Genomic DNA, 288358 nt, shown 5'->3' with positions numbered 1-288358 from the left:
ATCCCCAGGACCCGATGGCTTCACAGGAGAATATTACAAGATGTTACAAACGCATATCACACCCTCCTTGCTTGAATTATATCAAAACGTCTATAAAAATAGCATTACATCTTCTCTTTTCAATGAGGCCTTTATAACCCTCCTCCCGAAACCTGATAGAGATCCCATGTTATTGACATCATATCGCCCGATAAGCTTATTAAATGTAGATTACAAAATACTGACAAAAATCATGGCCATAAGATTACAAACTATCTTACCATACATTTTAACCCAATCCCAAACAGGCTTTGTAAGGGGCAGACATTCGGTTAAAGCGGTACGCGCTGCCATAGCAGCCGTAATAGCCTCATATAATACACCCAGCTCTAGAAACATGCTCCTCAGTTTAGATGCCAATAAGGCATTTGATATGATATTATGGCCCCATTTATTCCAAGTCCTGGAAAAAAGGGAATTTGATCCAAATTTCATTAAATTTATACGAACAATATATCACAACCCATCTGCATCATTATTGATAAATGGCACCAAAGGCCCTCGCTTCTATTTAGGGAAGGGAACCAGACAGGGATGCCCTTTGTCACCACTCCTATTTAACATAGCTTTGGACCCAGTTCTGAGAACGATGGAAACGTGGGTGAACTTTAAAGGAATTAAAATAGGCGCCCAGGAACTAAAATTGTCAGCATTCGCAGACGATATTCTTCTCTATATTTCTGACCCAGAACTCTCTTTACCCTTGCTCCTAGACAAACTAAACTCATTTGAAAAGATAACCGGATTCAGTATCAACCTAGATAAATCTTCAGCCTTACTCCTTTACCGCCCAAAAGAACCCCCCCCCTGGACATCACAATACAGGTTTAAATGGCAAACTGAAGCTATCACATACCTAGGGATCCTAATACCTAGAGACCCCAATATGATATACACGTTGAATATAAATAAAGCAATTACGGCCCTTTCCACTGACATAACAAAATGGGAACGCTTGCCCCTGTCATATCTGGGAAGAGCCAACCTACTAAAGATGGTATCAATTCCAAAACTACTCTACCCATTACAGATGGCCCCAATCATACTAACACAAAAAGACTCCCAACAAATCTCACGCATCCTTCGCAAATTCATCTGGGCAGACGGCCGCTCTCGTATAGCCATGAGGAAGCTTGTGCAACCAGTCTTTAATGGAGGTATAAACTTCCCGGACATAGTCACTTATAACCATGCAGCCTTATTTAGACATGTACGGGATTGGATACAAAACAGCTCAATATACACTAACACTTCCTTAGAACAGGGCTTCCTACAGGACACAAACCTAGCGAGCTTCTTACACCAGCATGATCAAGAATTGTCAACCCAGATTAAAAATAATCCCCTACTGTGGTCCACGAGGAAGATCTGGCATATACTAAGGCACAAAACTGGGCTGAACCAATACCATTCCCTTTTTCTACCCCTCCTTAAGAATCCCTCCTTCCTGGATGGCATGGCTGCTCACCCTTACACTATGTGGGCTGCAGCGGGAATAAAATCAATTGACGCACTGGTACTGAAGGAAGAGAAAAGAGCCCTACGCCTTTCTGAATTGACCACCAACTTCCCCATGATCAGACCATACCCGCTGGCCCTTCAGCAAACTATCTTTTATGTTTCACATGTAATAGGGCACTTTTCAGAAAAGGACTGGAACAATGCTCTGGACACCATGTTGACCTACCAAGTCCCGATTTCTAGAGCAATTTCCATACATTACACCTTTCTGAGGGAAATACTGGACCACACAAAGATTAAAGGCGGGATGGCCACATGGCTAGACCATTTTCCCACACTGTCCATGCCGCAATTGCAGAAGGGTCTCCTATTCTCCCGACAAACTCTTAAAGCTAATATGTATATTGAGTTGTTCCTAAACACTTACCACAACTCATACTTGTCCCCAATCAGACGGTTCCATATGACGACATCGAATTCCCACACATGCCCAAAATGTCATGCTGACAACGCAGACACTTATCATTGCCTATGGGCGTGCCCTGTAATCCGCTATTTCTGGTTACTGATCAAAAAATACGCGGAAAAGAAACTCATAACGTATGTTCCTTTCACACCAGAATGGGCAATTCTGGGGATACTTGACCCCAACATACGTATGACAAAAGAAATTAAGAAACTACTGCTAGCTTTAAGCGCGGCAGGTAGGAAGACCATACTGCAGGGATGGATTGACCCCACCCCCCCCCCCAATTCCCTTTATTCTTGCAAAAATTTCATTTTCTCTTTCGCATGGATTGGGTGGAGGCGGTGGTAGATAGGGGCAAAAGGGTGGAAAAATTCTTTACTCTATGGGATTCATATATAACAACTCTCCCACTAAACACCAGGAGAACTATACATAATAGCTTAAAAAACACAACATGGTACATGACCAGGCTGGCGGCACTAGACCCGCCAGTACAGTTATAAAGATCCTCCAAATGATGGCGTTGAAGCAAGGATGACCTATGATGCAAAATGTATTGAATATATGACGGTACAAACGACCAACGATAACAACTATTTGAAACTTTTATTGTCATATATGCAAAACGGAAATATGTAATGTATACCAATTGTATTGTACAAATTATGTAATGTGCACGAAATGTCTCAATAAAAAGTTAATGAAAAAAAAAAAGAATGTATTGTGATGACGGTTACCAGTCAAACCCCAATATTAATTTAATTGTAAAAAATATTGTGAATGCTTTTTGGAAGTTGCTAGAGTATCAAAATATCAGATTAAAGCAAATTGCAGTGTTTTGGTGTACAAGCTACAATGTGTAGAATGTATGTACTAAAATGAAAATGATCAAACCAGACCATCTACTTTACTGGGTTTCACCATTAACATGTAATGGGTCATAACGGATTAAAATAAACAGCTAAGAGAGGTTCTTGAATATGCAACAGTCTGTATCAAGATGGCACCAAAGTTCTAGCAACATATTGTGTCCTGGGTAGGGGGAGGGGTTATGGATCATAGAATAGACAGGTCGACAAGCATTATGTCGACACCACTCGGTCAACATGCATAAAGGTCGACATGACTGAAGGTCAACAGAAGCATTAGGTCAACATGGGGTTTTTCACTTTTTTCCCCCCGAATTTCAACACTGAAATGCAGCACCGCGGAAACGTAGCATTAGCTAAGCTCGCCATGCTCCGGGCACGCTGTCTCGCTACGCTTGACACTATTTTATTGTCCTCCACCACACCCTAGTGCAGGGATGGCTAACCTTGACACTCCAGCTGTTGTTGAACTACACATCCCAGCAATGCCCTGCATCAGTTTTAGCATGGCCAAATAGTAAAAGTGTAGCAGGGCATGCTGGGATATATAATTCAACAACAGCTGACCATCTCTGCCAGTTAGCCATCACTGCCCTAGTGGATGGTAGGGTGTGATATACCTCCTGTCGGCACGTAGACTCAAAAAAGTGAAAAACCCCATGTCGACCTTTTGACTGTCAACTGTCGAGCTAATGCTTGTGTTGCCCTAATGAACCTGTCAACCTAGCCCATGTCGACCTTCAGTCATGTCGACCTTCAGTCATGTCGACCTAATGAGCGTATCCCAGAGGGGAGGATAGTAAACATTTGCTTTTCCAGGCAGTGGAGCGAGTGCCTGCAGGAGACCAAAGGCTGTAAGAACATGAACACAGACACTTGTGGGAAGCATTCTGACTTACATTTGAAGTGTGGAAACAGTATTTAATATGACTTTACAAATCAATTTGATAAATAAGTAATATATGAGATCTAATGAAATATATAGAAAATAAATGATTTCACACAATGGTTAAATTAAAATATAGATATCTATCTTTATTAATTACTCTGTTTCAAGATAAAACCGTTACAGACTAAAAGCGATATAATGCCGAGAGGCCATGTACCAAGCAGCGAACCATGATGCACTGTGACGTCTAGTATGGCTCCTCACAGATAAGCTGGTCCAGATGGAGAACTGACAAATGTCACAAGAGGGAAGAGACACCTGCAGACGAGAGAATAACAGTCACACCATCTCCCATACAGTTACAGGACACAGCTACTATCACATGTTTCTTCTAATCTCTTCCTTATGGTTAATGACATTTTGGTTTTCTGGTGGACTCTCCACCAGGCGAGTGTGTGAACACGCTCCCTGAGTGAAACGCGCATCTTCATCTGGTCTAGGGTCTGACTCTCATGTGCCAGTGATTGATATCGTCATGTGCCCCCCCCCCCCTCATCTTCTGTAATTGCGGTAACTATGGCAACTTCACTAATGACGCTATTGTGTACATAGGCAATATGTATATATACGGTGACTTCTATTAACCGATTGTTGAGAAAAGAGTATTTTTTTTACCTATATAGTACTATGTGCAGTGTTCTTCTCTACCATCTGTGGTAAAATTATGGTAACTCGATTGATTTTACCTCTGTAGAACTATGAGCAGTACTGAGGTACATATTGTGAATCATTTTGGCTATGTGCGGTTAAAGAAATGTGGGTACTTATGTAGTATCTGGGCGTCCGATTTAGAAATCGGATCGCATCGCATGCGACCAAATCGTATGCGATGCGATGGTCAAGATTTTTCCATAGGATTCAATGTTAAAATGGTCTGAGTCCATTTTAACATAGAATTCAATGGGAAAAAGGGGTCCTTTTCCTTTCCCCACTATCCAAGTGGGCATGGAGTTGGATATAAACCTGTGGCGAGCGTAGCGAGCCACCGAGCCCGAAGCGTGGCGAGCGTAGCGAGCCCCGCGAGGGGACACAGAATACTTTTTAAGAAATATGCGTCCGCTCGCCACGCTTCGGGCTCGCCACGCTATATAAAATCAACTCTATGCCCACTTGGATAGTGGGGAAATGCAACAAACAGAGGGGAAGGATTTGCTCTATGGATGCACTCCAAAAGGGACAAAAATTGACACTATAAAATTTAACAATCTTTATTTCAACAGTTTAAAAGCTATTTTCCAATCCTGTGTCCACTTTCTCATGTGGATTTACAGGGAAAAAAAAGGGACTCCTTCTTGCAGTGAAATTTTTGGAGAATTTAAAGAGTCAAACACACTTAACATACAACATATAACATATAATAAAGTGCTGTTTGCACTAGTGACGAAAAGAAAAGATTCGTGTTTAAAGATTAAAAAATAGGTAGGATAGCAGGGAGACAGAGATATTGTATGGGAAATATGGATCTAAGTAAAGTTTTTATTCAGTATACTTATACTTTCTTATTATGATCCTTTATTATCACTTTTAATGCATGTGGCGTCAGTTTATTAATTTTTCAATTGGTATCACACCACTCGCTAGTCCCATATATATTTACACTTTATATGTTGAGTATATGACCCTTCATTTAGGGTTAGGGACCGCTTAGGGATTATCGTATTAAGCCAGTATGGTCAAATTTAATGATGGCAGATCTTCACCAATATAATCAAGCCTAAGAGTGACTGATATTTATTATTTATATCTAGGCCAGTATCCCCATCTGGTGGACAAAGTTGGTATTTACCACAGTTTGTCTCTGGATTACATTTATCCCTTTATTACCATGCTTGAGGTGCATTGGTGTGATATATATGTTTGTTAGTAGTGCCTCTCCTATTATCCTCTCTACACAGCCTGCTCACTGAGGCTTGTAGTATTAGAGTAGAGATGGCACTTTCTAACTACATTACAGCCGCTGCATTACATACATCTCATGTTACAATTTCATAGATTCCATACATTAGTCATCCCTGCTCCTAGCCTAAAATAGTAGGTTTTTTATACAAGCGCTGGGAAGGTAAAGGAGGGTGGGTACCGTAATTGGAGTAAAACAGATATACTGATAGGAGCAGTAAGAGGAGTAGGTGAAATAAAGGTAGAATAAACCAGAAGAAAAATGAAAATACACACAAAAAAATAAATAAAATTGAAATAAAAATAAGAATAAATAGAAATAATAAAAATAAGAATAAATATAAAAAAAAAATAAAAATAAAAATAAATAAATAAAAATAAATATAAATCAAAGTATCCAGATAAATTAAAACCAAAATCGAAGTAAATAATAAGAATAAATATAAAAATAAAAATATAAAAATAAAAATAAAAATAAATAATAAAAATAAAAATAAATAAAAATGTGCGACCAATTAAATGTTTACACTCCTTCTTGGAGTTTAGTAGAAGCAGTCCAGTAATAGGAGGGAGTAATGGAGCGTGAGGCTAGTTTACCCTGCACTAAGATATGTGCTGCCGCAAGACGCTGGCTAAGCACAGTTTTACCGGAGTTCCGGAGTTTCTCTTGTGAGTGACGTCACCTGCCGGCTTTTACCTCGCGCTTGTAGCGGCACTGGCGGGCGGCTAGCTCTGTGTCTCCTTCTCCGTCTGGGGGGCTTCCTGGTTCATCCAACGCGTTTCACACATCAGTGCTTTGTCAAGGATGTTTGTGGGTTCACTTTTTTCTCTTTAAATAGGACAATCTTTATTGTTAAAAACGGAAGTCTAAAAACGGAAATTTAAGAATAACCAGCGGGAACCTCATGGTCTTTCTGGGCTCCTGTTTTTTTTGCTGGTAATTTGGTCATTTGGGTTTTTTTTTAAAAACAAAAACAAAAACAAAAATTAAAAATCAATGAAAAATAATGTAAAACATATGGGTAAATCAATATAAAGAAAAAGACAGACAAAAAAATATATAAATAAAAATAAAAATAAAAATAAAAACAAAAACAAGACAAACCAAATAAAAATAAATAAAAATAAAAATAAAATAAATAAATAAACACACAAAAACAAACAAACAAAAAAACAGACAAAGAGAAATAGAAAAGAGGGTACCCAATTGAGGTGATGGGGGGAGGTAAGGACAGGGATTCAGAGGAATGCTTTGAGCTCGATGTCGATGTTTAGGCCTTTTGGTATGAGAGTGTCCAATGTGTAGATCCATTTAGTCTCAATTTTTTTCAAATTGTTAGTAGTGCCTCTCCTATTATCCTCTCTACACAGCCTGCTCACTGAGGCTTGTAGTATTAGAGTAGAGATGGCACTTTCTAACTACATTACAGCCGCTGCATTACATACATCTCATGTTACAATTTCATAGATTCCATACATTAGTCATCCCTGCTCCTAGCCTAATATAGTCTCTACAGCTGTTTTACATTATGCTTCATCAGGAGAACAAGCCGTTTGTCTTACTGGGTCTATATTTATACCCTGTGTATGTCCGTTCGTTATCCAATCCTCGATTCATGCTAAGTCAGCTGGGGCTTTTCAGCCAATCATTGGCGTTTTTTGCTGCCCTTTCAATGAGTCTAAATCCACCATCTTAATATGTCTCCGTGATGCGCGGCGTGCGCATGACGTCATATGTCCGTCACGTGACCTGAATCCTCCAATAGTGGGTCTTTTTGATCAGGACCCGGAAGTATGCTAGGATCATTAGTAGCCCTGGAATCTGTATAGCGAAATTGCCACTTTTTAAAAGAGTCATATTTACCATTTAGTAATATTGCCTCGCAGTCTTTATTCACACTCTTAGTGTAACGCCCTCCAAAGATGTTACTGCTATGTATACTAAGCTTTAGATGCTTTATTTTATATGTGGGTCCTATATTTATCATTTATATATGCTCGATCATCCCGATTTCCCTGCATATGAATATATGATACCAATTCCTTCTATTATACATAGGAGACTTAATAAACGCTATTAATTTTTGATAAATGACAAAATATTACATGGGTGCATTTTTTCCCATTATTTATAGATTTTATTAATATAGACTCTCAGAGTTGTTATATTTGAATTTCATCTTGATTATTAATCATCCATGGTTCGTTCTGAGTGAGTCTTATGTTATACCACCTTTTATAATGTAAGAATTATTATTTATATATATATTCCCATATAATCCATATTATAACATCTCATTCACTGAGATGTGCATATATATTATGGTTTTGATCTCATATTGGTTTATATAAGAGAAATTCTTTCAAGTTAGGTGGCATAACTATATATCTCATATCTCCAGAAAATAAAGGTCCATATTTCTATATGGTGGGGATGCACAAATGATATTGGGATTATAGTATCTATATTATTTTCCCTTTAAGTTCTACTGTCCTTTCACAGTAAATGTATAATGTTGAGAGAATTTTTGATTCATTTATTCCATTCTATAATTTTTATATTTACCCTCATTTCCAAATGTCCACCTATTATCTCCTTATATCCATTTATCCTTCATTTTTGCTCCTTATATGTCAATTATGGGTCTCTATCAACCCAGTGAATTAAGTGCATTTGTGTGTTAATCTTCCATATTTTAACTTTGAAATCTTTTGTTGTGAATAGTAATATTTATTGATACAATGTTTCCATGTGTCTTGTATTCCTCTGTGCTGGTTACAAGAGAAACCATGTCTTCAAACCAGTGAATTAAAACAAACTTGTGTTAAAATAATGAAAGTGAATAAAAAATGTGAAAAAGGACATCCCTTTGTGTCAGCAATATCAAATAATAATGTGAGTTGTGATTGAGTGAATCTCATGTATACTATATATTGACATCAAGGTGCATTTATTAATAGATATTTATACCTTATTATTTAATTTTTATGTGTAAATCTTATTTATACATCTATTTTTTACTGATCCTTGATCTTTTATTTTTAAGGTTAAGGTTTATTCTTCGGGGAAAAAGGAAGGAGGGATTTCTTATTTTCTTGTTACTAATCTTAAATCTCTTTCTTTTTAGGGTTCACTCTGTAGAACAGAGGTATCTCTCCCATGTCCGGACATCACCCAGGTAGGTATTCATCATGGAGGTCTTCACGTTCTACAGGATTCCATTTTATTAATTAGTGGAGAGCATATTTTCTCCCTTATTTACTGTACATAGGATGGTTTTGAGGATATATTTTCAGGCGTACATTAGATTGGCGTTACTAGTATCATAAGTCTATTCTTCAGATAGAGTATGCAGACTTTGATTATGATCTTAATGTGTATATGCAGACTTTGATTATGATCTTAATGTGTATCCTTGTTGGACTTCTTTTTATCTTTTACTTATTGCAGTATTTATAAGAACGGTAAGTAGCTGTTTGTTTCGTTCAGTCCTTTAGGATATAAGCTGTCCATTAGGTAGATGGTTTTGGTTTCTAATTTGAGTAACTCTTGATTCACATCACCACCTCTTATACCCATGCTTAGATGTTTCATCCCAAATGCTTTCAAATCTTTTGGATCGCCATTATGGTATTTCAAGAAGTGTTTTGACACTGGGCTAAGCTGTTTAAAATTCTCCTGATCCTTCTTTACATTTCTAATGGTACCCACGTGTTCGAGAATTCTGATTTTCAAGGCTCTGGTGGTCTTGCCTATATATATTTTCCCACAGGGGCATGTCAAGTTGTAAATTACCCCGATACTGTTGCATGTAATAAATTCAAGTATGGTCCATTTTTTATTGAACCTATCTACATAGCTTGTGGTGGGTTTCATATATTTGCAGGCCTTACATTTGCCACAGCAATATGATCCCAATTTCTTAGGTTTTGCTTTGGGTTCTTCAAGATGGCTGTGTACTAATCGATCTTTTATACTTTTTGACCTGCGCCAACTCACTTGAACTTTCTCTGGCAGGCTATGTAGTAAATCATCATCCGTTTGGAGGACATGCCAGTGTTTATGAAGGATGTTTTTAATTTCTCTCCAATTCCGGTTGTATGTACTTACAAACCTCATTGGTTCTTCATTTTTATCCCGGATCTTGGGGGAAAGTAATGACTCACGCGGGGTCTCTTGAACCGCTTTAACCGACTTTTTAATTGCTCTTCTGCTGTAGCCTCTTTCTGTTAGGCGATCTGTTAGCTCTTTTTGTCTGACTAGGAAGAATTCCTCAGTTGAGCAGTTCCTCTTCATTCTGGTTAATTCGCCTTTGGGTATGGCTCTTATAGTCGCTGGTACATGTGCACTAGATGCATGCAGAATGCTATTAGTTGCAGTCTCCTTCCAGAACACATCTGTTTGGATGTTTCCTTCTTCATCAATATGAATGCTCAGGTCTAGAAAATTTATCTTGGTCTGGCTCGCCTCACATGTGAGTCTTAAGTTGAGATCGTTATTGTTCAATCTCTTGATGAATTCATCCAGGTCGTTTTTGCTTCCTTCCCATAGGAGCAGGATGTCATCTATATAGCGTAAGAACAATAGGATGTTATCCGTATACTGTTCGTTCTCCACATGGAAGACCACCTCCCTCTCCCACCACCCCAGGTAGAGGCCGGCATATGTGGGTGCACATGCCGTCCCCATTGCAGTACCTCTTACCTGGAGGTAGTGGGAGCCATTGCAAGTGAAAAAATTTTTGGTCAGAATAAATCTGAGTGAATCCATGAGGAATGTATTGTGTTCCTGATCATAACCCATATTTAGGAAGAATTTAACCGCCTCCACTCCTTTAAACGCCTCAAATTCAAAGTCGCTCTTACTGATTACATTGTTGTTAAAGGCCAGGCTTATCATATCCATATATTCCTTGGTGAATTTGGAGCTTGGATTGAACGTAAGTTTTTTATAGCATTTATCATCTGCTAATTGTCGATTTAATTCTTTAACATACATCTCCCGTGGCCATAGAACCACGTTGCCTCCCTTATCTGATGGTTTTATCATCATGTCATCCCATTTGGACATTTCTTTAAGGGCTTCAGTTTCTTTTAGTGTCAGGTTGGATTCCTTTATTTGCTTGGAGGATATCAGTTTGTCAAGATCTTTCGATACTAGGCTTTGGAAAATTTGCACCGCTGGGCATATTTTGGGATCCGGCATGAATGATGATTTTCTCTTGATTTTAGTTTTATCGTAAGGTTCATTCGGACGTTGGGGTTCAGGACTATTTTCTGTCCATAATTCTTCTAATATTTGGAGTGCTTCTTCTTCCACCTCATTCAGTTTTACGACTTGCGGTATATCATTTGATTCATACCTAACTTCTCGAGGAGATGGAGGGTTCAAGGTCATGATATTGTTGGTTTCTGACATTGAGGGGTTTTGGTTATCATTAATTTTTCTGTTTTGTGATAGAGTGATCTGTGATGTTATATCTCGTTCCTGATTTAATTTGCTTTGATTTACAAAGAATTTTTTTAACAGGATTTTCCTTGTAAATAAGTTCAGATCCTTTTCTAAATTGAATCTGTCTGGTGATTCCGTCGGAGAAAATGACAGGCCTCTCTTCAGAACAGATTCTTGTTCCTCAGTTAGAATCTTATCTGTTAAGTTTATTATCTTTAAGGAATCTGTCACTCTTGAGGATATTAATTTTGATCTTTGAATCTCCTCCTTTCTCTTTGTTCGTCCCTCCATTCTGGTGAGCTTCTTTTTCTCCTTATTCCCTTTCCCCCTCCTTGTTTTCCTCCTTGATCCCTGTATTCTCTGTGGCCTCGTCCTAAAAAAGTTTTTCTCTGGGACTCTATATAGGATTCGTTCTCGGAGGATTCTACCTCAGAAGTCGAGTAATTAGAAGTATTGGTGTTTTTTGAAGATATCGGACGTGAGGGTCTGTTATTCCATTTGAAGACTTTATCAGCTGCAAAATCTGCTTTATCCCTCTGGAATTTCCTTCGTTTTCTTTCTATGATCTCCTTCTCATAGTCCTCTATTTCTTTTTTGTATTTATTATACCTTGTTTGAAAGGATTCTAGTGATTCGACATTTTTCAGTTTTTCCCCCAATCTCGAAATCTCCTGCGAGAGGTCGTTTAAAATAATTTCGTCATGCTTTATCAGTATTTTAATCAGCTCTTTAGAACACTGAATTAGAGCGGTTTCCCAGTTCTTTTTTAGCTCCTCATTTGCTAGTGCATATGCTGGAAAAACCCTTGGACGTAAACCTCTTGGAATTAGATTTTGTCTTAAATAATTTTCACACGTTGTTTTATTCCATAGAGTTTTACTTTGTTTCATCAAAGATGTTTTTAGTGAAAAAAGGTCCTCTGACCAGCTTGTTGTTGAGGGGTCTATTTCTTCAAGGTTGTTGGCAAATATAGAGTCGATATCATTTCTCAATTTATCCTTCCTGTTTTCTAGGTCTTTTGCTAAATTGAAATTGGACATGATTTGAGGACTGACGGCTTGTATTATATTTTTCGTATCAGTTTTTTTCCTTAGTTGGAACACTTGTTTGTGTGAGGTGCTGGATTTCCCAAGAAGCTGTGATCACACAGTAATTGAGTCCAATTTGAATAGGGGGTAGGGGAACTGGGTTAAGGGTATTCCGCACACTGTGATCTTCCTTGTATCTTAATTTACAGGGGAAGTTCAAAAAATACCGCCTTATTTTACTGGCGTGGGTGCCATCCGGGCAAATATCAAATCGAATATACAACAAACAGAGGGGAAGGATTTGCTCTATGGATGCATTCCAAAAGGGACAAAAATTGACACTATAAAATTTAACAATCTTTATTTCAACAGTTTAAAAGCTATTTTCCAATCCTGTGTCCACTTTCTCATGTGGATTTACAGGGAAAAAAAAGGGACTCCTTCTTGCAGTGAAATTTTTGGAGAATTTAAAGAGTCAAACACACTTAACATACAACATATAACATATAATAAAGTGCTGTTTGCACTAGTGACGAAAAGAAAAGATTCGTGTTTAAAGATTAAAAAATAGGTAGGATAGCAGGGAGACAGAGATATTGTATGGGAAATATGGATCTAAGTAAAGTTTTTATTCAGTATACTTATACTTTCTTATTATGATCCTTTATTATCACTTTTAATGCATGTGGCGTCAGTTTATTAATTTTTCAATTGGTATCACACCACTCGCTAGTCCCATATATATTTACACTTTATATGTTGAGTATATGACCCTTCATTTAGGGTTAGGGACCGCTTAGGGATTATCGTATTAAGCCAGTATGGTCAAATTTAATGATGGCAGATCTTCACCAATATAATCAAGCCTAAGAGTGACTGATATTTATTATTTATATCTAGGCCAGTATCCCCATCTGGTGGACAAAGTTGGTATTTACCACAGTTTGTCTCTTGATTACATTTATCCCTTTATCCTCCTATTATCCTCTCTACACAGCCTGCTCACTGAGGCTTGTAGTATTAGAGTAGAGATGGCACTTTCTAACTACATTACAGCCGCTGCATTACATACATCTCATGTTACAATTTCATAGATTCCATACATTAGTCATCCCTGCTCCTAGCCTAATATAGTCTCTACAGCTGTTTCACATTATGCTTCATCAGGAGAACAAGCCGTTTGTCTTACTGGGTCTATATTTATACCCTGTGTATGTCCGTTCGTTATCCAATCCTCGATTCATGCTAAGTCAGCTGGGGCTTTTCAGCCAATCATTGGCGTTTTTTGCTGCCCTTTCAATGAGTCTAAATCCACCATCTTAATATGTCTCCGTGATGCGCGGCGTGCGCATGACGTCATACGTCCGTCACGTGACCTGAATCCTCCAATAGTGGGTCTTTTTGATCAGGACCCGGAAGTATGCTAGGATCATTAGTAGCCCTGGAATCTGTATAGCGAAATTGCCACTTTTTAAAAGAGTCATATTTACCATTTAGTAATATTGCCTCGCAGTCTTTATTCACACTCTTAGTGTAACGCCCTCCAAAGATGTTACTGCTATGTATATTAAGCTTTAGATGCTTTATTTCATATGTGGGTCCTATATTTATCATTTATATATGCTCGATCATCCCGATTTCCCTGCATATGAATATATGATACCAATCCCTTCTATTATACATAGGAGACTTAATAAACGCTATTAATTTTTGATAAATGACAAAATATTACATGGGTGCATTTTTTCCCATTATTTATAGATTTTATTAATATAGACTCTCAGAGTTGTTATATTTGAATTTCATCTTGATTATTAATCATCCATGGTTCGTTCTGAGTGAGTCTTATGTTATACCACCTTTTATAATGTAAGAATTATTATTTATATATATATTCCCATATAATCCATATTATAACATCTCATTCACTGAGATGTGCATATATATTATGGTTTTGATCTCATATTGGTTTATATAAGAGAAATTCTTTCAAGTTAGGTGGCATAACTATATATCTCATATCTCCAGAAAATAAAGGTCCATATTTCTATATGGTGGGGATGCACAAATGATATTGGGATTATAGTATCTATATTATTTTCCCTTTAAGTTCTACTGTCCTTTCACAGTAAATGTATAATGTTGAGAGAATTTTTGATTCATTTATTCCATTCTATAATTTTTATATTTACCCTCATTTCCAAATGTCCACCTATTATCTCCTTATATCCATTTATCCTTCATTTTTGCTCCTTATATGTCAATTATGGGTCTCTATCAACCCAGTGAATTAAGTGCATTTGTGTGTTAATCTTCCATATTTTAACTTTGAAATCTTTTGTTGTGAATAGTAATATTTATTGATACAATGTTTCCATGTGTCTTGTATTCCTCTGTGCTGGTTACAAGAGAAACCATGTCTTCAAAACAGATATAAATAATAAATATCAGTCACTCTTAGGCTTGATTATATTGGTGAAGATCTGCCACCATTAAATTTGACCATACTGGCTTAATACGATAATCCCTAAGCGGTCCCTAAATGAAGGGTCATATACTCAACATATAAAGTGTAAATATATATGGGACTAGCGAGTGGTGTGATACCAATTGAAAAATTAATAAACTGACGCCACATGCATTAAAAGTGATAATAAAGGATCATAATAAGAAAGTATAAGTATACTGAATAAAAACTTTACTTAGATCCATATTTCCCATACAATATCTCTGTCTCCCTGCTATCCTACCTATTTTTTAATCTTTAAACACGAATCTTTTCTTTTCGTCACTAGTGCAAACAGCACTTTATTATATGTTATATGTTGTATGTTAAGTGTGTTTGACTCTTTAAATTCTCCAAAAATTTCACTGCAAGAAGGAGTCCCTTTTTTTTCCCTGTAAATCCACATGAGAAAGTGGACACAGGATTGGAAAATAGCTTTTAAACTGTTGAAATAAAGATTGTTAAATTTTATAGTGTCAATTTTTGTCCCTTTTGGAATGCATCCATAGAGCAAATCCTTCCCCTCTGTTTGTTGTATATTCGATTTGATATTTGCCCGGATGGCACCCACGCCAGTAAAATAAGGCGGTATTTTTTGAACTTCCCCTGTAAATTAAGATACAAGGAAGATCACAGTGTGCGGAATACCCTTAACCCAGTTCCCCTACCCCCTATTCAAATTGGACTCAATTACTGTGTGATCACAGCTTCTTGGGAAATCCAGCACCTCACACAAACAAGTGTTCCAACTAAGGAAAAAAACTGATACGAAAAATATAATACAAGCCGTCAGTCCTCAAATCATGTCCAATTTCAATTTAGCAAAAGACCTAGAAAACAGGAAGGATAAATTGAGAAATGATATCGACTCTATATTTGCCAACAACCTTGAAGAAATAGACCCCTCAACAACAAGCTGGTCAGAGGACCTTTTTTCACTAAAAACATCTTTGATGAAACAAAGTAAAACTCTATGGAATAAAACAACGTGTGAAAATTATTTAAGACAAAATCTAATTCCAAGAGGTTTACGTCCAAGGGTTTTTCCAGCATATGCACTAGCAAATGAGGAGCTAAAAAAGAACTGGGAAACCGCTCTAATTCAGTGTTCTAAAGAGCTGATTAAAATACTGATAAAGCATGACGAAATTATTTTAAACGACCTCTCGCAGGAGATTTCGAGATTGGGGGAAAAACTGAAAAATGTCGAATCACTAGAATCCTTTCAAACAAGGTATAATAAATACAAAAAAGAAATAGAGGACTATGAGAAGGAGATCATAGAAAGAAAACGAAGGAAATTCCAGAGGGATAAAGCAGATTTTGCAGCTGATAAAGTCTTCAAATGGAATAACAGACCCTCACGTCCGATATCTTCAAAAAACACCAATACTTCTAATTACTCGACTTCTGAGGTAGAATCCTCCGAGAACGAATCCTATATAGAGTCCCAGAGAAAAACTTTTTTAGGACGAGGCCACAGAGAATACAGGGATCAAGGAGGAAAACAAGGAGGGGGAAAGGGAATAAGGAGAAAAAGAAGTTTACCAGAATGGAGGGACGAACAAAGAGAAAGGAGGAGATTCAAAGATCAAAATTAATATCCTCAAGAGTGACAGATTCCTTAAAGATAATAAACTTAACAGATAAGATTCTAACTGAGGAACAAGAATCTGTTCTGAAGAGAGGCCTGTCATTTTCTCCGACGGAATCACCAGACAGATTCAATTTAGAAAAGGATCTGAACTTATTTACAAGGAAAATCCTGTTAAAAAAATTCTTTGTAAATCAAAGCAAATTAAATCAGGAACGAGATATAACATCACAGATCACTCTATCACAAAACAGAAAAATTAATGATAACCAAAACCCCTCAATGTCAGAAACCAACAATATCATGACCTTGAACCCTCCATCTCCTCGAGAAGTTAGGTATGAATCAAATGATATACCGCAAGTCGTAAAACTGAATGAGGTGGAAGAAGAAGCACTCCAAATATTAGAAGAATTATGGACAGAAAATAGTCCTGAACCCCAACGTCCGAATGAACCTTACGATAAAACTAAAATCAAGAGAAAATCATCATTCATGCCGGATCCCAAAATATGCCCAGCGGTGCAAATTTTCCAAAGCCTAGTATCGAAAGATCTTGACAAACTGATATCCTCCAAGCAAATAAAGGAATCCAACCTGACACTAAAAGAAACTGAAGCCCTTAAAGAAATGTCCAAATGGGATGACATGATGATAAAACCATCAGATAAGGGAGGCAACGTGGTTCTATGGCCACGGGAGATGTATGTTAAAGAATTAAATCGACAATTAGCAGATGATAAATGCTATAAAAAAACTTACGTTCAATCCAAGCTCCAAATTCACCAAGGAATATATGGATATGATAAGCCTGGCCTTTAACAACAATGTAATCAGTAAGAGCGACTTTGAATTTTTAAAAACTGAAAAACCTAAGACACCAACATTATATTTACTACCAAAAATACACAAAAACAGCAAAGTTCCACCGGGAAGACCTATACTATCGGGTATAGGGAGCCTTACTGAAAAACTAAGCATCTACGTGGACCAGTATTTACGTCATCATGTGATCACATTACCATCTTATTTGAGGGACACTATGGACGTTTTGAAGAAACTGGAGAATCTGACAGTGACAGCAGGAACATGGCTCGTCACATGTGACGTTAAAGGTCTATATACGAGCATTAGCCATGAGAAAGGAGTGGAGGCGGTTAAATTCTTCCTAAATATGGGTTATGATCAGGAACACAATACATTCCTCATGGATTCACTCAGATTTATTCTGACCAAAAATTTTTTCACTTGCAATGGCTCCCACTACCTCCAGGTAAGAGGTACTGCAATGGGGACGGCATGTGCACCCACATATGCCGGCCTCTACCTGGGGTGGTGGGAGAGGGAGGTGGTCTTCCATGTGGAGAACGAACAGTATACGGATAACATCCTATTGTTCTTACGCTATATAGATGACATCCTGCTCCTATGGGAAGGAAGCAAAAACGACCTGGATGAATTCATCAAGAGATTGAACAATAACGATCTCAACTTAAGACTCACATGTGAGGCGAGCCAGACCAAGATAAATTTTCTAGACCTGAGCATTCATATTGATGAAGAAGGAAACATCCAAACAGATGTGTTCCGGAAGGAGACTGCAACTAATAGCATTCTGCATGCATCTAGTGCACATGTACCAGCGACTATAAGAGCCATACCCAAAGGCGAATTAACCAGAATGAAGAGGAACTGCTCAACTGAGGAATTCTTCCTAATCAGACAAAAAGAGCTAACAGATCGCCTAACAGAAAGAGGCTACAGCAGAAGAGCAATTAAAAAGTTGGTTAAAGCGGTTCAAGAGACCCCGCGTGAGTCATTACTTTCCCCCAAGATCCGGGATAAAAATGAAGAACCAATGAGGTTTGTAAGTACATACAACCGGAATTGGAGAGAAATTAAAAACATCCTTCATAAACACTGGCATGTCCTCCAAACGGATGATGATTTACTACATAGCCTGCCAGAGAAAGTTCAAGTGAGTTGGCGCAGGTCAAAAAGTATAAAAGATCGATTAGTACACAGCCATCTTGAAGAACCCAAAGCAAAACCTAAGAAATTGGGATCATATTGCTGTGGCAAATGTAAGGCCTGCAAATATATGAAACCCACCACAAGCTATGTAGATAGGTTCAATAAAAAATGGACCATACTTGAATTTATTACATGCAACAGTATCGGGGTAATTTACAACTTGACATGCCCCTGTGGGAAAATATATATAGGCAAGACCACCAGAGCCTTGAAAATCAGAATTATCGAACACGTGGGTACCATTAGAAATGTAAAGAAGGATCAGGAGAATTTTAAACAGCTTAGCCCAGTGTCAAAACACTTCTTGAAATACCATAATGGCGATCCAAAAGATTTGAAAGCATTTGGGATGAAACATCTAAGCATGGGTATAAGAGGTGGTGATGTGAATCAAGAGTTACTCAAATTAGAAACCAAAACCATCTACCTAATGGACAGCTTATATCCTAAAGGACTGAACGAAACAAACAGCTACTTACCGTTCTTATAAATACTGCAATAAGTAAAAGATAAAAAGAAGTCCAACAAGGATACACATTAAGATCATAATCAAAGTCTGCATACTCTATCTGAAGAATAGACTTATGATACTAGTAACGCCAATCTAATGTACGCCTGAAAATATATCCTCAAAACCATCCTATGTACAGTAAATAAGGGAGAAAATATGCTCTCCACTAATTAATAAAATGGAATCCTGTAGAACGTGAAGACCTCCATGATGAATACCTACCTGGGTGATGTCCGGACATGGGAGAGATACCTCTGTTCTACAGAGTGAACCCTAAAAAGAAAGAGATTTAAGATTAGTAACAAGAAAATAAGAAATCCCTCCTTCCTTTTTCCCCGAAGAATAAACCTTAACCTTAAAAATAAAAGATCAAGGATCAGTAAAAAAATAGATGTATAAATAAGATTTACACATAAAAATTAAATAATAAGGTATAAATATCTATTAATAAATGCACCTTGATGTCAATATATAGTATACATGAGATTCACTCAATCACAACTCACATTATTATTTGATATTGCTGACACAAAGGGATGTCCTTTTTCACATTTTTTATTCACTTTCATTATTTTAACACAAGTTTGTTTTAATTCACTGGTTTGAAGACATGGTTTCTCTTGTAACCAGCACAGAGGAATACAAGACACATGGAAACATTGTATCAATAAATATTACTATTCACAACAAAAGATTTCAAAGTTAAAATATGGAAGATTAACACACAAATGCACTTAATTCACTGGGTTGATAGAGACCCATAATTGACATATAAGGAGCAAAAATGAAGGATAAATGGATATAAGGAGATAATAGGTGGACATTTGGAAATGAGGGTAAATATAAAAATTATAGAATGGAATAAATGAATCAAAAATTCTCTCAACATTATACATTTACTGTGAAAGGACAGTAGAACTTAAAGGGAAAATAATATAGATACTATAATCCCAATATCATTTGTGCATCCCCACCATATAGAAATATGGACCTTTATTTTCTGGAGATATGAGATATATAGTTATGCCACCTAACTTGAAAGAATTTCTCTTATATAAACCAATATGAGATCAAAACCATAATATATATGCACATCTCAGTGAATGAGATGTTATAATATGGATTATATGGGAATATATATATATATAAATAATAATTCTTACATTATAAAAGGTGGTATAACATAAGACTCACTCAGAACGAACCATGGATGAATAATAATCAAGATGAAATTCAAATATAACAACTCTGAGAGTCTATATTAATAAAATCTATAAATAATGGGAAAAAATGCACCCATGTAATATTTTGTCATTTATCAAAAATTAATAGCGTTTATTAAGTCTCCTATGTATAATAGAAGGGATTGGTATCATATATTCATATGCAGGGAAATCGGGATGATCGAGCATATATAAATGATAAATATAGGACCCACATATGAAATAAAGCATCTAAAGCTTAGTATACATAGCAGTAACATCTTTGGAGGGCGTTACACTAAGAGTGTGAATAAAGACTGCGAGGCAATATTACTAAATGGTAAATATGACTCTTTTAAAAAGTGGCAATTTCGCTATACAGATTCCAGGGCTACTAATGATCCTAGCATACTTCCGGGTCCTGATCAAAAAGACCCACTATTGGAGGATTCAGGTCACGTGACGGACGTATGACGTCATGCGCACGCCGCGCATCACGGAGACATATTAAGATGGTGGATTTAGACTCATTGAAAGGGCAGCAAAAAACGCCAATGATTGGCTGAAAAGCCCCAGCTGACTTAGCATGAATCGAGGATTGGATAACGAACGGACATACACAGGGTATAAATATAGACCCAGTAAGACAAACGGCTTGTTCTCCTGATGAAGCATAATGTGAAACAGCTGTAGAGACTATATTAGGCTAGGAGCAGGGATGACTAATGTATGGAATCTATGAAATTGTAACATGAGATGTATGTAATGCAGCGGCTGTAATGTAGTTAGAAAGTGCCATCTCTACTCTAATACTACAAGCCTCAGTGAGCAGGCTGTGTAGAGAGGATAATAGGAGAGGCACTACTAACAAACATATATATCACACCAATGCACCTCAAGCATGGTAATAAAGGGATAAATGTAATCAAGAGACAAACTGTGGTAAATACCAACTTTGTCCACCAGATGGGGATACTGGCCTAGATATAAATAATAAATATCAGTCACTCTTAGGCTTGATTATATTGGTGAAGATCTGCCATCATTAAATTTGACCATACTGGCTTAATACGATAATCCCTAAGCGGTCCCTAACCCTAAATGAAGGGTCATATACTCAACATATAAAGTGTAAATATATATGGGACTAGCGAGTGGTGTGATACCAATTGAAAAATTAATAAACTGACGCCACATGCATTAAAAGTGATAATAAAGGATCATAATAAGAAAGTATAAGTATACTGAATAAAAACTTTACTTAGATCCATACTGTATTTCCCATACAATATCTCTGTCTCCCTGCTATCCTACCTATTTTTTAATCTTTAAACACGAATCTTTTCTTTTCGTCACTAGTGCAAACAGCACTTTATTATATGTTATATGTTGTATGTTAAGTGTGTTTGACTCTTTAAATTCTCCAAAAATTTCACTGCAAGAAGGAGTCCCTTTTTTTTCCCTGTAAATCCACATGAGAAAGTGGACACAGGATTGGAAAATAGCTTTTAAACTGTTGAAATAAAGATTGTTAAATTTTATAGTGTCAATTTTTGTCCCTTTTGGAGTGCATCCATAGAGCAAATCCTTCCCCTCTGTTTGTTGTATATTCGATTTGATATTTGCCCGGATGGCACCCACACCAGTAAAATAAGGCGGTATTTTTTGAACTTCCCCTGTAAATTAAGATACAAGGAAGATCACAGTGTGCGGAATACCCTTAACCCAGTTCCCCTACCCCCTATTCAAATAGTGGGGAAATGAACAGGACCTTCTTAACATTGAATCCTATGCAAAATCGCATCGCATCTGATTGTATGCCTTAAGGTAAGGCATACGATCACAAAATCGGACGCCCAGATACTACATAAGTACCGAAATGTGTACTGATGTAACTCTGTGTGTTTACTTCCAATCTAACCCTCTATTCTTCTGCCAGCTCTCTTATCCCGGCAGCCGGTACGTACTTTGCAATGCTTTTAGCAACAAAGTCTGGACAGCAGAAGCAGGCTTATTTGGTCTATCAGTCTCATGTCAGGAGTGTAGTTGGTGCCTCTCTTTTTAGTTCATTATTGGATGCCCAATGGCAGATAATGAACAGTAGAAGAGACAAGATTACACTTTCCTCACTTTTCCCTTTGGGTATTCATTCTGATCTATACAGCTACGACAGAAAATGATAATCTGCAGAGTGCTACTGTGACATGATATTGTTACTTTGTTTATGTTGCCTAAACAGTCATTTATAATAAAAATATACCAACAGCTACTGTTGTAACCATTGTCGGCTATTGGAAATATTCCAGCTACCACTATTTGTGCAGGTACCACAGTGTTACAGTGTGAGGAAGACATTAAAACACATTCTCCAACACCCTTCTTTTCGACAAACCACAGGAGACAGAGTGGGAGAATGTATAGAATGTATTATTTTGAAGAGCAATTCTCATATTTTCGCCCTTCAGAGCTTATCCAAATCTATGCGTGTAGAATTACATATACCGATTCTTACAATATTTCAGACTTACTCTTACTTGGATGGTCATATATACAGATGCCAATAGAGAAAAATATCTGCTAAAATGCCAACATCTCTGTGAGAGATGCACAAAAAAAAATGTGTCAACATCTCTGTGAGCGACGTGCAAAATATCCGCTAAAAATGCCAGAGTCACTCACATTTGTTATATAAATTGAAATAAAAAATGTTGTGTAAAAAAAGCTTATATTTTCTATATAAGGTAAATATTACAGGTCATTATGATTAATAAAAATGTTTGCTTGCCAATTTTCACACCAAATTTTGGCAAATTCACTTGGCACTCAAAGGGTTAATATTATTCTACAAAGCTAGAGGTAAGTGTGCCCCAGAAAAGACATTTGCTCACTTAGCCTCCACATCCAGGATTTATTATTATAGTTCCATGTATTGATAAGTCCTGGAAGCAGTAGTATTCAGCTTCTTGCTGGTTTTCATTAACAACACACACCTATTATATTATTACAGTTGTTTTCAACAAATATATTTAATGTACACTAACCTATACCATGGGCCAAATGTAATATAGTGTGAGAATCAGAAAGTGAGCGATATTGGGAGTAAGTGAGTATATATGGCAAAATAAAATAAAAAATAAAAAGGGCGAAAACTCTCCAAAAACCCCTCACTTTCTGATTCTCTCACCCTATTACATGAATCTGCTACTCACTACATCTCCCAACACATAAATGTATTGTACCTAGACACCAGGCTGTAACACCTCAATCTTTCCCATAACACATCAGTTACCCCAGTCACAGCTGCGCCCCCACTTACCATGGCTGTATTTACACTGCTTTAGTACCTCACTGAATCCCTCACACAGAGTCAGGTCACTCTGGTTGGCAGCACAGTCCAAGAACTGCTTCATTTCATAGTGACAGGGACCATATGTTGACTGAGGCTGCTGGGACATAGATGGGGCCCTCGCAGGCTCCTATAGGAAAACAAATTGTGATGGAACAGAAAAAGAAGAAAAAGCATAAATAAAACGAGTTTCCACAACGGAAAGAGGATATTTTAGCTAGACACACTTCATTCAGAGTGTTCCAAAGACCAGAAAAAAAAGTATATATTGTTGTATAACGTGCTATGGGTAACTAGGTGCTAGATAAATAATAAGTAGAATCTGATTGGTTAGTACGGATAACATCCCAACTTTTAAAAACGTAGTATTCAATAGTGTCCTAAAGGGCATAAGTGCTTACAAAACAGGAAAGGTAGCAATGTTTATGCTCTGCCTATAAATCAATAGTAATAGCAACAAAAGTAATATTAACTTAAAACAAAATGTACAGACACACTATAGTATCTTATAATAGTCATGCTTTAAAAAGTGCTTACATTATGCAAAGCTTTATAATAAAAAGCTCTAGTACATATAACATATAAACAGTACAGGAACATACACAGAAACTTGTGTATATATTTAGGAAGTTAAATACCAGATTTGTGGCTACATTCCTGCTATGCTTGTACTGCATAAGATATTGGACACACTCCCATATCACCTTGTTACTGACCTGTGCAGCTGGCTTTGCTGGCTCCGTGCTGCCACCGCTAAAAGCACCAGTGAGCGCTCCACCAAGGACATGTCCCACGGCTGACCCCACAGCCACACCAGCCGCTGTAGTAGCCATCTGAGCCATCAGCCCTGGCCCCTGGGATGGAGCTGGAGCGGCGGATACAGCCGAAGCTGGTGGGTGTACAGTAGCTGGAGCATGAGAGGGAGCAGGGCTGCCAAGGGAAACAGGGAGATATATATGACATGATATCTCTTTCCAGAATGTAAATAATATCTAGAAACACAAACATAAAACCAGAACTGACAGCAGTAAGTGCAGTATCCCTTATGTTACACAACTGTCCCCTAAAGTGGTGACCTCAGAACTCCCCAATTACATATACATAGTTACTATATGAATGCAGGGCCCAGTGGCCATCCGAGGTCACACAGGTCTGCAGCGATTCATCCTAATGACATTGCTGCAAGGACTCACACTGGCTGCTTCTACCATAAAGCGTCTTATTACCTGGGCGCCGTGCGGGAAGGGACGCTGCGGCTGCCTCTCGGCATTGTGACCTCTACACTGCCTCTGACACTGACAGCTCGCCTTCAGCACTTGGATAATACCCACGTTCGTCACTTTCCAGAAAACTCCAGAGGGCGCCTTCCAATGACGTCAGAATCTGCAAGTCCTCTATCTCTGGCACCTGGCCTTGCCAATAATAAACGGATTACTGCTGTTCCTGCGTACATCAGTCTCCGCTGATGTCAGGACGATAGATCTGTGTTCCCGTGTAGCAAATAACAGTATATTTGTGACAATTTATCTCTGATCCTGTCCCTGCCATCTCGCATGTTATATTTCGAGAATAGCGTTCTGGTTTTCCCACTTGTTCTCCTATTGGAGTTTTTGATGCTCAGTTATCTGCTTCCCTTTTAACTTTTAATTTTGTGCAAGGTAAATGCGCTTCTTTTGGGGATTTTGTTAGAACTTCCTGTCCCTGAGGCAGGTAAAATAAAATTTAAGATAAACCCAGTTAACAGGGATAATTGGATAGACTCCAGATATACAATTACACATGTTAAATGACTGCAGGTAATTGGATATTCTTCCCATATATCCCATATTCTTCAGAACTGATATAGGGTTAAGTGATACAAACAGCGATTTTTTCCTGTGAAAAAAGGTGTCTGTGCCAAAGGTTGATAAAACATTTGTAGTATGATAGCTTCTGCACGCTGGGGGCTATTCTATTAGCCCTGATGCGGTGTCCTAATCCAGCCCGGCAGCGTCCCTTCCAGTGGTGGGATCCGGCTGCAACCGAACGGCCGGGCCGTGGCCGTCCCGTGTGAATGGACACAATTGTGTCCATTAGTAACTACTGTGCATGGCACGGCTTCTGGCCGTGCGGGATTTCGCCACCCAGCAGGAGCCGGAGTGTGTGAAATAGCCCTTATAGTGTGAGAGAGACAAGTTACTGGTGCTTCCAGATGAAAAAAAAAAGTATAGTTTTACCTTTTAATAAGGGTCCTGAATAAAGAGGAAAATAAAAAAGCGCAACCCAAACTTTACGTTCATAGGTTGTCAACCTCCCCCTGGAAACCCCAAGAGGCATGTAGAGAAGATCATTGCAAAGCAAGTTGCATAATGGTGGTGCCCCACCTCCTGCATGATTGCCATTCTAGACAGTGCTATTTGCATTGAGTCACATCATCACGGCAGGATACAGGAGGCAGGCCTAATGTCTTTGCTGACCTCAAGAACACCCTAAAATACAAGAATCAGAAGTCAGGTCAAATAAAATGTGGGTATAATATAATGGGGCACTGCTATGTGTGTAATAATACAGTTCCTGAGGAGAAGCTGGTGCTAGAGCTCATCTTCCTCTATTTAATATACATGAAATAAGACATTTCTCTAAGTACAGTATGCTGAATATATCCTGGGGGTGGTAACTGCGGCTGTGTGAGATTAGTTACCCAGGATACAGAATGGAGATAGAAATATATTAGATCAGTTTGAGCTCTGTATGTACAATATGTGTATATATTATAGAATATCATTAACTTTACCAGCGCAACAAATAAGGCCACTGCATTCCTCACAAAATCGGTAGATTGTGAATTGTAAACACCTGATCCATTCATTACACCTATGGAAGTGTGAAACTATCCAGACACAAAGGGTGGTATTCATTTAGCAGTGGTATTATGCTGCAGAAATAAAAGGGTGGTAGCCTTGGGCTTTAACACCCAGGGCTTTTAAAATAGAGACCCTTTTTCTATCCCTGTATGTTACCATGTTAACCCAAAGAATACAGGATAAGTTCCCAGACCTATGAGTTAACAAGTTGTGGCACATGCTAACCGGCTATTTATTGTGGATTTTGTTGCCTGCTCAGGCTCACAAAATCCTCATCAATTGCAGACTGCGGACTGCCTTCAGGACTAGCTGGTTCAATTACACCACAGTAAATTACCACAGTTAATTGAATTCCACCCAAAGGGGTAAACAGTTTTTTAGTTTGCCGTTATTAACTTTATTTACTGTTAATATAAATTATATCACCAGGCACAAATCAGCGCCATTTACAGCACATTATGGGGCAGCATGGATGATGTAATGGTTAGCATTACTGCCTCACAGCGCTGAGGTCATGGGCTCTATTCCCACCATGGCCCTAACTGTGCAGAGTTTGTATATTCTCCCTGTACTTGCGTGGGTTTCCTCTCGGTACTCCGGTTTCCTCCCACATTCCAAAAATATACTGGTAGGTTAATTGGCTCCCAACAAAATTAACCCTAGAATGTCTGTGTGCGTGTACATGTGGTAGGGAATATAGATTGGAAGCTCCACTGGGGCAGGGGCTGATATGATTGTTCAAATATTTGCTGTAAAGTGCTGCGGAATATGTGTGTGCTATATAAATAACTGGTAGTAAATTAATTAATTAATTAATTAATTTTACAATGATTTCACACATGCAGTTCATTCTGTAACCAGCAGATGGCATCAATATATTGGTTTATGCTCTTTTACTCAGTGTAATGCATATCACAATTATGCTGCTTTCAGACCGCAAAACTGACTTTGACCAGGTATTTTAAAACGTTTCTAAAAACGGGTCTGCTAGCTAAAACCCCTTTCACACCGCATGTCTTTAAACAGTATTTCAGTGCACTTTTTGTCCTTAAATGGTATTTCAATGCAGTTTTTGTCCTTAAACGGTATTTCAATGGAGGTTTTGTCCCTTCACAACACTGAACCCGTTTTAACCCATAGAAACAGTGGATGAAAAAAAACAGGTCTGAAACAGGTAGGACCCTGCTTTATTACCGTTTAGAAATACCAGTTCAATAGAACCGGTAAATTCACTCTGCAACTTTCAGACTGCACAAATTACTGTGTTAAAACGGTACAAAAAGGCAAAATAACGTAAAAAGTGCGGTCTGAAAGGGGCATATCTTTCCATATATGGTTACTAGCATCTAATACATAACTAAATTAGCATACAGGAACCCTCAGAAAACCATCTATTTATCACAATCAATTTACACATTTTTTGCTAAACTTATTATAATTGTACTTATTTACATTAATAAATGCGGTTTTATACAAGGTTGCGGGTAAAAAACTGCAGAAACTACCCCTTAAGAGACCCAGATGTGGATTATTAGATATACTGGGGGAAATTTAATAAGATGTGTATTCTACTTCACATGTGATGTTGCTATGGGCAACCAATATAGGGGGCGAAACAAATAGGATCCCCCTTGATTTTATAAAACAGCACCAGGCTTGAGTGCCAGCCCACCAGACAATCATGATCAGAGAAATGGCTGGTGGACGGGCCTAACTCCCAGTCTGTGGGCGGAGCCCCAGATGTAAACAGTCCTCCCGGTGTATGTACAGCGATGGCGGAGACCCAGAGAAGTGTTTTCTTTCAACAGGTACCCCAAATGGATCCTACTGGACAAGGGGACCGATGCTTCGTGGCAAGCTAGTGTACGTGAGTATTGGATGATTGGGCTATGTGGGTAATAAAGTTTTACAGTAAATCCCTGCATGTGGTGCATGCTTGCAACAATACACAATAGTTACATCTAATTTTACACATTTATCAGCCCAATGGCCACAGTCCATCGGGGACAACCCCGGGCTTCAGCATGGGCAGGACAATTCTGGAGGGGGTGACCCTTTCATTGGGGGTTCCCCACTTCCTCAGGATCCATGCCCATGCTGACCGGTCAGGGGGTGAATGTTTTGGTCAGGGGGACTTGTATGAAAAGTCTCCCCTCGGCTGTGGCATTACCCTGCTGGCTGGTTGGGCCCGGTGCTGGTTCTTTAAATATGGGGGACCCCTACTCATTCTGTCCCCCGTATTTTGGGCCTTTAAACCTGGTGCTGGTTTTGTAAAGTCAAGGGGACCCCTATTTGATTAGCCCTGTGATTTTATGAAACAAGGACCGGCTCTTTGAGCCTGGGGCTGGTTATGCTCAACACATTTTTTAGATAGAACCATGCACAGATCTCAATGAGGAAAAGTGCGATTTTTGCCACAATTCGCATCCCATCAAGTTGGCAATTTCGGGAAAATGTGCAATTTCGGCTGTTTTTAAAAAAAAATCAAAATTGATTCCTATTAAATGTCACCCAGAGTCTTCAAGTAATTACTGAGATTAAACTGCAGCTTTCAGCCTCATCCTAAAATAAATGATTCAATGCCAAAAAACAGTCGGCTTTCTCAGGCTTGTCTACAGTATGTCCAGCTGTACTCAGAGCCACATATAGCAATCTGTCCGCCATTCCAGTATTCTGTAACTTGTCCAATTTTTTTATTGCTATAGATATAAATAAATGTACATGTATGTATTTATATTGGCTTTACCACAACATACCAAACTGCTTCATCACACAGACCTCCCAGCTGTGGCCTGAACATCTGCATGTTCAAAGTGATCCCCCACATTAAAGACCCTCACTCACATACACATACTATGTATGTATATACATGTTTCCCTAGGCCATGCCCTGCGTTTCTTACAGTGACCTCAGAAAGCATCTGAAAACCACATCTGAGAGAACGAGAGTAGTGTGCTTGTGCCATACAGCTCTAACGTGTTCATTTACTGTGGTTAGATCTGTTACACATCCCTGTTATTGATTTCATTGCTAAGTGTCTGCTAGTAAGATGATGTAGTAATGCACAATACAAGAAAGTGCTGTGTATGGAACACAAGGCAATCATAGTGTTGACAGGAAGAACACAGGGGGGCGTGATGGAGGCAGGCAGGGGGCCGCCCAGCATCCCTATGCAAACGCGGTCAGGCACCTGTCTGCTGGGGGCGGGCGTCTAATGATGCAGGACGCAGAGCCAGCCCTAACCATTTTGATGCCCTAGGCAACACTTTGGCTGGTGCCCCTCCACCGTGTGTGTGTGTGTGTGTATATATATATATATATATATATGTATATATATATATATATTACCACAATAGTGTCAGGCGCCCTGTATTACAATGATTATTTCTGTCTTTCCATACACACAATACTATTCCATAAGAACCATACATATATTTACGTGTATAAAAATACTGTTTATTAAAACATGAATTGCTTAAAATCAGGTTCTTCTTATCATAGGAGTACACTCTTTGTTTTTACAGATGAAACCCAACGCGTTTCGTCTTTTAACAAGACTTCATCAGGGGTAAAGACATTTACACAGTTATCTCTGTTCAAAAGGATGACGATTTTTATAGTAGTGTCTTCTTTTTGGATCTTTCTGGTACCTCTGGATTAGAGTGGATCTTATATAGGGATATACTTTGTTCCTGTAATAGGGTGCTAGATGTTTGGCTTAACTAGTGTTGTCCACCTTTTCATCTAATTGAGACATATGGCGGAATAGATGTAACCCTGTTTTTTGTGTCACTTCCTAATAAACTTAGACCATTCAGGGGGTATTTTCCTGTAGCCCAGATGTAAGAGTGGAGTGGAGTGGGTCTTAATCACTCTTTTTTACATATACTCCAATGGAATTTAGACTTATAGCCTTTTTCTATGTGCCCTTAAAAGGACAAGTTGACCATATGGTATGCCTATGGACCTGAGCAGGAAATATTGTAGTTCCTGGTCTGGTGATGCTAGTGTCCTCCTCAGAGTCCAAAGTGCAAGTCACTGCAAGTCTTGCTGATGGATTGTGAGTAGATTGTGTGTCCAAAAACCACCAAGGACTGCTGGGGATTTCAAGGGAAATTGTACACAATCTTGAGCGCAATCGATCTTAAGATCGATCTTTCTGATGTATGGCCAGCTTTACCGATCTGTGTCTCTCTATAACCTACCTACCACCCTGCGTATCTCTAATGCGTTTTTTTTTTTATGGAGTGAACCTTTCAAGATCTTTGTATGGGGCCCAGAAAGTTCTAGTAATGCCCTTGTTAAGATCATAAGCACATACTGCAGCCTAAGTATAAATAATTTAAAATAGCTATAGGAATGTATTTAAACTTAAGTTCTGATCAGGAGCGTAAAGCCCCATACACACTAATCAATAGACTGAAGCCCATCACGTGTAAACGATATAGAGCATATACATTAAACAATATTGTTCAGAGATGTTACCTGGCCCCCGCTGTTGATGACCCCCCGGGGTCATCAACAGTGCGCCAAAATGAGCAAAGTCATCTAGTGTGTATGGGGCTTAAGCCTTGAATTTTTATTATGGATGTTAATGACTTTGGTTGGACAACAGGAACACATGGGAACACCATACAGTACATAGGGGCAATATTAGTTAGATAGGTTGAACTTGATGGACTGATGTCTTTTTTCAGCCTTAAATACTATGTTACTATGTTAATATAAGAATCTGTATTGATGTTATTATATCAGAAGCAGCTCTCACCATACCTGTGCTGATGGCCATCTGGTGCCCCCACCCCTTACATACATGGTCCCTGCGGTGCCACTTACCTTTCTCTTGTGTATTCAGATATACTGTATGGCTCATGTGCAAAAGATGGCAAGAACTTTGGAATAATACCAAAGACTTTTTGTTCTCCTGTGCAATCTTTCCAATGACATTGCTATAAATATGGTGCTGCCGGGAGCAAATATGGAGGGATAGGGTGTCACAATTAAACATGTGACCTATGGGCTCCCCTGGACCATGGGTCTGTGTACACTGCACAACCTGCACCATACAGCATTAGCATCTACCCTCCCAGTTATGGGGCAAGACCAGAGCTCTCCTGGCATTGAAGCCTATACCGTCTCCAGGCGGTTCCTGATGAAGACCAATGGATCCACTAGTCTGGATGCTGTCTGAGCCAACGCCACATTGACATACAGAAATCCCCCATCCAGTCTGGTGCATGACACAGATATATAAGGTTTCCTTTTAAATTCACATTTTATTTTTCACAGAGTTACATTGTCCCCCTTCCTCCACAGTAGCTGTGTTTCTAAATATATCCCTCTTTCTTTCTAGTATTTCTGCGGTACTTATGTAGTATCTGGGCTGCCGATTTTTTGATTGTATGCCTTAAGTTAAGGCATACAATCAGATGCGATGCGATGCGATATCGCATCGCATCGCATCCGATATCGCATCCGATATCGGATGCGATGACCCGATTTTTCCATAGGAATCAATGTTAAAATGATTCCTATGGAAAAATGGGTCCTTTTCATACCCCTACTATCCAAGTGGGCATGGAGTTGGATATAAACCTGTGGCGAGCGTAGCGAGCCACCGAGCCCGAAGCGTGGCGAGCGAAGCGAGCCCCGCGAGGGGACGGTATTCGTCCCCTCGCGGGGCTCGCTTCGCTCGCCACGCTTCGGGCTCGGTGGCTCGCTACGCTCGCCACAGGTTTATATCCAACTCCATGCCCACTTGGATAGTAGGGGTATGAAAAGGACCCATTTTTCCCATTGAATTCCATGTTAAAATGGACTCAGTCCATTTTAACATTGATTCCTATGGAAAAATCGGGTCATCGCATCGCATCGCATCGCATCGAATCGCATGGTCGCATGCGATGCGATGCGATCTCCCGATCCGACCCGATTTAGAAATCGGCAGCCCAGATACTACATAAGTACCATTTCTGCTATTTTGACTCTTAAAATAATTTAGAAATAATCCTTATTGTGATTTCTTGTTATTATTGTACATGTTGCTACCTCTGCCATTTACAAAGGAAAAGTTTAGGTTAATACGAAACGGTTGCCTACAATGTGTGAGTCAGATGCTGCCACTCACTGTAGTAATTCCCTCTTTCTGTCAGGAGTTTGCTGAGTCTGCAGAAGTCAGCACATGTTATTAGTCAGAAGCTGTGATAACTGAGTTGGACAAGTTTCCCGCCACCCACCCCCTTCACAAGACCGTCATTCACCTCCATTTTACCCTGAGGCTGGAGCTGCTGGATGGATGAAGTAACCCCTTCTCTTCCAGGACATACATAACTTTTATGTTATGTACTAAAATACTTTGCTATTAAAATATAAAATGTATTTTCAAAATGGCATTTTACAAATAGAGCAACCTTACTGCATTTACACTTATCCCCTCCATTGCGTTCCTGTAGTGTGAGCTGCTGAACTCTCTGCCACTGTGAATATCTCTTGTTGTAAGATTTTTGTAGATAGATTTTATGAGAAAATACATAAATGTGCCACATTGAGTACTGTATGTTGCATTCACTAATAAAATCACAGATAGAAGCAATACGGGCAGGGCCTGTCTATATAACAATTTGAACATTGTTTGCAACAAGCTGGGAAGTGATTCAACTGACTGGTTGGGACATTTTGGAGGATGTGTTTCATGAAAAGAAGCCCGAGTGTAAGTTCTCAACAACGTTAGTCCCTGGGGCAGAATTCCCAGCCAATGCGTTAAGTAAACTCTGCCCTGTTACTGATTTATCCCTACTGAATCCAAAAACATAGGTTAGATGACAAAGTAAAGCACATTGTAAATAAACAATGATTTATAGGTGATAGATTTAAAAGCAACCACATCTGAGCTATTCACATATATACTATTTGTGTAAAAGTGTCAAGAGATGGTCGGGATTGAACATATTTCAGATAAATCTTTGACAGTGGGAAAAGACTGTCTGTCTAATGCAGGGAAAAGTATTTTTTTTAAGTACGGCAAGCTCAGCCGAATTTTGCTTTACAAATGAGTAGAAAATTGATAGAAGTCGGCTGCAAATGGCCGTAAAGTTCTATCAGATCGTCTTATTTACTATCCTTCGTATGGCTGAATTTGTTCATGAATTCAGCTCAAAATACAAATGGAATATAGACCACATTTTCCATCCATATTTTTCTGAGCCAATGAGATCAGTCAGCTCTGTGCATGCTTCTCTGAGTAAGAATATGAATGAAAATGTTAAAAAACATTGTGGGGTCCTCCCTCCCGAGCATAACCAGCCCCGGGCTCTTGGAGCTGGTCCTTGCTTCTGAAATACAGGGGACAAAGTGAATAAGGTTCCCACGTATTTCATAAACCAGCACCGTGCTCTTGGACTGGTCCTGGTGGCAAAAAATACAGGGGACAAATAAAGATAGGGCCCCCATATTTTTGTAACCGGCATCAGGCTCCAGCAGCCATCAGGGTAATACCGCAACTGGGGACACTTATAATATATGGTCCTGCGGCCCTGGCAGCACACTGTGGCTGGTCATCCTGAAAACTAAACAGACAAATAAGAATGATATCATCATCGGAAAATACGGATCCTGGGAAATCGGCAGCTTTGTAAATTTGCAGATTTCTCAGGCCGTGTTTTCGGACGATCGTGGCCGATCCTGTTCGTACATCGGTTCGTCCGTGATCAGCCACTTTAGTCGATTTTCCATGTTTCTGGCATATACTTCCACCTGCTAACAGGCCCCACTTTGGTCTAGCTGCTTAATTTGGGCATGTGTGTCAGATTGGAAATAGGCCAAGTGAATGATAATGCCCACTGGTGTCCATCTTAAAATAATATCATTAGATTAATTTGCATATTAGGTTTTAACAGACCTACAATAGCAGGGACCAGAAAGAAGACGGAAACTAAGTAGTCCTTTATAGTATGTTTATTATAAGGTGAAATGGAGAAAGTTACTTTATCACCTTGTGACTTCCCAAAATCTTTACTTAAGTATGGACATTGTATATATTTGTAGTATGAAATGTACAATTGCTACATCAAATTAATAAATATGGCTTACTATACAATGGTAACTTGAATTTACTCGAGCGTTGATACATTCTATATCCTAGGCTGGAAGGAAAGTATTTTGCTGAAATCACACAATAATCCATATTGGTTCTTGTTTTCTTTTCCATACTGCTATATTTAGTAGTAGCATTTCTTAGCTACTTTTAAGCTATGACAGAGGAAATCTGTGACTGCTTTAAAATGTAAGTAGCACATAATTATCACTGACTACACAAAAGAAGCAATGCTTTCTGGCCCTTTCTGGCGGGGTAAAGGTTAAAGTAGGTCTCAAGTGCTCTTAGAATAATACTGTCTAGACAACCCCCACCTAGTGCAGGGTGAGGTGTTGGGACCCTTCTGATTCTCAGAAAACTACAGGCTCCAAGCTGATATTGATCTTAGGGTTATTCAGGCTAATGTCATGTGGGTGGTAGCTAGATTGCTGGTCTGTCTGTGAGGAGACTCACTGCCTATGCATGGAAAGTCAGAGAACATAATGAGGATGGAGAGACAACAGTGGTGTCAGATTGCCCTGAATTCAGTGGTGGGCTGAAGACTTCTGATGCTTCTCAATTCATTATATCTAGTGACTGCACTCCATCACCACTACCATTAACAGTGTGTGACACCATACAGATAGGACGAGAAGTAAAGCATACAAATACTCATAGAAAGGTGACACATGTTGATGTCTGATCCAAAATGATGAGCAGGTTATCTATTGCATTGATTTCGTTCCACAGAGTATAGAATAACAACCTAGTAAAGAAGTTTCAATTGGTATTTTTATGTATTATTTCATCACATTGGTTCTGTAGTAGTTCTATACATCCAGTTTTTTTTTTTTTTAAAGCACATTTAAAAAGCTGTATCCTGCACCAGCATATGTCCAAGCATCACTCTACAGAGATCAGGGACCTCTAAATTAGCACACATCTCTCCTCAAGACATGATGGATATAGAAGCCCATATGCCCATTGACTACGCCTGTGTGAATTGCATCATAAGTGCAATTCCTGACCAAGACACTTCATGTGTAGAGGAGATTTCCACTGGGAAAGCTATTTTTTTCCCAGAATCCCCACCAAATATATATGTAGGTTACCTGACTTCAGGTAATGATGGTCATCACACATCTCTACTATGCATGACAGCCCCTCTATTGCTGGGCTCTGTGTGGGCACATAACAGTCCTTGTCTTCCTGCTTCTCGTCTGGTTTACTACCACCCCTTCACACTGTCTCGGGCCCTCAGCTTCTTACTGTTTTAACAGCCTCAGGCAAATTAAAGAAGGAAGTTGCTGGCTAGTGGGTCTCCAGTAAACTGCTCCAATCTGACTAGAAGGTATATAATTATCCATATTTGACTGGCAGCTAGCTGCATTGTACACCATGCACTTCAATGCACCTGTACTGTATTTGCAACTCCAGTGCACACCCCCTTGTCCTGTGGGAAGTGGAATGAAAGGGGCATGTAGATATTTCTATCTGCATATCTCCCAATTCTAGGGAGTAAGCGAGAGGGCCCTGCAGGTGAAGAAGGTTTGGCCTCACAATATGAGGCATAGCCTCTCATCACACCCTCATGTTTTGTCACACTGGGGGCATGCCCAATGTTTCTAGAGCTACTTGGCGTTCTCCAGTGTCACTCCCAGTGTATCGATGCCGTGTACATCCATTCACCACTGCTATGCAATACAGCAGGTGAGAGAAAGCCCTCCTGTGGGACACTGATGGGACACTGCTGCATGCAGTGGGGATGATGGGACAGTGGCTGAAAAGCAGGACTAACCCAGCCAATCAACTCCCAACTGTTATTTTCAAACACAGCTGATTGGCTGGTGCGTCATCTCCTTTCACTTTATCTCAACTTTATCTCCACTTTATCTCTTCCCCAGGCTTAATACATCTGCCCCAGTGGGACAGTTGGGAAGATATTGGCAAGCTGGTATAATTTGTAAACATTGAAAAAAGGATGTCCTAGAACTTCCATATTTAGTGTTACCATGGGTCTAAATTAGATCTCACAGAATTGGGTTGACGCTACGCCACCTACGACACAACTATAACAGAAGAAACCTTTCCACGTCTTTAATATGGATTAGATAGGGTCCACACTGGAGAAGTAGAAGTAAACACCCACATGTTTTGAGACATGGGAAAGCTATATTACCACCCTGATCCTGGATCGAAGATGTAGAATCCATGCATCTGTGAATCAAACTCATTGGTATTATGCACTTGTGATATCTGGACATCCTCCAATCCAATTGTAATATTAGGCAAACACATTGGTTCCCACATCTCCCTCCCCTTTTTTTGTTTCTGTCTTTCTTTCCTTCTCTCTTCTCATTTGTAGAAAAGTTACTCGCTCTTTGTCCCCGCTACCCTGCTCATTGGCAAAGAGGATAAGGAGACCAAGGAAATGATTCACTTTCAGCTTCAGTGGAACTTTGAATAGGAGACCACAATAAGCACAATACATATGATTGATCCTATGACTATATGCTTTTAAATGTGATAAATTTGATGTGTACAGCATCTGATTGTATGATTTTACATTTACCATTGTTACTGTATTACTGTATAACAATGTCAACTCTTCTACAATACTTGTATTGTTAGAAGTCATCTTCTTGGTGTTTCAATATACAAATTATTGTTTATTATTAATAGCTAAACATCATTTTTCATGCTTCTTAATATAGTATCATGTCTTTGTAAGCTTCCAGAATCATGGGCATTTTTATTTTCTGAATTCCTAGATAGTGCCTTGCCTAACTATTCCGATCCGTGATATAGTGCCTTGCCTAACTATTCCGATCCGTGATACATTTTATTTTACGGAATAACAAATGCTACACTGAAATTTTGTTCTCTGTGAAGAAATTATTTTAGTATTTAGATTTAAGCAAACGCCTTCTTACAATACAGCAGGTATGCCCAACTTAGCATGAGACCCTCAAACAGAAAATTAGCTGGAAAAATACATTATATTAAAAGGTACAAAAACTAATAATGGACTTTGCTTTAACATTAGTGACCTGTAACATACATACCTCCCAACTGTCTAGATTTTCATGGGACACTCCTGTTTATTTGGGACTGTCCCGCATCCCAAGCAGGGCCGGTGTTTGGTCCCCCTGTCCATTGCCGATCTGCTAAGCAGAGCAGTGATGAATAGATGCTGTACACATGCAGACAGCATACATTCAGGGAGACAGAGGGACAGGGGGCATTGCCATCAGCTTACATAGTGCTGGTCAATACCCCCACAGCAGCAAAAAGGGGTTGTGCTCTTGTGGAAGTGACACAATTTGTAAGCCATGCCCAGTGGAGTAACAATAGCCCTGCAGACCCCGTGGTGGTGAGGCACTAAGTAATGTGGCGGCCTCCTCTAGCATCCTTAAAAACGGTCTGCTATTAGAGGCAGTCATATTGTGATCGCAAATTTCATTAGCGGCAGTAGCCAGGATCAGTGCCAGGACCGCGGACAGGGGTTAAAGTGGGGGGTGGAGGGGGGGGCAGTGGGTGCAACTGAGTTCCACCACCTGGTTTGGTAGGGGGAACTCAGTTCCACCTCCACCACAACCCTGCACAGTAATTCCAATAGAAAAGCCTGTCCCAGCCTTAACCTTTTCTGGCACGGTGTATGTGGTGTCATACCATCACAGCCATTGTAGCAAATAAAATCTACTTGAAGTTGTCTGCGGTCCCGGCTCTCCTTCAGGCTGGCTCCTGATAACGGCAAAAATAGCTTTCACAAAATGTCCGCCCCCTTACAGCAGACACTTTTGAGAATGCTAGAGGAGGCTCCTCTACCATCCTCAAATAGTGTCTGCTGTAAGGGGGCGGACATTTTGTGAAAGCTATTTTTGCCATTATCAGGAGCCAGCCAGGACTGCAGACAAGTAGATCTGTGCTGCGGGTCCCGGACACACACCCGGTGGCGGCGGCAAGCAGCGCAGGGTTGGGGGAGGGCAGTTTATTTTATGGGGGGGGGGGGGATAATTCCGGTGGGGGTGCTGTATTTATAGTTACGCCACAGGTAATTGTCGTGGAGGTGCATCCTAGAGAGTAAAATAAGTTTATAGGCAAAAGAAGAAGAAAGCACTATCTTTTTCTCTGGGGCAGTCTTATGAACGAAATTTCTTAAAGAAATATATATGATAAGTGTTTAAGCAAAGTATAGCAAACTACACATATCTGTGTCCAAAGTATGGCTGATCTGTGTTTTGTATGAAGGACAAAATGTATTTAATACATAACTTTTAATAGTATTTTCATTAAAATGTATATGTATACATATATATTTTAATGAAAATACTATTAAAAGTTATGTATTAAATACATTTCGTCCTTCATACAAAACACAGATCAGCCATACTTTGGACACATATTCTAGAAGGAGCTAAATAAATAAGTAGAACCTGTAATCCTTCCTACAGTTACATATGATTTCCTCCCATTCATACTCAAACAAATGTGTAGGCTTAAATTGAGGTTTAAAATATAAACAATGAACTTTATAAAGCAATTCATAATAAAAAAAACAACAACAAAAAGACATATTGCATATGGGTCAAATTAGTTAATCATACAAACCACTCTGTGACCATATGTAGGAAGTTGGATAAATTATGTTAAAAGTTATAGGGTTGTTTGAAATAACTTTGAATCAAAAACACTTGTTTCGAGTATCAACATTAAAGCAACCAACATACCAAAATACCAACATTAAAGCACAACAGTAAAATAAGTTTTATGGTAAAATGAAATGTATCTTTAGTGACTAGAGCAAAATGGACACAATTGTACTAGTTACAGTAGCATAACTTTTCTGGGAATAGGTTTATCATCACTTTGTGAAAACATTTATATCTTGCTAAAGTGTTCGCAAGTTTTGCGCTACTTCATGATACCATATGCTAATACTGTAGATGACAGTTATGGCTGTGCAACAAATGCCTGTAAAGAGTAGAAGCCTGCATACACTAGGCCGGCTTGTCCTAAGGGCAAGTCGGACCCGATTTCCCTTGAGCTTCCCAGGAGGGCTCACATACGATTTGGCACTTCATGTGACATTTGTACATGCAATTAATAACACGTGACTTACCACGTGAAAAAAAGTGCCCCAGTGGAGTTGCCGGAAAAGTTAAATGTTCAAATGAATGGGCGGCCGCTGATTCATTTGAATCAGAGTTTTTAAATCTCCTGCCTGCCTGCCGCTACTGCCAACATCCCCGGAGGATGCCGAGAAGTGTGAGAGCCTCTCCTGCCCGGCTCTTCCCCACTCTGCAGACTGTATGTGTGTGCTAAAAAGCACCCGCGATGCCCAACTGATAGGTCAAATACTGACTCATCTAATGCTCTGCCCATCCAACCTCTGACTGATGCGTAATGGACCGCGCATTGGATCCGATCCGATGTCAAACACATCTCCCATTCCCTTACAAAATCCTCTTAAGACTTCTCATCTCCAACCTCATTTTCCTACACACTCCCTCCTGCCCCCTCCGGTCAGCCAATGACCATCACCTCTTCTCCACCCTGGTCGCTGCATCCCATGTGTGTATATAAGATATTGCCCGTACTGTCCTCCTTCACTGGAATTAGACTTTCCCTGACCTTGCAAAGCTTCAGTCACTTAAAACCCACCTGTTCATCAATGAGTACCCTTCTGCATAACCTAGTACCGAGGCCGCTCTCCCTACCTGCTGCCTCGTGTCCTGGCCATCCCTGCCATGCTCGCTTCATGCCCTAAGGCCTCCTTTCCTGCACCTCATGTCATCTGTCTCCCTCTGTTCCCTCAGCCATGCAGTGCACTCTTCTCCCCTGTTCTCACAGCCCTCTTTTCTCGCATTTCACTCTCTCAAACTCAGCGACTATCTACAACCGGATCTCTTCTCACTTGTAATAATTCAACTCTTCCTATGACAACCTGCCCCTGGACAACTACAGTACAGCTTCCATGCAGCTCAGCTAAATGTGTTGTGCTAAATGTTACCTGTGAATAAACATTCCCAGCACAAAGAGCAGAACCAAATATTCAGTAAATTCTACTCTATTTTAATATTTATTTATTAATTAACAGTTTCTTATAAATTGGGACCTGAAACCGGGCCGGGAGCGGGGGGGGGGGGGGTGGCGGCGTCGGTAATGATGCGCGCCCGTGATGCGGCTTCCTCCCAGGTGGGTGGTGATAGAGGCGTCACTGAGGCGGCCGGCGGGGATCTTCAATCAGGCAGCAGGGGGGGGAGCTGGAAACCTGGGAGGTGCTGTGCGCGCATGCGCAGCAGCCCTCCCGTGGCCATTTTTTCTTTGGGCCCAGCCAGTCCAGGGGCGAGCGGTGCCGGACCCTTTTTGATGAGTTTTGGGCCGGCCCACCGAGAAATGGCCCGGTTTCCCGGTGGGCCAATCCGCCACTGTGCACACAGACATTCTAAGGTGAATTTATTGGGAGCCAATTAGCCTACCAGTATATTTTTGGATTGTGGGAGGAAACAGGAGTACCCGGAGGAAACCCACGAAAGTACGGGGAGAATATACAAACTCCACATGGTGGGAATTTAACCCATGACCTCAGTGCTGTGAGGCAGTAATTCTAACCATTACACTATCCGTACTGCCCCAATATTCAAGCCAATCTATACTTTCCAAGCATTATCTGCTTATTATTTGTATAGTATTTTATTTTAAAGCAATAAATTTAGTCACTTCTTATTCTCAAGAATTTCCTGAAAACATCAAATACAAGTGCGACATGGTTAGGACAAAACTCATTTCACATGACAATCCCAAACAGGGTAACAGAAGTTCTGAATTATTGCCATAGGGTTCTGAAACAATTTACTGTTGTGATATCATACAATACCATAGGCTTGCACAGCACATTTTATTAGGGGGTGCACCACCTATTGAGCATGTCTAGCACCGCCATTGGGTGTGTCTAGCACCAATCAGGCGTGTCTCCCATCATCTATTGGCACTCGCTACAATATAAAACTTCTCTCAGCCACACCATAATCTCCTGCCTATTTCAGTTTTAATCTTCTAATTACTCTGTGTAATAGTACATGCAAATAAAGTAAACAAAAAAAACATATGGATAACACAGGTATGTAGTGATATGACAATGGTCAGTACAAGTAATAATGTAAAACATACATAATTGATTGATGGGCGCTTCTTTTAATAGAATACAGTTCTAAAAAGCAAAAGGGGCAGATTTATTAAGCTTGGAGAAGAGATAAACTGGAGATAAAGCGGAGAAAAGGTAAAAGGAGATAAAGCACCAGCCAATCAACTCCCAACTGTCTTTTTCAAACACAGTTGATTGGCTGGTGCTTTATCTCCTTTTACCTTTTCTCCGCTTTATCTCCAGTTTATCTCTTCTCCAAGCTTAATAAATCTGGCCATAAAGTCTTTAGTAAAAGGTATTGGTGGTTGCAATCGGCAGGGAGGTGTTCATAAGGGTGGGCACAGCATTAGGGGGTGCCTGTGCACCCCTAACTCTCAATGTGCGCATGCCTATGTACAATACTATTGATTATTTCAATTGCAACAATCTCTGGAAATGTGATGGACATCCTGAATGTGTTTTAAAAAACAAGATGATTAGAAACGAATCCTGGAACTGAATGATAGATTTTAGCCTCAGTCTTTTCCCTGTGTTTGGCAACAAACTGAGAAATTGCAGGATCACCATCCTGACATCAACATGTTGAGACGTCCCCAGAACACAGCAGCCCAAGGCAAGTGGGGGAGGGCGATATAACAAGTACCATATTAATATACCTGGGCACAACCAAAACACAACCCAGCAGGGAACAGGGCCAACACAATTCGAACAGTGGTTATCATCCTGTGCCTTTTGGAACTACAAGTACCAGCAGACTGATCATTTTTACAACATCTGGAGAGCAACAGGTTCCCAGCCCTGATCTATCGTATCATCGTATGTAAACCACATACTTTCATTAGTAGTAAGTTCTGCTATGATGGGATTCTTTGTTGTTTTATGAGACCAGTTTCATCTTATTTTAAAACTGAGACCTGTGTACAGACACCTTTACTGGGGGAGTTTATGGAGCTGAGTCAGCACTTGTAAGAAGTCTCAAGCCACAAAGCCGGTGCCCTTACTAAGTAATGGCGTTGCAAAGTCTGTTTTTATGCAGTGGAAACTCTATATTCAGCACTTTATTACATATATACAGAAAAAAACAACAGCAACAGTGAATTAAGTGCAGAATGCAGGGGGTAGGGATGCCAGATAGCACTTCTGTTATTAAAGAGCTACAGCAGGGAGAGCAGGGAAGTGCTGTATGTTTTGTATAAATAACAGCACTTTCATGTCTCAGAAGCTTGTTCAGGATTATCTCTTGGCAAATCCAGCCTCAAGGGGGGGGGGGGGGGGGGCTTTGCCATTTTCCATAACAATGTGCTGTACTAAACATAATATTTTACTTACAGTCTGAGCAACAATAATAAAAAAGAGTAACAGCACTTACTAAAAGTATATAGTTAACGCAAGCTCATTGACAAACATAAAAAGGGTTTATTAACATATACGGATTAATCGATTTTAAGTGGAAATCCTTGATATTGCTTCTATATTAGGGGAGTATACCGTGTGCACATTAATTTTCTATTGTTATATTTTCTTTACATTGATAGATTGCTGTCAACTTTTGTGTACTGTATGTTAAAGTATAACCACCCCATATAGTTTTTCCAGTCAAACCTCAAAAGGCCTGGGACCAGGGCCGGCGCCACCACTAGGCAGCCTTAGGCATTTGCCTAGGGCGCCAGCCACTGGAGGGCGGCAATTTGGAGCAGGTCCCCCCCCCCCCCCTGGATGGAGGTGAGTGGCGTCAGCGTCCGCAACTCCCTCTACGCGGACTCATTCTCCTCCCCACCCTGGATTACGTAGCGGCACTGGCCGCATCCCCCGTCACCCCCTGCCCCTGACAACTGTGTGGAGCAACCAAATACCCGGCACCCCGGTACAAGCAACCCCCCCCTCGTGTTGAGTGGCTGGTCTGCCGCCACGATGCCCGGAACCCCACCCCAACAACCTGGGACCTTATTCCAAGTTATTCAGGTACCTACCCAGATTGCCTGCATTTGCATTGGGGCATCTCTTTTGTTAGTGCACATGCGCATTTCTGCACATGTGCATAAGCAGGGTGCGTGCACCCATGGAGAACATTCTGTTTGCCGGGTGCACGCACCCAACACAGCTTGAGGGGTGTGGGGCATGGACTATCTCAATTAGCATATGGGAAAGCCCAGTGTTTCATGGGCGTTCCCATGTTAATGCGGGTATGACAGACAGGCGAGGGGCAGGCAGCTGACATCACGGGATGTCAGCTGTCCACCCACTTCCCCCTGAACATGCACGCATATGTAGGTTGCTCAGAGCAACCTTACATATGCGTGCATCTTCCACATCTTTCGATGGTCGGCAACCTCGAAAGATGTGGAAGGTTCCCCGTGGCCTGTGAATGCACATCCATTTGCATGCCCTGCATGCGAATCGTGCTTGTGAATGGCTGGCGCCAACCAACCATTCACAAGGCGGGGTTTGGTGAATAAGGGCCCTGAAGTAAGCATCTCTATATGTAAACATCTCTATATGCATGCCCACTCAGCTGTGTATGTTACAGTACTGCACAAGTACCTGACGCAGTACATAACTTGTGTATAACACGCTTTCCTGCGTGATGCCCTGGCCCGGCCTCCAAGTCCGCCCGCTTCTTCGGTAGAGTTGACTAGTTGCTGCGCCATCTTGGGAGCCCGCAGTCTGTACTGCTGCTGCTGCGCCGCAGAGTTTCTTTGCCTGGTTATAGGCTCCTGTCAAGGCATACCCATCTCTAGTCGGAAAATATTTGCACAGACTGTCACTATATCATCTTGAAATACTGACACTTATAGTTGTCTGGACATCACATTATCAATGGCTATACCACACACAGCCTGGCAGCCATTGATGATGATGATGATGATTACCATGTATGGCTGTGTGTGGTGGTAATTATCATCATCATCACCAACAATTGCTGCCAGGCTGTGTACCGTACTAGCAGGATATATCATCAGTTTGTGGGGGTACAGTGTGTATTACAATTATATGATTTCTTTCCTTTCAAATCAAGGGGGTAACATCGTCATATCTAAATATATTTTGGGGTACAAGGTCAAAATGTTCCCTGACCCCTGCTTTAGAATGTAGTAATACTTATATCTCTCCAGCTTCTTCAATCACTAATAGCATTAAGTTATTTAGTACAGCTATCTATTTCTTACAAAATGCAATACTATATCTCCCAATTGTTGGGGCATTCCTGACCCTGAATCCCCTGGGGATACGTCTCACCTTGTAACAGATACTCAAAGTATTACCATGATAAAGATAGTCCACTCTGTTTCAGCTTCAAATGCTCAATTGGCTGTGATTCCACATCATTATTTAATTTCTGATTAGACTAAATTGATTCAGCTTAAAGGTGCTCATACACATATCCGGTTTGGGTCCATTGCACCCAATCCCGATCCTATGGGGCCTGGAGTCTGAAAAAGTGAAGATTTTACCTTTTGCAAATATAGAATGTCAGCCTCTACACCAATCAATAAACTGACGGTAGTAATAGGCAGTCTCAATATTCTGTGGGTCGCTTGAGCCAAGATGGGTCATATAAGAACTCCAGGACTGACCCTCAATACAAATAATACATACAGGCAGCAGTCCAATATCCCAATATAAGCAATGGTTCCGTGGCCTCCTCGGTGCTAGAAATAATCACAGACACAGAAGCATCATTGACATTTCAAAGTTTATTACTTTGTCATCAGGTTGGAACATTGGCTTTTCAGTTTTGGCTATTGTGCCACTGGCAGCAGTATTCCAACACATGCTTTGTAGAATAACAAGACTATAGTTGACATAAAACTATCATTTTGCGATACATGCTCGAGAGTAAATGCTCGATGCTCGAAATCTAATTCTCTCTGCACAAGTTACATCTTCCCCCACCTGCCGTGCACATGTTTTTGTCCATTTGAGAAGGAATTTGCCTTTGTGAGTGAACCAGAATAAGGCCCAAAAAGTATACTATATTAATGTTGCATAAAAACATAATGGTTTCATTAGATGGACACATAAAGAAACTTGACACATCCACAGTGCCTAAATACGGACTCACACTTACAGGCAGGTGTCAGGTGAACGGACACCTGGTGTTTGGGTCTGTAACATGTTTTCATTCATGCTGGAGTCTTTTCATGGCTCAGAAAAGGCAGGTTTCTTTTTTCTTCTCTTTGTGGAATGTGTACATATGTTTGTATGAATTCCAACAGGATCAGTTTGTGTGTCAGTTTGTTTGTACATAGAATGTACCGGCACATGATGTGTGATGAATGTTCTTCTAGCTATGTGTATAAGGAAAACATATATTGGCCATATTCTGGGGCTGGTACAGAGTGAGTACTGCCTGTTTCCATAGCAACTGTTTGTACATGCCCAGGAAAGTTAGTACCGAGCAATGCCGGTATTTCATGCATTGCACTGGGGGGGGGGCTAAAATGCCGCGATCGTGGCATTTTACCGGCGGACACCCCCCCCCCCCCCGCCGAGGGACACATCCCATATGCGGGAGGATTGCCACCCTTTCTGGGGGGCCGGGAGGGGGACCCGATTTCCGGTAGGCAACCCTGATATTACTCTTCATCTCTATAGTGAGCCAGCCTAAAAGACTGTTTGCCGGGTGCACGCACCCAAGGCTGCAGCCGGGGGGCGTGGGGTGGCAGATAGTCATGCCCATGGGAACGCCCAGCGTTTCATGGCCATTCCATGGTAATGGGACCATCACCTGGGTGTCAGGGGTGGGCAGCTGACATCACCAGATGTCAGCTGCCCGCTCACTTCCTCCCGAGGGTGCACGCAAATCTAAGTGACCTGAGAGTCACTCAGATATGGGTGCACGTTCCAAATCATTCGATGGTCGGCGAATGGATTGTTTATGTTAAACAACCATTCGCACTCTGTGGGGGTGGGGGCGTACCATCATTCGCAGGGAGGGTTCTGGTTGCATCCAAGCGAATCAACCAGAATAACCCCCCCTTGTGCTTACATGTTTTGCAGTTTGTCTTGCAGTATTGTTGATTTGATGCTTGTATATTGACAGTGTAAAACATGTGCATATTGTTCTATTATTGGACATGATGCTTATCGATAGATAGGTGCATATGGTCTCAAATTCTATTTGTTTATTGAATGCAATTTATAATAGGGATTTGGGCCACAATTGGTTGCATCAGCACCACTATGTCATTTACTATGTATTGTGATGATATACCAGCTTTCTATGCAAATACTGACTGCATTTACTCTGTTCCTCCCATGATGCCTTACTCCTGACTCCATGGTTTGGTAAACCTTTTTATTTGACTTTGCCCTAACCCTCGTCTGCTTTCTGACAGTGTACTTGATTAGCATGCCATGTAATTGTCCTACATAGAGCAATGGCTTAACTTTGCACTAGAGATTCCCTTTGGCTGCTTCGTGCTGGAATGCATTTGAGGGCCACAACATGTGGGCATTTCACAGAAAACCCTTGTGGGGGCCTCCGGGGAGACCTGAATTGCACTTTAGCCTTTGTGCCTCAGAGGAACCTGGGCCAACTGCACTGCTAGAGCCACAGAGCGTCCGCTTTTCATTCGCATTGAACTTTTTAGTAATTAGTATTCTGAGATTAAATTGCATTCCATATAAACTAAAAGCATTTTTATTTGTTATTATTACTTTTATAATTTTATGAATCATCCAGCAAACAATTATAGGATATATATATATATTTATATTTACAGTACCTATCTTTCTAAAGTATTTTTTATTTTTTTTTGTGCAGACATCACGGAAAAAAAATTTGAATTTGAAAAGCGTCCTTGTGGCTGTGATGATAATAAAGTTATAGTGGAAAGACCTGTACACATGGGGCAACTTCAGCCTTGTACTGAGTGATCTACTGTAGTTTAGCCTAGATTGCTCAGCGCACACACCTATGACACACATTCTATGCCCCAGTGATGTGTGCTTAGCGATCTGTGCTGACCAGTGTTCTCTGGTGAGAACACTGGCGATCTGACTTGATTTTGACGGCATGCAAACAAAATCTACACACGGAGCGATCTGTGCATAAATTAAAAGCAATGTAGAGTGATCAATTATACCTCTTTTACACCACCGCAAAAAAAACGGGTCATCGGCGGGTCAGACCCGGGTCAGCGGCGGTGGAAATGGGTCACGCCGTGTCCCTTTACACAGGAGTTCTACCCAGGTCCTGACCTGGGTAGAACACGACTAGGACCTGGGTAGAGGGCGGTGTAAATGGGTACGCCGGGTCATCGGACCCAGCTCCCATTTACATAAATGGGGGACGTGCAGCCTGCGGACCGCAACATCCGCAGGTTGGATGGGGGGGCACAGACAGCCTGCTCTGCTGTCTGCTATACTCTGCAGACAGCAGCTGCGGCAGCGGAGGAGGTGAATGGATGCCTGTGTGCGGCATCCATTCACCTCCCGTTCGAGGGCTACCCCCCCAGCCCTGGGGGCTGGGTGCAGTCAAGCAGATTACCTTTGTGCTGGGCTTGTCCCCAGCGCAGCGGTCTGGGACCCAGCGTCGGCGATCGGCGCTTGGAGATGATGTCATCTCCAAGCGGTGGTTCGGGAACCGACTGCACCAGGTGGGTGGGAGCACTGGTGTAAAAGGGACCAAACACTGGGTTGCATCCGGCTTGAAGCTGGGTCCAAAAAGCCTGGCGCGACCCGGCGTTTTGGTATAAAAGGGGTATTAGAAATAGGGCTAAAATCGCCCCATGTGTATGCCCCTTAAGGGAAGTATCCTAATATCAATGTTAGTTATAGGAGCTAACTGGATATCACTAGCATTGCTAGCAGCTTTGCCAGGGTCTATACAGTTAGCTCAGATGCTGAACGTTCATCCCAGGATTCCGGCACTTATTGGGGAGTATGTCTCTGGCCCCCGAAGCATACTCCCCAATAAGCAGCTCCCAGAACTGTAATTACACGTGAGATTGGTAACTTATCTCAGATCCCATGTGTAATGAAGTTATTGTGGGTCATTTTTGGCCAATAACAACAGCCTCTAATTGGATACCACGATAATGACCATTGGTCATAAAATGCAATATAAGGTCATTTTATAGGCCAAAAAACGGATCAGTATTCAATTAGCTGCAATAATGATGCGTTTCCAAAAAGCGTGGGTAAAGGGGGTTGCAAAAGTTTATCACCTTATTTATTGAAACTACATGAAACCCCACCACATACGTTTTCCATGTGAAAAATACATACACCGCGGATTTAGATTAGCCAGGTGAAACAAATCCGTGATAAGTGACGGTGATCATCGCTAATATGAGTCTGGGCTCATGGGTCACTCATTCTATGACTCCGCCCAGCGTTATACACAGTCTCAGAGTGACAGGTCTGGGCTATTATATAGGAGATCAAACAGTGAAAATAAAAGTATATTTGCTATGCTACAACGACTACTTTGGCTTTTATTTGTACAAGTACTCTGCCTGTTTTAGAGGGTACCATTTAAAACAATCCCTGTATAATATGTTATGTTGCATTATTATTTATATAACAATTAAAAACTACAAAGTCACCAAACAAGTATGTAAATATTATGGGCCACCTTTGCTATGTATTTGTGCCATTTTTGGGGATATGTGTGTCTGCTTATATGTGTTATACTCTTTTTTTGTCCATTCTACACTGAAGTTCTCAAATAAATGGAATGCATTGTAAACTTGCAGTAAAACTTTTAGGATTTCTTTTTTGTTTATGAGATTCATCACCCCTCTCCCTCCTCCTCTGAAACTGTACCACTCTCCTCAGTCAAACCATCTCTCTCTTTCTCCCTCTCCCTCTCTTTCTTTCTCTCTCTCTCCTTCCCAAACATTTAGCACGTGATGCTGCTCAGATGTGTCACTTCAGGCCATAAAAGTGAAGAGAGAGAACAAAAGGCACAGAGGAGTATAAATCCCCAGCAGGGATCCTCTGCTCACTGACAGGCACCGGGCAGCTCCTCCACACATACACACAGGGGAAAAAAAGAGAGAGAAGAAAGGCTAAGAAAGTAGAACAAAAAACGTCTGCTGTATATACACAGTAGTACTACCTCTCCCATACAACCTGTGTCCAGTCTGAGGATGTACCTCCTTATTATCCTGCCTTCTCTATGCTTGCTGGGGGCACACACAGCACCTTTAACCCAGAAGACCTTCCAACATAGAACACAGGTGAGTTACAGGCATTGTCATTTAATTTGTATTGTTTTAGGTCATAGTTTAAATGCATTGGTACAAATAGTTTCTGTTGGATATTTTCATGTTCTACTTAAAATGTAATAAAACCATGTAGTAATTATGTTCTACTACTAGTTTTCTAATCCATCCTGGAACTCTCAGACTAGAGATCTAAGTGCACCCCTTAACTATTCTCATATATTTGACCCTTTGCAGATGCAATGTACATATAATACCAAGAGGATGGCAAATGTGTTTGGAATTGTTTATAAAATGCTTATTTAATTTCCTTTTTTCTTCATTTTGCATTCTCTGCTCTTAGCAGAGGAGCAATGGGTGCCCAATTGTAAAGCGCAACGGAATTTGCTGCACTATTTAAGAAACTGTTCATAAATAAGTAAATACAGTAAATAAAATATTATTAATAATATTAATTTAATTTATATAGTGCTCTTTCTGAAATAGGACTAATTTATTATTAGGGGGCATTAGCATATAATGGGTGTTCATAAGTTTCTCTGCAGATGTTTTCACCTTCGAGGAATGTGCTGCAGGCCCCTTGCAGTTCAGGGGTGATGATTTTCTGATTGGATGAGTGTGACAGCCACTGGATGACTCTGGCAGACCCTGTTTGTATAAGGGATGTTGTGTTTTTGTGCTGTCAGCTGCCTGGGATTTGGAATCTGCAGGCTGGCGTTTTTATATATCAGTGCTAAGCACAGTCTGACAGCTTTTCAGAGGCGCACATGTACAGAAACCGGCATTTCATCTTTAAACCATTTTGCAGTCATCAGGATTTTACTTGTAAGGCACTCATGTGGCTAAAATGTTCCTATCAAGCCAATGCATTACTTTTTTCACCAAAATAATGTATCTAATCATGAAGAACAAGAACATGTGAACTTTTGCATGTGCCCAGGTATTCATTCAAAATACATACATGTAAAATAGAATAATGCATTTAAAACACACAATTATAGTATTTGGCCACTGACTTATGGAAGGTGTGAATACACTTGATCCTTTGTTGCTTTGGACTGCCACACAATGACTTGGCTTCATCTAGACCTGTGTGCCAACGTTCTGTATAGAACAAAGAGCGCTTTTCTCTTTATGCTTTTCCTTATGAAGCACAGTGAATAATGTAAGAAGCTTCACCAGGAGGAGTTTTAGACTACAGCCTGATTATGATGGGTTGGGCTTATAACCAGAACAAAGAGAAAGTTTGGCTGCTAAAGCACAACACAGCAAACAGTGGTACCCAGTGCTGCCGTGTTTGTGCTACTTCTCTCATTTGTATTTGTATCATTGTCTAAATAGTGTAACACTAGTTGACTGTATGGTGGCATCTACGGGAGCCAATATGCAATTTGCCCAGATGGATTCTGTGTTCTTGTTCAAAGTTATTTCCGATCTTTTGAAATGTTTATCCTCTATATAAACAGGATCTGAAAACATTGCACGGATTGAATGTTCAGTGAAGAAGGACAGAGAGAGAGAGAGAGAGAGAGAGAGAGAGAGAGAGAGAGAGAGAGAGAGAGAGAGGTGTTGAAGGGAGTTTATGTTAAAGAGACACCACCCTGAAAATGCCCTGATTAAAAATAAATAAAGTAGGTATTTTGTATAACTCCTCCCAGTTAAATAAAAGGGTACTCAAAAATGAGATACAGGTCCTATAACGGTTATTACAAGGTAAAGGTAAAGGGTATGCTATTACTTACCATATATACTCGAGTATAAGCCTACTTTTTCAAAACATTTTTTATGCTGAAAAAGCCCCCCTCGGCTTATACTCGAGTGAGGGTCCCACTTGAGTCAATACGTTTTCACAGTTTTTTGTTGTAAAATTAGGTGCCTCGGCTTATATTCGGATCGACTTATACCTCAAGTATATACGGTATGTACTATAGATACAGATGTTTTTTTCCTAAACCAATATTCATAAAAATACAGTAAAAAAATAAATAAATACAGTAACGCTGGGAGCATTCTGACCATGGCTAATCACTTGCCTGGCATGATGACTGAATCTGATGCGACCAATCAGAAACTCCCAGTCACCAATCTTATAGAGACTACCTGGCACCTCTGCATCCTTGAATCCCCCAGTGTCTGCCAATCAGGCGGCCTTGCAATAATCCCTGCCCAATGGCTGCGGTCTGCGGAGTGCAGCAGCCACTGGGGATATGTAAACAGGCAACTCACTGCCCCCTGTATAAACCCATTGGCTGAAGAGATAAGCAGCCACCGGTGAAATGTGTCCACTCAGCTACTCCACATTATTCCCTGTGGTAGCCACCATAGAAATGCCGTCAGGCAAGCCATTGTATTTGTAGGGATTCGGTCGAATGAGCAACAGTGTCTAGGTCGACAGTCAGTAGGTTGACCACTTTTGGTCAACAGTGAAAAGGTCAACACATGAAAAAGTTCAGCATTGTTTAGATCAGGGCTGGGCAACACCGACCGACTACACATCCCAGGATGCTTTGCATTAGTTTTGCTATGTGGCAATGCTGAAACTGATGCAAGGCATGCTGGGATGTGTAGTTCACTAACATCTGGAGGGCCGGTGTGGCCCAGCCCTGGTTTAGATCAACATTGACAAAAGGTTGACATAAGCAAAATGTTGACATGAAAATGGTCAACAAAGGACAATGTCGACATGAGCTTTTCATGATTTTTTTTTTAAACCGACTTGTTCTTATGCTGGGTACACACCAGGACGACTAGGGCCCGATCCCCACAATCTAGATCCAATTCCGATCAATTGGATGTAGATTGTGTGGTGATTGGGCCCTTTTCTGACCTGGTGTGGACCGATACCGATCCGATGCGCGGTCCCGCTGGTCGGTCGGTCGTTATTGAGATCCTACCTGCTGCAGGTAGGATCTCAATGACAACCATACAGCCGGGTGCGGGTCGGCATCGGATCGGACCCGCTCACGGTGCACATCGTGAGCGGGTCGTGCCCCCCGCGTCATCGTGAGTGGGTCGGACGAGACACTGACGACCCGCTCACGATGTGCATCGTGAGCGGGTCGTCCTGGTGTGTACCCTACATAACTTCATGATTCAGGTGGGGATAGAGTTAAGGCCTCCATACACTGCGGCGATTTCTCCCCTCAGAGAAATAGCACGCAGTACTCCCTTGAGCCGCCTGGGACCTTCCCAGGTGGCAGGATCACATGCGATATAATGAATGTAGTTCTTTGGCATGCGATATATAGCATGCAACCACAGCTGAGCATGCCTAGCTCAGAAGCAGTCCAGGATATTGGGGCGATTCGCAGGATCTGGTGCGATTGCATCGGATCTGCTGTCAGTCACCTGCAGTTTGGGCTCTTTTTCTGTGATTGCTGCAATCACAATCACCCACATTGCAGGTATATCACCCAGTGTATGGGGGCTTTATATTATAATAGTGTGCCGAGTGCAGCGAAGCACCGCGCTGGAAGCATGGCGAGCGCAGTGAGCCATGCAAGGAGATGCGGTACACTTATACGGTGTCCATGTTGGCAGATTTCAACATAGACACCAACATTTATTTTAAATGTTGACCGTTTCCCGTGTTGGCCATTTTCATGTAGATTTTTTGTTTGTGTCAACCTTTTGTCAATGTCAGACTCAACCTTGTTGACCTTTCTTGTGTGGATTATATCACATTTGATCAATAGTGGTCGACCTATTGACTGTCAGCCTCATTACTGTTGACCTAATGATCCCCACCCATATTTGTACTGTCACATTGTATTTGCCTGAGGTTTCAGCTACTAGGACATAAAGAAAATAGCAAAGCCATGACTGCCAACATCACCGATAATCATTATCAATACATCTGGAAAACAATTTTTTAGCATAATTATTATACATTTTTGTTCATGTTTATGCAAAATATAGTAGGATAGGTTTAAAACCATCAATGATCTATGCCCTGATGTCAAGTCATTGATGTCAGCACCCATTGCCAGTAACACACCAGCTGTGCTGGCACTATTTTATTAAGTAAAAACAGATGTTCTTGAGCTAATTCAATCATGAAAAAGCAACAATTTCTGAGCTGCTTTTGGAACAGATATTAGCCAGTTAAATGGTTAATGACGTCACTACTGAAATCATATTATGAATTCTGATATTGTTTCTTCTAAAATGGCCCTTCATTTACGTAAGGGGGGAGTCAACTTTTTCTGTGTCTTTGTGAACATGACCAATGGGAGCACTTTTTGGTTTGGAAGTACCCCATTAAGAACATATGCACGTCATAAGTGCACATTTAGTTCTATTCTGTATATTGGTCCAAAATATCAATAGTCTAACAGACTCGATGGCGAGAATTAAAACAAGAAAATATTGATGTGTAACAGAGCAGCAAATAAGGGAAATGGATGGAGTGAGCAATAGTAAAAAAAAGTGCTAGTGGACTGCTAAATATATATGATGGGAGCTGGGATGATTGGCAGAAGTTATTTGTACATAATATTTTTTAGCAAATTTTTTTTACAAATCTCTGCTACTGCACATTCAAAGATGTTTCACATATATGATGCAATCTGGATCATTTGCGCTCGATTGTTATTGAACTCAAGCACAATTCTATGAGACCACCCAAAACCACCAAGAGGGTCTTCTGCTTACAATGGCTGCCCATTGTTTTGTTATTGTATTATGCACAAACCGGTACTTAGGATGCAGCCAAGTCTAAAAGCTCAAGCAGTAGGGACTTATACAATTGGCTGGAGACTACAGGAAAATACCCAATAGTAACATACAACTGTCTGAAAGCCAATGGGGAATGGAGATTGATCTGGCAGAGCAGAATCTAGGTATGCATACACATTGAAAGATAAAATGTAAAGATACCATTGTGCATATGGTCTTGTGTGCACACACTATATCCCAAGGGTCCTTAATGATGTCCTCCATCATCCTGCATGTACATATGACAAAAGACATCAATAAAGAATGCAGCATGGTCATTCCCAAACCTGCCGTTGCTCATCGCTACTGGCACCAGCAATCGTGCATACACACTTGCCAATGCCGGCACCACTGTAGACATTGTTGGGTACACACATTGTATCCAACAGCAGCAGATGACGCACCATGCATTTTGGTACTGCGGAACACAGTGCAGCTGCTATACACAGGCTGAGCTGTGGGAGAAAGTACGATAAAAAGACAGGCTATGGAATAACCAACGGTAATATCAATGGCAAAGCAAGGTTGCAGGCACAACTAAGCATGCAAGGTTCAGACACACAGAGTATCCACAGGCTGGAAGGTGCAGTGACCTGGTTGCCTAGCAATATCCATAACCCGCCAAGAAGGAAAACTGCAGTGTAGCTTGTAACAATGTCCCCCCTCCCCAGGAGGGGTTATGGAAACCCTAGAACTGGGCTTATCTTCAAATTCCTTGAAGAAGGATCTTTTATGATCTGCTGCATATTGGAATTTTCTATGTACCTATGATCTCTCTTGAAGCCTATAGACCTGGGGTAGCAAACCCTTGTCCTCGAGAGCTACCAACAGTGCATGTTTTGCAGGTCTCCTCACAGAATCACAAGTGAGCTAATTAGCTCCATCTGTGTATCTTTTAAAATGTGTCAGTGACTAATGAGTGCAGCTGTGGTTGTCTGGAAATTGTGAACTGTTGGTAGCTCTCGAGGGCTAGGGTTGGCTACCACTTCTATAGACCTTTCAATGAACCTCCTACAAACAAGGAATCCTGATATTTTCCACAATTTATTCTATATGACCCAAACAGTCTTGTAAGGGATCAAATTCATTTGCTCTGTGGTGACATCTGATAACGCAAAAAAAGGAGACACTTTAGTGGATAAGCATTGTTGTAAGTAAATTCTTCTAAGTGTAGATATTGAGCCCAGACATTGGGACATTTAGAAATGTGAAGATATTATTCAAGTTATTGGTTGACATGTTCAGTCTGGCCATTTGATTGCAGTTAATATCCTGATGCAAGACTGAGGCTGATACCTAAAGAGGAGCAGAAAGATCTCCGCAACCAAACAATAAACTGAGTACCTCTATCTGACATGATATCCTGTGGCAAACCATGCAATCTAATATATGTTAGATGAATAATGAAGCCAGATCTTTATCTCTGGGAAGTCAAGGGAATAAAAGAAGATATTTTACTCAACCACTAGCCAAATAGACTTTGAAGACATTGTGACCATGGTTTGGACAGAGGGGGAGAGAATTAATTTTATTCTTGGCACCGTTTTTGTAGGATTGCATGAATTTCTGGACATCTAAAGTAACAGAAGGCCACCATATGGCGTGGGCAGTAACTCGAGTTTTGGAGATGCCTGGATGACCACAGGCTTCATTAATGTGGAAATTGGACAATTCCTCTGAGTTTTTCGAATGAACAGAAGTCCTGGAGGAATCACTGGAGGTACTTGTGCCTGCAGGGACTGCACTCAGGACGCAAGATCTTGAAAAAGCAAAAAAGGATAAATGTGGCAAGAATAATTAGTATCATGAGCATGAAGAAACTTTGAGATAAGGCATCAGCCTTAATGTTCATGGATTAAGGCCTTGGATCCGCAGGGGAATTAGATAAGCCAAAGGGCATGACCAGATAACCACAGTGCCTGGAGTGGGGTTGGAATGCAGTCTTCCACTTGTCTCCTACCTTTATTCATATTAGATTATATGCACCCAACAGGTGCATGGTTGTCTCTCTAGTTGGGCAAAAGGAATGGAAATCAGGGGTAGCAGGTATATGTATTTGACCGTGACTTTCTTCAGACCCCTGTAATCAATGCAGGATAGGAGAGAGTCTTTTTTTGCGCTTAAAAGAAAAACATATTCCCCTACTGAAGACTTCGAAGGACAGATCAAGCCTTTACTAAGATTTTCTTTCATGTCTTCCATGGCTTTGGCTTCAGGGATGGACAGGGCTTCTAATCTCCCTCTAGGAAACCTGGTACCAAGCATGAACTCTATGGCATTAATCGTATGCCTGATTTGGAGGAAGAGACTCCACTTTATTGTTTGAGAACACATCAATAAAAGTCTAAAACTGAGTTGGTAACCCCTCTAGAACAGGCTGCGTTATCTTTGATGGCAGAGAAAGACACTGGTATGCTCAGTTCCTCATAGGCAGGGCAGGCTCGAGGCCTACTAGCACCCTGAGCAATGTTTTTTGAAGCACCCCCTCAAATGCAGCGACCGTACTGTATTATACATATGCCACACACTGCGATGCCCATTATACATATACCACACACTGTGATGCCCATTATACATATGTCAAACACTGTGATGTGTGATGCCAATTACACATATGCCACATACTGTGATGCCCATTACACATATTCCACAGACTGTGATGCCCATTACACATTATGCCACACACCATAATGCCCATTACATATTATGCCAAATAAGTGCCACTAACCTACATGCACATTGCTAGGGGGTTCTTTATAAAGGCCAGGGGTTACATGCCTGAATCTGGGGGTTACATGAACAATGCCAGGGGCGTCATGCTCGATGAAATGGGCTCAATGACAGCTGGATTTTGTATGAGGAAATCCTATACCTGCTCTGAAAGCCCTAAATGGAATTTGCTTCGTAAAGCAGGATAGTTTCACCTGCTGTCATTGGCCCGCCATCTGTTGAATACTTCCCACTGGTCTACAGGGATATTTGAATAGAGATTTACTAAGGTGACAGATGGTGGTATGAGTGCTTCAGTCTTGGGCAGAACATCCAAGCACTTTTCTGTAAAAATGGGTGCAATTGCACAAAACTAGGTGTGTGCCATTATGAAAATAGAATTTGCCCTGTGAATTTGGCTTAATGTCACCTGATTCTTCAGACGGGTTCCCCAACAGCTGCATTGAAGAGCAGAGAAGAAATTAGGTATTTTAGTGCCATCGCACCCCTGGAGGAGATGTTGCCAATCTATTGTGTCATAGTGACATGTGCCAAATACAAAGGCAATCAATCTGCGTTCACTTCAACAACAGGAGAACCTGTTGCCTAGTTACAGGAGGCAGAGAGAGCATGTATGACATGTATGTACCTGCATATGGTCTACATACGATGTACACACAGGCATACTGATTCCATAACCAGGGCAGTTCACAATAAGGTAAAATTTACTAATATGGGAGTCCTATTTCACATGGGATGTTGCTATAGGCAACCAATCAGAATCTACTTCTTATTTATTTAGGACCCTCTAGAAGGTAATAGACAGGAATATTAGGCCGTGGGACAGATGTGGAAGGCTACCATCAACCATTGTGCCTGGTGGTATCTGTCGCATGGCTCTCATTCCATATACTGTAGTAAATATTGCCACCAGGACTGTCCACGGAGCATTGCACCCTGGGAGATAGCACCAGCAGTACTATCTTCATTACAGCACTGTGAGAAAGAATATTTAACAAGTATTGCAGAGTGGTACCTGGCCTGGTTACGCCATTTCATAAAAGTGACAACAGACCAAAAATAAAAAAAATATGAAAAAGCTTTTATTAAAAAATTTGAAAGTATTAAGGCAAAAATAATAATGATAATAACTTAAATGGTACTTGTTTCCTAGCACGGCGCCCTCCGACCTTTTCATACCCCCACTATCCATGTCTGCGTGGAGTTGATTGTATATAGTGTGGCGAGCGCAGCCCGAAGCGTGGCGAGCGCACGCGCATAACTTCACATGTATTCCGCGTCCCCTCGTGGGGCTCGCTGCGCTCGCCATGCTTTGGGCTCGGTGGCTCGCTGCGCCCGCCACACTATATAAAATCAAATCCATGCCGACGTGGATAGTGGGGGTATGAAAAGGTCGGAGAATGCATACCGCCGTCCCTCGCTGGCTCGCTGCGCTCGCCACGCTTCGGGTTGGCGTTGATAGTACGGGTGCCGTGGGGGTGCTTTTAACATTGTAAGCACCCATTACGGTGCTTATACAATTAATTATCTTATAGGGGGCACATTTACCATTGAAAACACCCATTAGGGTGCTTATACAATTTTAAATCGTATTCCATTGTATATGCCATACAATGGCATACAATGCGATGGTATACAATTTAAACTTGTATAACATCGGCTGCCATCGTGTAACATCGTATCGCATCGTATGCCTTATGGTATGCGATGCGATGGGCGCCGTGCTAGGAAACAAGTACCACTTAAACATTTTTCTCACACATCCAATAGGGGAAACCCAGATTCACTATTCCACCCCAGTACTTCTCAGCTGCCTAGGTGTCTTTTTTTATTATTATTACAATGGTGACAATTAAGTCATTTAACAGAGAAAAATACTTACCAGTGGGATTGGGGCTGATAATGATATATATTCTCCTTGCGCACAATAACTTATCATATGCAGAAGCCCATAGTTCCCTGGAACCGTCTGGTATTTATCCTGTCTCAGGTTTGTATGTGAAAGGTTAATTAGCCCATACCTGTCTCCAGGTGACTTTGAATTTGAGTCAGTGATACGTTCAGTCACGGACAAAGAGAGAAGGTAGTTGGGAGCTTAGAGCATTTAATGGATTGAACCCTTAGGCAAGACTGAAGTCTCTGGATCACATAATGCAAACACAGACTGTTTGCCACAGACAAGCTGTAAAATCCAGTGATGGAGAGTCAAGCATGACAAAACTAATTATTCTGAAATGTGAAAGTCCATTCAGAGATTCTTTTAGTGTTCCAGTGAATGAAATTGACAAATCGAGATAGTACAACTAGGATTACAAGATCAGCAATGTAATACTGCATAAAAAGCCATGAACAACCAAAAAGGGGTCAGGATAACTTTGTTTTGATCAGGCCAGAATGTTTGTTAGGATTATCATTCAACGCTGCACTATACAGTGTCACATGGGGCCTAATTCAGACCTGATCGCAGGACAAATTTGTTCTCATAATGGGCAAACCATGTGCACTGCAGCTGGGACAAATGTAATGTACGAAAAATTAGGTGGGTATTTCCGATGGGGTAAATAGGGGTGGGTGCCTATTCAATGCTGTCTTGGCCGACCGCTTTGAAGAGGCAGATCAAAAGATCGGGCCTGACTTTTAAAGCTGCCGATATCGGCCATGAATTGTCTTGATCACAGCCGTATCTCGATAATCCACGGGCATTTACGCGGACACAACCCCTTTTCGCTGAACGGCAGGTGGGACATTGAATCCCGCCTGGCGATATGCTGTCAAGCAAAACGAAAACGGGCAATGGTCACGGTTGTTGTGACCCGGGAATGAATACCCCCCTGCAATTTAAATTTTTGTTTGAACACAGACTCAAACAGTCCTTCATCTGAAGCATGACTGTCTGTTTTCTCTTCCTGAGTAGTTTTTGGATTACATTATATTGAAACAGATACAGTCTTTACTTAAAAGAAGGGAGGTAAATAATTATTTAAGTTGATGGTTGGATTTATATCAACTGCACTAGAGTGGTACACATTTCTTTTGTGGTGCTTGTTCTGTATGTTTTTCGTGAAAGACTTTGTACCATAGGCTGCAGGTGTGCGCAATTATCAACTGTCTTATTTTCGTCTTATATCCCCAACCAGTAAGTATCACTATAAGCTAGACCAGCGGTTCTCAAACTGTGGGACCTGACCCCAAAGTGGGTCCTGACCTTGTCAGCATGGGGTCGCGACTCCATTTTGCTGACTATTAGGCTGATGACTTTTCTAATCTCAGTCAGTGATTCAAAGAGTCTGAAAAACCTGTTGAATTGTCTGTTATTTTAGACTCCTCCCATCATTTTGTGCCTCCACAATGCTGCCATGTATGTGCTATCTGCTGACTACTGATGTGATGACCTTCTGCAGTAACTTGCTGGGGTCCCATAATTATTTTTATTGTCTGATGGGGTCCCAGAGCAAATTAGTTTTTAGACCCCTGAGCTAGACTACTTTGCAATGAGAATAATCTTTTTCCATATAAAGTAAAGGGTAGTACGGATGGTGTAATTGTTAGCACTACTGCTTCACAGCACTGAGATCATGGGTTTGATTCCCACCATGGCCCTAACTCTGTGGCATTTGTATATTCTCCCCGTACTTACGTGGGTTAGCCCAGGTACTCTGGTTTCCTCCCACAATCCAAAAAATATACTGGTAGGCTAATTAGCTCCCAACAAAACTAACCCTAGAATATATATGTGTGTGCGTGTACATGTGGTATGGAATATAGATTGTAAGCTCCACTGGGGCAAGGACTGATGTGAATGTTCAACTATTCTCTGTAATGCGCTGCGAAATATGTGTGCGCTATATAAGAAACTGTTAATAAATTAAATAAAATACATATACACAATTTAAGCATTCACTTTTGCAACACAATAAGTATACCATTTTTACCATAACCTGTATGTCAAATATATTATATATCTGTTCATTGTATTTTGTGCTGTATTAGCCAGGACACACTAATACCCCTTTTACACCGTCGCAAAAACCCGGGTCATCGGCGTGTCAGACCCGGGTCAGCGGCGGTGTAAATGGGTCACTCCATGTTCCTTTACACAGGACTTCTGGTAGGACACGTCTAGGACCTAGGTAGAGGGCGGTGTAAACGGGTATGCCGGGTCATCCGACCCAGCTCCCGTTTACATGAATGGAGGACGTCCAACATGCGGACCGCAGCATCCGCAGGTTGGACAGGGGGGCACACACAGCCTCCACTGCTGTCTGCTATACTCTGCAGTCAGCAGTGGTGACAGCGGAGGAGGTGAATGGATGCCTGTGTGCGGCATCCATTCACCTCCCGGACGACAGCTGGGGGGTGCACGAGGGCTGGGGGCAGCCCAGCAGCTTACCTTGGTTCTGGGCTTCCCTCAGCATGACCGCGGTCCTGCTGCTTGGAGATGATGTCATCTCCAAGCGCCGCCTCCATCTACACTGTGGGTAGGCACTGCAGTGTAAATGGGGAAAATCCCGGATCCGACCTAGCTTGGATCCTTGTTTCAAATGCCGGGCCGGGATTTTCGGTGTAAAAGGGATATAAGTTGTAGTTGGAGATCCACCAGACAGGAAAACAATTGTGGAAAGTTTTTTAAATGGACAAACCGGTGCTAGTCACCATTTGCTGTAATATATATTTTGTAATGTATATTAACTTGTTATATATTTATGCACTGCAGGTGGTGGTAGAAACGCATGTGTAAATACATGGACTATGCACTAATAAGGAATGTAACAGAAATGTATAAAGTATTAAGATTCCAAAAGGCTTTGACATTTGGAAACAAATTGTTCTTGGGACATTCTCACATAGGAATTGATACTGTAATGATCTTTGTTCCAGCGAGGGGGTTTGGTGGTGGGACCGAACAAGCACTTTCTGGGCGAGATGTACGAAGCTTGAAAAGTAATAAAATGGAGAGTTATAAACAACCAGCCAATCAGCTACTACCTGACATTTTTCAAACACAGCCTGTGAGATCACAGGTAGGAGCTGATTGGCCCTCTATGAGATACAGTTCAGCGGGTATTTTTCCAGTGAGTTTTGGTGAAAACAATTTGTTGTTAGGAGTTTCCAGTACAGTATAGTAAGTAAGTAAGTTTAATTTATATTGCGCATTTTCTCCAACAGGACTCAAGGCGCTTTAGACATTAAAAACAATGCACATACTACAGAGGATGTTGGTAGTACAATAACAGACAAAAGAAACCCTTGAGCACACAGTAAGCATAATGCAGGATTGGTGCAGCATTTTGGATAATAACTTCCATGGGCGGCAGCCATTTTAGGCGCTCTGCGTAGGTTTACCCTGGGTTGAATAGATTACTCATAAAAGAAATTACCGAAAATGGGTGATTTCAATGTATACTCAGGTCCATATATTTTTCATCCCATCCACAAGTGCACCAGATGAGACAGCCATGGTGGGGGCACTATGAAGGTTACACTGTAGGAGGCGAGCCATACAAGGACCCAGTGCATATATTGGAAAGCAAATACTTGTGTAGAAACATGCACAGAAACATCCACGTGACCCACATCCTGCCCGCAGAGTTACCATCTGAGGCAACCAGCTTGGTGCATTGCATAGGTCAGAGCTGGCAGGGTGTGCATTCTGTGGAGGTACACATTACAGGAATAGCACATGGTGGGGTAGATGTATGCTGCAGGAGGGGGGGGAGAGAAAAGACATGGACACACCTTTACAAGGGACTGATGGGGGAGGTGTTGCTACATAGGCTGGCCCTGGTGCTTCCCCTCACAGCTCCATGCTCACCATGAGGGGTAGTCCTGGTGTTCTCAGCTGTAGGGGTGGTAGGCCTGATCCAGGTGTGCTCATGGCAAAGGTGAGTTGAGGCCACATGATGTTCCTGAGTTTTGTGGTTTTAATGCAGTCCTTCAGAAGTAATGTTGGTGTGTTGTTTACCTTCTTGGGTTCAACCTTTGGTTGAACGGCGGTATAATGCTGCTAATAATTTAAAGATGACCCTTTATAACTAGACTCTTCATATACTAGATCCCTAGCGTCCTGAAGGACTAGCATCCCAAACTATACTGAATATATCAGACAAAAGAAACATATGTGCATCCTGATTTAACTGCCCCTCCCAATACACCTCCTCACCAGCAAAAGGTGCTAATCAGACCTAGGAGATGTAAAATCAGTGACATTATCCCACTATTTCTAAGTTCTTGACATAGCACAGATATAAAAATGACAATAGCAGCTTTAAACAGTTTGAAAACAATCGTCTGCAGGAGATTTCTGACATATTATTACCATATGTAAAAGGACGAGGGCAACTGAAATTCAAGCTATATTTACTGTACATCTGATAGTATAAAAGTCCATACACATTGGGAAATTATGCCCAGCGTGTATAGACAGCGATGACCCCTGTCATCGCTGGGGGTAAAGCCGCTCAGTGCATACATACTGAGGTGCCTTCACCCTGCCTGGCGCTGTCAACGGGGGGTGGACGGCTTTGCATAGCGCGGCACTATGCAAAGCCGTCCACAAAGCCACTCATCTGCTGGTAATATTACCAGCGGATGAACGTCTTTCCCGGCGATGATGCGGAAGCGCACATCACCGCTCTCCGCTCATTGCCGGGCCGTACACACTGGGCGGCTTTGAGCTGAAAGCCGCTCAAAACATGAAGTTTGAGCTGCTTTCAACTCAAAATCGCCCAGTGTGTATGGACCTTAAACTATATCAGATTGTACTTGAGAAAGAAAACTGGTTTATACTAGAGATGAGCGCCAGGGCCAAAGATTTGGATTTGGATTCGTTGCTGGGATTTGGATTTGTGAAGTGGCGGGGAAAGGCTTTGGATTTGGATTTTTTCCAAAAATTTTCAAAAAATTAATTTTTTTGTCCCTAGAGTAATATTAACCTCAATAACCATTTTGACCACTTTACAGCTCACAAAGTTGTTTTCATTCAATTTAGGCCAAGGTCTGCAGTAAGCTGGCTCATTATTAACACACAGAACTTCTGACAGTATCAGTATGGTGTATTGGGGTGCAGTAAACACAAACAATAAAGAAGAGCTAAATTATTATTATTATTATTATTATTTTTAATGCGCAGCTTGTATAACACTGTGTGGAGGCAGAACAATCACACACGGAACTTCTGACAGTATAGTATGGGTGCAGTACACACAAACAATAAAGAGAAAAATTGTTTTACATTTTTACTGTTAGTTTTTTGTAATGTGCAGCTGGCATAACACTGCGTGGAGGCAGATCAATCACACACGGAACTTATGGTGTATACTACTGGGTTGCAGTCCACACCAAAAAAAAAAAAAAAAGCAAAAACATTTTTAGATTGTATTTTTTTTATGGACGGGGCTTGTAAAACACTGCGTGAGGGCAGAACAATCAAACACGGAAGATGTTCTGACAGTAGTATATGGTCTATTGGATTGCAGTGCAGCACACCACACACCACACGACCAGTACAATATAAGTATATAACCCAGCACAAACCCATGCACAATCCCCTCTGCACTGCACAAAAGTAAGTAGCCCCTCTGCACAGCACAAACCCCTCTGCAACAACACCCCTCTGCACTGCACAAACCCCTCTGCACTGCACAAACCCCTCTGCACTGCACAAGCACAGCACCCCTCTGCAAGCACAACACCCCTCTACACCCAGACCCCTGAACTGCAGAGCTGTGCACAGCTTGTGGAAGCGTGACTGTAAAATGGAACCAAATTCTCGGGACACCAAGCCTTTATACACTCGGCGTCTTGCGAGAATCCGACGGCAGATTCCCGCGTTCAGCCACGCTCGGGTTTCCGAACAAAGCTGGAAACTCATGAGCGTGGCTCGCGGGGCGTTGAGCCGACTGTGTTCAGAGCGGTTTGGATTAAGGGGGAATCCGAACCGTTCATCTCTAGTTTATACATATGTAATGGAAGCAAGAGTTTATTTTATCCAGTTGTTTATTTCTTTTGAAATGCAGAATGTATTCCTAATTGCTTAATGAACCACAATATGGAAATATGTGTTGGAGTAGGATAAAACATGGAATGTGTGCGTTGTATGTATACTGCTGTGGACATCTGTATACTCTACCCCCTAAGCAATATCTGAGGAAGAGGAAGAGTATTGTTTTAAGACTATTTGAGCGAGAAACATCTTGCCTCTAAGTCAACTACATCTGAATTCCTGCAGCCAACAGAATTGCGCAGAATGCGATTCCATTTTTTAGCTCTCCTGGTTAGAGTCGAGATTCTCCAAAGCTCTGCCCACTGCCATCTACAATGCAGGTCCTGATCCATGGTGAGTGACCTATGAAGATCAGTCAACCCCAATAAGGAGGTGAGGCAAGAGTATACGGGGCAGGCATACAGAGCAGTAATAAGGTTCCAGGTGCCACATTGGTTTTGGCTCCTGCGTAGTGGAGTATCTGGCTGTTAATGACAGTAAGAAGGAATCACGATTGGCCCTTGGGACCGAGCATGTCTGTGATTGCTTGGCGCAGGTAGCGAGGCGCATCTGGTCACAGGTTTATTCCTTCATTTATATTATTGAAGAAAGTTGTGTATTCCAGTGACTTGTGCAGTGCTCAGACTGTGCTGGAGACTTGGGTCATAGGCCCCTGTACAATATGAGGTAGGTCCAATTGTCCATGTCCCCTGGACCCATAAGGCCTCTTAGTGGCATATGGGTCTTCAGGCCCTTCTCTTGCCTTTTGTTTATGGACAGTTTCTTGAATCCCCGATCACTGGATCAATACGACCCCACCTAAAAACCCCAGCTGAGAATATAAAAATGATCTATGCCCTGGGCAAAAGGAAAAACATGCTGCTTAAAAAATGTAAGCACGAAGGGCCCGATTCAGACCTGTTCGCTAGTCTGCGTATATTTGCAGCTTAGCAAACAGTTAACGCCGCCTGGCCAAACGCCCCTCCCCTCAATGCCCGGCAACATTTCACATAGAGATAAGGAGAGTTTAAAAAAATATTCATCTTATTCAACATTTGAGCACAGTGTTTTGCATGTTTCTCTGGAGGAATTCACTCTTGTTCTATGCAAAATTCTCCCCATCATGAGAGAACTCTCCCTTATAATGGCACAACCACACTTCAAAGAGACTGAATTCATACTGTAAGCATCACAGTGCTATTTATATATTAGAAACTTCTTGGGAAAGCAGAGCGTACAAATATAGCAACAGATGCAGAATTGTTGGTAAAATGTGCTCTAAAAAAACAGAGCACAGAATAATCTATCCACCCTTATGCAGAATGTACACAGCTCCTGCATATGCAGCTGTAGTAGGAATAATAATAATAACAATAATAATAATAACAATAATAATAACAAAAACACTATTTATTTGTATAAATATTTTCTTCAGAACGATTCAAAGCACTTTACACATGCAAGAAAGAAAGCCATATTACAAGAAGGGTGCCCTTGTGTCCTATTATATTGCTTACAGTGGGTGGATGCAAAACATGGATTCTTCATCCAGGCCTGGTGTGTTCTTTGCAATATACCTCTCACTGCTGCGGCCTGGCTGTTGCAAACCTTGGGGTACTTTGTGTCTGTCACTCGGGACTCGCTACGTCGCAATGTTCCTGCACACAAGCTCCTATGTATCCGTTTACACATATGTGGCGGCAGGGGCTGGCTTGCAACTTTTAGCCTAGGGGCCAAGTCCAGAGCACTGGCCCATACCCCCCATGTTTCTGGAAGGTTGAATGCTGGTGCACGCCGGAGGCGCGCTGAAAAATTAGGCGTGTGGCCTATCATAAGGGGGCGTGGCCTGTACCTTGATTGTATTGTGTACCTGCATATTGTACATTGTGATGCTAATTACACATTATGCCGCACACCTTGATGCCCATTGCACCCCATACTGTGATGGCAATTACCCAATGCTCCCCACACCGTAATGCCCATTACGCCCCGTACCATGATGCCCATTACACGGCACAATGTGATGTCCACAGTGCCAGATTTGCCCCCACAGTGCCAGATATTCCGCCACAGTGCCAAATACACATATGCCCCCACAGTGCCAGATATGCTCCCACAGTGCCAGAGACACATAGTATGCCCCCACAGTGCCAGATACACATATGCCCCCACAGTGCCAGATATGCCCCCACAGTGCCAGAGACACATATTCCCCACAGTGCCAGATATGCCCCCACAGTGACAGATACACACTTGCCCCCACAGTGCCAGATATTCCCCCACAGTGCCAAATACACATATGCCCCCACAGTGACAGAAATGCCCCCACAGTGCCAGAAACACATATGCCCCACAGTGCCAGAATTTCGCACCAGCAACTCACCATTGTTGCTGTCTCTCCATCTGCTGCTGCTGCTGGGCGGGGAGGTAGGGGGGGGGGGGGTCCGGGTCCGACAGGAGGAGGTGGATGGTGATCCAGCGCGGCCCGCAGCCAGTGACTGGCTAAGCGGCCCGGGGGACACATGGCACCCTGCCCCCCGGCCCAGCCTGCCCCTGTGTGGCGGTGCCGCAGCTGCTGGATCCTACTGCTGCTGCATGCTGCGGACAGCCGGATGACCGCATTTCAGTGTGAACACATACAGTACATCTCAATAAAAAAAAAAAAAAATGTCTTGGCGCTATGGGGATGTAGAGGTGTATTGTGCTACCCTGCTGCCAACACGCTGGGCGCTCAAAAGTGCACACACAATTAAATTAAAATTTATTAATTCCAAAAAACATACATACATACATACATATAATAAAATTTCAATTAGCAATACAAGTTCATTAATGTGAAATCTGCATGAGCTACTGATTTATGAAGGATCCTTCTGGATAAAAATAAAGTGCTCTATTTACAAAATAATGTCTCTTATTGAAAAGTCTCTTATTGAAAACTGTACTTGGTAAAAGGTTTTAATTTGTCATTTTACCTGTGATGATAAAGAGAATTTGTAGCAGTCCTTAATAGGAGAAATCCCACATAAATACAAGGCCAGGGGATCTAAAACCCTGGCCTTGTATTTATGTGGGATTTATCCCACATAAATTTATGAAAAATGTTTGTAAATGTTGATTTGAAGCAAGATAGCCTTCTCTGTATTTTCATTGTTATATTTTGTTAATCTGGGTATAACCAGGGCCGGCGCCACCACTAGGCAAATCTAGTCATTTGCCTAGGGCGCCGGCCACTGGAGGGCGGCATTTCGCCCCCTCCCCCCCCCCCCTGTGCCGCGGGGGGGTACCTGTCCTGCGGCTGTGTATATAAAGCTTGCGGCGGCGGCAGCGGGGGGTCCCTGCAGTCAAGAAATAACGAGCGCTATCCGCCTGGCTACGCGGAAGCGCTTCTGTTGTGGAAACACTGGCCACACGCTGATTGGCTGAGATTCAGCCAATCAGCGTGCGCCGTGTGGCCAGTGTTTTCACAACAGAAGCGCTTCCGCATAGCCAGGCGGATAGCGCTCGTTATTTCTTGACTACAGGGACCCCCCGCTGCCGCAAGCTTTATATACACAGCCGCAGGACAGGTACACCCCCGGCAGCGGGGCGCCCCTACCCCGACTCGCCTGGGGCGCTCCGGTGCCTTGCACCGGCCCTGGGTATAACTACAGTTACCATTCATGCTTTATCATTTTTACTTCTACTGTTGTTTTTGTTGTCTTTCCCGGGGATTATGGAGTTTAAATATAGCCGTGTTAATTTTGACAAGGATTTTCAGTTTAGTTTTAGTCTTATTGCTTACTTAAATTTGTAGTTGATTTAAAATTGCATTGTACTTTTTTATTGCTTTGATTTAGTCAGGATTTACTCAGTGGATTCAGGTGGTGATTCAACAGTGATCGGACAGGGCTGAATGTGGGGGGATTTGCGTACATACAGACCCCTGTACAAATGCCTTCAGTGAGTATCACACTCGCCAAAGCGTTCGCCTGGGTAGGGGATGGAGGGGCCGGCAGGGGTGGACTTTTATTTCCGAAGGCAGGAGAAATCATTCGATGGTGGACGACCATCGAATGATTCTCCTACTAGCAGCCGCATGCGAGGGGATGTGTAAGCAAACACATTCCCTCGCATGGCAGCCAAGGGATTCGGGCACCAGGTGAAGCTGACATTTTTTGTGGAAATTTTGAACATCTCTTACAAAGCTGTTGGCACTCAAATGGTTAATGATGCTGTAATGGATTTTGCTATTCATTACAATTCCCTTGGGAAGTCTGCATACCTATAACTATGTGTTTGTGTAATCTAGGCTCAGAAGGCTGAGAGTATGTTATATACTGAGTCTGTCATTATTACTATCATTTTGGGAGAGCCATGCAATTCTCTCAGTCCATTATTTCTGATACGCAATCCAGCAGAAGTTTGTCTCACGGAGTGTTTATGGTCTCAACTCACCAATTACATAAAGCAGGGTATTTGCACACTTTAATCATTTTAGGTAGATATTATTTTCTTACAGGAACCCTCAACCCTCCAAGCTCCTTGGATTGTCTCCTTCCCTTAATTTGCCATCTCACTATAAAGGATCAAGAAATCAACCTCAATAGAAGATATATTATCTTGTAGTTTGATATATTTATAGGGATTGGTATGGAATCCCAGCTGTCGGAAACCCGATAAGGGGGGGGGACGTGGATCCCCCCCCCGCCCCTTGCGGGCTCGCTACGCTCGGCACACTAATTTATTCTCCCTCTTTGGGTGTCATGGACACCCACAGAGGGACAAAGTGCCGGGATTTCTGCGGTCAGGATTTCGGCGGACGGGATTCTGGCGTAGGGATTTTGACCGCCGGGAAAGTGACTGCATCCCATTTAAAGTCCACTATACAATTGTAAACATCTATGCCTCTCACACTGCTGCTTCCCCTGTTTCCAATCCATTACTTAACTATTAGCCTAAAGAAACCTTAGTAATGTTATCATGGGTGGCCATTTCAATGTTGTGGCACACCCATTGTCCCTGATTCTAGTGTGACCGCATGTGCAGCCGCATTGTGCGAGTGGCCACGGCAAATTGATTATTCACCAGCCGCCAGGGGCGGATTTAGGGATGAGGGCGCCCCTAGGCACAACAATAATGTTTACTAAGTAGGACAGTTTATAGGGGCAGTATCTGCATGTCCTATCCATTTACACTCTATTTAAAATGGAATATAGTACAGTACAGTGGATATTTTGCAGTTATTGGTACATTTTGGGCTGACAGTACTATCACGGGCACCCAAGTGCCGCCCCCAAACATGTGCCGCCCCTAGGCACGTGCCTCACGTGCCTAATGGGAAATTCGGCTCTGCCAGCCGCTTGCACACAGTAGTGCACATGGGGCTGCTAGCCATGGTCGCGCCCATGGGAACACCCAGCATTTCATGGGCATTCCCATGAAAACGCTGGGCTTTCCCATGTTAATTCACCAGTGACGCGTGTGCGAAGGGCGGCAGCTGATTTTAGCTGCCCATCCGCTTCCCGTACAGGGACCCGCAGATCTAAGAAACCAGAGAGGTGTCTTAAGGTGTCCATACACCTTGCCGATTTGGAACGATTGCTACGAATCTGGCCGTCAAATCGGCCCAAATCGGCTCGGTTTGACCCTCAGGTCCGATGCGCGGTCACATGCACATCGGTCCCGAGCAGGTGGTCAGACCTGCTGGCTGTCTGACTACCCATTCAGGGACCTCCTTCCCGTGCAGTGGGGGGCGGGCTGTGGGGTCCGGCCAGCTGGTGGTGGTGGCGGGGGGTGGGCAGCAGCGGATGGGAAGCGCCATCCGTGTGGTGCAGGGGGGCAATAGGGTCCTGGACATTGTCAGCGGGTCTGTGCGGAGGATGGAAACTGAATAGCGCTATTCGCCAGGCAGCGGTGTGGGAAGCTCTGCTGAATTTGAAAACACTGCCCAGACGCTGATTGGCTGAATCTGGGGGCCTTTAGATGCAAGCTGCGAATAGATGTTTATACTTAACAACCATTCGCATGCGTGCAGGGGGGGAGGGCAGGTGTTTGTAGGTGCGATGTTTAGAGGACCCGCAAAGTTGCGTCAGACCCAGGGTTTCCTTTGAGAACATTGCCCAAAGCATTACACTTTTTCCACTGACTTGTTTGCTTCCCACAATGCATTCTGGTGACATTTATTTTGTAGGTAAACGTCATCCACATAATGCAGCAGGAAATGGTAATTATCAGACAAGGGAACCATTTTTCATTGATTCAGGATCCAGTTCTAACCCTTATGTGGCCATTGTAAGCACTTTTGATGGTGGAAAAGGGATAACATTATCACTCTGACTGGCCTGCGGCTACGAAGCACCAATTGCAGCAGGGTTTGATGAACATTGTGTCTTAATACAGCACTCCCATCACCATTATTAATATTTTTTGTATTTTGTGCTACAGTAGCCATACCAGAAGGGATTGCCTTTGTTGACCTCTGACCTCTTACATAGTGGCTACCCAACACTCTGTTGGTAATTTGTGGTTTTTGTCTTCTCAGATCCCTCAGTATAAATAGAGCGCTTGTATTATGTTTAATTTGAAGGTACTTGTGTACTTTCACGGCGCCAGCATGTGGGTCTGTGTCCCCTTGCGGGGCACGCTGCGCGCGCCCACGCTGCGGGCTCGGTGGCTCGCTACGCTCGCCACACTATCTAAAATCAACTCCATGCCAATGTGGATAGTGGGGGTACGAACTATACACGTTGGCATGGAGTTTTCAGCCCCGCAGCTGGACACAGAGGCACAGCGCCAACTACACAAGTACCAATTTGAATAATGTGAAAATAATATAGAGTACAAAAAAAATGTAACATAAACATAAAACACGTCACTTTGAGTGATCCCTGTCAATAGGTGCTTACCATAGCTGACTTTGAGCACCCCATTAACCTTGCCATGTTAGAAATGCTCTGACCTATCTCCTGGCCAGAGCGAACTGGCCATTATCAATGTAACTTATCTTCTGCATTCAGCAAGTCGACTATATGAATGCCTATTTGCAGCTTACTGTCTATTATATGCCTAAAAAGAAGCTGTTACAATATTTTCAATGTAAGTAAGTAAGTTTAATTTATATAGCGCACTTTCTCCAACAGGACTCAATGTCATTCGCTCAATAGTGGAGTGGTCACAATGTTATTATTCATGTGCATAGCTGTCTGCCACTGAATGTGGATTATTATCAAGTTTATTTGAATTTGATATCTGTTAATTGTTGGATGTAAAGTAAGTACACAGTATGCATTATTTTTTATAATCTGCACAATAACAGTGTCGTTAACAATATACTCATGCATATCCTCTAGTGTGTAGGTACTATATTGTTATTGATGTGAGCTCCCACACGTCGTTATTGAATGGGGTCCATGTATGTCCAAAGTCCACAATGAGATAAAGAGGGAGGTATAGTAAAGTTTACTTATTTACTGTTATCTTTAGGACCAGAAGCATCCAGCCTTGAAATCACGACCATGGACACGTCACCCAAATACAAATGGTATGATCAGATCTCACAATTCATGGAACCCTCCTCGCTGTGGAGTACCTGATATCCCTGCCCCAGCAGATTCCTCAAATGGACGAAATAGACAAAAACGATTTGTGCTTTCTGGAGGACGCTGGGAAAAGTCCAACCTTACATACAAGTAAGACCTCACCAGCACATGTCAATATGGTAATCATTCTTATAACAACAAGTTTGGCTGCAAACAAAATTAGTGAATGTATTAAAGCCTTAAACGTCCCTGCAATTAAAATTGCATATTATTTAGAGTCCAAACACATATTTAATGAATTAAAATATGTGGTGTTTTAGGGTCATTGAAGCTAATAAAAGAAGCATAGAATTTTGGGTACTTGTTTCCTAGCACGGCCACAATCGCCACAATTTCCCATTGAAATGCATTGAAAAAGTCAAAATCGCGTCGGTCGCATCGTATGCGGCCAAAATAAGCATAAGATGGTACCGACGCGATGCCCGCGATTTCCCATAGGGAAAAATGTAAAATGCCTCAATTTACCCAAATCAACATAGGGAACAATGTTAAATGGGCCAGAGACTCCAAAAACCCCCCCTGACCAGTGAAATGGCCCCCCAAAAATAGTTAACGCCACCCCACGATCAACGTGAACCCGAAGCGTGGCGAGCGCAGCGAGCCCACGAGGGGCGGCGGTACATGTCCTCCGACCTTTTCATACCCCCACTATCCACGTCGGCGTGGAGTTGAGAATAGATTAGTGTGGCGAGCGCAGCGAGCCACCGAGCCCAAAGCGTGGCGAGCGGACGCGGATACCTGTGAAGCCCGCGAAGGGACGCGTTTACCTGTGAAGGTATCCGCGTCCCCTCGCGGGGCTCGCTGCGCTCGCCACGCTTCGGGCTCGGTGGCTCGCTGCGCTCGCCACACTAATCTATTCTCAACTCCACGCCGACATGGATAGTGGGGGTAAGAAAAGGTCGGAGGACGCGTACCGCCGCCCCACGCAGGCTCGCTGCGCTCGCCACGCTTCAGGTTCACGTTGATCGTGGGGTGGTGTTAACTATTTTTGGGGGGCCATTTCACTGATCAGGGTTTTTTTTTGGGGTCTCTGGCCCATTTAACATTGTTCCCTATGTTGATTTGGTTAAATTGAGGCATTTTACATTGTTCTCTATGGGAAATCACGGACATCGCGTCGGTCGCATCGCATGCGATTTTTTAGCCCGCATGCGATGCGACCAACGCGATTTTTTTTTCCTGCGATGCCCCAGATCAAAATCGTTGTGGCCGTGCTAGGAAACAAGTACCGAATTTTGTAAAGGCTGTGTTGAACCATACAAGGCATAGGTTTGTTGTGATTCCAGTAGAAGTTTCAACACCAATATCACAATGAACCTGGATTATAATTATTTCCCTGCTCTGTTTTGTTCATTATGCTATCCTTTTTGCATTTGCAAATGAGATATGGCCTCCTTGTTAACACCAAAGAGTACTGATTCTGCTGTAATTTTGCTAAAGTTAGCAAAATTACAACTCCCGGCAGTAGAGTCTGGGGGACTGCCCAGTTCAGGACAAATCCCCCACATACGCTGGGTCCCTACCTGCTCTGCACCCACAATATTTTGTGGACAAATCCCTACTGTACGACCAGAGGCGGAACTAGCGCGTTGTGGGCCCAGGTGCAAAATTATGCTTTGGGCCCCCCCCACACTCAAAATGTGAACAATGTGTGCCAAGGTACAATGCGCTGCTGCCGCTGCCTCTGCATCCTTCTATGTCTGACAATCACCTGCCACCCGGCTGCATTTGCCTGCGGACGCGCATAGCGCCGCACATTTAAAAATGAAAAAAAAAATGCTGGGCGGACTGCGGCACCGGGCCTCTTTAACCCCTTGGGCCCCGGTGCACTGCACCGCCTGCACCGGCGGTAGTTCCGCCCCTGTGTACGACTGCATTTTAAGTGCTCACTCATTGACAGATTGACAAAAATCGCAGTTTAGCTATTTTCTGCAAGACTTTTGAATTAAGCTCAATATACATACTATCAAATTTCCACAACAGTTAGAGGCCCATGAGTTTGACACCACTGGTCTAGAGGAAAGTTGCTCCCCTCCAATGTTAAACTTATCATATTAATGAACTATTTTCATGAAATGATAAATGTCATACTTTGGCTAGGAGGTGTCAAAGTCCATGCATGAAATAAAACATCATATCCCTTTTCACATTACCTCCCTTTTTTCCACCCTAAAAACAGTGAATTTTTTTGAAAACTATTAAAAACCTTTTTAAAGATTTTAAAAATTCCCCTATATGCCACAACAATAATGTTTTAACTCAAGAAACACAGAAAATATAAGTGGTTCTATAATTCATCCCCAAATCCATATTTGTCCCTTTTGGGGTTGAGTAGAAAAAAGTTTTAGGTATTTGTGTGGGAAACCTTTGAAGTCAAATCCAAGTTCATGTCTCAATGGACCTACGAGATTTTGGAATCCATGAAAGCACATTTTACCCCTTTTCATCCTTTTAAGGCTTAACTTTCAAAAAATACCTTAGTGGGTGCTTATGTTATAGAAGGAATATACTCCCCAAATTTCAGGTTTCTAGATTCAGGGGTTTAGACAAGGTGTTAATGTGTCAGTCAGGACATTTGTATTTTTATATATTAACCCTTTGAGTGCCAACATCTCTGTGTGATGTGCAAAATATCCATTACAAATGCCAGCGTCACATTTGTTACAGTATATAAATTCAAATAAAAAATGTGTCAAAAAAGATTATACTTCCTATATAAGGTAAACATTACAGGTCATTATGATTAATAAAAATGTTTGCTCAATTTTTTTTACACATATTTTGACAAATTCACTTAGCACCCAAAGGGTTGTGTTATTATTATTATTATTATTATTATTATTATTATTATTATTATTATTATGTTTTTTTTTAAGTTTTAAGTTCATTCATTATGTCATGCTGAAACAATCCTGAGAGGATAACAAAATAGGGATTGTAGCATTTTTTTTTCATGGCAAAGTTTTTGTTGCCATATACTATTTAAATGATATACAATATTGATGATAATTTCATGTACAAAATGCTTTACACCAGGCATACCCAAAGTCAGGCCCTGGAGCCATTTGCGGCCCATGCTGTCATTTCAAGTGGCCCTCAGCCTCCAGCTGGAAGCGGGCAGAGCATCAGATGTGGGAAGCACAGCACAGGACACTAAAGGTGGGGCCCCGGCGAGCGCGCCTTTACCTTGCTGTCTGCTGCAGTGAGGAGGTGACGGCCGCCACAGTCAGATGTGTTTGGCGCCCTACCCCTGCTGCTGCAATCATATATCACCCTACTCCTCAATCACAGTGACAGCAGTGTTTGGGGAGGGGGGCAGCAAGGGGGAAGCTTGCTCCCGTAACATGCAGAACGGAGGAGCCCAAGCATCTCCTGTCCTTGCAGTGCCTGCTTTGCCTCTCCTTCCTCTGGCTCACACAAGGGGCTGGGAAACATACAGAGAAGGGAGGGGGCAGAGTGGGGGACATACAGTGAATGGAGGCAGTGATGGCCATTCAGAGAAGGGGGACCAGGGGCAGGCTGGGGGACATACAGTGAACGGGGGCAGAGTGGGGTACATAGTGAATGGGGGTCATAGAGTGAATAGGAGTCATACAGTGAAGGAGGATCAGGCTTGGGGACATACAATGAATGGAGGCACTGATGGACATTAAGAGAAGGGGGCAGGCTGGGGGACAGAGTGAATGGGTGCAGAGTGGGGAACATACAGTGAATGGGGGACGTACAGTGAAGAAGGGGCAGGCTGGGGGACATACAGTGAAGGGGCAGGCTGGGGGACATACAGTGAATGGGTGATGTGATTAATGATTTAAAGAATGTCAGGCTGAATGGTCGGCCCCCACATATTTACACTTCACCAAATCTGGCCCTCGTCGCAAAAAGTTTGGACACCCCTGCTTTACACTCTTCCTAACATTGTAATCATCATGTTATAGGATTATCCGCTTCCCATGGCAGCTCAGCAAGGTGAAGGTGAGACGAACTCTTGCTGAAGCACTTAGAGTATGGAGTGATGTGACCCCTTTGACATTCACAGAGGTGCAAGAAGGGCGTGCTGACATCATTATTGACTTCACACGGTAGGTTGGAAGCTTGACCAAACCAGCACCATTTGATTCTGCCCTACTGTAAAAGATTGTGGCCATATGTACAAAGCACCAGATACGGATATTCCAGTTATCATGAAAGTTGGGAAAGGAGAATGACAATAATACATATAATATGACTATATGTGGAAGGATTGGCGTTGACTGCGGTTCACAACAGGTAGGCTTTATACAGCCATATTATTGTTCTAGCCGAACAATAATGTGTGGGTTACTTTTTTCACTGTTGATCTACTTATCAAATTCATGTTTCCACAATAATTTAAAATGTAGATTTTCTAAAATATGTGTATTATGTAACTTACTGTTCAATTAAATAAATATAATCCTACAAAAACTGATTTATCAACAAGTTTTATCATATGCAATGAGTTTTATCAAATGGTTCTCCAGCCATTTAACTGTCATTTTTCAAACACCTGACAGGAAGTGATTGGCTGCAGCACTATTTATGATACACTACGAGTTTTAAAACTTGTGTATACAGTATATTAGCCTCTTAATGTCAATAAGGAATATATCTAGTAAATGTCTCATCTTAAGATCCTAAACAAATCCAGTAAAATTATTAATTGTAATCCTGAAAATATTGTAACCACTAAGCAGGCAATGTATAAACATAATGTACTGTAAGTCATTCAGTACAATGGGGCTGATTCTGGATCACTCCTAGTGATCCAGATTTGTCCCCTGCCCCAATGGTCAGGGTTTGCCCATGCGCATTTCTGCGCATGGGCAGACCCTAACAGGGAACAGCTGTGCCGCATTACACACTCGCCGAGCCATTCACAGCTGGGAGGGATGGATGGGGGCAGACGGCGGTGGAGTCAGGGTAATTCATTACAAGGGTAATTGGCAGCGGTGGAGCAGGCGGTCGGACGGGCGGCATCTCAGGCGCTTGTTAGCCTGCAATAGTCTCCTTATTGGCCTTCCCCAATACAGACTCTCACCACTACAATCCACCATGAATGCAGCTATGTATGGTCTTATACAAACACCAAGTCCCAGCTCTTTTAAGTGAATACTACAGGTCTGTGTAACAAGACTCATCACTAGTAGCCAACCCTGATGGATCAGAAGTATGGATTAACTCGGAAGTCAGGTTTATTACTCAGGATTACACTTCTTGACAATGGCCAGTAGCTATTACCCAGTTTCGTTATCTTAAACATTCAGGGGGCCACCATCAGAATGGGGTGATTGTGCATCTGCATTTTATCTTTTATCTATGTGGATCTACAATACTCAGCATGGTAGCGTCTCCTATTGTATTTAAAATTAGGATATACAGTCCAACCAGCACCTCTCCACCTTATATTCTATTGGTAAGTCCTGAATAAATTAATACAATTTGTCAGTTTTAGGGATGAGTTGAGGCGTGGGCTCCCCTGGGTTGGTAAGGCCTGGCAGCTTTGGGGCATCATATTTTAACAATCTAGAGCTTTTATTTAGCACAAAATAATTTTTAACCAATGATTTATATCTTAAAATTCTAATTATTACCTTTCACCTATGTAACACTCTTAAAACAAAATACTGTACATTGGGCCTAATTTAGCTTAGGAGGCAAATTACAGAGAATCACTATTATGTAATTTTTTTGTAAATTGTGCATGCACCGGGCCGTGTGTGTGCGCGACCCTTGAAATTCTGAAAAATGTGACCACTGTCTAAGGACAGATGGGGCATCAGCACAGCGTTGTGGGGGTGTGGTCCAGACAACTCAGGCATACAGTATCTGGACCATTTCTGGGGTGGCGCAGCGACTGGATTCGCAGTTTGGCTGCACAGCCAGAGGTCTAACATAAGTATGCCTGCAGCAAATCGCTCCCATAATAGCGATACAGTTGCAACTTTTTGCAAACGCTTTGTGATAAGGGACGATCTTGTCCTGTTTTGGGCGGTTGCCCAAATGTTAGAAACTAATGTTGTAGTTTTGCTCATTTTCTAAAAAATACAAATGATCCCGAATCAGGCCCATTAACTTTACATTTTAATTTTGTAAAGCTGATTGCAGCACATACTATGGGCCAGATTCTCTAAGCTTCAAAAGTGATAAAATAGACAGTGATAAACAGCCAGCCAATCAGCTCCTACCTGACATTTTTCAAACACAGCAGAGGCGTAACTATAGTAATGCCCCCGCCCCCATCCCCCGCAGGCTTACCTGTCTGCGCGTCCCGGCTCCCCTCCTGGCTTCAATCAATTCTATGGAGACGGACCACAATAAAATGGCCGCCCCATAAAGCAGACAGTTCTCTGAAACTGTCTGCGGTATGGGGGCGGCCATTTTATCGTGGTCCGTCTGCATAGAATTAATTGAAGCCAGGAGGGGAGCCGGGATGCGCAGACAGGTAAGCCTGCGGCGATGGGGGGGGGGGGGCACGGACGGCCCATTAACTGCGGGGGGGGGGGGTGCCCCAAACCAAGCTACGCCACTGAAACACAGTCTGTGACATGGCAGGTAGGAGCTGATTGGCTGCCTGTTTATCACTCTCCATTTAATCACTTTTGGAGCTTAGAGAATCTGGCCCTATATATTTACAACTGAATGCAATTATTTTGTTCTGGCAGGTTCCTTTTACAAATTTATGCTAACACACCAGATCTGTTCTTGTTTTTAGTATTGTGTTGCATGTAAAGTATCTTATCTTAAGGCTTCTGTGTATGGTGTTGTCAAATAATTATGAAGAGTCAGAAAGAGACAAGTAGAAGCAGATCCTCAGATCAGAATAGAGATATAAGTCAGCAGGGGCACCAGTAGTTTCATAACAACAATGTTGACATAACATAGACTATTACACCTATTACAGGTACTGGCATGGAGACAACTTGCCTTTTGATGGTCCTGGGGGCATCCTTGCACATGCTTTCTTTCCAAAAACACACCGTGAAGGGGATGTACACTTTGACTATGATGAAGCTTGGACCATTGGCAACAGTTTAGGTAGGTACTGGCTGGGAAATATATTTATGCAACCTCTACATAGTCCATGATCAGTGGCAGACATTTTTGGGACCCTGAAGCTGGAACTGTTATGAGGGATCATTCACAACTAGCAACAATAGGGCAGCATTCAACAGGGCAAAATATCTACCTATAACAACACTCACTCCGGCACTCCCCCCTTCAATAATCACCTCACAGACATCCCCTTTTTCAATAATCATCTCACAGAACCACCACTTCACTAGTCACCTCACATCCTTATCTTTCTGCCAGCAGAATGATCTTATCAGGCGTCTCCTTGTCCCGGGCTCCTTGTCACCTTTCATTGCTCCCAACTTCCTTCCTAGGACAGGTCCTTGGGGGCTCTGTCATTCCTGGAAATGTCACAAACAAAAGTGCTACAGGCTGATGAGATAGTACTTTAATCAGGGTTGCCTACTTTTAAAGTCTTCTCTCCAGGAGAAGCCCAGAGAAGAGACTGTCAGCAGCACTTTGTGGGCGGGGCCTGAAGTAGACATCCTCAAGTCCCTAAATGACACAAATTGCATCTTTAGCCCCGCCCCTCCCCTGAAAAGCTGCAAAGCGTGGTAATTTACAGCTGCGGCCAGGGAGATTCAGAGGGTGCCGCCGGTATCCGTGAGGGTTGCCCACCTTTCTGGGGTGCCAGGAGGGGGACTCAATGTTCGGGAGCCTCTCAGCCGTTCCAGGAGGGTAGGCAACCCTGAGTTTAATTAAAACAGATACATGCGCTTTTAACAGACGGCAATTCACCGAGCTAGGTAACTTCCAGTAGCTCTTGCAATACTAAGCGAAGCACATCTAACCTGTAATAGCAGCTATGCTTGTTACGGTGTTATTGGCGACAATCGTAAAACAACAGAGCACATAATAACAAGCAGTGAAAACTTGATTTTGGTGTTAAAATGTACAAGCGAAATGAGTGATTATTTTATTACTAAAATAACTTTCTTTTAATAACACACAATTAAAAAACTTCATTGATTGTGCTGAAAAAAAACATTTCAATAAATTAAACTCAATAAAAGAAACCTGTAGGATTAGGGGCCCTGAAGCTCAATGTTAATTGGTTTCATAGTAGAACTGGCCCTGTCCGTAATTAGAAGCAAATTTATTGCTGTACACTAGTAGTAGCAACATGTGTTATTCATATAGATAATGCCTTTAAGACTAGTGTTATATCTGCATGTCCTTCCAGGAACAGATCTTCTGCAAGTAGCTGCTCATGAGTTCGGCCATGTGCTCGGTTTGCAACATTCCGCAGTAGCTAAGTCTCTGATGTCTCCATTTTACACCTTCCGCTATCCACTCAGTCTTAGTTCAGATGATAAACAAGGTATCCAGTACTTGTATGGAGCTCCTCGGCCTCCAACCATAGCTCCAACTCTGAAACCAGAAAACCGCCAGCCAGAACCGGAAAGCAATGAGATACCATATTCCGAGGTTAGTGGAATGCAGCTGTCTGTATCACCAAACCTTGTATCCCCACTATACAGCAACAGCATGCAGAGTGATTTGTTGCCATATGGTGTGGTGCGTAGATTAATTCAGGTGCGCCAAACCCAGCAGCCTATTTACTTCCACCAATTGGCTCAATCGGCCAGTAACAAATAATGGATAAAGCAAGGGGGCAGGTGGAGGATAAGTCAAAGGCGCTTAGGTCTGTATTTTTTGCTATTTGCAAAACCATGCTGCACTGCAGGTCGGGCAGATGTAACAGGTGCAGAGAGAGTTAGATTTGGGTAAGTTATTTTGTTTCTGTGCCAGGTAAATATTGGCTGCTTTATTTTTACACACCCCACCCAAATCTAACTCACATGTTACATTTGCCCGGCCTGCAGTACACACGGTTTTGTCCATTTTTAACAAGTCTGAATTAGGCCCAATATCCCAGCATGCCTTGCCATAGTTTAAGCATTCCCTAATGGAAAAACTGTGGTCAGGCATGATGGAACATGTAGTTTCACAACAGCTGGAGGGCCATAGTTTGGACATGCCTGGCCTAGACCAATCCAAGATCATTCTAATTACAAAAGCATTGTAGTAAATACGGAAGTTAGGAAGCTGAAGACCACCTCACTTCTTCACTCTTAGGTTGATACATTTTTTCAAAAGTCCCATAAACATATGAATGCAGATTTAGTTTTCCAAAAACTAAATTATGTGCTTGTTACCATGGTTTTCATGCTCCAAGCCTAGGGTAACATGCTCGTTGCCATGGGTTTTCTTGCTTTTTGCCACGGGGTTCTTGCTCATTGCAAGTGGGTTTCTTGTCAGGAAGGTACATGCTCGTTGCCATAGGGGGAGGGGGGTTACATGCTCGTTGCTGTGGGGGGGGGGGGGTTACATGCTCATTACCAGGCAGATACTGCTCAGAGTGCACCAGTGCTCCCAGAATCCACACTTCTGGGTAGCGCTGGGCATACTGCTGTCCTCTGACAGATGCTAGAGGTCTACTAGGACCACTAGCATCCTAGAAGGGAGCAGCTCTTTGAGGCCGTCTTTGCATATTCCATGCCGTCCGAATGGAATCTGCAGAGACCCACCCCGCTCTCTAACCGCAGCTTCCAGAAGTAGGTACACCCCCCAGCAACTATTGTGCTGGGTCCTGGGTCATTTCTCCCCTCTCTTCCATTTGCTGTATGTGTGTGTGTTGCACATCCCTTTTCTCTTTAAAAATAACTAACCATAGCTGGTTATACATTGGTGGATGTTCCAGAATGGCACAAAGAATTCAGTGCCAATGAATTGAATTCTCTCCTAATGGGGGAATTCAATTAAGCGAAATGGACCTGGTTCCCCATTCCAAAACAGCATTTCTATCTAAAGTACATTTCAGGTTTGCATTCTACATCGCCAACAGTTGTCATACTGTATATTGTCCTTGAGGCCAACAATCTAAGTGTTTCAGAAATATATGAAGTCTTTATTGATTGTTCTATAAGTAAATAAGTAATTACAGATCCCTATGATCCTTGGTGATTTTCACAATTGTTGGTTCTATTTTTATGCAGCCAGATGCCTGTTCCACAGATTTTGATGCAGTGTCTACAATCCGTGGAGAGCTGTTCTTCTTCAGATTAGGATATGTCTGGCGACTGAGAGGAGGGAAGCTACAGAGTGGCTATCCAGCCTTGGCATCTCGGCACTGGAAAGGGATCCCAGAGTCTGTGGATGCTGCTTTGGAAGATTCTGTTGGGAACATCTGGTTTTTCCATGGTAAATACAGTAGGGAACTATCGTAAGAATGTAGAGGTGAAATGTAATAGGGTAAGAACTCCCCCTCCCCCCTGACCTATTTAAAAATATTTACTATTAAGTTATAAGTCCTAACTTGGCAATTGCCAGTATACTGTAATAGTAAAGTGAGCCTAGGGACAGAGAAAGGGAGAAAGAGAGAGAAAAAGAAAGAGAGGAAGAGAAAGAAAGGAGCGAGAAAGGGAGAAATAAAAAGGGAGGAAGAGAGATAAAGAGAGAAGGGAGGGAGAGAAAAAAGGGAGTGCGAGAGAAAGGGAGGAAAAGAAAGAGAGAAGGGGGGAGAAAGATGGAGGGAGAGAGAAATGGAGGGACAGAGAAAAAAAAGAGGGGCAGGGAGAGAAGGGAGAGAGAGAGAAAGAGAGGGAGGGAGAGAGTTTGAGAGAGAGAAAGGGAGGGAGTAGTAGAGAAAATAAGAGTGGAGAGAGAGAGAGAGAAGGAGAATAGAGAGAGGAGAATAGAGAGAGAGGAAGTGTAGTGAGAGGAGGGAAGGAGAGAGAGGAGGGAGAGAGGAGAGAAAAAGGTAGGAGAGAGGGAGGTAAGTTGGCCCATGCCTCAAGAGCCTAGTGGGAAATCTGTCCCTGCATATAAATACATATTTGAACCATGCTTGCCTACTTTTGAAAAATCCTTACAAGGATCCCCCCTCCCCGTGACACCACCAACCCTGACAGTGGGAATTCGTACGATCAAATCTAAAAGTAGGCCCGGACAGAGGAGAGAAAGCCATCAGGGAGTCCTCAGAGATTCTCTGTGATGGATGACCTACTGTACTGTATATTGGAGCTCCATCGTGCAGTGACATTATCACACTCGTCACACATGGTTTTTTAATGAGTCTACATTTACCATGGACAAGATATCATCCTGGGGAGTCTCCGAAGAATGTTCCAGGAGTGGCACTATTGAGGGCACTGAGCAGCTAGGAGCAGTTGGATACATTACCATAACAGAGGTGCTCTTAGCCTTTGTGGTTACATCTTTCTGTGGATATTAGTGTGATGATACAAGCTAGGGCAGGTCTGTGGATTTACCTGCATTCTTAGTTCTGTGCTTTGTGTCTGCACATTGGAGCCTCAGTGTTTTCTATTAGCCCTGAGGCCCAGCTGATATTGAAGCATCTTTCAACTCCTGATACAACTAAACTTTAACTCCCTGTACTCCACTGCCCCATGAAGCAGCAAACCCCAGGGCACAATATTTCATATGTAGTATCAAATGATATGGGCACTGACAGTCAGGTAGCAGTCACAGGGTGCACAAGGCACAGAGGGAAAGACAGTCACAATATATGTGTGTGTGTGTGTGTATATATATATATATATATATATATATATATATATATATATATAAATGTTGCTGGACAATCTAAGGTTAACATGAACATTTCTGTCTTTATACAATATATAATGTATGAATATACATATGTACAAAAAGGGCTGAAAGTCCTATACAAAGGTATTACACAAAAGTATACACACTCACAGTACTATGTTAGACACTATGATATTGTAATTTCCCTGTGTAATGTCTCCTAGGCTCTCAGTATTGGGTTTTTGATGGAAAGCTACAAGCCACCGGACCTTTCCAAATCTCCGACCTTGGATTGTCTGTGCCCAGTATTGATGCCACCTTTCTGTGGGGCACTGAAAAGAACAAAAAAACATACTTATTTAGAGGTGCAGAATATTGGCGCCTCAACACCGCAATGCATCGAGTAGAAAGTGGACACTCTCGCAGTATGACTGATTGGAGAGGGGTGCCTACAGGCATCCATGCTGCCTTCCAGGATGAGCAGGGTAAGACTGGAACTTATGGCTAGTATTATATGAAAGGCTATTAAATATCATTTTTGAAAAGGTTTTTGACTGAGTGCTACATATGCAATTGCACAACTCTCAATTTCCATTCTAAAAGATTTTTTGAATATATTAAAATACTAGTAAGCCCGCTCAAAGCAAATGCTTCGAAAGCTAGGCTACAAAACCATGTGCACTGCAGGTGAGGCAGAAGTAACATGTGCAGAGAGAGTTAGATTTGGGTGAGTTATTTTGTTTCTGTGCAGGGTAAATACTGGCTGCTTTATTTTAACACTGCAATATAGATACTGTATTAGTTTGAAGTAAAACCTCACCCAAATGTAACTCTCTCTGCACATGTTACATTTGCCCCACCTGCAGTGCACATTGGCCCTTATTCTAGTTGAATCGGACGGATGTGTATTTCGGACAAAAAAACGAATGTTCTTAGCCCCGCCTACCGTACGGATCGCTCACACCATCCGAATGCGGTAAGAAGCTGACCGAAAGGACCGGGAGTGGATGTTTCATATGAACACCTCCTTCATCTGTGGGAACCTCCCCCATCCTCCGAATGATGGACTGAGCAGTCAGGCAGCACTGAGTGCTCCAGACCACTCGGACATTTTTCGGTATGAAAGCAGAGATATGGCCGGGCAGCTGACATCTGGCTATGTCAGCTGTCCGCCCCCTACACGTGCGTCAGGACCAGATTACCATACGTACGCCCAGCGTTTTCATGGGAACGCCCATGAAACGTGGGGCGTATGCATATGGTAATGAGCCCATACAGCCCTTCATGCCCCTCTCCACCCCCTGCTCGGATGGTTCCGTATGATCATTTTCTGCACGGACTTCACACCGTGTTCGTACGTGTGAGGCGTTCGCACATGCGCAGATACGCCTCTGCACATGCGCAAACACCAACCATTGGCCGTCCGTCCGCACTCGGAGCCATCCGACTCAATCAAAATAAGGGCCGTTGTTTTGTCCATTAGAGAGAGAATTTGCTTTTGCGAGTGAATCAGAGTCAGGCCCAAACTGTACTCAATTGTGTTTTTTTAAATGTGTTACAGACAGTCCCAGATCAACAATCAATTTAAATATTTATGATTATATTTACGTTCAATATTAATGAATATTATCATTATCATATGTTTTTGAGGTAATACTTTTTATGTCAACGTTTGACTTTTACTTTCTATAGGTTTTGCCTACTTTTTGCGGGGACGATACTACTGGAAGTTTGATCCAGTACAAGTGCGAGTACTAGAGGGTTATCCACGTCTGGTCAGTCAGGATTTTTTCAACTGCCCAGAGATATCTTCCTCTGTCAACTCACTACAATGAAGTTGGGCAGCTGTCTGGAAAATATAATCTTTTCACCAACAGACTTTTTACAGCAACGCTCCTTTACCTCTGTGTCCAGGCATTCTGGCAGAGCCTTGAGGTAACTCTGCGACCCCTGGTTCCATACTAGATTCCATTAGATTTTAGCCTGATGATACTTTTGGTATAGTAACAACTTTCTCTTACACCGGAACAGTGTCACTTCATCATATACTCTGTTTATTAAGCAACTATACAGCAAGTCATTGACATGGTAGAAGGCAAAACGCCTACTGTAGCATGACATGTCTGTGAGTAAAGCATTTGAAGGTTTGTAACAACCATTGCGTCAAGTCGAGGGTATAAATGTGGTTTATTTTTGCTGGGAAGCAGTGAATGGTTCATGTGGGCATGTACATCATCTTTTGATTTCAGCCGTCATACAAGAGAAGAGAACAAGAGAGCATTCAATCTTGTGGCATACAGCCTACTGCATTTTCCAGAAGTCTGCTTTGCACTGTGTCAATGCTACTGGCAACATCTAGGGGTCACTGAACTAATAAGACGCTGTTAGAGCATTACGGAGCTCTTCATGAGTCAGTGGACAAATCTAACAGCGCTCTGAGCAGCATGACCATGAAGTATACATTCAATCATTAATTGCTACATAAAAGAGAACAACATCCGACCTTGCCAACAATGAAGATCTTAATACAATTTACAACAACAAAACCTTTCTTTTTTTATTTAACGTCTATATCTATCCAATACCTCTGTCAGTGCTGGACACTGACTAGTGAGGTTTGTGGTACGGGATTGCTCATGTGTTTTACTGTCTGGAAACAGCAACTGTTACCACGTGATGCTCACTAATTGCATTTTATTAATTGTATTGTTATATTATGTGATGTACTCTAAAACTGCCAGATGATTTCATATCAGCGTAAAGCCATTGTGTGATGCTGTATTTTTACAAATGTTTGCATAACTCAGCCATAACTCAGCCTGTACATTGAAGTAATTAGTGTAATATATCCTCTGCCTAATGTTGGCCACTGGTTGTTTGTCTGAATCATCAAAAAAACGGATTAGGGACCAATATGGCTATAGTACAGTAGTTCAAAATGCAGCAATTTTGAAGTTCAGTTGTTCAGGTTACAAAGGGCTCAAGATTAGGGTTGCAAATCCCAGGATCCGGATTGGCGAGATCATGGGATTTGGCCCCAAAATTCCCAGGATTGAAATTCTGGGATTGGAGTTTCCACTTCCAGGATTAGACTGAGCATGCACAGTCTAATGTGGGGTACACACCAAGCCATTTCAGTGTCCTTTTGATGCGATCCTGATCCGATGCACGGCCCCGCGGGTCGGTCGGTCTTTTCTGAGATCCTACCTGCTGCAGGTAGGATCTCAGAACCGACCATTGCAGTGGGTGGGGGTCGTGATCGGATCGCGATCACATCATTTTCGCGTTCGTACGTTCCTGTGACAAACCGATCACGAGCACCATCGTCCTGGTGTGTATCGGGCATTATGCCAGGCAGCATCTGAGCACCCCCTCAGGTGCTGCCCGGCTGCTCTTATGTCCGGCTGTGCTGCTCTGCACAGAGTGACGTGGTCAGAGGTAATGCTGGGTAGCCCACTGGCCACCCCCTCACCACCGCTGTTCTGCTCCTGCCTGCCAGCCGCACCTGTTTTCCTGCCCGCCCCGCTATCGGCCACACCCCACGCACTGGCACTCGTGAGTAAATGTTTAGGGCGGATGGGCAGCTTTTTTCTTAGGGAAGCCAATCTCAGGAATCCAGGGACTGAGCATTTTTCAATCCTGAATGCCGGGATTGAAAAAATGCCACGTGATTGGCATCCCTGCTCAACACAGAACAGTGAGATGCTGACCACTCATGTCACTCATCACTGTTGAGTAAAATAATTTAGTGTTCACTTTAGCATGTATGTTCTCTTTTATTTTTATATCTCCTACCTGAGGGGATAAGGCTAGACCTGTAAAATTCATAATAGAAGAGATCTGGTTAGTGGATTAATAGCACTTGATTAAAGTCACGTAAAGGGCCCCATACATCAGCAATTAATTGTGACAATTTTCAGATATGGAGATGATTGCCACAATTAATTTTAGATGTGTGGGCTCCCCCTTTTGGCAATCCCAATCAAAATCACCAATCAATTGCTTAATCAGGTTTTTAAACATGTTTAATAATCTGGTATTATCTGCAGATATTTTTTATATGTGTGGGCATTCCCAATTCGTCTTCTTCATCTATTTACATTATGAACAGCAATCGATTGGGCAATTTCCAGATATGAAGATGCAATCTTTAAGGTGGCCATACACACGCAGATTTATCTTGAGATCTGGCTGGTTGGAACAAAAACATGGTAATGGATGAGAGCAAATGACAGTTGACCATTTGCTTGGAAATGCTGGAAAGCTGCCAAACTGTCACTCATCCATAACCATGTTTTTGTTCCAACCAGCCAGATCTCAAGATAAATCTTACTAGTGTATGGGCACCTTTAGATGGAAAAATCTGCCGATCACTGAAATAAATCTGTAATGTGTGGGCAAAGTCAGATAGATTGTAAAATCAATTTATCTGGCCAAAAAATCCCTGTATCTGGAAATCCATAAATTGTGATTGCTGATGTATGGGGCCCATAACTCAATGATCGGTGTGATAGGCTTTACCTTCAAGTCATTAGATCCTTCCTGCTTTATTGCTGGATTGCCTAGTTTAAAATGCCTACTGTCTTATATTTGCAGAATGGTGTCTCTTTCTTTGATTACATTGTCTTAGCCAGTGCTTTTTATTTCCCATGAAGGTACTGGCACTAAGTAAAAGGTACTAGTACTCACCAAAACGAACAGTTGATACAAGATTCCTAATACTCTGCATGAGTCTGAATATGGTACTTTATCCATTTGTGGAATAATTTCACTGATTTGTTCTTGTCTGCAGAGTATAGAGTCTGACAATGTGGCCCCTGAAGTGTGTCATTTTAGAGCCGTGAGCAACGTTGCCTGTCCATGTGAATGACATGCCCCCCTGGGGTATTGCTAGCTGTGTGATTTGCAACCAGAGTGCCAAGCAATGAGTGTGTGTCACAATGCCAGGACAGATGTCACACAAATGTATGACCAAAAAGGGAAAACATTTAAAATAAGCTAACACTGAGTTTATTATTGATTATTTGTATTATTGGCCATAATTCACTTTGTTCTTCAAACATATTATTTTCATTCATGATTACACAATTACGGCATATTAGCTGACATTTGATTACTATTTTCTTGGAGAAGCTCAGGGAGCAACAATAAGCTTGTCATGTCATTAAGCCCCCTCCATACAGACCCGCAATTCCAGGTATTATGTTCCCATCCTACCTACATCACTAGGAAATGGTCGCGATGCAGGAAATCAGCTCACTCTACCGGGGGTACACTGGACTACCCCCCAAAAAAATCAGGGTTCTCCCCCACCTACATGATGTGGTGGGGGTCTTGTAGACCGTGTCAGACTGAGGCATGAAGGGCACTCTGGGGACTGAAGTTATAGGGGTCCACTTTAGGGGTGGGGCCAGTCTCCAGAGGGGGTGTGGCTAACTATTAGAGAGTAAAAAGTATAGTAAAATATTGTAAATATTAGTAGTGCATTCCTGATAATGTACCAGATTAAGAAGAGAAGATACACCATAGTCCTGTGCAGTGTATGATAATTCATGTGCACAGTCTGGAACCTGATCCCTATAATTAGAGATGGGGAGGGGGCGCAGTGGTGCCCACCTGGGGAGGGGGGGTTTCCCCTTGTGCCCATGTGGGCCAGTCCGACATTCAGTAATCAATCATGGCATCTATATTGGCAAGTGAGAACCATTGTTCTAGATGAATAATACAACCCATTCAGAAAACAAACAGCTAATACAGTATATGAGCAATCGTTTTATCAAAAAATCTAATCTAATTATCATAGTTACACTTCCATTGTGGAAGAGGCAAAATAGAGGCAAAAAAATGGTGTCTGCAGAAAAAAAAATGTAGTAATTTATTTAGGTATTCCTTAGAGCACTGTGTTCATTGAAGGGGGTCACATACCACTCATACCTTAACCAAATACATTCCATTCCAAAAAATTTTTTAATGAAGATTACCTCCACCCAGTAACCTTAATAGTAGTGGTTTGTGCCTGGGGAATAATCTCTAGCAGATCATTTCTGCATTGCCTATTAGTGTTGCATATCAGTAACTCTGCACACAGGTATGTGAGATAAGTCTTAAAGAGCAGCAGCGTTATTATTCAGAAAAAGTGACTAACCTAGGAAAGCTGGTCTAGTTTTCTCTGCCCCATCCCTCATTGATTTTTATTCTTAGAAATGCACACAAAACAGCGAAACACCTATTTTGCTGCAGTAGACCTCAAATCAAGAGATTAATAACACAAAATAAATAAATATGCAAGCAAGCAAGAAATCAGTTACTTAAGTCTAATGTTCTCATTGTATACGAGAGCATCCATGTTGCTTGAATGTAAACCTAGATTACATTGATATTACAAGTATAATTGAATTGCTTGTATGATGACTTTTCTCTAATGGGTGTCAGTTATGGAGTGTTCTTAAGGACAGTTAAATGTAAGTTCATTGTTCAGTGTACCCAGAGGTGGAAATATCTCAAGATGTGAGCATTGCAAAGTGAAAAGGGGTGTACACACAGACACAGGCAATTTTGATTAAGCAGATTTTGGCTAAACCCATGGGTGATTTTGAGTATGCCGATTTAGCCACTGTTTATATCGCCAGGAGATAGCGACAATGTCACCCGCAGTGTACGCACGGTGCGATTCTGGCTAACTTGAGTGGAACCATCACGGTGCATGCACAGACTGAAAACACCTGCCGATTAAGTCTGACATCACTACTGCATCCACCGATTGAATTAGGCCCTTTATCTCTATTTAACAAAATAGCACCTGTATGTCTGCTTTGTACTTTCCAAGGAACACCTTTATCCCAGCCATATAATCGCACTGTATGAATCCACTCCTTCCCAAACCCATGGGCTTTACCCAAAAGTGGACAACATAAAACAGCATAAAGCAAACAATGCGTTACATATGTAAAAATGCAAATGCTGTTTCTTGGGGTGTTAATGGCGCATTTTGGATGTGTGGGCATTCCTGGTTTAACCATGGACCTTTTTAGTCACAAAAATGATTTTATTTTTAAACATGTTCAAAGGGGCAATGTACTGAATTTCAGTGCGGCTCCAGAGGTGGGGCTGCAGCAGGACAGTTCAAAATAGAAATAGCCAGTGAGCCATAGTTGCCTACCGTCCTGCATTCCGCAGGAGAGTCCCTGAAATAGCAGCAATCTCCTGCTCTCCCTCATTAGTCTAGCAATCTCCCTCATTTCACCTAGACCAAATTTTTTTGGGAAAAAGGAATGAGAGAGAGATACATTTACATTGAATCATCAGCACCATTTCCCAGCACTTTAGCAAGTATAGTAGCTCTTACTAACTGCTTTGGGGCTCATCTACATTTGGATATAAGTCATTTTAAAAGACTCCTCTCAGATGTAGCAGTACACACCCACGCTTTTAGGTGCCACGTTCACAATATCTCCATATATGGAACTAGACACGCCCTTTGGGGTGCTTTGCAAAATTCTATTTCCAACTATAATCTCCCTGAAACTAGTTTTCAAAAGTAGGTAAGTATGCAGTGAGCCAGTGTGGAATGGCAGTTGGTTGTGTCTCCCCTATTTGAATTTTGAACTGTGCTGCGGCCCCTCCTCTGGAGCCGCCAGTTTTGTATATGATTTCATATGCTACATCGATTAAGACCCCTTTAGCATCATCCTATCACAGGAAAGCACATTTGTTTATATGCTGTAACAAATGTAAAGAGAAGTTTAAAAATGTACAAATGGGATAAATGAAATAAAGGCAACCTGGGGCAATTTAAGATGTAATTGAGGCTTTAATTAGCAGGATTTTAAGAGATACATTTAAAATAAAATAAAATAGATGGTTCCAAAAGGACTTTGAAGCCACATTTGTATTCCTGTAGAAACACTAAATCAGGCACAAAGAATGTGTATTCCTGTAGTAGATGTAATCTTGCAGTTGGCTGTGTGGTTGTTTTAAAATATCTACATGGAGGCACTTCAAAAAGTACTGTAGAGAGTGTCTAATTGTGTGTGCTAATAGGAATAGGGACATCTGCATTTTGTTCAACAAACAATGAACAGAAAAGAAATACTGTAATACATTTTTCTCTTACAAGGCAAATATACTTGCCAACTTTTGGTTCAGTGTGGGTCCCGAGAAAGAGGTGTGGTCATGCTACACAGGGTGTGGCTATGTCACATTGAGGTGTGCCACCAGTTTTCTACCCGTCCACCACATTACATAAAGCATTGAAGGGGCACTCATCATCTCCCAACTCTCCTTCAATCAGGAATAAAGTCCTGATCTGTGGCACAGTGGGGTTGGGTGCAGGGTGTGATGGCATTCATTGCACTTGCATGCATTCTTTCATTTCTGTAGAGACCACAGCCATTTGATAAGATCTGCATGTAATTGGTAAGGAGGCAACTTCACAAATCTAAATCGTTCATATAGAACAAGCAGGGTGCACAAGCATTTTCAGGTATGCGTGCCAGATGACCTCCCGACAGTCGGGATTCCGGCGGTCAGTAGACCGACGTCAGAATCCCGACTGTTAAAAACCTAATTTACAGAGGCTATTCTCCCTCGTGGGGGTCCACAACCCCATAGAGGGAGAATAGAACCTGTGGCAAGCCACCGAGCCTGCAGCGTAGCGAGTGCAACAAGGGGCTTTTTTGCACTCTCCCTGCTGTCAGAGTACTGGCAGTTGGGATTCCAACATTGGTCTAATGACCATCGTAATCCCGACTGTCAGATCGCCATACCACACTCGTCAGGTATTACTCATGTGTCTCAGCTATAATTAATTTATTCTGGTATTGTTATGTCTGAAATACACAAGTGCAAAATGTCTTCATAGTGTTATATGTCTGGAGTATCAGTTTAGCCTTGCTATTGGTTAAATAATGATCATTTGCTTATTGGACAGAGCACTGAAATTCTAGGAATATTTCAGAAGGTGGCCTTATATTGTATCCCTGTACAAAAAAAATCGAGCCATTATGCAGTGTTATGTTGTAGGTTGTTACTTAAATAAGCAATGTGAATTTGTTATGCTTAAGTGTTGTATATAAACTTTTATATGATCTGTAATAAACATTGTTTTTTTTAGAATGCTTATGTACCTATTTTCATTTATTCCTTTTAGCTACTGTGATGACCCACTCTATAGCAGATCCTTTATAATAAAAGGCGAATGGGTACTTGTGTATTAGCCGGGCGCCCAATTAGCATATAAACGCAGGAGTAGGCTAAGCTACGCTGTCAGCGTAGTCCAAAGGCTGCCTAGCATAGTTAGCGTAATGACTCCACGGCAGCCCGACTCTGTCCCCGGCATCCTTGGCTCTGTCCATACCAAGCCTAGTGAGCGCCTCTCACACAGCGCCAGTAACCGCCAGATCCCCTGCGCTGGCCGATGCCAGCTGAGAAAGGATCATGCGGGCGCCGGCGGAGAGGCGCTCCAGCTGTCTTAGACGCAGGTGCTTCTCTGATGCTCCTACGTCTCAGTAATTATTAGCACGTGTGCCTCATGCATAAAGGGGGTATGCGGACGCAAGTGCGTCCTATGCACAATAAAGGAGGCATTATCAAACCCCCAGTATCCACCCCAGCCTGAAGCGTGGTGAGGGGACGCGTTACGTGTCCTCCCGACCTGTTCTTACCCCCACTATCCATGTCGGCGTGGAGTTGATTTTAAAAAGTGTGGCGAGCGCAGCGAGCCACCGAGCCCGAAGCGTGGCGAGGGGACGCGGAACACATGTGCAGTAATCCGCGTCCCCTCTCCTGGCTTGAAAGTCGGCAACCCTGAGTTATAGTGACATGGGGGAATGGAGAAGAACAATGGAGAGAAAGAGAATGATACAGCTGAAAGACATGGTTAACTGGAAAAAAAGAGAAAGGTGCCAGCGCTGGCTGAATGATAACAAGACGATTCTATTTTAAAAGTATATATATATAATTTGTAAGAAAAAACTATATAAACACTTAAAATATATACCACAATAGAAATTAGTATTATTGAAACATAATAAAAATAGAGCTGTATTTGCTGTATATTGATATGGAATAACACAGTTTAAACTGGACAAATAGTATTTTGATTAATATTGACTTATTACTATTAAGTCTATTAATGACTGCTGAAGTTTGAAGAAGATGGTAAGAAATGTATGTCCCACCTGTAGAAAGGTCTCTTTTGTATTCCATATTGTGCACTTGGTATTCATAGGAGCTCTGGAATCCTTGCAATTGTAATCCACTTGGGCTGGTTAATTAGGAACAAGGCAACAGTCCCATATGCAAAGTCCAGTAAACAGTGGTTTGTCTCAGAGCAAGCAGGCAATGGATGGGAAAGTCCCAGTTGGTGGTGTATAAAGTGCTCAACGCATTTCCCCGGACAGAAGTAAGCCGTTTCAGGAGGAAGCCGGAGAGCTATGTCTGTGGGGCTGAGAGGTACATGGGATGGTAGGCTGAGAAACACTGGGTGGAGCTGAAACACAGGCTAGATAGCTGCAGATGTAAAGGGGGAATGAGGCTGGAGACACAGGGATGGTTCTGGAGAGACACAAAAACGAGGATGAGTGATACAGTGGATGGAGGTTAAAAAAACAGGACTGGGGCTGGAGAAAAAGAAGGGGAATGTGCCAGTGTCCGATTGGCCAGCACCTACTGGTGGAGGGATAGAGGCCTCCAAAAACCATGAGCCTCAAGATTTCTATCGCCAGCCCTGCTGGGTAATATACTGTACTTTAAACAAATAGCTGTATTGGCTTACAAATCCAAGCACATTATGCATTACAAAGATGTACTGTATATAGTCCATAGGAAGGAGGCATTCAGACATCAATTAAGCGGTAAAAAAGCTGTATTGGTGCTAATATAGCCTTTTTACTGCTTCATTGATGTCTGAGTGCCTCCCTCCTATGGACTGTATATTGAACATATTGGAAGGCACCTGTTGTTGCTGATCTCTGCGGAGTGATGACACAAATTGGATGGTATATATATATATATATATATATATATATATATATATATATATATATATATATATATATATATGTATATATATCATCCAGGAGTATTGAGCAAAAATATGCACTGCAGGGTTTGCTAAAGTATATATGTTTTTCTTCAACATTTGCTAAAGTATATATGTTTTTCTTCAACATTTGTTGGATCTCTAACCGTCCTCAGCAGGTACATAGTACTAATAAACTTACCCACACTAAAGGAAGTGTGCAATCCTCTAGCTACAGTAGTGATAGGGTATCCAGACTCATCATAGATTGACTCTAGGTCAACAGTTATAAGGTCGACCTCTATTGCTTGAGAGTCAAAAGGTCACCACGGTCCAAAGGTCGACAATGAAAATGTCGACAGGGTCAAAAGGTCGACAGTCAAAAGGTATATAGATTGTAAGCTCTATTGGGGCAGGGACTGATGTTCAAATATTGTCTGTAAAGCGCTGTGGAATATGTGTGCGCTATATAAGAACCTGTTAATAAATAAATAAATAAAATAAATATTTGAACATTCACTGCCCAGTGGAGCTTACAATCTATATTTACAATTATGATGAGCCAAATACAAATAGTTACCATGGATGATCCGACTCCGCTATAATTATCCTGTGGCTCAAGTCCCCGTTTGAAGTCAAAATTGTGTGATGCAGCGTGGCTGGCTCTCATCTGTACCTCCCGTCTAGTGGGAGCCCTTTCGGCTCTAACCGCAGGTGCCAGGAGCTGACGTCCACCGCCTTATGACGGAACTCACGTATGCTGATTGTAGATGGAACAGCCGGGCAGAGCAGGTGTACCGGAAACTTCGGGTTGGGTCACGGTAATGTACGGGCTCCTTAGTAGGATTTTTGGGGAGGGTGGTCTGAAATTCATTCAGTGGGTGAATAGATGACGCAGCTAAAAGCCCCCGTTCTCTTGACGTGTTTCTCAAAGTCGTGTGGCAGCTTCCTCAGAAGACTTCTTTCTTGTTCCCATTTACCCATACAACTCTCTCACCCTTTACTTTTCATTATTCTCCTTCATCTACTTTTCCTCATCTCCAAACGTACTTCCAATCTATCATCTCTTCTCATGCCACCAAGCCTAAGTGACTTTTTAATACATGTAAGTCTCTTTTGTACCATGCCTCTCCTCCTCCCACCAGCTACCATTAGTGCACAAGAACTTGCCTCCTACTTTTAGGACGAGATTGCTAACACCAGAGTTGAATGGTATGCTCTTTCACAACCTCTAACCCACTTTCTTCCCCACCTGAACCTTCTGGTACTTTCTCTTCATTTGAGCACACAATTGAAAAGGAAGTATCCACACACTTCCTATCCTCCTACTCTACTACCTTTCCTCTTGATCCTATACCTGCACAAGTCATTAAAACTCTATCTCCTTTTGCTACTGGAACTTTTCCTTCTCTGTTCAAACATGCAGTGATTACTCCCATTCTGAAACTAACTCTATCGTCCTATCTCGCAGCTCCCATGCCTCTCCAAGCTACTATCGCCTCACACACTTTCTTAACTCTCACACCCTATTAGACCCACTTCAGTCAGGCTTTCGTTACCAACACTCCACTGAGACAGCACTGACTAAAGTGGTGAATGATCTGATAACTGCCAAGTCTAAAGACCATTACTCACTACTTATTCTTCTAGATCTTTCTGCTGCATTTGACACTGTTGATCACACTCTTCTCATGCAAACACTGCACTCCCTAGGTCTTAATGATACAGCCCTTTCCTGGTTCTCATCTTACCTATCTGATCGCTCTTTCAGTGTTCGCTTCTCTGACTCGATCTCCTCTTCACTACCTCTGTCAGTTTGAGTTCCACAGGGTTTAGTTTTAGGTCCTCTGCTTTTCTCAATCTATACCTCATCTCTTGGTAAACTAATCAGCTCTTTCGGATTTCAGTATCACTTGTATGCGGATGATACTCAAATCTATCTATCTATCAATTCCGCACTTGGGCCGAGTCTTTTGAATGTCTCTCTGCCATCTCATCCTGGATGTCTTCTCGCCACCTCAAACTCAATAATTTCAAAACAGAATTACTTATATTTCCATCAGCCAAGAACAGTTACCATCCTGATATCTCCATAACTGTTGACAACTCGACAATCTACCCTACCCCAATGTAGGTGTATAATACTGCCGTGTAATGTAGGTGTATAGCATTGTCCAGTGGCGTAGCTACGTTTTGGGCGCCCCCCCGCCGTTAGGGGGGGGCGCCCATACCCACCCCCCGCCGCCGCCCCGTCGAGCACCCCCCTGGCCGCCCCGTCGCCTATGCTAACCCCCTCCCCCGCAGTCTTACCTATCGCGCTGGTCCCGGCCGCTCCGTCCGTTCATCTGCTGAGGACCACCACAAAATGGCCGCCCCCGTACAGCAGACAGTTTCAGAGAACTGTTTGCTATATGGGGGCGGCCATTTTGTTGTGGTCCTCATCAGAAGAACAGAGCCGCCGGGACCAGCAAGATACGTAAGTCTGCGGGGGATTGGGGGGGGGGGGGGTAACTATAGCACCGCAGCCCCCGGCGCCCCCACATGCACAGCGCCCCCCCGCGGTGGCGGGGGCTGCGGTGCTATAGTTACGCCCCTGGCATTGTCATAAGGTGTTGGTGTGATTCCGGTCTGTAGCCTTGCCATGTAATGTAGGTGTGATGTCAGTGTGTAGCCTTGCCATGTGATGTAAGTGTGATGCCGGTGTATAGCCTTGCCATGTAATGTAAATGTAATGCCAGTGTGTAGCCTTGCCATGTAATGTGTGTGATGTTGGTTTGAAGCCTTTCCATGTAATGTAGGCGTGATGCCGGTGTGTTGCCTTGCCATGTGATGTAGGTGCGATGTGATTGTGTAGTCAGTATTGCACTCTGTACTTAAAGTTTTCACTGCAGGACACCCTGGGTGGCAATAGCTATGCCTAAAGGTGGAGACAGACACGCCCCTTATGTGTATTGTGACACGCCCCTCAACTGCACCTTGCATTAGAGTGTGAGCTGTAATCTCCCTGAAACTATTTTTCAAAGTAGGCAAGTATGTGGGTATATGGTAGTCTTTTCCTGCAAGCCACACCCACTGCAGCAAGGCCCCACCCTTTTTGCAAGTCCACACACCCTTTCTGGTATGTGCACATCATAGGCGTGCAAATCCTTTATTTTTAAAGTGGCTATGGGGGGTGGGGGTACATTTTTACTCTTCGTACTGGTAGACATGTTGCCTAGAATTATTAGTCTGAATTGGGCCCTTAGTTCTGTGTATTAAGTGAAAGTGTAATAACGTTGGCTTTCATGCAAATCTGTATTGGTTGCCATAATGTGAGGATTCTCTGTTGTGGGATAATGTATGTGAATCACTCTCATGTGCAGAGATACTCTGCTTAGTGTATAATGCTGGGAATAATATGATGGACAAAAATATTAAATCGATTGGTGGTGGGGTCGAAGAAATACAATTTCCCAACATTTACTTTGTTCTTAAACATGTATGTCTACTCTCAGTTTTACAGTATGAAATAACATTCCACAGTGCCTGGTGGTCTTGGACGGGAAACATTTACCTCATTAACCAGAGCCTCATTAGTGCTCTCTGCCATATTTTTCTATCTACGTAATTGCATTCATGTAACTGTTATTATGTTTATTGTATTCATGCTTGTATTCATATCTGTGTGATGACTACCCAGACCTCTTGAATCTATGGAGCCACATAGATAAATGTTTATGATCATGATGATAATCAACAATATTAATCAACATTATTGAATGTCTGCTTGATTTTACAAGCCAAATATTAGACTATAGCATCACTTACTGTACATACTGTATCAAAGCTTTTTAAGATGGTGAAAAGCGGCTGAGATCGGTGATGAGGGGTTGAGGATGGCAATGAGGTGCAGAGGACATTGACAAGGGGTTCAGGAGGATGATGAGGAGGTGAGGATGTAATGAGTAGCTGAGGATGGTAATGAGGAGCTGAGAAATGCGTGTTAAGGATTGGTGAAGAAGTGCTGAGGGTGGTGATGAGGAGCTGAGTAGGATGCTGATGGGCTGAGAATGGTGATGAGGACTGAGAATGATGGTGAAGAGTTGAGGATGGTGATGAGAGGTTGAGAATGGTGATGAGGGGCTGAGTATATTAATGCAGGACTGAGGAAGGTGATGAGAAACTGAGGATGTGATGGGGGTTGCAAATGGTGATGAGGGGCTGAGGATGGTGATGATAAGAGTTAAGGATGGTGATAAGTGGTTGAGGATATTGATGAGAAGTTGAAGATGGTGATGAGGGGATGAGGAGGGGGATTTGGAGCTCAGCATTGTGATTAGTGGCTTCAGAGGGTGATGAAGTAATGAGTAACTGAGGGTGGTGATGAGGGGCTCATGATGGGGATAAAGGGCTGAGAGCAGGCGAGGGGCCAAGTTAAACAATGAATGTTTAAATTTATTTAGTATAAATTATATACACTGAAAACTCATCTATTCATCAAAGTGTACCCTTCCACTGCATAACACAGTCCTGAGGCTGATTCTCCAACCCTTGCATAATAATAATAGTAATAGCATACCTCCCAACTTTTCCATGGGATGAATAGGGACAGTATCCAAAAAGGGGTGTGGTGTATGCAAATGAGGGTGCGACGTAAGTAAATTAGGGCCGCACCTCCGTTCTCAGCCACTGCACCTCTGAATAGACTCTGTGCGCACAACGGCTATTCTGTCAGATTGGGGGTAGGACTCCCAACTGCCCCCCCCCCCCGCAGCGGGACACTGCCGGCCGCGGGAGGGACGTGGGAACATCCCCAAAAACTGTGACGTTCCCGCGTTTAGCAGGACAGTTGGGAGGTATGGTAATAATATATTACTTTCAGGTTTGTGTGTGTGTTTCTTTTTTTAACTATTGGCATTGTTGTAGAACTACAAGTACCAGGGGGCCCTTTTTTGCCCCACATGCTGGGACTTGTGGTCAGGGCTGCCGACAGGGGGGTGCCCTGGGTACAGCTGTCCCGGGCCCTGGTCTCTGGAGGGGCCCGGGCAGCTGCCCACAGCCCACACCCGCATCCAGCCTCCCCCACCCAGCGCCGGCGGCCAGGCACGCACAATACACAGTGCAGCCTGTAGAGAGCCGAGCCTAGGACACAGAGGGGCTTGGCGCTCTGCAGGCTGTACTGTGCAGTGTGCACGCCAGACCTGACCGTGGACACTGAAGGAGCCGGAGGATGATGCACGACGCGGGTGATGGTAGTAATGGGGACGGGGTAGGGGGAAGCGGGGTGCTGTCCTGCGAGGGTGGGCGGGCACACGCAAGCGGGGGGTGGCCGGAGGGATGGCGCTGTGTCGTTGCGGGCCCGGACTGTAGGTCAGTCCCGGGCCCCAACATTTCTAGTGGCGGCCCTGCTTGTGGTTCTCCAAGTCTCTGCATGTGGTGCAGGCTTGCTGGGATTTGTAGTTACACAACAATGCACAATAGTCTTATTTTTTATACTACAATCAGCCCGGTGCCCATCTCCCTGGGGCACCAGTTTCATGTACATTAACTTTCATGTACTAATACGTCGATTGATGTTTCTCTCTCTCTCTTGGTAATAGAATTTTGCACAGTGCCCCACTGAGGGGGCGTGTCATGCTCCACCCAAATGGTGTGTCTAGTTCCATATATGGAGAGATTGTGAAAAGAGATTGGGAGCGTGGCACCTAGAAGCGTGGGTGTGTACTGCTACATCTGAGAGGAATCTTTTAAAATTACTTATATACAAATGTAGATGAGCCCAAAGCAGTTAGTAAGAGCTACTATACTTGGTAACGTGATGGGAAATGGCGCTGATGATTCAATGTAAATGTATCTATCTCTTATTCCTTTTTTCCCCAAAAATGTAACAGTGTAATGTGGGCTAGGTGAAATTAGGGTGATTGCTAGACTAATGAGGGAGAGAGGGAGATTGCTGCTATGTCAGGGAGTCTCCTGCAGAAAGCAGGAGGGTAGGCAACTATGCTTCTTTGTATGCAGCCACATGTAAGCAGTTCCGTTAAATCACATTGTCACAGTCCAGTTCCTGCCCCAAAACACTAATTTCATGGAAAGACAGATCCTGCCAAGTTCCGCCCAACTCAGAATAGGATAGATCAGTGGTTCTCAAACTCTGCCCTTAGGACCCCACACAGGTCATGTCTTCCAGATTACCCACCCAGGGTTGGATTAAGGGTTTAATGGGCCAGGAGCAGAAAATGTTCAATGGCCTATTATAAAAGTGAGGGAGGTGAGGTCAATTCCATGTAGGAATGTACAGCCCACACACTATAAACACCAGTTTCTTCTTAATATACAGTATACCTGTATATAAAAGTACAAAAATTGCATAAATGTGTAAAATAGAAATGCAATTTTAATACTTATGATTTAGGGCCAACCATGTGGCCAGCAGGTGATCATCATCATGCTGTCATGGTAATAGACCATGGCAGGCCTTTATGTGAAGGCCTGCAGCTGCATCTCCATCCACCCCATTGTTAATCTGTCCCTGTATCCAGCAGGAGCACTATGTATCACCAAATGTGACCTGAAACACATGAACTGAGCATAGCCTCCAACTGTACAAATTTATTCGGTACAGTATTGTTTTTTTACGGTCTGTATCGGCTAAAATCCAATGGACCATATTTTGACAGGAGGGAAGGACACGCACAGAACCCATCAGCAGTTCTAACCGGCACACTGGTATATCCGGGCAATGGCCTTTCCTTCTCCCCTGGCAGGCACACTCAGTACACCCGATGGACAGTAACCATGTCAGCTGGAAGCACATGTGCAAGCAGCAGGGGGAGGAGTATTCAAGTCACGACCCCGGGAAGGTTACTATGTGCATGCCGGGGGTGGGGTAGCTCACGTATAACTATGCAGCACACAAATGTTGCTGAGGGCAGATAATAAACAGCTCCCCGCATCCTCATGCTTCTTTGTAGCCTGGTACATGTATCGGATTATGGTATTATACACCTTCTGAGTTTCCAGCTAGCCATTGAAAGTATAGGAAAGACTACGTGGCCAGTGGCCACGCCCCCTTTACAAATTTGTACCGATTTCTCCCCTTCAGATGTTGGAGGTTATGACTGCGTGAGTGTGTGGGGTCCTGAGGGCCGAGTTTGAAAACAGCGAAAGGTTTACATTTGCAGAGATACGTCCAATTAAGAAACAACCCTTAATAGTGTGCGTGCTAAAGAACTGTGGGTACTTCATCTTTGCGGCCACAGCTCATGCTACGGAACTTACGTAGCATAACCCGCACCACCCTGGGTCCACGCCACCATCTATTACCTTTAGTAAAGTTGTGGCTAGCGAAGCGAGACACCGAGCCCTTAGCGTGGCGAGCGAAGTGAGTTTGTGAGGGGACAATGGTGCTTTTCAGAAAGCGGCTAACGTAACTGGCGTAAACTGTGGCCGCAAAGATGAGGAAGTACCGAACTGTAACATATGCTCCTGAATTCACCAACTTTGTAGTTCAAGTATATTTTATTAGTGTTATTCAATTAAGTATAAATGTACTGCAGCAGTGTTTTTCACTTAAAACGTGTCAATTGGAATATTTCACCCATTCACGTTACAACAACAATAGACTGAGCATACAAACAGTTCCACTTCCACACACACACTGCGCGCCGTGCACGCGCTGAGCCGGGAGCGCGCACAGTCAGGCAGTCAGTCAGCGTCACACACACTAACTTGAGACCCATACTGCTTTGCGCTGTGATTCCTCCAGTTAAACGCATGCTCATTTTGGTGTCTAGGAGTGCGCATGCGTAGTCGGCAGTTGATTTTTCGCGCATGCTCGGTGCGGCGGGCCCGGCGCTGGGACTGGGAGACGGCAAGATGATTATGGCGCTGAGTAAAACGTTCGGCCAAAAGCCGGTGAAATTCCAACTAGAAGAAGATGGGGAATTCTTCATGATCGGCTCTGAGGTGTGTGACCGGGGAGATCGGGGTCCCCGCTAGGGGCAGCGGCTGGAGCTCGCTGCCGAGAGCAGGGCCTGAGACAAAGGGGCAGGAGGGAGGGTGCACGGAGGAAGCAGTGCTAAACAATAATAAGGAACGGTGCATGGAAGAGGATACACTCGGGTTATTTGTATGCTATCAATAGAACCTAGTCCTACTGTCTGAGAATGTTTTGCAGCAGGTCTGTACAAATGCTGTAACCCGGATCAATGAACAAACTATTGGGAAAACTACATTTAACTCTGAATTTGCTTTCCCAACGTTACTGCAAGTGGGATGTGAGTTTGGGGACAAATACAGCACTCCGTGGGAAGTTGTGGTGTATACAATAATTGAAAGTAATAACATTTCAGGAACTGCTGTGAAACAATTTACAATATTACCTGTTATTTATACAGTATAGCGCACATATTTAGCAATATTTAAACATTCACATCAGTTTCTGACTCAGTGGAGCTTGCAGTCAATATTCCCTAGTACTTGCCCACATATTCATTCTAGGTTTTTTTTTTGTTTGGAGTCGATTTACCTACCAGTATATTTTTGGATTGTGAGTGGAAACCGGAGCACACCGCGCTGAGCAGCGCTGTGTGCTAAGCATTCTGAGCGATGTAACATTGCTCAGAAAGCTCTCCTACACATGTCGCTCCCTGTGCAGTAATGCTAACCATTACACTGTCTGTTCCGCCCCAAGTATTTACTTTAGATCATATTTGTTGTTATAAAAATAGTTTTTTTGAATAAAGGTGTTGGGCCATAGTTGTGTAGTACAGTTACACTAACTAACTTCACCAAATGCCATATACAAATGTTACGTCTGAAACTGGTATGAAAGAAGCATCACTGATGGATCTGTTCCTGTTCACAGGTGGGGAATTACCTGCGCATGTTTAGGGGCTCACTGTACAAAAGGTATCCTTCCCTCTGGAGACGTTTGGCCACTGTTGAAGAAAGGAAGAAAATTGTAGCCTCCTCGCATGGGAAGAAATGTAATTGATGCTTTTGTTTTTTTTAAATGTCCAGTCAGGCACTTATTTACAGCATGTTTTTCTAGCACACTTTAGATCAGTGGTCCCCAACCATGGTCCTTTAAGGCACACAAACAGTCAAGTTTGTACGGCTATCCCTGCTTATTCACATATGGGGTGAAATTTAGTAGTATGAGAGATTAAGAATGTGAGAGATTTGGTAAGAAAATTAAACTGGTTTTGCAGTGTAAATAATTGCCGCTTTAAAAAAACTGAAGATTTCTTACCAAATCTCTCACTTTCTGATTCTATCATCCTATTAAATGTCCCCATTGTATAATCAAGCTGACTGAGGTACAAATTACAGATGGAGCAGCCATCAGCCGCTCGGCAGATCTCATCAGCTGGCACAGGCTGGTGGATGGGGACATGTGAGCGGCTCACTCGTGCGTCCTGGACAGTAAGGCAGCAGGGAACAGGGACAGAAGACTTGGGGGCTTCCAGGAGAATGGGCGCATGAACGTCTCGTATGCACACACCCTATTCTGTCGGACTCTGGGGGGGGCAGCAAATTGCGATAGAATCGCCAGGAGCCACTCTAATGAGAGCAGCTCTATCTGTAAGTCACCTCTGCCTTAAGGCCCCCATACATAGAGCTGACTTGTCCTAAGGACAAGTCGGATCCAATTCTCATCCGAGCCGCCCGGCAGCTCACCTACGATAAGGACTTTGATGTGCCATTTTTTGCATGATTTATCACATGTAAAAAAAAAAATAACAGGGAGCTGCAGGGTGGGGGGGGGGGGGGGGGGGGGTAGCAGCGCTTTACCAGATCAGTGCTGGGGCGGGCGGCGGTGTCCATCAGTCTCACTCTCCACTGTTCGTGTCCAGCGCTGTAGTGGGCAGGCAGCCGCGGCTATTCCATCTTTAAAATAATGTGTCAAATGACTCTCCGGCTAATGATTGGCTGTGAGAGAGCACTCTCAGCCAATCAAAAGCCGGAGAGTCATTTGACACATTATTTTAAAGATGTATTAGCCGTGGCTGCCCGCCCGCTACCGCGCTGGACACGGACAGTGGAGAGTGAGACTGATGGTCACCGCCGCCCGCCCCAGCACTGATCTGGTAAAGCGCTGCTACCCCACTGCTTCCTCCCCAGCTGCCCGCCCACCCCCGCTGCTCCTCACCGCCCCGACTGATCTTACATCGTATGTCCCGCCGGTCCGACCCCTGGGGCCGGGTCCGATATGCACGGGACCGCGCATCGGACCCGACCCCATGTCACGAAGAACCAATTTGGTCTGATGTATCAGGCCGATTGATCGCAATCGGTCCAAATCGGCTTGATGTATGCCCACCTTAAGCCTAGATAGCCATAAACCCGGACTGTTGGTGTGCCTTCAAAACATCGGTTGAGGACCACTGCTTTAGATCACACACACTTCTGCTGGGGTGCAACTAGGTTCACCCTATTGGTATTTGTGCTAGATTCTTCCTGTTGGCACAGGCCAGAAAGAAAAAGTAAACTGTTTTATTGGTGCCTTAATTGTGGCATCTTATCAGGTTTAAATAGGTCTTTTTCTAGTCTAAACAAAGTTAAATATTATAGACAACCATCTTAATTGTATAAATTACATAGATTATTCTGTTTGTATTGTTATGCTGGTTGGCATCATGGCTGTACGTCAGCATTTATTTCTGTATAGTAATTGAACAATATAGTTTTAATGAAATAACATGCACACGAATAAGTCATTGTTCTCTCCTCTTTAGAGTAGTTGCTTGGTTACTCTTAAGGTGCCCATACACGGTGCGACCATTTCATGCGTTTTGAACTGCATCGCATGGGATTTGCATGTGATGTGATCCAAAGCTAGTTTAAAAAAAAAAGTGCAGCACGTACTTTTTGAACTGCGATGGGATGTGCGTGGGAACTCGCATCGCACTCGCAAATCGCACAGTGTAAGGGCATCTTCACAAATGTTTAATAATGTAATGAATAATACTATGTAAAACTGGCATTTATATCCTTGAAATAGGGCAAAATCTGTTTTCTATGACTAGGATGGATATGAAAGGTGTAACAAGAGAAGCTTACAATTTACTGCTCTAGACTTCTATAATATTCCCCGATGTTGCACAGGGATACAAATATAGGGTTTGGAACTCAAGACCTGCCATGATTAATGTTAATTTGGTTTCCATGTCAATCAATGTATAATAGGTTAACACTGGTAGTCAGTCAGCTTAAGTGTTCTGTGGTCCCTACATCAATGCCATGATTCCCCGTTCTGATAATCAGAAAACTCCATTCGGCGGGTATGGAAGGATTCAGTGGAAGTCCATATAGTAAAGATCTCTGATTTGCCAATACCAATCTCTTTTTTGGGATTGGCACATCTTGAAAATACATATTGGATTTCCCTGATCCCCCAACCCTGCCATTGTTGGATCAGGGAATTGTAGCAATCGGTCACAGACCTGTTGGCTGTTAAGATGTAATGCATTTATGAATTGTGATTTGCGCGCAAGTGATGTGAGTAAGAGGAATTGCCCAGCCCTCTATTAAACACTGTGTCCATGCACACGGGATGGAGGGAAAGCTTGGAAACAAGCATGCTGATATAGTGTTCATTGTAGCACCCTACATATTCCAAAACCCATGCAGTTTCCTCTTTCTGGGGTGCTTCTAGCACAGGTTTGTTCTGCATAGAAGTGCTGAAATACAGACCACACTGTGCTAGAACCACCACAGCCGTGTGTGACACCCCAGGCAGGGAAGAGGACCTGCATGGGTTTTGTAAGATGTTGGGTGCCAGAATGAACACTACTGATTTATTTATTTGACACAGCAGTTGTCATCCAGAGGTGGATGCACTGCTAGTGTTGGAGGTAGTGGACCGATTTTTATGCTACAGCATATAAGTCACTATTGTCTCTATACAGAAATATACAGAATTTCCCACTTGGGAAGAAGTGCATTGAAAATTAAGTGGGCTTTTTCTGGGCAGTGACAGGGAGGTCTCAGTGCATTCAGAGATGGTTTGTTTTATGGGTGTGATATGGCAATGTCACGGGCAGGTAGCTGAAGGTGGTTGTATACACAGACCCTCACATAGGAGGCATTAATAATACAAAGGATCTCCGCCTGCCATAGGGCCGCTGCAAGTTTCGATAGTGCTGCCAAGGATGCACCATTTGTAGGTGTATTCAATGCCGCGGCGAGGGGGTTAAACAGCGAGGATTGCAGAAAACCAGCAATCCTCGCTGTTTAACCCCCGCGCCGGCCTCTCGCTCTATTCAACGTTACGGGGAAATCCTCGCCGTCACAGGATGGCGAGAATTCCCCAAAACAGCGAGACCCGCGGCTAATGCAGAAAACTCGCTGTATTTAGCCGCGAGTCTCGCTGGTTCAGGAGCCGCATACGCCGATTTCCCCTCGCTCAAAAAATGGAGCGAGGGGAAATTGGCATATGAGGGGGCTGCGTTGAATACTGTCAGGGTGAGTGGTGACAGCGAGCAGGAAGCTCTGCTCGCTGTCACCACTTGCCCACAGCATTGAAGACCTGCCTTGGTATTTCATCTTCTACCAACACTGAAATTAGGCATCTTAGTCCTTGCATGCACATTCTGAGGCACAGGTGTAGACCAGGGGAGCACTCTATAAAAATCGAATGGACGATCGCAAATAGATGCTGCTGTGCATGCTTCTGCTTCCACCTCTCATTCCGGTCCTTCAGCTGTTATTTTATCTTCTTTCTGTTCTAGCTGCTTATGGGACTGTAAAACGTATTGCTACATCTATCTTTGGGAAGTGGTCTAATTTGTGGTTGGGTACAATGTCTACTATGAGATTGTGAGCAGCATAGTACCAACATAATACTAATGCCGGTTAATGCATTTTAGATGATGGTGATGTACCCTGTTTAATGCTATAATGCTGACACTTAAAATGCTTTTAGTAACGTTAGTATCACACCAGCATTTTGCTGTCCAGTGTAATTGTTGGCAATAGCAACTTGCACTAACTTTGAAATAAATGTTTTTGCTTTTGAGATAGTTGTGTAATGTTCTTTTTAATGTTTTTTTTTTCCATATCTAGACCATGGATACACAACCTTAGCTACCAGTGTTACCCTTTTAAAAGCTTCGGAAGTGGAGGAGATTCTTGACGGAAATGATGAAAAGTACAAAGCTGTCTCTATTAGTACGGAACCTCCAACTTACCTCAGGTAAGGGACATGTTCATATTGATGGATTTTTTTTTCTGTTCCAGATTTCCCCAAAATTGTGGATTTGGCCACAAACCAATAAATGCATTGGTTTATTTTTGAAAAAGAACCCTGGGCCCAATGTACAGGTAATAGGGTGTGATAATCAGAAAGTGAGCGTTTTTGGGAGAGTTTCCCCTTTTTTTTATTTATTTATTTTTTTAAGCGGCAATCATTTACAGGTTGATTTTGCCATGTAATTAATTGCCACTTTAAAAAAATGGGAAAACTCGCCCAAATCTCTCTCTTTCTGATTCTCACGCCCTATTGCATTTGGCAAACAGGGTTTCAAATCTAATGTAACTTTTATGCCACTTGCGTTTTGGATGTCTTTTCAGTTCTATTTTTTTTCTGTCAAAAGGGAACAGAAAGCAAAAAGAAACAGCCAGTGGGTTCCAACACTGCCCAACAGTTCCCACCACTTGGATGCAGTGCCCTGTTCTACGACTATCAACCGAAACCGTTTGGGTCGTGACAAGAAAAGGACCTTCCCTTTGTGGTAAGATTTGCAGTCGCTTACACCGTGTACCCATAAGATCTGATATGCTTGATTTACCCTATAGTGTACATTCAGCATTGTATAAAAGTCCCTATTTTTGTTTGTTTATAGGAATCAGTTTATCAGCACAAAAACACCTAAGCCCTGTCGACCTTTATGACCCATACCCCACGCTGACTACCCACTTTTTTTTTTTTTTTTAAACATTAGATTTTTATTTTTTAACCAAATAATAAGGGGGTACAGAAGGGAGAAAAAGGGAAGGGGGAACAGATGTTGCACACTGTACATAATAAGATAGCATTTGTCTCACAATTCACTGTTGAATCAAACACTGTATCGGTATGACGGTCTTGAACTTCCCACTGTAATGGGGTTAGTGAACATCGAGAGAGTTACATATTTAATGAAAATCGAGTGTAGTTAAATCCGGGGGACTGCTGATAATGTTTGAGCAGCCCATCTTTTCTATATAAAGAGACCAATCAGACCATTTCATGACTACCGACTGTGGGGATGGGGACTACCCACTTTGTTGTATTGATCATGTACCTTGTTAATATTCTAAGACTACTAGCAAATGAGGAATTAAATTCAAACTGACTTAGAGTTATGGTCCAAACCCACGGAAAGACTTGAAACAAGATGTGGGTGTTCCCGATTGATAGGAACGTCCAATTGTTCAAATCGTTTTTTGTATCACTCACGATGCGCGTACCCGCTGATCGTTAAGATCGCTCTATGATTTTTCATGCATGCAGGAAGATCATAGACCAATCTTTTGTGAAGTTTCAAATCGTTTTGAAACCATTGGTTACAATCGTTTCCAACATCATTCCGTGTGTATGCACCTTCACTCAGTAGTTCCCGCTGAGTTCTCAAGGCACTCCAACAGTCCATGGTTTTCGGGATATGCATGCTTATTATACGATCTGTTCATAAGCCGCAATATCCCGAAAACCTGGACTGTTGGAGCGCCTTGAGGACTGCGTTTGGGAACCACTACCATAAATTACTTTATTATATACGGCAGGTTCTTTTTTAGTGTGTTATTCTTTTGACTCCCAAATCTGTACGTTTTAAGTAATAAGAGTTTTGCACCTTAGAAGAACTACCCTCTAGCTCAGTGGTTCTCAAACACAGGAGTTTTACAGAAGGGAGATCAGTATTATTTAGGTACCAGACAATCCTGAAGCTTGTCTGCCAAGATAGATGGTGTAGAACAGTGATGGCTAATCTTGACACTCCAGCTGTTGAACTACACATCCCAGCAAACCCTGCATCAGTTTTAGCATGGCCAAATAGCAAAACTGTAGCAGGGCATGCTGGGATGTGTAGTTCAACAACATCTGGAGTGTCAAGGTTAGCCTTCAGTGGTGTAGAATGAAATACATTTATACAGTTGTTTTCTTCTCCAGTCCTCCAATACCCCCACAGATCACTTTTCTGGAATTCATGAACACTTGAGTTCACTTATGTTTCTGGGTCAGAATTCTCCTGAAAGCTTGAACTTGGGGTACTTGAGAACTGAAGTAGAGAACCACGGATCAAGATAGAGATATTAATGTGAAAAATATTTCCAAGGTTGTAAAGAGATTGTGGACATGGCACACATGATAGAACCTGCAGATATTTATCATTCTGTATGCTACGTTTCAAAGGTGCGAATGTTCCTATTGGTTTTATATTGATTATCATCAAATTGTGACTTTAAAGCTGACTGACCATCTTCATTGTTATCAGTTTGTTTCTTACTTCTTTACAGCTTTGATGACCATGATCCAGCAGTGATTCATGAGAACGCTTCTCAGCCAGAGGTGCTAGTTCCCATCCGATTGGACATGGAGATAGATGGGCAGAAGTTGCGTGATGCCTTTACATGGAACATGAATGGTACTATTGGCCTAAAATGATTGATTGAATATAAACCTATTGTTGAGGCTTGTACACACAAGAATACTGAACATTAATGTTGAGGCTTGTACACACAAGAATACTGCACATTAATAATTCCAATACTGGAGACAAACACAAATTGTACATGGTACGGTAAATTTTTGTCTGTTTGTATATTACGTTTGGACTGTCAACACGAAACCATGTTTAATGTTCCGGGTAGGGTGTTTCAGCAGGGTGCCTCGCCCTGCCTGATTCTAAGATGACAAAATATGCCCTGCCCTTATGAAGACGCTCTGCTGAAACGACCTGCCCACTGCCATTGCCACCCATATGATGCAGTGTCCTGTGGGTGTTAAAAGTTGTGGCTAGCAATCACTGCTAGTGAATAAGATGCATGGGGGCAGCACTGCATTTCCAAATGTAATGGGCACGCCCACAAGAGTTGAAAATCTCCCATGGCCATGTCCTTTTATTTGCATGTGTGCGGAGCTACCTTGTCTACTGGGGCATTCCATATCTGCCCTATTGTGAACACTACATATTGAACACCTTCAAATGGGACTCCATAAGCACTGCATGGATTCAAATAATGTTGCGGACTTGCCGGAAATTAAGAAGGATGTTGGGTTTAATGATGTCATCATGCTTGGCTAAAATAAGCCCTACCTGATCCCAGATAAAAATTGGCAGTTATATGGGCTAGAGAATTAAAAATGCACTGTACTGAAGAATTCATCATGAAGTTCAGGGATGTGGGGAAATGTCTCATCCTGGTTTCAGTAAACTCAGGGCCACCCTTGTTTGTGAAGAATCTGTTCCCTTAATGGTTTCAGTCTGGTGTTCAGCTATGATTACCAGACAGTATAACCCTGCACTGCAGAAATACTAGTAGACCTGACAGTTGGATGAGGGCACTTATTTTGTATGATTTTCTCCATCCTAGCACTTACACTCCACTCATGGCCAGTGGTCACGCTTGCTTGAAAGAAGGGTGTCCTCTATGCAATACAATGTGCATTTTCAATAGTTACTTACTTGTGATCACCAGACAATACCGCATAAAAAGTGTACCCAAATTTTATACATCCAGGTATCGATAAATATATGTTCCCTCATTTCACGCAGTAGGATGTGCTAATGTTATTCCTTTATATTTTATACACTTCGTTCATCTACCTAAAAAAAAAAAAAAATTCCATTATCAAGTGCAGTTATTATGAAAATCTATTTGTGATCTCTAGATTCTTGCTATTAGAATGATAAATGAATGTCCTAATAAGAACTACCCCGTATTCCTTAGTGGTTACAAAACATTCATTTTCTTGCAATTTTAAGTACAGAGTGATTTATTGTTTTGATTTGAGGTACTGCAGTGCTTGTGGTTTACACAATCCATTTAATATATTGTTGAATCATATTAATATTATTGTAAGGTTCTAATAAGCAAGTATCAATTTTATCCTGCTAGGTTTTAATAGCATTCCTGATATTTAGTAATGTCTTTGATTCATGCTTAGTACTATCACACTGGCAGGCTAGCGGCCCGGGAGATATAAAGTAGCCAACTATATTGGTGTTGCCACTGGTCAAACCAGAGTGCACTGACCAATATCGCACAGTGATGCCATGCGGTCTGCGGTGGGGGCAGGGGCATTAACGAAAGCATGCGTCGTTAACAACATTGAGTGTACACCAGGGCTTGACAAATTTTTCTAAAATCTAGGAGCCAGGACAAAAGTGTAGGAGCCAGACAAACGAAATGGCCCCCCAAAAATAAAAATGAAAACTTGTACAAGGTATACACTGACACACACACACACAATTTTTGGGCACACCTACACACAGATAAATTGTAAGGGCAGACACATACATAAGTTGTAAGGACCCAGCTTGTGTCCCCAGGCAATGGAATAGGAGCAGTCAGTGGGGCCTGCACATCATCCATCCTCGCAGTAAGACTTGGAGATGGTGTCTTCAGTTTTGAGTGGGCAGACCGGACTGCGCTGTGCAGGATGTGGCGGCGGAGCAGGGTAGCAGATGGCTGCTCTCTTCTGTGGCAGAGGTGAAGGGGGAGTGGCACCGGCAGTGGCAGTGTGGCCTGGAGCACTGCATATCTTCCCCCGCCAGCATCCAATTTTGCACCTGATGTGCCATTTTTTTAACGTAAGATTTGCATCCGATAAATCACCGGATTTATCGAATGCAAATCGTAGGTACCATGATTATATGATTGGATGGCCGTCTATGGTGTTTGGGGGGGCGGCCTGAACAGTGCTATATGAAACAGAAAAAATCAGATGTTTAGTTGTATTTTAAAAAAATCATTGTATATAAAAAAAAATAGAGTAAAAATACATTGGGTTATGCTGGAGAACCACAAGTCCCAGCATGTAGGGGAACAAAGTGCCTGCTGGGACTTGTAGTCCCACATCATAACCAATGTAGAAAAAAAAAACACAGACACCCTGAAAAGTACAACTTTATTTACAAACATGCATACAAACAAATATTCTCACCTTGGGCTGTCCGTTCCTCTTCTCCAGTCCAGCAGCAGAAATTGAAAAAACACTTTCAAAAGACTGGCCAGCCGCTGATTGAGTGAGAGTTCTCTCAGCCAATCAGCGGCCGGCCAGTCTTTTGAAAGAGCCTTTTCAAATTCTGCCGGCACCCACCGGTACCCACCAGGTTCCACGACGCTTACCTGTGCCCGCCCCACCCTGCCCAGCTGCACGCCCCGCCGCCCGCTGTTCAGCCTGCCCAACATACCTGTGCATATAGGTGTGTGCACTGTGGCTGCAGATCATCTTCTGCGCAGCTTTGAGTGGGCGGGCCGGACGGCGCTGCGCAGGATGTGGCGGTGGAGCAGGGTAGCAGACGGCTGCTCTCTTCTGCGGCCGAGGTGAAGGGGGTGTGGCGCCGGCACTATGGTCTGGAGCGCGCATCTGCTGCGCAGCTTTCAGTGGCCGGTCAAGACGGCGCTGTGCGGGATGTGGTAGGGGTGAAGGGGGATCGGCGCCGGCTGTCCGAAGTCAGTAAGTGACTGGGTGCAAGGGGAGCCACGGATGTCACACTGCTGAGGACGCGCAGAAGGATCTCTGTGCCCCCGCCCCCTGGCAGCATATCTGTCATCCGGACACCTGGGTCAGGTGTCCGGATGACAGATATGCTGCCAGGGGGCGGGGGTCAGTCACATTACTAAAAGCATTCAGCAGCTATGGCCTCTTTAAGCTGAGCATAGGCAGGAACTGAGACACACTGCAGTTGTCCTGTCTCCTCGGCAAGGGGCAGGCCACACCACTCACAGGATCTGGTCGCCAGGGAGGAAACTCTGGTCGCCATGGCGACCTGGCGACCGGGGTTTGTCGAGCCCTGGTGTACACACTAGACTTAGATATGTTATATTTTTTATTTCCTTCTCAACAGAAAAATTAATGACTCCGGAGATGTTTGCAGAGATCCTCTGCGATGACCTAGACTTGAATCCGCTTGCATTTGTCCCAGCTATTGCTTCAGCTATCCGCCAGCAGATAGAATCTTATCCCACAGACAGCATTCTGGAGGACCAGTCTGACCAGAGAGTCATCATCAAGGTACATGAGAGACAGAAATCTGACTTGTCCTCTCTATTTCTGTCCTCTTTCTATAATCTTCTGTATCTATTTCTAATCCTTCATTGCATGCCCTTGCAGTGTGTTGCATGGGCCTCTGTGTGCTGTTGTAAGCATGCAGAATTATCATTTGCTCTTTTTCTGACAGGGTGCTAATCATTGGATATTCTGTACAGTAGCCACAGTTGTTTTGATGCTTGGATGCTACTTTGCATGGCATATGCTGATGACAATGTTTGTCTAACATCAAAGAGGCTGCCTTGTATGTCTGGTGAAATCTGCTTTGTATCTGTGTCTGAGATTCCTGTGCTGGTGACTGGACGATAGCGGCCTCACTTCTTGGTTTGTGGTTTTGTCCTTGTATTTTTCCTCAGCTAAATATCCACGTTGGGAACATATCCTTGGTGGACCAGTTTGAGTGGGACATGTCAGAAAAAGAGAACTCCCCAGAGAAGTTTGCACTGAAGTTGTGTTCAGAACTTGGCTTGGGTGGGGAGTTTGTCACCACGATTGCCTACAGCATCCGAGGGCAGCTCAGCTGGCACCAGAAGACCTATGCATTCAGGTAGGAAATGATTCTGCTTTTACAAATCACTCTGAGGGTGTTGGAACCAGTTGTAACAGTGCTATTGTTTACTCTATTGATCCAGATGGCACCTGTTTTGTGTACTCTAGTGCTGCATTCACACCGCAAAATCTGCTTAGACCAGGTATTTAAAACGGGTCAGAGCAAGTTTAACCCCTTTCACATCGCATATAAATACCTGGTCTAAAGCAGGTTTGCGGTGTGAAAGCAGCTGACACATCCCAGAGATGAGCTGGGCAGTGACCTCTTGGAGGTATAGAGAGGATCAGGCAATGGAGCCCGCACCTATACTGCCAGCAGGAGCTCCCCTCTGAGCCAGTGCAGTGCATATTTAATGAGCCGGCTGTTCATATTATATGCGCATATGTATTGAGCATCTTATTACATATGTAATGAGCGTCCGGTTCATTAAATATGCACTGCGCTGGGGACCAATAGTGCTCACTGCTGCCTGGGTACCGCTTCAGACCCGTTCAGACAGCAAAAAAAGGGTCTGAAACGGGTAGAACCATATTTTTGGACACGGTAAAATCACTCTGCACCTTTCTGACCGCACATATCACCGTTTTAAAACGGTGAAAATTCTGCAAAATAACAGTGCGGTCTGAAAGGGGCATTGGTTTCAAAAATGTGTGCTAGTAACATGAACGTCTGTAAAATAATTATTAAAGGACCGGACATATGACCTAGATCAAATGCTTACATAACTATTGAGCCTTATTCAGAGCTGGTTGGATTTGCATTGTGGCTATGAAGTAACATGCTATTGCTGCAGTTGGAATCGTGTATATAGACAACTCCTCCTGCTGGCTTCTGTAATCTGCTGCAGTGTCCAAAGCATTGGATCATTCTGTGTGAATTTTGATAATCTGAGTAACCCTGTGGGTACTTAGTATGGCCAGTGTTTTCATTCAGCTGTGTCCAGTGAGAAGGTGTATCTAAAGATGCAGGCACTGGAGTCAGCATGCCCAGAAAATGTGAGAATTACTGCACGTTCCCCGCCTCCCAAACAGCCACATCCTTTCGGTCATGCAGCAGCTATGGAGTTACTGTAGCCAAAATCAGATGTGCACATGTGCAGTACAGATCCTGTGTATGTCTGATTTCAGAACATCAGGGATAAACCCAAACCACAAGGTTTGCATAGATCTGTGGATCTTGCCATTATAAATGTCAGTTGAACATATTTTTAGAGGAAAATTCAATACGCCGTGGTGATAACCTCACTGCTAAAGCTCCAGGGTTAAGCCCAGAGCTATTCAGTTAGTATACAAATTCCCTGCTTGCTAAACTAATGTTTAATAAATTCTGGGTTTAATGCCAGGAGACTGTTATCCAGTTTGTTAATTCTTAGACCATGCATTTGATGCAACTTTGCACCATCTGTGGCTTAACACACAGGGTAGCGGCACTTAATTGAATAGGTCAGGGATAATTGAGTCTGCCCATTAGAGTAAAGCAGTGGTTCTCAACCTCCGTTCTCAAGGGACTAACTGTTGAGGTATTAAGCCACACTTGAGACACTGACCTAATCAGGTTTTTTCATTTAACAATCTGTGCTCCAGCACTAAAACCTGTACTACTCATGTGTGCCTTGAGAACAGAGCTCGGGAAACACTGTAGTAAAGTCATTAGAGGTCGGATATATATTGTGTGTGTGACAATTTGTATATGGAGCACAGCAAAACTTGTATTTGACAAAAGCTGCAACTGCTACATTATGGAGCTTCACATATCGAATAAATCGTCAGTCACCTGGTGCGCCTGTTACTCAGTGTGACTATGATGCAATATCGGCAAAAAATATGCCCAGTGCTCGCAGAGTCTCCTGGGACCTTGCGTGCTGAGATGGGTTGTTTGGCTCGACTGCAGCAATAACGTATGAGGACACAACTCTATTCCAAGTATAAATTCAGCCTTTTTATTTTTATTTATTTAAACAGACTGATTGGAATGTAAATGAATGACTTGTTTTCCTAACCTTACAAATAAAAAATAAAAAAAGACGACTTCTTTCCTGGGCACATTCCAGTAATTTGAACTTTAAGCTCGGTGACCTTTTAAATGAAATTTTTTTGGCAGATGTGGGGAAAGAAATGAATGTAAAGAGTGTTTAGTCATGCTCTGGTTAGCATCTGTATGAATGATTTTGGGTTAAATATCTAATTTTAAGATGATCATTATAATGATTCTGTTCAAGCAGGGTGCAGCTAGAGGGGCAGAGCGCATTTTGTCCTTTAGAAATCGTGCAGAGCACAGTGCTAAAACAGCCTAGAATGATCACAATTGTATATACCTGTTCTGGTGACTCCTCATTATGTTTACAATTAGTGTGTACTCCATATAGAATAGAATCAACTTTATTGGCCATGTATGCTTGAGCACACTAGGATTTTTTTGTGGGGGGAGGGAGACACTTTACATACATAACATTAAGACATTACATGCGGGGAACACGTGACCGTTGAGCTGCACAGCGCCTAGGCAGCCATCAGCGGCACCACTGTTCATTGCAGCAGCCAGGTAGGTAACCATATAAGCAGGGACAGTACGGTTATCATACAGGGGACATATACCCGTTGAGCTGCACAGCGCCTAGGCAGCCATCAGCGGCACCACTGTTCATTGCAGCAGCCAGGTAGGTAACCATATAAGCAGGGACAGTACGGTTATCATACAGGGGACATATACCCGTTGAGCTGCACAGCGCCTAGGCAGCCATCAGCGGCGCCACTGGTCGTTGCAGCAGCCAGGTAGGTAACAATATAAGCAGGGACAGTACGGTTATCACACAGGGAATACATACCCGCCAAGCTGTTTTTTTGGGCAGCCATATTACGGCATCATGCTGGAGCTGGGAGAGCCAGCATGCAGGGAGAAAGGGGGGTAGTCAGTAAGAGGCTGTGAGGCCATGATTTGGAGCTTGGGCCCTCCCTGGGCTGAGGTTACACCGTTGCTGCCCTGGTGCAGGAGCCATACCTCTAGTGGCTTTCCGGCCGGGGGTCCTGCTGTCCTTGACGACCGGGGGTTTTCCTCCGGGCCGACTGGCTAGGGGGCCGCACAATGCAGCTGGAAGGCCATCCGTTCCCTGCTCTGTCCATCCCCACCCTCCCAGGAGTCCTCTGGGCCGATGGGGGCTGTGGCCTGCACCGGGGGCCGATCCTGAGCAGGAAGCTGCCATAGTGGCGTAGGGTGCTTGGTCCCAGTCAGCTTGTTGCACTGAAGAAGCAGCAGGCTGGCCGCGGACAGCAGCCAGACCTCAGTGACAGGAGGCGCAGCATGCTCCCGCTCTCCACCCGGCCACCCTCCCTGCTGGGGGGATGCAGTGCTGTGTGTCCGCCAGCTCGTAGCCGGTGCTGCACTTTTCCATCCTCCCGCCCTCCACCTCATCTCCAGCTGCTTTCTCTGCCTCCCCAGCCGCTCTCGGCTTCTCCGGCCCCCTACCAGAAGTATAGGTATGATACGTGATATGTTCCTGTAATTGTATGTTTTCCCCACTGTGGACAGTTGTATATGGTTTGTGACTGACTGTGTAATCCTGTCTTTTGTTGAAGAACCTTTTAAAAATAGGGATTGTAAATGTCTGGTCATAATTACTTCTAAATACTACTAAATATCAACTAAAATGTTAATCTTTAGTTTGTTAATTTATAACCTTATCTTATTTGATTTCAGTGAAAACCCCTTGCCAACAGTGGAAATAGCCATCCGTAATACAGGTGATGCAGACCAGTGGTGTCCTCTCCTGGAGACCCTTACAGATGCTGAAATGGAAAAGAAGATCCGTGATCAGGACAGGAACACCAGGTGCCACCGTCGTTTCATACGCTTTTCCTTCCGGGCTTCCCGCCGGGGTAGAATATAGACAACAAGGTGGCACTTCCTCGGAGCGTCCGCGAGGAAGACTTTTCGCTTTTGCGCACCAGCCTATGAAGTGATGTGTCTTTATTCGTGTCTGTGCTGTCGTGCTTCAGCCAGTGGAGCTGCTCTTTTAATCATTCTCGCACTTTGCAAGTGACGTGTTGGTATTTCATTTTGACTTTAGCTGGTGGGATCGGACATTTCTCCCAGTGCTCGCCATTAGCTTAGTAGCACATACATGCCCAAAGTATTTGTTTAAACTCTAGTCCCCATACTTGGACCCTTAATGCACTTAAACAGTCTAGCTCCTATTGTCTCACATTGAGACAGTCAGACGCCCTCTTACCCTCCATTATCTGTTAGTGGGACCCACAATATATGGCGTATTGCTGGTTTTCCTGGCAAATGTACAACCTTGTAACTGAGTAATCTCTGTTGTTTTTAGTGTCTTGCATTTGTAGTGCATTTAGTGTCTTGCATAGTTTGTATTGATAGGCAATACTTAAACTGGTGCCAAAAATATGCTTTGTGATATGTTATTGATGGCTTTGCTGCTTTAAATGCTAATATCGTTTAACTTCTGCCAGTTCCCGTAGAGCATAATTCTACTGGTGCATGATGCAGTTAAATGTAATGGGAATAGCCACTAATTATATTTGAGGTGGTAGCTTTATGAAGTACGTTTGTGCAGTATTAAGACTTGTGTTTTTTTTTACAATGTGTAGTAGCAGTATTCATGTTTTCTTGGAGCATAGGGAACTGTGATTAGTGTTTCAGAAAAGACGGCCCATGCTGGTTGTGGAGCTCCCTGGAATTTTATTGAAAAAGGTCAATCAAAAAAGTATACAAGGATTTGTGACTGGTGTAAAAGACAACTAAAGAACTTTTATTTCTCATCAATGTAACTATAATTTTTCTATACTTAACTGGTTAAAGGGCTCTTGGACACTAATGTATATAATGCAGTCAGCATTCTGATAGGACAATGGGAATCACGTTACTGGGAGAATTGGACTAGTATTGTTTATCATCTCCCTATGTACATTGTTGTCACCTGAGACTTGCATAAGAAACCAGGTTGTTTTTTTGTTATTCATTAGTCCTGCTGTTTAACTGCAGTATGGATGTCTTCTGTGTGGTCTTCATGTTGGAATGGAATATATGAAAATAGATTGGTAGCTTTTATGTGTCATTATAATTAATATTACACATCGCTATTCCAACTTGCACATTTTATTGCATTCTTTTCTGTGTGCCTTTTTAGAGAAGTTGAACCTGCTTAGGTTTGGTGGTTGCCACAATTGCCAATGGTGGCAGTGTTGGTGGGTGGTTGTATAGGACAACCTAATACCCTTGTTTGCAATGACTTGGACGCAGTTTGAATGTACTAACAATGATGTCTTTAAATAAAACAGCTTAGGCTAGATATGTCCACATGCTTAGGCTAGATATGTCCTTGTATTGGTAAAGTCAGAGTTGTGTTGGACCATATATTTGAATGCACATTGCGGAGAGGGAAAGGTGCATTCTCTTGAAATTGACTGCACTTCCCTTTGTTAACCCCTTGTTATTGCAGGTATATTCAGCAGAGTTGGTTGTACAATTGTTCACTTTATTAGACACTTACATGCTCCTGCACTTCATCTAGGCCAAAGACTATCAATACTTCCAGTTTCTCCTACATTATGCTGTTAACGCCTCCCCTTAAGTCCTTATAAACCTAATATAAATGAGTTGTTTTAGTCAAGATTCACCCACAGACCTGTACATGTGTTGTATTACAGCATTTTGAAATGGGCCCCATGGCTTCCCCCAACGTTGTATGCAGTATTGGACTTGCTGCCAAAAGGACACTGCGGCTCTTTGCGGACAACATGCTCTCTTGGAGTCCAAGAAGAACTATATAACATATAGTTACAACTCTAGGAATCTCCTATATTTTAGTACTTAATAAATAAGAGTGGCTGGAAGTGTATTAGAGGTATATTCAGCATATGTTTCTTTCCAATGGCCAGTGTAAAATAAAAATCCCCGTGAACATGACCCTCTGCCTTAGTGTTAAGAATACACCTACAACCTCCTTATTTACCTTGCCCCTCTTCTCTTTTCCTCCCTATAGGCGTATGAGACGTCTTGCCAACACTGCACCGGCCTGGTAAACAGTCCCCTCCCGGCGAAACTCACGGTTCACATCCTGGAGATGGAACCTCGTCCCATAAATAAACAAAAAGTAACCATTAAAAAGAGAAAAAAAAAGAAAGAAAAATGTAAAAATTACTAAGACTAAAGATATGTGGAGGAGAGGAGGGTGGTCCCAGCACCTCTTGAGACAAATCAGAAGGTGCGGGGGACCCACACATTCCACTTTCAAAGCAGCTGGATGCTGCTAAGTTTGACTCCCTCACATCCTTTCCTTCCATGTACAGAGTGTGAAGCATTTAGTGCTACCTGACTACCGGAAGACCTGAGACAGATGTCCCAAGCCCTCCTTTTTACCTGTGTACGTGATCTGTAAAGCTTTTTGTGTTCTATTTTTAATTTGTATAGGTGCTTCAGGCACTTCTAGAGAACTTTTTGAATAAAAGTAATGCTCAATATTCTGCATTGTTTGAGGGTGGTGTTTTATGTATTTCTGTTTGAATATGTGTTTATGCTTCAAGGGTTCACAAGGGCATTGGTGGCAGCCTTTTAATTTGGTTGCCCATTTAGGCTGTCTCATCCTTAGCATCTTTTTGAAGGTAAGAATACAGTGGAACCTTGTCTACCTCTTGGATACCTACAGAATATAGCCAACGTTATAGCAATCTCCACTTTGTTCAAGATTGACTTAACCAAAAAACTGTCATTTATAGTAGTGCTGCTATCTGCCAGAAACAGCTTTTATTGCAAGATACCATATATAATCAATGCTGACAGGAATCTTGTGCTCTGTACATTTTAGTCCTGGTGAGCTTGTGGGTCATTATGCCGGGTGTCTACAATGTCCTCTGGAAGTGGGTTGTAGTTGGGATCAGCTTCAGGATCATCAAATATTTGTTTTCTGGAGAACAAAAACAAATCTGCTCAAATGGGAACATAGTCTCAATGTAATATTTCAATGTATACATCATATAGTGAATAGACTTTGATTTAAAGTTTTTCATGGTAGTGAGAAGTCTGAACAACTTGTATCTCCTGACAATAACATCCATGCATTTTTGGTAAAGCAATAGGGTAGCTGAGTACTGTCTAGCAGAAACCATTGTAAGAGAGAACGAGGAGGCAGCAATAGGCTATCTATGTCAATGGTGTTTGACAGGGAGTGTGCCTATTGGTAATTATTGATACACCTAATATACTACTATAGTCATTTTATAGAGGGCATTATGACTGCACCGTGCATTGCTGTGTGTCTCGTGTATGTGTGTATTTCCTTTCTGCTACAGGTAGGCGGTGTGTCACTGTGTGCTAACTTTATCATCTTGCAGGATTTAATACACCGCTACCAGGATCTGTGCCCTCTAACCTGACCGCAAACCAAAGTATCTGGTAGTGCAGTAAGTAACTGTCAGGTTTGTTTCTCAGAATGCTTTTCATACATTTTTATTTTATTGCGACATTGTTACTGACCTACCTATTATTTCAGTGTATTAGCTATTGCTACCTAAATAGTTTAAAAGATTGAAAATAAAGCAGTTATATCAAACTGTGCTGTGTAAACACGCGGCTATAATGTCCTCCATATCATACTTCAGCATAATGGATTATTCTGCAGTACAGGCTGTGCTGACTAAACTCTCTGCAAACAATGTCTCTTGCACCTGCCTCTTCATTGGAATTTTGCCAGCAGGCTATATAAGCTAATGGCTGGATAGAGGACATTATCTTGGGTTACAGTACTCACAATATTGCCGGTGTAACTAACAGCTTCTTTCCTCCAGGTTGGTATGGGAAAACGTCTTCTAGAAAGAAGTAAATGTGTCCTGTTATAATGCCTGAAAAGGAAGAATGAGGGGTGTATAAATTTAATTTTACCTTTCATAGGTGAAGCAAATCCTCCTCCTATGTACATAAACCATGGTAATATAAAACATTTGCTGATTACGAACTTACCCAGCAAGTCAATGAGACTGGAAGTCCCCATTAGAAGGGATAAGCACAATAGCACCCAGGGGAGGAAAGGAGCACGGAATGTCAGAAGACCGAAGAGGTTAATATGAATGAAAGGATTTCTACGGCACCAAACATATACCAACATTAGTGTGAATGCCTGGCCCAGGAATGAGAGGCCAATAACCATACCAAAAAGCTGTTTAACGTTAAGGAGGTAATAGTAATGTTAGCTGCAAACAATATACTCACTGATACTGATTCTGAGTTAGGAGCAAAGCAAGAAGCTATACCTTGGTAAATCCACGTGTCACTGACGATGGGGGGGATGTCCGATAAAAAAGGGGGGCAGGACTGAAATCTAATTCACAGTATAAAAATAACTACAGAATTTGTGGGCTACTTGCAAAAACTGACAGTATTTACCTTCCATGCCAAAAGAATAAATGCATGTATTTGCACCCCCTTGCCAAGGGGATATGTTACTGTTTTGCTTCCAACTCAGAATAAGATGCATTGTGACTTTAGTAGTCATTAGTTATAGAAACAGCATTTGACAACTGAAAACTTAAGCTGGCCATACATCAGAAAGATCGTTCTTAAGATCGATTGCGCTTATGATTGTGTACAATTTCCCTTGAAATCCCCGGCAGCCCTTGGTGGTTTTTGGACACACAATCTACTCACAATCCATCATACAATCGGTCATACAATCCATCTGCTGCATGATTGTGTACACAAGATGTGCACACAATCTGCATACAATCCATCTTACAATCAATTGAGTATGATTGGGTACAATATCTTTCTGATGTATGGCCACCTTTAGCCTTCCCATGTACACACTTAAACATTAGGGCTAAATATTTGGTGGGAGCCAATTAACCTACCAGTATATATTTCGGATTGTAGGAAGAAACACATGCTAGAATGTGGAGAATATACATATGTCGCACAGTCATTTTTATAGTAACAATGTTGCAGTTAACAGGCAAGCATGTTGTCCAAAGTCACTATTTGTATGTACAACTACCAATTATGGTAGCTACAATTTAAAAAATATATATATATATATATATATATATATATATATATATATATATATATATATATATATATATATATATATATATATATATATATATATATATATATACCTGGCGCTGTTAGTAAAATTATAAAAATATAGCTGCAGTCATTCAGGGAGTATTTATGCCGAAGTACACAAAATAATGAAGTGCATGTTAACACTATTTACCTGTAATAATATAATCACAACTAGAATCATACTAGCCAGTATATAGAACAATTAATACATTTCAACATACCAATCTGCCAAGCTTCTGATCACTGGACTAGTCCTGTTGGTAATAAATTTAGTGCAATACCTGCAGCAGAAGGGTTGATGCTCTTGGTAGTGTTAATTAGCAATATTTCCCAGTCATGTATAAGCAGAAATGGTACTCTTTACCTAGCACGGCGCCCACGATTTTGATCGTGGGCATCGCAGGTAAAAAAATCGCGGGCATTGAATGCACTAAAAATCGGGTGCGACCGACGCGATGCCCGCGATTTCCCATAGGGAACAATGTTAAATTTCTCAATTGACCCGATTTTACTGTTCAATGCCTCAATTGACACGATTTTTCCATAGGAAACAATGTTAAATGGCCCACAGAGGCCAAATAGCCACCCTGAAGTCTGAAATGGCCCCCACAATTGTTTACGCCACCCCACGATCAACGGCAACCCGAAGCGTGGCAAGCGGCGGCGGTACGCGTCCTACGACCTTTTCATACCCCCACTATCCACGTCGGCGTGGAGTTGAGAATAGAATAGTGTGGCGAGCGCAGCGAGCCCGAAGCGTGGCGAGCGCAGCGAGGGGACGCGGATACCTTCACAGGTAAACGCGTCCCTTCGCGGGCTTCACAGGTATCCGCGCCTCCTCGCGGGGCTCGCTGCGCTCACTATTCTATTCTCAACTCCACGCCGACGTGTATAGTGGGGGTATGAAAAGGTCGTAGGACGCGTACCGCCGCCCCTCGCGGGCTCGCTGCGCTCGCCACGCTTCGGGTTGACGTTGATCGTGGGGTGGCGTTAACAATTGTGGGGGCCATTTCACACTTCAGGGTGCCTATTTGGCCTCTGTGGGCCATTTAACATTGTTTCCTATGGAAAAATCATGTCAATTGAGGCATTGAACAGTAAAATCGGGTCAATTGAGAAATTTAACATTGTTCCCTATGGGAAATCGCGGGCATCGCGTCGGTCGCGTCGCACCTGATTTTTAAGTGCATTCAATGCCCGCGATGGGCGCCATGCTAGGTAAAGAGTACCGCAGAAATTGATTAAACCATCTTCGGATGAATAGTTAGCATGAAAGTTTAGAGCAAAACTAGTCCAAAGCAATTCTACATCACCATGTATTTACCTGGCAAGGTAATAAGCAGTGACCGGCTTCTTACGTATTTAGATGTCCCAATTTACTTTGCAGACCTATACAGATAACAATTGCACTTCCTGTCTGTTGGTGCCTACTGCCTTAAATACATTGGTGGCTTCTTCAGAAAACATGTCTTCTGAAGAAGCTGCTGAGCATTATTTAAGGAGGACAAACGAGTGGCCACAGGTACACAAGTTGGTTATTTCCTCTGTTCCTGCTTCTTATTTACAGTACCAAACACAGCGCTTGGGAGAAGACTGCACAAACAGTGCAATTAGGATCTGCATTAGTTTTCAAAGTTAATTGGGACAGCTAAACCCTAAAGACTCTCATTTCTTATTCAGAAACTGCTTTGTTTCTTAAAACCTATTCCAGGAAGCTGCTTCTAACTACTAGTTCAGTTGCATAAGGTTGTACACACACTTCTTGATTTAATTTGTTTGAGCAGCAAACAATAAATTTCTAGCTCCTCGATGGGTGTGGTATAATAAGCCTACAGAAAAGGGCAATGGTGTCTAAAGCTGGTTACAAACTATACAATATTGTTAGTGAATGATATTTCTAACAATATCGTTGGAACGCCCAGGCAAATGAAATAGGCCTTGTGACATTACCCCTCCAGCGGTTGATGAACTACTTATCCCAGCATGCCCTGCATCAGTTTTAGCATGGTCAAATAGCAAAACTGTAGCAAGGCATCCTGGGATGTGTAGTTCAACAACAGCTGGAGGGCTGAAGGTTCCCCATCCCTGTCATAAGCGATATCCTGCACATCGGTAAATATCTTCTAGTCTGTACCCAACTTAAGGTTAACTGGATATTGGGCAACAATTTTTTTTTTAATACCAAAATTGGTCCATTTCTCTGTGACCATGATTAGTGAAAATGTTGATGCTTACCACAGGTTGCTATTCCCAGTCGTAGTCCACTTGGATAGTAAATGTAGCAAAAGTTTGGAAATGATTGAAAAGTTTTTATTTGTTCCGAATTGACCTATTGACTGTCTAAGACACTGTCGATGCAATGACTGGAACCCTGTACACACAAGATGTCTGTGAACAATGTTGTTCAGACCTAACAGGTTGGCCATGCCGCACAGCTGATGCGGAATTATCAATACATCTGGCTGTGTAAAACTGACCGGTGCGATAGGTCAGCAACAGTAGTCATTAAATATGACAACACAAGTGAATAGGCATATTCAAAAAAAAATCTGCCATATACTTGGGGTATAAGTGTATGCAAAAGATCTTTTGTGCAGACACCTTACCAATGAATAAATTGGTTAGTGTGTAACTAACTTATCACCGCACCTGTTAAATGCTAAATAATATGAATTACAGTGAACTATAATTAGATCATTACAGTTGCAGACTAAAATTTCAAAGGATACAGTTAGGAGGAGTCCTCCAAAAAGAAACATAAATACAAAATCAGCCGTGCGACCTCTAAAAGAAGTTTCTTCTAACATTTTGGAGTATCTGTACCTGTAGGTAGTCATCTGTAAAGGAGACTAACCGTAATGGAATCATCTGTTATCATAAAAGGGAAGAAAACAAGCTATAAATAAATGCTGTACCAAGTTCAGAAGGGATGGTTTCAGCATTTTGGCAGTCACAATACTAACGCCAGAATCCTGACTACTGCCAGAAGACCAATGCAGGAATATTGACATTAATTACCACAAGAGGGGGGGGCTTCAGGTTGTGGGAGTAGCATATAATGTATTGAATGCAAATTTCACACTAGTGTTTGGGGGGGGGGGGCGCTTAAGTATACTTTCCTAACTCCTGTCCATATTCCCTCCATCGGGATACAGGTGTTGGTAGTCTGACCGGAATCTCCACCAGTGATAATCCGTATGTATCCCCTACAGAAGGCTTAAGGCCCCCATACATTAGGCCAATTCTCCTGTGAGCCGCCCGGCAGCTCCCCGGGAGGCTCACATACAATTTGGCACTTGATGAGCCAGTTTTTACATGTGATAAATCGCTTGCGATTTATCACATGTAAAACAAATGGGGAGCTGCAGGGCGGTGAGGAGTAGTGGGGGCGGGCGGCGGCTCTCAAATGAGTTCCCGGCAGGTGCCGGGTGCAGCGAGTGATGCTGACCTGGCCGGGCATGCTGTGATCACAAATAGCAGCGCTGCCGCTACGGGACGGGACGTACAGTGGCGGCTATTAGATTTTCAAAATACCTGTCAAATGACCGGCCGTTCTGTGATTGGCCAAGAGAGCTCTCAGCTAATCACAGAACGGCCTGTCATTTGACAGGTATTTTAAAAATCTAATAGCTGCCACTGTGCGTCCCGTCCCGTAGCGGCAGCACTGCTATTTGTGATCACAGCATGCCCGGCCAGGTCAGTGTGTCTGCCCGCCGTGCTCCCCCGGTGTCTGCATGCATATGCCTGTCAGGTGGGCAGGCATATGCATAGCATACAGGGAGGTCAGATGATCTTTTGTACTGACCGTCCGACCTCCCTGATCCGGTCCGATGCGCACGGGACCGCGCATCGGATCGCATCATATATCACACACCTGCGATTTTGAGGGCGATTTCACACGGTTATCGGCCCAAACTGCCGAAATCGGATGAAATCGTCCCAAAATCGCATAGTGTATGGGGGCCTTTACTTTCCAGTTCTGCACTGGATGCGTATATAAAGGAGAGCAAACAATGCTCCTATTTTTAACAAAATGATGCATTTTTAGCAAATCGACATACAAATAAGTTGAAGCCAGTTACAATTAAGCATTTGGAATGTATATCTTATATTCTACTTACTAGATAATGTTACACTTAGGGTGGCCATATACATGTGCTATTTCTCTGAGGGGTGAGTGCACGCGTGATCTCCCCTTGAGTTGCCCTGAAACCTCCTAGGGGGCAGGACTGCATACGATACACTGTATGCTGTCATTTTGCATCTGATGCATTTTGCATCTGAGCTTCTGCCACTATCTGTATGTATTTTGCATCTGATGTAAGGTATGCAATTCCAGCCAAGCCTGCCTGATTTGGCTGGCAATGGAACACATTTTACCTGCAGCCTGTGCAATCCTCGCATTGGGCCTGATGTGAATCACATGCGATCTGTATGCTTATCATGTGATTTATTGCTGCGATCACACAAAAAGTCATATGTGAATTGCCTTAGTATATGAGCACTTTTTAGTGTAAAAGCTATATCTGTACCAAGAAAGGATACACAAAAATCATATTGAACAAGAAACTGAAACCCAGATGTCCAAAAAAGAGAAAGTTGGTTACCAGTCTCCAAACCTGCAAAGAAGAATAAAGGTCTCATTTTGCTTTTACTCATGACATTCAGAACACTAATGCAGCATAAATCAAAGCCACCCCTCATCCTTCAAAAGACATTAATGCTTATAATATAACATGGCTGTAAATATAATGCTACTGGGTAACAAAGGGTTATTTATTAGAGACTTTACCAATATACTGGAGATTAGTTTAGATCCCTTTTATGTTCTGGGTGGTCTATTGTCTGCACAAAAATTAATGAACATTAAACTGTCACACTGTACACGTAAAGTCTCTAGCTTAACATAATAGAATTTCCTTAACAGAACATTATTAGGTACTTGTATACTATCACGGCGCCCGGCTACGCTGACAACTTAGCCTGAGGTACGTTGTCAGCGTAGCCGGCGCCTTGATAATACACTTTTTGATAGAGTGTGTGTGTATATGTGTAGTGCTTTATACTTACCCTCCTCCGGGCCGGCAAACGTCCATCACGATCCCCGCACCAATGTCCCCGATGGCAGCGATCAGTCCCCCTCCTCCGGCAGTCAATCCCCGGTGCCAGCAATGTACGTAATTCAGCGTAGTGCCACTGGGGTTGCATGGTTTCCTTGCTCCCCCAGCAGCACTACGCTAATTGCATACATTGTCCGCTGCGAGTGCCAGAGGAGGGGGACTGAACGCTGGTGCCGGGGAGTGACTGCTGGAGGAGGGGGACTAAACGCTGCCGTTGGGGAGTGATCGTGATGGACGCGGTGGCCGGCCCGGAGGAGGGTAAGTATAAAGCACAACACACATTTCCCCCACTAACAACATCCTATCCTCACTATACACGTCATAACCCCAGTATCCACGTGGGTGTGGAGTTAATTTTATAAAGTGTGGTGGGCGGCCACATATCCACGTCTCCTCGCGGGGCTCGCCACGCATAGGGCTCGGTGGTTCGCTGCGCTCACCACACTATAAAATTAACTCCACGCCCACGTGGATAGTGGGGGTATGACGTGGATAGTGGGGATATGAAGCATTGTGTATTATCACAAGTTACATAGTTTACGTAGCCAGCATAGTGGTGTATTGGTATTCTCAATACACCACTATGTAATGGGCACAGTGATAATACACAAGTACGCATTATCAACTACAGATGTAGTGAATTTATAAAATGACATATTATGGAAACCTGTACTTTAAAATTGAAAGTGTAATGACATATTATCCTTTGCGTCTGGTAATGTAGAATGATAGAAGTGATCAGTAAAGGCAGACTCACCTGCAGCTTTCTGAAGATTAAGTCAGGGTTGATGTAAAGCTGGAAAGGAGTGACCAGCTGTATTTCCTGAAGAGGAGAAATAGCAGATTTTTGCCATAGAATAAAACACTTCAGAAAGGATTACTACTGATGCATAAAGCTGGTTTGTTGCAATCAAAATATAAAGTTTTCAAACTTTAAATTCTATTCCCTGTCTACGCTATGAATATTGCTGGGTGAGAGATTCCTGACGCTGTTCTAATTAGCATGCAGCTACAGGTAAAATGTCAGTACTGTGCTGTACCTTTTAGATATTTTTATTTGCTGAAATATTCATGCTGACTTTTCTTTTGCTTTCGTGTACTGTAGAAAAAGACATCTATCTGACACTATTTAATTGCCACCAATACTTTGTTCAAAGTCCCTAGTCTGGCATGATATTATTACTTTTTTGATGGCGGCAGGGGGTGGTGGTGGTTGGCATGATGTCTCCACGTTTTTATGTCATCTCATTAGTCAATATCACGACAGCTGCATCATGACCAATCCTGGGTGCAGGTAATGGGGATAAGGTTGAAGTTAGGCTGCCTGGTTGATGGAAGTTAGTGTGCCTGCCCCATACATATGGGATTGCTGGGTCGGAGGATCAGGAATATTAACATGTTTAAAATTCCTGATACTTGAATTTCCTGGGTTTGAGTATTTTGTACCAGATGTATGGGGTCCTTTGCCCAGAAGCTGATAGGATCATTTCACTGTCAGTCTTCTGCCTGCAGAATTTTGTATTCAACCCTGTGGAGCACACTTCATGTAAATATACCACAAAATGTGTATTGTTAGCCTTTCAACATGGCACAGAACCTGCAGCTACTGCAATTGTTCCCCAAAATGTGTAACCGGACTGCATCTTTCCAGGTGGGGGAACCTTATGTAAATCTGAAAGTAGGAGCATTCCCAACAAAACACAGATAAGTGGACAGTCATGTGGAGGCACATCAGTGCACTAGTGTACCAAGGTTTCTCATGCCTGCATCTCCTGCCAGCACAGTATCAGCATAAAGTTATGCCAGCTGGTTACCTGATGGAAGGATGCAAAACTCCCCGAATCCCTCCCCCCTCTGAGATGCCCCTTACCACGGCGGCAGTGGTGACCACGCAGGCAGCAGTGTAAGCTAGGGTGACCGCCGGGATGTGGTCATGGTACCAGATGGAGCCAGGGTGAGCCATGCGTTCCTTGCAGCGTGCCCAGCTGTAACAACGCTGTATTCAGGGTAACAGCTGCTGCAGTCAGGTGCCAAGTGTCAGGTGTACCCAGACAGCCTCATCCTGTGCCACTTCCGCCAGCCTCGGGGGCATCTGTACGGAGTCCCGGCACATGAGCGGGATGCTGCTGCTGCGACAATTTATGCTCGTGCACAGCGGGCTCCTTGTGAGGCAGCGACCCGGCTGGCCTGGCACTATGATGGTCCTTCTATAATACCCGGCATGCAAGCCTTCAATTCCCTACTCCTGCTGGATAAAGTGTGGCTTACCGCCTCAACACAGAGGAGGGGAGCCGGTCTATGTGCCCCAGTACACCAGCAGCACCCATTTCGTTGAGCCTGCTCTTGTTTCTAAACGTCGCAGCAGACTGTATTGCGCATGTGCAAGGACGCCGCTACACCGTGACCGGAGCATCTGGAGGGGGAGGGGTGCAGCCTGCAGTCACAGTGACAGTGTTGCCAAATGCCAACTTGACGCCGGGTGTCTTGTACACAGCAGCTGCATGGACTGCGTATCCGGTACTAGCTACAGCATAGGCCGGGAGAAGGTACGTCTTTGCACCGGTCTTAGTATTGCGTGGTTCTCCTCATTTACAGTACAGTACAGTGGGGGGACATGACTGGTGATGTGACTAGCCATGGTGCTGCATTGCTCAGCGCCACTCCTCCTTGTGGTCTTTTACTTTCTATCCCATCGCGGAATGTGCCAAGGTAACAGTAGGCAATGCTTTACATCCATGCCTTCATCTCCCATACTGTACCGCGCAATAATCACACCCATATCACCATTACCAGCTAAGCTTACTTCACTGTAAACCCCTCCCCTTTGAGGTCACAAACTCAAAACGGCTGCTGGAGTGAGGAATACTGCCCTCTTTACAAAGATGTATTATTAAGCCTGGTGAAGAGATAGAAGGTGATAACGCACCAGCCAATCAGCTATATTTGAAAAATTACAGTTAGGAGTTGATTGGCTGATATGTTATCACCTTCTACTTTATCTCTTCTCCAGGCTTAACATCTGCCCCATAATTTGCCCATAATCTATGCACAGTTAGATCCATGGGGCAAATCGAACCCATGACCTCAAGGCTGTGAGGCAGTAAATGCTAACCATTGCACCGTGCGTTAGTTACCTTCCCATCAAAATGAAGGAACACCATAACAGTAATGTCAGGGTAGCAACTAGATCCTCTTCGCCGGTTGGACCAGTCATGGTAAACATGCATTGGGTCCAGGTCTTTTCGGAGAGAAAATAGTGGCCTGTGGAGAGCAAAGCGAGCTACCGTGCCCGAAGCGTGGCGAATGTACAATGCAGCTTAAATAAGAGAAAATAACCAACACTAAATGTTCATTACAACAAAATAAAAAATTCCTGTAAGGACATCAAACAACTTCCGCCCTCACCGGATGTCACATCCTGGTCTTTTCAGCGAAGGGGAATTCGTCACAACTGTAATCTCAGCGCCAGTGTCTGAACACACCTGAACAGAGCAACACTTGAATAGCTCAGTCGTGGTGCCATCTACTGTACAATGGAATGCAATACACTTGAAATGCCCATATCAGCCGGATAACCTCCCTGTAGTTGGTAATCTGGAAGTGATTACACTAATGTCGGAATCCTGACTGTTGAAAGTCATACAGTCTGGATCCTGACTTACGCTGGCTATTTTCCCTCGCGGGGGTCTGCTACCCCCATAGAGGGAGAGTAGAATAGGGCCCACAAGGGGCTTCTTTGAGCTCATCCTGCAGTTGGGATTCCGCTGTCGGTGTAATGCCTGTCAGAATCCCGCTGAGTGGGAAATCATACCACACCCATACCAGCTTTTGCTTTATAGTTGATGTCTGTAGACCTCAGTTTCCAGGTGGCCCCTTTGGCTGTGTAGAGGCCTTTCATGAAGCTGATTGTTTTCCACCCAGTAATGAAAATTCTGCTTGTTAGCTTAAGACAGACAAATGAATGTGAGCTTCATGAAGTACTTGCAGCGAAAAGGCTGGAAATGACCTGAGTGATACAAAATTTCAGAAATCGGTTTCAAAGGCAAATCGGTGGCAATGAAGACCACCATCTGGACGATATATTCTAAATCAATGTATTCCATGCACTTTTAGATTATGTACTAAAAAAAATTGAATATAATGTGTTATTCCATTTTGGTAAACTTTATAACTTACCCTGTAAATGAGTCGGGTATGATCAATAGAGCCTATAGTGTAATGAGAATTGGCAATTAATGCTGGATCTTTTACCAGTGTTTCCTTGAAGCTTTAAATTTTTCCTACCACTTTTCAGTCCTGTAATTGAATAACAAAGTTATATAGCTGTGAGATAAAACCCAGTGCTGAGGGGTTTGTAAAATGTTCGACGCACAATTGAATCAGTCCCTAACAGTCCATATTATCAGTGTATCCATGCATGAGTAAAGATGGTTAAATCACATTTTCTCTGCCACTAATTGGTCAAGAGGGGTGATGCGACATTGCAGGGGCATCAACACAGTGATGAGTGGGGCGGTCTGGACAATGTTGGCATGTCTGGATCATTTGCAGGGTGGGCTGCGGTGGTTGCATGAGGTCACATACTGTACAGCCACTGTGATCCAAAACATGGTAGCCCAGCACCTGCCTTGTAATTGCATTGGGGGAGGGACCTGACATACGGGGTGGTCTTGCCTGTGCTGGGCACCCCCGGCATGCTAGCAATGGGAGTTTTAGTTTTGTTATTACTCGCAAAACTACAACTTAAGCTGATTTACACACGGGTGACTTGGGGGTATTTCTAATTTATCATTTATTTATTTACAGTGCATGCACTGTCTATCCTGCTAAGAATGCAGCGTTTTGCCTATCAGCATAGGCAAAACGCTGCTCTGCACAGATCACTGAACACACATCATGGGTGCGCAGCGAAGTGCAATAGAATTTGCTGCTCTATATAAGAAACTGTAAGTAAATAAATAAATGTGTGCGTAAGCACATCACTCAGCAACATCACCTCCAAGCACCGGGATCGCCGATCACTGCACCTGGCCCTGTACTGCCGCGCTGGGGGCAAGCCTGTCATCAAGGTAAGCTGCTGGGCTGTCCCCAGCCTCCATGCGCCTCCAGCCCCCTGTCTGCACACAGGCATTCATTCACCTTCTCCCTGCCTCCGCTGCTGTCTGCACAGTACAGCAATACAGTGCAGTCCGGAGGTTGGGCTTCCCCCATTGCTGTTTACACTGCCCACTACCCAGGTCCTGCCCGTGTTCTACCCTGGTCAGGACCTGGGTAGAAGTCCCGGGTTAAGGGACACGGTTAACCCCTTTTACTCCGCTGCTGACCTGGGTCCAGGATGGAAAAACCCCGGGTTTTTGCGATGGTGTAAAAGGGGGCTTACAAAGCTTTCACCCATACCTCTACCACCTACATATCTGACCATATCTCTCTTTACACTCCCACCTGCCCTCTTCGCTCCATAAATGCACGCCGCCTCTTTTGCCAACTGCCTACAAAATTTTGGCTGTTGTGCTCCTCGTTTCTGGAATTCTCTACCCCATCCCCATCAGATTCTCCACCTCCTTCTTCATTAAACCCAGCCATCTCTCTTCCCAACCTTCTGTTTATGCTCGCTTCTATCCATTCTGTGTCACTCCTGACTGTTTGTCTCTCCCTTTCTCTCACGAGCAGGGCCCTCTCTCCTCATGTGCTTTTCTTAGAATATGTATATCTCAGCTACCCTAATAATTGCTTCAGTGTCCTGTCCCCTGATGTAACCGTCTTTATTTACCATGTACTTGTCTTAAATTGCTTTGTACTGTAATTCAGTATTTTCATGTTTATTTATGTATGGCTAGGCACTGTGGAACCTTGTGGGTCCATATAAATGAACGATATTAATAATAATGTACAGTCCAATGTCTCATACAATTTCCCTTCAAAATCCAGAACACTACTAGAGTGTTCCTTCTAGTAACTGGGCAGGGCAAGGTGGGGGCAGAAAGAAAGGGGCGGATCGGTCCTGCCGACGTGACCAAAATGGGTGGGCCAGGGCTCACCGAAGTAACTGCCGGGGAAGCGCCGGGCTTCAACATGGGCTCTGGGCTTCCCCGTGTGCATCGGCAGCAGGCTGTTCTAGCAGGGCACTGCTAGAGGGGCAGGGAGCATTTTGCCCTTTAAAAAACGGGCAGTGCGCGCCGCCCCGCTAAAACAGCCTAGCACTAGCCAAACAACATCATGTACACGATCAGAGGGTGTGATGGGTTGTTTAATGACTGCAAATCATATACCACATCATTACCACGTTATTCATCGTGCGTACACACTGAACAATGTGTGCCAAATAGTGCACGCCCTGTGGGTGCGTGCATTGGATAATGATCATGACCACACATGGAAAGTTATTAGAAGACTAGTCGCTCTGATCAGCCATATCATTTAAAAAAATCCTACCATGTGTGGCAGCTTTAGTCCGTTTTCTAAATGTTCTGTAGTGAGCCCAGCATCTCCAAGCTCCGCCCTCTGCAAGCTACCGTGCAGGGCCTTGTACAGCTCATTGACCATTACTGGGCAGTAATTTATGGCTAAGGTAGAGGATATGCTTCTCCTCTCCATCTGTCTCTTTGGAAAGTATTGTGCATAATCTTGTCCCAGAGGCATCCGTCAGCAACACAGAGTTTTCTCCTCCCCTAAATGGCCACCCCACATACGCCTATGTGCAACTCCCAATACTAACAGCTCAACTTTTCAGGGAACTGGACTACTCTTTTTACCCTGTAAAGTGGTTACCCGATATAGTAAATGTTTTTTCAAAACAAAATAGAGTACACTCTCTGGTGGCAAAGCCTCAACCACCTTACTATTAACCACTTTCACATTGTCAAAGGCCAGCACAGATTCATATCCTCCCGCTGGTCTCGCTCAAAGTCATGTAAGGAAACTTTCTCACCCACAGGGTTCCAGTGGGCCTCTGTTTCCTGGGTTGGTTCAGTGGCTTTAGTAGCTCTCCCAGATGCCAAACTTCGATATTCTCCGTACTCGGGCTTCTGAGATGCTTCAGCTGCTGATTGTCTTTTGACATCATGCCACGTAATCAGCTCTGGCAACATGGTAAAGTTGCATCCCAGGATCAGTGGATAAGGTGGTCTGGAGTTGACTGTAGCTATCACCTTTATTTGCCTTTAATTATCCAGGGGTAGGTACACCTGTGGGCACTCAACATCACCGTAAATACACAAGAGTCTGGCGGGAGGCAGAACTTGGTCAGCTCCTGGAGGAACCATATTATCAGACACAATGGTAAGCTCAGTGTCAACCAGTGCGCAGATCTCAGTCTCTGCAGACATTGCTTCTGCTTTGGTTTGCCAATTCTGGGATAGAGATCCTGGGATTTGTCCCTAAAATCACCAGGATTTGAATCTTGGGATCCGAGCTTCCAATCCTGGAATTCGCCTGCATCAATCTGATGCCGTGCAATGCTGAACTCGTTCAGAGATGCTAGGCTGGCTGCTCTGGAATCTGGCTGTGTAGCTCTGCTGCTGTGCACAATGTGACGTTATGTCTGAGGTCACGCTGAGCAGCCTGCCTGCCACTCCGCTACACCGCCTCCTGCCCTTCGCACTGCCCAGCCACTCCCCACCATACAGCTCAGCTTCTGCTGTGCCTGCCACCACTGGGTAAGTAACACTGTGGAGAACTCAATTTGGGGGGAGAGGGGGTTTACAGATCGTCACCACGTTGACAAATTAAATCTTGCCAATCCTGTGATTGAGCATTTTAAAATCCTGAACTATGGGATTGAAAAACCGCCCCAGGATTGACATCCCGACTTCTGCTCTCTGGATTTCTTTGTTCTACAAACCTCCATTCAGCAACTCGTATTGAGCATCTGTATACATCATATGTGGGATGTGCAGGCTAACTGTCTGTCATCAGAAGCCATCATCACCTGCTAATGTCAGAAGACATTAATACAATGTGATTCTTATCTTCAGTTGGAAAGATGAGAAAATAGGGATGGGTGGGGAAGGTCATTATCTATGTCCATGTGCATTTATCGGACAGATGTTCCACAACCAAACCACTGAAAAGAGACCCTGCTCTTGCATAGTATACATGTCGGTTGGTATAAAGCATTTCATTTCAGGCCTATTTAAGCATAATGGGCATTACCTCCACAGTACTTTATCATGCTAGCCATTCTTACTGCATGCAATGTATTTACCATTGAGATACTACTTATACATGAAGATATTTCATGTATAAGTGTGTATAAGATCTGGAGATTGAAGAGTCCGCTGCAGTAGAGAATGCTCCTAAGAATGATTGGCTTTACGCTGGGGTCTGCCACATTTTCATTTATCCAGCCTCTACAAAGTGTCCTGCACCAGCTATTTTCCAGTCAGATGAATCGGTAGCTGAGCTGCTTTACTAGGAGGATGAGGAGCATAGAGAATTAAGTGAAATGTCAGAATCTGGCTAGCCTTTACAACAAGAACCATGCTCAAGTCCTTTTACACTGCTGCTGGTGTGATACTCGGGCTGACACTTGTCAGATCATGGGTCAACAAGGCGATGGAACACTGGTCTGCAGAGTTAATCAAAAGCCATCAAGCAGACCTCAGAATACAAGCAAAACATATTCAGGAATTAGCTGCTTACTTTTGGGATGCTTTTCATGATATTAGGCAGGTCAGTTCCCGTATCTTTGCTTCAGCTATAGCAGCCTCTGGTTGCCTTTCTGGAATGCGGATGTCCATCCTGTGGAAGGATTACCCTTTTTGGGTAATGTCCTTTTCAGTCCCGAATTGGACAGATGGATATCTCAAGCTACAAGAGGAAAATCCAACTTTCTAACTTCTTCTGCACCTCCACCTACTGCACCTCCACCTAGGAAGTGCTATTCGGGTCCCCACCTTTTTTTGTGGATGATCCAGAGGCTCCAGCACTCTGTCTAGGAGGAACCCAATCATGCAGACAAACCAATGGCATGATGAGGTCCCAGCCCACCTGGGATATAGGTTGGTGTATGCTAGCCTCAACAAGATTACCAGTACAGAGGGATAAGAAAGTAATTATACAATGGGCAATACTGGAGGACACTGTGCTGATGCTGGTTCTGGTGCATCAAAGAGACCAGGGATATTATTCCAATCTTTTTGTAGTCCCGATGGCAGATGGCTCCGTCGGACTGTTTTAGAAATTAAATCTTTGAACCAATATCTGAGGTTGCAAGTTTGGAACCTGCAGAGTTTCTAATATCCTTTGAGATAAAGGCAAGGATGCCTATCTAAACATACCTGTTTGGGAACCCCACCAGGCCTTCTTGTGGTTCAACGACACCACTTCCAATGTTGGGTTCTACCTTCGGTCGATCATCAGCACTCTGTGTAATTACAAAGGTATTGTCCATCATGATCAGTTTTCTCCGGTTCTGAGGAGTAACGATCGTGCCCTATCTAGGTAACTTACTCATGTAAGCACAGTCAGAGAAAGCTTTGCAGGACCAGGATTTTGTCACGTATCAGACATGTTCAACAACGTGGTAAATTTACTAAAATGGGAGTTTTATTAAAGATGGTGTGGCTATTGGCACGGAATCGGTCTCCCTCCTTTGGTAGCTTCAGTTAAAGAATCTCCAAGCAAGCTGGAGATCTGTGATTTGAGACTGGATCATTCTCACGACGGATGGCAGCCTAAGGGGTTTGGGGGCAGTGGTTCAGATCCGTCGGCTCCAGAGGTGATGGTCGTCGTCCCCCACGTCCCGCCCCCCCCCCCCCCCCAGGAAACCCGTCTACCAAACATATTGGTGCTCTGAGCCATCTGCAATGCCTCTACTTCTATCCAGGATGGTGCACATCCAGCCATCTAATGTTTTGAACCTTTGGAGGAAACCAACCTGAAGTTTCTTTTAAGGAATACTATCCTTCTTTTGACCCTGGCATCGGCTAGGCGAGTCTACAAGTTGAGCACCATGTCGTGTAGACCTCCATATCTGATATTTCATGCTGATAGAGCGGATCTCCAAATGCATGCTGCTTTTTGCCAAAGGTTTTCCTCTTTCCACATCAACCAGCTTATTGTGGTTCTTGGTTTATTATAGCACTCACGGATACCGTCCACCTTGGATGTGGTGAGAGTACTTTATATTTGTGACCTGGATGGTGTCCTTGTGAAAGTCGGATGTTTTGTTTGTCGTTTTGGTGCTTTTCCACGTGGAGGGCCAGCATCGAAACAGACTTTGGCCCATTGAATTCCACTAACATTCAGGCTTACCTGGTCAGTTCGCATCAGCTTCCTACTAATATTCAGGCTCATTCCACCAGTGTGGTGGGGGCATCATAGACAGTGCATCAAGGTGCCTTTACACCTAAACTTTGTCGTGCAGCCACCTGGTCTTCACTTCATACTTTTGTTCGTTTTTGCAAGTATGACATGTTGCGGCTTTTGGTTGCCTTATTTTGCAGGGTCAGCAGGACTCTCCAAAACATTAGGGAAACCTGGGACCAGTGGCTCCAAGTGGATGACAGAGAAATTAGGATTTTGGTACTCCATGTTAAATTCGTAACTCTGAGCCTACAGGAGCCACTGGACATCCTCCCTGAGCTGCTTCTCCTGCTTAATTATGTTTTTTATTATGTTATGTGTGTGTTTTTCTCTCCTTCCTATCTGTCAGCCCATATAGTGACTGGGGGCTTGTGGGGCATAGAGGGGGAGGAGCTCCACATTTAAAAAAAAATGCCAGCTCCCACTGACCACTCGTCTATACCCCAGTGTAGTCTCTTTCCAGTGTCTCCCGTGGACTCTGAGAAGTGGCTTTATCGGTGAGTACCAAAATCCTCTTTTTTGTATTCACTCCGTTTACTTGTACTCCTAAAATGCATTGTGGCCAATAAAGTGCCCTCCTGAACTGTTAAGCTACCCATACACTAGTGCCACTTTTCATTAGATTCTGATGGATTGAGCAGAGAAATCAAATGGAAAGTGACACATTTGCATGTGTTTGACATCCAGTGCTCATTGGGTCAGAGGTCAGACCTACTGCACACAATATAAATTGGAATCGCAGGCATCAGGTGCACATTGCCAATGCTTTTTAGCACCTGCCTTATATCACATTCGATTTCCGTTGAACTTCCTGGCAGCAGTTTTACATGCGATAAATTGTATCTCAAAAATAGCACATCAAGTAATAAATTGCATGGACGAACTCCCAGGCAGCTGCCAGGGGAGTTCAAGGGAAATTTAATGCAACTTGAGCTTCAGACAAGTCACAGTAGTGTATGGGGGGCCTTTAAGTGTAAATACTCTGTCGAACAGATTAGGCGTGAGGTGTTGCTGGCATTTACAGCACCTTTAAACTGATATTTTGTATCGAAGTAATAGTATTGATAAATACTTGATAGGAAGAATGGTGGGTTTCTCCCCTTTTTCTATTCTTCTACTTTCCTAGCTCTGATCTCTCTCTCATATGAGTAGATTTACTAAAAGTTGTTTTTAATAGATTTGCGATTACACTAGGGCAGTGGTTCCCAAACTGTGTGCCGTGGCTCCCTGGGGTGCCTCAGGACACTTGCAAGGGTGCCTTGGGTTGGTGGACCAGGATCAATTCATATTATGAATGGTCAATGTAACAGGCAAAACCAGTGCTGGTGGATGCCAATCATAATATATGTGGACAAATAGAAGGATCCTGTCCCTCACCACATAACTGTGACATATAAACACAATGTACTTCATTTCATTTTTTTTTTCTGAATTTCTCGATAAGATGTATTTGGCCTAGGGATGACTTGAAAATATTTTGATGCTCTAGGGCGCCGTGATTCAAAAAAGTTTGGGAACCCCTGCACTAGGGGATTATTCTGGTTCACTTTCAAAGGCAAATTCACTCTCTAATGGACAAAAAAACCATGTGCTCTGCACGTGGAGCAGATGCAACATGTGCAGAGAGAGTTAGATTTGGGTGTTATTTTGTTTCTGTGCAGGGTAAATACTGGCTGCTTTATTTTTACACTGCAATATAGATATCAGTTTGAAGTACAAACCCCACCCAAATTAACTCATTGCAAGTGAACCAAAATAACCCCCTAGATCTTAATCGATGTTGGGCTTTATTGCTGTTTACACACGGTCCGAATTCCTTTCCGATGTTGACGATATAGTCAACATCGGATCGGCATCGGATCAACATCGGATGCAGATCGCAAGGGTTTTAACCCTTGCGATCCCGATCCGATCCCGATGCGCGTTCACATATCGGAAGCCAGAAAGTCTTGGCTGCCTTGTCTATATAGTGCAGATCTGCACTATATAGTCAAGATAGGATGCAAATCGGATGTGCCTTAAGATCCTATCCACAATCCTATCTGGTCAAATCGTGGATAGGATCTTAAGGCACATCTACCGTGTGTACACACCATAAGGGCTAAAAACATTTTATAACAAAAGTGTGTGTGTGTGTGTGTGTGTGTGTGTGTGTGTGTGTGTGTGTGTGTGTGTGAATTGTTTTGTCTATGATTCTTTATTTTGCCTTTTCCCCATAGTGGGGCACATTTTACCATAAGTGCCAAAGCATCTGGTAGCATTTGTTCTTGCTGCATAAAGTGATGTTGGCATCTTGTACCAGGGCCGTTTCTTGACAATTTAGCTCCCAGGGCAAAGAAATAAAAAATGCGCCCCCCCCCCCCCAAATATACATAAGAAAAGGCGAAATAGGGGCGTGGTTTCTTTTTAAAGGGGGTGTGGCTTAATATAAGGGCGTGGTCTAGCAGGAAAACAAGTACCTTACATCTCACTTTTGCAACCTGCATGTCCAGACATTGGTTACCGCAGGAATTGTCATTGTCCTCCCGCATTTAAGTTGGCGGGCTGAAGGCCACACAGTGACATAAAAATATAAAGGCCCACACAGTGACCACAGTGCCTCACAGATCAAGGCCCAACAATGACAGGCTACTTAAATCATTATACACTTTTTATCCGTGATGCCAATTACACATTACGCCGCACACTGTGATGCCAATTACACATTACGCCGCACACTGTGATGCCAATTACACATTACGCCGCACACTGTGATGACAATTACATATTACGCCGCACACCATGATGACAATTACACATTATGTCGCACACCGTGATGACAATTACACATTATGTCGCACACTGTGATGACAATTACACATTACGCCGCACACTGTGATGACAATTACATATTACGCCGCACACCATGATGACAATTACACATTATGTCGCACACCGTGAAGACAATTACACATTATGTCGCACACCATAATGCCCATTAGACCCCACACTGTGATGCCCATTACACCCGCACTGTGATGGCAATTACACAATACTCCCCACACGAATGCCTATTACACATTATGCCCCACGCGCCGCTGCCAAACAACTGATACCGTTTACTAATATGCCCTCACAGTGCCATGATATGCCCCCACAGTGCCATACATATATGCCCCCACAGTGCCACACATATGCCCCCACAGTGCCACACATATGCCCCCACAGTGCAAAATATGCTCCCCCAGTGCCAAATATGCCCCCACAGTGCCACAGATATGCCTTCACAGTGCCACACATATGCCCCTACAGTCCCATATATGCCCCACACAGTGCCAAATATGCCCCCCACAGTGCCACAGATATGCCCCCACAGTGCCACAGATATGCCCCTACAGTGCCACAGATATGCCCCTACAGTGCCACAGATATGCCCCTACAGTGTCACAGATATGCCCCTACAGTGCCACAGATATACCCCTACAGTGCCACACATATGTCCCTACAGTGCCACACATATGCCCCCAAAGTGCCACACATATGCCCCCAAAGTGCCAGAAGCAGCACAACTCACTGTGGCCATGGGTCTCCCCCTCAAGTCCCCCGCCGCTGCCATCGCTGGTGGTGCTGCTGCTGCTTCTTCTTCTTTCCTGGGGAGGGGAGCAGAGCGTCTCTCCTTCCCTTCCCCTTCACTGTGTGTACCACTACCTGAGCCGTCAGCCAATCATACCTCGCGGGCTGGCTCCTGATTGGCTGCCGGCCCGCGAGGCGAGCTCTGATTGGCTGACAGCCCAGTGACCGAGGGGAAGGAGAGACGGGCGATGCGCTCCGCTCTCCTCCCCTCCCCAGGGAAATCAGCCTGGGGCTGTGCTGTGGCGGCCGGGGAGAGGGGGAAAGAAGCGCGGCAGGCGGCGGCAGCAGCGTGTACGGCGGTGTTGGGGGGGAGCTGCCGGGCGCCCTGGCTGTTTACAGAGGAGGACAAGCCGTGCGGCGCCCCGGGCTGCTGCACGGCTTGTCCGCCTCTAGAAACGGCCCTGTCTTGTACCAACACTGAATAGGGGTCAGATTTGTTCTTGCTGCATAAAGTCATGTTGGGGACACTGAACAGGGGATGGCATGTGGCCACATTATTCCATGCTTATACAAGAAGAAAGCAGGAGGAATAGTCTGTAATTGAATGTGTGTGACCTTCTGGGTCAGTGTCTGGGACACTGAGTCAGTTTATGTTTAGCTTTAGACTGCAATAAATTGTGAACTGTAACAAGAAAGTACAGAAGCAGCAGCTGGAATATACCCCTAATAGAGGTCATTTTCTTCCTAAAATTCTCTTACCCCACATTGTGACCTAATTTTACCTCTCTTATCAGTCATCGACCACAAGAATTAGAAGCTGACGGTCTGATGACAAGCGAGGGAGTGTGGAGTCTTGTTTCTAGCTCTTTTTTTATACTTAATTTAGAGAATTTGTTTTTCTTATGTCCCATGGCAGATATGCGTCATGGTTCTGGGGTTTACAACAAAACAGAAACAGGGTCGGTCGAGTCTGCATCCCATTAAATGTAGAGAGCACATTTACATCAGCTGCAGACTGTATGTGTCCTCATTCTGCAGTTCAGATGGATGATAATCATTTGTACATGGATTTCCACGCTTTATTTTTATCGCATCCAGTCAGTTTGAACGTCTTCGAGTCTCATTTGTTATCTCATTTGGAATAAAATGGGAATAAAAACAGTGATTCTCTTGAACTGGGCAGATTAACATGCCTAGTAATCATGCCGCGTAGGAAGTAGAGCTGCGCCGCTTAATGTACACATGTAAATAATGATGAGTCTAGAACTCACACTGAGGACAGCCTACTGTACAACATCTGGAAGTTCCAATTGTGTGCGTTTAATGCCACCTAGTGTTTATTAACATGCACAACATTACTGCTGTTCAGCATTCCATATACACAAATTTAGCTGACTTTATATAACTTTTTAATACATTGGGTGAAATTTAATAGGATGAGAGATTCAGAAAGTGAGAGGTTTTAATGATTGCCGCTTTAAAAAACTGGAGATTTCTTACCAAATCTCTCACTTTCTGAATCTCTCATCCTTTTAAATTTCACGCATAGTTGGCTACATTATAATTATTACTTGCTATTATTGTTTATTTCTAGAAATGTGTTAAAGTATTTCTCTTCTCTCATTCCATAGAACAAAATCATATTCCGTGTTTGTATTTGCTGGAATAGTTTTGTTTCAAAGTATTTAATTGTTGTTGTTGTTTTTTTTTTTTTTCATTTATTTTTTATTTTACTTTGTTTCACATTGCAAAACTTATGGAAAAAAATATTTTATTGGATCAGTCAAGGATTTGAACACTTGATGACATTTTAATAGATATAGCTAATTCCGGTGCTTTGGAACGACAACATCTAACTATCGTTTAGTGTGTACCAACAATGTCGCTGATGATGCATTCTCCCAAGCATCATCAGCAACATCCTCTGACATATGTACATTCAGAGTAATAGAGATATTTGCTAGCGAACACTGGAGAGTGGAAAATCAATGGAATTAAAAAAACTGGGGATACCGTGCAAACTCCTTAGATCTCATGGGATGATCTAATTTGGAGCATCACTGTGTTTTACTACAATGAATAAGAAAGTGCTAGCAGTCAGTAGTTTAGTTGTGTACCAGAACTAACATGAGAGCATGAGCAGGGGTCCTGGGGGAGTGGGAACCCCCCCAAAGAAGGGCTCCCCCCCTCCAGAACTTACCTGCCCATGCTGAAGCCCGGGGCTGTCCTCGATGCCCCTAGGCGGTGGGCATCAAGCTGATAATTGGTGTAAAAAGATAGAAAAACCTTTGTATACTGCTGTGGAACTATGAGTCCCAGCAAGCCTGCACCACATGCAGGGACTTGGAGAACCACAAGTCCGAGCATGTGGGGCAATAAAGGGCCTGCTGGGACTTGTAGTCACACAGTAGCACAAATAGTTAAATAAATACACACACACTGACAGTAAAACTTAATTTCACATGGAGCCCATTTCCCCAGGACCCCTGCCCATGCTGACCGGTCAGGGGGTGAATGCTTTGGCCGGGGGGACTTGTATAAAAAGTCTCACATCGGCTGTGGCATTACCCTGCTGGCTGGCTGGGCCCGGTGCTGGTTCTTGAAATACGGGGGACCCCCTACTCCTTTTGTCCCCCGTATTTTGGGAACCAGGACCGGCCCTTGAGCCTGGTGCTGGTTTTATAAAGTCCTGGGGACCCCTATTTGTTCAGCCCCGTGATTTTTATGAAACCAGGACCGGCTCTTTGAGCCCGGGGCTGGTTATGCTCAAGAGGTGGACCCCACGCCGTTTTGTTCACTTTTTTTTTTTACACAAAATTTCTGAAAATGTGCCGATTTGCATGCCTAAAAATCGCACCATATCGCACTTTTTTGCGTCAAATTCGCATCTCATTAAATTTGAGAATTCACGGCAAAAGTGCGATATAGGGCGATTTTGAACAATAAATCTCGCCCACTGTTTAATACATCATTAATGAAAGGTGATGCTAACCATAGTGTATAGTATAGATGATACATCAGTATGAAAATCTTAATAATTTGAATGTATAAATGAAATGTTTAGATGTTTTAAGTATCACACTACAGTAGTTCAATGTCATTATTCTATATCATTTCATAAACACCCTCTAGGTGGCATGGCATCAAGGACTAAAGGCCCCCATACATAGAGCCGACTTGTCCTAAGGACAAGTCGGACCCAATTCTCCTCCGAGCCGCCCGGCAGCTCCCCGGGAGGCTCACATACAATGAGGACTTTGATGTGCCATTTTTTACATGTGATAAATCGCATGTAAAAAAAAATAACAGAGCTGCAGGGCGGTGAGGAGCAGTGGGGGCGGGCGGCTGGGGAGGAAGCAGTGGGGTAGCAGCGCGTTACCAGATCAGTGCTGGGGCGGGCGGGGGTGACCATCAGTCTCCACTGTCCAGCGCTGTAGCGGGCGGGCTATTATATCTTTAAAATAATGTGTCAAATGACTCTCCGGCTTTTGATTGGCTGAGATAGAGCACTCTCAGCCAATCAGCGGCCGCGGAGGGAGGCCATTGATTGGCTGAGAGTGCTCTATCTCAGCCAATCATTAGCCGGGCAGTCATTTGACATGTTATTTTAAAGTTGTAATTGCCGCAGCTGCCCGCCCGCTACAGCGCTGGTCAGTGGAGACTGATGGTCACCGCCGCCCGCCCCAGCACTGATCTGGTAACGCACTGCTGCCCCACTGCTTCCTCCCCAGCCGCCAGCCCCCACTGCTCCTCACCGCTACGGCGCTGGACAGTGGAGACTGACTGTCACCGCTGCCCGCCCCGACTGATCTTATTAAACATCGTATGTCCCGCCGGTCCGACCCCTGGGGCCGGGTCCGATACGCATGGGACCACGCTTCGGACCCGACCCCATGTCATGAAGAACCAATTTGGTCCGATTTATCGGGCCGATTGATCGCAATCGGCCGGAATCGGTCCAAATCGGCTCGATGTATGCCCACCTTTACTGTTAAGCAGATAGAGTGTTGTTACACTCCCCAGATATATCTATATTTATTAATTAAGCAGGTTCATATAGTACTTTGTATGCCTGATGGAGATAGTCAAGGCAGATTTGCATACATTTGGCTTTAGGTTGTTTTTGGGAGTCCTAAAGCCCCCTTTGCTCAGCATCTACGTTTTATGATAGGACAAAGGCAAGGAAACAACTCTTTTGTTCACCGCCTGAGCAAACAGATCCTTGATAAGGAAGGCCAGATTTTATGACACCACAATCCCACCATGCTCATCCCCTTGAGCAGCTGATCAAAGCAGGACATGCTAGATTTTATGACACCTTGAGTCCTGAGAACCAATATTTCCAAGGGAACTAGGCAGTCTCAGTTATACCCCTTTTACACCAAAAACCCTGGTCGGACCCTGGTCTTTGAACGCTGGAGTTTCCAGGGTCTGCCCCTGCTTTATACCCCATTTACACAGCACTTCGACCTGGGTCGGACCTTGGTCTGCACCATTTACACTTAACCTGGGTCAGCCCTGCCTTTCCTTAAAAATGCTTGCTCGTTGCCAAGGGGGTATAAAATATATATAATATATTTATATATATTTAAATATAATATATACATATATATATATATATATATATATATATTTTATTTATATATATATATATATCTGCTACTTGAATAACATTTTTGAGGGGGTAGATGGGGGAAGCTGTCCCCTGGTGCTGGGAGGAGGGGGGCCCTGCGGCTGCTGAGGGGCTGGGGGGGTACCTGTCAGACTGAGGTCGGAGGGGGGTGTCTGCAGCTGCTGAGGGGAGGTGGGGGTACCTGTCAGGCTGAGGTCGATGTGCGCCGCCGCCGCTGTCCCCGGGTGCTCCCCCGCAGCCGCAAAGTTCCTGCAGCGAATGTACAGTCAGTACCGGGGGTCCCTCCAGCGCATGGGAACTAGTGCTAGTTCCCATGCGCTGGAGGGACCACCGACACTGACTGTCCATTCTCCGCAGGGACCGGCTGCCGGGGGGAGTTACAGCAGCAGCGGCGCACATTATCCCTCAGCCTGACAGGTACCCCCACCTCCCCTCAGCAGCTGCAGACCCCCCTCCTCCCAGCACCTGGGGACTGCGGCGGCACCGCACATCGACCTCAGTCTGACAGGTACCCTCCCCTCAGCGGGCGCAGGGACCCCCCCTCCCGCAGCAGCTGGGCACAGCTTTCCCAGCGCTGCACGCTGTGGACCCGCTGCGGGTGCCTGGACCCGCAGCGGGACCATTTATACCAGCATTTACACGGGTCCTATCCGGGTTCTACCCAGGTCAGGACCTGGGTAGAGGACCCGTGTAAATGGACACGGATATACCCTATTTACACCGCCGGTGATCCGGGTCTGACCCGCCGCTGACCCGGATTTTTCGGCGGTGTAAAAGGGGTATAAGCTTCAGTTCTTTTATTCTAAACTTTTCCTATCAGCTAGGGACACTCTCTCTCACACACAGACACCCTATGCAGAGAGATGTGAGGCAGTCAGCAAGACATCAGAAGTGAGAGGAACCGAATAATGTGCAGGAGTGAGATGGATCAGGGGTAGCTATTAATATTCACCGGTCACTATACCCTTGTAACTTGTAAGTATGTCATTTATGTCAGTATTGTAGCAGTCTAGAACTGTCAATTGTTTAATGTCATTTTATGTAATATAAGCAAGGAGGCATACATAAATATAAATATAATAGGTGATTCATTGCGCCCTACGGGCGCTCTTCACACCAGCGTAAGGGGCTGTGCCCCCTTAATTTGTGAACCTTTGTATTGTGAGAAATATGGTTAGAATTGTATGTAAGATGCCTGTATTGCAACTTGAGTTATGGGTGAAATGTGTTAAATAGAGAGCATATGATTTGGAAGGGGGTGTGTATTCTTTTGTTTAATTAAAAAGCGGTTACAGTGTAAGATGTACATTGATAGTGTGGAGGGTAAAGTGACATTTGTGGGTGTGTGGGGGGGTGTGTGCGTGTTGTTTAGGTGTGTGTGTGTGTGCGCAATAGTATAGTAGGGTGTTTTTGAGTCAGCGGCTCCCCACTGGCGGAGGTCACGACACAGGAAAACAGGAGGCTGGGTAGTGATAGGGGTGTGTGGGCATAAGGGGGACTAAAGAGGAGGGTGGGGGACACTGTGCAGCTTCTGCCAGTGGGTTAGGGTCCAGCGTGGCAGCACAGGAGTATAGGACGGTGGTCCTGAGTCAGTGTCTCCTCCTACTGGGTGGGAGTTAGGGTGCATGAGAGCAGGAGGCTGGGCTATGAGGCATGATAGGGGTATGTGGGCAACACAACGTCAGCGACTCCCCAGTGGTGGAAGTTATGGTTCAGGAGAGCAGGAAGCTGGGTAGTGATAGGGGTGTGTGGGCATACGGGGGTCTAAAGAGGAGGGTGGGGGACTCTGTGCAGCTTCTGCCAGTGGGTGAGGGTCCAGCGTGGCAGCACAGGAGTACAGGACGGTGCCCCTGAGTCAGTGTCTCCTCCTACTGGGTGGGAGTTAGGGTGCATGATAGAGAGCAGGAGGCTGGGTGGTAAAGCATGATAGGGGAATGTGGGAAACACAGGGTGAGTGGGTCCCCACTGGCGGAAGTTACGGGGCAGGAGAACAGGAGGCAGGGCAGTGATAGAGGTGTGTGGGCATGAGGTGTAGTAAAGGTTTTTGGCTGTTGCTGAGTAGGGATAGGCATTGGTGCAGACGCCATCAATGGTTGGCATTGATGGCCATTTTGCACCCTGCCATCGATAGTAGTAAAATATTACTTTGATAACCATTGATTGTTGTAGCTATCGATGGTCATCCATTATATCTGACTAAATAGGCCATGGGTCAATCAGAACTTGGTGGCGGGACTTCCGGGTGTGAGGGACGGAGCTATGCTCCGTGTCCCGGCACCTTAAAAAAATTTGAAACTTGATCGGTTCTCCTTTGCCATCGATGTAGGGAAACCATCTGGTCCTCCCACATCGATGGCAAAAGTATTCAACATCAGCCATAAACCATAGATTATTTGAAATCATTGATGGTCGATGGGCATCCCTAGAACTGGAGGAGGGTGGGGGACAGTATGCAGCTCCCGGCTGTGGGTGAGCGTCTCCTCCCACTGGGAGGGAGTGAGCGTGCATGAGAGCAGGAGGCTGTATAATAGTGGTATGTGGGCAAGACATTGATAAAAGTTGTGGTGCTGGTGCAGAGGACCGTGGGGACACTTCTGGCAGTGGGGGAACCTGCAGCGCGGCAGCCAGGGCCAGATTTCCCACCTAGGGGCGGCACCTGCTTGTGGCGGTACAGGATCCCCCATTCTCACGATGGTACGTGAAATGTGGGGTCGAGGGGGTCCGCTGGGGGGTGGAATTGCCAGAAGGGGGGTCAGGGGGGTCTGCCGGAGGGGGGGTCGTGGGGGTCCCGCGAATCGCAGGAGGGGGGGTCGCAGGGGTCCTGCGAATTGCGGGAGGGGGGGTCGCGGGGGTCCCGCAAATCACGGGAGGGGGGTCCGTGGGGGGTGCTGGCAGAGGGGGGAGGGGGTGCGGGAGTAATGGTGGATGGTGGCTCTGGAGTAATGGTGGATGGTGGGCGTGTACTGTAGCCCTGGCTGGGCAGGGGGAAGTGATGTCAAGGGGGTGGAACGTTATACACATGAAAACGTTATACATATAAAACACTGGTCTTTTCCCTAGGGGGGGCGGGTTTGTGTATGCCGCTGGGCGGGAACGTTATATACACAGGAGATGAGTGACAGATCTGGCTAAATATATAAGAGATATAATAGCATATACATCAATTACTGTGTTAAAATTATTCTGCATGGTTTGTTTTGCCTGTAAATAAAAATTGGAGCTAAAATTACAAGTCTTGAACTCTTTAGAATGTAAGCTCTCACGAGCAGGGCCCTCTCTCCTCATGTGCCTTTCTTAGAATATATAAACCTCTGCCACCCTGATGATTGCTTCAGTGTCCTGTCCCCTGATGCAACTATCCATATTAACCGTATACTTGTCCTAAATTGTCTTGTAATGTAATTTGTTATGGGTTTGCTCATAACTATCTCCTATATATTTGGCTACATCTGTCACTCAAAGTGGGTGTCTGTGTCTATAACGCTCTGTTCCTGGACTTTCCTCTTAATGGCCCTTATTCTGATCGGTGCGGATATTCCCGCATTCTTACGGTGCGGTCCGCACGCCACGGTGTTTTGCCGCGTGCGGCCATCGTCCGTAGAAACGCCCACGTGTCCTCCGCATTCGGACGGACTCACTCTTTAAGAACAGGGCGTGTTTACGGACGACATACAAAGCATGCGTGTGCGGGAGAAACACTCCGATTCGGCACGGTATTACAGAGTATTACAGAGTATGCTCGGGAATACCGCATCCGAACGGGAGCCAAGCGGTGCTACCGCACGTAAGCGGAGTATTTACGCCAAACAACCCACTATGAAGTATCTTCTGCTATACATCACATGACCCACTTATTCAATTACCTATCCTCATAAAAAACTTCTTATTTTGAATTGGAATCAATTAGATGCCAATATATCCTTACAAGCATGCCTAACACATGCATTGCACACATTAACCCTTACAGCAATTGAAGTGCAATGGTTTCAATTAAAGCACTGACAAGCGTCCTATTAGTGAGTAATGAGTAATGGAGTAGATTCTATTGGGTTCAGGTGTTAATGGTTGTAGTCATTAGGCGTACGTTCGCCTAGCGCATGAACGAGTGGTGTCCGCAAAGCAATAGTACACTTGTGGACACCACACATTTCTGCCCTTTTTGATCGCGTGCATTCGGAGTGGTTTCCGAATGTACGCCCCCCAACATAAGTGTACTCCCCCGTGTCCGCCCATGTTTTCGCCCAGTTTTGCCCACTTTGAAACTACGCCCATGTGTCATTCCGCATGACGCCCATAATACGCCCCTATTTCCCGAATGATAGCGGTGAACAGTTCTGGACGGGATCTGGCCGAACTGGTACCGAGTCAAGGCGTGGCACATGCGCGTTGCGTTCTCCACGCATGCGCAGACGCCGTAAACACGCGATCCGAAAGTATGCGGTAAAGTCCGCGTCAATCAGAATAAGGGCCAATGTGTGATTGCCTTCATCTGTGCTGAACACCTTTCTGAGAAATTAACCTGTTTAAAACAGGTGATGGCAATCATACATTAAGGGGAAGTCTAGAAACAGAGCATTGTGTCCCTCCTGGAGAGGGTCATGTTGGGAGGTAGACAGAGAACCAGCCCAGTGAGCCCACAGACAGTGCCAGACACCCACTGCCTTCCCATGTTGCCCAGCACTGCTACTCCACAGCCACCAGGTGAGCGCCCCCCTCCCGCGATTTGCGGCAAAACCTCCCCCCCGCGCGCCCCCCCCTCCCGCGATTCGCGGCAAAACACCCGCTCCCCCGCGACCCCCCCTACCGCGATTCGCAGCAAAAACACCCCCGCGACCCCCCCTCCCGCGATTCGCTGCAAAAAGAACCCCCCCACGACCCCTCCCGCAATTCGCGGCATAACCACCACCCCGCGACCCCCTCCCGCGAATCGCGGCAAATCCTCCCCCGTGACCCCCCCCCCCCATTCGCGGAAAAAACACCCCCCCCCCGCGACCTCCCTCCCGTGATTCGCGGCAAAAAGAACCCCCCCGCGACCCCCCTTGCACGATTGGCGGCACCCCCCCTGCGACCCCCCTCCCGCGATTCGCGGCACACCCCCCCCCCCCCGCAATTCGCAGCAGCCCCAGGATTAAATGGCACATGCAAAACACTGACATGGCTATGGTCAACAATGAAAAAGGTTGACATGAGTTTTTGAAGATTTATTTTTAATTTTTTTAATTTTTTCATATTCATTGTCATGTGTCGACATGGACACCAATGAAGTGGCACACTTATGTCAACATTTACATGTGTTGACCTTTCTGTGTTGATTTTTTCTTGTGGCGATTCGCGTCACACCCCCCGCAACCCCCCCTCCCGCGATTCGCGGCACCCCCCGTGACCCCCCACCTCCCGCAATTCGCGGCAACCCCCCACCGGAACCCCTGTGAACCCCGCCCTCCCGCGATTCGCGGCACCCCCCCGTGATTCGCGGCAGCTCCAGAATTAAATTGCACATGGAAAACACTGACATGGCTATGGTCGACAATGAAAAAGGTTGACATGAGTTTTTGAAGTTTTTTTGTCATTTTTTGAATATTTTCATATTCATTCTCATGTGTCGACATGGACACCAATGAAGTGCCACACTTATGTCAACATTTACATGTGTTGACCTTTCTGTGTTGATTTTTTTCTTGTGGCGATTCGCGTCACACCCCCCCGCAACCCCCCTCCGGCGATTCCCGGCACCCCCCCCGCGACCCCCACCCCTCCCGCAATTCGCGGCAACCCCCCGCCGGAACCCCCAAGAACCTCGCTCTCCCGCGATTCGCGGCACCCACCCCCAGCAACCCCCCCCCCTCCCGCAAATCGCGGCACCCCCAGGATTAAATGGCACATGCAAAACACTGGCACGGCTATGGTCGACAATGAAAAAGGTTGACATGAGTTTTTGAAGATTTATTTCATTTTTTGAATGTTTTCATATTCATTGTCATGTGTCAACATGGACACCAATGAAGTGGCACACTTATGTCAACATTTACATGTGTTGACCTTTCTGTGTTGATTTTTTCTTGTGGCAATTCGCGTCACACACCCCCGCAACCCCCCCCCCCCGCGATTCGCGGCACCCCCCGTGACCCCCCACCTCCCGCAATTCGCGGCAACCCCCCACCGGAACCCCTGTGAACCCCGCCCTCCCGCGATTCGCGGCACCCAACCCTGCGACCCCCCCTCCCGCAATTCGCGGCACCCACCCCCGCGACCCCCCCTCCCGCAATTCGCGGCACCCCCCCGCTATTCGCGGCAGCTCCAGAAGTAAATTGCACATGGAAAACACTGACATGGCTATGGTCGACAATGAAAAAGGTTGACATGAGTTTTTGAAGGTTTTTTTTCCATTTTTTGAATGTTTTCATATTCATTCTCATGTGTTGACATGGACACCAATGAAGTGCCACACTTATGTCAACATTTACATGTGTTGACCTTTCTGTGTTGATTTTTTCTTGTGGCGATTCGCGTCACACCCCCCCCCACCCCCCCCGCAACCCCCACTCCCGCGATTCACGGCACACACACACCCCCCCCCCCGCGATTCTCGGCACCCCACCCCGTGACCCCCCCTCCCGTGATTCACGGCACACCCCCTGCGACCCCCCCTACCATGATTCGCCGCAACCCCCGCCCCCGTAACCCCCCTCCCGCGATTTGCGGCAACCCACCCCGCGACCCCCCTCCCGCGATTCTCTGCAATCCCTCCCCTCCCGCGATTCGCAGCATCCACCCCCCCACAACCCCCCCCTCCTGCAATTCGCGGCACCCCCCGCGACCCCCCCTCCTGCAATTTCGCGGCACCCTCTGCGACCCCCCCTCCCACGATTCGCGGACACCTAAGTTGCAATACAGGGCATCTTTCATACAATTCTAACCATATTTCTCATATACAAACGTTCACAAATTAAGGGGGCGCAGCCCCTTACGACGGTGTGAAGAGCGCCCGTAGGGCGCGATGAATCACCTAGTGCTCTGTAAAGCGCTGCGGAATCTGTGTGCGCTATATAAGAAACTGCTAATAAATAAATAAACTCTTATATTTTGGGAATCAGGGGATGACAAGGACTCTGCTTATTGTATTGTAAAGTCTATTAGAATATAATTGCAGATGTCAAATATATATGTTATTATATCAATACCAGCTATAATAAATATATGTTATATAATATCTCAATCTCAATAACTATTATTGGGATAAGAGAGAGATATGATTCCTAAAACTCAACAATGGGAACTCCCAGCGTTTGTATGGGAACGCCCATGAAATGCTGGGTGTTCCCAAGCCCCATCCCTGCCACCGCTGCTGTCCGGCAGAGGAAGAGGGCAGGCAGATGACATCCGCTTACATCAGCTGCCTGCCTGCCGTACCCGTGTCACAGCCACATTTGCATGGGAACGCCCAGCATTTTTATGGGGCGCTCATGAAACGCGCTACCCCTCGCCACCTCCCGCACTGCTCTGTGTGGACGGGCCGGCAAATAATCAATTCGCTGTGCTCTCGCAAACTGAGCCTGTACATGCGCATACATGTGTAAGCGCATGCACAGTCACAAACCATCGATCATGGATCAGAATCAGTCCCTATATTTGGTTGCTGTGCTCAGTCTTGCCATGGTGTATGGCTGTGACATGTGACTCTCTTCCACAACTTCACCTTTGTAGCAGAATTTGACCCCTAGTTTTAAGCCTAGTACACAGCCGTTTCTGTTTCAGTTAATGAGTATTTCAACCTACAAATGAAAATGATGATCGTTATCACCTGTTTGGTATGATTGGTTAATCATGCACCTGACTATAATCCTACAAAATCCTTGACTTTGTGCAAGTGCACCCAGAAGAATTGATGCTGTTTTGAGTGGTCACAGCAAATATTGATTTGCTTTAGATTTCTCTTCTGTTCATTTATACCATTTTAATTGATAAAACTAAACTATTAACACTTCTATTTTTGAAAGCACAGTATAGTAGAAGGGCACTTAATAAGTCATTTTTTTTTATATTGTGGGGGTGCCCTCCTTAAAGAAATTTTGGTACTTGTGTATTAGCAGGGCGCCCACTAAGCTATTTGCTTACTGGGCTATTCTGCGTAGTGAAATCGCATCGCACGCGGTTTCTGTGCCGTGTAATGCGATGCGATCTCACTACTTAATTTATTCACTGCACCCTGGCCGTGGATCGCATGCGATTTCGCACAACACCCCCAGTATACATTTAGCACACCCCCACTATCCATGTCACCCCGAAGCGTGGCGAGGGGACGCGGTTACGCGTCCTCCCGACCTTTTTATACCCCCGCTATCCACGTCGCTGTGGAGCTGAATCTAAAAAAGTGTGGCGAGCGCAGCAAGCCACTTAGCCCGAAGTGTGGCGAGCAGACACGGATTACTTTACATGTATACCACATCCCCTCGCGGGGTTTGCTGCGCTCGCCATGCTTTGGGCTCGGTGGCTCGCTGCGCTAATCACACTTTATAAAATCAACTCCACGCCGACGTGGATAGTGGGGGTATGATAAGGGTGGGAGGACACGTAACCGCGTCCCCTTGTGGGGCTCGCTGTGCTCGCCATGCTTCAGGGTGACGTGAATAGTGGGTGTGTGCATGCTTTAGGGTGACGTGGATAGTGGGGGTGTGCACGCTTCAGGGTGACGTGGATAGTGGGGGTGTGCATGGGTGCTTTTAAAATGAAGTACCATTACATCTCATCGCATGGGTGCTTATACAATGAAAAATTGCATCGCACCGCAAATGGCATGCGATGCGATCCACGGGCAGGTGTGCACTAAACTAAGGAAAATCGCATCGCATTGCACCAAAAATTGCATGTGAAGCGATACGATTTTCCTACGGTGCCATACGTATGTAAATTGGGCGCCATGCAAATACACAAGTACCGAAATTTCATATCAAGAAAGACCCCCTACTGCACAAGGATCATGCGGCAGTACATGGACTTTTAAATAAGTGAAAATTAATTTATTCCCACATATAAAAATGTAAAGTCCTGAAACTGTCTTTTCAGGATACTCATACATTGAAAAAGAGACAGAACTTAGTTAAGTACCCCAGTGTAACCAATAGTGTCCGCAACAGTGAATTGACACCATCGCTGCAGGGTGTGTGGGTGCCTTCCGGGAGTGACATCATCATTGAGCGCCGGTATACTGCTAGGCATTCTGTGCTCATAGAAAATATGTCTCTCTCTTCTCATATATACAGTATATCATAGGATGAGTCTTGTATCTAGGCTATTACACAAAATGCTTGCGACTGGAAGTATATTGTATATTGGATTCTTCTGCAATTTGGTATATTTGCCTACCATAAGGAGATATCTTTGGGATGGGTCCCTAGTCTAAACACTGATTGCATTACGTTATACACATAGCCATAAGTAATTTTATACAATCATTTTAGTAATTTTATGCTTTGAAACAAACACAAGATAGTTTTAGCAGCAACACATTCAAAGGTGCTTTTGAACTCAGATTTAGAAAGTGAGGTACTGTGTTCACATTTGTATTTAATACATGCAATCCTTCCTGATAGTTTACAATAATGATAACTAAAGTTCCATGTTAAGTATTAAATAATCCATGCTACTGGGCTTTAGTTTATTGCTGGTGAATGTGAAACCCTGCTCTGTCCCTCCCCTGTACAAAGGTCAGACCTCATTTCTCAGCACACAGGACCTAGGGCCTTATTCTGATCGGTGCGGATATTCCCGAATTCTTTCGGTGCGGGCCGCACGCATCGCTGTGCGGCCATCGTCCGTAGAAACGCCCACGTGTCCTCCGCATTCGGACGGACTCACTCTTTAAGAACAGGGCGTGTGTACGGACGACATATAAACCATGCGTGTGCGGGGGAAACGTACAGATTCTTGCACGGTCTTCCCGCACAAGCACGGTCTTACCGCGTGAGAACCGCGTGAGAACGTACGGAAAGCTGTAATAAATGTTATTTTGGCCCCACAAATGTCTGTATTAATTTAGACATGCAGAAGTGGCATGTGTATTAGTATTAATATTATTAAGTTGTGTGCATTATTTGCAGTGTTAAAGTGTGTGACAAGTGCAGCATGTAATGTTCCCTTTAAGCTGCAATGCTTCCAATTGTAGCAGTGAGAAGCGTGTAATTAACAAGTCATGGGTAAAGTATGTGATTGTATTGGGTTCAGGTGACATTGGTTGAGGTGCGTCCGTCCTGATTAGGCGTTCCGATTGCCTAGCGCATGACCGAGTGGTGTCCGCAAAGCAAAAGTAACCTTTTGGACACCGCACATTTCTTCCCTTTTTGTTCGCGTGCATTCGGCGTGCTGTCCGAATGCACGCCTACCAAAATGTGTGTACTCCCCCGTGTCCGCCCATGTTTCCGCCCAGTTTAGCCCACTTTGAAACTACGCCCCTGTGTCTTTCCGCATGACGCCCATAACACACCCCTATTGCCCGAATGTATGCGGTGCACAGTTCTGTACGGGATTAGTGAGAACAAGTACGGAGACCATGCGTGGCACATGCGCCTAGCGATCGCCACGCATGCGCAGAAGGCTAAAAAACGCCATCCGAAAGAATTCGGGAATATCCGCACCGATCAGAATAAGGCCCCTAATCACACAGGAAATAACATGCCCTTACCTCAAATGACTTACTAGTTAAAGGCTGCGATATTGCTGGACCACATATTCTAGCTCACTTTAATTGCATTAACTCTGTGAAAACTGAGAGCATAAAAGCATATGTAAATACCTAATGGAATGGAAGCTGGCCACAGTGATCCAAAGTTCAGTTTGAGGAGAAAGATGTGTCAATCACACCCACTACACATGAAAGGTCATCCCAGGACGCCTAAACCATTCCTCTGTATCTGCTATGCACTAGTTCTCTGCATCTTTATACACTTTTGTCATGCTGGATGTTATTATACTTCATTTACATAGTGGTAACACCTTGTGCAGTTCTAAAAGTATCGCAAATTCTACTTCAACAAATCTTTAATCAGTTCTCAAACAATATCAATCAGTGCCTTAAGGGCCCCACACACTACAAAGATTTGTCTGACCCTGAAGTCGGATGCGATTTCCTTTGAACTTGCCCTGGACTTTTTTGGGAGTGATTCCATACAATTTTGTATTTTTGTGCCATTTTTGCATAAGATAATCTATATCGCATGCGTTTGATCAAGCTTAAGATATATTGCATGCAATATATTTTATGGTATACTATTCTACCTTAAGATACTGCATATCTGATGGGCTGGATTAGGGGGCTAGGGGGGCGGGCCCAAATAAGCATATGTGATGGATTCCTCCAGTTCTCATCTTCTGTTAGCCTATGGCCATTTGAAGTTGAAGCGTGAATGAAATCTGAAGCGGAAGAGTGTGAGGTCTGTTCGGATCTGGTTGCTGAAGACGGGGATGGCTGAGGATTATCGCAACTATCTGCAAATGGATGATGCTACCTTGCAGGAGTTACTGGGCCTGATTACTTACTACATTGAGAGACAGGACACCAAGATGCGGAGGAATTGATCAGAAGGCAGGATGCGCATTGCACATGTCATGAACTCTCCACATTTCAATAATTAGTTGTGGGCCTGGCTCGTCTCTTCCATATTTTATTTGATTAAATATGGAAGACTGGGACATTCTTAAGGGACCCACACACAGGGCAACTCAGCAATGTAGCGGTCTCAGCTCGCTCAGCACAGAGCGATGTGTCAGCACTGTGTGCTAAGCTATGGCCCCTACACATGGAGCGATGTACTGTAGGGACATTTTCTAAGCGATCTAGTGACATCGCCCTGAAAATGCACTGAAATCACCCCATGTGTAAGCCCCTTTAGAGTAGTGCAGTAGTTCCCAAACCTTTTTGAATCACGGCTCCCTAGAGTCTGATTATTTTTTTTCACGGCTCCCTAGGCAAACATTTTTAACTGTGAAATCTAAAAAATATTAAAATTAATTAATGGTGTTTATATGTCAACCTTAGGTTCAATTATGTGGCCAGGGAAAGGATATATTTGACACATATATTATGATTTGCACCCACAAGCACTGGTTTTGCCTATTAAGCTGGCCATACATCAGAACGATTCTAGGCCCGAATGCACAATTTTGAAGGACCATCGTTTGATTGTGTGAACTTCGTGAGGTATTTCGATACAATGACGATGCGATGTGTGGTCCTGTGGGTCACTTCACTGATCATACAGTATGTGCTACACATATGATCAGTTGGGATGGCTTGAGGTTGTAAGCAGATTGAATGTGTTTTTGTATGCAGGTCGCTGTAATGTTTGACCAGCTTAAGGCTGACCATAAATAATTTTAATTGGTCCTGGACTAACATTCCAAGGCACCCCTTCACATGCTCTCAGTCACCCCAGAGTTCCACAGCACACAGTTTGGGAGCCACTGGAGTAGCGTACCATATTTTTTCTTTACTTTTTGCAGCATAGATGCAGCACAGGCTCAGGGAAAAGCTGCGCACAGTGGAGATTCTAGAGCAGTGGTAGCCAACCCTAGCCCTCGAGAGCTACCAACAGTTCACATTTTCCAGACAACCTAGCTGCTGCACAGCTGCACTCATTAATCACTGACACATTTTAAAAGATCCACAGATGGAGCTAATTAGCTCACTTGTGATTCTGTGAGGAGACCTGCAAAACATGCACTGTTGGTAGCTCTCGAGGACTAGGGTTGGCTACCCCAGTTCTAGAGTGTGACTTAAACCACAGAGGAATTTGTTTTACACACCTACAAAGTTGCAGATAAAGTACAATGAAAGTTGGCATGAGGAAAAACAGAGGTTGCTTACATGTGAGGCTGTGTACACACGGGGGCGATAGGGGCTGAAATCGCTGGGAATATGGTCGCTGAGCGCCTTTTTTCAGCCCCTGAATGGTCGCTGGTCGGAGGAGCATGCTCCTCCGACCAGCGACATTCCCGGCCTCTTCACCCAGCAGTGTTTAAATTTTCATCTGCGACCATCTCTGGTCGCAGATGAAAACGGGACACGGGGTAATATGATTGCTGAGCAATATATTGCCAGCGATCATATTGCCCCATGTGTACGCACCTTGAGAGCTTAGCAAGGTTGTAGTTGTCCGCACACACTAATATCTATATCTTTTAATTCAGTTTTTTTAGATATATAGTTCTTATATAGGTGTATAATATGTATGCGTTTTAGTTCTGGAGGTGCTCCCTGGGAATATTATGTAATGGGGAAAGTGAGCAGAGTGTCATGGCGCTATCTGAGGGGATCTGCCTGATGGATCCCTGGAGGTGTGTCCCAATTTCACCTAAAAAAATGACAATGGTACAATGGGTGTAGGGATCCACTTGTGGGCGCTCCCTGGGAATATGTTTGCAAGTACTAGAAGGAAGAAGAAAAGTATTCCCAATTCGGGGCACTCATTCAACTGATATATACTGTATTGTTTCTATTTGAGAGTATCCACCGACAAAATAGAAATTAAAATATACCTTTTATTTAAATAGATTTAACATTGCTGCAAGTCAGCAAAGTATAAACAAACGAGTATTGTGTGCAAAATCAGAAAAGAATAAAGTGATTAAAAATATTGCACTTTATGAATGTTGATTATTCTGTTCTTCTGTAAATATTAATATAGATAGCCCCTTGATTGTGTTACTCAGTGTTAATTTGTATTTGGCAAATAAGTTGCTAACAATTAGAACAGTGTTACTGGGAGAACTTTATGAAGACACTGTAATACAATGTATCCACAGTTGAGAGAGCAGATGTAGTCACTGCTCACTTATTATTGTTAACTGAATTTATGAAGCTTGGAGAAGTGTTATCTATCCCCATAAAGAACGTTATGTTAAGTGATAATGGTTCAGCCAATCTGCCCTTACCTGTCAATTTACATATTGTAGCTGATTGGCTGAACCATTATCACCTTGCTCATAACGTTCTTTATGGGGATAGATAACACTTCTCCAAGCTTCATAAATTCACCCCTGACTGTGAGTTCGCTAGTATTATTCTTCCTGTGGTACAATGTGTCTGCTGGTAAGCTGCCGGCTCTTACCATTTATATACTAGCCATTTAGGTAGGGCAAAGGTATTTCCAACTTCCAACTTGTACTGTTATGAGCAGTTTAATCTGATAACACTGTGACCACTGATTTTGTCCTTGGTTGATGAGCTAATATCTGCTTTCATCAAAGTGACATAATCATCTGTGTACACGTACAATTCTAGCGTGGAGCCATTCTCATTGTAAGTTGGACAATTGTGATCCACAGATGAGTGTACCTGAATTGCCACCGTAAATTATCTTTATATATGTATCTTTGTTGAAATCATTGGTGTAAATCACGCTATTTTGCGGAACATGTCCCTTTACACATTGCAGCCCTACAGATTACCACCTGGGCACATAATTGTGTTCATCTGCAATAGTGTAAGGTTAAGCAGCGGTGCTGGTGATTGCACCTATCTTTATTCAGGTATATACACTGTCCAATTTGTGAACTCTACCTTCAGAACCAATTGTATTCAGTAAAATTGGTTTCAATCAAAGTAGCTAAGTTTAGCAGCTATTCAATTATTAGTGCAGATTGTCCTGTAGTTATCTACACATATAAATGCAATAGTGGAGTGTCAAAGTGATGCTAATAATTGCACCTTAGTTAATTCTGAGGTGCACATTGTCCAATTCATTGGCCCCATGTACAGTGAGAATCGTGTTAGTACAATTAGCTTTTATCAAAGTGCAGTCCTACAGATTGACACATAGGCTTCTTAAGCTGCCCATACACTAGCCGATTTTGGTCCGATTTCGGCCAGATCAGTCGGATCTGGACGAAATCGGACCAAAATCGGCTAGTTTTGATGCCCCCTCAGATCCGATGCGCGGTCCCGTGCGCATTGGATCTGCGTCGGGTGGTCGGACCTGCTGCACGTCCGACCACCCGACTTGGGACCTAGTCTGTAGTGGTAGTGGGGCGGCGGGGTGGGCGGTGCGTGCAGGGTCCGGGCGGCTCTGCAGAAACACTGCGCTGGTCTGTTTTGAAAACAATTCAAACGATAGGCCTGCCGCTGATTGGCTGAGGGAGAGAGTGCTCCCAGCTAATCATCAACGAGGTCGCTGATTGGTTGAGAGCGCATCCTCTCTCAGCGGCCAGCCTATAGTTTGAATTGTTTTCAAAACACTGCCACCGCTGACCGCTTGGTCTCCGCAGTGACCATCCAGCTGGACACTGTGGAGACTCCTGCCCGCCCTGGACCCCATCCAGCTCGGACTCCAGACCCCCTGCAGCTTCCCGGGAATTTACATGGGATAAATTGCATGCAATTTATCCCATGTAAAAAATGGCACATCAAGGGGGGTATTCAATCGTTATCGAAATGGTTTTTTTCACGTGTTTTTTTTCACTTTTTCACATCGGAGAGTCCTCAGCTATTCAATCTAGTCATTTTTCGAGTATGTGAAATGTTTTTTTTCACGATGCATTTTCGTTTGATTCGGTAGCGATATTTCCACTTTTTCACTTTTTTTTATAGCTTTTTTTCGACTTTTCACTCAGACATATTCAATGATATGATACCGATATGAATGTTTCCGCGTGTATGCTCTTCTTCTCAATTTTCCTTTCACCATGTCACGGGTGATGAATTCATAGATTCAACTCTGTATTTTGTTAAGTAACGGCTCGTTTGCTCTCCAGAATAAAATATATGCAGGATTGTTTGCCCTTATTTTTTTTTTTGCTTATTTTGTGTGAAATATTACTTGTTTTCTTACAATTCACTTCCCAGCATGCCTTTCTTTTCTCCCATCATGCACTTCACCACACCTCCTCACTCCTGCGTTTGGGATTTCATGGAGTAGCAGCCTTGTGCAGTCAGCTGTATTTGGAAGCGTTTTTATAGGTCAATTTGCGTTTTTGGATACAAATTCCTTCTTTTTTTATCACTGTCTCAAAGAATGGATTATTTTGCTGACTTGCTTGTGATGTTCATGATCGTGTCAACATACCTGATGCGCTGTCGACGTCGTCGTTTGGCAAGTGGCTATCGGTGTCCTGTTCAGGGCCGTGGATATCATCATCGTGGTCAGCATCTTACTCCTTCTGGTGAGTCAGTGCGTGTTTCAATTCCACGTCCACGCCAGTATCGTACTAGGCGTGTACTGGATGGTCTCTCTGAGACGGAAGTGATTGGTACCTTTCGCTTGTCGTCTCAGGATATATATTCGCTGTATGATCTGTTGGAAGCTGACCTTGAGCCCCGGGTACGGTCAAACCATGCAGTCAGCGGTTTCCAGAAACTGCTGGCTGCATTGCAATTTTTTGCGTCTGGCACCTTCCAGCCAACTTTATCCCAGACATGCGGTTTTTCCCAGCCAACGATGTCTCGCTGTTTATCTCAGGTCATTAAAGCTTTCCGTAAATTAACGGCCCAGGTTATAAAATTTCCAGACACTGACAGCGAATGTAATGAGATCAAATTTGGCTTCTTTCAAAAATGGAGATTCCCCAATGTGCTGGGCGCGATTGACTGCACCCATGTGCAACTCACACCTCCCAGGGAATCGGAAGAATGTTATCGGAATCGAAAACACTTCCATTCCCTGAATGTCCAGATGGTGTGTGATTCCACAATGAGGTTATTGGACATCTGTGTGGGTTTTCCTGGGTCGACCCACGACTCCTTCGTTTTAAGCCAGTCATCTATTTTCCGTGATTTTGAGGAAGGAAGAATGCCAGATGGCTGGTTGTTAGGTATGTAATCTATATATATATATATTTTATAATGCATAAGTTATTAGCAAATATGTTACAACTTTTTATTGATATTTTAGGTGATGCGGGTTATCCGAATAAACCGTGGCTGTTGACCCCATTGCTTAATCCTGTAGGTGATGCTGAAAAAAGGTACCAGGAGTTACACATTGCATCGAGGGGTGTAATTGAAAGGACCTTCGGTGTACTTAAGAGCCGGTTTAGATGTTTAGACATCTCCGGTGGTAGCCTCTTATATTCTCCGGGAAAAGTCTGCGGCATTATTAATGCCTGTTGCATTCTGCATAATATCTGTGTCGCAAGACGTTTGCCGGTGAATATTCGTGCTAGTGTTAACCAGCATGGGGATCTTTCTTCAGTGTTACCTGTGGGCATGGACGAAGGAGCAGAAACCAGAAGAAATCTGATCAATACTTTTTTCGCATGTGAGTATTTCTGTGTTTTTTTTTCGTTTAAACAGATATCTCTATATATCATGATCCGTATCATTAACGATACATATGTATATACACACATGTCTGTATGGTTGACAGACCTTGTAATATTATTGTTTTAACGATTGCTATCGTATTGGGACATGTGTGTATAGCACACATTAGTTCTTTACATGTAAATGCACATGGACTTTACATATATATATTTGGTGTTTGTAATGTGATGCAATGGAACTGATTTTTCCGTGGTATTCAATTTGTACAATATTTAACTACGCATGGCGGTGGATAGAAACCTGTGCCAAGGGTAGTGACCCTCCGTGGCCCAACGAGGCAAGCACAGCGAGCCCTGCAAGGGGACGTTGTTTTGTTTTTAACTAATCAGCATCCCCTTGCGTGGATAGCTGATCATGTCCCCGATCTGGGTGGGTGCCTCTTGACGCTTGTCCCAGGTTTAGATCCAACTGAATGCCTTGTTGGATAGTGGGGATTTGCAAAGCTTACTTCCCATACAACCCTTTGAAAAATCGGGACCATCACATTGCATCGCAGTGCATATAAATTTGTTACATGCGATGTGATGCGATTATGGAGTTGCAACACACCAGATTGTGTGCCATGTTTCTGAACAAGTCCCTGAATATTTTTTAACGATATACTTTATCCCTTTCTAATTACAGAGTTGATCCATGTTGGTTCTTGTTGGCCTAGTTGGTTCTTGTTGGCCTTGTTCGGCTTGAAGTTTTCTGTCTTTTTTGGAGTTGTTTATTCAAAGTTTATTTTCGAAAGAGTCTGCATCACAAAATTATTGGGGTTCATTTGCAATGGATGTAAGTAGCAAACTGCCAGGTGTAACTCGGTGCCATGTCCGTGTGCAACAGGGCCACTACTGACCAGCACGCTATGTTCCCATTCATGTTTCCCCCTGCAGGTCCTTATGTCTCCTGCTGCCTCTGAAAACATCCCTTTGCAGTTTGATGTCTGCCTTGACGCCACATCCAGTTCATTCCCAAGTGCCAGAGACAGGCCCCACTTCTCAGCTGCTGTTCTGTGAAATTGGTAAGTAGCTCATTCATGTGCCCCCGCAACACTGTTGTTCAACCTGTGGCACTCCTCAGGGAGGGCCACAGGTTGAAGACCCATTCCCTAGGTTAAACCCCAAACAAACCAAGGGCGCATGCGCTGTGGGCCAGGTGTACCTCGGTGCCATGTCCGTCTGCAACAGGGCCACTACTGACCAGCACGCTATGTTCCCATTCATGTTTCCCCCTGCAGGTCCTTATGTCTCCTGCTGCCTCTGCAAACATCCCTTTGCAGTTTGATGTCTGCCTTGACGCCACATCCAGTTCATTCCCAAGTGCCAGAGACAGGCCCCACTTCTCAGCTGCTGTTCTGTGAAATTGGTAAGTAGCTCATTCATGTGCCCCCGCAACACTGGTGTTCAACCTGTGGCACTCCTCAGGGAGGGCCACAGGTTGAAGACCCATTCCCTAGGTTAAACCCCAAACAAACCAAGGGCGCATGCGCTGTGTGCCAGGTGTACCTCGGTGCCATGTCCGTCTGCAACAGGGCCACTACTGACCAGCACGCTATGTTCCCATTCATGTTTCCCCCTGCAGGTCCTTATGTCTCCTGCTGCCTCTGCAAACATCCCTTTGCAGTTTGATGTCTGCCTTCACGCCACATCCACTTCATTCCCAAGTGCCAGAGACAGGCCCCACTTCTCAGCTGCTGTTCTGTGAAATTGGTAAGTAGCTCATTCATGTGCCCCCGCAACACTGGTGTTCAACCTGTGGCACTCCTCAGGGAGGGCCACAGGTTGAAGACCCATTCCCCAGGTTAAACCCCAAACAAACCAAGGGCGCATGCGCTGTGTGCCAGGTGTACCTCGGTGCCATGTCCGTCTGCAACAGGGCCACTACTGACCAGCACGCTATGTTCCCATTCATGTTTCCCCCTGCAGGTCCTTATGTCTCCTGCTGCCTCTGAAAACATCCCTTTGCAGTTTGATGTCTGCCTTCACGCCACATCCAGTTCATTCCCAAGTGCCAGAGACAGGCCCCACTTCTCAGCTGCTGTTCTGTGAAATTGGTAAGTAGCTCATTCATGTGCCCCCGCAACACTGGTGTTCAACCTGTGGCACTCCTCAGGGAGGGCCACAGGTTGAAGACCCATTCCCTAGGTTAAACCCCAAACAAACCAAGGGCGCATGCGCTGTGGGCCAGGTGTACCTCGGTGCCATGTCCGTCTGCAACAGGGCCACTACTGACCAGCACGCTATGTTCCCATTCATGTTTCCCCCTGCAGGTCCTTATGTCTCCTGCTGCCTCTGCAAACATCCCTTTGCAGTTTGATGTCTGCCTTCACGCCACATCCACTTCATTCCCAAGTGCCAGAGACAGGCCCCACTTCTCAGCTGCTGTTCTGTGAAATTGGTAAGTAGCTCATTCATGTGCCCCCGCAACACTGGTGTTCAACCTGTGGCACTCCTCAGGGAGGGCCACAGGTTGAAGACCCATTCCCTAGGTTAAACCCCAAACAAACCAAGGGCGCATGCGCTGTGGGCCAGGTGTACCTCGGTGCCATGTCCGTCTGCAACAGGGCCACTACTGACCAGCACGCTATGTTCCCATTCATGTTTCCCCCTGCAGGTCCTTATGTCTCCTGCTGCCTCTGCAAACATCCCTTTGCAGTTTGATGTCTGCCTTGACGCCACATCCAGTTCATTCCCAAGTGCCAGAGACAGGCCCCACTTCTCAGCTGCTGTTCTGTGAAATTGGTAAGTAGCTCATTCATGTGCCCCCGCAACACTGGTGTTCAACCTGTGGCACTCCTCAGGGAGGGCCACAGGTTGAAGACCCATTCCCTAGGTTAAACCCCAAACAAACCAAGGGCGCATGCGCTGTGGGCCAGGTGTACCTCGGTGCCATGTCCGTCTGCAACAGGGCCACTACTGACCAGCACGCTATGTTCCCATTCATGTTTCCCCCTGCAGGTCCTTATGTCTCCTGCTGCCTCTGAAAACATCCCTTTGCAGTTTGATGTCTGCCTTGACGCCACATCCAGTTCATTCCCAAGTGCCAGAGACAGGCCCCACTTCTCAGCTGCTGTTCTGTGAAATTGGTAAGTAGCTCATTCATGTGCCCCCGCAACACTGTTGTTCAACCTGTGGCACTCCTCAGGGAGGGCCACAGGTTGAAGACCCATTCCCTAGGTTAAACCCCAAACAAACCAAGGGCGCATGCGCTGTGGGCCAGGTGTACCTCGGTGCCATGTCCGTCTGCAACAGGGCCACTACTGACCAGCACGCTATGTTCCCATTCATGTTTCCCCCTGCAGGTCCTTATGTCTCCTGCTGCCTCTGCAAACATCCCTTTGCAGTTTGATGTCTGCCTTGACGCCACATCCAGTTCATTCCCAAGTGCCAGAGACAGGCCCCACTTCTCAGCTGCTGTTCTGTGAAATTGGTAAGTAGCTCATTCATGTGCCCCCGCAACACTGGTGTTCAACCTGTGGCACTCCTCAGGGAGGGCCACAGGTTGAAGACCCATTCCCTAGGTTAAACCCCAAACAAACCAAGGGCGCATGCGCTGTGTGCCAGGTGTACCTCGGTGCCATGTCCGTCTGCAACAGGGCCACTACTGACCAGCACGCTATGTTCCCATTCATGTTTCCCCCTGCAGGTCCTTATGTCTCCTGCTGCCTCTGCAAACATCCCTTTGCAGTTTGATGTCTGCCTTCACGCCACATCCACTTCATTCCCAAGTGCCAGAGACAGGCCCCACTTCTCAGCTGCTGTTCTGTGAAATTGGTAAGTAGCTCATTCATGTGCCCCCGCAACACTGGTGTTCAACCTGTGGCACTCCTCAGGGAGGGCCACAGGTTGAAGACCCATTCCCTAGGTTAAACCCCAAACAAACCAAGGGCGCATGCGCTGTGGGCCAGGTGTACCTCGGTGCCATGTCCGTCTGCAACAGGGCCACTACTGACCAGCACGCTATGTTCCCATTCATGTTTCCCCCTGCAGGTCCTTATGTCTCCTGCTGCCTCTGAAAACATCCCTTTGCAGTTTGATGTCTGCCTTGACGCCACATCCAGTTCATTCCCAAGTGCCAGAGACAGGCCCCACTTCTCAGCTGCTGTTCTGTGAAATTGGTAAGTAGCTCATTCATGTGCCCCCGCAACACTGTTGTTCAACCTGTGGCACTCCTCAGGGAGGGCCACAGGTTGAAGACCCATTCCCTAGGTTAAACCCCAAACAAACCAAGGGCGCATGCGCTGTGTGCCAGGTGTAACTCAGTTCCATGTCTGTTTATAACAGGGCCAATACTAACCATTAATTTTTCCCCTTGCAGGTCCATATGTCTACTGCTGGCCACACAGAGAACACTGTGCTTGATGACCGGTTGAACCGATGGCAAAATCTTTGCATTACACCACTTGCATCGTGTGTCATAAAATTGTATTGTTATACTATAATAGTTCAATGTAAATAATTGTATACGAAAAATGATTCTTGAAATGTTGTTTGGTTCAATAAAATTTTATTGAACAATTTTGGATTTTCGACTGACATGAATCATGACCTTTGATGTTGTTTCATTTATAAATAGTTAGAAAGATATAAAAACGCTCAAAAAATGAGAAAATATTCAAAGTGTTTAGAGAAACAGAGAACCAAGATACGCCACAAGGTAAAGTTTCAGAACTGTCATTTGTTTGTAACAATGACCATTGTCACCACTGACCACGCTGCTCCTTCCAAATGTGCAGTGCGTCACATCTGGGGGGAGAAGGTTGGCCAGTGTTGACAATGGAACATTGAAATCAGCACAAATGATATACGCCACAAGGTAAAGTTTCAGAACTGTCATTTGTTTGTAACAATGACCATTGTCACCACTGACCACGCTGCTCCTTCCAAATGTGCAGTGCGTCACATCTGGGGGGAGAAGGTTGGCCAGTGTTGACAATGGAACATTGAAATCAGCACAAATGATATACGCCACAAGGTAAAGTTTCAGAACTGTCATTTGTTTGTAACAATGACCATTGTCACCACTGACCACGCTGCTCCTTCCAAATGTGCAGTGCGTCACATCTGGGGGGAGAAGGTTGGCCAGTGTTGACAATGGAACATTGAAATCAGCACAAATGATATACGCCACAAGGTAAAGTTTCAGAACTGTCATTTGTTTGTAACAATGACCATTGTCACCACTGACCACGCTGCTCCTTCCAAATGTGCAGTGCGTCACATCTGGGGGGAGAAGGTTGGCCAGTGGTGACAATGGTTCCTATGTTGCTGGATTGAAAAAAAAAACTTATAGATAATAAACAATAAAAACTTAAATAAGTGCAATTTCACAATAAAAATACCTATTCCTTCCTAAAGAGACCAGAGTCAAATCTGGATGGAGATGGATGTTACAAGTTATTACTGTGAAAACATTGTAATTTTAAACTTTTTATAACTCCTGTGAAATCTGAGTTTCATCGTCATCGTGTGTAGGTGCTGATAATGACAGATCGTTAGCTAACGATTCAGGTTGCACACAAGATGTTGTCGCATGATCTGGCTCTCTAACATTTGGAAACATGCCTGAATATCCTGTGTACATTTGGGAATAGGAATAGGTATTTTGTGTGGGAAATACACCCCCTTTCCTCTCGTTTACTGATGCTTTTCTTTGTTTTTCACTTATGTTTTTTTTGTGCGACTTTGCAATCATGTCCTCTGCAATTAACTTCAGAGAAGTAGCAATCAACCCTGTACTGGCAGAAGTTTGTCGATGGCACTCTAACATGATATTAAAGGTATTTGCTGATTGTGCATTAGCATCTGAAATTTTCATTAAACTGTGTGCGTGGCTAGTTGTATTGTCAACCAATTTGTTGATTGACACAGCTATAATATTCAGTATATCCTGAGTAGTTTTGTATTGGCTCTGGCGGTTTACATCAATCTGTTTTACTATGTCTATAAAACCTTTAAAAGTGTTTTCTAAGCTATCTAGTCTTTTGTTTAAAACTTTTTCAAAGTCAACATGTCTCCGCTGCATTTGATCTGCCAAAGCTCTGATATGCAGATATTCTGGTTCTTCTGATGTGTCGTTGTTTCCAAGCTGCCTTGCTTGAGATGCTGTAAGGATAGAGAAATTTTGAAGAACATTCAATTACTTGATTTTATTTGTAAATAATGAAGAGTGTAGTAGAAAACCAAAGATATTGCTGAAATATATTATTACTTACGTATAGGTGTTGATTCCGATTGTCGCACCTCCACATCTCCATCCTCAGACAAATTTTCAATTAAATCAGGCCTAAAAAAACGACCAATTCCGGAGGAAAGTCCTCCACTTGTCATAGGCATATCTTCTGTAATTAAAATTCCCATAAAATATATTATAAACAAATAAATCACACTTTTCATGTAAGGAGTGCATAACATTTCCAAAAAAGTATTACTGTTTAATAAAATACATCCCTTGATTATAAACTGGTTTTATGCCGCAATACACAGCTATTTTTTAAAAAAAAACTAACCTTTTTCTTTTGGATTTACAGTACTCTCGCATTCCATCTGTTGAGAATTTCTCTCCCTTGAGGATCGGTTACCGGAATAATTATCTATGGAACTGCTGTTGAAACCCTCAAACGTTACGTCGGTTACATCAGATGATTCAAGGAAGCATGTGGGTATACTTTGCAATTCAGCCATACCACTGCCATCATTATCTTTCGAACGTTCAAGAACTCGATTGCTGGAATTATTGTGCCTTCTTTCCGCTTGCATTAAATGTTGACGCTCATCTAATGAAGGTAAAAATATTATTAATAACATTTCATTACATTTTGGTACATAGATTTTATGCTATTAAATTATTACCATTTTTACTAGACATATTTTTCTCATTGCTAATTCTGCTGCCTCTTTTCTTTCTAGGATTCTCCTCTTCCTCCTGAATGCCTCCTCGTCTAGAGTCAACACCTCCTTTCACTCCATAAATCATTATTGGGTTTAATCGTTTCTTGATTATTTCCTCCCAGGAAAGCCACTTTATTTTCATCTCCGGTCCGCCACCTGTACCTATCTCATGTCTTCTTTGCATACCCATTTTTTTTTTAGTTTGCCTGCGGCAGTCACTATACCTTTTGATACAATGTTTGGAATCTCTTTGAACACCTGATATAGAGGTGACTTTTTCGGCAATATTATTCCACATCTTTCTTTTCAATTTTGGAGCTGTAGTTGGTGCCCTTGGACCAAACAACATATCATAATATCTATCAACTGCCTCCACCAGAGCATAATTCTCGGACTCATTGAACCGTACGCCACGTTGAGCCTTTTTCAGATTTTCACCACCGGATCCTTCACCAGAAGAATGATGAGATGCTGAGTCATCAGAAAACCTTGCAACCTCATTTGTATCACTTTGCATGCTTTCTTGACTACGGATATTTGATCGCTGCCTATCATTGGGACGCTTCTTTTCTAGACTGTTTTGTGGCCGGCTGTGATGAACATTTTGTAAATGTTGCCTTTTGCTGTGGAACATCTGCAAACAGAATGAGAATTTACAATTTAAACATCATTACATTGCAAAATTGAAATCATCTTTGGTTGAAATAAAAATAAATACCTTCGAATGTCCACTTGTGGTGGCTTTTGGTTTATTGCGCGATGCTTCAACTTTCGCCCTCCAGATTCTAAATTCGGCACTTTGCTCCCAATCCTCCTCAAATCTTTCAAAATCTTCCTCCGTTGTAGAAATATCGGAACGATGTGGGCTTCTCAATGTAGGAGACTGTATAAAAAAGATGTAGTGTTATTGTTTTTAAACAAGCACATAATAAAAATTATTTGCCATGTTCAATTTGCCCTTAGTTTACCTATCTCTTTCAGGAATTTTTATTGTATGTCTAAATAAAAGGCATGTGTGCCAATGACATTCATTGATCACCCAGTTTAAGAAACCATAATGGTTATAGACCCAGCACCCACCCATGTTTTACCAAAGCACACCAAGCTGTAACCGCTACGTTTTGCCTTATAGAAGGCTGCTGTGTCTGTTCCAACTTCTCGAATAATGTGTTGTACTTGTGAGAGCCAAATACCATTTCTTCCAATAAATTATGGTTGGATATTAGGACAACATTTTAAGAAATTGGCGTGTTATAAAATCACCATAAACAAATAAATGGATGTTAGTATTGATGTACCAACACATGGTGATTTTTAAAATCGCATTGGGGCGTGGTGTGAGGGTTGTTGGGGTTGGAATATCATATAGGAGGGTTCACTCTGAGGTGGCAACAGTATGAGCCGCACACCCACAGGCCTTGTCCGTGACACTCGATGCAATGCATATTTACTGATCCAGACTATCATTACATATTGGTGATACTATATTCATAAACCCAAATTAATTTTAATTACCCGATGTCTTCCATTGCTTTTCTTTCTAGTTCCAACAAGGCTTGTCGTCTTCAAAGCCATCTCATCCAGTTCTTGATGCTCTGTATTTTTATGCACTGAATCTTCTGAAGAGGAATCCACTGGTGAAAAAAGACTTCTTTCTGTAGACATTCCTAATAAATACAAATGTCATGATTGAGCATGGTCGTTTCAATGTACAACAAAAGATCCCCATGTGCTAAACTTGCACAGTGAATACACCCAGTTGAATAACTTTATAACAGATGCCCATAGGCGGGGTGTGGATCATGTGTGAGAATGAAATTATATATGTACAGTCATAAAGTCGTCCCCACTAGTGCAACTTCCCTGGAAGGTCGACCTGACTTAGGTCTAAAAAGGACAAGGTCTTAATGAGTTATGTTGGAATTTGAATAGAGATCGACAGGTCATAAGATGAGCAGGGAATTTCCAGCACTTATGTGGGCACGACATATAACTGTAGAAATAAGGTCAGTCTGATTGATTACCGCTTCTATTAGAATGACTACTGTTTATGCCAGACTAATATACAGACACACCCGCATAGGCACACACAGCAACTCACACACATATAAAATCCACATATATAGAAACTGCAACATACTTCACATGTACACACATAACAGGACGGACATATGCACATACACCCACAATTCATATATGGCATTAACAGACACAAATCCATGTATACACACAACAACATATGCACATACACCCACATCCATACACACAGCGTTATATGCACAAGAACCACCATCTATACACACTTCCACAAACATCACATGTATACACATGCAGTTGCTACAGATGCACATACACCCACAATTATAAACTGCAACTTTCAGGTACACAGACACATGTATGCACACAGCTACATGTGCCCATACATCCACATATACTGTAGACCAACCTCTCTAAATACAGTGACATAATAGCCCTTACATACACACAAGCAACACATACATAAATAAACAAAGCAGCATCTACATAAACACACAATACACATACAAATCCTCACACACTGCGACTGCCCCCTCACACCTCTAAAAGAGCAATCTAGCTATTTCTTTATTCATAAGATAGTTGGAGGTGGTCAGCTGGATGGGCTTTATGGCTGCGAGGAAGACACAGGGGCTTTCTGCGTGTGACAGGAAGTCACGTCTCCTCCTGTGACTGAGCTCCTCCAGCAATGCTGCTATTCACTGCAGCGCTGCTCCATCACAAAGCATTCTGGCTGGCACGCAGGGGCTGGAGTTTAACAAATGCTGCTGGTCAGGCAGGGTGCACCCTTAAGACGTTCCCCAACAAGAAAGTGCAAAGCTTTGAAAAGTGGCCATGCTGACCCACCCCAACCGTGCACACTTCAAAGCTCATATAACAGTACAATTTGAATTTATCCCCTTAACAACCAAGCACTAAAAAGAACCAATTTGGAAATATGAAAGACATGCCACACACAAGGAGAGTATCGTTTAAAGGACATGCTAAAATCTCACTAACAACGGACAAAACTAAAAAGCCCTAACCTGTGGTTAAATTCAAGGACAACGCTGTCGAGCAGAAGGTTCCATTTTAAAGAAAATAAACAATAGAAACAGCGCAGCAATACTGTACAAAACAACTAATAAAATAAAGGATATTACTCACTCTGTTTGAAGACACGCGGTCCGAACGTGGAAGGGGGCTGCTGTGATCCACTGCACTACGGCCATTAGACACAACACTGTCGGCATCCCAAAATGGTGGATGCGTTGCGCAGCACGTTCTTTTTATACAATACGCGTAAGTTTCGCTTAGCGAAAAAGTCACGCCCATTTTTCGATACATTTCACTTTTTTCACTTCTTGCTGTCTCCGGAAAAAAAACCTTTGAATACCTCGAAAAAAAAAATAGCGAAAAAGGATTCTTGATGCGAAATAAACGAAAACATAATGTTAAACGTAAAATAGTTTTTTTCGGAGCACATTGAATACCCCCCCAAGTGCCAAATCGTAGTGAGCTCTCCCGGGGAGCTGCCGGAGGAGCTCAGAGGACATTAGGTCCGACTTGTCTTTCAGACAAGTCGGCCTAATGTATGGGGGCCCTTAGACATACAGTAGTAGTGTGATACCAAATAATGGTGCTAATGATTGCACCTAAATTTGTTAAGATGTACACACACTATCCAATTTATTTCACATACACAATAAATATACACAAATGTGAAGTCACTCTGTCGGAGTAACTATGTAACTGAGAGCTTACAGAGTCTGGCTTGGTTGCATATAGATGTATAAATGTAGCACGCCTCATTGGTCTGTGTTTACTAACAATACAGTCTTGTTGCATCGATTTGTATTATTAGTACCAGTTACATATCATGTCCTCAGTAGTGCTGTTACCGATGTCCCCAGTAGTGCTTTTAGCAAAAAAATATATATATATTTTTCAGTTTCTGGAATGTATGGTTTTCAGAATAATTTGGATAACAAATATTTGGATAAGGGATACTCAACCTGTATTATAATTTAAAAGTAAAAATATGAGCTTCACTTCTTATTGATGGTGAGATGTACTAAGCCATGAAAAGTGATCAAATGGACAGTGATAAACCACCAACCAATCAACCAGTGTTTTCAAACACAGCCTGTGACATGACAGTTAAGAGCTGATTGGCTGGTGGTTTATCACTTTTCAAGCTTAGTACATCTAGCCCAGTATGTCATTTATCCACTAATGAGATTGTGATTTCCTCATTATCCTACTAAGCTGACTCTGTGTTGGTTAGGTGGGACCACAAGAGTAGCCACTAGAAGATTAAAAAAATTAGCTCTACCCCACATAAACAATCCTGCTTATCTGAAATCTCAGGTATTCCTAGTGGCTTTAAGCCCCGTATACACGGTGCGATTCTAGCAAGTATTGCGGGAGATATGGTCGCTGAGTGACCATATCAATGTGCATACGGGGAGACTGTCGCCGAGAGCGCGCTTCCGCAACCAGCCCTGCAATGGTCGCTGGACCATTGCATGCTCTTGCGACCAGTGGCTTCCTCCGGCGGCTTCCCGGTGAACAGCTGTGTCCCCCTGCGACTTCCCCCAGCAGTATCTTCTTTTCATCAGCATCCCCTAGAGTTTGGCACAGGTGGACCCATTTATCAACAAGTTTTATCTCTCTTATATATATATATATATATATATATATATATATATATATATATATATATCTCAATCATAGCAAATGGTAATTGGTGCTCCACCAATCAGCTCTTGTCATGTAAAAAATTATTAGTTGTTGATTGGCTGGAGCACCATCTATCACAGACAAGCAATTTTAAATAGCTAAAACCTGTTGGCAAATGGGCCCCTATGTTTTTTTGCTCCATAAGATAGCTTTATTCTACAAATTTTCAACAGACTTTCATTGACACATGTAAATACCAGCGGGATATTTTATTAGTATCACTGCAATACTATCACATATGCAGCTTGTATTCAGCAATACCTCTTCAGTCTCCCTCCTCAGTCATGTCCTCTGCTGCTGGCAACCTAATGCTGCCAGCAACATGCTCCTGTGTCATGCATGTGTGCATGTGCATTGCAGCTTCACCCGAAGGGTGATGTTTTTTATATAGCACTCACTGGAAAGCTGTGTAGCAGAACTTTTCAGAAATTTTGTAGGAGAGAACCTCAAAGACTGCTGTATTTTGTAAGGAAACTCCTTTTGTAGGCAGGTAGAAGATACAGTATATTATATATTACAACTGAGCTGTGAGTTACAGGTGATTACAGTTTGTTTAAGCTGCTGTGGGATTCTAAAGAATTCCTGCGCCTTGTCTTTGTGTAGTTAGACACTCCCACCCTGCCTTCCTAATGGAATTCCACGTAGTTGATCTGGTTAATCAGTCACACTTCCTTTAGCTGTACCAGGCTACTGGGGTGAAATATAATGAAGTAACTTAAGCAGGTAAGAAATGCTTTTTCTATCCTCCAAATACATGACTTCCCTTTGTTTATCAGCTACATACCCCTCGTTCCTCTGTAGCACACTGCTGCTATTGGAACCTAGCCCTCCCTCCAGCGTTGACAAAGACCTTGCAAGAAGCACAAATATCTGGGACAAGGCGCCTACATTTTTGTGAAAGATTCCTGGCATATGTTCCACTGCAAAACGAAAGGGTTGTAATTGGAAGAACCATCTGGTAACCTTGGTGTTTACCTCCCGGTTTCTCGGCATCCATTGTAATGGTGCATGATCAATTATTAAGGAGAATCTCCTCCATAGCAAATATCACCAAAGTGTGGTAGAGCATCTTCCGTGTGTCCTGCTTACAGATGGCTGAAAGCAGATTTTCACCAGTCAAATCTGTCCTTGATTGTGCTGGTTCCTATTTAACGCAAGGCACATTCAACACGGGCAGTCGGCATCTCTTGGGCAGTCGCCGTGGTCTCTCAGTAGTGCAGGTGTCAGACCTGCTCGCTTGGCTTTGTATACTCGCTACGGGGGTCTGCACATGCGCACTGTCGGGGACGGGGACGAATTCGGACCTGTGCGAATAAGTCTGAATCATCCCATTGATCTTCTGTGCATAGGTTCACCAGGTTTTAGCTTATTCATACTTTTAGTTATGCCAAAGTGGTAAATCCCCCTTGTTAAGCTTGCTTTCGGAAGTCCCAGTATCAGCAAAGCAGTGTCCACCAGATTGGATGATGAGTATTTGGAATGTATTATGTATTCCCCATAAACTCTTTCCTTGTCATCCATCTGGAAACACTGCGATACCTCCCTTTTATAGTCATTTTGCTGTTTTTGTTTGGTATATAGTGCAATTGTGGTACATGTCTGCTTCCTCCAAGTGGCATTGGGGCAGATGTATTAAGCCTCAACAAGAGATAAATGCAAGGGTGATAAGAAGAGATAAACGTCCAGCCAATCAGCTCCTTACTGACTTTTTTCAAACACAGGCTGTAACATGGCACATAGCAGGTGATTGGCTGGACGTTTATCTCTCCTTATCACCCTTGGATTTATCTCTTGTTAAAGCTTAATACATCTGCCCCACTGTTAGAAATAAATGAGGCTTCCTTGAAATATGAAGGGTTATGTGAGGGGTGGATCCAAACAGATTAGTTTTCTAGTGTCTGTGATCCAACCCACTTCACCCAACATAGTTTCAGGTGGATGACCAGGAAAGAATCTTTTGCTCAGTACAGGTACATCCAAATTTTACAGTATATTCATCGATGAAATATTCGTACTTGGACAACCTTGATGGGTTCCTCAACCCGTTATCTATTGTGATATTTCTTACAGATTTTTAAATTGAATACTTGGGCATTTACTTGAAATTAAGTCAAAACACGAACTTCGCTTTTTATTGAATTCACCATTATCCACTAGTGAAAAATCATTTATGGAATTAAAATTCAGCCTCTACTGTTATTTGCCCAACTGTCTGGTAGCATTCCACCAAACATTGGCCCTTATTCTAATCTATGCGGTACGGCCCGCGTGCGGCCGTACCGCCGATGTTTTGAAACTGCACATGCGCAGAGGTCATTCTGCGCATGTGCAGCCCCCTTCGCCGCAGACGGATTTCGTCCGCCGCAAAGGGGGCGTATAGGGGCGTGAGGGGCTTCAGCCCCTCATTACCCTATGTGTACGCCCCGCGTTTCATGGGCGTTCCCATGCAAACGCGGGGCGTGTGCATGGTAATGAGGGCATGACGCCCTCATTACCATGACATGGGGGCGGAAAGCTGACGTCGCCGGATGTCAGCTTTCAGCCCCCTTTCAAGCTCCCACACGGACGATTGTCCGTGTGGTCTGAGCTTGCGGGAGCTGCCGCGGCGTGCGGGCCTGCCTTCGATGGTCGTCGACCATCGAAGGCAGGGGGCAGCTCCCACCATGGTGGAGGCGTAGCCTCCACCATTTTTGTGCGGATCGCCAGCCGTCCGTGTACGGACGGCCGTGGCGATCCGTCGGGTGGGCGGCCCTTGGTTTGTGCGGTCGGAGCCCCGTGTGCGGCTCTGACCGCACCAACCAGAATAAGGGCCATTGTTACATGAAGTCAAGTGAGATAACCCCCACTCTTGACCTGTCCTTACTAAACCTTACCCTGATTCATCCAGTAGCGTCCACCTTTTGCTAAACTGCCCCTTGTGATGTCCATATGTTAATACTGATATGCCAAAATTGGGACATATTATTGTTTAATACAAGTACAATACATTACACTTATCCACTCCATGACATAATGAATTCTGGTTAGATTTTTGATGTACTAACCTGTAAATATATAGAAATGTATTCTCTTATTCATTAACATGATATTATGTTACAAACTGCTTCATTTCAGCCAGAACAGATAACTAAATGGCTCACACTTGAAGGATGAGGTTTAAACATTTACTTTTCAACAATCATTATACATACGTGATCTACAGTAAAATATCAAATTTGTCCGCAAAAGAATGGAGCAAGAGCAGAATGAGGTAAGAAATTGAAGGTGGTAAGTACAAAACACACTATTTCTTAAATGTATATATATGTATAATTCACATTTCACCAGCAATGAGGTTTTACAAAGCCTTGTTAAAGCTTTACTGTGTTTGAGAGTTGACAGTGGGTCACTTTTGGGATCCATGTGCCAATTTTTTATATTTAACCACAGCAGTCCAGTATTGTACTATATACAGGGTGGGCAATAGATTTCCATATGTGTGGTGCACAGGTAAATTAGACACAATCTGACTCTCTAATCTCTCACTCAAGTTCTGGTGAAATGTTAAGTCACTGAACCATATATAAGCACTGCACACCAAATAAGTCAGTATGTTATTACTTTTATTATTATCATTAACAGTATACATACTCCGCAGCGCTTTACAGAAAATAGTTGAACATTCACATCAGTCCCTGCCCCAGTGGAGCTTACATTCCCTACCACATGTACACACACACACACAGACATTCTAGGGTTAATTTGTTGGAAGCCAATTAGCCTGCCAGTATATTTTTGGATTGTGGGAGGAAACCGGAGCACCTGTGGGAGGAAACCCACGCAAGCACGTGGAGAATATACAAACTCCGCGCAGGCAGGGCAATGGTGGGAATCGAACCAATGACCTCAGCACTGTGAGGCAGTAATGCTATCCATTACACCATCCGTGATATTCACTTCCTTCACAAATTATGGAGCTCAGCAGAGGCCACAGGAGAGCAATGATCTTGTATGACTACAAGAGTGGTCTTATACAGCAGTAGTTATGACTGACTTCGTGCTGCTTTTGGGGAGGAAGCACCATCCTGAACCACTGTTGTGGTTTGTCAGATTTCAGTGCTTGAAACAGTCTCGAGGACCATTGCGACTCACCTGTGTCTGCCATCAATGAGGACAACATTGCTGCCTTTGCAGGCTATAGTTGAATTGGGAGAGAGTGACCCAGTTAGAGATAGGACATAGGATCCATCTGCTTGATAGTCCATGAAAGACTTGACCTGAGCAAGGTTTCTGCATGTCGGATGGCCCATCAGCTGACAAGAGAGAAAAAGCATGCTCTGGTGACATGGTGGCTCTGATGACATGGTGACGTAGCATAGTAGCCAGTGTTGATGGCGCTCAAACTCTGTTTCTGAGATCATTAATAGTGGATGTTTTTTGTGCCCAAGACTGGTCATATAGCTACTTTTCCACTTGTGCTTCAACACACCATCACTGAGGACTGGTATGCCAAACAATGCCTGGCCGCAAGTTCTGGAAGCCATATCCAGGCTCAGTTCAGGAACTTGCACTCCTGGTGCTCTACTCCATCATGTCAAAGCGCCTGCCCACAAATCCAGGAATTGGTGAATTTTCTGGCTCATGAACAAATTCAGGAGCTTGGTGATCCAAAGTACAGTCCAGTCCAAATTGAGTCTCTGAAAGCTGTAGTGGAGACTTGTCCAGCTGCTTCATCAAGTGGTTATTGTAAATAAAATACTGTACCTTGTCGTGCATCCAGAAATTTATTGCATACACCTTGTATAAATAATACATTGTATACTTACCCATTAGTAAATAACCTTACGAGACTTCAATTTGAACTATGGTATGATTTATTAGGTTAAAAGGAATTATAGTAGAACACTTTGAATGTGTTCTAATTACACTCCTGTGGCTTTTAACCTGTTCAGAAAATCAAACTACAAGAAATACATGAAAATACGTAGATATTTGGTTATATATGCAGGCAACACGGATGGTGTAATGGTTAGCATTACTGCCTCACAGCACCGAGGTCATGGGTTTGATCCCCTCCATGGCTCTAACTGTGTGGAGCTTGTATATTCTCCCCGTGTTTGTGTGGGTTTACTCCGGGTACTCCGGTTTCCTCCCACAATCCAAAAATATACAGATAGGTCAATTGGCTTTCAGCAAAAAAAAATTAACCCTAGAATGTCTGCATGTGTGTGTGTGTACATGTGGTAGGGAATATACATTGTAAGCTCCACTGGGGCAGGGACTGATGTGAATGTTCAACTATACTCTGTAAAGCGCTGCGTAATATGTATGCGGTATAGAAGAAACTGTTAATAAATAAATATATGCCTTATTATGTACACAATGCAAAAATGAAAAAGGACTGGAAGGGAATACATAAGGCTGGAAGGGAATACATACATATGGCCAGCAGACAGGATGCCGGCAGGTAGAAGACTTACATCGGCAACCCGATAATTAGAATCCTGACAAAGATAGGATTAGTATACTTTCCTTCTCCCCCTACCATCCTAAACATAACCCCCGCAACGCCTCCCACAGCCTCCCCCTCCCCGCAGGCTAACCCTCTACCTTAGTACCTAATTATCCCACTTAGTGCCCTGACTTTACATATTAGTGCCTAACCCAAACAACCCCCCTGCAAACTACCCAAAACACACCACCTTGTCCTAAACCTAACATACTGTATACAGTATACTGTGGTGTCTACTTGATTAACAATTACCTATAATAACACCTCTGTATATTTTTTATATTTCTCAGAGAACAAATGATCTAGACGAGACAGTTGATCGATCTGAACAGAGACCAGCAGCAGTGAGTAGCTACTATAGAATCTCTCTCTCATCACTTGCTCTCTCATATCTTCCTTAATGGCTGCATTCAAGGCATACATTCATCAGAAAGCACATTGCAACATTTTCAATTTCATTCCACTCCAGGGTCCCTCTGCAGTATGGTACCCATCTCATAAGAAGACAGGCACCATAAAAGCATCCAGTCAAGTGCACTCAATCCTTATGCGAGGAATAATATATAGACAATACTCAGAGGCACTCTGACGTTTCCAACCAAATGTCACTGCAGAATAAACTGAGAACACACACTGGTATGTGCTGTAATCAAATTTTCGGGTGTTGAGACCCTTTATCAATATATAACAACACACATACGGTAGTACTTACATTTATATAGTCAGGACTGGAGAGACGTGAACCAAGTAAACAATGTTTTTAAATGTATCGTTTACTTATCATATAGGTGATGGTTCACTTCTCTAAGTAAGTTCACTTCACTTCCAGGAATCCAGGTGAGTGGGTGACCGACCAGTGCCTTTAAAACCATTGCTAGGTGCAGCCATGCTTACAGCCCTCAAGTCCCTCAAAACCTTGGAGCCCCTCACAAGATTGAGGCCTTGTACCCTTGGACCCCCCCCCCCCCCCCCACCGTTGCATACAGTATACTATAGACAAGAAATTTGCTGGCCAAGTCAACACCACGTTCCTGATCAATGTTTGCAATGCTACAGGGCACATTATCTGCTGAAATATGTCACTGCCATCAGGGAATACCAATGCAATGAAGAGGTGTACTTGTTCTTCAAGAATGTTAAAGGCATATATGCATGTAAAAGTAACATCCACATACCAGGACCCAACATTTTCCATCAGAACTTTGCCCAGAGCATTATACTGCCTCTGCCAGCATGCCTTCTTCTCATAGTGCATCCTGGTGCAAGTTGTTTACAAAGTAAACAGGCACAGGACCAGCATCATAATGTAATAGAAAATGTGACTCAGAAGACCATTTTGCCATCTTCCATTGCTCCATATTGCAGTTATGATGTTCAGGTGCCCATAGCAGGAACATTTGGTGGTGGACAGTGGTCAGCATCGCTCCATACACGGAAAGCTGGAATGCCATAAGTGTTCTGACATTTTTCTCATTGCCAGCATTAACTTGGTCAGCAATGTATGCTACCATAGCTCTTCTATGGGATAGGACCAGACTAACCATAGCTCCACATGCACACTGGGCCCCCACAACAGTTTAGCCTGTCCACTGATTGTATATTCTTGCACCACTTTTGGTAAGTACCAACACATGTTCCATTGTGAACTTATTTCCTGCTTTCAGTTAATCAATTTCCAATTCTTACCTGTTCAGTTTCTGCCTAATGTATTGACAGGTGCCATTGTAGCAATTAACATTATTCGCTTAACCTGTCGGTGGTTTTAAATGTTATGGCTGATCGGTGTATACATGCACACCAGCATAAAATACAATACGGAACACAAAGCATATTACCAGTGACAACATAAACATTTTGGAAGTGAAACCACACGTAATAAAGCAAACTTAATTAGGAGGCCATTAGCTTCTCATCAGCTTACTCCAAAATTAAATGAAGCCTTCATGGTTGCACAATATAAAATGTTCAGACCAGATGAATCAGCGGTGCCAGACATCAACTAGTATTCAACAAAACACATAAACACAATGAAAATACCTAAGCCGCATAAATGATACTATGTAATGTGAGATTTATAGTACACGCAAATTGTTGTAATATATGGTCCATATGGCCCAAACCATAGCTGAAACCTCTGTGCATGGATATCAGCTACTGTGGAATAACTTGTTGACAGTTGTCTACCTTGATTAAATGTGAAAATAATGACATCATTCAGACATAGGGCCCGATTCAGACCTGATTTCACAGCTGCGAATTTGTGGGGCGGGCGATTATCATTAAATAGCGCATGCGTAAGACCCATAGTATGCATGTGCAAATAGTTTTTAGCGAATTGCAGTAAAATAATTTGAGATGATACAAATGCATATACAGAGGGGGCAGGTCCCATCTTTGCAGGGGATGGCGACGCCAGCCGCCATCCCCCGCCAGCGCCCTATCTATAGCGAGAAGGGGACGCGCGCGCACGAGAGGCGCGCGTGTCCCCTTCTGACGGCGCTTCCAGCGCTTCCCCCGGGTCACCGCCGGCTTGTCGGTGGTGAACCGGGGTCCCCGCCACCTGCCCGCACCCCCCCCTGTGTTTTGTACCAGCTATAATAGCTGCAATACTTTTGCTGGGAGACCAAACTAGAGTGAATTGCAGTAATATAATTTCAGATGATATAAATGCATGTAGGACTTTTGGCAGATTTTCAGAGGGAATTAAGTCCCAGACTAGCAAGCGTCACCCATTTTATCATTCATAATAGCTATTAAAAACTATGGACAATTAATTATAGATATGGTTGTTTTGTGCAGGTGCTGCATAAGCAGCGGTGTAGCTAGGTGCCACGGTGCCCAGAGCAAGGGTATGTTTTGCGCCCCCCCCCCCCCGGCTCTCAGATGCCCCCCCCCTCGACAATGTGAGGGGTCCGCTAAATCCTCCCACACTACGGTACACTGACACACACACACACATATACCGGAGGGGGTACACTGACACACAAACACATGTTATAGAGGGACCAGGGGCACACTTACACATACAAATGTTGTAGAGGGACCAGATGCACACGCATACATGATGTACAGGGACGGTGGACCAGGGGGCACACTTATACTCACATGTTGTACATACACACTGATATACACAAACACATAGTCATACATTGTGCAGGGATATATATATATATATATATATATATATATATACACAATATGCAGGAAAGATATCGGTGCTGGCGGCACTCACAGCAGGGAGACTTGGTAATAAAAGAAGACAAGCTGACACCGCACAGCTTGGGTGCTAACAGTTTCGGAATTTAATTCCTTCGTCAGAGTACAACAAACATACAATGAACTACTTACCTAAGTAAGCTCCCACACCGTGCACCTCCACCGTGATCCCCAGCGTCCCAGACCCGGTGACCAGGGGTGACGTCATCGGCGCCGCGCCCCGCATCAGCCGGAGCGGGTTGCTATGGGGACCTGTGACAACAAAGTGAAGAAAAAGTATTAGAGCCGCATAGGTACTGGGGGTAAGATGCCCGCACTTCAGTACAATCAATGGCAATGAGGCAAAATATGCATTAGGACCATGGCATGGGAAATGTCAACATGCAAACAGTAATAAGTAAGGTAACTGAAAGAAAAATAGTCCGAGTGTACAGGTTACCGAGCTTCAGGGGAGAGAAAAAAACGGCAAGCTGGGGCATAACAGCTGAAATGGTGGTGCTGATTCGTGACTGTTCAGAGAACGGGGATTTTATAAGAAGCAACTAAGGGACAAATATTCATTCAGTCCAGAAGGGGCAATAGTGTTCAATTTGTAAATCCAAGAAGCTTCCCGTTGTAGGAGCAGCTTGTCGCGATCACCTCCTCTCTTGGGGGGGGGATACCTGTTCGATCATCCAATATCTGAGTGATGGAAGAGTGTGTCTGTGTTCTTTAAAGTGTCGAGCAACGGGCTGATCGCATACTGCTCCCTCCAGGGCTAGCTTGATAGAGGATCTGTGTGCTGCCATGCGTTCTTTAAAAGTACGTGTGGTCTTGCCCACATATACTAGTCCGCACGGGCATCGGATGGCATACACAACATACCGGCTGCTGCAGGTGAGTACCTGGTGTATTTTAATGTTGCGACCAGATTGAGGGTGTTTGAAAGTGTTGCCGGTCTCGAGGTGGCGGCAAGTGGTGCAGCCAATGCACTGGTAATTACCAGGTTTCTTTGTCATGAAGTGGGATTTGGGTATCGTGCCCATGCCTGTTACATCACTCTTAACGAGGTAATCTCGCAAGTTTCTCCCTCTTTTGTAACAGGGCAGGATGGTGGCAGTTCGTAGCTGTGGCAGGTCAGGGTCTTCCGATACCAGGGGCCAGAATCGTTTGGCTGTGTTGACAATGTCCATACTGCGGGTGGAGAAGGTATTGACAAGAGGTATCCGATTGGCCTGTGTCTTACGCTGAGTGTTGGTTCTCAGTGTGTCGGCTCTTGGGACACCTAATGCTTTCTCCTTTGCCAATGTGAGTTGCTCGAGGTTATAGCCCCTAAGCAGGAACTTACGCATCATCAAGTCCATTTTGATGTTGGCATCTATGTTGGAACTGCATATCCGTCGTACCCATAGGAACTGAGAGAAGGGTAATCCCTTCTTGAGCGCAGGTGGATGGTGACTCGAAGCTGCAAGGAGATTGTTCCTGTCAGTGGGTTTCTGATAGATGGTTGTGGTAAGTCCTGTCTCTGTGATGTTTATACAAACATCCAGGTAGTGAATCAAGCTGTTGCTGTGTTCAAATGTAAATTTGATATTCTCATCAGCATCATTCATATTGGTTAGGGTGTCAGTGAGAAGTTCTGCCGGGCCCGTCCATATCATCAAGATATCGTCAATATACCTCTGGTAGAGGGCCAGATGTTGCGTTATATCAGATTAGGATAACAGTATGTCTCTTTCAACTTCAAACATAAAGGCATTTGCGTAGGTCGGGGCGACGCAACTGCCCATTGTGCACCCCTTGAGTTGCAGGTAAAATGCACCGTCAAATTGGAAGTAGTTACGAGTGAGTGTGCATTCCAGCAGTTGGAGATAGAACATAATATCAGGTCCCTGATACTTGGTGCTGTTGGTAATAAGTCGTCGTGTCGCCTCCAGACCCCTTTGGTGGGGGATATTGGTGTATAAACTTACCACATCTGTGGTGCAAAGTATACAATTAGGGGGTAATGGTGGTAGTTGCTGTAATTTCAGTATAAGATTTGTAGTGTCCTTAAGGTATGCGGATTGCTCCTGGATGACTGGCTGAAGATATGCGTCCAGATATTGGGAAATGGAGTAGTATAAGGAGCCGCGGGCCGAAATTATAGGACGGCCGGGGGGATGTATAGGGTCCTTGTGGAGCTTTGGGAGCGTGTACAGGAGGGGAATCTTCGGGTTACTCACTTTAAGGGCTTCCATGCAGTATTGTGAGATGATGTTGTTCTGAACAGCTGTGAGAAGGATCAGATCGAGCTCTTTTTTGAACCCGCTGGTAGGATCTGCTGGTAGTTTGCTGTAAACAGTGGTGTCGGCCAATTGGCGATAGATGTCATCTTTATAGAAATCAAGGTCCATTACCACCACTGCTCCCCCTTTATCGGCTGGTCGCACGATAATGTCCTGATAGCGGCTGAGATCGTTTAAGGCTTTAAGCTCGATATTAGACATATTCATGGGCGTCCGTGTCGACTCTGTGATGTCGGCGCATGCTTTCTTATCAAGGATCTTGTTGTAACTGCGAATGGAGTTACTGGAGGATGGGGGGTCAAAGACAGAGATGGTTCTTATAGATGGAGGTAATGATCTGGGGATAATTGCTGTGTCCCCAAAATGTTCTTTTAAGCGCAGTGCGCGGCCAAACCTGTGCATTTCGATTTTGCTATTGAAAGAATTGTGTAGATTGGTTGGCACGAAAGAAAGTCCTCGGTTGAGAACAGACATCTCGGTGGTAGAGAGATTCCTTGCAGATAAATTAAATACTAGGGTTTCTGACCCTTCTTTCCCCTTGAGTATCCTTTGCCACTGCCCCCCTCTCCTAGACCTGGTTCTAGTGTGCCGGGTCTGGCCCGGGTCTTGGCCCCTAAAGGGGGTTTACGTTGGTTAGTGCTTGTTGAAGTTGATAATATATATAATATATATATAGTTGTGCATTGGCCGGCACTCCCAGTGGCAGGTCCAATTGATTGCTGACCCGGTGCCTTCCAGCGTGGACCTTCTGGCCCCAATGCAGGGTGTGGGAAACAGGCGGCACTCTCGGATTTAGTGGAAACGTGAAAATCAATTTATTAATCCAACATGTTTCGGGCCATGCTAGCCCGTCCTCAGGGATCAATGGTGATACAAATTCACACACCATAGCACTATATGCACTTTGAGCGCATCCTGATGAAAAGGCTCACTGCCTTGAAACGTCGATGATGATGCCCATGTGATGCCACCTGTACCACCTTGAACATTAAAACCTGACCTTTTAAAAATCTGTTGAGTGCCGCTCTCTGTTCTATCCTGGACCCTTGGGAGACACGTTAGAACTTTGGAATATATATATATATATATATATATATATATATATATATATATATATATATATATATATCAAGCAGAATGGCCGGCACTCCAGTTTAATGAGGGTAACGCCATGGTGCCTTTCCTAGAGGGAATTCGCCAGAACTCTCTCCCATACAAACAATGTCAGCTGGACATTCATATGAACTGGACATTCTTATGAACGGACTTCATTAGCATCAATAAAAACGCCACACTTTGGTTTCTTAGCCAACGTTTCAAATCATCTCTTAATGGATTTTTCGTCAACCCTGACACAAAATCCTTTAAGAGATTTGAAACGTTGGCTAAGAAACCAAAGTGTGGCGTTTTTATTGATGCTAATGAAGTCCGTTCGAGTGCCGTCCAGCTCAGGGGCAAACGCAGGATTTTCAGACGGGGGTTTCCAGAGGGGCGGAGCAAAGCACGAAGATGGACACTTAGGTTACCCAGTATATGCCGGGTCAGTTAAAGTATTATAGATAGACCAAATGTATATAAATAATAATACATACATACATACATGGGCGTCAACAGCAGTGTAGACCCCTGGGCATAGCAATGCATTGGGACCCCTACCGATCCTCCAGCGGTAGGAGTGGGGGAAGCTTTGATGTCCCGCGGGTGGTAGGGGGTATTATATCAACCTCTCTGCATGTAGGGCCTGGATCAGTCATTTCCACTAATTACCCCTTTACTGCACAGATGGTGGGAGATGGGGTGGGAGAAGGGGGCATTGGGCTGAATGAAGGGGCCCTGATACATAACTTCCAGGGTGGTAGAGGATGTTTAATATGCAGAGGAGGGGTGTATAGTGGAGTGGGCATATCATTCATAATTTTCTGGTGGGAGGACAGCTTGCTTGACTGCAGATATCTCCAGTTCCCAGAAATACATTTATTAGATTTTAATGGATTTAAAAACTAGAGAATCCCACCTACCAAATGTTATTGGGGACTAGAGGATCAGAGTTCAGGAGGCGGAGCAATCTGCCAACGAGAATATAAAACTACACACCAGGTGTGTGGAGCTGGAGCAGTAACCAGCTGCTGGAAGGCTGATATCTCTGGTTCTGGGAACAGTAGAGACAAGCTACTAGTGTCTGCCAATGAGGGAGAGTCACAGCTTTTGGAATATATCCTCAGAAAATCTCTAGATCAGACAGAACCTGAAATATCTGACTGGGAAGAGCAATTAACAGGCTTGGATGGGGACCACTGCTTTGAAGTCAGATATCTCTGGTTCCCAAGGGCCGATTTTTAAAATTCTTGTACCCATGGAAAGAGGGGACCCTCAGCTTTCAGGCTAGGGCCCTTAGACTCCTGGGGGTGTTTCTGGGTACCCAGAAACCCCCCCTGCGTGCGCTACTGCAGCTGACATTATGTTTATATATATATATATATATATATATATATATACAGACACACACACACTTTTTGTACATGGGTCTGGGGCAAACTGCCATTTTACTTTCTATAGGGTACATGGACCAGGGGCACGCAGATAAACAAAACGCACACACCCATACCTGCAGGTGTCCCCAGAAGAGCAGTGCTTTCATTAAACAGTGGGGCCAGGAGTGCTGCAGGAGATCTGCCTGGCGTAAGGACTTGGTACATAGCGAGTCCTCTCCCTGATCTTCCTCCACCAGTTTTGGGCAGCAACAGGTCCTCTCTCCCTCTTCCACAGAGACCGGCTTGGGAGGGAGCGTCTATGGGCAGCAGCGTGTCATCTCCTCCTCCCTCTCTCCCTGCTGCCGCCGCCAGCATAGGGCAGCAGCAGGTCCTCTTCTGCAGCTGCTCTCCCCTCGGAGCGGGTAGTTACAGCACGCAGGGATGGCATTGCGGTGCACTGCTCCGGCGCCCTATGACCTTTCGGCACCTGGAGCTCATGCTCCGTCCTCACTACGCCCCTTTGCATAAAGTACCATCAAGTGTGCCCAATTAAAATAAATGGCTTTAGTTTTAGTTCCATACACAGAGTGATCAGACCAGTTTAGCTGCCAATTCTTAAACAATTCAGCCAGATCTCCTTTTTTTTATATTTACTCATTTAATACCCTTTCACATTGCAAAACGGAGTCAAACTCGGGATCGCGATCCTCGGTCTGACCAGATTCTGGTGCTTTAACGATAAACCTACAGTAGGTCACCCATTATGCAGATGGCAACCTGGGTTTTACCCTTATTATAACCCAGGTCGAATTGCCAGGTTGGTTGACTCGGGTTATAAGCTGTGGTTCTTTCACCCTGCATCTTGATCCGGGTCCGTACAAGACCAACTCGGCAATTACCCTGGTTCGAAGTGCAATGTGAAAGGGTATATTACAGAAATTTTTATTTTCTATCCAGTATAAAGTACGTGTAGTAACTGTTACTCTAGATATTTATGAAAATGTTATATTTCTCAGTTGTACTTTTCTGGTGAAGTTGTACATTTCTCATTGTTAATCAGTCACTTCTCTTTATTGCTGGCATTTCCTGTTTAATGTCACTGGGTCCAAAATGTAATTGACATGCAATAATAGTGCACCAGGTCATTCCTGTTTGAAACTACATAATTCTAGACAATCCTCACTTATATAAAAGCCTGTATTATTTTATGTTTTAATATTAAATTCTGAAATAATAAAAGGAAATCTTAGTTTATAATAGAGCATTAGAAAGTCAGGTCTTTCTTGTACATCAGTAGTAACATATGCTCCATAAGTTTGGCTGCTACTTTTATGTTTATTTTTTTTAAAGCTGTTATTATTGAAAAATAGTAATAAAGTAAAAATGAAAACATAAATAGACACTTAAGCTGGGTACATACTAGGCTGAGGGATCATCTGATGATTAGTAAGTGCATACACCCTTACCAATCGTGGGCCAGTTGCATTGTGCCTGACGTTGCAGCTGGGTATGCATTAACATGTGTCCACCCAGTTGTAATATCAGTCACTGGTGGCCTCTGCAGCTAGTTTACTCCAATCACCTGTACAGTATGCAATATGTCAGCGAAAGACGTCATACACAGACATATCTCTGGTAAATACTAAACAACACACCCACAATATACCTGCCCTTCAATTCATCAGCCAAAATATTAGCCAGAAAATTATATATATTTATATTACAAAAGACAAGTAAGGAGACAAAAAGGCGTCACATAGATCCTATGTGACACCTTTATTACCAGTCTACCAGTGCCACCTCTCCTTACTTCTCTTTTGTACATACTACATCGTTGAGGGCAGCTGTTGTCGCCACCGGAGTGCTGGACCGCCTACACCATATTCATATTACATGTATATTTCTGTTTGTTGCATCCTTGTCAGTCATGTTCTGTGTTTGTGTTCCAGGGATGGCTTCTCTTGCTTACAGTGTGTGCAGTGGGCATTGGAGGTACATTCCAGTATGGGTACAACCTCTCCTTCATCAATGCCCCCACCATAGTGAGTATGCTTTGTTCTTTAAGTATTGCAAATGTCCATGTTCCAATACTAAAATAATTCCTAACTTACAAAGTGGTATGCCCCTTTTACATTCCAATGCGTAATGCTCGTTCTCTCACACTGATTGTAGCATATCCAAAGATTTGTGAATGAATCTTGGCTGGAGAACAGAGGACCACAGTTGGAAAGCTGGACAATCACTCTTATCTGGTCCATAATTGTGTCTGTGTACCCCCTGGGGGGGTTCATAGGAGCGCTAATTGCAGGTCCCATGGCTATCAGGCTGGGAAGGTAACACACACTTTTATTCTTTATCCTAATGTAGCTTCTGTCTGTCTGTAACCAGATCTTTACTGTAGATCACCCTATTAAAGATCTAAACAGAGAACATATCCTGCAGTGGTTTACCAAGGAGTAAAGTTACTTCCTGTTTTTGCTTTGCTTCTAATTCTGAGCTGCATCAAAGTTCAAGTCGTATGTATACTAGGTGTATCTGGACCTGCATCAATCGGCACCATTATTCCAGCTGAAAGTGTAACATATGTTTTAGGACCAAAGTTAATTTGATCTCTAATAGCATTATTCTTAACAAACTTACAACCACATATAAGGTTCCACTGGCATATATATATATATATATATATATATATACATACACACTGTATAAACCTGTGCATGCACCAGTGCGTGATGCCCACACTCTGCACCCATATAATTATACTTACCTTTCAGGAGTCTCACGTCAGCCAGCTCTGCAAATAAAAAAATCACCTGAAAATGTAAAGTCGGCTCAAAGCCAGAGTCTACTGCGCTGCCTGAAAGTAGGGGGCCGTACAGAACCTGCACATGGGCCTCCTCTCTTAAATTGACCCAGCTGTTTTACTCCTTTTAGTTTTATTTATAAACGCCAATTTTTTTCAGTTTTTATTGCACTTTAGATAGTATAATATTGTACTCTCAAATTAAAATATAGAACAATTAAACAATTAGAGATAAAAAATTAATCGTAGAATAATTTTAGCCAAATGTAATCTAAATATTTGACTTCATTAAAGTAGCCACCTTTTGCCAATATAAGCACCGAAAACATTTGTGGCATGGACATACTGTATATGGATATAAGGTTCACTCGCTGACTGATATAACACTGCTGCTAAGATTTTCTTTGTTAGGGTGCTCCCAACACCCCAAGTTAAATAGTAGTAATACAGTGTTTGCAAGAGTACCTCAGGCACTGTGGTTATCAGATAGCATTTGTTAATTCTATATAAAAATATATATGAAGTCACAAGAGAAAACATTGATAAAATTTTTAATAAGATTAATAAATTGTTATAAATTTCAAAAAATTCAATGTCCATAAACATAGTAAGATGGTGTAACGGTTGATGGTGGTGAGTATCACTTGGGATAATTAGCAGAGCTATGCCAAGCTCATTTTTAAGGATGAACGTGGACTTCTGTAGGATCTCAGTTTAAATAGGTTCTAAAGTGCATAACCAGAGGTAACATTTTCGCGACCAAAATTGTGGGTGCAGCAACTTCCATTTTTGTGGGCAAGACCAAGTGCCACAGAAATGGGGCAGGCAATGTCAAAAAACAATATGTGGTGCTGATGGAAGTCTTCCTTTGGCCCCAAATCTTCAGAAGAAATGGGCCCATTAGTTTAGTGTTGAAAAGACGTCAAACTCATCCGGAAGTGAGTCACCGCAACTTCAGTTTCTAAACTCACCATGTGTCTGTCCTATTCACTTCGACGGAGTGGTGAAAATCCTTTAATAAAACATCCATGTAGGTCCAATTTCTTGAAATTAAAAGGACAGTAGTTTCTTAATGGATGTTTATGGAATGATAACACTGTAGGTTTGCAGGCTGCATGTGTGCAGCTAAATTAAAGTAAACCCTTTCTCTGTCCCCTGTTGCCTAATATATTTCTTCTTTGTTCTTGAATGTTTTTAATAAATTCAAATTTTAGAATATTATTTTTTATTTTGTTGTTCAAAAACTGTACAGCAGTTTTGCAATTCTTTACTTCTCACTGTTGGAACTTAGGGGCAGATGTATTAAGCCTTAACAAAAGATAAATGCAACGGTGATAAATAGAGATAAACGCCCAGCCAATCACCTGCTAACTGCCATGTTACAGGGTGTGTTTGAAAAGTCAGTAAGGAGCTGATTGGCTGGACGTTTATCTCTCTTTATCACCCTTGCATTTACTCTTGATACATCTGCCCCTTAATAAGAAAAATAATATATAAAAAGAACAACAATGCTAGTTAAAAGCATTTATACAATATTGTATAAAATACTGTTTTATGCTTTAACATAGCAATATGGTTTGGTTTGATGGTTCTGCGCTGTGGTATAAAAGCAGCCTTTTTATATAATAGATTGATGCAGGAATTTGTAAAAAGCGCTAAAAAGGTTAATTTAAAATATGTAGGTATGAATATATTATATATCGAGTGGTACCTGTAAAAGAATTGGCATTAGTAGTAATGTTTACATCCTTTTGGGGAAGATATATATGAAGTTGGATGATGCTGGTACTGTCCCTGTACTAACCCTTACTTAGTTCCGGTGGTGGGGGTGTCTCCGTTGTGGCAGGGCGCAGTGTCAGGGCTGCCGCTTGATGTTGTTGCGGCTGTGTCACTGCGCGTCCGTAACTGCCAGAAGTCGGGAGTTTATCGGAAGTTGGCTGCGGCCGCCGGGCAGTGTTTCAGGGCAGGACTGGGAGCAAGTGTCATTGTGCTCCTCGTGGGTCCTAACATAGCATTAGGCACGTATTCATAAATATGTGGCAAATCTCCCTAACAGAATAATGTATTTAATAATCACCCATATAGGACTGAATTATACTAGGAATGAATGCCTTGGGGGGGGGGGGGGGGCGGGCGCAGCGAGCCCCGCGAGGGGACGCGGAATACATGTAAAGTAATACGCGTCCGCTCGCCACGCTTCGGGCTCGGTGGCTCCCTGCGCTCGCCACACTATATAAAATCAACTCCACGCCGACGTGGATAGTGGGGGTATGAAAAGGTCTTAGGACGCGTACCGCCGCCCCTCGCGGGCTCGCTGCGCATGCCACGGTTCGGTTTCACGTTCATAGTGGGGGTGCATTTAACATTCTAAGCCCCCATTAGAGTGCTTATACAATTAAACATCGTATAGGGGGCTTATACAATTTTAAATCGCATCGCAGTGCATCGGGTGTATGGTATGCGATGCGTGCGACCAAATATCGTGGGTGCCGTGCTAGTACACAAGTACCCTCCTCCCTCCCTATATATTTTTTTAATTTAAATGATCCACCCCCAGACCTGGAGTTCCTGGAACTTGGTTTACAGAAAAACAGTAGATGGAGGTTAGATATGTAGTTTCTTGAGGGTTTAACACCTTTCATGCATAATAATCTGCTAAATGCTTCTTTTCTTCATGCTTTTATTATTTATTGGGGTGTTTGTCATGGGATGAGGGTCTCGCTTCCTGCTACAGCATTGTGTTCCTTTCTCTGCAGAAAGAAGTCTCTGCTCTACAACAACCTGTTTGTTGTTCTCTCTGCAATTCTATGTGGGTTCAGCCGCTATGCAAGTAGTTTTGAAATGATCATATTGGGGAGAGTATTATCTGGAGTGAATTCAGGTGATCATTGTTTATTCTACATTGGATGGTTTTCTGGATATACTAAATAACTGGCTTATGAGAGGAGTTATGGTATTTACAGCTAGTCCTTTTTATCTCTGTGTGACTGTTCCTCTTGTTCCTTTCCAGGAGTGAGCATGAATATCCAGCCTATGTACCTCGGAGAAAGCGCCCCTAAGCATCTACGTGGCACAGTAGCTCTGTCCTCCGCAGTCTTTACTGCTCTTGGATTAGTGTTGGGACAGATCGTGGGACTCAGGTAGCACAGAGGAAAGGAAACTGGGATGTAAAAATGAAACCTTAAAAGCTTTTTATAGATTTGAGGAATGTTTATATGTACAGTATATGAAAGTGGAAAATACTGACTAAATACTGACTAAATACAAACATTGGGCCTGATTCGGTATAAATTGCAGTTTTGATCAGATAGAAAAACTGCAACTGCAGTCTCTCGCATGGTGGGGGCTGCCCAGCGCAGGAAAAGTCCCTAAGTACAATGCGTTCGCAAATCATATTGCAATTGCTTCACAGAAATCTCTGCAGTTGCAACGGTAAGGATAACCGCCTGGCTGCGAAGGCAGTCACTGCCCCATCATTTTTCAGCTTGCAGCAGCTGTGTGTGATCTCAGGCAGCCTCCCTAAAAACAGTCTGGACACCACTGCATTGTCTGGATCCTGCACCCTAAATGCTGCATTGCCGCCCCCGCTGCCAATCAAACAGGATGTGATCGCAATATGGTGATGATTTTGGTTGGTTTGCAAAAGCAAGCAAGCCCCTTCTTTAATGGACAAAATTATGTGCACTGCAGGTGGGGCAGATGTAACAAGAGTTACATTTGGGTGAGTTATTTTGTTTCTGCGCAGAGTAAATACTGGCTGCTTTATTCTTACACTGCAATTTAGATTTCAGTTTGAACACACCCCACCCAAATTTAACTCTTTCTGCACATGTTACGTTAGCCCCACCTGCAGTGCAGCATGGTTTCGTACATTAAAGAAGGAGTTTGCTTTTGCAAACCTACCAGAATCACCCCCTGAGAGTGTTGCACATGGGCAATCACAATATTGTGATTTTCAATGTTCTTCATCTGATACTGAATTGGGCCAATTGTCTTATCTAATTGGCAAACTGTGTCTAAAAGAGGGTGGTATTGTTTCTTAAAGAAAAGACAGATGTTTTTTAAGGGAAAAGCATAACGCCATTTATATGGAGGGAAGGCAGGTAACTGTAATTAAAAATTGGTATTTTGAAATGCATAGAACAGTTTCTATAAAGATTATTTGTGTAGTATTATATAAATGTATGTATAGTTAGTATATTTTTCCCATAAAAAAGTATCTGGGCAAAGCTTTGAATCATGGTGTTGTGTCATCTTAGAGAGATACTGGGCAGTGAAGAGTTTTGGCCTCTTCTTCTAGCAAGCAATGTGGTACCTGCCATCCTGCAAATGCTGATTCTTCCTTGGGTTCCGGAAAGCCCCCGCTATTTATTAATTGATCTGAAGGACAAGGATGGATGCATACATGGTGAGGATAATGACATTAACTTGCCAAGTTGATTTGTTTTTTAAATAGATTGGGTTAGTTAATGCAGGTCATACATCAGTCCGACAAATCCTCAATGCTGATCCAATTCATAAATCGGTGGAATCCGTTGATCAGCAATTTCTTGGATGATCAGCAAAATACAACAAATTAAAAGTCTCCAGACTCATCAATTCCAATCAGTTTTGGGTTGGAATTGACTAAGGGGCCCATTTATTAAAATTGTGAAATTATTGGCGTTTAGAAAGTGTAAATATCGATTAAACTCGCATTGCGATAAATCCGTTTATCGTACAAATGTAACAACATTCGGCAGCCGAGACAGAGCTTCCGTTAATGCCCTGTCCCTGCGAATCCCGTTCGCGGCTGTATCGCAGGTCTTTTCGCATCTGAGACACTGTTTAGCACAGCCACACAGCTGCAGGACGGAAGGAGAAGGGGGCGGGGTCTCCAGAAGAAGCAAGCCTGGCTGGAAGGGACCTGGCCTGCATGCAGTAAAACGCTATTAAAATGCCACACTCACAGATGATTTTTAAAGTAGTGTCTGTGTGCACAGTGAGTCACAGGAGGACTCTTGTTCCGAGAGCAGGAGTGGGGGAGAGCGGGTCACTGACGGAGCTAATGGTGATCTCTCTCCTTTGCTGCCTGTCAGTGATGTACGGCAGCATGGGGGAGAGAGGGGGGCAGCGCTTTAATGAACTCTTCCTCGGCCAGCAATTGAGCTTACACAGGGCAGCCTGTGTGGGACTCTGATCCACAGCAGGAAGGGAAGGAAGCATGTGTGGGACAGCGCTACATACATTTGGAGTAGGTAAGCTCCGTCTCTTCACCATCCCCATCCCCTTCTTTACCCTGCGCTGCTGATCTGCTGTACATGTCAATATACAGCAGGTCTCACTGCAGACATATATATATAATTCCCTGTTTAATTTAGTATCACTCTGCCTGTGCTCCAAGTCCTGCTATAAAGCAGTCCCCAGCAGCAGTGAGGAGGGGGGACAGGAGAGAATAAGATGGAGCTGCAGGCCAGGGATCTCTCCCCCCATACAGTGAACAGAAGCTTCAGCAGCAGAGGCAGACTGATTACATTAATAAAAGGTCTCTATATTCCCCTGAGTGTTAAACACACAAATAGGGGAGAGAGGAGGAGGGGGCTGCTATATAACAGGCTGTTAGAGCAGCTTCATCACAAATGTAGACAAACACACACACACAGGGATAACGCCACTAAGAAGTGGCGATATTATCACTAAGCAGCCTAAGCAATTCATTTTACAATTGAAGTTTGATAAATATGAGTTGTTCACATTTCCCATTGCAAGTATGTGAACTGCGAATTACTTACTTAAAAATTGCGAAAATATATTTTAAGTCTAAAGTTTTGCGAAAAGACTAACAATTCATAGTTAATACATTTAGGTGATACTAAAATAATGCGAAAAGGGTGCGAAAACACCCGTTATCACATTATTTTAGTAAAAATAATATTGATAAATCGGCCCCTAAGTCTAGATTGACTAACATGTTGGATTTTGCCAATTTTTACAGAAAATCGGTGGCACAACATAGGATTGTGCCAGTTGCTTTCTGATGTATGGGCTTGTACAAGGGAAAGAATTCACATTTCAAAATATCTTCTGACACAATTCCTATTTGTTCTATTTGTTATTCCTTGTAGCACTGCAGCAGCTGCGTGGGAAATGTGATGTTAGCATTGAGTTGGAAGAGATGATGGAGGAGCAGGCGGCCATCAGAGGCCAAAGCCCAAAGGGCCTGTTTGATGTTATCCAGGCCCCATCTCTACGAAAGCAGCTTCTCATTATAGTGGTTCTCAGCAGTGCCATGCAACTGTGTGGGAATGACTCGGTACGTTGCAATCCACCCATTTACCCTCATAATTTCTATGTTTAAATGCCTTCCCTATTCATTTTATTTCTGTGAACTTTTTAGTACAGTATCGGCAAATTATCATGTATTACTGAAAATCAATACAAGCTCATGTTTTCTCTTTTTCTCTTTCTCCCATTTCTAATCTTTTGTAATTAGTTTTCTCCCTTTGTCTATCGCCAAATAACTCCTCTATATATCTCCACCTCATGCTTTGTCTCCCTAGATGTATTTCTATGCATCCTATATATTTGCAGCAGCTGGCATCCCATATGAGACAATTCAGTATGCAGTGATTGGCACAGGAAGCTGCGAACTCCTCACTTCAATCACATCTGTGAGTATTAATATGATGATAATAATAATCCACTGTATATCGACAACATAACGGAAAGTATCCTATTATAAAACTTCAGTTTTTCACTGTTTTTCCTGACATTTTTCCAGTTTTTTATCAGTCTGTCCTATAGAATTGTCAGATGAAAGATCTGTTTTTGCCTGAAAATGCACAGGTGTATTTTCGACTGAAGTGTAAAAAGGGCTGCTCTTCAGGGATTTGACTTCACCTGCCTGAGACAGGTTAAAAAAAAATCCCTGATAAACTGCAGCCTCTGTCAGCTTATTGTAGCTAATTAGATAGCCCCAAGCAAGACTATTACCCACAATCAGCGGTCACAGGTAATAGGATATCCTTCATAATACAGTAAACACAAACAATATTTTGTTTTGTCCACTTACGGTCTGATAACCGGTTCTGCCTGACATCTCTTCACAGATTACACATGATGAAGTAACACTGTTTATTTTCCAGACTTTGTTCATTGACCGCATTGGGCGACGAGTGCTGGTTATTGGAGGATACAGCATGATGTCTGTGTGGGCTGTGGTTTTTATGGTGGCTTTATCTTATCAGGTATATGGTCTGCACATGTCCACGTGTCACTGTCACTGGGGAACAATTCTGAAATGCGGTTTATATGTTAGAAAAAATGCCATAATCTAGAGTGAAAATGTTGTCTAATTTTTGTATAACCATTTGTCTTGTACAGTGAACAATATAAAAGCAAATGTGTATGAATTGCATCCAGTTGTCTCTTGTCTAACTAATATTATAAGAACGTAGGGTCCCAAATTGGCGCTAAATCTACAGAACCGATTTTCACAAAACTTTGGCATTTTATAGTGGAAACTCTTAAACCTACGCTTTGTTTCATCTCAATCCGTCATTTAAAGCTGAGCAATAAAAAAAAAAAAATTTTGGCATGAATAATGCAAGAGACGGATGTGGCTCCATGCGCAAGGTCGGCAAGGGGTGGGGATAAAGGTCTTTTGGGCCCGCATTAATTTAAAATTGAGTAAATAGGGGCAGAAGAGTTGTGCTGGTAGAAGCTACTTTTCTTTAAATAATTACATATTTTTTAAGAATTTATAGAATTAATTACAGTTCACTTCTGCAAAGATTAACATTTTTGGATTTCTCAGTAATGGCTAAACATTAATGTCTGAGCACTGCCCCTAGTGGATTGACTGTGCTTTATTCTTCAGAAGGTGAACACAACCTTAGCACTTGTAAAATAATATTGCAATATATTTGAAAGCTTTAAACAAATGTAAGACAGAACATGAACATCTGTTAAACTTGTTTATATTGTGAAGTATTTTAACTGCATATGTACAGTATTAGTGATTTATTGGTCACTGTTTTGACAAGTGGTTAAGCGGTATCCAACTTCCAGAAGTTAAAGCCCCACTAAAGTGTTTTCCTCTTTTGCAGGAACAAGTCAGCTGGATACCATATCTGAGCATGGTCTGCATTTTTTGCTATATCTTGAGCTTTGGCATTGGCCCAGGTAAATATAGAAATTCAGACACTATGGGGTATATGTACTAAGCTTTGGTGAGAAAAAAATGGAAGGAGATAAGGAACGGACCAACCAGCTCCTGTCATTTTTCAAAACACTGTAACATTCACAAGCTGATTGGCTGGTACTTTATCCCCATCCACTTCATTTTTCTCCAAGAGATAGTACATAGAACCTATGTTCTCACCATCCTAATGCCAGGTCTTTATAACTCACTGGAGTACATTTGATAAATCCCTGTTTGGTAAGGTAACAGATGGTAAAATAGATATACAGATGTGACCATGTACATATATCCTTTTGTTTTAAACTGCCCTTCTATTGACTTGTAGTGCCAACCATCTTTTTTGCGACTTTTTCCATGAAATAGTGTCTTATTTACAAAACAAAGCAAATACGATGCTCAATCAGCTCCTCCTGATTAAAATAATAAGCAGCATGTCTTTACTCAGTGTGTGACTGCGGTTGTATCTGCATAAGAGATGCTATGTTACTGTTTTCGAGGAAAACACTGTTGTAATGTTCAATTTCTTATGCCAATTCCAAACTCCTATTCACTCTATTTTGCAAATAAGATGCTGTTTAATGGAACAGTCACATTAAAGACACCCGGTGCTACAGTCACACAGAACTCAAGTATTATGTATAAGGCGACTTATATGGCAAGGATAGATGTATATGGACACATCTGTAACCATACATATGACAAAGCTTATCTATGCTGGAAGAGATTCTTCCCCCTCCTTCATGACAGTTGATCGCCATAAAGTACCATGTTCATTTTGTAGAAATAGAATTCCTGTGACCGTGCTTCACAGTTCTTCTATGAGAGTTACATATCACATACACACTATGCGATAAAGGCAGACGATATGCACACTAATTATAGCTTTAAACAGTGCATATAGTTCAGTGGACGCTATGGAAAGCCGCCCACCCCATTGCTCATCTGCTGGTAATACCAGCAGACGAGCGGCTGGACCAGCGAAGATGCGGAGTGCGCATTAGCACTCACCGCTGCCCCGTACACACTGGGTGGCTTTCCAGCTGAAAGCAGCCCAAACTAGTAAACAGCTGCTTTCAGCTCAAAGTCGCCCAGTGTGTATGGGCCTTTAATCATTTATTCTGTATCTCCAGGGAGTTCAAAGGAAATTGTTAACGATATCATTAGCTGCCTTAATCGCACAGTGTGTATGGCAGCTTTACACCTTACAAAATGTCTTGTTTTACTTACCCAGCTTTACACCTTATCCTGAGATCACCTATTTGGAGGAGAATGTAATATTTTGATTTAGCAAAAATATATATATATTTTTTAAGTTCGACCATGATCATAATTTTTATTTCCACATTTAGAAAAGTGTTACAATTGAGAAACTGTTTCATATACACTTATGTCCTGATACTGCACATCATTTCTGCAGTCACGCCAAACGCCCCCTCTCTGAAGCAAGGTTCCAAGAGACTCTCCTAGCAGTTTTTTTTTTTTCAACTTTCATCCCCGAAAAAATCATCTTAGTTGCGCAATGCGGCTAGGATTAATTTGATATGCAACACTTCTACATCTGTTTGTGACTGAGTCTGATTCTGTATACAAAGTTCTACAATGTAGCAGCCCCAGCTTTTTTCCAATACAATTTCTGTTGTGCTCTGAATACACAGTCATACTCCTTTCACACCGCACAAATAACCTGGGTCGATCCCATGTTTTTATCGTGTGAAATGACCATGTTGAATATTCCAGGTCCAGCAACCCGGCAATCCGACCAGGGATAAAAGCAGTGTTATTCCCGGACCGGCCCCGGTTGCTGGGCAGTGTGAATGGAAAACAAAGGTTGTGTTCACTTCTATGGAGGAGGCAGCTGCGTCACCTTAGTGCTGCCTCCTCCCCCTGCCCCTGCCTGATGTGCTGCTGCTCCACCCCCTGAAGGACATCAGCGACCCGGCAATGAGCAGCAAACAACGCAAATGCCGGGTCATTCCTGTATTCAAATTCCAGGTGCGACCTGGCATTTGTGATGTGAAAGGCGTATCAGTCACACACAATGGGCCTAATTTAGCATGGATTGCGATCAAAAAGTCACCACCCAGAGAGAATAAATAAATGCCCCTTGCAGATTTGCAAATAGCGATGCATTCGCAGATCCATTAGCAAAAACTGAAATATCGAAGATTAATTTAATTTGATTAATAACCCCATAGTGTCTATTCTCTAGTCTACTCTATAGGATGGTTGAGGATAAGAATGCCTCCTTGCCAAGTTTCTCAAAGGAGAGGGATAACTAACGTATCAGTTAATGCTGGAGCGCAATAGCAAGGTGCGGTTTGCACTTATATCACCCGGGTGTCACATAATTCATGCTAGAAATACCCCAACCCTGTTATATCTGAGTATCTGTGAAGAAAGTTTATTCTTGCTGATAATAGCCAACCATAATTTAATCTGTACAAGAAAAATCAAATGAGCTGATTGGCTGTGATGGGCAACAACATCCTTTCTGCACAGTTTTCATTGTACTTTCATTGTGCGGTTTCAGGATACTAATAACTTAAATGTATGTTTCTAAACTACTAGCTGGAGTTACTGGCTTGATTCCATCTGAGATATTTGACCATATGGCTCGCCCAGCTGCATACATGATCTATGGCTCCCTCATGTGGTTCATGCTGTTTGTGGTGGGTCTGCTTTTTCCTTTCATTGTGGTAAGTGTAAATTCTTGATATTTGTGTTGCATTGTTTTTTTTTTATACTTGTAGCCTGCCAGGGTAATGAAGCTTAAATTGTAGGTAACACTTAGCAGCAGAATACAGCTGAGATGTGGGGAAGCAGAGGAGCAGTCTGCATGTTACCAGGGGCAAGTAGTCAGTGGTAGAGATTAATGAACACAAGTGAGAAGAGTTGGGTATAGTCAGTAGATGGTAGGAGAGGAGAGAAGAGGGATGTGGGAACAGGAGGGGAGAGGGCCCTGCTCCAAGGAGCTTACAGTCTAGAGGGAGGGGGAGACAGACAGGCAATAAGTGAGCATGGCAGGAATGCCCAGGACATAAAGTGTTAGGTAGGGAGAGAGGCCTCTATACTAGGTTATGCTAGTAGTCTAGCAGTGACTATGTGGACAGCACAATGCAGACAGATTGTAATATGATGGTATACGGTCACTAGGTCGACAAGAGGAAGGTCGACATGCATTGGGTGGGGTCGACCACTGAAGGTCGACATGATGTTAGGTCGACAGGGTAATTATGTTGAAACATACATTAGGTGGACATAGGGAAGGTCGACAGTCAAAAGGTCGACATGTGCCAACAGCATGACGAGGGTATACAGTGCACTTTTTTAGAGTCCATGTTGACTGTGTCGACATTCGGGATAAAAAAAGAGAAAAACCCCATGTCGACCTTTTACTGTCGACCTTGCCCGTGCCGGCTGAATGCTTGTGCCGACCTAACCCAATGTAGACCTTCAGACATGTCGACCTTGATGCATGTCGACCCTATGACCCATACCCAATATGGCACAGCATTTTATTCAGGTTGGCAGTTTAACGCTAACTGAAGGTAAGAGAGAAATACAGTTATCCACTGGACTTCATCAGGAGTCCAGCGGACCTGCGTGAAGGACGTAAAAGCCTTGACTCCGATAAGCTGCCTGTCTTTTATTGAAATGTTTGAACATTTATTGTTCTTAAAATATAGTGTTTTATACAGTATTATACCATCGCGATCTGTCTCCTTTTCCCCATATATATCCATGAATGCTGATGGAATAAAATTAATTGGGAATAAAATCGAAAGGAACCTTCCAATTGGAGGCGGATTGTATCTATATCCATTTGTGATATCACATGTGGAATATGAGTGGTTTGGAACCATTAGAAAGGGTACACCTTAATTTTAAGGGTGCTATATTAATGGTGGAGGGATCTGAATCTGAAATCCCCTTAAATACTACACTAGGAGGCACCATTCTCATACTTTTTTGCAGTACAAATATAAATGTTTACATAATATCACTACCCAAACCCTATCAGTGTACGTATGTGCATTTTGACATGTAGGACTTATAATAATGCCACAAGTACTGTGCACAAGTGTTAGGCACATGTGCGGAAAATGCAACAAAATAGGAATGCTTTAAAAAATTTAAGTGTTAATAGTTTATTTTTATCAATTACCTAAATGCAAAGTGAATGATCAAAAAATCAAATCAATATTTAATGTGGCCACCCCTTGCCTTCAAATCAGCGTATATAATTTTTAAGCATTATTTTTTTTTTTCATTCAAAACAGAACAAGGAGGTACGCATATAAAATGCAATAATCACAGATATACAGATGGTAGCAAAAATATAACCTAGTCTATGCCTTAATACAAAAAAAAGAAAAAGTATAACAAAACTTAAAATAGGTACTGTAGATATAGAAAATGAATCTAGGAGGATTCCAAATATCATCTAGTCACTGTTATTTAAAAGCATTCTTAACTCTTTGTTGCATGTTTTTACATTTTTTATTTTAAATATTTTCATGCTTCTTTTGTATTGTATCTGGTGTTTGTGATTGTCAGCGACACGGCTGGACATTTGTGAACTAATCGCGTAATGTTGCTTTGTAGCAAATAATCCACAACATGGAACACTTGACTGTCTGTCCATGTAAGTGTTTTATAGTGAAATGTTTGGGTATGTAGCAAATTTGCAACAGTATGCAATAAAGGGTTAATTTGGCAACATTTTTTCCACATCTGCCTAAAGCCCCCCACACACGGGGTGACCCGGTCTCCGTGCTGAGCGTCAGGCTTAAGCACGATTTCTCAGCGATGCATACCACGATGTGCGTGGAGGAGTCTGTACAGCGGGGGCTTTGCCTATTGTTTGTAGGCAAAGTGCCATGATCTAGCAGGAAAGACAGTTCACATATTGTATTTTCCCGTGGGTGATGGCGACATGCGGGACCGCGCACCGCCGTCACCCGGAGCTATGTACACGGAGCCATCAGTGCTCCATTTCTAAGCGATCTAGTCAGATTGCTTAGAAATGGGGTGAGAATAGCCCCACATCATGTTTATTAAAGTTATAATACTGCCACGGATATGCATAACATTTAAGCTGTAAATTATACATCCTACTGTCCACATATTGAATGTTGATATATGGTTCATTGACAAAACTCATGTATCCCAAAAGGCCATTTATGGTAATAGAACCTTCTGCCTAGCTGTTACAGTTTGTTGGATAAACTCTCCACTATTCTATACCTAATGGCTGCCTTACTTTAAAAAACTGCTTTTGCTTTGTAAATATATAAAGCTTGGTTTATGGATTAATCTCCATTCCTTGCAGTTTCTATACACACATCTCTCATATTACACCTCAGACACAAAAGCTCTTTTATTATGCCAGCATCTGACCAATTCTCTTCCATTCCAGCAAGGACTCGGCCATTTCTGCTTTATACCATTTCTGGTAGTTTGTGTGAGTACTGCTGTGTATGTCTGGGTTTTCCTCCCAGAGACCAAAGGAAAAAGTATCTTAGAAGTCACAGAGGCATTTACAAACCATAGAGCTAAACCACATCGTGCAGAAAATGGCTATTGTGGACCTCAGGAAATCCAATCTACCTCCTTCTGAAATGAAAGGAACATTACCCAAGGTATTTCAAAAGGTGTGTTGTACCTATAAAACCATTAATGTGATTTGCAGCTGCTTCAGACTCTACATCCATTGCCTTTAATCTGAAGCTTCATTTGGAATTAAGAGGCAGGTAACATAAATGATCTGCTTGTCTCCTGATGTGCAAAGTTCAGTGTAGATCTGGTATGTGTTCTGCACAACTGGCTCGCAAGTTACCTCTTGCCAGAAATTAAGCTCAAATATCATCTGTCTGTCGCCCCTTCCCACTAGATTGTTAGCTCCTCTGAGCAGGGCCTGTTGTCAGAGCCCTCTTCTCCTCACATTTTACTTATTGCTCTCCCCTACTCAGCGGTCATCCTTGTCTGCATACTCTCCAGATGGCTATGACTCATCTCTATATATGGCTGCCAGCCCATAGTAGTTTACTGATAACTCCCTTGCTACTCATCGAGGGGTCGATCCTGTTAGGTCCGAAGGGTGCGAGGTGCCATTCGGGTACCATTTTCATGCATTTAAACGCTGAAAACGGAACCCGAATTAAGCCGATCTCGCACTTTACAGTGAACCGAATTCACTTAAAATTGCTTGAACCCCTGTAGAGGTGCACGCACTTTAAAAGCGAATTCAGCCCACCGTAAAGTGCGCCCGGCGCCATGATTATTCGCACTTGCGAATCATCCACACGGAATATGATCGACCTGACCTGATTGCACAGCTGCTAATCATTTGCAGTGTAAGCAATTATCGATAGACTGCGCAAGCACATGAATCGTAGCACACTAGCGCAAGGCCATCATGATGCAAAAAAATCCTGCTAATTACTTGTATCCCATCAGGACTGTCTTGAAATCTGGTGGGACTGCCATGCTATAGATTCCTATCCTTATGTATTTCTCCTATTAACCCTATAGGTTGTAAGCTTGCGAGCAGGGCCCTCCTACCTTTTTATTGGTCTGTTACTACCCAGTTTGTTTTATCACTGTTGTTTCCAATTGTAAAGCGCAACAGAGTATGCTGCGCCATATAAAAAACTATAAATAAAAAAAATAATCATTATTTTTTTATGGCTAGCCCACGCAAGTTACATAGAAACATAGAATTTGACGGCAGATAAGAACCACTTGGCCCATCTAGTCTGCCCCTTTTTTTAAACATGTTACCTCAAACCATATTTGATCCATATTTTTTTGTAAGGATATCAGTATGCTTATCCCAAGCATGTTTAAATTGTACTACTGTATTTGCGTCTACCACCTCTGATGGTAGGCTATTCCACTTATATACTACTCTTTCTGTGAAGTAATTCTTCCTCACATTTCCCCTGAATCTTCCTCCCTCTAGTTTCAGTGCATGTCCTCGTGTTCTGTTGCTCCTCTTCCTGTGAAGAATGTCTCCCACCTGTACCTTGTTAAAACCCTTGATATATTTGAAAGTTTCTATCATGTCCCCCCTTTCCCTTCTCTGCTCTAAAGTATACATATTAAGATCTTTTAGTCTTTCCTGGTACGTTTTGTGATGTAGGCCATGCACCATTTTAGTTGCCCTTCTTTGTACAGTCTCTAATGTATTTATATCCTTCTGGAGATATGGCCTCCAGAACTGAACACAATATTTTAGATGAGGTCGTACCAATGACCTATACAGTGGCATTATTACTTCTTTCTTTCTACTGCTGAGTCCTCTCCATATGCAACCAAGCATCTGACTTGCCTTCTTCATTGCTTTGTTACATTGCCTACCTGCCTTTAAGTCCCCTGAAATAGTGACACCTAGATCCTTCTCTTCCTCAGTAGTTTCCATTATAGTGCCATTTATACTATATTTAGTCTTTGGATTTCTGAGACCCAAGTGCATGATTTTGCATTTTTTGGCATTAAACTGTAGTTGCCATGCTCTTGACCATTCCTCTAATCTACCTAGATCATCAATTATTTGTTTTACCCCTCCTGGTGTGTCTACCCTGTTGCATACCTTTGTGTCATCTGCAAAAAGGCATATTTTACCCTCAATTCCATTTGCAATATCACCAATAAAGATATTAAAAAGCACCGGTCCAAGTACAGATCCCTGGGGTATTCCACTCGTAACCTTTCCCTCCTTTGACTGTACTCCGTTTACTACAACTCTCTGTTTTCTGTCCTGCAAGTTGTTTTACAAAAAGCCTGTGTTTAGGGGTGGTAACCGGTCATTTTCTGGGAGTGTCAGTGGAAAACGCAGGCGTGCCCAAGCATGTGCCCAAGTTACGGCCCAAATCTGACTGCTTCTATAGCAGCTGCTAAGTAAGTTCCAGGCTACGCACAGACTGCGCACATCGGAAAATTAATTTTACGTGGCGAGCGTCTAATTGCCAAACCGACTAATTCTCGCAAGCCAGGCTAAGCAATTCACAGGCCTGCACGGGGCGTGATGTCTTTCTGGCTGGGTGGTCTATACCTGATAAGCTCTGAAACTTGTGTTGACAACTAAAGACACCTGTGCTAAAACTCAAAAGCAGTGGCAGATGCGTATAAATCATCCTTCCGTCATTTTATTTTTCTTATTTTCCCTTTGCTTATCCTCATGTTTTATAGAGCTGCAAAAGTGTATTTTAATAGATATCTTTATTCACTTCTAATACAGTCTTCTTTGTGCCTTGTAGCAATCTGCACTAGTATCAACCTATTCAACCCTACCAACCTTCCTCACCAACAACAGCAGATCCTCTCCAAAACCATCTCTGTATCCATGTAAAGGACAGCAATGTACTATGCACTCAGATTGACAATGGATAAATGACAATCAAAGCATCGTGACTGTTCCAGAATTCTGCATCAAAAGAAAATTGCCTTAGTAGTACCTCAATTTAGTCTTCCTTTACCAAAATATTAAGTAATTCTAATGTATCATTATTACCAATAATGCTGCTTGCACGTTTTCTCAGTCAGGGCGTGAGTTATATTATTTATTGCTTAATGCAACTTTGTAATATATACACTGTACTATTTTCATTGTATCTGCTCTCCAATGCAGTAAATAACCCATTTTTAACCAATGTCTTCATGTTTTTTCTTAAACCATTAGTTTGAATTCACAAAGTTAAATTATTTTTCTTGAAGGAAATAGTTTTTCTGAATTGACAAAAGTTTATACTGTGAAAGTATTACAGAATTTCATAAAAGAATTGTAATGTTCACATAGTGTAAACATATGTAAAATTGAATGCACCCGTACTCCTTTACAGCATTTTAAACGGTGGCATAACTATAAGGGTGCAGGGGGGGCGCTTGTTATCGGGCCTTGCTGTTTGCATCATGTGGGGGTTTTTTCACTGCCGCAAGTTCCATGGAAGGCAAGCATGCTGGCAATAGGCAGAAGCTGGACACTATTAGTAGCAGGAACCGGGTGGGGGTGGGAATTTATATAAGGCAGTATGTGTGTATATATATATATATATATATATCTAGAGAAGGGCAGAAAAAAGGCGCTTCATGGTGTAGTATTTTAGATATGAAATTTATTTTAAAAATAGCAATCCAGGGTACAGGTTAACATGAACTCGTACCATGTGTTAAAACTCTGTGGACTGGGTACCACACGGCATGGGTTTTTAAAACCAAAGCCATAAACTGCTCACACTGTACCGAGACCTTGGTAACACTCGGAAACGCTGCAGAGCTGGCTTGCAGGGAAGCGTGCGGAGGAGAACCACGTTCAGGATACCAGTGACCAGAGTAGAAGGAGCGTCGTAGGCCACCCCCTGACGCGTTTCGTCACTGCGGACTTCGTCAGAGGGCGTATATATGTAGTAGTACGGTCCGGCACTCACTCTCTAGTGTCATCTGCCCCGGTGCCCGTCCTGGTCGGCTGTTCAGGAAAAGGAATGGAGACTGGCACTCGTAGGTCTTGTAAAACTTGTATTAGCAAACAGTGTAAAAACAACGAACGTTTCGGGGCAGCGCCCCTTTGTCAAGGTGTATGTGTGCCATAGCAGAGATCCAGCCCAATCACAGGTACAATGGTATCCAGATACCGCTCAACAGACCACAGCAGGCGAGCAGTGTTGGGTGCCCGGATAGCCGGAGCATCTCGGGCGGCGTGGCCTTCTTCCGTCCAAGACGCTGAGGCGTTGTCTCCGTGGTCCAGTCCATCTTGTGAGTTCCTGGCAGCTATCCGGGCACCCAACACCGCTCGCCTGCTGTGGTCTGTTGAGCGGTATCTGGATTCCATCGTACCTGTGATTGTGCTGGATCTCTGCTATGGCAAGCTGTTATACCCTAACCCCGATGTACGTGTGCAGATTATAAAGTAAAATCCTTTAGACATTTATGCTCACTGGTGCGCTTTCTCTTATTTTTTCTTTGCAAATAAATATATATATAAGACATTGGTTTCCCCAGCACACTGAGTGGTATTAGTAACCAATCTTGAACACTACATGATAATAGAATTCAGAGATATTGGTTACATATACCTGCGCAGGTGTATGATATGCCCCCAAGCCACGTCAAGGCTTCTCTGTATATTGGGGGTCCCTAGCGCTATATCTAGGTGCAGGGTGTGGCGCCCCAAAAACTATCATAAGCTAGGAAGCCCAGTGCGGCACGCCAGTGAGATACTATAGTGTTAATAAATATTAGTGATAGGAAGCCACTAGCTGTTATACCCTAACCCCGATGTAAGTGTGCATACACTATAGTATCTCACTGGTGTGCCGCACTGGGCTTCCTAGCTTATGATAGTTTTTGGGGTTCCACACCATGCACCTAGATATAGCACTAGGGACCCCCAATATACAGAGAAGCCTTGACATGGCTTGGGGGCATATCATACACCTGCGCAGGTATATGTAACCAATATCTCTGAATTCTATTATCATGTAGTGTTCAAGATTGGTTACTAATACCACTCAGTGTGCTGGGGAAACCAATGTCTTGTTACTTACTCAGTATTAACCCCTCCCTTGCATGCACCTGAATGGTATTACTGAACTAATTTGAGCATCTACCACTATCTGTATGTATATTGTTAGAGGCAGAAGGGAGCTTGTATTAGGCGGAGATGCAGGTCCGGATATGCCACATGGAGTAGTCTGGGGTTGCTCCAAGGTAGGTAGCTCTTAGTTCAGATATATCAAGTAAGGAGCCATTATCATGTGGCTCCTTGCTGGTTAATCATAGACCCAATTTAGGGTAACGGTGGTGTGGGGTGCGGTGCCCCTGGACTGGTTGGGCTGGGTGGCTTTAGTGCAGCATGCCCTTACATTCTATTAACAGTTTTCCCTCACTAACACTCTCTCTTATTTTAATTGCATTCCATTTTTTTCACTCTCTCTTTAGATATAGCTTCGGCTTCCTATCACTAATTATTAACACTATATTATCTCACTGGCGTGCCACACTGGGCTTCCTAGCTTATGATAGTTTTTGGGGTGCCACACCCTGGACCTGGATATAGCGCTAGGGAACCCCAATATACAGAGAAGCCTTGACGTGGCTTGGGGGCATATCATACACCTGCGCAGGTATATGTAACCAATATCTCTGAATTCTATTATCATATAATGTTCAAGATTGGTTACTAATACCACTCAGTGTGCTGGGGGAACCAATGTCTTGTTACTTACTGTCTGTAAATACCCAGTTTGATTGTGTCACTGTCGCCTATTGTAAAGTTCAACGGAATATGCTGTCTCTTATATTATTTGGCTACATCTGTCACTCAAAGTGTGTCTGACCCTCTAACGCTGGGTGGAGCCTCTGACTCACATGACAGAGAACCAGCCCAGTGAGCCCACAGTTATAGGAGGGACACATTGCTCTGCTCCTGCTTTTAATGTATGATTGCCATCACCTGTGTTGAAGCACCTTTCCTATCAATTAACCTGTTCAACACAGATGGAGGTAATCATACATTAGGAAGAAAGTCCAGCGGCAGAGCATTGTGTCCCTCCTTGCATGGGTCATGTTGGGAGGTATGCACAGTGCCAGACACCCTCTGCCTCCCCATGTTACCCAGCAAAGACACAGCTACTCACCAGACACACCAGGTGAGGGCCCCCTGCCGCCCCCCTCTCGCAATTCGCGGGGCCACTCCCACGATTCGCACGCGCCCCCGCGAACCCCCCCTACCGCAATTCGCCCCCCCCCCCACGATTTGCGGCAACCCCAGCCCCCACGACCCCCCCTCCGGCGATTCGGGGCACCCCACCCCCCCCGCGACCCCCCTCCTCCCGTGATTCGCGGCAAACCCCCCGGCCCCGCGACCCCCCCTCCCGCGATTAGCTGCAACCCCCGCGCCCACCCCTCCCGCAATTCGCAGCATCCACCCCCGCCACCCCCCCTCCCGTGGACACCCCCACCACCCACCCCCCCCCCAGCCGCAGCGATTCACAGCAACCCCAGGATCAAATGGCACATGCAAAACACTGACACGGCTATGGTCGACGATGAAAAAGGTTGACATGAGTTTTTGCAGATTTATTTTTCATTTTAAGAATGTTTTCATATTCATTCTCATGTGTCGACATGGTCACCAATGAAGTGCCACACTTATGTCAACATTTAATGTGTTGACCTTTCTGTGTTGATTTTTTCTTGGGGCGATTTGCGGCACCCCAGCGACCCCCCCCTCCCGTGATTCGCGGTACCCCCCCCCCCCCACGCGACCCCCCTCCCGCGATTCGCGTCACCCACCTTCACGGCAACCCCACGATTAAATGGCACATGCAAAACACTGACATGGTCGACAATGAAAAAGGTTGACATGAGTTTTTGCAGATTTATTTTTCATTTTAAGAATGTTTTCATATTCATTCTCATGTGTCGACATGGTCACCAATGAAGTGCCACACTTATGTCAACATTTAATGTGTTGACCTTTCTGTGTTGATTTTTTCTTGGGGCGATTTGCGGCACCCCAGCGCCCCCCCCTCCCGTGATTCGCGGTACCCCCCCACACGACCCCCCTCCCGCGATTCGCGTCACCCACCCCCCACGACCCCCCCTCCCGCAATTCGCGGCACCCCCCACGACCCCCCCCGCGCAATTCGCAGACACCCCCTACCTCCCCCCCCCATTCACGACAACCCCACGATTAAATGGCACATGCAAAACACTGACATGGTCGACAATGAAAAAGGTTGACATGAGCTTTTGAAGATTTATTTTTCACTTTTTGAATGTTTTCATATTCATTCTCATGTGTCGACATGGACACCAATGAAGTGCCACACTTATGTCAACATTTACATGTGTTGACCTTTCTGTGTTGATTTTTTCTTGTGGCGATTTGCGGCACCCTCCCGCGATTCGCAGCACACCCCCCACAATTCGCGGCACCCCCAGCGACTCCCGCAATTCGTGGCCCCACCCCGTGACACCCCCCCCCTCCTGCGATTCGCGGCACCCTGCGACCCCCCCTCCCACGATTCGCCCCAACCCCCCGGGCCCCCCCTCCCGCGGTTCGCGGTACCCCCCTACCGCGATTCCCCCCCGACCCCCCCCCTCCTGTCATTGCGGCAACCCTCCGCCCCTGCGACCCACCCTCCCACGATTCACTGCAACCCCCCGCGCCCCCCCCTCCCACGATTCGCGGCACCCACACCCCCCCGCGACCCCCCCTCCCGCAATTCACGGCATCCACCCACGACCCCTCCTCCCGTGATTCGCGGACACCCCTCACCTCCTCCCTCCCCCCCCCGCGTGATTCACGGCAACCCCAGGATTAAATGGCACATGCAAAACACTGACACGGCTATGGTCGACAATGAAAAAGGTTGACATGAGTTTTTGAAGATTTATTTTTCTTTTTTTGAATGTTTTCATATTAATTCTCATGTGTCGACATGGACACCAATGAGGTGTCACACTTACGTCAACATTGACATGTGTTTACCTTTCTGTGTTGATTTTTTTATTATGTCAACCTAGACATCATCAACCAATTCTTTGTATAATATATAACACCTGTTCTGTTTTACTGTAGGTGCTTTAAGTCAGATCTTTTACTGCTACTATTACTGTTTATGTAAATGCATTCTGAATGACAGCAACATCCTACCATCCTTCTACAAGAATATATAACCATCTAGGTGATTCATCGCGCTCCGTGCCCCCCCCTCCCGCAATTCACGGACCCCCGCGCACCTCCCCTCCCGCAATTCGCAACCCCCCCTCGCGCAATTCACGCCCCCTCCCACGCTTTGTGGACCCTCTCCCGCGATTCGCGGACACCTGCGCCCCCTCCCTCCCTTGATTCACAGCACTCCCCGCACCACTCCCGCAATTCAGGGCACCCCTAAGCCCCTCTTTAGTCCCCCGTATACTCACACACCCCTATCACTACCCAGCTTCCTGCTCTCCTGAACCGTAACTTCCATCACTGGGGAGTCGCTGATGCTGTTTTGCCCACATGCCCCTATCATGCCTCATAGCCCAGCCTCCTGCTCTCATGCACCCTAACTCCCACCCAGTAGGAGGAGACACTGACTCAAGGCCACCATCCTGTTCTGCCATGCTGGACCCTCACCCACTGGCAGAAGCTGCACAGTATCTCCCACCCTCCTCTTTAGTCCCCCTTATTCCCACACACCCCTATCACTACCCAGCCTCCTGTTTTCCTGTGTCGTGACCTCCGCCAGTGGGGAGCCGCTGACTCAAAAACACCCTACTATACTATTGCACACACACACCTAAACAACATGCACACACAGCCCCCCCCCCACCCACAAATGTCACTGTACCATCCACACTATCATTGTACATCTTTCTCTGCAACCGCTTTTTAATTAAACAAAACAATACACACCCCCTTCCAAATCATATGCTCTCTATTTAACACATTTCACCTATAACTCAAGTTGCAATACAGGCATCTTACATACAATTCTAACCATATTTCTCACAATACAAACGTTCACAAATTAAGGGGGCGCAGCCCCTTACGACGGTGTGAAGAGCGCCCGTAGGGCGCGATGAATCACCTAGTTAATAAATAAGTGACCAAACCTATAACAGGGTCACAAGAGGTTGCAACCTGGAGCATGCTTGATAGAAAGCAGAACACTAGTTCTTGACGCAAAAATGGTCAAGTCAAGATATTTCCCAAATGGCAGGTCTTATTAGGTGATCCTGGTATGCAGTGGTTAGTACTTAATAAAAGTGTTTCAAGAAAGGACCCCAGTGAACTGGTCCCTGATAAATTGTGATTTTGATCTGTTTTTCTGCTAGCGGCATATATCAGAGGGCTCTATACCTAAACGAGTCCGTCTGACAGGAGAGGCGCGGTGTATGAAATTCAGCACCGCGACCCCCTGCTCCTTCGTTGTTTAAAGGCATCAGCGGCACTTTCACCGCAGGTCCTTCCGTCTAGAGGACTCTATATTAAAACGAGTCTGCCCGGCAGGAGAGGCACGGTGTACGATACCTAACACCGTGACCCCCTGCTTCCCAATTGTTTGACTGCATTAAGCAGCATTTTCACCGCATATTATCCCACTAAGCAAACTAAAAGGGAGATTTTCTTCTTGCTGCACGCCAAAACTGTTTTATACAAACTGCTTATATTTGCTAATTTCCGCTCCAATTGTGGGTATAACAGTCTTGGCAATAAATTGCACCAACCTTCTTTATTAAGGGAAAGGGGGTGACTTTAACATTGCCGTCTAGCATTGGAAAACTTGTAACAAAAGGTACAACTGGCAACATATTGAATGAACCAGTGATAAACACAGACCAAAAAATCATTACATACCCAGGGCCGTAACTGGGGGGGGGGCTGGGGGGTCACACGCACCGGGTGCTGGAGGGGCGCTAGTGTGAGGTCCTGGCAGCGGGTCCGGGGTCGGGCAGCGGGGTCCCGGGGACGGGCAGCTGGGGTCCGGGGACTGGTGGGTTAACTCCGGCTCCTATCGCTGCCGGGCGGTGGGCGGGAAGCAGATTTTGAAAAGACTTGCCGGACGCTGATTGGCTGAATTCAGCCAATCAGCGTCCGGCAAGTCTTTTCAAAGTCATCAGCGCTTCCCGCCGCCAGGCAGATAGCACTAGGATACGGAGTGAAGGCTGCCGCTACACCAGTCCCTGGACACCTGGATGCTGCCTACCCCCGCACACTGCACACAGGTATGTTGGCAGCGGGGGTCCAGGGACTGGTGTAGCGGCAGCTTTCACTCACTCGTCACTCCGTCTCCTAGCGCTATGTGCCTGGCGGCAGTAAGCACTGATGATTTTGAAAAGACTTGCCGGACACTGATTGGCCCTGACATACCAATTGAAGTAATTAATAAACTAGTGTTCCCGCTAGGCTCCCGCCCTGCCCGAATTTTTAAGGGGAAAATGCGCCCTGCCCCTCTTGCAGCTCCCTGCTAAAACAGCCTTATACCTGCCCAACAGCTTGCATGGGGAAGCCCAGCGCCGCCTTAGACGGCATCATGGCACCTTCCCCCTGTAGTGGGCCGGGCCCGCCCCCCTTTAGTGGCGTCGGCGGCCCAGCCCGTCCACTTTTGTGACTTCGGCGGCCCGCCCACTTTAGTGACGTCGGCGGCCCGCCCACTTTAGTGACGTCCCGGGACCACCCGCAAGTGTGACGTCGGCGGGCCCGGAACGCCCCACTATCTTTGTTCATATATCCATGTCCAGTGGTAGCACACCCTTATCATTATGAGAAATACGTATGTGTAATGAATATTTTGAGGGCCCATTCAATATAATAAAAAAATCCTACCTTCCTGTGCGATTAACAAATCCCCTTTTTGTGTTTGGTATTAGGATGAGGCTGTGAGCACAGAGAGTTGGGTATTAGGACAGGGTTGTGAGTGAAAAGAGAGGAGTATCAGGACAGGGCTATGAGTGTAGAGAAGGGCATATTAGGGCAGGGCTGTAAACACAGAGTGGGTTTTATTAGGATGGGGCTGTGAGTGGAGAGAGAAGGGTATTATGGTGTTCCTGTGAGGTCAGATAGCATATTTCTATTGAAAAAAGTGACAGGTACAATGTGTATTTCACAAATAGAAGCTGACCGTGCATGCATTCATGCTGGGACTTGTAGTCCACTTACATCACAGCTAAAAGTTTTCACCTTACATATTACCAGCACTACATCACATGCTGAAGGGATCAGCGAGATAAATGAATGCCCAGTGGGTACACGCATTGGATCATTATCATGCCTACACTCGGAAAGTTTTTAAATGATTGGTTGTTTAGATCGATCGATAGCGGCTATATTGTCTAAAATATCGTACTGTGTGTGGGCAGCTTTACCTTGTGAACCTGAGTCACCCGGTAGCTGTCACACTCCAAAGCACTGACAGTCTGCCAGGGCCCAGAAGTAGAAAAAAACTGCATTAAGCAGCCCTGTCAATGGGCCATGGGCCCCCTGAGACTCGCCGGGCCCTAAGCATCCGTTTTGGCCACATGGCCTTAAACTCACTACTGATTTTAATATTCAAGTGAATATTACTAGCTAACTGATGAAACACCACTTAAAAGTGTAACACCCACCACACCAGGGGAATGATTATAAGTATTTCTTAGGGCAGTGGTGAAGGTCAAGTTTTTCAACAACATTTTATTTTAAGAGTTTATTTTAAGAAAGCAGTTGCAGGTGCCAGAAACTTCCATTACGTGATATACAGTAACTGTTGTTCTCAAAACACAATCACAAGTTATAACAGTCAGAAATAATTCTATTCACATAAAAATTATACACACTACACAAATAGACAATTTTATTATAATTCAACGCACAATGGGCCTGATTCAAAGTCGGTTGTAGTTTAGAGAGATGTTCCCGCAATTTTTTGTGGGCACATCGCTAAAGTGCAAGCAGTTCGCTACACAGCAAAGCCAGGCGAAGGGTGGAAATGTTATGGACTATAGCGACTGCGTGTGACATCATGCAGCCACTGAAGATGACATCATGCATCTGCTGAAGTCCCGACAATGCATGCATTGTCCGGACTACTCACACAAATGGTCAGTTACTGCTCCTGTCTGGCACTGAAACTGAGATCTTCTCTGAGCACCGTTTGAGGTCTCCCACATGCGCGCTCCAGCATGCGCAGAAGTGCTGAAATTGCCAAATAGCAATTTCAGCATTTTTCCCAAGAGCAAGGACAAAGTATCACTGGACAGGTAGGGGAGGGGGGGGGGGGGCGGCTGCCCTTAATACATCTGGCCCTTAATACATCTGCCCCATAATTCTTTATCCAGGGCCGGCGCCACCACTAGGCAGCTCTAGGCATTTGCCTAAGGCGCCGGCACCTGGAGGGTGGCAGTTCGCCCCTCACCCCCAGCATGATGATGGAGGGTTAGCGAACTGTGTAAAAAAACCTTCGGCGCCGGCGTCCCTGCAGTGCTGGAGCGGGCAGGGGTGTCCGTGCCGCGGGGGTACCTGCGGCGCTGTCATTGTGTATAAAGCTGGCGGCGGCGCCAACACTGCAGGGACGCCGGCGCAGAAGGTTTTTTACACAGGTACCACCGCTCTCCCCCCCCCCCCGGCACCGGGGCGCCCCCACCCCGTCTCGCCTGGGGCGCTCCGGTGCCTTGCACCAGCCCTGTCTTTATCTGCTTTCTAGTTCCCTCCCCCAATACCTGCTGTGCAGCTGATCACTGATTCCCCTGCAGGAAATGTAATATAAACTATCCAGTGCCTGCAGGGAGCAGCAGCTACCGGGAAAATATAAGTATGAGATGGTCACAATGTTCTGATCATTGATGGTCCGATATTTCGACCAACATTTTTTTTTTTTTTTTTTTTTATAAAGTGGGTTGAATATGGTTTAAATAGATGTTCTCAACCAAATTCAATCATTAAAAAAAATTAGTTAGTTAAGTGGTTAATACAGGTTAAAAGGACAATCACTTGTTTCTTCAAAATAGCAAAGCACCAGCTAATAAGAAGCCAGAAGTTACTGTACAAAGTGAACCGTTGAGGGAGTGACTGTGCGTCATCCCTTCTTAATATAACCCTGCAGTCCATCTGTTTCCTGCACCATCACCTACAATCCATGGCTGTACCAGCTACTGGGGTATGTTTCCCTCTACTCATTCGTACTACTATTGGGTAAATTTAAACAGGTAATTTTGCCCTTAGCAACCAATCATTTCTTTATTGCATCCTAGAAAATGATAGACATAATCTGATTGGTTGCTATGGGCAACAGCACCTCTTTTCATTTTTAGAAGCTTTAATAAAAAAATTACCCCTAAATGTTCCATGATTGGGACAGCTTAGGGCAGGGGTGGCCAAACCTGTCCCCAAGATCTACCAACAGTTCATGTTTTGCTGGCAACCTGTGGATCTATAGTAGGAATGAATGCAGCAGGTTTAATAAAGTGACAGTTACTGTAGTAATGACTACAGCTGTGCACCAGCTAGGTGATTTGGAAAATGTGGACTGTTGGTAGATCATGAGGACCGGTTTGGCCAGCTCTGGCTTAAGGGATATTCACACAGTGCAATTATGCTTGTGATTCGATCCCGATTTGACTGGGAATGCAAAACGCATTCGATTTGGACTATATGGTACAGATCTGTACTATATAGTCTTGTCTAATCAGCATATTTCTCTATTTGATTTCAATGCCAATGGGCTGCACATCAGGAACGAATGCGGCTGAAAAACTTTCGACGTCCATTCGATTTCGATTCAATTCTGCTTATATAAGCAAATTCAACAAAAAAATAGACCAAATCAGACCATGTGTTTGAGGCAATAGGGTACTTGTTTCCTATCTGGGCGCCCGCTAAGTTAATTGCGCACCATGCTATTCTCCGTAGAGAAATCTGATCGCATCGCATCGTATACATACACGATATTGAACGATGCGATGCGATCCGATTCGATTTCCCATAGGAAACAATGTTAAATGGATCAATTTACCCAAATCAGCATAGGGAAGAATGGTAAATGGGCCAGAAACCCCCAAAAAACCCACAGAGCAGTGGAATGTCCCCCCAAAAGTAGTTGACGCCACCCCGCCATCAACGTGAACCCGAAGCGTGGCGAGCGCAGCGAGCCCGCGAGGGGCGGCGGTACGCGTCCTCCGACCTTTTCATGCCCTACTATCCACTAGGGCGTGGAGTGAGAATAGAATAGTGTGGCGAGCGTAGCGAGCCACCGAGCCCGAAGCGTGGCGAGCGCAGCGGATACCTTCACAGGTAAACGCGTCCCTTCGCGGGCTTCCCAGGTGTCCGCGTCGCCATGGACACCTGGGAAGCCCGCGAGGGGACGCGTATAACTGTGAAGGTATCCGCGTCCCCTCGCGGGGCTCGCTGCGCTCGCCACGCTTCGGGCTCGGTGGCTCGCTGCGCTCGCCACACTATTCTATTCTCACTCCACGCCCTAGTGGATAGTAGGGCATGAAAAGGTCGGAGGACGCGTACCGCCGCCCCTCGCGGGCTCGCTGCGCTCGCCACGCTTCGGGTTCACGTTGATGGCGGGGTGGCGTCAACTACTTTTGGGGGGACATTTCAATGTTCAGGGGTGTTTTTGGCCCATTTACTATTGTTCCTATGATAATTTGGCTAAATTGAGCCATTTCACATTGTTTCCTATGGGAAATCGAATCGGATCGCATCGCATCGCATCGTTCAATATCGTGTATGTGTACGATGCGATGCGATCCGATTTCATTACGGTGCCGTACGTAGAAAACCTGGGCGCCCAGATAGGAAACAAGTACCGGCAATAGTATTTACCCTGCACAGAAACTAAATAACTCACCCAAATCTAATTATCTCTGCACAAGTTACATCTGCCACCCTGCAATGCACATGGTTTTGTCCATCTAAGAAGGATTTTGTCAGAAAGAGTGAACTAGAATAAGGCCCATGATCTCTTAACCCAGTGCCTGTGCTTTTTTCAGAACGTTAGAGTCCGTGGGCACAGCCAATGAACAAAACAATTCAGTGAAAGAGCCAGATGTATCACACGTCAAACTGGACAAACTGAACAGTGACAAACAACCAGCCAATCAGCCTCTACCTGCCACTTTTTCAAACACAGCCTGTAACATAGCAGTAAGGAGCTGACTGGCTGGATTCTATCACACCCCAATCCATCACTTCTTGAATCTTGATACATCTGACCCTAAGTGCCTTAACAAGCTCTAATAGTTTATATTATAACTAGATTGCCCCAAGTGCAGGTGTCTGGAAGGATTCGGTATGATATACATACAATCAATATCCCGAAGGTCAAAATACCGACAACCATTGACCAATGGTCAAAATACTGACATTTAAAATACCGACAAGGTCAAAATACCGACATTTAAAATATACACAGGTCAAAAAGTATACACAAGTTATTCATATTTTTTTGGTCTGTATGTTGACATAGGTCAACATGAAACCCGTATGAGTGTACCGCGTCCCCTTGCATGGCTCGTTGCGCTCGCCATGCTTGGGGCACGGTGCTTCGCTACGCTCGGCACACTATTTTATTCTCCCTCCACACCCTAGTGGATGGTAGGACATGAAATTCCGCCTGTCGGCACATGTCGGCTATGCTCGCCATGCTTCGGGCACACTATTATATTACCCCTCCATGTCCACTGGGATGGTAAAGTATGAACAAGTTAAATGTCGGTATTTTGATTGTCGGTCAATGGTTGTCGGTATTTTGACCGTCGGGATTTTGATTGTAGGTAAATTGACTGCATCCCGTCTGAAATGGGTAGGCCAACTACTATAGTAAATTCATTTTAAAAAAAATTGTATCTACCAGTGCAAATTATTCCCACAAAATATTTTGGTCTAAAATTTATTAAGTGTAGATTACCATAGTAATCATTTTGAATCAAAATATAAAAGGCTTTATTGTGACTTTTTTTTAAAATTATATACTTATTTATAAAACGTTTAGAACAAAGGGAATCCGAAACAGTGACTGAACCTCACCCTTTGTCCATAGTGCATATACCAAATGTAAAGACTCTAAAGTCAAATATGAAAGTTGTACTCAAATCACATCTAATCTAAATGTAAAACACTGACAATTGGCGCTTATGTGAGTGTTTTTCCCACCCATAAATTAAAGTGGATTTTTTTTGCAGTTAAATTGTGGGAGGGGCGTGTCATATGGATACAAAATGGTGTCTTTCACGCTTTAAATTCATACATTCTACAAGTTGATTTAAAAGGTTTTTTTTGACAGAAAATTGTGACACAACAGAGGGCAAAGATTTCTGGCGGTTTATTTGACTAGACAGACAATTGTTTGTGTTTCAGATAGGTGATTGTGTATTGAGCCTCTCTCTTATCTTGCTAGGCATTACTTTTAATATACAGTATGTATCATTGTATAGGAGCCTATTTTTTAATGCCCTTTCATTTATTCATGTATATTTCTTTGCTTTATTCAGAAGTTTTTAACCCGATAGCAAGGCATATAAGCTGCAATTTTTAAATAATGAAGCCTCTGTGTTGGGACACAAACCTGCAGCGTGTGCCCACATGAAAAGACCAACCTGATTCCAGACACTGAAGTTGTATTTGTTGGGACTAGTGCCTCCTTGTATATCTTATTAATATCCAGTGGCGGATTCAGGGGGGGGGCACCCGGGCACGTGCCCCCCCTGTCATTTAATTTTGTAGCTGAGGACCAGGGCTTTCCAACGAGCCCAGCCCCGTGTCTTTAGCCCCCCGGGAACCAGAGATATCGCCTGGCAAAGCTGTAACTTTTTTTCCCCATAGGATAATATGGGACCCGTCAATTCTGACCCCCACCCAGTTCCGACGGGTGTCAGTTCCCGCCCTAGCATCACAGAAGCTTGTGGTTGATCTCATTCAATACCAAATCGCTGGTCCTTCAATATGATACCAGGCTGGTCCATATCGGTTAATCAGTACCAGAGAAATTGCATGTAAACCGATTATTATTTTTTAAATGTAATTTCATGGCTGTTAATGTTATTTGAGGGCAGATTACTCTGGAACCAAGCACCCCAGTTTCACTGGACCTAAATCATTCAAAGCCCACTCAAAATGTCTTCAATATGATACTTGTCTCATGTAAATGGGTCAATTGGTTCCGAAGATATAGCCGGTTAAATGAGATAACTGGTTAAAGGGGGGGAGGGGTGGTTTTTCTCTCCCCCTCACACCAGAAAATGCCGGGACTAGGCTGGTGTAAAAGGGGCCAACCTGAGAATGCATTTTCTGGTGTGAAAGGGGTATTATTTCAAATAGCCGGGACCTGCAGTGCTCTGAATACAGCCAGGCTCTGCCACTGTCAGTGGCTATCACTTCTGCCTGGCGGCGGCTGTCCCCCATTTACCGCGAGCATGTATTCCCCCTTGGCAATGAGCATGTAATCTCAAATGGCAATGAGCATGGAACCTCTGGCAATGAGCATGTAGATAAGCAGCATTTATGTAGCATCATTTTTAATAGCCATTATGGTGTTTGGCATAATACATAATGGACATAATGGCATGGACATTATGGTAAATGTTTAATGCATGCCTTTGGTGGACAATGTCCCTGTTTATGAAGCGTATTGTGAATTTTGGCTTAATCTGTGTGGCATTATGTGAATTTTGGCTTAATATGTGTGGCATTATGTGAATTTTTTTCTCAATCCGTGTGGCATTATGTGAATTTTGGCTCATTCCATTTGGCATCATATGTAAGGGGCAAGTATAATGGGGTCTAGTATTTTGTTGCATAATGTGTAGAAGTTGTATATGGTGTTGTAGACTACACTCAAGGACACGTCCCCTGTTGAGTGGCCACACCCCCTTTTCCGGCGCGCGCACAACTACATCCTTCACTTTTGTCGCCATGGTGGGCCTGCGTACTTTAAACACCAGGGCCTATTTATAATCCCATTCCCACCCTCCCTCTGCCGCTCTCTTAGCATGTACACTGGCACCACTAACACTGCCCCTCCCCCACCTAAACCCTCTTTTGTCATGGTGCCCCCCCTGTCATTTTATCCTGGATCCGCCCCTGTTAATATCTCTGTATCCAAAGAACTTGGTTTCTACCAGGAACAGGGCAGCAGATGGGGACAGGGAAGGCTGCATAACAAAAGTGAGCTGTGTGGTCATAATGCTTGGGCAGCCTCTCTTAAGGCAGAAGAGTAGCTCACCTAAGAAACTTTCTCAAGAAAGTATTAATCGGCAGCATGCGGCACCGCTCTCTAGTGGCCAGCTGGCATAGGTAAATGCCTAAAGCGGCCTAATAGTTGCACCGGCCAGTTGTATGGCGCATGGAGAAGCGAAGGATGGAGTGCCCAGCGCTACTCCCAGGCTGGAAGGAGGAGGAGGTAATTAAGAAGTCCGGACTGCACACAGGGAAGAGCGATGTCTACTACTTCAGTCCAAGCAGTAAGAAGTTCAGAAGCAAGCCTCAGCTGGCCAGGTACCTGGGGAACTGTTGACCTCAGCACTTTTGACTTTAAAACGGGAAAGACGATGCCCATTATATTGCAGAAGAACAGACATGACAAATAAATTACCCTATCATTCAAACAAGCCCACTAATAATCTTCTAGCATAGTGCATAAATGATTTAATACATCTACCCCAGTATCTGTTGAAGTATTGTTTTGAAACACATTTTACGTTCTACTTCATTCTAAAACCAAAACTATAGTCTTTTCCTTGCACAGCTTAAATAGACTCAAAAAAGCATGTAATTAATGTACGGTACATGAATCGGTAGCAGAACAAAGAACCAGAGTAGAGGGAAAGCATTAAAAGAATGCTAGTAATAAGGTGCACAGGAATGGTAAGTGGTCCTCCAGTTGCTCTCATGTTGAACTTGAGGAGAGACTAGTGCTCGTGCCTCCAGGCTGGCTCTCCCTGCTGCTGAACCGCACTCTCCCCACTTTCTCTTCTACTAGGTGGTGGCTCATTGACACTCAAGTTGTTGAAGCATTCTGCAAGGTCAATGTCATTAAAGTCTTCAAGGATATTTGTATCAGCGCCGGTGTATCCTCCATTAACTGAGCAATACTTCAAAAACTATGACCAATTTGGATCATTCCGAAGTATGATTGGGTTTCCCACCAGAATTAGGAAGGCCTTTGCTCTTGTGATAACCTCTTTGGGTTCTTCTGAAAGCCAAGACTAAATTCGGTACTTGTGTATTTTGGCGGCGCCCGATTTGTGCATCGTACGATGATTGTATCGCATCTCATGCCATGTACCCGATGGCATGCGATGCAACGCGATTTTGACCCCCTATACGATGAAAAATCGTATAAGCACCCTAAAGGGTGCTTTTGAGCACCCTAATGGGTGCTTACAATGTTAAATGCACCCCCACGCCACCCCCCCACTATAAACGTGAACCCGAAGCGTGGCGAGCGCAGCCGGTACGCGTCCTACGACCTTTTCATACCCCCACTATCCACGTCGGCGTGGAGTTGAGAATAGATTAGTGTGGCGAGCACAGCGAGCCACCGAGCCCGAAGCGTGGCGAGCGGACGCGGATACCTTCACAGGTAAACGCGTCCCTTCGCGGGCTTCACAGGTATCCGCGTCCCCTCGCGGGGCTCGCCACGCTGCGCTCGCCACACTAATCTATTCTCAACTCCACTCCGACGTGGATAGTGGGGGTATGAAAAGGTCGTAGGACGCGTACCGCCGCCCCTCGCGTACCGCCGCCCCTCGCGTACCGCCGCCCCTCGCAGTCTCGCTGCGCTCGCCACGCTTCGGGTTCACGTTTTTTTTTTTTTTAAATTGTTTTTATTCAGGATTGAGCATTACATATATTCAAACATGTGCGTGAATACATACGTATACAGACATATTTTTCCCAATAAGAGCAGAATTATGAAATAACATCTCATTCAATTCAACATGACTGACAGCTTTATCTTTTCTGTTTAAGCAATAATTATTTAAATGGACAGATGGTCAGCTCCGCTTCTATCATAAGATGTCTACCGGGCTGCTGGAAGGTCTATGGGAGCATTGCCCAGGAGAACTCTGGTCTCATACCATTGTGTGGATCTGAAGCATCTGTCAATTTGTGTTTTGATATTGTCTGACAAAGAATCAATAAAGCCTTCCCATAATTGAAAAAACTTCTCTGTTTGATCTTCTTTTTGGAGGGATGCCTCTATCCAGTCCATATGAAAGACGTGGTATAGTTTGGCCCTAAATAGCTGGACGGACGGAGGGTCAGCGTGGATCCACTGGTGTAAAATGCTTTTACGCGCCACAGCTGAAATTATAAACATCATCTTTTTACTCTCAGGTGGAATGTGTGTATCGGGGGGGAATGCCCCTAATAAGGCCCATTCAGCTGTTAAGGGCAGTTTATTCAAAAGATAGGTTATGGAAAAACCCCGTATTTGTTTCCAGAACCTGTATATAAGTGGGCAGTCCCACATGCAATGTTTAAACGTTGCCCCTGGGCTACCACATTTTGGACATAAATCAGTTTCTGCTATCCCCATGGCGCATCGCCTATGTGGGGAGAGGTAACCGTTATGATAAATATTATAGGTCATTTCCCTATACATGGAAGAGGGCAATGTTTTCCAGGAGTAGTGGAATGACTTTAGAAGATGTTTAATCGTATATTGAGGAAAGATCTGTGTCCATGTGGACATTCCAGTTCGTATTGTGTCTAAGGCTATAGGGATATGTAGTATTTGATAATAAACTGAGATGGCCCTTCTCCCCGATGTTGGTCGGGCTAAGAGTGCATCGAGGGCATTGGTTTTATCTACCTGGGAGAGATGTTTCAGGACTGAGCTCGCATAGTGTTGGGCTTGGTACATTGCCAAGGCCTGTGATCGAGGAAGTTCGTATTTTTCCGCTAAGTCTTGGACTTTTATGGGGGTCGATGTTGTCTGGTCGACTAGAGCCCTCACCCATCTGATTCCCTTGTCGTTCCACGTGGTGAAAGGTTGTGATGCCTGACCGTCTTGAAAGTCGGGGTTAGCTACCAGCGGCATGAAAAGGGAGTGGTGGCTATTTAGGTTGTGTTTAGTTCTCGTTAAGTGCCAAACTTTCCAGGGTGTCATCAGCAGTGGATTTTGGGTGATTGCAGGTGTAATTTCCTGTTTATGGCAGTGAAGGAATGATAGCAGGTGTTGTTGTGGTAGGAAGGATTGATCTATGATTGTGTCTGTATGGTTAGTGGTATCGTGTATCCAGTCTCTTATGTATCTGAGAGTGCATGCATGATTGTATATGCGCAGGTTGGGTAGGTTTGTACCGCCATTATGTACGGGTTGTTGTAACTTTTGTAAGCTAATTCTAGGCCTTTTGTTTTGCCAGATAAACTCCCGGAAAGTCTTATTGATTATTCTCTCATCTGCCGTTGTCAGCAATAAGGGAAGCATTTGCAAGGGATATAGGATTTTGGGGAAGGTGATCATTTTTAAGAGGTGAATACGGCCGAGGTAGGATAGCATGAGGTGTTTCCAGTTATCCAATTCGCCCAGGGTCTTTTGCAACATTTTAGTTATGTTGAGGTTATATAATATTTGTATGTTTTTAGGGATGTAGACCCCTAGGTATTTTATGGCTTTTGTGGCCCATTTAATTCTGGAGCCTCTCGCCCATCTTGGTTTTTTCTGGGGACCCAGATATAACCCTTGGGATTTTTCATGATTAATTGAGAGTCCTGAGATCGATCCGTACTCACTTATTTTGTCTAAGATCGGGATCAGGGTGGCTTTAGGGTTAGCAATGTATAAGAGCAGGTCGTCCGCGAAGGCCATCACTTTGATCTCTCTTTGTCCTATAGTTATACCCTGGAAGGGTTGCCAGGATTGAAGGAGACGCAAGAGGGGGTCGAGTGGCTTCGGGTTCACGTTTATAGTGGGGGGGTGGCGTGGGGGTGCATTTAACATTGTAAGCACCCATTAGGGTGCTTAACATTGTATAAGCACCCATTAGGGTGCTTATACAATGTTTAATCGCATCGCATCGTATGGCATTGTATGCCATGTACAATGGCATACAATTTGAAAATTGTATACAATCGTACACTAACCACCGAAATCGCGTCGCATCGCATACCATCGCATGCGTTATGGTATGCGATGCGATGGGAGGCTGCATAACAAAAGTGAGCTGTGTGGTCATAATGCTTGGGCAGCCTCTCTTAAGGCAGAAGAGTAGCTCACCTAAGAAACTTTCTCAAGAAAGTATTAATCGGCAGCATGCGGCACCGCTCTCTAGTGGCCAGCGGGCATAGGTAAATGCCTAAAGCGGCCTAATAGTTGAACCGGCCAGTTGTATGGCGCATGGAGAAGCGGAGGATGGAGTGCCCAGCGCTACTCCCAGGCTGGAAGGAGGAGGAGGTAATTAAGAAGTCCGGACGGCACACAGGGAAGAGCGATGTCTATTACTTCAGTCCAAGCAGTAAGAAGTTCAGAAGCAAGCCTCAGCAGGCCAGGTACCTGGGGAACTGTTGACCTCAGCACTTTTGACTTTAAAACGGGAAAGACGATGCCCATTATATTGCAGAAGAACAGACATGACAAATAAATTACCCTATCATTCAAACAAGCCCACTAATAATCTTCTAGCATAGTGCATAAATGATTTAATACATCTACCCCAGTATCTGTTGAAGTATTGTTTTGAAACACATTTTACGTTCTACTTCATTCTGAAACCAAAACTATAGTCTTTTCCTTGCACATCTTAAATAGACTCAAAAAAGCATGTACTTAATGTACGGTACATGAATCGGTAGCAGAACAAAGAACCAGAGTAGAGGGAAAGCATTAAAAGAATGCTAGTAATAAGGTGCACAGGAATGGTAAGTGGTCCTCCAGTTGCTCTCATGTTGAACTTGAGGAGAGACTAGTGCTCGTGCCTCCAGGCTGGCTCTCCCTGCTGCTGAACCGCACTCTCCCCACTTTCTCTTCTACTAGGTGGTGGCTCATTGACACTCAAGTTGTTGAAGCATTCTGCAAGGTCAATGTCATTAAAGTCTTCAAGGATATTTGTATCAACGCCGGTGTATCCTCCATTGACTGAGCAATACTTCAAAAACTATGACCAATTTGGATCATTCCGAAGTATGATTGGGTTTCCCACCAGAATTAGGAAGGCCTTTGCTCTTGTGATAACCTCTTTGGGTTCTTCTGAAAGCCAAGACTAAATTCGGTACTTGTGTATTTTGGCGGCGCCCGATTTGTGCATCGTACGATGATCGTATCGCATCGCATGCCATGTACCCGATGGCATGCGATGCGACGGGATTTTGACCCCCTATACGATGAAAAATCGTATAAGCACCCTAATGGGTGCTTACAATGTTAAATGCACCCCCACGCCACCCCCCCACTATAAACGTGAACCCGAAGCGTGGCGAGCGCAGCGAGCCCGCGTGGGGAGGCGGTACGCGTCCTACGACTTTTTCATACCCCCACTATCCACGTCGTCGTGGAGTTGAGAATAGATTAGTGTGGCGAGCACAGCAAACCACCGAGCCCAAAGCGTGGCGAGCGCAGCGAGCCCAGCGAGGGGACGTGGATACCTTCACAGGTAAACGCGTCCCTTCGCGGGCTTCACAGGTATCCGCGTCCCCTCGCGGGGCTTGCTGCGCTCTCCACGCTTTGGGCACGGTGGCTCGCCGCGCTCGCCACACTAATCTATTCTCAACTCCACGCCGACGTGGATAGTGGGGGTATGATAAGGTCGTAGTACTCGTACCGCCGCCCCTCGCGGGCTCGCTGCGCTCGCCACGCTTCGGGTTCACGTTTATAGTGGGGGGGTGGCGTGGGGGTGCATTTAACATTGTAAGCACCCATTAGGGTGCTTAACATTGTATAAGCACCCATTAGGGTGCTTATACAATGTTTAATCGCATCGCATCGTATGGCATTGTATGCCATGTACAATGGCATACAATTTAAAAATTGTATGCCATCGTACACTAACCACCGAAATCGCGTCGCATCGCATACCATCGCATGCGTTATGGTATGCGATGCGATGGGAGGCTGGGAAAGCCAAGACTAAATTCGGTACTTGTGTATTTTGGCGGCGCACGATTTGTGCATCGTACGATGATCGTATCGCATCGCATCGCATGCCATGTACCCGATGGCATGCGATGCGACGCGATTTTGATCCCCTATGCGATGAAAAATCGTATAAGCACCCTAAAGGGTGCTTTTGAGCACCCTAATGGGTGCTTACAATGTTAAATGCACCCCCACGCCACCCCCCCACTATAAACGTGAACCCGAAGCGTGGCGATTGCAGCGAGCCCGCGAGGGGCGGCGGTACGCGTCCTACGACCTTTTCATACCCCCACTATCCACGTCGGCGTGGAGTTGAGAATAGATTAGTGTGGCGAGCACAGCGAGCCACCGAGCCCGAAGCGTGGCGAGCGGACGCGAATACCTTCACAGGTAAACGCGTCCCTTCGCGGGCTTCACAGGTATCCGCGTCCCCTTGCGGGGCTCGCTGCGCTCGCCACGCTTCGGGCTCGGTGGCTCGCTGCGCTCGCCACACTAATCTATTCTCAACTCCACGCCGACGTGGATAGTGGGGGTATGAAAAGGTCGTAGGACGCGTACCGCCGCCCCTCGCGGGCTCGCTGCGCTCGCCACGCTTCGGGTTCACGTTTATAGTGGGGGGGTGGCGTGGGGGTGCATTTAACATTGTAAGCACCCATTAGGGTGCTTTTACAATGTTTAATCGCATCGTATGGCATTGTATGCCATGTACAATGGCATACAATTTGAAAATTGTATGCCATCGTACACTAACCACCGAAATCGAGTCGCATCGCATACCATCGCATGCGTTATGGTATGCAATGCGATGGGCGCCGCCAAAATACACAAGTACCCTAAATTCTTCATCAAACTTCATGTAATCTTTACAGCTCCGCACTGTAGATATGAGAATCGCCTTTCGTTCCTGCCCTTGAAACTCCTCCGCAGAACCAATCTTTAGGTGTTTAATGTTGGCCACAGATTTACATTTCAGATCAATGGCTTTACAAAATTTTTCTACCTGTTTCATGTAAGGAGAAATTATACCAATTTCTTTGGCTGAGATCTTGGCTATCCCTGTCTTCCCTTGTGACTGTAGCAGGGCCTCAAAGTAAGACATGAGCACCTCTATCTCTGTCCTATTGAGGAAGGATGGGCTGTTCCCTTCTCGTTCATCCTTCCCCAGCACACCATGAAAGATGATTGGAAAGCCCTTCTTAGGCAGTCTTTCCCAATTGCTGTAGGCATGACTGACCAGGCGATGAGCTTTGGACTGGAGCTCATTATCATAGAAAAGTTAATTTGAGGTGGTCAGGGTGGGACCTGTAATTCTGCTGCAACTTGGTGACAAACTTGGGGTCATAGGACCCATCATATTTTCCATACAGTGAATACTGCATCATCAGCCTTACAAGCAAAGAAATACCTAATCCATTGCTGATGGCGAATGAAGATCTTAACACTGGGCCAAGTTGTTTTGGGTCACCAGCTAGGACCAGTTGTCTGCCATTAGCATTGGCCATGCAATCCAAAATGCCAGCTATAGCGGTTACACATTCTGGCTCTTCTGCATGTCTGGACTCATCAATAAATACATGAGAAAAGTGGCCTGGTGGGAAGTTTTCAGACACAAGCCTTTCAGCTGTAATGAGGGTTGTGATGATCACATGATACCAGATCAACTCATTTTTAGTTGGGTATTCATACTCCCCTGTTCTGTTGTTCCAGTGTTGGAAACAGAAACTGTTTCAAGTTCTTCTCTTTCGCTAGATTAACAGCTCTGTGGTGAATCTTCTAAGGAAGTCCATTTATTTATATATGCAAAGTCTATCTAATTTATTCATGTCGCACGCAACCAATAAGCGAATGTCCAGATTTATAATCAATGAATATTATTTATGAATGTAAACAGATGAAACTGTATCATGGATTACAAAATATAACAATACAGGTATTATAATTAATAACGATTATTTAACTCCAGCATCCTTAAATAAAGCTAATCTCAGTGATGTATATATATATGAATGTGAATACAGAGCTGGGGGGGGCGTGGCTATGAGGCAGCCGCCATTTTATAATAACTAATTGTCGGCAATCTTAGCCAGAACACATGTTGGTCTGCCGCATGGCATTCCGCCATCTTAGATTTCTCCACATGGCACACAAAAGAACCTTAACAATCTACAGGCTCAAACAGCTGCCTGGCAATCACACATAAACTGCCTGTACTTTCAATAATTGCTATCCACAACGTTTACTTAAAATTACCTCTAACCTGCATCATGCGATACTCACAATCCTGAATAAAACTTGCACATTCATCAAACACACACTAACCCTGCAGCATACACAATTTGAATATCATTTAAGCTACAATGTACTTCTGTACAGAACACTTAAATGGGACCATACAATCTAAGGACTAATCATACCATAATCACATCACATGCCATTACACACACAATCCGAGCATCACAAGCTAACAACACTTGTTACATATAAGTTGGTTTTATCCGCTATTTTATCTAGATATTCTCACTGGATATTACACAAAGCATTCACACTCTTCAATACAAAGAGTCCATACATGCTCACGCTTAACCTTACACATGCATTCAAATACATGCGTCCCTTTGAGAACAACACACTCACTTTCATACAAAGAGTCCATACAATATACTACAAAACTCCTAACAATCACACTAGGACACACATGGGCCAGTCCAAACACCACTGTTAACCGTTTACCTACACAAAGGCCACACTGCAGGCCGGAGCCTGAGCACATGACTACAATTGATTCCAGGCCTCATTCTGCTTATCCCTCTGGTATGATACAGGATAGTATCTCAATCTAACAAGCCAAACAGATCCTCTGTTACAATGCCTTATCTCAATGATCCTAGCTAAACATCATTCACACAGGTCACTCTCAACTACAGACAGAAGCTTTCTTTGTGTAACCATATGTAAACATATTCTGGGCCTAAGCACGTGTTAATATCCGTAAATAACTAAGAATGGAAGCTAACTACTCTTAAACTCTCTAACATAATCCATGTTCCATAACCGGGGTCCTAGTACACAATTTGATTAGTCCTACAAATATACGTTACTCAAAGCCATGTGCCCATCTTGTCCAGGAGTGCTGCATTCCATCTTATCAGGGCAAGGTTCCAAAAGCAAGTAAGTGTATATCAATCTTTCACTCCTCAAGAAAACTATCTAGGGGGAGGGGTTGATCCATTCATTCACATTTGTTTACGGTATCCTGTGACTGGCTCACTGGTGTTTGGGAATGTTAATGACTTAATCTCTAATGCTGGTTTTTCTGTGACTACTCTACTGTGAACTTATAACTTGTTATAACATGTGAGTGCAATATGATATGGAATTCTAATAACTGTCATCTGACAGCTAATGTAATTCTACACATTTAGAGACTAAACATGACCTGTATGCTGGAAGGTGTAACTTGATATGCAATATTTCCTGGCCTATGGGATAAAATGATTATTTATCTATGACTATATTAATGTTATGGGCATGGTTATAATTATAATTATGGAAATTATATGCTGGGAAAAATTAGGCATTGACACTTCATTGGCAAGCGGTTAAAGGTAAATGTGACATCAAACTTCAATCCATATATAAATTTGTGCAGAAGTTTTTGGGAAAATCCGAGTCTGACTCTTTCCAGTTCCACGCCATGCACATAACCTTTGTAGCTGATTTTTTCATGTGCTTGAGATTCATCAGATAGTATCACAGAAAGGTGATCGCCTCTTAACACCGATGGCCTTTTTTCAGCTACACCATGGACCTCAAGGACTAGGAGACGTCAGTCTCTTTCATCTTTCCTCATATGCTGTTCTTTCTGATCATATCTCCTGATGTCAAACTCCATTTGTAGCTCTTCAAGGTGCAGCAACAAGTGGTATTTTTCATTATGGTTGTTGAAGTCTAGAGATGTCGACATCAGTTACCTTTCCTTCAAAAGGATTGTTTTTGAACTTGCTGAAGGTTCTTTGTCAGAGAACAGTCCTGACTTGAAGGCATATTTCAGCTGTGCAGGAGGAGAAATCACCAAGAGGCACTTCCCGTTCTAAGGAATAATTGGTTGACCAGTCTGGTGGAATTTCATTTTTTTCAATTCTTTCAACTGTTTTCAAAAGGTTTCTTTGAAATGAAATGTATTTGGAAGTTGGTGCCAGGTCTTCAGCTAATTTACTGTTGGAAACTGAGATAAACCTTCCAATAACAAATGTCCTTTCTAATCCACCTCTTTTTTCAATGAATTCAAACACAAGTATAACAGGAAAATACCTATAGTACAATGTTTTTGCTTCAAATAGTATCATACTTGTCTCCTGGGTGCAATTTTATGGAGATATTGGCTGTAACGTTATAGTCATCATGGAATGAGAACGTGTACATCCGACACAGAAGTTTGTACTGAACAAAAGTCACTGAATTATTAAATGTATTCTTAATAGTAATGGGGAACATCAGTGGCTCATCTGGTGGTAGAGGAAATCGTATTCGGCCATCTGAGAGATCATGTATGGATCTAATCTTGACACCATTTTTGTCAGAGATGAACTTCTGCCTGTTTCATTTTATTCATTGAATCCTTTTTCGTGCTTGTGTCCTAGAAAAATAGTGTTCATCATCTTCAGATTGTGGACTATACATGGGTTCCTGACCTCTCCGTATAGTCTCATATTGATCTTCTCCTAACAACCTGATCAATGTGAATGTTGTGCTTCCTTACTACAGCTTTTCCGGATGTTGTAAGACCAAACATTACAGAAGAAAAGTTTGGGAGATCATCATCATGCCTTACTCTGTACTGCTGGTGCAAAGAAGATTGATACATTGTTTTACTCCACAAGGAAATTGACTAGCTGACCACAATGCATGCTGGGTACTGCTGTTCAGCCACTTCTATTAAGCACACTAACTCCCCATCGTGTCTGCTTTAACTTCTGTTGTCATGCCGTGTCTACTTAGAACATGTCCTTTGCATCTCTGTACTGTATTTGTCTGTTTTCCCAGGTGTCCCTTCTGAACCTCCCATTGCTAACTCTGGTCCTGGCTATTGGAGGCAACTTCCAGTATGGGTTGCACATCTCCCTCATTAACTCCCCATCAAAGGTAAGTAATTATTTGTACCATAAGCTGTTGTGACCAGGCCCTAATTCTAGTTGGTTTGCAAAAGCTAACTCCTTCTTTAACCCCTTACCGCCGCAGCCTGTTTTGCCTTCCTGACAGAGCCCTTTTTTTCAAATCTGACATGTATCACTTTATGTGGGGATAACTTTTTATTGCTTTTACTTATCCCAGTGATTTTGAGATTGTTTTCTCGTGACACATTGTACTTTAAGTTAGTGGTAAATTTTGGTCGATACAGTCTTTTTTTTTTGTGAAAAATACCAAAATGTCGTAAAAAAATTGAACATTTTGCAATTTGCAAAATGTTAAATTTTCTGCTTGTGAGACAAATAATCATACCACTCAAAATAGTTAATAACTAACATAGACCATATGTATACTTTATGTTTTAATCATTATTTCAACCTCCTTTTATTTTTTTTTGGACACTAGGGGGCAGCAAAGTCAAATTTATGCACATAACTCATAAAACGCTGCAATTGGCTGTTCACATTTGAACAGCCAATCGCAACTATCGCCGATGGGGGGGGCATCGCTGCCCCCCCTGGGCAATGAGGGAAGATGTCTGCTGTCTGGGACAGCAGACATCGTCCCTCTGTCACCGCGTCTATAGATGCGGTGACAGTTTAATGGCATGACGTACATTTATGCCATGTGTCGGGAAGTACATCCCGACCATGACGTAAATGTACGTCAAATGTCGGGAAGGGGTTAATGGACAAAACCATGTGCACTGCAGAGGGGCTGATGTAACATGTGCAGAGAGAATTACATTTTGGGTGAGTTATTTTGTTTCTGTGCAGAGTAAATACTGGCTGCTTTATTCTTACACTGCAATTTAGATTTTGATTTGAACACACCCCACCCAAATGTAACTCTCTCTGCACATGTTACATCTGCCCCACCTGCAGTGCACATGGTTTTGTCCATTAAAGAAGAAGTTTGCTTTTGCTAACCAACCAGAATCAGCCCCCCAGAGGGGTGCTGAAGATGGGCGGTGAAAGGCTGGATTTTATAAGGCCTGTCCTCTATTCAAGGACATCTCCATTCATGCAAATTATTTTCTATTCCATACATTGTAGGAATATTCCATTCCTACATGAGTTCATGGGTTTGATCCCCACCGTGATCCTAACTGTACAAAGTTTGCATATTCTACCCACACTTGCGTGGATTTCCTCTGGGTACGCCGGTTACCTCCCACAATCCAAAAATATACTGGTTGGCTCCCAAAAAATATAAATCCTAAAATGAATGATTGTGTGTATATATGTGGTAGGGAATATAGAGTGTAAGCTCCCCTTGGGGGCAGGGACTGATGTGAATGTTCAAATTTTCTCTAAAAAAGCACTGGGGAATATGTGTGCGCTATATAAATAACTGGTAATAAATAAATTCTAGAACTTCGTGAGAGATAAAGAGGGCAGGAGCTGATTGGCTGGTACGTTATCTCCATCCACTTTATCTTGAGGTACTCTTTACCTAGAAGGGCGCCAGCGATTGAAATCGCGGTGATCGGGGGTAAAAATCGCGGTCATCGCGGGTAAATCGGGATGGCCGCGATGCCCGCGATGACCGCGATTTTCCCATAGGAATCAATGTTAAAAAGCCTGATTGACCGCGATTTGACTGTTAAATGCCTCAATGGACCCGATTTGGCCATAGAAATCAATGTTAAATGGCCCACAGACCGCCGAAACATGTCGGGAATTGAGTGAGTTATTGTTCTTGTTTTTATTTCGTAATTGTGGCTACTTGGCCTATTGGCCACATTACAAGCTGTTTTATTAAACTTTTTCACTGAGACCGATCCTCCCTTTGTGTTTTTGGCGAACCACATACTGCCATCTACTGAGAGTGGAGTGGGAGAGAATCGGCTCCACTGAAAGATACCTTTATGAGTGTATTACACCTGCAACAGCAGTGAGTACGGTACGAAGCATTTAGGGGCCACTCTGAATGTTGTCATTGTGTTTGGCGGGGAATTCACAGCTATAAAGATACCTTTATATGCTTATGAAACTCCTAGTTCTTAGTGAGTACGGTACGCACCTTGGAGCACTTGGTCACTTGAAACCGGTATACACCTTCATATATGCACCTGTGGTTATCCTGTAAAGATACCTTTATACACTTCCAGCACCTCATCACATTGTGAGTTCTGGTACGCCATTTGTTTCTGGGACCCACCTTATCCCCAAAATCATCTGTTATATCCATTTTGTGTCACTGATACACATATTTTATTTTGTTTGTTTTTCTACTATCTTCCATTTGGAGACAAATCCACATCACTGGACACGCAAGCCAAGCGCCCACAATTCCTCATCTTGTTCTGGGATACCTACAGTGGGGATTACAAAGTGGTCCTCCTTCAGGAATTGAGGCTGCATGGGCTGTTAGCGCCTTGGGACTTATCTGTTTTTCTTTTTACTGCACTTGCAGGGCTGCCTCAGGTTGGTGGTCCAGAACCAATTAAAATTATTTATGGCCAATGAAACAGGCAAAATCAGTGCTTGGGGCTTCCAATTATAAAATATGTGGGGAAACATAAGTGAATCGTGTTTCTCACCACATAACTTTACCTAAGGATGACATTTTTTTTAATTCTTGGTAACAAACTTTGGCCTAGGGGTGCCCTGAAAAATATTCTGATACTTTAGGATGCCGTGATTCAAAAAACTTTTGCCATAGTCCAATTATTCACTGATATTATATGCAGCTGCAGAAAGGACACTCCCAACACCCAATGTCCTCCAGTCTCACTGTGTGTATCTTTATATGATGACTTATTTTTAATATCTTCCTATTACTCATTTTCTTCTCTTTAGTTTGTTCAAAGCTTCATCAACAGCACATGGGAACAGCGCTATGGGACTATCCTCCAGCCGGAGACGGTCAAACTGCTTTGGTCCATCATTGTATCCATATACAGTATTGGGGGACTCCTGGGCTCTCTAATTGTTGGATCTCTCTCAGTTAAATTTGGAAGGTACAGTACAAATGTTGGTACTTGTGTATTATCACGGCCCCCCCTGATTTCCATCGCAGGTCATTGTACAACCACAAAATCGCGTCGCATCGCATGCCATGCCATATGATCGCATGTGATGCGATGAGACGCTATTATACCCGATTTTTAATTGTACAGGCACCCAGACCCGATTTTACATTGTACACCCACCCTGATGGGTAATGACAATGTAAAATGCCCCCCCCCCCCCCATTGTTAACGCCACCCCACTATCAATGCCAACACGAAGTGTGGCGAGTGGAGCGAGCTCGCGAGGGGCGGCAGTACGCGTCCTCCAACCTTTTCATACCCCCACTATAAAATCAACTCCACGCCGACGTGGATAGTGGGGGTATCAAAAGGTCGGAGGACGCGTGCCGCCGCCCCTCGCGGGCTCGCTGCACTCGCCACGCTTCGGGTTCGCATTTATAGTGGGGTGGCGTTAACAATGGGGGGGCATTTAACATTGTCATTACCCATCAGGGTGTGGATACAATTAAAAATCGGGTCTGGGTGGGCATTTAACATTGAAATCGCGTCACATCGCATCGCATGCAATTATAATGGCATGCGATGAGACGCGATATTAAAATTGTACACTCATCCCGAGAAAAGCCTCAAATCGGGTCCATCGCATGCCATCGCATACCTTAATTAGTGGTATGCGATGCGACGCGACGGGCGCCGTGATAATACACAAGTACCCAAATGTTTTATACCTAGATTATACTGTACTAGAAGACAGGCCAAACTAAGGGGTGATCCGGGGTTGCACTGGACCAAAACACAGCTTATTATTTTTATTACCCTCCGGCAATGGCTCCTGGTCTTTCTGCATTTGCAGACTCACTGAGAGTCTACATTAGCTTCCTTGCCCCCCCTCCCCCAGACACACTGGCAATGAAAGTGTGTGACACAATGATGGCCACCTGCCCTTGCTGGATACCCCTCCATTCATGGACACTGCCCACCACTCCGGTCCCAACTGTCCAGTGTGTGTCTCTTTTGTTGTGTTAATGTCAGGGGATAACATTTTTTACATTTTAAAGAATTTGGGTCAAATATGTGTTGTCCAATTTATTAAGTATAAGGTAATCTTTTCCCACAAGACCATGCCCCTTGCAGCAAGGCCACACCCCATGAACTGAGGCCACACCCCCTTTTGTGCTAATTTTTTAAATATAAATCTGAAATTTGGACCTGAGATCACCCATAGCCAACTAATTTTATCTATGCTAAAATGATAAGGAAAACCCCATTGTAAACTTTGTTCTCTGCAGGAAAAAGACTCAGATATACAATAATGTAATTGCTCTTGTGGGTGCCTCCTTAATGTGTACAAGCCGAGCTGCCCAATCGTTCGAGATGATTATACTGGGACGATTCCTATATGGAATTAATGCAGGTGAATTGTTCATGATTGTGATAAATATGGCTAAGATGTACAGTGACCATAATTAAAGAATGTTTAATTTGTATAACTGGGGGGATATATCCACAGTTATACAACTGGTAGGCAGTCCTTACTGTGAAAGATAAGGATATTAGAAGTCATAATGGAGTGTACTGAAGAGGCTACTGTCTGTGTCTTATATAAAGGACACAGTACTCTGAGGTGACTTCTGTTGTCCTTATTTTTTACATTACAGAACCCATTACAAGTAGCCGTTTATGATCCATTAAATGTTTGTATTATTTTTACATTTTAAGTTATTTTCATATATGTATTTTTTGCTTTATTATGTATTTTCTGTTTTTAATGAAAGTAATATGTTAGTATGTCATACAGTACAGTGGTGTCATGTCAGGGGCAGGTTATACCCCTTTCACACCAGCCTAAATTTCCGGGTTGAGTCCGGGAACAACCCGGTACTACCGCTGGTGTGAAAGGTACCCGGGCTAATTTGCCGGCAATCCAACCCTGCTAGGTAGTAGGGTTGTTCCCGGGTTCAACCCGGGGACCTGGCTGTTGTGAATGGGGTAGGGTATACTTACCCGTGTTGCCGGTCCTCGTGTGCTGTCCGGCCGGTAATCCACGCAGGCGGTGGGCGCAAATGACGGGACAGGCGGTGGATGATGATGATGCAGCTCTCCGGCGGCAGTGAGGGCGCCGGAGAGCTGCGTCATCTTCATCTGCCACCTGTCCCGTCATTTGCGCCGCCGCCTGTGTGGATCCCTGGCCTGCGCGGAGGACCAGCAACCGGGGTGAGTATTCTTACTACCTCCTGCCCACCTCCGCCGCCATCCCGCCAACTGTCCAACGCCATCCCGCCGACTGCCCACCTCCTCCCCACCTCCTGATGGCCTCCTTCCCGCCCCCTTCACACACCAGAAAATGCAGGGACTTTTCTGGTGTGAAAGGGTCCCAACCCGGGAATGTCCCTGCTTGTCCCGGAAATGTAATTCCCGAGTTTGTCCCTGCATTTCTGGTGTGAAAGGGGTATTACTGTGCTGGAGCAGGGCCAGTTACACGGCTGTGGCTATGCTTTCAGCTGTGACATTTCTGACTGAGGTAAAATTCATGAAAGGAGTAAGAATGAGAATAGAGATGCAGTAAGCAATGTTTAAAGTGAGTGTATAGATAAATTGTATGTATACATTAGGTTGGTTTGCCACACATTTGCATGAGTGAGCTAGATCATGGTCACCTGTGTGGTCTATTTGAAAAGTACAGTATACTGCATCCTACAAGTGTTCCATGGCTATATAAATGCATAAGCACACTATGGGCCTGATTCAGACCTGATCGTTAGACTGCGTGTAATCGCTGCCTAGGGTATAGGTAAACTCCACCCAGCCAAACCCCTGCCCCCCTGCTGCACGAATCCTCTAGGATTTGTGTACGCTAACAAATCCACTCGCATGCGGTCGCAGGGCCAAAAAATAATTCAATGGTCGCTCACCATTGAAAGATTTTTCTGACGTTCGTTAATAAAAGTCAGTGTAGACTAAAGCTGGCCATGCATATACAGATTTATTGTCAGATTGGGCTGGTTGGAACAAAATCCTGGTAATGGATGAGAGCAAATGACAGTTGACCATTTGCTTTGAAATGCTGGAAAACTGCCAAAACCTGTCACTCAGATATTACCAGGTTCTTGTTCCAACCAGCTAGATCTGACAATGGATCTGTAGATGTATGGCTAGCTTTACTTTTAGTGTGCCTGCAGATCACCGAAAAAAGCTGGCCAGCCCCTGCTGCCGCCCCCTGCCCGCCCCCTTTGAAACATGGCGAGTGAAGGACTAGACTAACAATTTAACATGTGCATCCATGGCCGGTTCTTACCATAGAAGTCTATGTTAAGACATTAATGTAGACTTCTATATGGGTAACTTGCAAATCAGCCTGACTGCAAAGTCAATTAGGGTCACATGCGTGTCTATGGAACTTGCTCGTAATAGGCTGAGGCTGGTCCCATTGACTGACATCAGTGGGATTCCCCTTATTCTCGGTGCGGGGGGGAGGCTTGCTGGGACTTGTTGTCCCACGGCAAAGCCCAATACTTTAATTATCTATTTTTAACACTTTAAATGCTATCAACCTGGCAGCCACAATGGTGATGCTCTATAAAAAGTTAATCTTGTCTACTCTTGGTGTTCCTATGTGTATCATATGGTAGTTATTGTCTATCTCTTGTCATGTTGGTTGGCGATATTAAACTTTATTAAAGCTTGGTGTGGAAATAATTATGGATTATTAAGAGACGATAATTAGCATGTCTTCTATGATCAGAATTATATAACATACAGAACTATAAGTATTTGTATGTATCTCCTCTCAAATGTCTGGTATGTATTTCAGGTGTGAGTTTGAACCTTCACACAATGTATATCGGTGAGTGTGCTCCTCAAAGCAAGCGTGGAATGGTCACTGTATCAGTGTCCCTCGCCATTGCCAGTGGGAAAATGATGGGGTTCGTTGTAGGACTCAGGTATTTAATATATTGCATTAAATGTACCTGTCTTCTTTTACTCTGTATGTGCTACAATTTGCCATAAATACTAAGCTTGGTGGTCTCTCTTTCTAAAGTTTAATGTATAGGTGGGACCTTAACTTCACACTCACTATAAATTAACCTTTATTTAATTCTAGTGAAATCTTGGGAAGAGATGACATGTGGCCTTATCTACTCTCATTCAGTGCTGTTCCTGCGATCATCCAGTTGCTGACACTGCCCTTTTTCCCAGAGTCTCCCCGATACCTTCTTATTGACAAGGGTGACAAAGATGGTTGTCTTAAAGGTTTGGCTATATAAAATCCCTTAAACTCATTTAAGCACAAATGGAACAATTTGAAGCTATTTTGCACAATGAAAAGTTGATAAAAATAAACACAATTGCTACATAAATATTAATACCATGACTCATGTCCTGTTGGAGCTCCCAGTTCTTCCCTTTGTACAGTATAATGCTGCTTTCACACCGCAAAACCTGCTTAGACCAGGTATTTAAAACGTTTGCATGTAAATACCTGGTCTAAAGCTGGTTTGCAGGGTGAAAGCAGCTGAGACATCCCAGAGATGCGCTGGGCAGTGACCTCTTGGAGGTATAGAGAGAGGGGATCAGGCACCAGAGAAGGTACCTAGACTGCCAGCAGGAGCTCCCACACTGCAGGCTGGGAGGAGAGCTGCAGGACACTGGAAGGGTAGCGCAGTGCATATTTAATGAGCTGGCCGCTCATTACATATGCACATATGTAAGTAATGAGCCGCACATATTACTGTTTCAAAACGGTTAAAAATCTGCAAAATACAGTTTTTTAGTGTGGTCTGAAAGGGGTTTAACTGTCATGCAGAGGCTTTCACCTTGCTTTCCACTCACTTCCTCATGTCTTGACATTGCAGCATTGTACCCAACAACAAAAAACACTACCTTCTATAAGATGAGCACACTCCTCTCTTGAAATATAATGAGAAGTTACACCAAAAATTTGAATTTGATGGCAGAGGAGAACAATTTGGCCCACCTAGTCTTGCCTTTTATGGGGAACATTCTCATGATCTTATTGATTATATACAGTGCTATACAGATGGAGCCGCTCTCATCGGAGCAGCTCCCGGCACACCGATCGACACTCGCCAGACCTCGCCATCCGCTGGAAGGGGCGCGCGCATGTTGGTGATGCTCCCACGTCCCATTCTTGGCAATGGACAGGCGAGCTTGTGAGATGCTCGTGCATCCACGTCTACCGTCCCTGTGCTGGTGGAAACACAGAGCCTGGCTCCATCTCTACTTACCCATTTCAAAAAAGGTATGGGTCATTAGGCCAACCAAGAAGGTGGACAAGGCTTAGGTGAACAGATGAAAAAGGAACGGCATGCTAACGTCAACAGGGTAAAAAGGTCAACACAAGCATTAGGTCAACAATGGAAAGGTCGACCGGCAAAAGATCGACACATTTTTTTGTCCCGAATATCGACATAGTTGACATGGTTGCCGTATCTGTGTACCACGTCCCCTCGCGTGGTCGCTGTGCTCACCATGTTTCGGGCACGGTGTCTCGTTAGACTCAGAACACTATTCTATTATCCCTCCACGCCCTAGTGGATGGTAGGGCATAAAATACCGCCTGTCGGCACATGCCGGCTCAAAAACAGTGAAAAAATCATGTTGACCTTTTGACTGTCATCCTTCCCATTGTCAACCTAATGCTTGTGTCGACATTTTGACACTATCAACCTTAGCCACGTTGACCTTTTTCTTGTGTCAACCTAAGCCCTGTTGACCTTCAGGGGTCGACCCAATGCATGTCGACCTTAATAGTGTTGACCTAAGGACCGTATAACTAAATAAATGGGACCTTTGGGACATAATATAAAAGCTGCTATGGCTTCATACAGTGTTTTGTTCCTAGATGATAAATATATATACAGTAAATATATCAAAGTACCAGGGACGTGCAGTCAGGGGAGGCAGGGGAGGCAGTGCCTCCCCTGTCATTAGTGATAGCCATACTAAACGGATACAAAGAATATACTTATGACACATATGTGTCATAAGTATCTGCTTTATATTAATCCATTAATTTTGACACCATAGTTAGTTGCTTTTCTATTAACGAGGCACCTAGAGCAGTGCCTCCGGCAGCTAATGTTAAGGTTCAAGAACAAGGGGCGGGCAGAGGGCTGGGCCAAGCATCAGGCTGCAAAATCCCAATTAAATAACCTCTAGAAGCGGCACCTATAGCGGTGCCTCAGTGACAGGGACATGCTTTGAATGCACGCCCCTGTCAGTTAAGTAGCTGCGATTGGTTAGCGCAGCAGAAGCAACCCAGCTGCACTTGGTAAGACATCCCCCCCTTCCCCACACCGCAGGTGCACAGACCTCCACACACCCCACACCCCCCTTCCCCACCCGGCGGGTTCACAGACCTCCGCATCTCCCCTTCCCCACTCAACGGCTGCACAGACACCCACACCTCCCCCAGCGCGATTGATGAAAGTAACCTCCGCACCCCACCCCCTTTCCCACCCGGCGTCTGTATGGACATCTCTGCTGTGTGCACCAATCGGCCGCTGTCAGCTACATGCAGGGGACATCCAGACGGAGAATCGAGGAGCCTTGCCCGCAGCCTGAGAGCCCCAGGACAGGGACTGGGCAGACTGGACAAAGCCGGAGATAGCAGCAGGAGGTACCGGTTAGTGAAAGCCATGGAGCGGGCGTGGGGGGTGGGGGTGGGGGTGAATGCTCGCTTTTGCCAGAGATCACTGCAGGGTGATGGTGTCAGCCCCGCTGGAGCTGTCACTGATCCCACTGTTGTGCTGGAAGGTAGAAAAGTTGTTCTTAAAACAATGTGGGGGCCGGGGGATATATGTAAAGGACCTTTAATAATGTGGGGCATACAGTATGTAAAAGGCATTATACTGTATGCATAAGGACAATTAATAATGTGGGGAAAATGTAAGAAGCATTATTTGGGGCATTATGTGTAAATAGGCATTTAACAATGTGGGGCATATGTAGAGGGAATTATGTTTTTATGTGAATTTAATAATGTGGTTCATATGTGTATGGGGCATTATGTGGCATGTGTATAAGGGCATTAATAATGTGGGGCATATGTGTATGGGGCATTATGTGGCATGTGTATAAGGGCATTAATAATGTGGTTCATATGTGTATGGGGCATTATGTGGCATGTGTATAAGGGCATTAATAATGTGGGGCATATGTGTATGGGGCATTATGTGTCATGTGTATAAGGGCATCAATAATGTGGGGCATTATGTGTCATGTGTATAAGGGCATTAATAATGTGGGGCATACAGTATGTGTATGGGGCATTATGTGTCATGTGTATAAGGGCATTAATAATGTGGGGCATATGTGTATGGGGCATTATGTGTCATGTGTATAAGGGCATTAATAATGTAGGGCATATGTGTATGGGGCATTATGTGTCATGTATATAAGTGTATTAATAATGTGGGGCATACAGTATGTGTATGGGGCATTATGTGTCATGTGTATAAGGGCATTAATAATGTGGGGCATCTGTGTATGGGGCATTATGGGGGGAATTTACTAAAGGAAATTTGTAAAAAAATAGGTGTATTTGTATCCAGAAATACACTTATTTTTGACATTTTCTGTCCCGAAAGTATGGCAATTCGTATTCGTATTGATGTGCTATCAATACGAATACGAATTGCCATATTTTCGGGATTGTAAATGTCAAAAATAAGTGTATTTCTGGATACAAATACACCTATTTCTTACAAATTTCCTTTAGTAATTTCCCCCCTATGTGTCATGTCTATAAGGGCATTAATAATGTGGGGTATATGTGTATGGGGCATTATGTGTCATGTCTATAAGGGAATTAATAATGTGGGGCATATGTGTATGGGGCATTATGTGTCATGGGTATAAGTGCATTAATAATGTGGATGTGTACAGGGCAATTTTGTGTACAGGCTATTAAAAATGTGGGGCATACAGTAGGTGTAACGGGCATAAATAATGTGGGGCATGTGTAAGGTGCATTAAGTGAGAGAGAGCATTAATAATGTTTAGCATTACAGTTTGTGTATGGGAGAATTATTTTTATTAGGGGATTAATAAATTGTGGCATAATGTGTAAAATACATTAATAAGGTGTGCCATATGTGTAAGGACCTTTCATTGTGTGACAATATGTGTATAAGGACATTACTAGTGTGTGTGGCATTCTGTGCATATGGTGTGTTAGGGTACGACTGTGGAGGTTAAGCACAGTGCCATAACTACAACAGGTGCAGGATATGCGGCTGCTATGGTACCCTTGATGGTTGTAGGACCTGCCGCTCCCCTGCACCAAGTCATGCTGCTGCCAGTGCCTCACCAACCACTGACTTCACCGCACGTCACTGCAAAGTACAGCTCCAACAATCTGAAGTGACTCACACATTATCATGTTGGATTTGTATATGTTTTCCCAGCTATGCAGCAGCTTTGGGGACCAGGAGAACATAGTGCGGAGCTGGAAAACATGTTGACAGAGAAGGAAGCAGTAGGCCAGCAGATGAAAGGTGTAATGGATCTCCTGCTGGATCGCGCCGTGCGCTGGCAGACGGTCACACTAGTACTAGTTTGTGGAGCGATGCAATTTATCGGCATCAATGCGGTAATATACTGTATGCTTTCTCCTGTCCAAGTACTAGATCAGGGACATCCTTGTACTGGTGATAATACAGGATCTTTGTTTTCTAGGACTGGAACAACTAACATAAAAGCACAATTATATGGATAGAATACTATTATAGAAGACAAACATTTACTCCAATGTTTTGCACCTGTAAAGATGACAAGTGAAAGATAGGCCTCTGACATACCATGCAAAGCTTCTTGTTAACCATTTCCTATTTATTGGCAATCCCAGGAGAATAACGTCTTCTTTCTTTATATAATGGCAGGTTTATTTCTACGCATACGACATTTTCCAGAATGCAGGTATTCCGGCCAGTGAGGCACCATATGTGTCTCTTGGGATTGGGATCACCGAGATTCTCACTACAGTGCTATGTGTGAGTGTTGTTCTAGTTTGGTTTCTACTTATTAAAATGGGGCACCAAAATGTAACCTTAATAGGCATTAGTAACCCCTGTCCCCTTCTCACCCTACATACTGGCCTTTGTACAGGGCTTTCTCATTGATCGACTGGGCAGGAAAACACTGCTTTGGATGAACTATGTGATCTTGGCTTTGACACTGACCTTTCTCACTGTCACCCTGTCTTTCCAGGTACAGATCATGCTCTATCTCACTGTTATACTGATTTATTATCATCCAGTATATACACAATAATTATATTATAATTAACTACCTGTATTTATAGTGTTAAAACCAAAAATGAACTGTTTTATCACAACAGATTTAGGGCCAGATTCTCTAAGCTTCAAAAGTGATAAAATGGAGAGTGATAAACAGCCAACCAATCAGCTCCTGCCTGACATTTTTCAAACACAGTCTGTGACATGGCAGGGAGGAGCTGATTGGCTGGCTGTTTATCACTCTCCATCTTATCACTTTTGAAGCTTAGAGAATCTACCCCCTAGAAGTTCCTTTTTAAAAAAAAAAAAAGTTATTGCAGCTTCCTTGTTAAATTGCATCTTCTAGAACCATATAATCATTTTATTAAATATATTGATTTTGTAAATGAAAATGGAACCTTTTTTTTTTTTAAGCATATATTTTCTATATAAGATTACAATTCTCCATATAGTACAATGCAATACAAATCTTGGAAAGAGCAATATGATTGGTGGATGTTATGTCAATAGGAATGTTAAAGATGCCAAAAATTACAGAGGGGAGGTCAGCAGAGAAGAAGTGGGGAAGATAGGCAACAAAGTTGACCAAGGAATTGGGGGATGGTGAAGAGATGGATGGACTGTATCTCAAAGAAGGAGAAAAAAAGGGAAGGCTCAGGTGGATTGCTGCAAAAGGTTGAGTTGACAGTTATATAGATTTAAAAAAAACTATCTATAGCTATGGAATAGATCATTTTAAACTTTAAATCCTCATCAGCAATTTGTAAGGGATTTCTGCTTTCTAAAATAATTTCTAACAAGCAATTTATTCCCAACCAATGCATGATTATGAAAAGAGTTAGCATTCAGCGGGTCTAATTCGCAAATCAGCAATTTTTGTCAGTCTGTGCATGCTGAAGCGTGCATGCGTGAGCCCTGAATCTGCAGTCACATTGAGGTTTGGGCAGTGTTCCGGGGCCGTGGTCTGAAGAATACAGGTGTGTCTGGACTGTTTGCAGTATGAACCACAGCAGCTGCTCTTAATGTGTGAGTGCTTCGCTATTTAGCAAGGTGCTGGCACAATAGCAATATCTTGCGGTTGTATCACAGGGAGGGAACCGGCATGCTACCGATGGCAGTTGTAGTTTTGCAAATCTTCACAAAACTACACCTGAACTGAATTAGGCCCCTAGTCCGAATTCACATTAATATACTATAATTCAGGAAATTGGGAACGTCTCAGATGCATTTTCAATGGGTGGTAAGAAAATTGTGAACTTTAAATGATATGGCAGATACGGTTTCACATAGTGGATTTACAGCCCATCCTTTGTTTTTCTGCAGGACGTATACTTTTGGCTTCCATATGCTTCTTGTATGTTGATCTTCATCTTTACCTTGAGCTATGGCTTGGGACCTGGTCAGTAAAGTATCTATTATTATCCAAATTACTTTACTGTGACATAGACAAAAAAAAAATTTCTGTAAAAAAACTATAATCGAATAATTTTGGCCAAGTACCATTGATTAGTACAATTTATCCATACATAAAATATTGCTAGTACGATATTTATTAGAAGTCAACATTTTACATTTTTACCTATAAATTGATATGTGAATATGTGCACAGTGTATTGCAACCTATAGAATTGCAACCTGTAATTTAATAGTATAGATTACTAATGCATGTAATATAGCAGCAGTTTTTCTCTGTTATACTAATCTGCACGTGAGTTGCCACTGTGTTACTAAACTGCTGTGATTAATTCTGTGGCCCCATGTTTATTGTATACTGTGTAGGCGGAGTGACTTGTGTTCTTCCCACGGAATTGTTTGTACAGTCTTACAGACCAGCTGCCTATACATTATCTGGAGCCCTCATTTGGTTTGGATTATTTGTAATAGGTCTGGCTTTCCCTTTCATTGAGGTATGAGCTACAGTATATAAGCGCATATGTGTGACGTGGAAATGTACTGTGCTCTTCCAGCTGATGTGTAAACTATAATTGCCGAACTCTGCATTTACTGTCCAGGTTTAAAGTGATATCCATGTTTGAGCCTTTGTGATCAAGTAGTACCTCAATCAATTTGATTTACTCATCTGGACTCAAGCATGAACATTGAACATCCTTAAAACCTGGACTGCATTGGCAAAGTTTGGAAAGCTCTGCAGTAGATGTCTGTGATATTGGATTTCAGCTATTCACCTAGTAGTTTTCACCAATCATCATCATGTTGCTTATTCAGTGGTTCTATTTAAATAAAAAAAAACTAATCATTTTTATTTCTGCCAGTATATGTTGAATTAGCTGCAAGCTGGCTGAAAAATGCTTTATACTTGGTTAAAAGTTAAAACCCACGACTGCTATTCAATTCTGCTGTAAAGGTGCGTACACACGGGGGCGATTTTGTGTAATATTGCGGGAAATATGGTCGCTGAGCGACCATATTGCCCGCGATGGGAGTGTGCATCAGCGATATATCGCCGGGTGTGCGCTCCCGTTTTTACCCCTGCAGTGATCGCTGGTCGCAGGAACATGCTCCTGCGACCAGCTGATTTCCACTGCCGGGCTCCCCCCGGCAGTTTCTTTTTTCATCAGCGACCATCTCTGGTCGCTGATGAACAGGAGCCACAGAGCAATATATTGCTGAGCAATCCCACTTTCTGGTGATAGCCCCACTCCCCCCTTGCACGCTGGTTTAATTACCATAAATCGTAGCTCCGCGGTGAGGGGGCGGGACTTACATGACACGATCGCTGCATTTCATGTCATTTAAGCCCCACCCCCTCCACGGCCCACGAACCACAGCGTTTTCTGGCATGGGGGCGGGGCCAAGTGATGTCAGCCTTGCCCCCTGACGTGTTGCTTCTCCCGGAGAGGTGAAATCTAAAGTAGGCAAGTATGAGGTAAAAAGTAGGAAAACTTACTTTAAGACAAATATGTCTTGACCTGATGCAGTACCCCTAGGACACAATTCCTAATAAATGCTATTAAGTAGAGGTAATTATATGTTAAAATATGGTCAGTAAAGACATGTCATTTTGTTATGTCATGTTCTTTAAAAAGATTAAATTATGTTGGTTGTTTAATTGATGAGGGGTTTTGAACTTACCGTTAAGAGTAACATAACACTTTGATGTATCACAATATACCTTAAACCAGTGGTTCCCAAACTGTGTACCGTGGCACCCTGGGGTGCCTTGGGGGACTTGCAGGGTGCCCTGGATTGGTGGTCCAAATTTAAGTTATTTAGGGTCAATGTGATAACCAAAGTGTGGACAAACCGAAGTGAATCCTGTCCATCACCAAATAACTAACCCTAAGGATGAGCTATAAACACAATTTAATTAACTTAAGATACTGTAGCTTCTGTCAGGGGAGTTCAGCGGGTTCAGCATTACACGGAAGTACCAGATTCTGGGAACTCTTGCATTTAACCCCCTGCCAATGAGCATGTAACCCCTGGCAATGAACAAGTAACCCCTAGCAATGAGCATGAAATCCTTGGCAATGAGCATGTAGGTAGAAAAAACATTTAGGACAAGGGAGCTCACAATTTCTAGTCAATTTCTGCTTCCAATACTTTCCTTGGGGCCATTAAGAGTCTTTTGGCTTTACCACTTTTTGGGGCTATAGAATGATTTGTCCACATTTTCCTGCACTTTCCATAGATTGTACAATGTAGATATGATGTGATATCTTCCACTTAACATTCCTAATAGAAATAAAGTGTAACGGAAGTGCGATTCACAAGCTACTTCGTCAAAGTCACAAGATTACTTTTCCAGAAAAATGCGTTTAACTTACTTATAGTGAGCTGCAATGTACTTATGTACTTTGCAATGTACATCTCCTACTTGTAATATTTTCATCAGGGCCACCAAACCAAACATACAGTATACAGCAAGTGACCATGTGAAACTCCTATATAAATGTCACGTCACATGACGTTCAAGATGTATTGCATAAATATTAATTATACACTTTCTCAGGATTTTTTTTATTATACTGGAGTACTTATGTGAAAGTGATTCCCTACTGTAAGAATTTTAGGTTATTCATAAGCAAACACTATTTCTAACAAATTTAATATATTTGTTCCAACATGAAATGCAAAGTGTACAAAATGTAAATAATTATATCCACTTTACAATGTTAACAAACTAAAGGAGCCCACATACGGTCCGTTGTGTATGGCTCCGTTCTGTACTATGCGATGCGCGCTCCCGCGCATCACATAGTACGGTACAAAAAGTATGTGCTGCACATACTTTTTGTACTAGGTACACATCGGATCGGATCGCAGTGCATGCACACTGCATGCACTAGGGATCCGATCCGATGTGTGCTAATTAAGTCCCAAACGGATCCGTTAAACGGATTGTGTATGGGCTGCTTAATGAATATTGTTTAAACCCTATCACTATTAAATGATCTTGCAATTGGAACCTCCTAAGCCCTGAAAAGATTGCAGCAAATAAGTACCAACGTTGACATACAGTATAGACAGCTCTATCTGTGCAGAAGTCATTGCTGCATTTTCCTGTTTAAAGACAGTTGCTTTCCCCATATCACTGTCCACATTACTAGTATCTGCATAGTTTCAAAGGTCTGTGTGCATTCTGAAGCAATAGTTACAGTAGCTGAAGTTTGTACTGACTGGATTTAGACACTGTTCCCTCAGCAAACGTGGTCTGAATTATCCAAGTTGCTTTACCACGCTATAGCTTTTTTTCTCACTATATACAGTATATATATATATGGGAAAAAGACCTTCGTTTGCGCTATTGTCAGCAGCTACTCTATAAGACCTCCCTGTTAGTGGAGGACAACATCAATGGATATGTGCACAAGAAATAGATATAGAGAGCGCTATATAAGAACCTCCACCTTCGTGTGTTATTCTAATGTTAGAATAACTAATGGTACATTGGTGATACAAAGATTTCTGGTGGGTCTCGACTCACCAGAAATCTTTGTATTACCAATGTACCATTAGTACTGTTAATAATGCCTGACATCGACTATGCCAATCCATGTTTTAATAAAATCATTTTACAAATTGTAAGAATCCGTACCCACTGTTGAATAACACACGAAGGTGGAGGTTCTTATATAGCGCTCTCTATATCTATATATATATATATATATATATAACACACGAAGGTGGAGGTTCTTATATAGCGCTCTCTATATCTATATATATATATATATATATATAACACACGAAGGTGGAGGTTCTTATATAGCGCTCTCTATATCTATATATATATATATATATCTATATATATATGTGTGTATATATATATATATATCTTAAACCTAGGATTTTTATTAACTATGATTTTTAAGCAGAGCTTGTAATATTTTGATGAAGGAGCTGTGTGTTTCTGAAGACTAGTAAAATGAGTTTCTAATTAAAGTTAATATTCTAAAATTCTTGAGCATCTTAATGTCCCTTAGCTATTACTGCCTGTAGCATTCACTAAGGCTGTTTATTTTAAATTACTATATGGAGCGGAGATATAGCAACATACAGTGATGCAAACCAAGTTGTTTTTAAACATAATTTAAAAATGTTCAAGTTATTGTAATTATTTCATTACATCTTGAGCGTTATATGAGTTTATTTGAAACTTAGTGTAAATGTTGATAGTAATGCCCACAGCCATACAGTAATACTTGGTAGAACCAATATTTATATTTGCACAATGGAATCTAGTTTGTGGTAAAAGGCTTAGATCTTCTGTAGGGATTGAAGAAATATAAACATAAGTTGTTAAACTTGTTATGTATGTATGTATATTACTTGTAAATGTTCATACTTTATGCTAGCGAAGTGGTTTCCAAACTGGGGTATGTGTACACTTGGGGATACTCTGCAGGCCAGTTGGGGGTATTTGAAAATAATATTGGTAGTGGCGGAAGAAGTCTGCCGCTGGCGGAAGTTTTCCATTGCCGTGGAGACCACATTGTGTCAGTTCCGGTTCCGTCTGCAATGTCATCAATGTCTCTGCGCAGTGGTGTAAGTTCATCCCAGTTGCCCGGAGGCAAGATGAATATTGATGCCCCCCCCCCCACACACACACACACACACACATACAAAGCACCTTACATACATGCATACATATATTTATATATGTATGTTATGGAAATTATGTTTAAAATAAAGAAAGTGTGACATTTATGGTCCTGTTAGGAGGGGGAGTCAGCCACAGCAGCGATAAGGGGATATGTGGCTTCAATGAAAGAGGTGACACTCAGAGACTTTGAAAAGTTGGTAAAAAAGTGAAAAATGTGTATTCAAAGTGACATCAACAGTTTGGGGAGTTCACCCTTCATCAAGATGCTGTGCAACAAATACAAGTGAAATAAATAGTGTCTTACCCACATGATGTCTCCTCGGCGTCTGCCACAGCCATATCGCCGGCAGCTCCACTTCATCCATCGCCAGTCGCGGGAGTCCACTTCCGGTTTGTGTTTGTTAATAGCGTTGCTGCAGCTATGCAGCCGAGCATGCTGACGTCACTTCTGCCTGAAACAGAATCCTGGGACTGCCCAAGGAGGAGGTGGGGCTGAGGGCAGCAACAGACGCCGGGGAGGACTCACAAGGGAAAGACACTATTTATTTGTTGCACAGTAACTTCCTGATGACGTTCTGAGAGAGTTTACCCTTCATCGGGAAATATATATATTATTTTGGATTTGCGGTCTTTTTCTTGATCCCACGTGTCTGGATAAAAGGATCTATATATATCTATCTATCTATATATATACAGAGGCGTAGGGAGGGCGGAGCCACCGGAGCTCATGCTCCGGGCGGCTATTGGTTGAATGGCGCCGCCGGCCCGCCCCCCCGTCCGCAAATGATCCCTGCAAGGATCATACTAAATAGTGGTAGCAGCGGGCAGCGTGCGCGGCAGCTACCCTGCCCGGCGCCCGCCTTCTGCCCTGCTCGCCCGGCGTTCCCTCCGTCCGGGCGGGTGACTCCAGTCCTCGCTCTGTCCTGTCTAAATTGCTGCTGCTGCTCGGTCCGGCTTCCGGGCAGCGCAGCAGCACTCGACTCCTCCCAGAACCAGTCATCTGTCACCTGGCTCACTCCCTCCTCCCTGGCTACAGCAGCGTCAGTCAACACTCAACAACCTTCACAAACGCTTGCTGTTGCCTGGAGCAGAAGGTTTTCAAGGTGGATTTCTTTTATTTTTTTTTAAAGCTAACTAATGATTTAAAAAAACTTAGTAATAAACTTGTAGTTTGGGGGATTCGTGGGGCCCGGGGGAGGGGAGGGGGGAGGGGGGAGGGGGGGAGGGGGTGGTGAATCTCTCTGGCTGCTGCTGTCACCCCAGGTATATTTATTTACAGCTGTCAGCATCTTTTATAGTGCATCAGATTCCGTCAGTGTCTTATATAGCGCAGCAGATTCCGTTAGTGTGTTATATAGCGCAGCAGATTCCGTTACAGTGTCTTATATACCGCAGCAGATTCCGTTACAGTGTCTTATATAGCGCAGCAGATTCCGTTACAGCGTCTTATATAGCGCAGCAGATTCCGTTACAGCGTCTTATATAGCGCAGCAGATTCCGTTACACTGTCTTATATAGCGCAGCAGATTCTGTTACAGTGTCTTATATAGCGCAGCAGATTCCGTTACACTGTCTTATATAGCGCAGCAGATTCCATTACACTGTCTTATATAGCGCAGCAGATTCCGTTACAGTGTCTTATATAGCGGAGCAGATTCCGCTACAGGGTCTTATATAGCGCAGCAGATTCCGTTACACTGTCTTATATAGCGCAGCAGATTCCGTTACAGGGTCTTATATAGCGCAGCAGATTCCGTTACAGTGTCTTACATAGCGCAGCAGATTCCGTTACAGTGTCTTATATAGCGGAGCAGATTCCGCTACAGGGTCTTATATAGCGCAGCAGATTCTGTTACACTGTCTTATATAGCGCAGCAGATTCCATTACAGGGTATTATATAGCGCAGCAGATTCCGTTACAGTGTCTAATATAGTGCAGCAGATTCCGTTACAGTGTCTTATATAGCGCAGCACATTCCGTTACAGCGTCTTACATAGCGCAGCAGGTTCCGTTAGTGTCTTATATAGTGTCTTATTTTTTAAGTTTTTTCTTTTCAAATGTAACATGCCAACACATGTTAGCCACGCCCCCAATTCATTACCGGGGGGGGGCGCGAAATATGCCCCTGCTCCGGGCACCATGGCACCTAGCTACACCGCTGTATATATATATATATATCTATATATATATATATATATATCTATATGTATATCTATATATCTATATCTATATAATATATATATATATACACACACACATTATATATATATATATATATATATATATACACACATAATATATATATATATATATATATATATATATATATATATATATATATATAATATGTATTTTCCAACAGGATATTCTAACTGCAGAGTGCTGGCCAGGCTTTTACTAAATTATCTCTCACCGTCACTGCTGCTGCAGCGCCTACCACCCTGCTATCTTCAGTGACTGTCAGTCACTCTCTCACCATCGCCCGGCAGCAGCTCTTGTCGCTTCAGTGTCCCAGCTCCCGGCTCTTCGTCATTGAGACTGGCTTGCTCACTCAGGCGCCGGCGGATGTCAGGGGACTTCCGTAGAGGTGAGCAGCCAGCAGGAAGGTGACACTGAGCGGTGATGCGCCGTCGCGCACATGGGGGGGAGGGGGAGCACTCGCACCCGGCGGGGGGGCACTCGCACCCGGCGCGGGGGGGGCACTCGCACCCGGCCGCTTCATAAGATAACTGCAGCACGTGATTAGGCATCGGAACATCGGAGGCAATGGAGCCTGTGCCCCCTTTAAGCCGGGCACCCGGCGCCAGATGACTCCATTGCCTCCGGGAGTTCCGCCACTGTCTCCGTGTGCTTTTGCCCGACCAGCAATCCACTGGGAGCTACCTGTGCTGCCCTCAAACATCAGCGTTCATCTACCCCGTGCTGATCCAGCTGTAGGAAGCAGTGGCAATAATCCTACAGGCGTTGGCAGGAACCTCGGAAACAGTACACAACCAGCAGTTAGACACAGAGACACCTGACTCCTGAGCGCGCACTACTCCTAAGCAACTCCATAATATAAAGACACGCATAAGGACACACATACTGCTCACCGGGTACGGGAGAGAAAAAAGGTTGGGAACCGCTGTACTAGTATAAAATACTGAGAAGTAGTACATGTATCTTTATCTTATCTAATTTATTTTAAAAGAATCACTTTTGAATAAAGGGAAATTTATTTGAGCAATGGTGCAAAGACTACATGACACACAGTAGAATCAGCCATTTTATGGACTGGACCCAGTGGCGTAACAATGGCACTGCAGCCCAAGCAGTGGCTTGGGGGAGCCGTCACTCTGGGGGCAGTGGCGTAACTAGTAATTCTGCGCCCCCCTGCCGACAATGCAGGGGGGCGCCCCCCGGGTAAAAAAACACAAGCAGAGGAGAGCCGGGGGGGGGGGGGGGGGTGTATGTGTGTGTGTGTATGTGTGTGTGTTACCTCGGGCCACATCCATCTGCGCCGGGTCCCGGCTCTCCTGTTTACTGCTGCTAATGAAAAGTGACACAAGGAAAATGGCTGCCCCCATACCGCAGACGAAAAACTGTCTGAGGTATGGGGGCAGCCATGTGTCACCTTTTCTATTAGCAGCGCTGCGGTAGCCGGGAGAGCTGGGACCCGGTGCACATAAAAGCGCCGGCGGCAGAAGGCATCCAGTGAGTAATAATAGTCCCGTAGCCCCCCCGGCGCCCACATACCCTCAGCGTCTCCCCGCCACATTGGGGGCTGCGGGACGATAGTTATGCCACTGTCTGGGGGCGCATGGTCTCTGCTGATTCCAGTGGATCTGGCTGACCATATGGAATCTGCTGAAGATGTTCCTTCAAAAATGGCCACCGCCTTGGAGGAGGCTGATGCTAGAGGACCTACTCTACAGATGGATAGATGCTAGAGGTTTTACTGGATAGCATATATCGCTACTTGGAAATTCTGGATTTTCGGTAGATATATGTAGATATAGATATATATTGTCCCTGGCAACTAGAATGCAACCCTGGCAATGGGCATGTACCTCCCTGGCAATGGGTATGTAACCCTCTGGTAACAAGCAGAAAAACTACTGGCAATGAACAAGAAACTCCTAGCAACAAGCTTGTTACTCCTATCAGCGAGCATGAAACCCCTGGAAATGAGCATGTAACTCCTATCAATGAGCGTGTATTGTAACTCCTGTCATTGAGCATGTAACTTCAGTCAATGAGCATGAAACCTCTGGCAACAAGAATTTAGGTTAAAAAAAATATATAACATGTTCTAGTTAAGCCACTGAAGGGACCAATATTTTGGAGAATACTGTCAGTCAATTATCTTATTATCAGTATTGGTTCAGCCCATGAAAGGGTTTGCTCCACTAGGTTCAGTGCAGTGCATGTAAACTGAACTGAACATGCTTCGTTTTTGTTTTCCAATAGGAGACATTGGGGACGTTTTGCTTCATTTTTTTCTTGGTCTACTGTATCTCCATGGCTGTATTTAGTTTCTGGATGTTGCCAGAAACCAAGGACCGAAGCATAATGGAGATTCTGGAATCCTTTAACCAGCTTAACTTCAGAGATAAGAAGAACAAGTTCACCTGTACCAGACTTTAGCTTGGAGCGCTGTGGTTTAATAAAGTGTACATAGAATAACTTTTTATAGAAAGATAAAGGGTGATGAACACATCTATAAGCTGATACTGGACATTACTTGCTGAAGCTGTTTAACTGAACAATGTAAAAGTACTCTCTACTTTGTTATATGATGATCTCTACCTACAGAAGTCTTACAATATTTATAATACTGTAGGAACCATTGCATGTGAAATAATGGCTTGCAATACTGTGAAGAAAAGAATACATTAAGTAGGTGGGTTTAAATGGCTGACGATAAATGTAAGGACCACTATAAGTACAAAATCACATAATAAAATATTTATTTTCACATTTAGAAACGTGTTTTCTATAATATTGCATATTTTTTTGTATAGAGCTTGTTACCATGTTCTCCCCACTATACATCAAATGGGTTATATCCGGCAATTTCACCAACTTCCCAAAGTCCTTGCTGGTTTTTGCTTCACCGTATACTAGTTCAATGGCTTATAATGCCCTTGCAAAATTACTAAGATGCATTTAATAAAATATAACAGCATTAATAGATGACATCCAAAAGCATAATGTGACCATAGGCTTTTGGATTGCAAAAAATGTTAATTTATTTATATTTTTATCAGTTTTTTTCCTACCTTTAATATATCAAGCAAATGAACTTTGCCTGCTGGACAACCTGCTGAAATGCATTTTAATCTCTCTTTACTACTACTGTACTTGAGGAGGAATATAGATTAAATGGATTGCAATAGGGAGTCCGGCAGCCCCTTTGGGGCGAGCATGTTTTTTGTTTGTTTCTTTCTTTCTTTCTTTGTGTGATTCTAATATGCTTGGAACTTATGGTTTATGCCATTATTTCTTTGCCAAATATTACAAAATGCCAAAAACACAATTTTATATATTTTGTGACTGGCGTGTTAAAATAATATATTTTATATACAATATATTTTATTTATGTTTGTCATTGATGTGACAAATATTCTTGCTTGCTTTAATAATAAAATTGAAATGTATTTGTAAATAGTTTGGCGACCTGCATCCACCAATGATAGCCAATACTCTCCCATGATGTATGAGTGATGGTTTTATATTCCATGTCATGTGCAAGTTCATGTGCTCATGCGAATGGTTTCTCATATTGTTGCTCAGTGTAACATTATCATCGCCTCATGGTGGACTCATCAATCATCAATCCAAATCAAACACCACAAAACAAAGATGACCTTTCGCTCCGCTCTGCTGAAGCCTATGGTCACATTATTACTACACATACGTTTACCCACGTTACAGGACCTTCTGTCTTCAATTAATCCATGACATGGCTGGGATTCTCTTGGAACTGGTGAGTACAGTGGCCATGCCTGTGGGGATATCTCCATTAATATTTCATGATTTTTGCTTATTTTATTGAAAATATATATATTTTTTATAAGCGAGAAAGCTTAATAAAATAATTCCTCCTCCAGCAACTAGATACGCAGGGCTAAATTTACTAAGCTTCTTAAATGAAAAGAGATGATGTTGCCAATAGCAACCAACCAGATTTTGTCTATAATTTTCTAGGATGCCATAGAGAAATGATAGACAGGATCTAATTGGTTGCTATGGGCAACATGACCTTGCTTCATTTTTAGAAGCTGTAGTATATTTAATGCATAGTATCAGCCTTTATTTTATTAGCTATGGGCTCATTACTGTATATTAGCAGTTTCTGAATTCTTCTGCTTTTCAGTTAGATTAGCTGCACGTGATTTTCTGGTCAAGTAAGAAATGTTGGAACAATTTAGTTAAAACAGCCACACTTCATGATCAAATCACTCATTGGGATATAGGAGAGATGAGAATGTAATTTCAATGAATTAAGGCGGCAGTTTTAAGTCTGAAAGATCTAAAAGTAAAACCAACCTGGGTGTTCTTACTGCCTTAATCACAGAGATCACTCTAGTTCACAGAAATTGCACCCTATTACATAAACGCCATTGTGTGTGTCTAGTACAACCATATATGAGAACACTGCATTCAGTCTTATAGAGCTGATAGGAATTCTATACAATACATTTTTGTAATCTGGAAAATAAAAATACATTTTCTGAGAAACGTGTCTGCAGATTATAATGCTCTAGGTTTTGTGTTGTCGCCAAGGTTCCAGTTGCTAGCACTTAGCAGAATAACAATTACAAATACGTTTGGAAAGATCTCAGAGTACATATAAAAACTTGTATTTAAGGTTAAGTTGCCCTTTAGGTGGGTTACAATCACTTGTAGAGACAGATTGATCATATGACTTTAAGCAGGGACATGTTTAATGTCTGTTATGCTACACATCACTTCATGGTGAGAAAAAAAGGGAAACTGGAGAACCTTACAATGACTGTGACCTTTATTTATTTGTTTATTTGTTAACAGTTTCTTATATAGCGCACACATATTCCACAGTTCTTTATAGATAATATTTGAATATTCACATCAGTCCCTGCCCCAGTGGTGCTTACAATCTATATTTCCTACCACATGTACACGCACGCACAGACATTCAAAGGTTATATTGTTGGGAGCCCATTAGCCTACCAGTATACCTGGGAGGAAACCAGTATACTCGGAAGAAACCCATGCAAGCACACGGAGAATATACAAACTCTGCACAGTTAGGGCCATGGTGGGAATTGAACCCATGACCTCAGTGCTGTGAGGCAGTAATGCTAACCGTTACACCATCCGTACTGCCGTATGACCTTCACAATATATATTCCCTAGGATGTTATGCAATGTTCATGTGTGTGGTTTCCAACGTATATGTGTGCAATGCAGAAACACACAGCTGTAACTCCTGCATTTGTTTCTGAAATGGAAAGTGGGGCTCAGGGGGGCTAATTACACTGCTATGGGAGGAGAGAGAGACACACAGTGGGAGTGGGTGCTAAGTGGGCTTATGGCACTGCTTTGGGTGGAAGCTTGTAGACACATGGGAAGTGAGGGCTCAATGACAATGACACTGCTATGTGGGGACGGTAAGACCTGTGGAGAATGGGGAACCAGGAGAATAGGACAATGCTATGGGCCCAGGTGGACGCCAACATCAACATTGATAAGAAGGGACCTGGTCTTTGGACTAATGATAATGGTCACCAAGATACAAGTGTGTAGCAACAACAAGCCTGGGATTATCTGCTGGGGTCATCAATCTATGGAACCAAATGGTTAGGGCCAGCTCTGCCCTAGAACCCTGGGACTAGCAGGGCCACAGAGTGTGTGGGGAAAAGAGTGGGTACTAATAACAAAGGCTGGTACTCTTTACCTAGAACGGCGCCCGTCGCGGGCATCGCGGGTACATTTATGTATGGCCGCGACGCGACCGACGCGATGCCCGCGATTTCCCATTGAAACCAATGTTAAACATGGAAATCGTGTCGGTCGCGTCGCGGCCGGCCATAAATGTACCCGCGATGCCCGCGACGCGATGCTCCCGATTTCCCATAGGAATCAATGTTAAAAGCCGCGATGGACCCGATTTTACTGTTAAATGGCTCAATCCACCCGATTTGGCCATAGGAATCAATGTTAAATGGGCCACAGAGCCCATTAACCCTTAAATGTCACACCAAATTTTTAACGCCACCCCACGATCCACGCCAACCCGAAGCGTGGCGAGCGCAGCGAGCCCGCGAGGGGCGGCGGTACGCGTCCTCCGACCTTTTCATGCCCTACTATACACTAGGGCGTGGTGTGAGAATATAATAGTGTGGCGAGCGCAGCGAGCCACCGAGCCCGAAGCGTGGCGAGCGCAGCGAGCCCCGCGAGGGGACGCGGATACCTTCACAGTTATGCGCGTCCCCTCGCGGGCTTCACAGGTGTCCGTGGCGAGGCGGACACCTGTGAAGCCCGCGAGGGGACGCGTCTACCTGTGAAGGTATCCGCGTCCCCTCGCGGGGCTCGCTGCGCTCGCCACACTATTATATTCTCACTACACGCCCTAGTGGATAGTAGGGCATGAAAAGGTCGGAGGACGCGTACCGCCGCCCCTCGCGGGCTCGCTGCGCTCGCCACGCTTCGGGTTCGCGTGGATCGTGGGGTGGCGTTAAAAATTGAGGGGGACATTTAAGGGTTAATTTGCCCTATTTGGCCCCAAATCGGGTCCATTGAGCCATTTAACAGTAAAATCGCGGTCAATCTGCCGTTTTAACATTGTTCCCTATGGGAAAATCGCGGTCATCGCGGGCATCGCGGCCATCCCGATTTACCCGCGATGCCCGCGATGACCGCGATTTTTACCCCCGACGACCGCGATTTCAATCGCTGGCGCCGTTCTAGGTAAAGAGTACCCAAAGGCTTGTTGGATGAGCTCAGGTCTGGTACTGCCCCTACCCTTCGCTCCCCTCTTATCAGCAGCAGCCTCTAAGCTGCAGCGGTGCTAGGGAGGCTACTGCCTGTGTTAAGTGGAGCAATAACTCCAGTTTTGCTCTTTTGGGGGCTGCAAATTAATTTGTATCTATCTTTTTCCTAAAGAGGTGCTCCCAGGCCTCCCGCAATTTGGATATGCCCTCAAAAAGTACCCAGGCCAGACTCAGCTCCCAGTCCCTATAGTCCTGGGGACTGACAGTCGAACGTGAACATTTAATAGAAAGTGCTTCAAATTGGAAGCCATTTCTATGTTGAGTATGCCAGTGATAACTGGCTTCTTGGAGCTGCAGCTGATGCAGTCCTAGAAGCCAGGTTATGTGGGCATTATTCCTGGATGCAACAACTGCTTCCCTAAAGGAATAGCAGCCGGCATCCCAACCTCTCTCTATAAGGTAAGAGCCACCACTGCATGACACAGACAATTAGGCATATTTATACAAATAAAAAGCTAAGGTGTTAGTATGATACTTGTATTACCTTTTCTGATAGGAAGAAGCAGCTTGTGCATTCAGTTTAGTGGTCATTTCATTTACTAGATTATGATCAAATATCTTTGTTTGTATTCTCCCAGGTCCGTCATTGGAGGCTGCTTTCATTAATTATTGTCCTAGGCCTTTGTAATGGATTGCCATTTGGCTATAATGTATCAGTGATCAGCTCATCATCCTTCGTAAGCTGAAAATTTCTTCTACAATTGGGCAAGTGTAACACATTACATGGGTTCTATATATTTCCAGTTGACATACATACTGTATTTTGGACACAAAAATCAGCCCTAAAATGTCTTATGCTTATCTAAAAGGATACATGCAAATTAAGGCCCTGATTCTAGTATGCTCAGTAAACTGTGAACACCCAACACCAAAGATGCTGCCGCACCGAATACCCGCCCTCCTTCCACCGCCAATTTCCCTCGGTACCATGCGAGGGGATACGTAACAAGATCACATGCCCTCGCATGCCTCCACTGCAGGAGAAACCATTCCATGGTTATCAGCCATCAAATGATTTCTCCTGCCTTCGCAAATAAAAAGTGAAAACTGAGTTTCATTTGCGTGCGGCCAGTCAAAGACAGGACTGGCTGCTGAGGCCATGTGACGTCCCCCCGCATACCCATGGGCAATCCTCACCACAGTCCACCCCTGCCGTGATGTTTTCAAATGGCTTGGCAACTATGAAAGTTGCTGAAGCCGTTCACAAAGGGGAGTTGCACATGCGCATAATAGACCATGCGCAGTCCCCAAAACATCGGGACGGGCTAGTGAAGCAGAATGGTCCCCTAAGTTCAACCTTTCATAAATTGCAGTTAGGTTGAATGAAATAAACATGCGTTAATTAGTAATTTTCTAGAACTATTTGGAATACAACAAAGAAATTATATGGATCATGGCTTTTTGTTTAAACAAAACATATATGTATTAATGACTTAATGAGGCATAATGTAGAGTTGGACATATGTGACAAGATGTGTCTTCTCTGCTCATACGGCTTATGTACTGTTTTATGCCATGAAAAAACAGAAGTTTGTGCACTGAGTTTACTTCTGGAGATTTGACAGTGGAATACCTCTTTTCACTGCCCAAATAACCCGGGTTATTGCCGGGTCACCCCTCAGCGTAAAAGAGTCACTGAGAAAAAACTTGACCCAGCAATCTAACCCTGTTAGCAAGCAGGGCATACAAGCCTACCCTCCCGGAATGGCCGGGAGGCTCCCGAAAATTGGGTTCCCCCCCAGGAAGGTGGGCAAGTCTCCCGTATGCCCCCCAGAGCACCGCTACCCCCCCCCCACCCTGGAGCCGCAGAAAGAAATTACGAAATCACGTAATTTCGTGTAATTTTAACCCAGTCCCCTACTTGCGGACCAGCAAATCGCGGTGTCTGCATGGATTGGGGGCGGGGCTTTGAGTCATCAGCCTTGTCCCTGCCCCCCAACCAGGAGATTCGGCTATCCTCTCTGGGCTTCTCCCGGGGAGGCAAAATCAAAATTCAGTATGAAGCAGGTTTGGGCCCATACAGTATATTGGGGCATTGAAAACAGGTAGTAACACTTTTTTTTTTTTTGCTCTGGCCAAATTGCAAATCTGAAATAATGAGATAAGCCCGTAAATTAATTTATACTGAGAATAGACTGCATGATTCTCAATAATAATTTATATAGTACAGGTGGGAGTTATCACAATGCTGCCAATTATTTTAAACAATGCGTATTTTACACCATGGGTCCAGCACCTGCAAGACTTAAGCCTACTGACACATTTACATCAGTGTTGCGGTCATCTGCATGACGCGCGTTTGCCTGACCACATCCTTATTTTACTTGATGTCCCATCTCTCTTTAACTGGGTACACACTAATGATTTATCTGTCCAATCTGTGCTTATTTCTTATTCTACCAAAGGGGTGACATATACTGTACAAAATTGAAATTGTATACATTAATCTTCTCTCTGTGTATTTCCACAACACCTCAATTCACATCTTCTGCAGTTTGTCAAAGACTTCATCAACCAGACCTGGATAGGACGGTATGGATCACCTGTACCCAAGGCAACGCTTACTCTTCTCTGGTCCACAGCCGTTTCAGTGTACAGCGTTGGAGGACTTTTGGGATCATTGGTATCAGGATTCCTGACCGGAAAGTTTGGAAAGTAAGTATATTATTTAACTGAAATTCTTTGATACTCGGGAAATATATCAAGCCTTGGATAGAGATAAAGTGGAGCAGTTGCCCAAAGCAGGCACGTTCTGGAAGCTTGTATGGTACCCCAAAAGTGTGTGGTACCCCACTAAAGCTAGGGATATAATTGTGTATGCATATGTAAATATATATTAAACCTATGCTGGTAAAATGTAATCCTGTATGACTCTATTACTGAACTGTGAGCTTTAAGCAGGGACTCCTCCTTCTCTGACAGTAGTAGGGGTTCTGCCTGCACTGTGGTTGTGTTTGTGTGTAGATATAAATAAAGTGTTGGACGGTGGAGAAAGTTAACAGCCCATTATAGTAAAGAAGCCAGAATGATCCTGAGTCACTGACATCGGCCTACAGCCAGGAGCTTCCATTACTACTGGAAAGGTATCAGAGCAAACAACAATAGCAATACTCAGCATTTGTAAACTGCCAAAGCTCACTGCACATTGACTATTATAGGGAGCAAAGTTATATAGATGTGAGCAAACCAAGTCACCCTGCCAGAGCCGTAAACAGAAATCTATGAGCCCGGTACCAGGGGGGTTTCCAAATGTAATCCAAAGACTCCCTATCTGCAGCACTTTGGAGTAAGGACCGGATTCTGGTTCACTCACAAAGGCAAACTCCTTCTTTAATGGACTAAACCAGGGGTCCTCAAACTATTTTGCTCTGGGACCCCATCAGACAATAAAAATATGGAATTCTATCCTTATGTATCCCTCCTATCATCCTTATAGATTGTAAGCTTGCGAGCAGGGCCCTCCGACCTCTATGTCGGTTTGTTTCTACCCAGTTTGTTTAATCACTGTTGTTTCCTATTGTAAAGTGCAACGGCATATGCTGCACTATATAAGAAACTGTAAATAAATAAATAATGTGAAATAGAACTACCATCTTAGTAAATTTCCCCCTATATATAATTCTTAAAAACTCTGAATGCCTCTCTGACCCCTTACAACATCCATTCTCTCTCTCTCCCCAGGAGGCGATCTCATGTATTTACTCACTTGTTGGGTGTTATGGCCAGTCTGTGTCTTGGGTTGAGTAAAATGGCAGGATCCCATGAGATGATTATGGTTGGAAGGTTCCTCTTTGGCATCACATTTGGTAAATAATAAGCGATAATATAGTTTATAGAATTCACTCGCTATAGGTCTTCTAAACCTTCAGTTGTGTGGAAACTGAACCAGAGCTCACCATGTGTGTCACCATAATCCTGTGCAAACTATCTGTGTGCTACTAATTACAGTAATAAACTGTTACAGTAAATACATATATTTATTATTACTTTATTTTTTAAATTGGTACAAGAGAAATGGGTGTGTACAGGTTTACGGGATTATAATGTATCATCATCCAGTCCCTAATTTGCATTGTTATATCAAAACTACTGTAGTCTACAAGGGTCATACACCTCAGAATAATATACAGTAGGAAGAACCACATAATAATTGTTCAGAATAAAGATATGTGTATGTAGTACAGAAAAACGTAAACTTTGTAATTATTTTAAAATTCTAAAGTCACTATATGTCAAATATATAAAAAGTTAATTTTTTTTAGAAAAGGGTAACCTTTGCTATGAAGTTAAATGAGTTTAATGATTGATCCACTCACATGATAGTGAAATAAATAGTGTATAATGGACACTGCGGTCCTGCACGGATCCCTCTTGTTACAAATGCGATATTCCTTCCAATTTCCTGTAACTCAAATAACATGTGATGGTGCAATACTGTATATTTAAAAACAGAGGAAATTATTACAGATATGCACTCACATTTAAAACATAACAATAAAAGCAAGTAACACCACACAGGTGAAGAATTGCCGGTGATTGCCCAGGGTAATACTTGCTGACTGCTAGAAGTAGGATGCCGGCTCCTCCCGGTGGCTGGTAGATGGAAACAACAGCAAGGATTCACCCAGGTTCTCCACGGGGTCCAGTGAGATGTATCCTAAAAGCTTAAAAGCGTTTTCAGACCCATGAGGTCCTTCATCAAAAGCTCAGGGCACCAGCTCCATGGAGCCCTTTTATGTGATGTAAATGATGATAGACAAGCTCTCGATCACCTCCGGCTGGAGGGACATCCGCCGGAAGTGATGGATCGGTTCAGAGTAAAATTCAATATAAACACTAAAACTTTCCTAAATTATTTAAAAAGCAGAGCAATTGATCTTGAAGCAAAAAACATATAAAGGTAACAGCAGGGCCGGCGCCACCACAAGGCAGTGTTAGGCATTTGCCTAGGGCGCCGGCCACTGGGGGGCGGTAGTTGGGAGCAGGGCGAGCTGGAGGTCTGGCTTAGCGGGCAGGAGGGAGGAATCGCTGCGCTGTGTGCAGTTCAGTCCCGGACCCCGATGCATGTTAACTGACATTTTCCTCCACCCGCACCGCGTACAGCCGCTCAGCCGGGCAGCGTCTGAGGGTGAGCCAAGTGTTCAGCGCTGCCCGGCTGAGTGGCTGTACATGATGTGGGTGGAGGAAGATGTCAGTCACAATGTGCCGGGACTGAACTGCGAGGCCTCCCTCCTGCCCGCTAAGCCAGACCTCCAGATCTCCCTCCCGCCCGCTGTGCTAGACGCGAGCTCCTCCTGAAGGGTGAATAATTATACCCGTGGAGCGGGTGAGTGCCGGGGCGCCCCCCCCCCCCCGCCTGGGGCGCTCGGGCGCCTTGCACCGGCACTGGGTAACAGTACTTTGATAGAATGTGCCGTGGGCACCACTGAACATGCATCGGTGGCACCGTAAATGACGCGTGCGTTCCAACTCTTTTTGATACTGTGTTTCTTGAAACTTTGGTGAAATTTCCATTTTTTTGTTACTAGGGGCCAGATGTATCAAGCTTCAAAAGTGATAAAATGGAGAGTGATAAACTGCCAGCCAATCAGCTCCTACCTGCTATGTTACAGGCTGGGTTTGAAAAATGTCAGGTAGGAGCTGATTGGCTGGCTGTTTATCACTCTCCACTTTTTGAAGCTTGATACATCTGGCCCTAGAGCTGAATTCCATAGGTGGCGCTACAGGGAAGTTTTTAATATTCCATCAATGAAGTAAAATGAACATTAAAACCCGACCTCCTACTCCTTGCTATCCCAACCACGATGATTATCGAACAACTGCACATGTGTATGGATCGCAGTAGACATGCGCCAGGCCAAACCAACAAATAACTATGAAAAATCTAATCACATTCCCAACTTGACTGACAGAAAGCCGCCGTTTATGGGCAGCAACTTTCCATTTTCTGAGAGTATCAGAAAAAAACAGACTTTCCCACGTGTCTTCAGGGATGGTGTGTGACATCAGCTCCTTCCTCAGTGAGCCTGTCTCGGTGGCAGAATTGTGGAAGGGTCAGAGTTACACAGACTGAACAGACTGGAAAAATCATTTGATGGTGAGTGAGTTGCAGCTGGCAGCCAATCAGTGATCCATTTGCAAGTCATTCACAGACTTGCACAGGGCAGGATTTCACTCTCTCTGGGCAGCAACTATCTGATCGCAGGGCTCTGCAAAATTGCAAATCAGTTATCAGGTCTGAATAACCCCCCAATATAAGAATAGTTTTTGGTAATTATGTATCAGATAGTATATAGAATGACTTGCTAATCTAATTGTCCTGAAATTCAAGCAGTCCTATGTTGTTGTAAATAAAAATAAGAGCTGATATCTATAAGACTGCAGAGCTGATTCAGAGATGCACATAAGATGGTAAGGCCACATAGATCTGGGGTAATCTGAATCCGTGTGTATGGCACCATAATCCCCTTTCACGTTTTAAACAAAGTATGTATTAGTTCTAATTTGTTAATAAAAGAGTTTTCAAATGTATCAGTCACTCATATGGATCTTGGGCCCAATTCATGTTCACTCACAACGGGCCAAATTTGGCCCCTGTTCCCATGTTTGGGGGTTCTGCGAGTGCGCATGTGCAGACTCTGCGCCATTGACCGGCGGCGGATGGAAGCGGGAATGGGGTTTGTCCAGCATTTTATGGGAGTCCCCAAGAAAACATTGTCTGTTCCCATGGGTACATGGGTAGGCCGATGCCTGCTGATCACAGGACGTCAGCCACCTCACCGTCTTCGTCCAGGCGCATGCAAATAAAAGTCAGTTTCCACTGAAGGCAGGAGAAATCATTTGATGGTCGGCGACCATCACATGATTTCTTCTGCAGCAGAGGCATGTGACGAGATGTGTTCTCATTACACATCCCGTCGCATGTTAACGAGGGAAACCGGGGCCACTCATCACCAGGCCAATATCATCCCTACAGTGAAGCATGGTGGTGATGGAATCATGCTGTGGGGAAGTTTTTCACTGGCAGGAACTGGGAGGCTAGTCAGAATAGAGAAAGATGAATAATGCAAAGTACAGAGACATCCTGGATAAAAACCTGCTCTAGAGCGCTCTTGGCCTCAGACTGGGGTGACAATTCATCTTTCACACATCCAAGATATCAGATTGGCTTCAGGACAACTCTATGAATGTCCTTGAGTGGCCCAGCCAGAGCGCAGACTTGAATCCCATTGAACATCTCTGGAGATATCTGACAATGGCTGTGCACTGACGTTTCCCATCTAACCTGATGGAGCTTGAGAGGGGGTGCAAAGAGGAATGGGCAAAACTGCCCAAATATAGGTGTGACAAGCTTGTGGCATCATATTCAAAAAGACTTGAGGCTATAATTGCTACCAAAGGTGCATGAACAAAGTATTGAGCAAAGGCTGTGAATGCCTACGTACATGTGATTTCTTAGTTTTTTTAATTTTAATATATTTGAAAAAAATCTTCAAAAAATGTTCACATTGTTATTATGGGGTAATTGTTGAATTTTGAGGGGGGGGGGGGAGAATTTATTCAATTTTGGAATAAGGCTTTAACATAACAAAATGAGGAAAAGGTGAAGCGCTGTGAATATTTTTCAGATGCACTGTGTCTGCTGTACAGTCTCCAAAAAAATGCCTTTGGAGACTGTGCAGAAGACACCACTATTGGAGGTTTTTATACCTTATATGTATGTGGGCATCTGAGTCCATAGGATTTTGAATTATCATAAGGTGCGATAAAGTCACCTCTACATCGAATTTTGAATCTCCAAAATCCCTCATTGTCTACGTATACACTTAAGGCATTTCCTCTGGACCTTTTGTCTTATCATGTTTGTGACACCAAGAAATAAACCATATATAAACAATCATCCTTGCATGGCTGGTGATTTAAATACACTAAATAAAAAAATATATATTATTATAGATTTTTATTAAAAAGTTGCACAAAAAATGGGAAACCAAAAGGGAAAAGTGGTGAAACAACGCAGTCCAAGGACCAGAGGGGTAGAGAAGAGTCTCAGTAATAGGCAAATAAATGTAGATTTTGTGTATGAGACCTTATTCAACCCTGCGGCTAATTGCCAACCCCAGATATTTTCTATTAGCTTTGAATACCCAATGAGCGAGAACCTGACTAAAGTCTGTCGAAAATTACACAAAATGGGGTAATTTATGCTGATTCCGTGAGTTTTCACGCTTGAGTAACAATTTTTCCGTGCCCGAAAATCACAATTTTTTTTTTTAATTGACAATTTTTTTTGTTTTGCATAGTAACCATTATTGAACGGTAGAATATTCAACGATATACATAGTTTGTCATAGACATTTGGTAAAAAGAAAAACATAGATGAGTCTCATAAAGAATATGCATGGAATGGCAATGACATAAGAAACTTAGTCGTTAAGGCAATTAATGTCAGTATTACAAGTGTCATCATAACAATTTGCAAATAAACGTTATTTTTCTGAGTATGATGTCAGCAGTTTTTTCGTCAGTTTCTTGCATTAGATTCAGTAGTTAACCGTTTTATCCATAATATGTCTGAGAAGTCAATGTGTATTTCTATAGTAGGCCAGATAAGGCCTTTTCAATCTAGAGACAAATGAATAAGGCGTATATGTCTATTGCCAGTTATATGAAACAATCTACGAATATTGAGAGTAACACAATAAAGTCAATAAAATGGGAAGCATGGGAAGCATTGGGGGGGGGGGGGGGGGAGGAAAAATCACAATTTAATTGAATATTCTTTCACTGTGACAAGGAAATCTAACCTGACCCCCCCCCCGCCCCGCCCCCATAGTTTCCCCCATACAAAGGATACAGAGCTTGTGAAAAAGCTTAGGAAAGGTACCGAGCAGAATAGAAAACAATCTGCCCAGCAGTCACTCCTGCAAGGGGAAAGAATCCGATAACCACAACTGTCTATCTCATATTCAAAGTGTTTATGGACCTTCTAGACTAAACATTTTTAACACATTTAATTTCCTGAAGGCACCCCTAATGAAGGATCTTTTTCTATAATAAAAATTCAGTGCTCTAATCTCTTACTAATGTTTCTGGATGAACGGTTGATATTTTACCATGATTACTTATTATGACAATTGTATTATTTTTTCTTTCAATGTACTTCTGTGGTGTTCTGTGGTGTATACTTTAGAAAACAAACTTTCCACTCTACAGATAATCATTACATTTTCTCTGATAGGCTTGGCACTCAACATATACATTCAGTACATTGGAGAAATCGCTCCCAGAAAGCTTAAAGGCTTCACAAACACTACAGCTCCGATCTTCATTACATCAGGAAAGCTCTTTGGCCAAATTGTTGGACTCAGGTGGGATCCAGATCAGATACTATATGTTATGCAGAATACTGTATGAATTTGAACATTGCAGATGCTAAAGTAAGGCAATAAATTATATGTTTTCTGATACTGATACATTAGGACAGGGGTGGGGAACCTTTTTTTGTGCCAAGGGCCATTTGTATGGGGAAAAAAATCCTTCGGGGGCCATATGTAAAAATTTCTCTTACAAATTGTCTTGCTGTAGCTGTCCCATGCTCTGGCGGCTGCCGCTGAATAGGACTGACAGTCTCCAGCTGCTGTTGATTAAGAGGAATCTCACGAGAACTACCAACCTCTCGCGAGAATTCCCCTGTACTTGACTCCCGGCAAAGCTGCCGGGCGGGTGGGCCACTCAGGGGCCTGAGGTTCCCCACCCCTGCATTAGGAGGTTAATGCCAACTCCATGGCAACTATCCAGGAACTCATAAATACCTTAAAGGACCTGGTGGCTGTCGATATCGGTTCGATATGGCAGCCGGCATTGGCTACCAGGGTGGGAGGGATGATGGGCGAAGGGGGGGGGGAGAGCGGGGGCCATGCTGCATTTTTCGATCAGGCAGAAATAGACTTATCTGTTCCTGCCTTCGATCCCGATGCTGGGGGCGGCGCATATGGATTGAATCGGTAAAGAAACATTGTGCACCTATGCGAATTCACACGGGTGCGCATGGACCAGAATAAGGTCCACTAAACCATGGCTTTACCAGACATTATCTTCTGGTTGCGATCTTCTGTGCATGCCTGGTTTGAAAAGAACATACTTCAAAGAGTTCATAAAAATACATTTTGTGGTAATTGTTTCTTGTACTGTTAATTTTACTGTAATTAATGCACCTATTTCATGTGCTTGGGTAAGTGCAATTTTTGGGTATTTGAAAAGGAAAAAAATTTAATATTTGCATATAATAAAATGAATTTCTTTTCCCTGAAATACTCATGGAAACCATATATTCGGGTTGGGTATGGAATCCCAACCATAAGAATTCTGGCAGCAGGTTCTGTGAATGTCCCAGAAATCTTTGGTTACCATTCTACAGCTAACCCTGATCCCAAAACTAACCCTCTTCTCCCACATCCTAACCTTCACTTCCACCGCAGCTTACCCTAACCCTTGTTCTTACTGTTTCAAGTTGTTGGCATTTTAACCTGTCAGGATCCCACTGCCGGTATTATGTTGGTTGAGATTGTGCCAACTTCATCCCGTATATTCCCCATCAGTGCTGTCTGTGATTAATAGGAGAGCTTATGAAATTTCTGAAAGATAGTAAAGGGAACAAATAATCAAATATTTAACCTCCAGGGTATTTGTTTTGCCTGTTTCTACTCAGCTGACAAAAGTTATGCTATTGTGCATGGCTGCTATTGAATACATAATGGAAAAGGAATCGCCAGTATTTTAACTTTTTAGTGACCATACGTTATTCTCTTCCAGAGAGGTCCTGGGGACAGAGACACTGTGGCCTTTGATGTTATCACTATGTGGTTTTGCAGAATTGCTGCTGCTGATTGTAATGTTCTTTTACCCAGAGACTCCTCCATACCTACTGTTAGTAAAGAAAGACGTGAAGCGCTGCACAAAAGGTAACAGCAATAAACAACTACTACACACAGGCATATGGTTGATATTTAAAATAATAATATACCAGCGTAGTTCAATAAATAAGGTTACAAGACCTCTCACTCTATACATTTTGTAAACTTGTGCGTATACATACAGTATAATCCAGTGGTTCCCACACTGTGTGCCGTGGCTCCCTGAGGTGCCTCCGGACACTTGCAGGGGTGCCCCTAGTTGCTGGTCCAGGACCAACTCAAATTATTTATGGTTAATTATTTATGGACAAAACCGTTGCTGGTGGCTGACAATCATAAAATGTGTACAAACAGAAGCAAATCCTGCCCTTTACCACATAACTGACCCTAATAATCACATATAAACCCAATCTACTTAATATTATATTTATTCTTTTTTTTTTTACCTAGGGGTGCTGTGAAAATTCTGATACTCTAGGGTGCCGTGATTCAAAAAAGATTTGGTACAATCAATAGTATGGCCTTGATAGATGCCTTGGTGTAATAATAGTCCCCGTGTTACACCAAGGCATCTATCCCATTATAGAAGAAATCTTTATCGAGTACCTGAAGCCAGGACCTGTAGCCCAGCTGCTCACAATGATGTTGAGCACAGTATCCAGTTTATCAGCAATATCACTAACTTGAATGCGTCTATCCTCCTGAATCAGGCCTTCAGTGAGACACAAATTGTCATCTGTGGTGGACGTGCTTGGCTGGATGGATACTGCTCATCTTTAATGTCTGTCCTGCCATTAGCAAAGGCAGTGCACCAAACCCAAGCCTATTCCCATGTCATTACATTATTACCATATATATCAACAAGTTGGAGATTAATTTCACCCACTGAAATCTGATCACACTACATACCTCAGTTATTTGTATCAGGCCCGCCATCTTAGAACTGATGTTGGGACAGTATTACTGATATGAGGCGCATTCTAATGGCCGTAAGGGGAAGCAGTGGTCTACCTGCTTTTGCCTGGTGGAAAATGTGATTGAAATAGAGAACATTACACATGTGAGTAGTCTAGTTACCTTCATTTTTTAACCTCCTTTGTAAAAAAAAAAAATATATATATATATATATATATATATATATATATATATATATATATATATATATATATATATATATACTGATAAAATGTTATTATATTATTATAGACTTGGAGCTTAGGCATTTTCATGTGGTTCCCCACCAAAAGCGCATATAGAGTAGAGATGTGCAGACTCGGATACCAGAGATCCGAGCCCCCACGGACGTCATCATTCCGAGCCCGGTTCCGAGCAGCGCTCGGAGATTCCCAACTGACTCGGGTCCGTCCGGGTGGTCAGAACGTCATCTCCCGGCGCCGGATTTCGCGAGGCTTTAAAAGCGGCTGCTGCGCCCGCCATCTTCACTCCAGTCTAGTAGTGGGTTGGGAGATGGTGTGTTGGTGCTGCTGCTGGGGCTTAAACTTGAGCTTGACCTTGAACGCAATATTTTTTATTCGCTTTATTTGCTGTGTAGTCTAACTGTGTACTTGTAGTACTACTGTCTCCTCTGTGCGGTCTACCTCTTGTGTGCTGTGCTGTAATTATTTTATTCGCTGGGGCTGTCACCCTCAGTGCTGCTGTGTACTCTGTTCTCCTCTCTGCTTAGGGTGGGCTCTCCCTAGCAAGGAGGACAGTCTAACTGTGTACCTGTAGTACTACTGTCTCCTCTGTGCTGGGGCCTACCTCTGGTGCTGTGCTGTAATTAATAATTAATTCTATTATATAAAGTCCACTGGTGCTGCCTGCACTGAATCTGCCAGTGTTATTTAGTTACTCAGTCCACTGTTGCCACTGGCAGTGCTACTGCCTACCTAGTGTACCTAGCTAGTACATACTAGGCTGCTATATATAATTTAATTAAAAAATAATACTTGTGCTGTGTGGGACTGTAAAAAATAATTCCATGCTGCTGGTGCACTGACGTGTGCCACTGCCAAGCAGTACTTAATAATAAAATGAATTATTATAAATTCTGCTGGTGCACATATACTAGTATTGCTGACGTATCTACCTGTCTTGTGCCTAGTACTGTCTTATCTACCTGTCTGGTGCCTAGTCCTGCCGCATCTACTTGTCTGGTGCCACTGCAGTGCCACTCTTGCATGAGCCACGTGTTTATGCCGCACACTTGTGTGGCTTAGCATAGTTATCCAGCTACCTCGGTGCAACCTTTTGCCCTAAAAACAATATTGTGAGGTGTTCAGAATAGACTGGAAATGAGTGGAAATGAATGTTATTGAGGTTAATATAGCGTAGGAGCAAAAAAAAAAACCCCAAATTCTGCGATTTTAGCAGTTTTTATAATTTTTTAACAAAAAAATCAGAACCCAAAACTCAAAAAATCCAAATACAAAACACTTAGGAGGTGTTTTGCCAAAACCCATTAGAACCCAAAACCTCAAGGTAATCAGAATCCAAAACCCGAAAAGTGGCCGGTGCACATCCCTAATATACAGTAGTATGCATTTCTTATTTAAAACTTATGCTTGACTTTACAGCTTTGTGCATATGCAGATCTGGGGCTGCGATGATGCTTATCGTGCCCCAAAAAACATAAAATGTCTGACATGCACGGGTCCGTCATGGGTAGCATTTCAGAAAACAGGTCTTGGTCCCATATTCTTTTCGTGCCAAAGTCAGTGACTGTATACTTGGATGCAGCTTAACTGGCCCCGGCAGCAGGATTTCACCAGTCATCCTGAGTGGCGCAGCTGATCCGATGCTGTGTGACATTTCAACCCCTTATAGTAAATTAAACCTTTATATTGTATCTCTATCTTGTTTGTCATTGCCCTCAATTAATGGCCGATGACCCTAGAAGACTAAACCCGAGCACATTTCATAAATAAACCAGACCAGGGACACCTTTTTGGCTAAAATTGATCAGGATTATTGACATTGGTCTTGTTAATGTGTAAGGAGTGCCAAACACCATCACTATGCACTAGAACAAAGACACAGGTGTCAATGAAATAAGGGTCCAAGTTGCCAGGTGAGGGATTTGGGTGGAGAATGCCCTTACATTTAAAGTGACAATCATTGGATGGGCAGACACTGTTACTTTATGTTCTTGACATAATTAATGCCGGTTAAAGTATTGTCTGCATATCTGCAAAAATGCCTGAAGTTCAGGTGGGCACGGTTTTTGGGAAACTGTGTTTGCTTATCTCTAAAGGTGCGTACACACAGGGGCGATTTTATGCAAAATCGCGGGAAATATGGTCGCTGAGCGACCATATTGCCCGCAATGGGAGTGTGCACCGGCGATATATCGCCGGGTGCGCGCTCCCGTTTTTGCCCCTGTGGTGATCGCTGGTCGCAGGAACATGCTCCTGCGACCAGCTGATTACCACTGCCGGGCTCCCCCCGGCAGTTTCTTTTTCATCAGCGACCATCTCTGGTCACTGATGTAAAGTAGAAACTGAGCAATATATTGCTCAGCCATATATTGCTCAGCAATATATGGCTGAGCAGTATATCTCCCCCGTGTGTACACAGCATTACTTTTACACTGCCATTTAGATTTCTGTTTGAACATACCGCACCCAAATCTAAATCTCTCAGCTCATGTTACTGTATGTCTGTCTTGCCTGCAGTATAACATGGTTTTGCCCAGTTGTTTGATTTTCTACTTTGCTTGCAAATCAGAATCAGGTCCTTCGTTTTCTGCCCTTTCTTTTCCCAGCTATGGACACAATTTGGGGACATGGGGACCATCAGCCAGAGATAGATGAGATATTGAAAGAACAGGAGAACTACAAGAAGACTAAGGCCATGAGTCTATTGGAGGTTGTGAAGGAACCATCTATGCGCTGGCAGCTGTACATTGTGATCATCATTACCATCACCATTCAGCTTTCAGGAATTTATGCAGTTAAGTGATTTCACCAAAAATGTAAAAACTAATGCATGCTTATAGTATGGATCCCTCCCACCCATTGGTAACTGACACCCACCTGTAATTTTAGCCTAATAATGTGATGTTTTACAGCGATGGGATGATACAGTAGATTAAATTCAATGGTACACATATGATAAGCAGTTCACAGCAGCTTAGTACTGTATATGTGATCCATACTGTAACAATGAAAATGCAGGAGGAGGCGCATACCACCTTATGCCTTCATTTGTGGTTACTTAAAAAACATTGTAATCGCACTCATGCCACTCCTGGATAATAGTTTCCAGCAACACTGGTCGCCCCTGTCCCTCCCCATGGACACCTGTCAATCGGGCAGAGGCATTCACAAAACTATGATGTCATTGCTGGACCCATCCTGCACATGCACAGAACGCATCCTGTGCTGTTTTCTGACCATCGAGGAATTGTGCAACCGATCACAATTGTGATTCGTATTTAATGAGGTCTTTTGTCTGATAGGGAATTTAGCGGGAGATTTATCAAATCTTGGAGACAGATAAAGTGAAGAAATTGCTCATAACACTCAGTCAGCTTCTGACTGTCACTTTAAAGGCTGTGCTAGAATAATGACAAATTAATCTGATTGGGTGCTATAAGCAACTTCTCGCATGTGCACAGCGTCTATTCAGCGATACAGAGGGTGGAAAAGGGGGTGTGTCCTGGCAGCATCATTATTTGCATATGACAAGCCCCTCATTTGCATAGGCCATACCACCTTTTTGGCACGGCGTGCAGCTGCGCTGCGTTAGGGTCCTTCTTCCTATGTTCAAGAAGTTGGGAGGTATGCAAAAATAGACTATGTGGAGGTATGATTCAAGCACCTTTGTTTTGTCAATGTTAAAGTGGACCACCCTAATATATATATGAATAATATTGGAACAAAAACAAGTAATAATACTTGCAGTAATAATATACTGGACTTATGTCAGACTGTTATTGTGTGACTTTCAACTGTCTATTCCAGATTTACTTTTATGCAAGCAGTGTTATGGTAACTGCTGGCTTTCCTATGAAGAAGATCCCCTACATATCTCTAGGAATAGGAAGCTTCGAGTTGCTGGCTGTTATTCTATCTGTGAGTGCCTTAACTGACCTAGGAACATCATTTTATGGCCCATTGACAGAGCCAGTCCTAGCCATAGGCAGTATGGGAATAATTCATGTTTGCACGCACAGCCTTTAGCAAGTAGGATTTTTCAGGCTATGGAATTACTAATGATAGTAAGCAAAGCTGCCAATCTGAAATGAAAAGAGAAGCCCACCGGAGTGATTGAAAACTCGTTTGCAATTGCGTACAGATTCGCAGCCTATACACAAGAACAAGGAACACTAACTGTAAGAGTAGCATTGCAATCACTGTACATGCGCAGTCTGCTGGTAACAATGTTGTGTGACTGTGTGCAAACATGAATTACAGTAGTTGCTACAGGCAAATGCCTAGGGGTATCTGGGTGACAGAGCATTTAATTAGCAATTTTGGTTGCACACCCCTAGTGAAGCCACTGAGGGTTTAAACCAGGAATGGCCAAACTATGGTCCTCCAGTTGTTGTAAAACTACAAGTCCCTTGCCACAGTTTTGCTATTAGGGAATGCTAAAACTAGTTTCACAACAGCTGGAGGGCCACAGTTTGGCCATGCCTGGTTTAAGCAGCAGGTATTGCACCAATCTGTACAAGAATTGATGCAAAATAATAGTCTTTTGGTTATTGATGCCAACTAAGATATGGGTCACCGAAAAGCATGTCCATATTCATGGTGTGGTGCCAAATTTACACAGCCCTGTTGTTCTCTGTGTATAATTGTGAAATGACAGCATCTCCTCTCCACACAGAGTATGCTCACAGAGCACTGTAGAAGAAAAGTCATCTTGTTGAGTAGTTACGGGCTTATGGCTACAATGCTAGGACTTCTCACAGTCACTATGTCAATTCAGGTACCACAATCTTTTTATCTATCCCACACACAGAGGCCTGAGCCCTTGTCACTGGCTGTTTCCTGTCACATGAAAGCAGCAGCTAATGTATTTCTATTGTGTCTTTCATTCAGGACTGGTATTACTGGATCCCCTATTGCAGTGCAGTGTTCATTTTCTTATTCATCTTTTTCTATGGTCTGGGCCCAGGTATATATCTCTTGTTTTAAAACCAGAGGGCATGCATAGGATCTTGCTTGTTGTGCTTATACACTAATCAAATAGAAACCTCTTATGACATCATCAGGGTTTTTTTTTCATTTCTTAATTAAACACATCAGCAAGCAGAACTGTCTGGGCTCTTGCATTGGCTGTCTGTCTGTCTGTTGGTGCCACTCAACTACATGTATTTTCAGCTACATTTATTTCTGGTGGTTGTATAGTGTCTTTGGATTACCATATTATTTTTGTATTATATTTATTTATCTTTATAGATACATTCTATCTACAGCTCCATAAGGGCTAGCATTATTATTATTATTATAATTTTATTTATAAGGCGCCACAAGTGTTTCGCAGCGCCGTACAAAGGAACAATACAGGGAAACAAAACTTGGCATAACATTGAATAAATAACAAAAATACAGTGCAAATAAAGAGCGCCACAGATCAATACACATTACAGCTTGGATATAAGTAGTGAGGATTCAATCAACATACAACTAGAGGCTTGAGGCCAATGATGGAGAGGAGTATGCAGATGAAGATGGTCACTGAGTGTTGGAGTAAAGGAGAGCTGTGAGTGAAATGTGAAGAGAAGTGGGCTTTGACAACAGGAGGGAAGAGGGCCCTACTCGGAGGAGCTTACAATCTAGTAGAGACAGACAGATTACAAGAGGTGCAAGCGAGGGGGTGGTGGTTAGATAGCAGGATGTAAACAGGAAACAGGCAAGGGGTCGGAGAACCAGCTGGTTTATGCAGTGGAAGGGTACGCTTTGATAAATAGGTGAGTTTTCAGTGCCCGTTTGAAGCTTTGCAAGGTCGGGGAGAGTCTAATGGAGCGAGGGAGTGCGTTCCACTGAAGGGGTGCAGCACGGGCAAAGTCCTGTACTCTAGCATGGGAAGCAGTGATCAGGGTGGAGGAGAGACGACAGTCGTCAGCTGACCGTAGAGGGCGGGAGGGTGTATGAATGGAGATGAGGTTAGAGATATATGGAGCAATGGAATTAGAGATGGCCCTGTAGGTGAGTGTGAGGTGTTTGAAGAGGATTCTGTAGGGGAATGGAAGCCAGTGCAGATTTTGTTGAAGGGGAGTAGCAGAATTAGAGCGGCGGGAGAGGAAGATAAGCCTGGCTGCAGCATTGAGGACAGATTGGAGAGGAGCTAGTTGGGATTGAGCAAGGCCGGTGAGAAGAGCATTACAGTAGTCAAGCCGTGAGATGACCAATGAGTGGATGATCAGCTTAGTTGCACTCTGTGAGAGAAAGGGCCTGATGCGAGCAATGTTGCGTAACTGGAACCGGCAAGAATGGGCCAGCGTTTGGATGTGGGGTGCAAAGGAGAGGGAGGAGTCAAGAGTGACACCCAGGCAGCGGAGTTGGGGAACAGGGGAGATGATGGTGTTGTTAACAGTGATAGAGATATTAGTAGGGGGCATAGCTCTGGGTGGGGGAAAGATAATAAGTTCGGTTTTGTCCATATTCAGCTTCAGAAATCGCTCAGACATCCAGGTAGAGATGGCAGCGAGGCAGTTGGAAACTTGAGAGAAAACAGTGGGGGACAGATCAGGAGAGGAGAGGTAGATTTGGGTGTCATCTGCATAGAGGTGATATTGGAAGCCAAAGGAGTTAATGAGTGCACCCAGAGAGGAGGTGTACAGAGAGAACAGAATGGGGCCAAGGACGGAACCCTGAGGGACCCCGACAGGAAGGATAGAAGGTGGTGAGGTAGAGCCAGAGGCAGAGACTGAGAAGGAACGGTTGAAGAGGTAAGAGGAAAACCAGTTGAAGACTGTGCCAGAGAGGCCAATGTTTTGGAGTGTGTGGAGGAGGAGAGGGTGATCCACAGTGTCAAAGGCAGCAGATAGGTCCAAAAGGATAAGCAGGGAGAAGTGACCCTTGGATTTGGCTGACAGCAGGTCATTGGTGACTTTCACTAGGGCAGTCTCAGTGGAATGAAGTGGGCGAAAGCCAGATTGAAGGGGATCTAGGATGGAGTGGTCAGACAGGTAGCTGGTGAGACGCCTGTAAACCAGCCGTTCTAGTATTTTAGAGGCAAATGGGAGAAGAGAGATAGGGCGGTAGCTTGTGGGAGAAAAAGGGTCCAGGTTAGGTTTTTTAAGAATAGGCGAGACCAGAGCGTGTTTGAAGGGTGAGGGAAAGATGCCAGTAGAAAGAGATAGGTTAAAGAGGTGAGCAAGGTGGGAGCAGCCAGTGGGGGAGAGGGAACTGAGGAGACGGGAGGGGAGAGGGTCCAAGGGACAGGTAGAGGGGGGAGAGGATGAGATGAGGGAGCGGACTTCCTCAGCTGCAGTAGGGCAGAAGGATGACAGAGTGGGGTAGTTGGTAGGGGAGGATGATTGGGGTGGGTGGGCAGCAGAGGGGGTATGGAAGGAGATATCATGTCGGATTACCTCAATTTTAGAGAGGAAGAAGGAGGCAAAGTCAGTGGCAGTGAGGGATGAAGGGAGGAGGGGTGGTGCAGGGCGAAGTAGAGTGTTGAAAGTTTCAAAGAGACGTCGGGGATTGGAGGAATGGGAAGAGATGAGAGATTTGAAGAAAGATTGTTTGGTATAGGAGAGAGCAGCGCTGTAGGAGGAGAGAATAAACTTGAAATGGAGGAAGTCTTCCAGAGAGTGAGATTTCCTCCAGAGGCGTTCAGCAGAGCGTGCACATTTTTGCAAGAAACGAGTTATTTTGTTGTGCCAGGGTTGTGGTTTAGAGCGTCGAAGGGGAACAGTGTGGAGGGGGGCTACAGAGTCGAGAGCAGAGGTGAGAGAAGAGTAATAGAAAGAGGCAGCCTGGTTGGGGCAAGTCATGGTTGAGAGAGGAGAGAGGAAAGTCTCCAGGGAAGACAGGACAGTGGGGTCAAGAGACCCGAGGTTACGTCTGGTGACTGTGGGTCTGGGCAATGAGGGGAGAGGGGAGGATGAGAGGGTGAAAGAGAGCAGATTGTGGTCAGAGAGTGGGAAGGAAGAATTAGAGAAATCAGAGAGATTACAATGGTGGGTGAAGACTAGGTCAAGGGAGTGTCCGAGATTATGAGTGGGGGTGGAGGTCCATTGAGAAAGTCCAAAGGAGGTGGTAAGGTCAAGAAGGTTAGAGGAGGCAGCATTATTGATATCAATAGGAATGTTAAAGTCACCGAGGATGATAGAGGAAAGTCAGAGGCGAGAAAGTGTGGAAGCCACGCAGCAAAGTTATCAAGGAAAGGGGAGCAGGGGCCAGGGGGGCGGTAGATTACAGCCACAATGAGGTGAATGGGGTAGAAGAGGCGGATAGTGTGTACCTCAAAGGTGGAGAATGTGAGGGAGGGCTCAGGTGGGATGGCGCGGAAGGTGCAGTTGGGGGAGAGGAGGATGCCCACTCCTCCACCCTGGCGGCCATCCGGTCTGACCGAGTGTGTGAAGGAGAGGCCTCCATAAGAGAGGGCAGCAGGGGAGGTAGTGTCAGATGCGGACAGCCAGGTTTCAGTGATGGCAAGAAGGTTAAAAAAGTGGGAGATAAAGAGGTCGTGGATAGTTGGGAGCTTGTTGCAGACTGATCTAGCATTCCAGAGAGCACAGGAGAAAGGAAGGGAGGGGACAGGTGAGATAGTAATTAGGTTGTGAGGGTTGTGGGTGCGTGTGAAAGGTGTGGAGGTTGAGAGGGGGTGAGACCTGATAGCAAGGACTGGTATGGGACTGGATCTAGGAGCCATATTACTGTGTAAAGTTGATCAGAGTAGTGATATAGAATGAGGTTGGAGTTGCCTAGAATGAGTAGTGAGAGGGTAATATACTGGAAGCGTGGAGAGCCTACAGGAAGTATAGTTAATGTATAAGGGAGACAGAAGCAGTGTGTGACAGCATTAAGTTCAGCATGGAGATCAGTGTCCAGGTTGTGCAGACTGTAGGTGATGATGAGGCAGGAAACTCACTGCAGTATGTTGATTGCTGGGGTTGCAGATGGAGGACTAAGTGTTCTTTGTCCTCCTGTTTCCCTCCTGTTCATCTCCTGTATATCTCCTATGTTATATTACTAAAGTCTGCATACTTTACACTAGAATACTTCACAGCTAGAAGACTACACAGCCAAAGGCCTAACAGCCTAGCATATAGTGAATAAACATGCCAATCTATTTGCAAAAGAAAAGAGTCTCCATCAATTTGTTTAAACACAAGCACAGAACCATTGTTGTAATTGAGATATCAAGTATTAAAGATGTTTTAATTCAATACCGTATAGAAGCACTTTGTTTCAGTGGTGGCACCTGGATCGGTGGCACCAGGTGCAGCCAAGAGTCCCCTGTACCTAAAAAGCGGTGTAGCTTTGCAAATAGAGACATGGCCTCCCAAAAACCCAGTTTGCATCATTATGGGTGGATTGGCCTTGTAAAAAGAACCCCCCCCCCCCCCCCACTACCTGGTTATATATCATGTGCACACCTCTTTCATCACAGCACAGCTCCATTCTCCTGACAAAACAGCACCTGTGCAAAACTTAAACAGATGCCCTAGCCACTCGTTATTATTCTTCTATTAGCTATCATCAAATGAGAGTTGCAACCAATCAGTAAAAATAATAAAATGTAGGCGGGGAGGGGGGATGTCTTTTACTGTTGTGCCTAGAGGCACTGCATTTACACTCCAACGTGATGACATCATTTATATCAGCATTTGATTTTATATTATAAGTGTTTAAATGGAATCCTGATGACTACTAGAATCAAAATCCAATTAGATATTAACATTGTCTTTCCTCCATAGGGACACTGACTATTGCAATAATTATAGAAATATGCAGTCACTCCTCCCGTCCTGCCATGTTTGTGATCATCAGCAGCCTCAACTGGATTGGTCTCTATGTGATCGGGATGGCATTTCCCTATGTGGAGGTGAGTATAGGGAAATGTTATAGCATCAGTAAAGACCACTGACCACGTTTAGATATGTTTGGTTTTGGAAATGTATAGGGGGAAATTTACTAAGATGTGTATTCTACTTCACATGTGATGTTGCTATGGGCAACCAATCAGATCCTGTCTACCATCTTCTAGAGGGTGCTAAATAAATTACAGCAACATCACATGTGAAGTAGAATACACATCTTAGTAAATTTCCCCCATAGTCTCCAATTGCAAATTCAAAATGATTGTAATAAGGAACATTCCCATGGCCCAGTGCTGCCATAGCCCCCGTCCCCTCTGCGAACGGGCCGTTCGCAGAGGGGATGCGGGACCATTTGTCTACAACAAGAAGATAGACAGCCATTAGGTCGACACCATTAGTTCGACAACTCAATAGGTTGACATGCCATTAGGTCGACATACCATTAGGTCGACATACCATTAGGTCGACATGTCATTAGGTCAACAGTGTCTAGGTTGACAGTCAAAAGGTCGACATGGGGTTTTTCACTATTTTTTTACCCAAATGTCGACATGGACACAGTTTGAAGTGAATCGCAGCCCCTCGCATCGCTCGCTTCGCTCGCGATGCTTCGGGCACGGTGCCTCGCTGCGCTCGACACACTATTTTATTCTCACACCTCGCCCTAGTGGATGGTAGGGCATGAAATACCGCCTTGTAGACAAATAGTCCGGATACCGTCCAGGTACATCTTGGGACATTTCTCTACTTATGTGCCAAAAGCAGGGCCATCTTTCACACTGGGCTGAGTGGGCTACTTTCCTGGGGCCCCACAAGCATAGGGGCCCCAGAGCAGCCTAAGGCAGGGCAAATATCAAAATAAAACACACTGTTTACGGCAATATCATTAGCGCTGGCCAGCCTCGGCCGGCATCCCTCCTTCCCTGTCCCCCACCTCCAGTTTCTGTAAGTGGTTGTGTATTTCGGGGCCCCAATGCACTGCTTTGCCCAGGGCCCATAATGCTGTTAAGATGGTCCTGGCTAAAAGCCATAAGTATTGGAATGTTGGCACAGTGTCACTGGCATCACATGACGTTTTATGGTCTTCTTTATTTTTAGGCTGCCCTTGGTCATTACTGCTTCCTCATTTTTCTTGTCAACATTCTGGCCTCGGGAATATTCCTATTTTTCTACCTACCAGAGACAAAAGGGAAAACTCAGCAGCAGATCACAGCTGAATTCAACAAAATGAACTTCAAAGGCAAAAAATTAGAGGAGACTGTGGAGTTTTCAATCAGCCTATGAACAACTATAAATTGTCCACCTCATTCACAAAGCACACTGTATGAAAACCTGGAAATGCCTTGACTTTGCACTAGGAGGCCTGCTGGCATTACACAAGGGCCCTCATTCTGGTTCACTTGCAAAGCAGTGCTATTTTGCTGCTTTACAAGCAAACTAACTAACGCCGCCCGCATGAATCATGATACCATACAGAAAGACACCAAAACGGTCCGTCCCCCCCGTCCCGTCCCCCCCGCTGGACCCGAATGTCCCTGCAGGCCAGGAATGGATGTTTTGCATATCCATTCGCTGCCATGCGTGTGGCCCCAAAATCCTTCTATGGTCCCTGACCTCAAGTTGCCCCCTTCTCAGAGAACAGGGCGGTCAGCTGACATCACGTGATGTCAGCTGCCCGCCCCCAGAAGGCAGGACGCGCCCCCGTTTGCATGGGGATGCCCAGCGTTTTCCTGGGTGCACCCAGTGTTTTCGCGAGAAACCCCCATCATGCCTCCTGCACACACCCCCACCCCGCTGCGAGCACCTCTGAGACTATGTAAGGCTCCAAAGGTGCCCGCAGAGAAGACCTGCACATGAGCAATTGCACATATTAGCATATGCGCATATCTTTAACATCGGTCCCTATTGCGAATTCGCAATGGGGCCAACCGATTAGAATGAGAGCCAACGTGCACAATTAATACTCTCTGGTTATGCCTTTGCATAGTAGTTCCTAAGTGGGAGGGGAACAGGCCTGTTCTTGTAATATGAAAAGATCATCTTCACTTCCTGTAACCAGCCCTTTCTTTAAGTAAGTTATTTTCAATCTTTGGTGAAATGTTGTTCATTCAGCTACATTTAGCTAAGTTATATATGAGAGAAAGGTGACATCTGGACTATGGGTCTGATTCTGTTTGACCCACAAAGCTGCAAAATTTGCAGCTTTATGGGTCCTCTAAATGTCCTCTAAATGCCGCCCATCGCCCACAGGAACGCCCCCCCCCCCCATGATAATGGATGCTTTGCATAAACATCTATTCACTGCCTTGTGTGTGAAGGCAAAATCATTTGATATTTGCCTACCATTGAATGATTTTACAAGCACTCACAGATGTAAGACCTCTCTGGTGTCTTACATCTGCGAGCGGCCTGTTCCGGAAGTGGACATAACAGCTACCCCCCGCGCGCACCCGCGTCACAGGCAAATTACCAGGGAAATGGCCAGCGTTTCATTGGCATTCCCATGTGCACAATGATGGCCCACCACCACACTGCTGTGTGCGAGTGGTTGGCGAATAATCAATGTGCCATGCCCGCTCGCATACAGAGGCTGCATATGCACATAAATACTTATGCGCATGTCAGTCCCTAAAAATCGCTCCCTGTGCGAACGCGCAGGGGAGCGATTGAACTAGATTCACCCCCTATCTGTATTGCATGAAGCATTTTTTTGTTACTTATATTTGGGAATTTTATGCCATTTTATTAAATAGGATGGGAGTGTTTATGGCTCTTCTCCTTTGTTTCTCATCCTAATAATCTTGCTCCGCAAAATGAAATAGCATGTTGCTGCTTTTCAGGAACTACAGTACATACACAAGTGTCTATTTTTTTCAAGGAGTGTCCTCGGCGCCACCCATGGAGGATCCGATGACTGGCAGCCCTGATAACTTTTCTCTGGTTTAGGTTGGTATAATAATTTACATAGTAATCAGCTTGTGTGTCCATCGGACTCACATAGCTGATCACATGGGCTGAGTCCCTTCACAGCTTTCTCTGCCTGCCTTATTACATTTCATGGCCAGGTAGGATAGAAATAAAACTTACAGTACTATTAGAGATGAAGATTTTTATATCAGAAAGGGTAAAAACTCAACAACTAACAAACCTACTATACTATAGACATGCTGCATTCACGCCACTTCATATGTCGCACATACATACACACACACACATACACACACACACATACACACACAATCAACTTTATGATAATTTGTCTTTTGCAAAAT

The 288358-nt window shown here is 43.7% G+C and overlaps 7 protein-coding genes, 1 long non-coding RNA gene and 1 pseudogene across 11 annotated transcripts; 5 read left to right on the top strand and 4 right to left on the bottom strand.

Annotated features, from left to right (window-relative positions):
• Positions 1-3847: 3847 nt before the first annotated feature.
• On the bottom strand, positions 3848-24734 carry CHCHD10 (coiled-coil-helix-coiled-coil-helix domain containing 10). The gene is made up of 4 exons (XM_083148824.1): positions 24583-24734; positions 24073-24286; positions 23327-23486; positions 3848-4045 (listed from the first exon to the last, which is right to left on the bottom strand). The coding sequence occupies exons 1-4, from the start codon at positions 24624-24626 to the stop codon at positions 4026-4028; spliced, it is 438 nt and encodes a 145-aa protein (XP_083004950.1). The 5' UTR covers positions 24627-24734; the 3' UTR covers positions 3848-4025.
• Positions 24735-49362: 24628 nt separating this feature from the next.
• Positions 49363-87513, top strand: MMP11 (matrix metallopeptidase 11). The gene is made up of 8 exons (XM_083158405.1): positions 49363-49606; positions 72483-72688; positions 76534-76677; positions 79518-79651; positions 80871-81115; positions 82687-82891; positions 84466-84726; positions 85934-87513. Exons 1-8 carry the CDS (start codon positions 49517-49519, stop codon positions 86074-86076), a joined length of 1428 nt encoding a protein of 475 aa, XP_083014531.1. The 5' UTR covers positions 49363-49516; the 3' UTR covers positions 86077-87513.
• Positions 87514-103043: 15530 nt separating this feature from the next.
• Positions 103044-121527, top strand: SMARCB1 (SWI/SNF related BAF chromatin remodeling complex subunit B1). 2 transcript variants are annotated; one of them, XM_083148796.1, is made up of 9 exons: positions 103044-103205; positions 104107-104227; positions 108309-108438; positions 108839-108976; positions 110742-110869; positions 114299-114465; positions 114858-115048; positions 118745-118876; positions 121050-121527. In XM_083148796.1, the coding sequence occupies exons 1-9, from the start codon at positions 103071-103073 to the stop codon at positions 121087-121089; spliced, it is 1182 nt and encodes a 393-aa protein (XP_083004922.1). In that variant the 5' UTR covers positions 103044-103070; the 3' UTR covers positions 121090-121527. The 2 variants fall into 2 exon arrangements, with proteins under 2 accessions (XP_083004922.1, XP_083004913.1); XM_083148787.1 differs by having other exon boundaries at positions 118745-121527.
• A 264-nt stretch (positions 121528-121791) lies between these two features.
• Positions 121792-131631, bottom strand: DERL3 (derlin 3). Its single transcript, XM_083148810.1, has 7 exons — positions 131117-131631; positions 130004-130069; positions 128672-128745; positions 126856-126949; positions 123023-123218; positions 122814-122904; positions 121792-121970 (listed from the first exon to the last, which is right to left on the bottom strand). The coding sequence occupies exons 1-7, from the start codon at positions 131207-131209 to the stop codon at positions 121868-121870; spliced, it is 717 nt and encodes a 238-aa protein (XP_083004936.1). The 5' UTR covers positions 131210-131631; the 3' UTR covers positions 121792-121867.
• Positions 131363-209757, top strand: SLC2A11 (solute carrier family 2 member 11). Of its 3 annotated transcripts, none has more exons than XM_083148758.1 (15): positions 131363-131792; positions 179796-179927; positions 182459-182512; positions 192072-192164; positions 192295-192455; positions 195682-195806; positions 195936-196065; positions 197185-197333; positions 199030-199217; positions 199465-199575; positions 200050-200151; positions 201013-201088; positions 203676-203803; positions 206527-206761; positions 209369-209757. In XM_083148758.1, exons 2-14 carry the CDS (start codon positions 179907-179909, stop codon positions 206725-206727), a joined length of 1539 nt encoding a protein of 512 aa, XP_083004884.1. In that variant the 5' UTR covers positions 131363-131792; positions 179796-179906; the 3' UTR covers positions 206728-206761; positions 209369-209757. The 3 variants fall into 3 exon arrangements, with proteins under 3 accessions (XP_083004884.1, XP_083004875.1, XP_083004867.1); XM_083148749.1 differs by having other exon boundaries at positions 179792-179927; positions 206527-206749; XM_083148741.1 differs by having other exon boundaries at positions 179792-179927.
• LOC146030387 (uncharacterized) lies at positions 167328-168427 on the top strand. The gene is made up of 4 exons (XR_014455889.1): positions 167328-167426; positions 167643-167770; positions 167987-168114; positions 168331-168427. It is a non-coding gene; the product is annotated as an uncharacterized LOC146030387 (long non-coding RNA).
• LOC146008909 (uncharacterized) lies at positions 169530-175425 on the bottom strand. Its single transcript, XM_083148728.1, has 7 exons — positions 175103-175425; positions 173435-173586; positions 172638-172802; positions 171881-172553; positions 171538-171804; positions 171244-171369; positions 169530-171133 (listed from the first exon to the last, which is right to left on the bottom strand). Exons 2-7 carry the CDS (start codon positions 173582-173584, stop codon positions 170460-170462), a joined length of 2055 nt encoding a protein of 684 aa, XP_083004854.1. The 5' UTR covers positions 173585-173586; positions 175103-175425; the 3' UTR covers positions 169530-170459.
• A 19736-nt stretch (positions 209758-229493) lies between the features above and the next one.
• Positions 229494-235526, bottom strand: LOC146007071 (putative helicase MOV-10 pseudogene; annotated as a pseudogene).
• On the top strand, positions 234278-287851 carry LOC146007059 (uncharacterized). Its single transcript, XM_083145451.1, has 23 exons — positions 234278-235804; positions 238654-238814; positions 240116-240240; positions 242638-242767; positions 242929-243077; positions 247235-247440; positions 247730-247840; positions 247956-248057; positions 249410-249485; positions 249866-249993; positions 258601-258776; positions 260023-260119; positions 263747-263845; positions 265663-265823; positions 266850-266974; positions 272410-272539; positions 273984-274132; positions 277848-278035; positions 279049-279159; positions 279917-280018; positions 280132-280207; positions 284964-285091; positions 286185-287851. The coding sequence occupies exons 1-23, from the start codon at positions 235664-235666 to the stop codon at positions 286368-286370; spliced, it is 3057 nt and encodes a 1018-aa protein (XP_083001577.1). The 5' UTR covers positions 234278-235663; the 3' UTR covers positions 286371-287851.
• Positions 287852-288358: the final 507 nt, after the last annotated feature.

Source organism: Crinia signifera, chromosome 1 (genome assembly GCF_055691185.1).
Source record: "Crinia signifera chromosome 1, ASM5569118v1, whole genome shotgun sequence".
Taxonomy (NCBI): Eukaryota; Metazoa; Chordata; class Amphibia; order Anura; family Myobatrachidae; genus Crinia; species Crinia signifera.
The sequence above is the reverse complement of the archived record's forward strand: the minus strand, read 5'-3'. Positions and strand labels throughout refer to the sequence as shown.

Excerpts from the sequence above, each read along its gene's own strand:
- CHCHD10 (XM_083148824.1), bottom strand. The coding sequence starts at position 24,626 with ATGCCGAGAGGCAGCCGCAGCGTCCCTTCCCGCACGGCGCCCAG. Across the intron at positions 23,487-24,072 it reads CAGCAAAGCCAGCTGCACAG|GAGCCTGCGAGGGCCCCATC; the intron begins GTCAGTAACAAG and ends GTTTTCCTATAG. Across the intron at positions 4,046-23,326 it reads GCAGTGTAAATACAGCCATG|GTGTCTCTTCCCTCTTGTGA; the intron begins GTAAGTGGGGGC and ends TCTCGTCTGCAG.
- MMP11 (XM_083158405.1), top strand. The coding sequence starts at position 49,517 with ATGTACCTCCTTATTATCCTGCCTTCTCTATGCTTGCTGGGGGCACAC. Across the intron at positions 72,689-76,533 it reads AAGTCCAACCTTACATACAA|GATTATCCGCTTCCCATGGC; the intron begins GTAAGACCTCAC and ends ATCATGTTATAG. Across the intron at positions 76,678-79,517 it reads ATCATTATTGACTTCACACG|GTACTGGCATGGAGACAACT; the intron begins GTAGGTTGGAAG and ends CACCTATTACAG.
- SMARCB1 (XM_083148787.1), top strand. The coding sequence starts at position 103,071 with ATGCTCGGTGCGGCGGGCCCGGCGCTGGGACTGGGAGACGGCAAGATG. Across the intron at positions 103,206-104,106 it reads TCTTCATGATCGGCTCTGAG|GTGGGGAATTACCTGCGCAT; the intron begins GTGTGTGACCGG and ends TCCTGTTCACAG. Across the intron at positions 104,228-108,308 it reads CTCCTCGCATGGGAAGAAAT|ACCATGGATACACAACCTTA; the intron begins GTAATTGATGCT and ends TTCCATATCTAG.
- DERL3 (XM_083148810.1), bottom strand. The coding sequence starts at position 131,209 with ATGGCTCACCCTGGCTCCATCTGGTACCATGACCACATCCCGGCGGTC. Across the intron at positions 128,746-130,003 it reads TAATCTTCAGAAAGCTGCAG|GTTTGGAGACTGGTAACCAA; the intron begins GTGAGTCTGCCT and ends TCTTCTTTGCAG. Across the intron at positions 121,971-122,813 it reads TTAGTTACACCGGCAATATT|AAAACAAATATTTGATGATC; the intron begins GTGAGTACTGTA and ends TTTGTTCTCCAG.
- LOC146008909 (XM_083148728.1), bottom strand. The coding sequence starts at position 173,584 with ATGTCTACAGAAAGAAGTCTTTTTTCACCAGTGGATTCCTCTTCAGAA. Across the intron at positions 172,803-173,434 it reads AAAGCAATGGAAGACATCGG|TCTCCTACATTGAGAAGCCC; the intron begins GTAATTAAAATT and ends TTTTTTATACAG. Across the intron at positions 171,370-171,537 it reads TGTAAATCCAAAAGAAAAAG|AAGATATGCCTATGACAAGT; the intron begins GTTAGTTTTTTT and ends TTTTAATTACAG.
- SLC2A11 (XM_083148758.1), top strand. The coding sequence starts at position 179,907 with ATGGAGCAAGAGCAGAATGAG. Across the intron at positions 192,456-195,681 it reads ATGGCTATCAGGCTGGGAAG|AAAGAAGTCTCTGCTCTACA; the intron begins GTAACACACACT and ends CTTTCTCTGCAG. Across the intron at positions 197,334-199,029 it reads CAAGGATGGATGCATACATG|CACTGCAGCAGCTGCGTGGG; the intron begins GTGAGGATAATG and ends TATTCCTTGTAG.
- LOC146007059 (XM_083145451.1), top strand. The coding sequence starts at position 235,664 with ATGTCCTTTGCATCTCTGTACTGTATTTGTCTGTTTTCCCAGGTGTCC. Across the intron at positions 247,841-247,955 it reads TTCTCACTACAGTGCTATGT|GGCTTTCTCATTGATCGACT; the intron begins GTGAGTGTTGTT and ends GCCTTTGTACAG. Across the intron at positions 249,994-258,600 it reads TGGCTTTCCCTTTCATTGAG|GAGACATTGGGGACGTTTTG; the intron begins GTATGAGCTACA and ends GTTTTCCAATAG.